Source organism: Nuphar pumila, chromosome 15 (genome assembly GCF_984573655.1).
Source record: "Nuphar pumila chromosome 15, dmNupPumi1.hap1.1, whole genome shotgun sequence".
In the NCBI taxonomy this organism is placed as follows: domain Eukaryota; kingdom Viridiplantae; phylum Streptophyta; class Magnoliopsida; order Nymphaeales; family Nymphaeaceae; genus Nuphar; species Nuphar pumila.
Genome location: NC_143263.1, coordinates 15,336,768 through 15,575,860, shown reverse-complemented (window position 1 = coordinate 15,575,860; position 239,093 = coordinate 15,336,768). Strand labels below are relative to the sequence as shown.

The 239,093-nt window shown below is 37.3% G+C and overlaps 5 protein-coding genes across 8 annotated transcripts; 1 reads left to right on the top strand and 4 right to left on the bottom strand.

The window, feature by feature from the left end:
- Positions 1-27,425: 27,425 nt before the first annotated feature.
- Positions 27,426-32,090, bottom strand: LOC149814612 (importin subunit beta-1-like). Its single transcript, XM_089989674.1, has 3 exons — positions 31,950-32,090; positions 28,431-30,860; positions 27,426-28,326 (listed from the first exon to the last, which is right to left on the bottom strand). The coding sequence occupies exons 2-3, from the start codon at positions 30,845-30,847 to the stop codon at positions 28,128-28,130; spliced, it is 2,616 nt and encodes an 871-aa protein (XP_089845800.1). The 5' UTR covers positions 30,848-30,860; positions 31,950-32,090; the 3' UTR covers positions 27,426-28,127.
- A 27,243-nt stretch (positions 32,091-59,333) lies between these two features.
- On the bottom strand, positions 59,334-67,489 carry LOC149814611 (protein KINESIN LIGHT CHAIN-RELATED 1-like). Of its 3 annotated transcripts, XR_016427869.1 has the most exons (3): positions 65,838-67,481; positions 65,575-65,693; positions 59,334-59,749 (listed from the first exon to the last, which is right to left on the bottom strand). XR_016427869.1 is itself a non-coding variant. In XM_089988694.1 (2 exons), the coding sequence occupies exons 1-2, from the start codon at positions 67,451-67,453 to the stop codon at positions 59,515-59,517; spliced, it is 1,851 nt and encodes a 616-aa protein (XP_089844820.1). In that variant the 5' UTR covers positions 67,454-67,489; the 3' UTR covers positions 59,334-59,514. The 3 variants fall into 3 exon arrangements, 2 of the variants coding, with proteins under 2 accessions (XP_089844820.1, XP_089844821.1); XM_089988694.1 differs by lacking the exon at positions 65,575-65,693 and having other exon boundaries at positions 65,838-67,489; XM_089988695.1 differs by lacking the exon at positions 65,575-65,693 and having other exon boundaries at positions 65,822-67,481.
- A 7,233-nt stretch (positions 67,490-74,722) lies between these two features.
- Positions 74,723-166,230, bottom strand: LOC149814610 (Tetratricopeptide repeat (TPR)-like superfamily protein). 2 transcript variants are annotated; one of them, XM_089988545.1, is made up of 10 exons: positions 166,016-166,230; positions 165,840-165,911; positions 165,643-165,755; positions 162,208-162,481; positions 140,491-140,641; positions 137,759-137,981; positions 113,372-113,463; positions 113,103-113,238; positions 75,445-75,776; positions 74,723-75,326 (listed from the first exon to the last, which is right to left on the bottom strand). In XM_089988545.1, the coding sequence occupies exons 1-10, from the start codon at positions 166,073-166,075 to the stop codon at positions 75,076-75,078; spliced, it is 1,704 nt and encodes a 567-aa protein (XP_089844671.1). In that variant the 5' UTR covers positions 166,076-166,230; the 3' UTR covers positions 74,723-75,075. The 2 variants fall into 2 exon arrangements, with proteins under 2 accessions (XP_089844671.1, XP_089844672.1); XM_089988546.1 differs by lacking the exons at positions 74,723-75,326; positions 75,445-75,776 and adding an exon at positions 79,241-79,383.
- A 21,631-nt stretch (positions 166,231-187,861) lies between these two features.
- Positions 187,862-190,404, top strand: LOC149814609 (bidirectional sugar transporter SWEET4-like). Its single transcript, XM_089990402.1, has 5 exons — positions 187,862-187,904; positions 188,307-188,343; positions 188,449-188,827; positions 189,217-189,336; positions 190,207-190,404. The coding sequence occupies exons 1-5, from the start codon at positions 187,862-187,864 to the stop codon at positions 190,402-190,404; spliced, it is 777 nt and encodes a 258-aa protein (XP_089846528.1).
- A 21,805-nt stretch (positions 190,405-212,209) lies between these two features.
- On the bottom strand, positions 212,210-213,251 carry LOC149814608 (homeobox-leucine zipper protein ATHB-40-like). Its single transcript, XM_089988544.1, has one exon. It carries the CDS (start codon positions 213,076-213,078, stop codon positions 212,488-212,490), a length of 591 nt encoding a protein of 196 aa, XP_089844670.1. The 5' UTR covers positions 213,079-213,251; the 3' UTR covers positions 212,210-212,487.
- Between the last annotated feature and the right edge of the window lie 25,842 nt (positions 213,252-239,093).

Below are 239,093 nucleotides of genomic sequence, written 5' to 3'. Positions count from 1 at the left end.
ATTCGATCCATTTGTAAATCGGATTCATTGTCTTTTTTTTTTCTTTGCATAAACTATTAAAAGGTAAAAATTGCAAACCTATGAAGTCTGCATAAACTGCTCAAATACGTGATTTACTTCACGAATAAAATTTATGAAATTTGCATAAAAATGTGTGAACTTTCTTTTAAACTCAAACCTTTACATAAAAAATGTAAGCACTTGCATAAAAAATAACAAACTTTCTTTTAAACTTGAACCTCGAAACTTTGCAAATACTTGAGTTACTTTGCATAAAAAATTTACTAAATTCGCATAAACAATCTGCGAACTTTTATTTAAAATTGAATCGATAAACTGCGCAAATACCTGAGTTACTTCGAATAAAAAATGTAACATCACATAAAAAATTTGTGAAATATCTTTCAAACTCGAACCTCCAAACTGTGCAAATACTTAAGTTACTTCGTATAAAAAATTCAAAAATGCGGATAAAAAAACTGCAAAATTTCTTTTAAAATCGAACCTAAAGCTTTTTTTAAAATTTATTTCAGGGAAGATGGAGGTGAAAATTTTATCCTAGAATGTTTCGTTCAAGTATGCTTCGGTTCGAGTTTAAAATAAATTTCACAGATTTTTTATGTAAATTTAGCAATTTTTTATGCGAAGTAACGCAAGTATTTACGATGTTTTGAGGTTTGAGTTTAAAGGAAAGTTCACTTGCACATATTTTATGTGACGTTGTTACATGCGAGGTAACTCGAGTATTTGCGAAGTTTGTCAGTTTGAGTTAAAAAAAATCATAAATTTTTTATGCGATGTTATTATATTTTTTATGCGAGACAACTCAATTATTTGCGATGTTCTCGGTTAGAGTTAAAAAAAAATTATAAATTTTTTATGCGATGTTATTATATTTTTATGTGAGGTAACTCAAGTATTTATAATGTTTGTTGGTTCGAGTTAAAAAAAAATCATAGATTTTTAATGTGATGTTATTACATTTTTTTATGCGAGGTAACTTAAGTATTTGCGATGTTTGTCGGTTCGAGTTAAAAAAAATAAAAATTTTTTTATACGAATTTACAAAATTTTTATTCCAAGTAACTCAAGTATTTGTGATGTTTGTCGGTTTCAATTTAAAAGAAAGTTTGCGCTCTCTTATTTTATGCAAATTTGGTAAATTTTTAATGCATGATAATTCAGGTATTTGTGAGGTTGGAGTTTTCAGTGAAGACGGAGGAAATTCGCATATGAAGGAAATTAATACCAAAAAAATGATAGGAGAGAAGGCTAAAAAATCATTAAAATATCAGTATTTATGATTTTGGACAACAGATGAATTTTGACAATTTTGAAGGCATTTTAAGAAACATATTATTTTTGTCATACGTACCAGGAAGACATCATCACATAATAAGCAATTGAGCAACAATGATTGAATTCTTTTTTATGGGAGTGACTCTTACAGAGAGAGAGAGAGAGAGAGAGAGAGAGAGAGAGAGAGCTGGCTTCTTGAACTTAAAGCCCCGACCCTCTAGACAGCAAAAATCAGCGAGAGAAACAAAGCAAGTGACATCAGGTGGATCCTTGCAATGAGTCAACCACATTGAAATCGTACGATCCAACACTTTTTTTAGAAGGAAATAAGTGGTCTAGATTCATATGTTATGGGCGTCACCCCCTTGAGCAAGCCTAAGCATGGTGACTCCACGAAGGCAAGCGGTAAGCCCATGAAGTTTTATGCTGTCGGGGTACAACGGCCGTAAGCACGGCCAGGTCCATGATCCTGTAAGCAGTATCTCCGTGTAAATATAAAATAAAACGTACAAGATCATGTGAAAATCGGGATTAATCAGCCCCAAAACAGGTCAAAACTCAATGAAAAGAATCTTGGGTAAATCGCATTTAACCGAGTAAATTGTGAATTATAGCCAAATCACCAACTTAAATTTTAATAATCATAAAAAGCTAATGCCCACAAACAAAGGGCTCTCTTCATTTGTCAGGGCAATTCGTGAACGTCACCAAGTTGACAGCAAATCAAAGCGTAATCCATAGTTGACGACAAGTAGGAGACCTGAGATTTTTAAGCCAATGAGTAAAGTGAATGTGGCAGTTTTTTAGATTATCTAAAATGAAAATCATAAAAATATAAAAACAAATAAGACAAAAAAAAAATTTAAATAAATTCTAACCGCCTAAGCTTTAAATAGTTCTCACGTATATATAGATAGATACCCTCTTTAGGAGACTAGAATATGTTGAACTAGGTATTTTCAACATTTTTTTTTTTCGTGAATCCAACCGACAAGATCTGTTTGATAGTATATCAACTTTCGGATTGTGTATTTTCAACAAAAAATACAATTTTTGGATGCTCGAATATTTACGATAAATTTGAATCATGAGTTTTTAAACTTGAAAAGATTTTGCTTGTGCATCTTAATTAATCGGCCGATTCAAGAGCCGGTCTCCATAAAACGGAGCATGTAGATCACATTCATTTCATACAGAGGTTTAAAAATAAATTAAAAACCACGAAAACCTCTTCCCATACTTCGTTTAACATATTTACAATAAACACATTCTAGACTTCTCTCTTCAGTCTATGAAGGGCGAAAGAGCGCTCTCTTTCAAGGGTGGTTACTTTTAGGCAAACCTTCTGGCTGTCTTTGCTACGAGAGACCTGTAAATTTTTAATTATGAGGTTATGTAGAATTTTGAAATAATATTGTTATTATTTAAATCATGAGATTTAGTTAAATGAAGAATTCGAGGAATTTAAAATTGAGAATTCGAATCCCCTGCAATTAGGTTGGTGTTTGGGTCGAAGATCGGATATGAACCTTGGGAAGGTCTGGGATCTAGTATCGATAGTAATTGAATCCAGTACCTGGATCTGAGGAGGATCTGAAATCCAACTAAAAAACTAGATATGGACCGATCCAAATTCTAATGGAAAGGATCAAATTTGGATCTTTATCTATAAAAGATGAAGATTCAAAATCCTGAGAATAATAAGAATATATATATATAGGATAGAATCACAATTTCTTAAAATTCTAGATTAGAACAATCACTCACCTAATTAGGGGTGGCAATCGTGTCGGGTTGGCGGGTCAGCATACCTCAACCCGAACCCGACCCGTTTATTAAACGGGGCGGCTGTGGCAAACACGAACCCGAACCGTTTCATAAACGGGTAACCCAACACGACCCGCCAACCCATTTAATAAATGGGTTGGGTCGGGTAAACGGGTTCTCAGGTTCGCGGGTTGACGGGTCGGGTTGGCGGGTTGGCAGGTCAGCGGGTTGGCAGACAGGTTGGCAGGTTGTCGGGTTGACCCACCCGCCTAACCCGTTTATTAAACGGGTCAGCCGGGTTGGCGGGTTGGCATACCCCCAACCTGAACCCGACCCGTTTAATAAACGGGTTACGCAGGTCGACCCGTTTATTAAACGGGTTGGCTTAAGCCCAACCTGAACCCGTCTAAGAGGCGGGTTGGCGGGTCGTGTCAGGTTTTGCCACCCCTACACCTAATCCATTTCCCCAAAACAAGAAGGGAATGAAGTGTGATAATTGAAGCAAGTGTGGGACTCACTTGCCTTCAAAGAGAGGGTCGACCTCTTCTCTCTCTCTATCTATATTTCAATAAAGAAAGAAAGATAATGATAAAACTTATCCACCATAAAATAAGAAAAGTTAGAAAAAAAAATGGAAGATGGGAAAGAAAGAGACTTACCTTGTACTGTGAGTGAGAGACCGGAAGGAAAAGAGGGTGGCACCCCTCCCTCCTTCCAAATCTCTCTCTCTCTCTCTCTCTCTCTCTGTCTCTCTCTCTCTCCTACATTAGACAAACTGAGAGGAAGGACTCCATTGTTAGAGCTCGGTAGGTTGTTCGAATTTGTGCAAGTGACTAGAACCAAATTCATTTTATTTTTGTACGCCAAGGTAGGAACTAATTATAATTGTGCGTGACTATCGGGCCAGCATGTGAGACCATGCTGGATTGCACTCCGAAATGTTGTAGATCATCTTTTTGAGGTGGAATCAACAACGTATTAAGGGCACTCTAATCCCGTATGGGATTCAACTATTCAGAAGATATAGATGTTGAGATGAACCTTATTAGAATACATGCTCGACATATAAGGGTTGTTTAGTTTCTAATCATCATTTCAAAAAAAAAAAAGAGAGAACATTTATTTATGCATTAACATGTGTTTAATCCATGAGCATTTTTTTTGGATAAAATATCATTGATTTACATGTGTACATCTTTAGGTGCATGTTATTAGTAATGCATCGTGGAAAGCACTTTATTGTGTATACACACTGCACAAATTTGCATTTTTATGATTGATTTCAAAATAATATATATATATATATATATATATATATATATATATATATATATATATATATAGAGAGAGAGAGAGAGAGAGAGAGAGAGAGAGATTTATTATGGGGTGTAACTGGAAACAGACAGGGTCAGTTCGACCCCAGCCCACGTTTCTTGGTACCTCTTTACCGTGGGACAGATTGGACCAGCATGGCTGATCTGGCCGGGTCTGAGTCGGCCTAATCCGATCTGACCCGACCTGATCAAGCCTGACCCGTGCAACTTAGCGTGGCTCGGTGTGAACTGAGTGATGTGGGTCAACTGACCTGGACCCAGTGTAGGTGCAACAGACTGGGAACTGCTGAGTTCCCATCCTGCTGACCACGTACTACTGTGGTTGATAGCCACTGCACAGCAGGGTGTTTCATGTCCTATTGGGTACAATGTCGTGACTTGGTGTTGTTGTCGCAGACACAGCCACAAGATTGTTAGAGTTCTACCTAACCTATCAAAAAATATATTTTTTTTGTATTGCAGACAACTGTGTCTGCTGATTGCAGCCGACTACTGTGACCTTGGCAGCCTGGGAGGCCGACCGGGTTTGCAGACACTAGCTGGCTGCCAATAGGTGTGCAGTATGGCGCTGCTGCCTTGATGAGCACAACAACATCTGACTGTTGCGCTGAGTAGTGGCAGCAGTTGTTGCACATGCAAATGTGCAGCAAGCTGGGTCTACCAACCCCAGCTCCCTTGACGGTCTCGGGTGACCAGTAGGGTGCACCACCCTGCTGGTGCACAATGACATGAACTGCAACAACTGGGTTGCAGTCGTGCCCTGGAAAAAAAAATTACAATAAGGATGGTACAATATATATATATATATATATATATATATATATATATATATAAAGCAGTGATTGTTTATAAGTTGTATATGCATGCCTATTATTCGGATACGCATAAAATTCGATTATACATATAACTTGAATTTTTATTCTTGGCCATAATACAAAGAAAAATGGAAAACATATAGTTTTGACCATCATTTCATGTGAAATAATGTATGCCAGTGTATTTTTGCAAAGTTGGTTTAATTACTATTTTATGCTCAAATGAATAATTTATTTTCTTGAAAGGCTTTTGCGAAACACGTATTATGAGAATGGTGATGTTTAATCCATGTGCAAATGTTTCACAAATTGATTGGCATGATCAGTTCTTGCTCGAAGACCTATTCTATTGAATGTATAGATGATGCACTGCAATGAATGGTTGCAGGATCATGATAAGGCTTAAGAATGAGCTTGAGGTTCTGTAGAACCTTCATGGTGCCACACGAGTACCTGAGACATTTTATGTGTGTAACATGCAAACTTTGTATTATTGATTTGTGATATTTTGAGCACACCTGTGCGATTGCCTTCAAATTGGGCATGTGGTCGATATTGACCCTAGGGGTACCATGGGTACATTCAGGACATAAAATCTGAGAAGTTGCATGTATACAACATAAAATAGTACTGTCTGGCCGATTTAAATGTACTAGGGCATTGTTTTTCAACACTCGCTGGTTTGAATGCACCATGAGCCTACTGGATGGGTGTCGTTAACATACCAAATAAAAAACTGGTTGTTCGACTATCTCTTTCGAGTAGTCAACTCTATTGCCTTACAGGCATTTTCTATATACCTCAGTATGATACTTGGGTTCTCAAAACCTTATGTTGCTCAGTAGAGGTAGGTGAAGTGGTTCTAAATTAATCAAATTAATAAGATTTGGACACCCATCCAGTGTCGGGCTACCTTGGAGAGGGTAGATGGTACAAACCTTATAGATTGTGGTTGTTGAAACATACAACATTCTTTATCATGGTATAAGCGGCAATAACTCGACGGACCTCCGCCCCCAAGAGTTAGGAGATTTGGACTACCAAAATTAAATCCTAGGCGGGTAGGTCCTAAAACTTCTGCAGAAATTGAATGCATCTTGTTATCTCAGCCTTTAGGGGTTATCTCTTGGTCATTATACCGCCCCTTTTGGAATCTAATCCAGATAGTCAACAGGGGTATTAAACCACTTAAAGAATAATAGGCCCCAGTTGATCTCATCTATATCAATGTATTTAAACTGTGCGAACTCACATGGGGGCTAATCAAGTAAAATAAAATCATTATTGCATAGTTTTACATTCTACTTATGACATTGCTTGCATGAATGAAATGCTTGATGCTATGCTTGTGTTAAATACTCTTTTTCTAAACTTCACTGTGTCTTTGGTTTGTATAAACTCCATTATGTTCTTATAATCTGACACTTTACTTATGTGTCTTGACAAGAGATTTTCTACTGGGGCTTGTGGAACTTGACTCCCAAATAATTACTATTTTTTAGGTCATGAAGAATGATTGGGAGTTGTTGTGAGGTGCTAGGACCAAAGTCATGGTCTTCATCTCTTCTTTATCGATTTGGGATTCATCCTTATTTGATTTGATGTTTCTTATCACATTTTGAAACTCTTTGATATATTAGTTATTAAAACTCGATGGAATGGTTTTATTTTTAGTAACTTGGTCCAAGATGCATTGATCTATAATTCAATAAGATTTCCCAACTGCAATCAATTGTTCCGACCGTGTATTTAAAAAAAAATCTAAAAAATTGGATTAAATTTTTGGGCGTTACAACTTTGGTATCAGAGCACAAGTTCGAGAAGATGGAACTCATGACCTGTTCAAGCAACTCAACAATATTGTGTAAGTAGAAACTATGTTTAGTTTAAAATTTTACTTTATTAAAATCTTGCTTGTGATTGATAGATGGTAAAGGAAACCTAGATGGATGTGTTGCTTAAGACTTTGTAGGATCTCGTAAAGGCAGTACAACAATAGACCACTGCCATTCAGGACCTACAACTGATGGTATGAGGAAGTGTCAACCCCAGAGTGGTGGCTGAGTCAAGTACTCAACCAGGGCTCAGTTGTTGGTGGTGTCATCACTACCAAAAGGGCAGATCTACCCCATAACAGGAAGGGTTGTATCTATTATGGTTAGACGGACCACACCATTCGGGATTGCCAAATGAGGAAGGTTGTGGATAGAAAGTGTATTGCGGTGGCACCTCTTGTCAATGATGGCTCAAATGACTCGGTGGGACCTTTTTTGTCTGATATAGTGGCAAAGGAGGTAGAAGAACATCTACCAAAGCAAAGGCATACGAGTAACACGAGGAAATACCTTAGAACATACTTGTGATGCCCGTGAAGAACAATGATTCTTTTTCTTTTATCAGTAGTTGAAATGAGTCAAGAATGAACTCCTGATGAATAAATTCTTCTATGATAGTCTTTTTGCAAGGACAAATTTAATTTAATATTGTACCATCTTCATAAATAAAAATATTTATTTAAAACCCTGATCAATAGTTGGGGAATGATTAACACTCATTACAAAAGCTAATTAATATGGCAGATGAGCCACCGTGCAAATGCCAATGGGAACGCAAATGCGAACATGAACGAGAATGCCAGCAATACCAATGAGTGGCAAAAACAGAGAGACTTCAGCATAAAGGCTCTCAATAACTTGGCACAAACATTGAACACACGTATACAACATTAGCCCAAAAAAGAAACACCAGTACAGGCAAACCCACATAATGGTCAGGTGACTTATGAGAAGTTCCTGAAATTGGATCCGCCTACATACTCAAGAAAAGTTGAACTTGAGATGGCCGAGAGTTGGCTCGAAGTGATCAAGTGAGCCTTTTGTATTCTACCAGTGTCAGATGAGTCTGCTAACTTCAGCCTATTGCTGTGACTTTGGCAGTCTGGTGCTACTATTTATAGCAGACTGGCTAGATTTACAGACACTAGGCCACTGCCAATAGATGTGTAGTATGGTGTTGTTACCTTTATGAGCATATCAACATCTGACTGTTGTGCTGAGCAATGGCAGCAGTTGTTGCACGTGCCGATGTGCAGCAAGCTAGGTCTGCCGACCCTATCTCTCTTGACAATCTCAGGTGACCAGCAGGGTGCGCCACCCTACTGGTGCACCATGACATGAACTGCAGCAACTGGGTTGCAGCCATGCCCTGAAAAAAAGAACAATACAAAAGGTACTATATATATGTGTTGAATGACTAGATAACTCACAACATATATATATATATATATATATATATATATGTGTGTGTGTGTGTGTGTGTGTGTGTGTGTGTGTGTGTGTGTGATTCAACCACTACAAATGGCAAGTTCCAAAATGAAAAAAAAACTCTATATATAAGCAGTGATTGTTTATAAGTTGTATATGCATGCCTATTGTTCGTATATGCATAAGATTCAATTATACATATAACTTGAATGTTTATTCTTGGCCATAATACAAAGTAAAATGGGAAACAAATAGTTTTGACCGTCATTGCATGCTAAATAATATATGCAGGTGTATTTTCACAAAGTTGGTTCAATTATTGTTCTATGCTCAAATGAAGGATTTATTTCTTTGAAAGGTTATTGCGAAACACATATTATGAGAATGGTGATGTTTAATCTGTCTGCAAATATTTCACAAATTGATTGGCATGACCAGGCCTTGCTCACAAACCCTATTCTATTAAATGTATAGATGATGCACTATAATGAATGGTTGCAGGATCATGCTAAGGCTCAAGAATGAGCTTAAGGTTCCGTAGAACCTTCATGGTGCCACACGAGCACTTGAGACATTTTATATGTGTAATATAGGAACTATGTATTATTGATTTGTGATGTTTTAAGCACACTTGTGTGATTGCCTTCAAACTGGGCTTGAGGTCGATATTGATCTGTGGGATACCATGGGTACCCAAGACATAAAATGTGATAAGTTGCATATACACAATATAAAATAGTAATGTCTAACTGGTTTAAATGTAGGGGGCATTGTTTTTTGACACTTGTTGGTTTAAATGCACCATGAGCCTACTGGATGGATGTCGTTAACATACCAAACAAAAATCTGGTTGTCTGACTATTTCTTTCGAGTAGTCAACTCTATTGCCTTACAGGCATATTTTCTGTGTACCCCAGTGTGATACTTGGGTTCTCAAAATCTTGGGTTGCTCAATAGAGTTAGGTGAACTGGTTCTGAATTAATCGAATTAATAAGATTTGGATACTCATCTAGTATCGGGCTACCTTGTAGATGGTAGATGATACCAAATTTGTAGGTTGTAGTTGTTGAAACATACAATACTTTTTATCATGCAACGAGCGACAATAGCTCAACGATCTTCTGCCCACAAGAGATAGGGTATCTGTAATACCAAAATTAAATCCTAGGCAATAGGTCTTAAAACTTCTATAGAAGTCGAATGCATCCTGGTATCTCGGCGTTTAGGGGTTATCTCTCGGTCATTATACCACCCCTTTTAGATCTTGATCTAGATAGTCAACTGGAGTATTAAACTACTCAAAGAATAATAGACCCCCAATTGATCTCGTCTGTATCGACGTATTTGAAATGCACGTAACCGCATGAGGCTAATCAAGTGAAACAAAATCATTATTGCATAGTTTCACATTTTGCTTATGACATTGTTTGCATGAATGAAATGCCTACTATTATGCGTGTGTTAAATACTTTTCTTTTGAACTTTAAAGTAATTCTAATTTGTATAAACTCCATCATGTTCTTTATGTATGGGCACTTTACTTATGTGTCTTGGAAAGAGATTTTCTAGTGGGACTTGTGGAATTTGACCCCTCAAATAATTACTAATTTTCATGTCAAGAAGAATAATTGGGAGTTGTTGCGAGCTGATAAGACCAGAGTCATGGTGTTCACCTCTTTCTTCTCGATTTGGGATCCATCTTTATTTGATTTGATGTTTCTTATCATATTTTTAAACTTTTTGATGTAATAGTCATTAAAACTTAGCTGGAATGGTTTTATTTTTAGTAACTTTCAAGATGCACCGGTCTTATCTATAATTTCTCAAGATTTTTCAACTGCAATCAATTGTTTCCATTGTTTATTTTAAAAAAAAATCCTAAAATTTTTTGTTAAATTTTGGGGCATTACATATGCACCTATACCCCCTTTATCACTGAGCAATTATTTAGGGGCCATAGTTGGTGATCCAAACTATTTTCCAATCGACGATAAAGCCTATCCCCCACTATCTCACTGGCCGACCTTGACCCTTGTTATTTTGTTTTGAGGTCATATCTAGTATTCAGAGCTTATCTTGATTTGTTAGCACTCGGCCCGCACTTAAACAGTGTTTTATCCTAGATGTCTGGTCAAATGCTGCACCTCAATGCATTTCATGGAGAACCCGTTAACAATTATTTTTTCGCAAGAGCTCCACTCATCTAGTAGGTTTGATTTGAAAATGGCATCAAGTTAATGGGACATAGCAACGTCAAAGATTGGTGCACTCCTCCCAAGTTAATAATTAGTTTTTTTTTTAAATAATTCATCTCTTTAAAGTTAAACTGCATTCAACTAATCGAGGTACAATACTGGCTACCCTCAAGTGTACCATACCCTCTAATAGAAATAGTCTATTTCTTTGTATTTTCTTGAATTTTTTGTGAATCAAGCTCTATAGACATGATATATATGGTTTGTTTAATCAAAAACATGTACTACATCGTCCAATCACGTTATATAAGTAGATTTGTTAAGGGCGTCAAATTTCATTGGTCCACAATGAATCAAAAATTTGAGTGATAGAATCATGTTTATACATCAAAACCACTTGATCCAAAGTGTATTTTGTAGTAAATTTACTATGTTGAATGCATCTGTTGGGTCAAATTGATCAAATAAATTAAGCCCACATCTATGAGTTATAGCTAGAGGGTACCGTACTTTAGAGTGTAACCAATATTTTCTATCCATCCACCTCCTCCATATGGCGCAGCAAATGGTTGCCTTTCTCCCCTTTCACCAGCCAAAGAATACAATATCTTTTTTTTTTCTTGTTTACTCTTGACATGAACTTTGATTTTAACATTTTTTATTCTGGAAAGCAACAAAGTTTTTTTTTTTTGTTTCTTCCCTGTAAAATATCCATATTTTGTCCTATTTGTTCTTCAATCTCATCGAACCTGTGCAAAGAAAGCGACTGTAAGCCCAACAAAACCATCTTAGACTGTTGAACTCAATGGAGAGAAAGGGTACATCTGTAATATGACATTCTATTTAAATAACCATTTTCCAAAGTAGGCATTGAGGTATAGGAATGTAAACAGATCAGATCTGAAACAGCTAAATACATGAAGAGTTGAATCCTGATCGGATCCAGAACAGCCAAAAACTGCAAAACCTTCATCCTGGATCTGACTCATAACATTCTACTATGAGTGTCGATGGGCCGGAGTTTCACCAGACACCGGTGGGTTTGGATCTGGATCCAACTCCAAGGTGATAGTACTAGATCCAGACCCAAATCCAACCTGACCTACTAGAAAAAAAAATCATATCAAAGTCCTATAAAAATTACATAGACCAGAACTTACCCATGCCTGGTAAAATAATATTTGTAATGTATTTTACATTAAAAAATTACAGATCTTAATCGCAACTGAAATCCAACCCAGATCTAGTACAAAATTTCACAAACCATAGGCAGCTCCGTAACTGACCTGAATTATCAATTCAACTTCGTGCACCAAATAAATTCAATGTAATATATATATGGCTTTAGTGATGAAAATTATTTACAACCATATATAAAAAGAAAAGCTTTACATATAACACGTTGATATGCATATAACACATTCACTTCTTGTGAACCTCATGTCATAACCTCAGCCTGTGTAACTAAGAGGTCATCATTTCTGAAAATTAACCCCATCTTCACCCCAGGGTTCAACCCTAAGTCCCTGCACATTATACAATCAAGTTGTGGATCTATGTTTCCATGTAACTACTTTAACAAAGTCTTGTGTAATATATATATATATATATATATATATATATATATATATATATATATATATATATATATAGAGAGAGAGAGAGAGAGAGAGAGAGAGAGAGAGAGAAGAACATTTATCATTCAACATTACCAAAATACATCCAACCGAATATTGGATGAGAGAGGAACATAAGAGAGAGAGAGAGAGAGAGCCGAAAGAGGATCAACATTATCACACATGAAGATCAACAAAATGTTGAACCCAACAAAATAGAAAACAAAACTAAAATATAGAAAAACAAAAGCAAAAGAAAAAGAAACTACTGCCAGCTAGCAACAAACAACAAAGCCAAGCTCAACCAGGATCCTCTGGAAAAGAAGGAACCACCGATGAGTGAACGTTGTTCAGACGGAAGGAGAGGTCTCTAAGATGCATACGTAGAATCGCGTATACATCAACCAAGATTTTATGGACAAGATTGTTAAGGATGACCGAAATTTGATGGAAAGTAGCATCATTGCGTGCCATCCAAACAAACCACCAAGTAGTAAGCAACCATGTCTTCCAAATCAGTCTCCACCGCTTGCAACGTCTAATTTCAATAGGGCCTAGGAGCAGATCAAGCGCAAAAGACTCCTCTTTAACAATTACGTTCGGAGATCTCCACGTGCTATTAAATAGGGCCACGAAGATTGGGCAGGACCAGAATAAATGAAAAGTAGTTTCTTCAGCAGCTTGACACAGCACACACCAACTTGGGAACTGAAAGCCCAACTTCTTTAAATAACTGTGAGTCTGAACCCTATCATGCAAAATTAACCAAGCCAAGACCTGAGATCTTGGGGTAGGGCCCTTACCCCATAACGCACACTCAGGGAACCAATCTGCCCCTGGGGCGAGCAACGATCTATACACTTTATGGGTGTGGAACGCACCATTTGGTGCAATAGCCCAATGCAACCACTGATCATAATTACTTGTATCCCCAATTTGATCTCTGAAGGACGATAAGGCTCTCAGCCACATGCTTCGCAAGTGCGAGATCGCCAGCCCCCGGGTTCCATGACGAGAGTTAGATAAATCAGGAGCACCATATTTAGCATGAAGCAAACGAGCACAAGGAGAACCTGGTTGATGGGCCATCCAACATTGCTTGGCCACAAGAGCAATACTCCTCTGTCTTGGAGCAAAAACACCTAAGCCAGCCATACGCTTAGGTAACACCAACGTTCGCCAACCAACCAAATGGCGCTTACTCTTAAGCTGACACCTAGACCAAAGAAAATCCGTCATTAAACGACAAACCTGCTTCTCCATGCCCACCGGCATCACGAACATTGACATGAAGAATTCAGGGATAGAAGAAAGAACATGTCTGATTAAAGTCAGACGGCCAGCAATGGAGAGATAAGACGCCTGCCACGAAAAAAACTTGTTTTTCACTTTTTGAATAGTTGGAGCCCAAGCAGCGGAAGATAGGCGCTTCACTTGTAACGGCAGGCCCAAATACGTCATCGGCAACTCAGAGATTGCACAATTGAAAATTCGTTGACCCGCTGCAAGCATAGGATACTGAACATTGAACATAGTAATAGAGCATTTGCTATCATTTAGGGAAAGCCCAGAAAGAGAAAGAAAAAACTGGAGAATAAGCTTGAATCTAAGCATTTGTTGCACGTTTGCTCGCCCAAAAATAATCATATCATCAGCATAAATAAGAATATGGTCTAAAAAATCTGGAAGATCTAGAGGATCTATCAGGCGCTTCTCCGCAGCACGCTTGAGCAACACCACGAGACCCTCAGCAATGACATTGAACAACAAAGGCGATAGAGGGCATCCTTGCCTTAGTCCACGCCCCAATTTGATCTGACCACCTCTAGTGCCGTTAATCTTAATCATGGCCTGAGCATTAGAGACCAATTCCCTCACCCACCCAGAAAAACGACGACCAATGCCAAAATTGGATAACATTTGAAATAAGAAGGGCCAATGCACAGAATCAAAGGCTTTATGAAAATCTAATTTAAGAGAAAAATAGGCCTGACCACTAAGATGTAAGGAGTGAATGACTTCAGAGGCCAAGATGAATGAATGTTGAATCCTCTTATTGTGGATAAAGGCAAACTGAGAGTTAGAAAAAATTTGGTGAGCCACGACCTTCAGCCTATTAGCTAATACCTTGGCAATCATCCGATAAAGGGCACTCATAACAGAAATCGGATGAAACCTAGAGATATCAGTAGCAGCATCATCTTTCGGAATTAAAGAAATAATTGCCAAGTGGGTTTGAATAGGCAATCTGGAGTTGCGATAGAACTCATCAAACATGTTAATAACATCAGGCTTCACACAAGGCCAAAAAATTCTGAAGAAATCCACATGAAACCCATCATAACCTGGAGCTTTCCACCCTGACAAACCTTTGATTGCCCTAAAAATCTCATCTTCAGAGAACTTCATTTGCATAATTCTAGCTTGATCTTGCCGAATCAAACCAACAGAAACAGGACCAATGACACCATTCGCAGTAAGAGAGAGAGAGTAATGCGCTGGTTCTGCCCACTTTCTCGTTCTGCCCCATTCTGCCACTTCAAAATCATAGTTTTTTGGTATTTTTTCTCACATCTAGCAACATAGGTGTGATCTATAGGTTTTGTTTAGTGAGAAGAGGCTTTTGGATCACCGACATCTAACCTGTATACATGTTTTTTGGTGATCCAAAATCAATGGCTATGAAGGCATCAATTTTTTTAACTCATAAAAATACATTTTTCCATTGAAAAAACAAGATTCAAGAGTCGATTCTCACTAAATCAAATATGCTAAGCACAACTAGCGGTTCAGATCTATCATAAAACACTTCAAACTATTGGGCCTAACGAGAAAAGTGCGCCTAATATGTTCAGTTCTTTTATATATATATATATACATACACGAAAACCTATATCTTAAACTCAGTACGGTTACACACAGTGCATCCAAAAAAAATGAATTTTGGACCTTTAGTGTTTGTTCTTGACCGCTGCTAAATCCCAGTTTTCTGCCCAGGGCTTTAGTAGCGGTCAAGACCACCATTAAAAGTCAAAAAAAGCAAAAAAATTGTACCACTGATCATCCGCCTGATCAGCGGCAATCAAGTGTCCGAAAATGTTAGAACACTTTACCCATTTAAAGATATGGGTTACTCTCTCTCTCTCTCTCTCTCTCTCTCTCTCTCTCTCTCTCTATATATATATATATATATATATATATATATATATATATGTGTGTGTGTGTGTGTGTGTGTGTGTGTGTGTGTGTGTGTGTGTGTTTATATCTTGTAATAGATAATGACCTTTAGAGGTATTTTGGTAATTGGGTACTTGTAATAGGATCTGCCCATTGGGGTCTTTAGTTAGGATGGTTAAGGGTTTTTTAGTCCTTGACATTTTAGCCATTGAGAGTTTCCCAACTGCTAGAATGAGACTCCTCTCTCCCTTGTTCACATATATGGAACTTCTTGTCCCTTGTAACCAATGCATTTTTGTGTGCATTTGTTTTTTAATAAATTTATTATTTTTTTAAGAATTGAATGTTCTCTCTATTTGGCCCTTAGTGGTTCTTGTGTTTGAACCCATTGTGGGTTGTATTTTGCCTCTTGTGTGAGGTGTGTTAGAGCTCTTTTATTTCATTAGGTGGTATCAAAGCTTTAGAATATTGGTTCTTGTGGATGAGTCACTTGTATGAACATGAGTTTGTGGATAGTGTGATTGTGGGATCATAGTATTCAAAAGAGCTTTGTTTCTTTTATATCTCTCTCTCCCACTCGCTTTCTTCTTGAAATCACTATGGAAGAAGAACGGGAGACCATCAACACCATTTCTGTGAGACTCAATGATACTATGTGATGAATCATGAAGCATCAAATTTGAAGCAAAAGTCTATAGGGTTTGGTGGATGGCACCAAGAAGGAGTCCAAACCTGTGCTCATCAAGAACGACAACAAAAAAAAGTAGCACTACAAGAAGATGACATGACCAAAGTCATCCATTATGAAATGACATAGAAGGAATGAAAGATGGATCACTCCAAGATTATAGCGTGACTCGTTAATAGTGTGGACATCAAGAAGTGTGCTAGGTTAGCAAAATTTGATTATGCTTGAAAATATCTCCAAGATATATACTCTTTAAAGGATATTTGTTTATATATGTAACCTCCTAAACCAAGATCCATGACCTAAGGAAACATGAGCATACGAGAATACTATAATGTTCTATCTCTCCTTTGGGATAAATTAGTTCTTCTTGAGCCCAAATGGTATTGTCATATGAACATTAAGCTCTGTGAAAAATAAGTCAGAATAGAACAATTTTACCAATTTGTAAATGACCTTACACCCAAATTTGAGGGCACTAAGTTTGCTCTTCTTCATAAAGGAGGTGTCCCTTCTCTAATTGAAACTCTGGAAAAATTAACTATAGGAGAAAATAGACTACAAAAACCTACATCCTCAAGATGAAGACTTCATTCTTGCTATGTTTAGTCCCAAAAATTATACACGGACCTACAAGTTTCCCCATTTTGAAAGAAGTTTCAATGATTATAAACAAAAAAAAATTAGAATATATGTCACTTTTATAATGAACTGGGTCATATCAATCCGTTTGCCTAAAGAAGAGAAAAGAAGATAAAGAGAAGAAAAAAAATAGTTTTTGTGGGACCATCATTTGAGAAAAGTGGTGGAAATGAAAGCTTCAAAAGTGTTGGATCTATGTCATATGTTCAACTAATGGAGGCACTTCAATCACTACTCAAGAATCAAACTTTTTCTCCTTCCGGTGTAATTGTATCTACATGTGTAGATCCTAGTAAGACTTGGTGGATTCTTGATTTTGGTGCATCTTTCTATATAACTCTTAATGAGTTTATATTATATGAGAGTCATATTAACGTCAATGATTTTTATGTTTCAACCATTGATGGGACTTTTTTAAAAATTAAAAGTTTTAGAACCTTAAGAGATTTTCCTAAAAATATTCAAAACTTTTACGTGTCAAACATTAGAGTAGTATCAAAATTAAATTTGAATCTCCTATTCATTTCTCAAATAGTCAACCATGGATATAAGATCTTTTTTTCATCTAGTGGTTGCTTGGTGCAAGATCTTCAGTCTGAGAGGCTAATTGTGAGAGGCCATAGAAGTGGGGATCTCTACTTCATGAACAATCTAAAATTATCAAATCAAGTTTTTTGTAATTTTATTGAAAAGAAACATAAAAAAATAGCATTGGAGATTAGGACATCAAAGTATATCAAAATTGAATTTGTTTTCATTCTTTAAAAATTATAATGAAAAGGATTTGGTTTGTAAAGATTGCATTCTTAAAAAAATAAAATCCTTACCTTTTGAATCTAGACATTATGTTTATAAAGAGCCATTTGAGTTAATACATTCAGATGTGTGGACCAATACCTGAAGGAGGAGTATCATATCATGTTATATTTGTGGATAATTATAATAGACATACATGGATATACTTTCTTAAACTCGAATCTTAAGGGTTTAATTGTTTTCAAAAATTTCACAACTATGTTAAAACCTAATTTAAAGCACTACAAGAAAACATGCCATTGTCGACGATATTTATCATTGGCAATATATGATTTATGGTAGCCAATAACACAAAGGATGATAAATATCATCACCCATGTCGTTGGCTTTTTACGATCGTTTATATTACCATTTTCGATGATATTTATATATTATCATGTATCTAAAAACAAATTCAATGATATGGTATAGTCGGTATAAAACGGTGGACTCTATAATGTTGTCGGTAATAGTAATTAAAGGCGGCGATATTTATTGTCAACTATATTAATTAAAATTGATGATAAATATTGTCATCTATATATTAAAAGTTGATGATAATTATCGTCGTATATATCGAAATGTCATATATATTCAAATAACCGACAATAAATATCATTGGTTATATTAAGAAAATCATCGATAAATATAGTCGCTATTAATTTTGATATAGCCAACGATAAATATTATCAACAAAAGTCTCTTTTTTTAAGTTATATTTTTATTGGTGCAGTTTTTGCATGGAATCATGTGAATTTGCATAGAACTTTCACAAAGTATAATGAAAATTCGCTCAATTAGAAGGAAAATTGCATGAAATCATGAGAATTTGCATAGAACCTCTGTATAGTTTGAGGGAAATTCGCTCAATTAGAAAAAAAATTGCATAAAGCTTTCATATTGAAGGAAAATTGCATGGAGTCGTGCGAATTTGCATAAAACTTTTGCATAGTTTGACGGAAATTCGCTTAATGAGAAGGAAATGTGCTGAAATCATGTGAATTTTCATAAAAAATTTATATAGTTATTTGAAAATTTGCATAGAATCGTGCAAATTTTCTGTTCTTATAGAAACTTTATTACAAAACAGAGCAGTTCAATTATTACAAAAAAATGTAACACTTCAAACTTTGCTATTACAGAACACTTTAAACTTCACTTCAAATTTAATATTTTCCTATTATTATAGAAATTGCCCTTTAATTCAAATAACCAGGTATATACAATTGAAAACAGTCCATAACAACAATAATTACAACAATTTAAATAATACGCAATAAGAAGTTCCATCAATAATCAATAAAATGTAAGAATGTGCACTATATCCTCATACACAAACATCTTATGTTTGTTCAACAAAACATTTTATTTTTGCTCAACCTAAATAGTATAAACAAAAAATAAACTTCAATTGTTAGAAACCCCAAATCATCAATCAAACACTAAAATACATCATGAACCTTTTTTCATTCACTTTCTTTTCATTGAAGAAAAAACAAGGACAAAGCAAATGCATCAAAATCTAGGAAGAGGATCGCCATGCATGTGTCCACATTTGCATAAAAAAATTTGAACATAAGGATCTCAATGCAATGTTGCAGGTTGTCTTCATTTTTTATGGTATAATAATGTGTATTAAAATCCATGTTTCATTGTTCAATCTACAAAGATTTGGAGTAGTGATGACCTCAAAAGATCCAATGAAAATAGAATAATGAAATAAAAATGTAGATATCATGTATTCCTTGGCCACAATGAGGACGAAAAATCTAAAAAAGAGAAAATAAAAAAATAGAACCACGAGAAATCGCATGAGGAGTTGATGGATTTCTTGAACTCCGAGTTGTGGATGTAGTGATTGCTGGTGGAGAAGAGGTCCTCTAGAGCAACAGAGTGCTTGGGATGAGAGAGAGATCAGTGGTGGCCGAAGAGAGGACGTTAGCGCCAGTGACAGTGTTGGACAGAGGGAGCTCAGAAGAGAGAGGGCAAAGAGAAGAGTGATGTCAAGTTTTTGGGAGGGAACAAAAATAAAAAGGGAGGGAGGCCTCCCGCATGCAAAAATCTAAATTTTTAACATCAACAATGATATTTATCATCGGGAGTGATAATAATTATCATCCATTTTAGATTTATATTAACGACGATAATTATCATTGGTTTTAGATTTATAATTATCGTGCATTTTCATAGGTTTTTTTATTTTTTTCTAAAATTTTACCATACGGATGCAATTTAGATGCATAGTTTTATAGAAAAAGACTCTTGGATCATCTGATTACAATGTATAAGAAAGATCTTTTAAGGCTTGAAAATCCATGGCTTAGATTTTTGTAAATATACAAGCATAAAAATCACATTTCTTGATCCGATTATGGTGATCAAATAGTTTATTCCAAGCAAGTGGACCACGCTGAATGCATTTACACGGTTAACTTTGCAAAAAAAACCTATGAAAATCTTGGTTCATACCAGTTTACATATTTTGTTTGTTTACATATTTCAGTTTCCCTTGATCCAGGGTAACTAAAATATGTAAATTGGTATGCACCAAGATTCTATAGGCTTTTTTTTTATTTTTTTCTAAAATTTCACCATACAGATGCAATCTAGATGCATGGTTTTATAGAAACAGACTCTTGGATCATCCGATTATGATGTATAAGAAGGATCTTTTAAGACTTGAGAATCAATGGCTCTGATTTTTTACAAATATGTAAGCATAAATAATCACAATTTTTATCTGATTACAATGATTCAATAGTCGATTCCAAGCAAGTGGACCACGTTGAATGCATTTGCAGGGTTAGATTTGAAAAAAAACTACGAAAATCTCAGTTCATACAAGTTTACATATTTTATTAGTTTAAATATTTTAGTTTTCCTTGATCCAGACTATTATAAATAATCAGTTTATTAACAATGAATGTTTATAAAAATCGCTAAATATCACATGAGTTGATGAAAAATTCATTTTCTTCGTGAGAATTCTGTTATAGTGTGCACAATTCCTTATATCATGCACAATTCTTAAAACATTTTCTGCGAATTTCGTCAAGATTTTTGCATGTTGACTTATAGCAATGTGCAATTCTATTTTAATATATATAAGTGTACTGTGCAATTCCTCACATAAGAGATTTTTGCATGGATTATCGTGATTTTTGTACTATATGTGCGAAAATCATTAAGGAGTTTTGCAAGGATTATTGAGAGTTTCACATCGAATATCATGCAAAATTAGTGATTTTTGCAAAAACATTGTGTGCATTTCATTTTTAGTAATATTTGCCATACAATATAATCATTTTTCGTTTAAAATCACTCTTAGTTACTCATTGAAATAAATTATCCTGATTATTTATAACCTATTGGCGATGATAATTATCGTCATCAATATGTTGATTATTTTTAATCGACTATGTTAGTTTAAAACCGATGATAAATATAGTCGGCTAAATTATTTTAAGCTTATCGTCGATAGAAGGAATATAGCCTTATCATTGGCTATATCTATTTTTTTATTTTGAAACTAACATAGCTAACAATTAATTATCATCGGTATAAGCAATATAGCCAATGATTTTTATTGTCGGCTATATCCAAATTTTGTTTTTTTTTAACTAACATAACCGAGGATAAAAATTATCAACAATTTTTCTTATACCGATGATAATTATCATTGGCTATGTTAGTTTCAAAATAAAAAAAGGGATATAACCGATGATAAAAATCATCGGCTATGTTTCTTATAGCGACGATAATTTATCATTGGCTATGTTAGTTTCAAAATAAAAAAAATGGTCATAGCCGATGATAAAAATCGTCGACTATATTACTAATACCGATGATCAAGTATCGTCGGCTATGTTAGTTTAAAATCGATGATAATTATCGTCATCTTATAATTGGCGATGATTAATTATCATCATAATTATAAAAGATTTTAGTGATAATTAATTATCATCGTGATTTCAAAATCGATGATAATATCATCGGCAATATCTCTTTCTGACCATCTTTCGCGTCTTTCTATTCATATTACCAAAGACATACGAGCGATGATAAAATATCATCAGTAATATATGTTTTCATAACGACATTATATGTTGTCAGGATTAAATTAGTAGTGACGATGATAATTTATCGTCGCTATATTTTTGGTCGGCAATGATATCTTTTCTTGTAGTGAAGCAAACATTAATATTTTTAGATCTGATTCCAAAGGAGGATTTTTGTCAAATATTTTCAAAAACTATTTTGATCATCATGGGATTATACATCAAATGTCATGTCCCAACACTCTACAACAAAATGATTTAGTCCAAACAAAATATATACATATTATTGAAACTATTAGGACTTTACTACTTTCAAAAAATGTTTATAAATTTTTTTGGGCAGAAGTCACTCTACTCTTATAGCAGTTTATTTGATTAGTAGAATACATTTAACTATTCTTGAAAACAATAAAAAATTTGCTTAAGACTCTTGAATTTTTTTTTGTAAATGTTTTGTTCTTACCAACAAAAATTCTAAACATTTTGCAAAAGCAATTTCTTATGCATTTTTGGTATTTGCTGAAAATAAAAAAGGATATAGATAATATAATATTGAAAATGATAAACTTTATGTTTCAATAAATGTTACTTTTCTTGAAAAAGAAACTAGATTTGATAAGGTTGAGTCTAAGAAAGATTATGAGTACTCTTTTCTTTTTTATTTAGTTAATAAACATGAGGTTGATATGCATGAGAATGATGATGTTAATATTCAAAATGTGCATGAGTGATAATGATGACACTCATGATGCAAATGAAATTAACAATGATGTTCATGATAATATAGTTGAACCTCACAATGAAATACAAGTCTATACTCATCATACCAATGATCACCTTCCATGTGATTTAAAAAAAAAAATCTCAAAATCAAGACATAGATCAATCTAGTGTTAGAAGATTTATTAGAATATCCAAAGCACATAGTAGATTCATTTTCTATGAATCCTTTGAACCTAAGTATAGAACATGTCTTATGGTCATTCACTCATATGTAGAACCATCTTCTTACAATGAGACTAAAAATCACCAAGAATGGATTGAAACTATAAACAATGAATTAGAAGCCATAGAAAAAGCAAAAACTTGAAAAATCCAATCATTGCCTATAGGAAACAAAATCATAAGGTATAGATAAGTTTATAAAATTAAGATTAAAACTAATAGAACATTATAAAGATACAAAGCTATGTTAGTGGCTCAATGTTATAATCAAGAATATGAAATAGATTATGAGGAAACATTTGTCTCATTAACTAGAATGATTACTATTAGAACACTCATTGTTATAGCATCTATTAAAAAATTACCTATTTATCAAATGGATGTAAAAAATATTTTTCTCAATGATAATCTTAATGATGAAGTTTATATGAAACCTCCCACGAGGTTAGGATTGGCACATGAAAAGGTTATTCGCTTGCACAATGCCTTGTATAATATGAAGCAAGCTCCTAATGTTTGGTATGATAGTTTCAATAGTATGATGGTTCAACTTAGTTTTAAGTCATGTTATACTAACACTGCGTTGTTTGTTAATTCTTCTGATGCAAGTATAATAATTTTACTTTTCTATGTGAATGACATGATTATCACAAAAGGTGATAAATAGAAACTTACTCATATCAAGGATGTCTTTAAGGTCAACTTTGATTTGATAGATCTTGGTTTTTTCATTACTTTCTCGGTATTGTAGTAGCATATTCACCTTGTTATTATTTTTTATCATAAACTAAATACGCAATTGAGAAAATAGAATGATCGAGTTACTGATGAAAAGCGAGTTGATACTCTAGATGTCATCAATGCAAAGATGGAGACAGATGATGGATAACCTATTAAGGATCCAAATTCATACAGACAAATGATTGAAGCTCTAACTTATCTTTTATTACTCGACCTGACATTGTGCATTTCAGCATTCTTCCCCTACAGTATATATGAGTGTTGTAATGAGTATTGTTAAATATTAGAAATACTATTATTCATGATTTATTTTTGTCATCTTCTTTTTCATTAAAAGTAGTTGCATATTCAGACTAGAGAGGAAATATGAATGTTTGATGCTCAACCATAGGTTTTGGTATCTTTGTAGATAACTCCTTAATATCATGAAAGTACATGAAACAATAAAATGTGTCCCTATCCTCTACAAAAACAGAGTAGCGGGTTTCAACAACTACTACTTCTGAACTGGTGTGGGTGAGTAAGTTACTAGAAGACTTGAGAGTTCACATAGCAGAATCCTTAAGATTATGTTGTGATAACAAAATCGCAATCTACATCACAGACAATCATAAGCTCCATGAGATAACCAAATACATATAAATGAATTGCAACTATGTTAGAGAAGAGTTCTTTAAGAAGACTATTATATTGTCATGTGTATCATCTGGGTATCAGTTGACAAACTTCTTCACCAAAGCGCTTTCATGTTCGATATTTTACTTCCTTCTTGGCAAACTCTCGGTTGTGGCACCATGAGTTTAAGGGTATGTATATATATATATATATATATATATATATATATATATATATATATATATATATGTGTGTGTGTGTGTGTGTGTGTGTGTGTGTGTGTGTGAGAGAGAGAGAGAGAGAGAGAGAGAGAACTGAACATATTAGGCCCCATTTCTTGTTCTGCCCCATAGGTTTTAAGTGTTCTATGATAGATCTGAACTGCTAGATGTGTTGAGCATGCTTAATTTAGTGGGAATCAACACTTGGATTATGTTTTTTCAATGAAAAACATATTTTTATTAGCTGAGAAAAATTGATACATTCATCACAATTGATTTTGGATCACTGAAAAACCTATATACAGGTCAGATTACGATGATCCAAAAGTTGATTTCCACTAAACAAAACCTATAGATTACATATATGGTGCCAGACGTGAGAAAAACTACTTAAAACTATGATTTTTTGAAGGGGCCTAATGATCTTTAACCATTTTTTAAATTAGAAAATGACCATACTATATCAATATGTTGACGCATTTCTTTAAAAACCCTACAATTTTTTATATTCTCTTCATGTCCAAAATTGTAAATATCTGAATTAAAAAAAACTTTTTACCCTTCACACTTGCAAACTTTCTCTTATATATTCAAACTTTCTCTCAAATAGGTGACTGCTTTTTGCAGAACAGTCTCTTTTCTTATATCTGTATCTCTCTAATCAGACGTCAAAATTTGAGGAAGTCCACATAAAATATATGCAAACTTAAAAAAGTTCACATAAAATATGTGTGAACTCTCTCAAGTCTACATAAAATATATGCAGGCTTGAGGAAGCCCATATATATTTTATGCAAACTTAACGAAGTTTGCATAAAATATGTGTGAACTTCCTCAAGTCTGCATAAAATATATGCAAACTTGAGGAAGTTCGAATAAAAATATTTGTGAACTTAAAGAAGATTGCATAAAATACATGCAGACTTCTTCAAGTCTGCATAAAATATATGCAGATTTAAGGAAGTTTGCATAAAAATATATGTGGACTTGAGGAAGTTCGCATAAAATATATGCAGACTACGAAGTCTGCACATATTTTATGGAAACTTTTTCAAGTTTTAGGCATCGCTCCATCATTTTTTAACAAATTAAGTATCGTTGAAAAGATATTTTTGTCTAGTTTCTTTATTTTTTCTGTATTTTTTTTGGAATCCTTTATTTTTTAGGTCGAAACATCCTTCAAAACTATCCATATTCCAATATGTAGAGCATGTTTCTATTTCAGTTTTGAAACTCAGAAATGCGAACTCTAGAGGGGTTTTCGGTTCTGAATCAAACATGAAAGTTATAGGGTTGTATCTAAGCTTTCCAACGACTATAAAAACATAATTTTTTGTTGTCAGGTTTGAGATATATATATATATATAAGAACTAATTGTTGTGCAAAAAAACAGTTACATATTTGAGAGAAAGTTCGCGTATAAACGAGGAAGTCTGCATGTGAGAAGAGTAAAAAGGTATTTTTAAATCCAGATATTTGTGATTTTGAACTTGAGAAAAATATTGAAAATTATAGAGTTTTTAAGAAAAACACATCAAATTAGCCGTTCACTAAGAACATTTTCCGTTTTAAAATCTTTTGTTGATATAAAGGACTGGAGTGGTTCATCGTCACGGTGAAATGACCTTCTAAGTCCAGATCATGCATGTAATTTATTATCTTCAATCTCACATTTGTTTCTAATTTTAATGACATGACCTCTTTATTCTAAGCCGTTAAAGAGAGGACCTCTCTTAACCGGTTCAAATATTTTCATAGTTAAAAGATTAAACTTTCAGTATTAACTTATATTTGTTGATATAAGTCATGGCTAACTGAACGTTGGGAATAGGCTGGCCAACTTGTAGCATAACTGAAACTACTTTGTGACTATTAAAAGAGAGAGAGGAGTGTGGTTTGTGATCTCTTTCCTTAAATATCATGGCTTGAGAGAGAGAGAGGGAGGGAGAGAGAAAGAGAAACCTTTTGGGTTTTTAAGAAATTGCAAATTTACTGAAAGATATATGATACACAAATGCCCAAATAATTTTAAAATGACATTCTTAAGACACATGATAACAATGTCAATTAAAAGAAGTTAAAAAGAGTCCAATTTTTGGCACTTGATGCCCTTGCTTCTGCTTTATAATATTTAGGAAAATCCAGAGCCTACCGGATCTGGTACAGGTCGAGACCAGTCATATCCAACCCGATGAAACCCCATACACCACTTGGTTTTAGAAAGAGTGAAATGAGCGTCTCACCATCAGCCACAACTTACAAAATCTCGTTCTCGAGACGATCTCAGCAGGGAAAATCTCACCATAAAATTTGGTTTTTCTCTAGAAAATCTGAGAAAACATCAATATATACACAAAAAATGAAAGATATAATTATGATATAATATAAAGATATCAAAAATTGCAAAATCATTTTTAACACATTGATATCACGTTAAAAACACAATAATTAACGTGATACTCATTGCTATGCTCATAACCGGATTAAAATCTAAGTCTACCGAGAGCCAATTTTTGGGATTGATACTTCTTGTCATGGATCGTAGACTCATATTTGGTTCACACAACTTGTTAGGACATGTACCCTGTAACCCAACATCCTCTCGGCTAAAACAATTTGTTTGATCATGTTGGAGTTCTCTGGTGCAATTTTGAGAAGCCAGGATCAGGTGCCATCACATGGCACACTTTGAGTGTACCTTTGCACCTGGCTGCCCTCCATATGCCTTTGGGCCCCACGACTGACAGACTGTCAGCCAAAGATGGAGGGCAGCCAGGTGCAGAGGCACACCCAAAGTGTGCCATGTGATGGCACCTGATCCTGGCTCAATTTTGAGGCCCATACACAATTCAGTCACCCCCATCAGAGCATCCCCTAAAAAAAGAAGAGGAAAATAAGAAAGAAAAAGGAAAGGAAAAGGAAAATCATACGAAAGAGTAAACACTTCTACCTGCTCAAAGGTTCTCATTTCTCTATTTACTATCCTAAAAAAAAAGGTTCTCAATTTAGGTAACAGACATTTGATAGAATTGAAGAGTTACAGATACACATCTCAGAATTGGCGCCCAGTTTCCTTCCTTTCAATAGCACGAGGGAGTTCAAGAAAACAAAATAAAAAGAAAAAAAGATGGAAATAAAGAAAGTAAACAAAGACAGAACTAAGCAGCAAACTAACAACAATGCACCACACACACACACCAAAAACCTGAACAAGGATCAATAATTAGTGCCTGAAGAGAGCCAAAACATGGATTTATGTAAAAAGACAATGATAAATATGCATCTGGAAACTGGTTCCAGAGAGTCGTGTACAAGAGTATGACTTGAAAGAACAGAATAGTATGCATGCAATTACATGACTGACATCGATGGACTACAAGAAATAATGCAAGTGATACTGTTACAAAACTTTAGAGACATGCAGGAGCCATGGTAAAAGAAGGATTCCCATTTACCCAACTGATGACCAGCTGCACCTGAATCGCCCCTCCTTATCACATCAAGGAGCACTGTCCCGAGGTATTCCAAGAGTTGGAGAGTATGTCTGATGCCGAAGCGACTCGGTATTCCACAGGATGGCTGGACATGAAAAAAGAAGCCACATCTGTGTTCATTGTTTAAGTAAAGAGAAACCAACCTCTGTCACTTCCCAGAAGACCAGTCTACCAGCCTTTCACCCATTCTACAAGCTCATGTTGAAATGACCAAATTAGTAGTGGCAGGTTATTCAATGATAACCCGATTCACTGCAACCAAAACCGGACTCCAACTTTTGCCTGCAACTCCCAAACTCTGATGATGCTGACATAGAAGCCCTTCACTAAGGACCTCTGACACTGCTGCCAACCTTGATGAGAGCAAGGCAACCGACACATGCATGCATGAAATCCCCCAACCGCACACAACACAAACAAATGCATGGACTTGTTAGCATTACAAGCATAGCGATCACCATCAACCCGAAACAACCCGGCTCACAGTCATATGCACCCACTCAGCAGTCTCTTTGATCAATTGATCATCTGATGATAAGCATTCATCTACAAAATCCTTGCAAAACAATGACTGACGGAGCAAAGGAGCAGCATTTGCACTCAATGTGTCTGCCAAGTCGCCCAGAACACCAACTGCAGCCTTTGTCACCACATCATCCCTGTAAGACAAAGTGTAACAAATTACACGATGCATTTAACAATTTGTTCACTTGTATAAAAAAAAGATGGAAAACAACCATTGGAAAACTCGAACAACACTCACATGTCTTTTCCCTGATATATGTTATCCAAAAATTGAAGGATGTGAGGTGCATAGGAAATCAGCAGCTGGGTTTTCGGAGAGTTCTTGAAACCTTGAAATATCCCCGAATATGCTTCCAAGATCCCATTCCTTAATTGATTGTTGTACTCAATTGTTTCATCATCAGCACTTGCAGGTCGGAGTGACAGCTCTGCTGCACCCTGGAGCATGGGCATTGCATACACCAAATACTTGTCAAAATTTTCACCTATGGCCAATGCTATATCACCAAAACATGAGAAGATTGGAGGCTTCACAGAACGATGTAGCTGATTGCTTGACAAGTCCTTTAGAAGCTGAGTCATGATTCCATCACAATAAGGGAACACCTTCTCATCCAAAGCCCTACATATGTCACCAACCACACCAACCGTAACAGCGCACACTTGATATTCTTCGAAATTCTGAAGGCCCGTTTCCAGATATGGATAGAACTCTGGCATATACTTGTTAAAGTCAGCTCCTGTTGCGTACGCCAGGGCACCAATAGCAAGCATCGCCTCCTCATGAACTGTTGCATTTCTACATGCAAACACTCTGAGGAAAAGAGCCATCATCTGATCTGCATACTGCAACAGACCATACTTTGTAGATTCCGAAGCAATCAGCTTCTGGATGATCACCTGTAAGCACCCACAAAGAAGACCCTGCAATTCATTCTGTTTCTCTCTCTCCTCAGATGACAGTTTTTGCATCTCAAGGGTCTGTTGGAGTTCCATCAAGAAGACGGGAATAAGTTGAATGGAAATAGGAGCAGTCACCTCTGTTGAACACCTGACAATTTCATTTAGTGTTTCATAAGCGGATGTGCGTAACCGAGACTCTCCTGCATCTTCTCTGTGAGCAGTACTAAGAAGAGCCTCGACAATGTTTTGAAAGAAAGGTGTCAACAGAGAAGAGGCATCCATGTCTTCATAACCTTGGGCAAGAAAATAAAGGGCACCACATACTTTTTCAGCAACATTAGGGACATCTTTCATACCCTCGATCAGAACTGAGAGGATGTGAGGGAAGTTGGATTGTGTAATCACTGGGGCCTCCATGGTCGGGCCATGAAGGAATTCAAAGATTCTTCCCAGGGTCCAGGCAGTGGTGTCTTTCACGTGATTATTCTCATCCTTCATAGCATGAAGCATGAATTCAAGGGCAAGGTTGACAACAGGAGTGAGTTTGTCTGGAGATGGACCCTCCAGAATAGAGCCAAATGCATACGTGGCTGCTTCCCTTCGCCTCCATTCTGGTTTTGAGATGTTCTCTTCAACAAAAGGCATCACAAATGAGACAACGTCATCTCCAACTGTCCGTGCGACCAAGCCCAAGCATGTCCCCCCAGCCATTGAGAGATTCCAAGCCCCTTCATCCTGATCTTGGTCTTCTTCCTGCTTCAATAGTGTCTGCAACAACATAGGAACCAGGGCAGGAAGTGCCTGCTTAATAAAATAAAAGCAAGGAATATCAGATTCTCCACTAAATTCACCACCATATTCGTCCAATACATCAATCTCCTCATCACATATAGAACTCCAAAATTCAATCGCTTGAAGAGCTACAGGCTCTTCATCTTCCTTCACAGCTTTTGCAGTGATATTGAACACATCTTGTATGTAGGGTGCAAGCTTATTGTAATAGATGGAAGAGATGGAAACTAGACATTCAAATGCAGCCAGGCGAATCTTCACTTCTGGAGACAAAGTTGCCTCACAGACAACCCTCATAATGTAGTCCCTTTCCATATCATTCTCAAAATTCGTTCTGGCAAAGCTCAAAGCATTATAAAGGGCACGAGTGGCAGCAAGCCTGATCTCATTAGCCTCGGTAGAGTTCATGCCCTGAACAACAGCTGTAAGAATAGAATTCACTTCATCTTGCACAAGTATCTCAGGGGAAACTTCTTCACACAAGTACCCAAGGGTCTCCAAGGTGGCTTGTTTGACATGAATAAGCACCTGATCCGGTAGGCCTGAAATGTTCGAAGTAAGTGTCCTGACAAGCTCATGCCACTGGTTGTTCCTCAATTCGATGCCTGCAACCTTGGCAATGACCTGTGAGGCAGTAGATCGGGCATCAAACGCAGATGAACCAAGGGTCCTTAACAAGCAATCCTTGATTTGGGCCTTCACTGATGCATCCAGAGACAACCATCTTTGAACCAACTCAGTTTTCCGGTGCAGTTCTTTGGCATCTAACGAGTTCTTCAGAATTAAACCAGCAAGCTTACGGCTATCCACGGGCTTCTCATCATTGGATAATTCCCCAGATAGAGACAACAAAAAATCAGGAAAGTTCTGATCTTGAAATTGCTTGAGACTTTCCTCAGCATGTCTGCGCACATTACCATCCACAGACTGGGCGTTCAAAAGGACCTGAGTCACTTCCATTGCGGCTGTTTATCTGCAGGGAACACTTACACCACTCAAAACACGTATGCTGAAAGGAAAAACAAACGCGAAGGAATGACATAAATCTTGATTAAAGCAAAGAATATAGATACTCATCCGGGGCCACTAATTATACCCTTCTTGCTGAACTCAACAGTTACAGCAGGAATCATAGACACTAACAGGAAAAGCATAAATTAGAAAACAAGTCATTTGGCAACAAATAAATAAAAACAGGGATCTGCAACTAGCTGCAAAAAAGTCTAGAAAACGTGCATTTGATTTAGGATTTGGCACACAACAAATCAGCAATTAAGCGCTGGATTTAAAAGCACCCATGAAAGTCTATCAATCACCGGAACTCTTTTTTCCACAAAAAATAAAAATAAATCAAATGCATGCATACAATAAAACAGAAAAGAACACAGACAACACTCAATAGAAGAACATCGATGGAGAAGATCAGCGACAAAATACACATGATCGCAATAAGCAGCTAACTTTAAACCTCCAAAGGACAATTAGGTAACAAAAGCAGCAGATAAACCCCCAGATATCAACAATTAAACAAAAAAAATGCACCAGAAGAAACCCTATCAATAGCAGTGATCACAATCCACGTCCAACCCTCGTCAAAATCCCAATTCGCAATCGCTAAATTAAGGGAACGAAACCCAAACCCCGGCCCTCAATCCAACCAGAACCCCGCAAACCGAATAATCCGATACGCCTTCGGCCGATCTATCTGAATCTATCCATCAACGACGACGATGAACCGAAAAGAGAGCACACAAAACCCCCCGCCACGCCAGTTATCACCAAACCCTAGATCCAAAATCCTCGCTTAGTACTCATAGGAACCCTAATCCTCCAAACATTTCCCCTAAATCTCCGCTGCAAACCAATACCCAACCAAAAAAAAAAAAACAAGCCTCAATCACAAAATTATGTTACTTCCCCCCAGGAAACCTTACTTTTACAGAAGTACATGCAATCCACAATAGATCAAACTCTAACAAAGAAAATATTAAAAAAAAACTTTTTCTCGGCCGACAGACATCGGAAATAGAGACACACAGAAAGAGGCGTCAGATTCAGGCACCTCCGAACTGATCTCCCCGGCGGCCGACGGGAGATCCGGCGAGCCGAGACACAAGAGAATCCTGATCTGAGAAGGGAGAGGAAGGAGAAGAAGCGCCTGCAAAATGGAGGAGGAGAAGAGGGCGAGAGATAGGAAGAAGACGGTAGTTACAAAGCTGGATTATTTCTATAATTTTTATTTTTCTGTTTTATACATTATTATTATTATTATTATTATTTGATCATCATGCTAATATAACTAGCAACTACCGCGTTGGTAAAAGTGAAAAGAGAGCCCTTTCACTGAAGCCACTCTCAGACTCGGCATGATTAGAAGCTGTGTCACAAAGACACGTGGACACGTGATGTAGATTCGACTTTGAACATTTTTTTGGAAAATAAGAGACGAGGACACTTTTTTAATTAATAAAAAACTAATTTTTAATATTTTTAATATTAAAAAACTATTTTTTATTGAAATGAAATTAAAAATCATTAAAAATATTAAAATAATTATAAATATTCACCATAAGTGTCAATGTTAGTATCCGTGTCACCAAGTGTGTCTCTGTGACAGATTAGAAGCCACACACCGATATTTTCAAAATATCGCAATTTTATGGTGATATTTAAAAACAGCATCATATAAAAAAATTTGATATCTAAAAAGGAAACTTATTTGCTACAGTAAATTGTAAATATTTGTTTTTTTTTTCTCACATCTAACACTATTTAGTGAAAACTGGCTTTTAGATCACTGGAATCTGATCTGTATAAAAGTTTTTTTTTGACCATGCTAAAATCAACTATTATAAAAATAATAATTTTTTCTAACTCATAAAAAAAATTTTTCTTTGAAAAACATAATAAAAAAGTCAATTCCTACTAAATCATGCTGCTGAACGCATTTATGAGGTTAGATTGTGTAAAAACAACTCGCATCATGAGATTCCTACTCGATTGTAGGTAAATATAAATCCATTTAAAAATGACTATAACTTGTTAAAATATCTTTTTTATACAATGTTAACTGATAAAAGCATTATTTTCAGTGCTTTTGAACTATATTATGCATTTGTTATTCTATACAAAACAATATCATTTAGAATATAATTCTAGATATTAAGATAATTTTTTTCTCAGAATTTTTTTTGGATAAGACTTATAATGGAGTCAAACAACGTGAGGGTCGCCTTTGGAGGAGGTAGAAGGAGAAAGGGATTCAATCATCCCCAAAATCGCCCCTATTGTTATGCTTAGGGATGTAAATGGGTTGGAATCAGTTCGGATCTAGGCATTGCTGAATCGATTATACAATAATAGGATCCAAGGTTCAGAGCAAACTGAGATCAGTTAAGATTGAATCCAGATCTGACTAGCTTAAAATCCAACATTTACATGTATTTGAATTCATATTTTAGTAGTATTGGGAACAAAAGTGGATACCTATTCCAAATCAAATTATTAATCAGATCCGACTTTGGCAACTAAATCCGATTAAATAGATTTGGATTCGGTCAGATATCGAACCTGAATTCCAACCACTTACATCTATCCCTTAGGATCTCATTGTTGCAATTTGTTTTCATCAAATCTGACCCTGCAGATAGATCCAACACAATTGATTTGATAAAAGTTGACCCTTTGATAGTAAATGATAGATAATAATTAAATCCAATATCTTATGGTAATATATATGGTAATATATATATATATATATATATATATATATATATATATATATATATATATATATAGAGTAATGCATTCCTTGGGCCCCTTTTTTCGTTAGGTCTCGTTAGGATCTTTTAAAAATCATAGTTTTAAGTATTTTTTTGCACATCTAACACCGTAGATGTGATCCATAGGTTTTGTTCAGTGGAAACCGGCTTTTGGATCGCCATAATTTGACATGTATACTGGTTTTTTAGTGATCCAAAATCAATGGCTACGAAGGTATCAGATTTTTTTTGGCTCGTAAAAACATGTATTTTTATAAAAAAAACATGTTCCAAGAGTTGATTTTCACTAAATTGATCATGCTAAACACATCTAACACTTGAGATCTATCATAAAATCTTAAAACCTATATGGTAGAATGGGGCAGTACCAGAAATGGGGCCTAATATGTTCAACTCTCTCTCTCTCTCTCTCTCTCTCTCTCTCTCTCTCTCTCTCTCTCTATATATATATATATATATATATATATATATATATATATATATATAAAAGAAAGGGAGACCGTTCAACTAAAAGAAGCTCCAAAATCTACAACCTAACATCAGATGGATCCTCTTCTCTCATGCTTAAGCATCTCATCTATTGAACCTCATATATTTGTTCTTTATTATTTATTTAATAAGAAATATAAAGGGGGACGATTCAACTAAAGGAAGGTCCAAAATCTATGACCCAGCAACAGATGGATCGTCTTCTCCAATGCTTAAGTATCTCATCTATTGAACCTCATACACTACAAGAAAAACTCTAATTAGCAACGAAAATTTTTGACAAAAATTTTCTGGCGCAAATTTGTGACGAATTAGCTAAAGAAAACTATATGTCGCTAACATTCGAATTATTTACGGAATTAGAGACGAAAAAAATTCATCGGTAATCCATCCTGAATTAGCAATAGATTCACAACGGAACAATTTTGTCTCAAACTCCGTCGCAACATCGCGATGGCTCAACAACAAATTTTTTTTTTTCGCTACTCCATCACACATTTGTGATGGCGTTTGCGACAGAACATTACCGTTGCTAATCTGTTGCTAAATTTCTCATAAATCCCTAATGCGAACCCCTTTTCCCTTTCTGTTTCATCAGTCACCTGCCCGCTACCCGTCGGCATCCTGTCGCCCGCCTGCTCGTCCACCGTCTGTCGACCTCCCATCGCCCGCCCGTCGTTCGATGACCTCCCGTCGCCCGCCCGCCGCCCATCGACCTCCTCTCTCTTTCCCCTCCCGTTCTCTCTCTTGTTGCTCCCCTTCTGTGTTTTTCGGCAAGCCCCTTCCAGGTACACCTTCCATCTCCTGGGTCTTCTTCCTCCCTAAGACTGGCAGACTCCCCAATGACCCCCCTTTCGCCGTGTTCGGCAGCCCCTTCATCCCCTTCCTTTTTCTTTTTCAGCAGACCCTGTCACCCGTGTTCCTCTTATAGAGGGTTGGCAAGGGCAAGACCCTGTCGTCGACTGGCTCGAGCGGGCAGACAGGGGCCATGCCTCTGCCACCCCCTCTCTTTCCAGTAGGCGGCAAGGCTGCCGCCTGCGTTGCCTCTTCTGTTAGGTAGAGGGATCCCAGGGGAGCGTCTGCTCGTGCCTCGGTCGGTAGGGTGGCTGGGGCCCCTGCCTGCCTCTTGTTTAGGCAAGTTGGAAGGGGTTGAGCCCCTGCCACCGCCCTTTTTCTCGGTAGGTTGGCACTGGTCGAGCCCTGTGGCTGTCTCCCTCTCTTTTTTCTCTTTTGGTGGGCAGGGGTCGAGCCCTGACACCTCCTTGGGTTTTTCTGGTGAGTCGGCAGGACGCAGCCAAGCAATATCGCCTCCCAATTTGCCTGGGTAGATCGGTAGGGGTCAAGTTCTGCCAACTTTGATCGTTTTTTTTTTTTTTGGCAGGTTGGCCGGGGTAAGGCCCTTGCCGCCTGTAGTTTTGGGGCTCATTTTCGACCAGAGGTGTCACCCTCATTGTCATCAGGTAATAAACTCCATTTTAACATAGTGTCGCTTGCAGATTTCTGCATGAATCACGTTTGTACCCCACCACCCGTGGTAAGTAAGTGATAAAAGCAATGCAAATCGGGTAAATACCTGTGGTGAGTAAGTGATGCATGTGCATCAGAGGTTATTTAATTTCTTGGATGCAACACTTTTCTGTTCACACACTCACTTAGTTGTGGATATCTAGGACTGCTTTGATGGAGTTTGGAGATCATGCTGAGCATGATTTTAATGTATAAAAATAGAAGTGTTTTATTTTTAGAGTTTGAATTTCATGTTAGTCATGGTAGTAGTTAGTGAGATATTGGAGTGTGTTTGTTGCAGATACATGTTTGACATTGTTTTGATATGAATAATTTGAATGTATTGCAATGTTTGATGTGATTGTATTCATACTTGCATGAAGTTACTTTCAATTTGATTATAACTTTTATATGAAATTGTATCATGAAAACATGCTTCAAATGAATGTATTGTGTTATGAATGAGTTTGCATATGAAAATAAATGATAAGTTATCAATGCTTTAAACATGCTTCAAATGAATGATTTTGCACATAAAAATATTAAGTTATCAATGCATGCATCATAGTTCTTTTGATTGTATGACATTATATATATATATATATATGTGTGTGTGTGTGTATGTGTGTGTGATATATATTAAATCATTACATCTACCACGAATGCATGATAAATTTGATATTTTCTTCATCATAACATTCTGATGATTCTCTTTTAACTGGTTAGGATAATATTCGTAACATCATACGACAAAATGACTGCAAACTGTGAATGGATGTATCGTTGGATAGTTGACAATGAGGTATCGCTTGAATATATGGATGGTTTTGGCAGTTTTATTAAATTTGCAACGACAAGTGTCAGTATAATGGATCCCACAGGTCGGATTAGGTGTCTCTGTAAGATTTGTAAGAACAATCGATTTGTAGAACCTTATGACGTTAGACATCACCTATATAGGAAGGGTTTTGTGAGTGATTATCAGAATTGGATGTTTCATGGTGAAGAATTTAGAAATAATTTTGATGCATGGGTGGATGTGGTGCACGATAATCCATATATGGATTTGATATTTGATGTCGCAGGACTAGAATTGGGTTCTTCTATGGGTTATAGTGATGTAACAACTAGGGTAGAAGAAGAAGCATCAAACAATGCAGCTAGTAGATTTTATGATTTACTTAGAGATGCTGATGAGCTACTTTGGAATGGTTGGGAGAGTCACACTATCTTGTCTGCAGTTCTTCAACTACTGAATTTGAAGTCTGGGTTTAATTTGAGTCAATCATGTTTTAACCATTTGTGCTCTATTGTGAAGAGTATGTTGCCCAAAGATGAGAAATTGCTACAATATTTCTATCGTGCGAAGGTTATGGTCAACGCTCTAGGTATGTGGGTATCAAAAGATAGATGCTTATCCAAATCATTACATGTTGTATTTCAAAGATTAGGAAAATAGCAGATTATGCCCATCATGTGGGCATCCTCGGTTCAAGCCAAAGACAAGAGACAATGGTAACACGAGGTCAAAAGAAGTGTCATACAAGTCACTCTGCTACTTTCCTCTCACATTTAGATTGCAACGATTGTATATGTCTTTGAGGACAGCTAAACACATGAGATGACATGCAAATAAAGTTTGACATGCCGCGCATGGTATGCATGTCATATCTCCATTGGTCGATGGAACATTCATACAGGAATGTGATCCAAATGATATACCAAGTGGATGAGCGGCCAATGAAGAAAAAGATGAAGAAGCGGAGGAGGAGGAAGAAGAGGAATATGAAAGTCAAACAAGTGATGAAAAAGAATTCTCGAGCTAGTGAAATAAATCTTATAATACATATCTCTATTTGATGTGAATGATTTGAATGTATTGCAATGACTTGAATGTATTGTAATGTTTGAATGTATTGCATGAAGTTATTTTCGATTTGATTTGAACATCGTATGTTTTAATGTATTGCAATAATTGATGTGAATGATTTAAATTATTTGAATGTATTGAAATGTATTGCAATGGTTTGAATGATTTGAAGGTAGTGCAATGTTTGAATATATTGCATGACATTTTTTAATCTTTGATTATGTATCTTCAATACGTATATAGTTATGATTTGAATGTATTGTAACGTGTTTGAATGATTTGAATGTATTGCAATATTTGATGTGAATGATTTAAATTATTTGAATGTATTGAAATGTATTGCAATGGTTTGAATGATTTGAAGGTTGCACAGGTGGGCGGGGCATGAATTTCAAAACCGCTCAACGAAGGTTGCACAAAACCGAGGGAAGATGCCCGATGCCCAATCTACACACAGGTGAATCTAGGACTTTTGGGAGCCACCTGAAAAAAATGGTAACTCATCAATATATATATATATATATATATATATATATATATATATATATATATATATATATATATATTGTCAATTTTATAAGTATTATTGCATACCTGTTAAATAATTTTGTTATCATTTAACTTCGCAGAAAGCATAAAAATGAGGCATTGTGTCATACAAGAATGTGTTTGTTGAAACACATAAACGTAAGACTACAGGAGAGTTCGTATCAAAGAAGGCGAGAACGACAACGGTATATATTTATTGTATTAATAAACATTATAATATACAAGCTATCATAAATATTATAATTATTAATTATTAATTCATACTGTAATCATTACTTTGTAGGAGTCATATGAGCAACAGACGGTAGAGTGATATGAAGATGACTCCACTCAGCATCCACCTTTTGATCCTGCAGCATGGATGACTGCAACAGGTGAACCCAAAAAGGGTCGTGTGTTCAGGTTTGGGAGTAATATGAACACCTCACCAGTCGTTGCCTCCTTTAGTCACGACTCACAGAGTTCTCCCGCCAGCATCAACTCCAAGCATCTGATTGACCCGCCTAATTCTTGGGATGGTGTCCACCAGCTTGTTAAAGACATAATGCGTGACTATTTACATAAAGCAATTTTCGACATTGTTCGTAATGAGTTGCGCAACTTTTTTCAGGATAGGGAAACTTCGTTTGCATGTGCCTCTCTGGTATGAAAGTTTCATGTGATTTGTTTCATGTCGTTAGATTTCAAGCTAGTATATGCAGGATTAGAACACATATTTGCATGATTGAATCATTATAAAAAATTTATGTTAGACTTAGAACACATCTGAATTCTGTTAATATCCATCACTTTATTGCTAGCTAGATAATGCATAATTCACTCATTTTACTTTGATTGCCTTAACTTAGGTGCATTGCATATAATTTATTTCATTATATTTTGTTTATCACTTCTAACCTTTCTTTTCTCTTATAAAATGCTAGAGATAATCAGCATAGAGGAGCTGGAGGGGCAGATCGAGACAATGAAGAAGATGACTCACAAAATCTTGACGATGATTAGATTCATGTGTTGAATTTGTTGTACCTTTTTGTTGTTTCAAAAGAAAATCTTTATAAATGTTCACTTGCAAATAATTAGAACTTGGCGAGGACTATAGTGGATCGATAAATTATTTTAGTTGCTTTTTATATGTATTTTTTATGTGTACTTTATTTTTTATACACAGGAAATCTAAATTGTACATGAAATATAAATTGTATCACGAGAATTTTTTCTCAATATTTATGTTTTAAACAAATTTTTTAATTTTTTTTTATTGTTTGCGTTGGATTAGGGAAGGATATTATCCGTTGCTATTTACTATCGATGTCCAATTTAGCGATGGATTAGGGACGAATATTAATCTGTTGCAAAAGTGAATCGGCCAATGTTTTTGCGACGGATTTTAATTCGTCGCCAAACCAAATCTTTGCATATTAACGACGGCCTTGCGACGAATCATCGCATTCGCTAATTAATCGTAAATTAGTGATGGAACTTGCGACAAATGGTTTTCGTCGCTAATTAATGACTAAAATTTTGCGATGGAAGTTATCTGCGGCTAAGTCGATGTTAATCCATCGCTAAACTGTTTAGCGATGGATTAGCAACGGATTGAGGTCGTCGCTGATCCACAGATTTCTTGTAGTGATATATTTGTTCTTTATCATTTATTTATTAAGAAATACACTTTACATGAAGACTTTATGACATATAGGCATGTTTTTCAAAACGTGAAAAATGGTTGGTTCTCAATGCATTTAAAACTTACTATACAAAGTATTGTGGGTCATTGATTGTTAGCGCTTTCAAAATAGTGTTTAAATGTCAAAATTTTATAATCCAAAACATGTCATTCACTAAATTAAGGATAAAAATCTAATAAGCCTTATCAACGAAAAACTTGATAGATAATGAAAGAACACCATCCATTATCATTAGTTATAGATTTTGGACTTTCCTTTGATTGGATGGTTTCCTTTCCTTATGTGTGTGTGGTAATACTGGATTCATTAAAAACGTTGAATAACGAACTCTTCACATGTAAAACATGCAATAGGATTGAAATTTGTTATGAATTTGAACGAGATCCAAACTAAAATACCAATCTGATATGAATACTAAACTGGCAAATCCAAGTCCGTGTAAAGATGGCAGTATAACAATTCAAAGCCGAAAAATACACATCAGATTTGGGTCAGACATCCAATTATATCCAATCTGTTTGCAACCTATCTAATGGTCTATGTACGTAGCGAATCAGAAACGTGGAAAAAGCATTTGAGCATAGAAAATTATATGACCCTTTCTTGAAGGAGAGCTACATTATATTTCATATTGAAAAACTAAAAGAAAAAAATAAAGAAAATAAAAAAAAAGAGTTGGATTGCGTGATTTATTAGAGGCGGGTGATCCAAGGAAGGCTGATTGTAGATATCCACACAGTCTACTATATCTCCATCTTTACCCTATTGATGAGCTCGACGTTGTTGGTATCGGTATAAGCCCTTTATCGTGTGGCCAACGATTCAGGTGAATTGGCCCGATACCGATACTCAAGTGAATCGTTTTGAATCTGCCAAAAAATAATTAAAAATACTACATGTCAATCAGAACATGACATGTGTTAAAGCCATTAAAATAATATTGAAATAATAATTTTGAGTGTTTTTTATATTTATTAAAATTAGCCAATTCAAGAGAGAAGCGCATTTATTTTCTGCCACGTCGATACTAACAACATTGAACCCAAAAAATAAATTTAAAAGGGTAAATTATAAAATTTACTGAAAATGAATATATTGTACAACTAATTTGATGCATTTTCTTAAAAACCTTATAATTTTCAATATTCTTTCCATATCCAAAATAGAAAAATAACCAGCTTTGAAATGTCTTTTTTTACCCTTCGCATGTGTGAAACTCACAAAGTTCTCACAAAATATCATTTTGTTCGTCGGGTGCCGCAAACTCTCACTTAAAATGAGGTTTACACATTTTTTTATTCTGATTTTCTCAAATTTGCATAAAATATATGCAAACTTGTGGAAGTATGCATAAAATATATAAGGACTTGATGAAGATCATATATATTTTATGTGGACTTGAAGAAATCCACCTATATTTTATGCGGACTTGAAGAAGTATGCTTATATTTTGTGTAGACTTCCTTATCTTCTCCTACATTCGTTGTTTGTATGTTTAGGAGAGATAATTTATCTTTTAGATGATATTTCTTTCCAACTGTTCCTTAGATTAAAGTGACATTCGTCGCAGTAAAAAGCTAATGTTTTGATTTGTCTTTTTTTCTGTTTTTTTAAATTTTTTGTGCAGGTGGCCAGAAAATAATATAGAATTGACGAAAAATGTGCAATCCTAGATGGTGTAGAGCATCTTTCTATTCTAGTTTTGAAACTCATAAACAAGAACCCTAGAGGGTTTTCGGTTCTGACTCAAAATATGAAAGTTATAAGCTTGTGTCTCAAATTTTCAACTATTATAAAAATATAAGTTTTTGACATTTGATCAGAGAGATACAAATATTCTTACAAATTGTTCTGCAAAAAATAACCATATATTTGGAAGAAAGTTCACATATATAGAAAAAAGTTCACATATGTGTGAAGGTAAAAAAGGTCTTTTTAAATCCAAATATTTATGATTTTGGACATGCAAAGAATATAGTAAATTGTAGGGTTTTGAAAAAAATATGCCAAATTACTTGTACAGCACGATCATTTTTTGTAAAATTTATGTGCAAAGTATATAATGGTTCAGATTCATTATACAGCCTTTTTCTCAAGGATAACGTGGAGAAACCACCATTATGGTTTGGATGTCTTTACCAGTAGGGATGAAAATGGGCAGGACCTATGATGGAGGTTTTGTAATTTTTAGTTGTTCTATATCCGAATCTGCATGTATTTAGTTGCTATGGATCTAAATTGTTTGCATCCCTACTTAAGGGGCTGAGAGGCTCCACGGTGACTGGCTTTGTTTTGGTGTCCATGGTGTAAAACCGCTCCTATCCACTAGGGATAGTTTTGCATTAGCTTCAAACCTTGAGGCAAGGGATAGACTCCTTGAGTATCCAATTAATATGACATCTTTCAACTTGAACACCTTAAGCTGACCCACCTAGACAGGATGCTATATGCACATTATACAATCTCCTATATTGGGAAATGGAAACCTAGAGAATACTAAACCTACTAACTTGCTATTGGATTTTCATGAATTTTAAGTATTTTTTTAAATTTTGATGGTACAGATAAGATTTATATGCTTGTTTTTATAGGAATCACTTCTTGAAACATTTGATTTTGATGCATGGATAAGTTTTATAAGATTTCAAAAATCAATAGCCTACGATTTTCATAAATTTTCGATGCTCCAAATATCATTTTTTCGTTCAAAATGCATGATCCAAGTATCGATTTCTAGTAAATCAATCGTCTGAACACATATATAGGATCAGAATTAAAAAAAAAAAACACTGAAAATCCTCTATCATGTTTTCATTTCCCCTCCTATATAATTAAATATAAGCACATTTAGCTGCTTGGATCTAGGACCTTGTCAGACACGAGTTCAGGCCAGTCAAATATCCAACCAAACACAGTGTCAACGCCCAGCCCAAATGTGTACGTAGGGCTGGAAAAAATCTTTACTCGACCCATGACTGATGGGTCAGGTAAACCTAGTTTGACTGGAGGAAGGAACAGCCAGTCTGATATGATTGTAATAGACTCATGGGTCAGTTATGTCAGGTTTAAAACTTAGACCCAGTTAAAAATTGGGTCTGCTCTTAGGTATAAAACTTTTTGCCCGTGAGCATGTTGGTACCTGACCCATTACTATGCCCTACCCCATTGGTCATTTAATACAAAACAAATCCAACTGAATCAGAACACAATTTGTACTTGAATCTGATTGTAAGATATGTACTTGAACCAATTCATTCCCCAACAGATAAAAATTAATGGAGCAATGTCCAAACCCATTTAAAACCCTGCATATGTATATGCATATTCTTAATTTTATGTTTTTTTTCAGATACTTGAGGAAAAACACCTCGCTCACAGTGCAAAATCAGTGTAAAATGTAAATACTCTAGGTTTCGTTTTGCCTACCAAAAAGTAGGCTCAGCTTTGACCTTGCGGCAAGGAATGATATGTACTCCTGGGTTTTGAACTCATGATGTCCCTTCAACTTGGTGTCATGCACGAGTCACCCCTACCAATTACCAAATGAGCAGGGGTGTACCGTTTTAGGCTGTAGTGTTCCCAATATATTTAATTTCTTTTTTATAGGCAAGCTGGGGTCAGCCAGATCCCTACCAGTTATACAACTATATCATTGGGTTTTGAACTTGCTACGTCCCAACATAAGGTGACGTGCACCCGCTGCTCCTACCAGACAAGGGGAGCCCTCGTTGGTTAGTCAAGCTCAACTTTTCTTAACCTAGTTTGACCTACCTTGTTTGCACTTGGAATCATTTATGGACCTGATAGCCCAAACTGTTATGGATCCAACTAAAGTTTCATCAAAGTCGAACCCATTTTGACTCGTTGAAAGATTGACCAAATACCGTCAGTATCCAAACTTTTTAAACTTAACCAAAATCTAGAACCGGTGAAAATCCAATGGTGGACCTATTAAAAAGCTACGAGATTTTTTATAAAATATCTACATTTTCATTTATATGTGATTATTATGACATGCTTTATAGATACTAGGATGCTAAATAAAATACAAGAAGATTAAAGCATGCAAGCTTGTTAATAAGGCATGATTTATTTTTTCATCTATTTAATGTGATGCCTCTAAAAGTAGTAAAATAATATGACTGGATCCAATATCCAATGGGTTAGCCTGGTCTGAAGTAAAAGCCAAGTTTTGACCCGAGTCGGCTCAAAACCTGGTTGGATCTGTTGAGGGTTCATACGAACTCTATTGATTTCAATTTGACCTTTTAGTCACTACGGTGCTAGCCTTAACACGACATTCACCTCGGATTAGGGATGTCAATGGGTTGGATGTTATCTGACATCGTATCTGAATCCAGCTCTAGTCGGATTTGGTAAAGAGAACCAAATCCAATTAATAATTGGGTTCGGATTTGGCATAGAATTTATAGTCAAACCCGATGGGTATCCAAATCTGTTTACACACAAGTAATTGGATTCATTATTGTCCTTTCTACATCAAAATCCGACTCTGACTCCAAATCCAATTAGCTAATATCTGATTAGTTGGGTTTAGTAAAGGCTATATCCAACCCGAATCCAAAACCATATCCATCCCTACCTTGAATGGATCACGTGATACACCAAATCACTCCTCTTGGTATTCTGGCATTACCACCGTCTTTTCGTTCCGTGCAAACAAGTGGGGCCCATACTGACGGCCCCCACAAGACATCTTACATAGTGACTGCGCTGGCAGTCATTCTCTGGGATGGACGGTGATGATGCAAAAACACCAAAGATCGGTGATCGACATACCACCTGATATGCTTTTGGTACGATCCGAGCGGGTGGCACACACAAAATATGAGCACATGCAAGGGATAAGGTGTTCAGCCCTGATCACTGAATCTGTTCTCCATACAAGGCCGATGTGCTAGAGAACAGTTACGGTCATATTGCATATGACCTTATATTTGATCACCACCCTGCATCTCACTTGATGGCGGTTCTCAAGTGAGATGTGCGGTGGGGATTGAATGTAACCAACAATCAGTTGTATACAATATGACCACAAACAAAGTTAAGGGGGGCGTTTGATACGCTGGACAAACGCGGCCCGGCTATTCAGATCACTCGCCTCAGCGCCACACTGAAAATGTGGCCCACAGGATGCGCTTTGTAACGTGGCGTGTGTTTTTTGCCCACGCATATCAAACGCTGGACAAAGCCTACCTACCCACGTGGGTTTTGTCCAGCGCATCAAACATAATCCAAGGGAAGAAAATTTGGAAGCCATATATCAGTAATATGGACAGACACAACCTGAATGGTGTTCACGGGAGGTACTCGGGGGTATGTTTCTGCTTCAAAATGATCACTTGCTTCAAACGAGAGCTCCAAAAGAAGAACAAATTAACACACACAGTGATGAAACCTCGATCGGGATCCTGAATCTGGTTTAGGGTGTGAGCATTGAAGGTGGGGCATGTACATCAGAAAGAGGAATCAAACCCTCATCTGTGTCACTATATGTTTTTTTTCAAAGGCAAGCTGGGGCTTAAGCACCCCTACCATTGAGTTTTGAACCTGCAATGCCCCAACACAAGGTGACGTGCACTAGCTGTTCCTACCAGACAAGCTGAGCCCCCGTTGGTCACCACCACATGCTTTTTCATTGAGTTATTCCAGTTCTCTTCTTCATGGTGGTCATTCCCTCATCCCTTCCTCAGAGAACTCTTAATATTTTTATTCTCATTATTGATAGAATATGATGCAAAAGGGGGTTACGTGAATGGGTAACCATAAGTCATGGGTTAGTGGGTATGCGTTAGAGACGTTTTAGAATCCACGATTGTGTTGTGGTTCTTAAACTTAAGGAGTAAGTTATGTAATTTATAAGTTATAAATGGGTCATGAGTAGTGGCTATTAATGAGGAAGTGATAGTTATAGGTTTACCTTTTTAGCTATAAATAGAGGTCTTAGAGGTTGTACGAGAGGTGTAATCTCTCACCTTTTGTTTTTACTTTGTGTTAAAGATTTTCAATATTTTACTCCATTGTTAAGTTAATATTTTATAGTGTTGCTGCATATATCTTTACTTTATTCCAACAAGTTTGGTATCAGAGCCCCAGGTTCGATTAAGCTGGGTGTGTTTGAGCATTGCGAAGATAATTGCCGAAGCTGGATCTTCAAGTTGGTTGGTAATTACGTGGTGTAATTCACGATGTCTAACGGTACAAATCTGAACTCTATAAATCTCTCACATGCCTTGGTACCTATTTTTAATGGAGAAAATTATGAATTTTGGAGTATTAAGATGAAGACGTTTTTCATTTCTCAAGATCTTTGGGATCTAGTTGAAAATAGTTTTGTAGAGACACAAAGCTCAAAAGCAACAGAAAAGGCAGCAAGTGAAGTAAAGGAGTTGCGTAAGAGAGATGCCAAGGCTCTTCTCGTTTTGCAGCAAGCCGTGACTGAAAGTATTTTTCCTCGAATTGCGGCAGCCACCAAGTCGAATGAAGCATGGACTATTTTGAAGGAAGCCTATCATGGAGATAGTAAGGTAACTATTGTAAAACTCCAAACACTTCGTAGAGATTTTGAGACCCTACTAATGAAAGAAAATGAGCCTGTGCAAGATTTCTTTTCTAGAATGTCTACTACTGTAAATCAAATGAGAACATTCGGAGAAATAATTGATGATAAAAAGGTAGTAGAAAAAATCCTACGAAGCATGCCACCAAAGTTTGATCATGTCGTCACAGCTATAGAGGAATCTAAGGACATGAATAATTATTCGATTAACGAATTAATGGGTTCTCTTTTGGCACATGAGGCTAGATTGAACAGGTCAACCGAAAAAAGCATTGAACATGCATTTCAGGCCAAGGTAGAAATTTCCAACAAGCAAACAAGTGGCGAAGGTACCTTAGAGAATAAATATCCAGGAAGAGGAAGAGGTAGAGGAGGATATCGTGTCTGTGGTCGTGGTCGTGGAAGATTTGAAATGGGTCGGCACAATGGAAGCAATCAAAGGCCAAATTATAAAGACAAACAATGTCATTATTGCAAGAAGTATGGACACGTGGAAGCAAGGTGTTGGGAGAAATCAAAAAGCAAGTTAATGTTGCTGAAGAACAAGAACAAGGTAATATTTTCCTTGCACAATTTGAAACCAAGGTTAATAATATGTGGTTTCTAGATAGTGGGTGTAGTAACCACATGACAGGTGAAAAAAGACTTTTTCACAATATTGATGAGTCCATGAGAATGAATGTTCATCTTGGAAACAACAAAGAGGTACAAAGTGAAGGCAAGGAAACTATTGAAGTTGATGTTAAATCAGGTAATAAAAGAATGATTCATGATGTTTATTATATACCTGGTTTATCATACAATTTATTGAGTGTTGGACAATTAATTGAGAATGGGTATGCACTTAACTTTTATGATGGAATATGTGAAATTAGAAAAAGGAGAATGGACACTGAACCTCTTATAAGAGTCAAGATGGCACCTAATAGAATGTTCCCTCTTGAATTTACACACGTGAATGATGTTGCCTTAATTGGTAAAGAGGATGAGTCATCACATCTTTGGCATTTACGATATGGCCATTTACATTATAATGGGCTAAAAATACTAAGAACCAAAAACATGGTTTTGGGATTGCCTAGTATAACGTGTAATGATGGAATTTGTGAAGGGTGCATATATGGGAAGCAACATCGTTTATCATTTCCCATCGGAAAGGCGTGGAGAGCTAGAAAGCCTCTTGCGTTAGTTCATGCAGATCTTTGTGGTCTCATGAATACTCCATCCTTAAATAATAGTAGATATTTTTTATTGCTTACTGATGACTTTACTCGCATGAGTTGGGTGTTTTTTCTCTCTCAAAAATCAGAAGCATTTAAAAAATTTCAAGAGTTCAAGGCTTTTGCAGAAAAGGATAGTGAGCATGTCATAAAGTGTCTATGCACAGATAGAGGGGGAGAATTTTTGTCTAATGATTTTGAAGAGTTTTGCAAAAGGAATGGAATTCGCAGGCAGTTAACAGTAAGAAAAACACCAGAACAAAACAGTGTAGTTGAGCGAAAAAACCGTACAGTTGTAGAAATGGCAAGGAGCATGTTGACTGAAAAACAACTCCCGAATGAATTTTGGGCTGAAGTCGTGAACACAACAGTATACTTACTCAATATATCTCCAACAAAAGTTATGCATAACATGACTCCATATGAGGCGTGGTGGCAGCGGAAGCCAAATGTAAGTAATTTAAGAATTTTTGGTTGTGTTGCTTATTCCTTGATCGATTATAGTGATCGTAGCAAGATGGATAAGAAAAGTGAAAAATGCATTTTTGTTGGTTATAGTGACACAAAAAAGGGGTATCAATTATATAATCCAACATCTAAGAGTTTAATCATTCGTCGTGATGTTATTTTTGATGAATTAAGCTCTTGGACTTGGAATCAAGATGCAGATAAGTCAAAAATGAAGGTCATTCCCCTTGCATCTGATAAGACATTGGAAGCTTCAACAAGTATGTCTCAAAACAATGGCGATAATGAGGACATAGACTCACCACCTAAAAAGGTAAGATCCATAAAAGAGATTTATGAATCGTGTACTTTTGCCTTGTTGGTTGAAGAACCTATGTGCTACGAGGATGCTAGTGAGAAACAAGAATGGGTAAAATCCATGGAAGAAGAAATGGTAGCCATTCAGAAAAATGATACCTGGGAACTTGTAGATTTACCCACAGGTCAAAATGCTATTGGTGTGAAATGGGTTTACAAGGTTAAATATAATGCAGATAGGAGCGTGCAAAAATATAAAGCAAGGTTAGTCGTTAAGGGGTATGCTCAAGAATTTGGAGTAGATTTTTCAGAAACTTTTTCTCCTGTTGCACGTTTTGAAACTGTTAGAATTATTTTGGCATTAGCAGCTCATATGAAATGGTCAGTTTTTCAATTTGATGTAAAATCAGCATTTTTGAACGGGTTCTTGGAAGAAGAGGTATATGTTTGCCAGCCTCAAGGATTTATTGTAAAGAGAAGGAAGAGAAGGTGTACAGGTTAAAAAAGGCGCTTTATGGCCTTAAACAGGCACCACGAGCCTGGTATGGGAGATTGGACTCATATCTAATGCAAAGAGGATTTCACAGAAGTGAGAGTGAGCACACTTTATATGTAAAAGGATCAGGTACTGACTTTCTTATTGTCTGCGTTTATGTAGATGACATAATTTATACAGGCTCGTCAAGTACACTTTTTGAAGAATTTAAAGAGGACATGATGCATGAATTTGAAATGTCAGATTTAGGGTTGTTACACTATTTTCTTGGACTTCAAGTTCAACAAAGTGTTGATGGTATTTTTATTTCTCAAGAAAAATATGCTTTAGACTTACTTGAGAAGTTTAACATGGTGTCATGCAAGCCGTGTTCCACTCCCATGAATACTAATGAGAAATTATCAGTACATGATGGTACTGTGAAGGCTGATGAACGGTTGTATAGAAGTTTGGTTGGAAGGCTAATGTATCTTACACAGACTCGTCCAGATATCGTATTTCCTGTTGGCCTAATTTCAAGGTTTATGCAGTGTCCAATGATACATCAACTTGGAGCAGCAAAACGGATCCTTCGTTATATTCGAGCTACCACTAATTATGGGATTTGGTACAAATCAAATCCTGAGTTTAAATTAACTGGCTTTACTGACAGTAATTGGGCTGGTTTTGTAGATGACAGGAAAAGCACAAGTGGATTCATCTTTAATCTTGGATCAGGAGTCGTGTCATGGATGTCAAAGAAGCAAGCAACAGTGGCACTTTCATCTTCAGAAGCAGAGTATGTTGCTGCAAATGCAACTGTATGTCAAGCTATTTGGATAAGAAGAATTTTGGCGGACTTGCATCAAGAACAAGCGAATGCAACGGAACTCTATTGTGACAATCAAGCAACCATTGCCATGACAAAGAATCCTGTGTTCCATGGACGAACCAAGCATATTGAGTTACGTCATCATTTTATCAGACAAGCTGTTGCAGATGGAGCTGTAACAATGAAATATTGCTCTACAAATGACCAAATTGCAGATGGATTTACAAAAGCACTTAGCTATTCAAAGTTTGTGAAATTCAGATCCACTTTAGGTGTATCGAGTTTTGCATCAAGAGGGAGTGATAGAATATGATGCAAAAGGGGGTTACGTGAATGGGTAACCATAAGTCATGGGTTAGTGGGTATGCGTTAGAGACGTTTTAGAATCCACGATTGTGTTGTGGTTCTTAAACTTAAGGAGTAAGTTATGTAATTTATAAGTTATAAATGGGTCATGAGTAGTGGCTATTAATGAGGAAGTGACAGTTATAGGTTTACCTTTTTAGCTATAAATAGAGGTCTTAGAGGTTGTACGAGAGGTGTAATCTCTCACCTTTTGTTTTTACTTTGTGTTAAAGATTTTCAATATTTCACTCCATTGTTAAGTTAATATTTTATAGTGTTGCTGCATATATCTTTACTTTATTCCAACAATTATCTCTTTCTTACTGATAATGCATGGGATTCACCACTCTTTTATAGAGAAACATGCCCTCACTCTCCGATAACCACTCTCCACACCAAAGATCCACTATTTTTGTGGTCATTGGATTCTTTTGTGAGACTCAATGGCCATACTCTGGATCCAAGACAAAGCACCAGCCTTGCAAGCCAACCTGCTCTTGGATCCCTTGAATCTGTGCAGAGAGCTACCTAGTTATACCTCTGAAGGAATCACCAAAGAAGGAAGACAGGAGAAGGAAGAGATTAGCTAAGGAGACAAATCGTTTCAAACCTGAGAGAGAGAGAGAGAGAGAGAGACCAGTAATGGATACTTTTCTTACATGAAGAGGTGCATGGCCTGGCATGCTGTTTATAATGCACAGTGAGAGCACATCTAAAAGGAAAGTGAGGGTGCGCATAAGATGCAGTCGGGCGTATATAAAGGAAGAGTAGATTGTTACGATGTTTTCCCTTGACTTATATGAAAATGATGTCTTTTGCAAAGCTTGCTTGTTTCTCTAGAACCAAGGCCAAGCAATGCTAAGTCAGAGGTGTTGAAGAGGACTTGACACAGCTAGTCTAGCTAAATCTCAAGCCACCCATTTACTGAAACAGAGTCTGAAGGGGCTCATCCTGAAGTAAGGCTGGTCGTCCATGAACCTCCAATTGGCTATTGAGAATGGAGACATCTCGTCTTAGAGCTGTCAACGAGTCGAGTACTTGACCCATCAGAGTGCACTTCATCAACCTGGACAAATAACAAGTTGTCGTATTCCGGTTCGTTTTTTGTGTTTTGCCGGGTCAAGAAAATGAAATACCAAACCTGGACCTATTACTTTTACTATATATATATATATATATATATATATATATATATATATATATATATATATATATATATATATATATATATATATATATATATATATATATACTCACATCAGTAGCATATCTGGCAAAGACCATGATCAAAACCCAGTCCACATATTACTCGGGTTGGGTTTAGGTCAACCCAAATAATATTTGGGTCAACATTTTTTATGACTATACCCAAAAATTTGGGTTTGGGTCGGATCGGCCTAATTAAGATCCCTAGGTTAATAAGATCATGTCTTGATAGGTTATAAGCAAGTCTGATATCTTGAATTTGATTTCAGCTCTCACCCAAATGATGAGCAAACAATGTCTATGTTGCATATATTATTAGAGCAATCTCCAAGAAACAGTCTAAGGGGGTGTTTTAACGTAAATACTGAAAGCAATATAATATTTGGCTCAAATTTTTCAAAAGTTTCAAAAGCAATATAGGGTATTAAACTTTCAAAAGTTTTGACTCCTTAAACATTCAACTTGGTTTTTTTTTTCTTCTTAAATTCTGAAAGCAATATAATATTTGGATCTAAGGTCCTACCGTATTACTGTCTTCTTCAATGTGTGTTCAATAACTCTTTTACCCGTGAATGCAGTGTAAGCATTGGTTTCGATAATAATGATATCTCCCAACATACCCAAACTGGCTGTCACTCCACACCAATTGTAGGGGATGTATGGATTGATACATAAAATAGCTCACCTCCAGGCAGTTAAAAACCCTCAGCCACCCATCAAGGAACCTGATGCTTTAGCCTTGCAACAAGAGACGAGCATCATAAACTCTCAACATCGTCTAACTTAATTAAGAGAGATAGAGGAAAGAAAGATTATCGCACCAGACTTAACGTGGTTCGATTCCAATAATAATCTAAGTCCACGAATGTAGGGAGACCTCACACACTCATCACTTGGTTTCCCCCTTCTCCATTCAACTTATTTAAATATTATTTACAGCATAGATGGCAATCCTATCATTTGCCTTATCAACAGATTTACAAGAATCACGTATTTTGGTTTCCTTAATTTTGAGGTCATCTCGATCCTTGATGTGGGCAATAGAGCTTTGTGCTCATCTTTATCCTTGAAACTGACATGATCCTTGAGCTTATCCAGATCCTCAATATGCCCTCTCAAACTTCAGGATCGGTTATGAAGCTTGAACTTGTCGCGAAGAAGAATAAACCATGATGTCCCAACAACTTTAGTCATAATTTCTGTTATTTGATCCTAAGTGTTGATATGGAGAACTTGAAGTAAGCTCTTGTAGACACACGAACGAAATGAAAATCAATCTTTATGTGCTTACTCCAATTGTGAACGATGGGATTTACAAACATATATGTTGCTTCGATGTTATCATACCATAAAGAGTCTATGCCCACAAATGTAGAGAGACCTTACACACTCACTCAATTTACAAGAATCATGTATTTAATTGGTTTCCTTGATTTTGAGGTCATCTTGATCCAGACGATAGCTTTGTGCTTATCTTTATCCTTGAAACTCATGAGGTGATCCTTGAGCTGATCCGGATCCTCAATATGTCCCCTCAAGCTTAAGGATTGGTTTCTAAGCTTGAGCTTGTTGCGAAGAAGAATAAATCTTGATGTCCCAACAGCTTTAGACTTTAGTCATAATGTTTGTTATCTGATCCAGACGATAGCTTTGTGCTTACTTCGGTTGTGAACGATGGAATTTGCATACAAATATGTCGATCCGATGTTATCACACCGTAAGACTGGTGGTTTAAGAAACTGAATTCCAAGTTCAAATAACAAATTTTAAAGCCACGTAGTTTTGGTAGTAGCATTTGCAAGGGCTCAATATCCGGCCTCAGTGTTGGATCTGGATACAATGTGTTTCTTGCGAGCACTCCAAGAAACCAAATTCGATCCAATGAACACTGTAAAACCTCATGTGGATTTTTTATCATCCACACAGCCTTCCCAGACAGAGTTCAAATAGGTGGAGATACGAAGGTCCTTAGATCTGGATATATGAAGTCCTAGATCCAAACTACCTTTGAGGTAGTGTAGGATTCACTTAACGGCGTCCCGGCGACTAATGGTCGGGCAGTTCATGAATTGACAAACTTTGTTGATGGAGAAAGCCAGTTTTGGCCTAGTAAGAGTGGCATATTGCAGAGAGCCCACAATCTATCTATATTTAGTTGGATCTGGTAGAGGATCACCATCCAAAACAAATAACCTAGTTGACGTTGAGATAGGGGAAGGAACTAGTTTGGCCCCATCCATGTCTGACTTCTCTAGGAGATCTACAATATATTTCCTTTGACTTAAGATAATAATCCTTATTGGTGTGTAGATGACCTCTATTCCAAGAAAAAAAATGGAGAGGTCCAAGATCCTTGAGAGCAAATTCTTTGCCCATGATTGTGATTAGATTTGTAACATGAGAGGAAGAGCTACCTTAGATTTGTAACATGAGAGGAAGAGCTACCTTAAATAATGATGTCCTCTATATATATCAAAATATAAGTTAACAGGGAACCATTTTTTTGGATGAATAATGATGGGTCGGTACGAGACCTAGAAAATCCAAGATGCTCCAAAAATGCATTTAACTGATGAAACCAGACCCGAGGAGCCTATTTTAACCCATATAATGCTTTCTGAAGGCAACACACGTGATGTGGATATTGGTTGGTAACAAACCCTTAGGGTTGGTTCATGTATACTTCTTCATTGAGATATTCATGGGCCATCCCAAGGTGATGGAAATTGAGGGGACATATCTGATGGTCGGTATGGTTGAAAGTTTTGAAATAATATATCCCCTCCCGAGTAAAGCCCTTGGCTACCAGACGAGCTTTATAATGTTCAATGTCCCCATTAGCCCTACGCTTAATTTTAAAAATCCATTTACACCCGATAATATTGTGGTTGAGAGGAGGAGGCACAAGTTCCCAAGTTTGATTGTGAAGAAGCCGAGCAGGTTGTATGTTACCCCCTGAACACGGGGCCGCGTGTTCAGGGGTCCGAATGAGTGCCACGTGGCACTCATTCGGCTGGTTGTGTACAGAGGAAGGAATATTGCAAAACCCAAGATCTTCCTCCGTACATAACCAGCCGAATGAGTGCCACATGGCACTCATTGCCACATGGCACTCATTCGGATGAGTGCCACATGGCACTCATTCGGACCCCTGAACACGCGGCCCCGTGTTCCAGGGGGAACATACACCACCCTCTCGTGAAGAAGGGCATGAAATTCATCCTACATGGCTTGACACCATCTCAGATCAAGGTTGGCCTAACAATAGGTGGAAGGTTCACGATCTTGAGAGACTTAAGCAAGTAAGGCCATGGGAATAGGATATCGAGGGGCAAGGAATAGGGGAGGTTTGAGAGATCCAGTCTAAGATCTAGTAACCTTGTGGTGTGTATGGGTCAGTTACTGGGGGATACTGGATCGAACAGATGGCATTGAGGGGGGTGGATTAATAACCACTATTGTTTGATCCGGAGGACTAGGAGGAGGACCTAGGTTAACGGGTTCCAGCAGATGTGGCCGATGGGGATTGAATTGGATTTCAGAGATTTGGGTTTTGGAAAACATGAGAAAGTATATTAACGGGAATAGGAATACCATCAGAGGGATTGTTGGTAATTGAATTGGATTTGGGTTCAAGGTATGAGAACTGATTCTCATCAAAGACAATATATCAAGATATAATAAAATTTTCATTGTCAAGAAGAAAACATATATACCCTTTGTGATTAGGACTATAACCTAAGAACACACACTTTGTGCTCCAAAAATCCATTTTGTGGTTGTTGAAGGGGTGAATGCAAGGATAGCATGCACAACCAAAAACTCACAAAAATTTATCATCAGGAACCCTTTGAAAAAAAAAATTGGGACATTGATTTTTAGTAACAGGTGACGACATCCAATTTATAAGATATGTGGCAGTGAAGAAGGAATGATCCCAAAATTTTTGTGGGACACCTAAATAATAAAAGCAAGTCTGGTTTCTACTACATGCCAGTGCTTGCATTCTGCTATCACATTTTGCTTATGGGTTGCCTGATACCTTGATCTTATAGCAATTTTGAAATATTTTTATACTCTCCTCCCCAATCACTTTGGAGAGTTGATTTTTCTGTCAAAAAGGTTTTCAACATATTTCTTAAATATTTGAAACACTTGAATCACATCAAATTTATTTGGAATGACGTAAAGCCAAGTAAACTGAGAGTAAGCATCTATAAAATGAACATAATAACGATGTCCTCGAAAGGACACAACTGGGGCTCGTCCCCACATATCTGAAAATATCAAATCCAACGGTCCTGCCACATTTAGATTAGCATTATCAAAAGGTAAATTGTAGCTTTTACCTTTCTGACATGTCACACACACCATAGAGTTCAATTTATTTTGATAAAATAGAAGACCAAACTGATTTAACACATTATTCAAAATACGATAAGAAGGATCTGGTACAAACCTCCTTTACTTTGACCATGAAGAAGTTGAGCACCTGTCTTGCTATCCTTCACAAAGCACTTGTTAGGATAAAACTCAAATAAAATATTGTTGTCTTGAGTGAACTTATTTACAGATAATAAGTTTTGAGTGATTTTTTGGAACATGTAAAATATTTTTCATGGAAAACTTAGAACCAGATGAATAAAAATAAGAAAGAGCCTGTGTGGCTGATTTCAAACTTGTCTCATTGCCGACTTTGAGATCATTGCCTCCTTGATAATCGTTGTGTAGGGATAGATTGTTCAAGTTTGCAGTAATATGATATGTGGCGCTCGAATCAGAGTATCATGTGTTATCTCCATAGCTAACTAGTGTTGGGGCAACAAGGTATGCTTATGGATTATTCTTCTTTTGGAATTTGAAGGACCTGCATTGCAGTGCTCCATGACCAAACTTCCCACATGCTTGACATACCAAGTTATTTTGGTTTTGAAAATCAGAATTTTGAGGTTGCCTTCCTTGATTGGACCAACCACCACGTCCATCATTTTTCCCCATATTCTTATAATATTTTTTGTTTCTATTTTGACCTGATTGATTTTGATTTTGGTAACCTCTTCCTCAGTTGGATTGCTTATTCAAAAAAATTGCAAAATGGACTTATAGATTCACTAGGATCAACAACATTAACTTGATCCTCATAAGTAATAACCCATACAATACGTTTAGAGAGAACTCCTCTTTACTAATGACAATAGATGACTTCAAAACCCCATATTCAGAATTTGGAAGACCAGTAAGATTGTATGAGATTAAATCTTCTGCCACTAGTTTGGAAGTAAGGGCAATGTGATGAGCAATAACCTTTACCTTATAAAAATATGATGAAATTGAATGTGATCTTTTGGACAGATTCTGCAGTTGGCCACGAAGTTGGATGATTCGGGCCATAGATCTAGCCACATAACTAGTCTTAAGTGCATTCCAGACCTCAAAGGACTTTGACAGCCCAACGACTTGGCTATGAACTATGTCCATGAGGGACGATAAGATCCAACTCAGGAAGAGTTGGTCTTGCTTTTGTCATTGAATATAAGAATAATTCATGGTAGGAGAGGATTGTCCATGTTGAGAAATGAACTTATCTGGATATGGAGAGGATCCATCGAGTAGTTCAAAGTTCTTCAATAGTGGGATGAATTGTGACTCCCAGAGTAAGAAGTTGTCATAGGACAGCTTGACATTCAGGAACAATTGAAGGTTGTTCGGAACGGTTAACATGTTGGAGAAGGGTGATGCAACCATAGTACCAATGCCTCCATCTGAGGCACCACTGTTGTTGGTTCTGCTAGTGTTGGACGAGGTCTCCATGGTCACAAGTTGGTTGTGCTCTGATACTAAATTAAGGTAACAATGAAGGAAACTACACACACAGGAGAGAGGGGATAGAAAGATTATCGCACCCGACTTAGCGTGGTTCAATTCCAATAAGAATAAACATCTACGAATGTAGGGAGATCTCCCACACTCACTTGGTTTCTCCCTTCTCCATTCAACTTATTTAAATATTATTTACAATAAACATAAGGATACAGCATAGATGGCAATCTTATAATTTGCCTTATCTACAGATTTACAAGAATCATGTATTTTGGTTTCCTTGATTGTGAGGTAATCTCAATCCTTGATCTGAAAGATAGCTTTGTGCTCATCTTTATCCTTGAAACTGACGTGATCTTGAGTTTATCCTATTAACAAACTTGAATACCAAACTACCTAGCCAGGTGTATAGAGCCCTTGTGGGGGGGCGTAGCTAAGGGGGGGGGCAGGACTGGGCTGTAGCCCAGTCCTGCCTCCCCAAACAGTTAATTTTTTTTTTTTTAAAAGCCCAGTCCTAGCCCTGCCCTGATTCCATATGAAATAGATTTTTATCCATTTTTTAGCCCAGCCCTGACTGCAGCAAATAGTTTGATTTGTCCATATGAAATAGATTTTTATTAATAATTGTAGCCATTTTTATTTTATCTCAATTTTTTTTTCGGGGGCGCTGCCCCCGAACCCCCGACTATCACACAAATAAAAATTTTTTTGCTACACCCCTGTTTGCCCCCCCCTCACATGAATCCTAGCTACGCCCCTGCTTGTGGGCTTATAACTTATTGGTATTGATAGCTTTTTAGAGTGGCAGTCTATCAATAAACTAACTTATTGATAGTTAATCAATTATAAGATCTTATTCATCAAGCAATATGAATGCTGCCGTAGCGATGGGTTTTCAATATAGTTTCATCAAGCTGTCTCGAGTTACTGAAAACGGCAACAAGATATAGACCTTTCATGAAGTGGAGCTGCAATGTACAAGCCTAGCATGCACCGCAGTTCAGGCACCAAAATGTTTTGCTAACAAAGAAAAAAGAAAGTAGAAGAGGGCATTTTGTTTTTTATGTACTAGGATAGAAAGTACCATATCACAATATCACATGTTTTTGGAGAGAATACCTTATCACTAGGGGTGGCAATTTCTGACACGACCCGCCAACCCGCCTCTTAGGCGGGTTCGGGTTGGGCTTAAGCCAACCCGTTTAATAAACGGGTCGACCCGTGTAACCCGTTTATTAAACAGGTCGGGTTCGGGTTGGGGGTATGCCAACCCGGCTGACCCGTTTAATAAACGGGTTAGACAGGTGGGTCAACCCGCCAACCCGACCCGTCAACCCGACCTGCCAACCTGATCCGTCAACCCGACCCGCCAACCTGCCAACCCGATCTGTCAACCCGCGAACCTGAAAACCCGTTTACCCAACCCAACCCATTTATTAAATGGGTTGGCGGGTCGTGTCGGGTTACCCGTTTATTAAACGGGTCGGGTTCGTGTTTGCCACAGCTGACCCGTTTAATAAACGGGTCGGGTTCGGGTTGAGGTATGCTGACACGCCAACCCGACCCAATTGCCACCCCTACTTATCACCAATAACTACTTCATTGCTGCCTATCGGAAAAAAATAACTTCATTGCTATATAACGAAAAGTGTGAGAGATGAATAATTATATGTTGATATAAAAAGGTCCTACAGATTGTTGGGGTACAAAGATACCATACTAATCTAGTTTAACTAGCAATGCCCTATAACTTCGAGAAATTTTAGCAGCAGTGGTTCTATGCGAGGTGTCATGAGAATAAACATAATAAGGGCGCCTCAAAACGACAAGGGATCACATAAATCTTGATTAACAAACTAGAACTTTTTGACAGCAAAGATTTAAGATCACACGACGAACTGAAAGATACGAGCAAAATAGAAAAATGTAAAAGGAGACGAGATGATCCCTTGTTTTCAAACTTCATCAATAACTATCCCAGAAAACATTAGTCCAACTTACATAACGAATTTTCCAAGCTTCTTTGAAACAACATGATTATGAACCATTGTGCACTGCTTACATGCGAGGAGTCATGGGAATAAAGATATTAATGCATCTTTAATAAATAAACTATTCAACAGAAAAAAAATCATGGAAGATATAGCATAAAGTACACCATTCTATCAGCAAAGCAACATCAATAAGCTGATCTCAAAAATCACTAGCCAATTCACATGCCACAACTTCCAATTTTGCTTCCCAAGGACATCATTATGAACCATTTACATCATCCGCAAAATGTTGCGAAATAAGAAAAATGTAAGCAAAAGAACACAGTTTTATTGACAAAAAAACTTTTGACAGTAGAAATAAACTCAAAGATCACACAATAAATCAAGAGATACAAGAGGAATAAATTGGTAAACAGATACAAGAAACTCATGAAAAGTAAATCAAACTGAATTTCCTGTTCAACCTTTACATGTTTTATGTTACACAAACACCTACACTGCAGACTTCAACTTCTAAAGCCAAAGCTTGACCATCTCCTGGTTCCTTCTTTCTTCGGCCTGTGTGATTTAGAATCAATGAGATTCTCGAGGGATTTTGCCTTTCTATTCCTGGTCCTTCCTGCTTCTTTCAATAGCTCAGATAATCTTCTCTTCTCATCATCAACATCAGGGTTAGCAGTACCCAATTTCTCTTCCCTCACCCCAAGAACAAACTCTAGAATCTCAATAGCATCTTCAACCCTGACAGAATACAAAAAATTAGCAAAATTTTCATTATTAATCCTAAGTTTTGCAACCATTAACAGAAAATGCTTGAGTTCATCCTTTGATTTTTTTATTTTACTTCTCATCAATGCTTTAAATGACACAAATTATACAAGCAAAGAAAAAGTAAAAAGAATCAATACAAGAGTCAGAGAAGTGCATTGCATCCAGTTTCATTGCCCAACACATAAATGGAGTAACTACCGTCTGCTAGAATGTATATGCACCTGATAACCTCCTAATTCACGAGCCAAATCTAATTGCAACTTTCAATGCTACCCATACCAGAAGAAAGAACTTCTGCACACTGATTTACGAGTATACATATCACTTGACGAAAATGATACTATCCACATATATATCCAACAAACTATCTATAACTAATGCACAATGACCAACCAATGTCATCCCAGGAAATTCCCCACATTTTGCAAAGGTCTAGATCCCCACAAAGAATGCCTTGGCCGCTATGGTTCTCACTTCTGTATAACTCCCATTAACCAGTCACTTTGGTGATCTGTGGTAAAAGTATCTAAGAAACAGGCAGTTTTCGATGCAAAACCCTGTTAACAATAACATGCTTTTGCAAAAGGTCTAGATCCCCACAAAGAATGACTTGGCCACTATGGTTCTCACTTCTGTATAGCTCCCACGAACCAGCCACTTTGGTGATCTGTGGTAAAAGTCAGTATCTAAGAAATATGCAGCTTTCGATGCAAAACCCTGTTAACTATAAGATATGCTTTAGCAATTATATATAAAACAGGCTTCATTAGTGCCATCTCCAACACCACAGATGAGGGAGTGTCCGTCCTAGTTCTTGAACAAACAGGCAGCTACTACTTTTTTATATCTTTCAGGATCACAAATTTTAATACTCCCCCCCATGCTAAATACTTGAAGGCATTTTGATAGGGGCCAACGAGAAGCATAAGAATTTTGAAGAATAATAAATCAAAAGTATTCTGTGTGCAGCATGTTTTCCTTTAAAGTTTCAGTGGAATGATCAAGCTCATCAAATTCTTCTGTGTGCAGCATGTTTTCCTTTGAAGTTTCAGTGGAATGATCAAGCTCACCAAATTCTTCTCAATTATAACTGTGGTGCTTCATAACAGTAGGCATTACCAAGAGGCAATTTGTAAAATCTAAATAGAGCTCTAAACATTCAAGAAAGCTTTCCTATGAATCAGGAAGGTACTTTTTTCCAATAAAAAATAGATGCAGAATGATTTTAACCAATTTCCTTCAGGCTAACTGATTTAAGTGCCACTGGTATTCTAGGAAATGTTCAGCCCAAAAAAATATTTATATGGTATGCAAAAGTCAAATCACCAATGTTAGTATCAGCATCATTAGCGTATACTTTTTTTTCGAAGAATAACTAGGGAGACTCTTGGAAATTTTGAACACGGAAAAAATAAAGATAAGAAGAATTTATTTATATTATTTATTCAATAATGTGAGAATCCAAGAAAGCATATCAAGCTATTCAAAAAAAGAAAAAGGAATTTACTCATGTTTGAATAAAAAGAAAAAAGAATTATGATATCCTCATGCCAATGATAGAGTACCTTAATATTATTTAGGAAGAACTGACAATATTCTTGCATTTTTCCATAATATAAGAGGTATTTAGAACTAGGATGCAATGAAAAATCAGTCTCAAGACTAGGCTGAATGCCTACAAAAATTCGCACCCCCATCATGAAACAAAACATGGAAAATATTGATAAGAAAATCAATAACAATGAGGCACTATACAAAAGTAGAAGCTGTTCTATAAAAAAACTCAATTTAAATTTTTTTCATCACACTCAAAATCTTCAAGTATAAATAATTGTGGCCAATACAAATAGAAGAAATCAACTGCTGACAGATTCAGTAGACGATGACCTGACCCAGGTGGGAAACCTCAGTACTACAAACATGATGCGGACCGACAAAGCATCCAAAAGGAGGCAATAAGAAGGTTTTGACTGAAACTAGCCCTGGATTGCAACTTGGGGTTAAATGGTGTTAAGGATAGACGTGAAGGGTATACCAGTCCTAATAGGAATAGGACTCTAGGTGGCGTCCTGCAGCAGAGGGTATTTTAGTCATAATGCAGAACCAGTTTTAGTGAAACACAAACTCTGTATATTAATCATATTGTAACTCAAAGTTTGTATGCATCTCTTCTATAAATAGATACATAGGGACGTCCTCTAGTGTATCAAAAACAGAGGAACATTCCATTGAGCTCTCTCTCTCTCTCTCTCTCTCTCTCTCTCTCTCTCTCTCTCTCTCTCTCTCCTTCCCTTCATCTACACGCTGAGCCTATGCCAAATCAGACAGATAGCACCTCCAAGACCTTCATCCGGAAGTCATGGGAGTCATTGAATACTAAAACTATGCTCCATCAATTGCTATACTCACAGAGTTCCTAAGAAAAACTAAGCAAATTTTTGCTTGATCTTGGTTTAAAAGAGGAAAGAGTATCATACACTTCTAGTTTAAGATAGTTGTTTACTTGCTTTTCAGTTAATGACATGAAGTCGCTAGCAATACAGCATATTACCAGTGTGCTATGAAGTGTAAATCCTCAATAACAACCTACAGCACAGAATATAATGAAGAAGAACAATAGAAAAAGAAGGAAATACTTTGCAGCCATAACCCCAATTCACAATGATGATGGGGCAACACCTCCTCTTTAACATATAAATAAATATAAACATAAACATAAACATATACATATACACATACATGAAAAAGTTTACGTGTGTTCTTAACAACATTGAAAATTTAGGTGTGTTTTTTAAAATTTCCCTTTTTGACTGCTTCTTCGGGGTTTCAAATTTCTGCCAAAATATAAATTTCTGATACATAGGCATGTGTCTAGATCACCAGCTCAATCTGCATCATGATCCAGAGATGTGGAACGAAGAGAAGGATATAGGTGGTAGGAGGAAATTAAAGAAAAAGTTTGTAAGAGAGGGGGTGATAAGGGAGGGGGAGGGGGAATGAAATTCACTTTTTAATAAAAACCTAGGGCATAAAATCGCTCTCTCTTTCTGTCGGTGGCAGATTCTAAAAAGAAGAGGAGGAGGATCCGGTATGGTACTCTCTCTCTCTCTCTCTCTCTCTCTCTCTCTCTCTCTCTCTCTCTCTCTCTCTCTCTCTCTTCTTCTTCCTTCTCCTCCTCCTCCTCTTTCGTCCTCTTCTTTCTTCTTCTCCTACTCTTCCTCTTTTTCTTTCATCTTCTTCTTCATTCTCCACCTGTTTCTTTTTTTTCTTCTTCCTTCTCCTTTTTGTTTTTCTTCTTCTTCTTCTTCTTCCTCCTCCTCCTTTTTCTTCTTCCTCCCTGCCTTTCATCGAGGTCAAAAAAAAAAAATTGGTTGGGTCGCGGTTGGACCCAACACGATCCAGACCACCATGTACCCATGCTGTGTCTGGTACAAGTACCCGTGTCGGGCTGTGTCGACACGGGTACGACTGTCTGGTTTTCGTGTCTATGTGACATAACCTTTAACTAAAAGGATAGAAATGGCATTGACATGAATCCTTATTAGAGGGACTTGCCTAGTCAATGACTAAGCTTGAAGTTTTTCTTATTTTCCATTAAGAAAAAGTAGTGAAGAGGGAAAGGATTCTCTCTCTCTCTCTCTCTCTCTCTCTCTCTCTCTCTCTCTCTCTCTCTCTCTCTCTCTCTCTCTCTCTCTCTCTCTCTCTCTCTCTTTGTCCCCCTTCTTTACCTTTCTTTTTTAGCATTTTTTTTATTTTTATCATTTAGCATTTATATATTTTAGTTTTTGTAAAAAAAATGGATCTCTAGTCAATGTTAGCAATTTCCCAGGACTTTTGACCACTAAAGTCACTTTTCATTCTCAACCTCCACTAGTATTTCACCAACATCACTATAGACTCGCACATACAAACCTTTTTCTTTCTACACCAATTATCGAAATATAAAAAACTTGTAAAATTATTTTTTACATCATCATTATTAAAGTTATTGCCTAGTTGCCTACTCTAGAAAGGTCAGGATGAGCTATGCCATGTATTATTATTTCAATTACCCTAGCTTAGTGGAGGTTAGGTACCAGGCTCTTGCGCATTTGAGCCAAAAGAACACCTAGATCTAAATCATAACCAGCACAGTACTTAATATTTCAGTAACATTGATAATTCTGTGCCCTATTGGGTTGAAGCATAATAGGAACAATTTTCCATGTTATTCTATATAGACACAGATTGGTGTATACATGAATGAATGAACTGGAATGGCTTTATGTGCATATTTGTATGTATTCATGATCATGCACCATTTGTACACACTGGCATAACATGTAGCCCATTACTCGTTGTATTATCATGGAAATCATAGAGCAATTGAAACCATAGTAATTATAATGATGATATACGTTTCACACTAGTTCTAGGCTACAAGTACCAGGCATCACTCAGGCTAGGTGTAGGCAAGGCCAAGCAAGGTTTTAACTCACTTTTTAGTTAATTTAAATTGATGTCTCCTAGAGCTTTTCTCCCCACCACTATTGATTGCTCAATTACATTATAATCAAGATTCAACATTCAGCAAGTACCATGTCTGAAGCACATGCGAGGGAAAGATCATTTATAAAAAATGTGGAATACATTGTTTTAGAGAGAGAGAGAGAGATTCTGCCCTTGAAGGAAAATAAAAGAACGATGGTTGGGAGATGTCATACTAGTGTTCATGAGGAGATAAACAGGAGCAGTGACCCCCTTTATGCTATAAAATCTAAACGGAACCCAATTAGACTGTCTAGAACTTATTAGGCTAAAAAAATGTCAGAAGCATTTGACTAGTTCATTTTAATCCTTTTGCAAAAGGCTGTTATAAAAGAATATGAGATTTCTAAAATTCTTAAATCCTTTAAGATGAAACAAATGTTGCAGTACTACAGAAAATTTTTGCTATTAATGTAGATGCGAACACAGACAGACACACAAGCACACGTACGCACAGAGAGAGAGAGAGAGGTCACATTTTTCTGCAAGTGAATGAACTTAGTCAAAGAAGGAAACACATGAAGTGAAGAAAAGAATATTAGCTCTGTTAAATAGAGGGAAAAAAAATGAAGGAACCACTTTCTTGCAACTCATGTGATCCAAAATCAAGTGATTCCATTTCATGTGATTCAAAATTACATGATTCCAAATCACACAGAGGGCAATGTGATTTATAATCACATGAGAAGTGGGTAAAATGGCCCCAAATCTGATTTCAAATCTCACAACCCCATTTTCTAACATTTGCTTGCACGTGAGAAACAAGGCGAACTAAAATAGTTCTCCCACCATTGTGAGAGAACGATTATCATTTGGGGCCAAGCATACATGTTTAAAGAGGAATTCCCAACCCAAAATTTGTGTTTATTTACTTGACCTATTGCATTTCACTCACTTTTTTCCATTTTTTCGTACATTTTGATGCTCGTCATAAAACATGAAAAACAAAAACAGTAGCACAGTTTCGTTAGAAAACACTCATGAACACAAAACATTGACACAAGTATCTACTTTAATCAAGCTTCAAGCAGATAACGGCTACAGGCTGTTAAAAAATCTTGACATAAAAATTCTTAAGCATTTTTTAACTAAATTACACATACCATAAAGTAGAAGTTTTTAGCGTTATGCAAAAGCAGCAAAACCCTCATGACACTTAAATTCTCTAAGGAGAATGATTTGGGACAACAAACTGATTGAGTATCTATTCTGGAGGAGGGATTTTGCCCTTCTCTTGTTTTTGTGAAAAAGAGAATCCACAATCTCACCTAACGGGTGGTTTTTATGGATTCATCATTTTGCGAACGACTGAAGCCCGTAACTCACCCCAACGAGTCACAAGTCTCCACAAAGTTCTCCACCAAACAGATTCCTAGGTAACAGTGAACTGGCATTACAGTATAAACCAAGAAAAAGTAAGCACACGCACTCAGATGATGATCAACAATGAATAATGATTCAGAAGAGCAGAAGATGATGGTACTAATTGAACACAAATAACAGGAGAGAAAATACCGTAAGCCGCTCCTACCTTCCAATTGCATCGTAAGCGGCAGCAAGATTACTACACACCCGGAGCGTGTCAGGATGAGCAGGCCCGCATTCCTTCTCCAGGATGGCCTTAGCCTCTTCGAACAGCTTCACCGCCTCCTCGATTGCAAACAACTGAATGCACACCAGCCCCATCTGGTTCAGAACCATCCCGAACAACAAAGACCTCTGCTCGCCCCCACCTTCCCTCAGCTTCTCCACCGCCCCCTTGAAACACTCATAGGCCTCCTCGAACCTCCCAAGGATGTAATTCATCACTCCCATCTGAGCTTCCAACCCCGCAACCGTGCTCCGTTGTCCTGGTCCTCCATCGAGCAGCTTCGCCGCCTTCTGCAACACCTTCAACGCTTCTCCATGCTCGTTCATGGCCTCGTAAACGGCCGAGACCTCGGCAAGGCCGCTCGCGAGCTCCTCGCAGTCCTCGAACTGCACCTGCTTCGACATGTAGATCCTCAGAGCGCTCTCGCAGTAAGATTTCGACTCCCTGAGCTTGCCCGTCCGGTGGTAGAGGTGGGCGAGGCGGACGTATACGGCCGCCACCTCCGGATGGTTGTCCCCCACTGTCGACTTGAAGACCGTGAGCGCCTTCTGGTATGCGAACACCGCCTCGTCGTAGCGGCCGAGCGAGAAGTAGGTGTCTCCGATGGATCGGTCGATGGCCGCGATGTCTCCCTCGTGGCCTCCCTCCGAAGAGAACGCCATGCCGGCGAGCACTAGATTCTCGAGCGCGGACTCGTAGTCGCCGCGAGCGTCGCAGATCAGGGCCATCAGGCGGCGATCGGCCGCCTCCTCCAGCGACCCGGCGTCCCGCTCGCGGTGGACGGAGAGCGCCTGCCGGCAGAGCTCGTCGGCCTCCGGGAACCTCATCGCCTGAACGTACGCCTCGGAGATGTACCGGCAGGTCTCCGCGACTCTAGGATCGGTCTCGCCGAGGGCTTGCTTCTGGATGCGGAGAGCGCGATCGTAAGAATAGAGCGAGCGATCGGTCCGGCCGAGCATCGCCAGGGTGTCTCCGAGCTGCATATAACCGGAGAAGGCGGCGAGGGCGTGGTCGGAGCCGAGGTTGGGCGCTGGGATCTGGATCGAGCGCTCGAGGCCGGAGACGGCATCGTCGAAGCGGCCGAGGGCGGAGTTGATGGCGGCAGCGACGTGCAGGCACATGACGAGGTCGAGGTTGGGGATCAGGGAGCCGGAGGACGTGACCTCGAAGGATCTGGCGGCCCTGAGGACGTATTCGAGCGCCTTCAGGGGGTTTTCGGCGGCGAGGTCGCGGGCGAGCTTGAGGAGGAAGGGTCCCAGATCGGGATTGTCGAGGGCTGCGTCGACCATGGCGGAACTCGGCTCATGCGAAGGAGAGGACTTCCGGCGGTCGGAGTCATTGGGGGACGACTTCTTTCCGGGGGTGGCTGGCGAGTGGGAATGGAACTTCCTGGGGACGGGAGATCTCTTGGGAGTTGAGGGCCTCACCTGCTGCTGCTTCTCCTCCTCCTTTCCACCTCCTCCGTCCGCCTCCCTATGTTCGTGATCGCCGTCACCGTGCGCCAGTGGTGGTGGCGCTGCTGCCGGTGGGTCTTCCGGGAGGACGATGCCCGGCATTGTTCTTTAGACGCTCCTTTCTCGCAGTTTGAGTGCGGGAGGAGGAGAAGGTTTGGTCAATTATGGGGAGTGTTAACGGACAGGTGGTCGGATTCTCCCAGCCTGGACTGACTTGTCCGGTGGGAACAAACACTCTTAATTTTAAGGACACGTTTTCATTCTGAGTCCCAGTCTTTACCTAATATATACCAAAAGGGAACCCAATGTTTTGAAACACCATTTCCAAACCTACCTTAGATTGCCTTTGTTTCACTGGTCATAAGTTTGATAACCTAGGCCGGATCAGGTGCCATCACGTTGCACCCTTTCAGTGTGCTGCTGCCTCCTCCTTAATTGGTCTAGAAATCCTTGATCTCGAGTGAGTGATTGGGAGAACTCATGCTATGTCACAATGACACGCTATTTTGAAGGTGTGTCACATGTGACACAAGCCGGGCATGATACGACATGTTGACACAACTATGGCATTTATGAACATTGATTTAATATTTTTAAATGTATTATTTTAATGATATTTCAGTAAAACTATATTTTATATATTAAAACATCAAACAAATGGTTTTTTTTATTAATTAAAATATTCAAAAAAATGGTGGTGTTGTATCTTATTTAAAAAAAAAAATCCAACGTGTGTGTCAAATTCGAGTCACGTATCCGGTTGTACCAGTATCTTTGTGACATAGATCTGACGTCCTTGATTTGTGTTCTCGGCTTTGTGGAAGGGTAGGATTTGGTGCAAGACTCATGCCAAATTTGAGCTCGAGCTTACTGCTTAGTGTATTCAAACGCCTCCCCAAAGCATCAAACCAAAGCCTCAGTTGGAGTAACTAAGTTAATCATTATTGTCTGCTCTTATTGTGCAATAATATAGGCAAAAATATGCCTTTTCAAGCAAAAGATTAAAAATAATATTTTATGCGTATATTAACCCTCCCTTCAACTTGCAAGCTCTATAGACTATTTGCCAATTTGAGAAAAAAAAAATGAGTTAGATTTAGGTCAAGAGGCACCTCTGACTAAGGCGGTGCATTGGATGCCGTTCATCCATATGAGGAACAGCAACCCAAACACCATGGTTAGATAGTTTACCTCTCAGATGGGTCCCACAAAAATTTTAAGCCATTCATCTTATAGATGAACAACATCTAATGCATAAAAAATAAACGGTTGCACAACAAGAAAAAATGATAGTGTTTGGGTTTGCCAAAATGCATCCAAAGGCTCAATTCATACGGTGTCATTAACACTCAAGATTTTTTTTCCTATATTAAATGAACAAAGATGCATTTTATGTTCATGCAAAATTTTAATTTATTTGTATTTAGATTTCGAATAATTTTAATAATAGATTTTGGATATGCTAATAATGGATTTAAACCTTAGTGTTTGGATCCAATGAGGGTCTAAATAAATTTATGGATTTGGACTCTTAATTTAGGAGTTTGAATTGAATTTAATTGGATCCAATCCAATTAGATTAGACCCTAGGTGAGACACCCTTTAGGTGGGCCCCAATTAGACCCATTTGCCTATATGGCAATACAATTAAATTATTTAAATAGAAGTTTATGAGGGTGAGATATCCCTACCTCTGACTTGAAAATTTTAATTAAGAAAAATTTATGAAGAAACCTAAAGCAAGATGGACTCTCATTCTCTATCAGCACAATTTGGAAGTGAGGGAGAGACCTCTCCTAATTGTAATAAGAGGAGGAGAGGGCCTATAAATAATTTAATTGTATTTCTTGAATTTAATTGTTGTAGTGATTCTGTTGAATGCCTGATAATATATATTGTTATTATTAATACTTGCTTATATATGCTTAGTATTATATATGCATGCAATGTTAATGTGTGTCCTACGAGACTCAGTTGAAGTCTGGTACCCTACTTTTATAAATGTATAGATGTTAAATGAATGAGCTGGTGAGCGATTGTATGGTACTGAGAGAATGCTATGCAAACCATTTATTTTATTTAGATCTGATTCATATTTACAATGATTCACTGTTTATTTCTTTAAACATTTGAAATAAAATATTGAATTATGAAATGAATGAATTAGTTTATTTTATGAGTTGCTAAAGTTGTTTTAATACCTGCAACTCGTTCAAAATATTTAACTATTTTCAAAATAATATTTTTGCTATGAATTCTAAATTATATGTGATTTTAAAATAAAGGTTTTTATCAATTAGATGTCTTTTCTCGAATTTGAATCTAGAAAGCTATTAAACGTTAGTGTTTGAGCAAGCTTAATCTTTAAAGCTTAATTCGATTAAAGCAATACCATAGATGAGACTTCCTATTTAATTGAATTGAAAAAAAAACTTATTTTTTGGTTAAAATTTTGAAATGTTAAGTGTCTCAATATAAATGTGGCGTTGATATGTGTTTTCAAAAGATACAAGACTCTTTAAAATATGAAACAAAACATTAGACTCGAATTGAAATATTCTATAGTTAAATTTAACATGATATTTTGTTGATTGTAGAATTTTTTTTTCTTTCAAAGTTTTAAGAAAGAGAGAGAGGTCCTAAATATATGTGAATATAAAGGCATCTGTGATGGACGGCAAGGATAAATCTGTCAGTCTCACTTTAATCAACCGCTTTGACATGCTAAGCTGTAAACTGCCGTACCCAGATGAGTTGCCCATCAAATTTTGTTTTCATTTAATATAACATTTACAGAGAGAATAAGCGCACATGCTCTGTGCTGTTCCATGGCACATGCCTCTCAATCATATGATATCATTTTGCAAACCCTCACGAAATACAAAATTGCAAACTTATCGACACGCTTAACACCTTTATGCTTTGCCTTATCATTCGGGAAGCCCATGCGACTCTGTCACTGGCAATCTGTCAGAAGTTGAAGTTGCCCTTCCCTTCTTTTTAGGTAAGTTAATGAATCGGATTTTATCTCATATCTTATGGATTTCGATTCCCTTTAGCTGTATTTTGTAAGTCAAAGCTATATCTAATTATAATCGGATGAGGATATGGTTTTGATGTTTTTTTCTATCAAATTGGACGGACATCTGAATCTGTTTCAACAACAACAACTACTACACCTTCATCCCAAAACAATTGGGGTCGGCGAAACCAAAAAAGAAAATCATTTTGGGTCTTTCACATGAATCTTTCTCCTCCAATCATTTCTAACCAATGCCATGTCCTCGGTGAGGTTCAAAGCATTCATATTCTTTCCTATCACCTCCATCCATGTCTTCCTAGGCCTACCCCTGACCTCTTTTAACTAATATATTTTCCCATTTCTTCATCCTTCTAACTGGAGCATCATTAGGCATTCGCCGAATATGTCCAAACCACCGTAAACGATTCTCTCTCGTCTTATTTTCAATGGGCGCAACGTCTACCTTCTTACGTATCTCCTTGTTCTGAATCTTAACTTTTATTGTATTTCCACACATCCATCTCAACATACGCATCTCAGCATATAAAAAAAAGTGGATCTTGTATGCCATTTTCTTCATTCAAATCCATGTCCGAATTGCCCAAAGGGGTTTGGTGCAGCGGAAGGATCTGATTAGTTGAATATGTTATCCTATACATCTGATCCAAATCCAAACTGTTTTAAAAATCTTTAACTTGTGTTGGTGGATATCTTAGGCTCAGGCTCTGCCCTAAAAGCCCCCTACTTTGCCTCATGGTGAAGTAATAAAAAGAAAAAGGTCTTGATGAGTCCACCACCAAAAGACAAAACAGGGTGTTCCAAAGCCATGTTTTGGCAAAATCTTGACATTAAAAAATAAATTTAAAATTTAAAAACAGAAATTTTATATGTAAATATAAAAAAAATATTTAAAAATAAAAACCACAGTTTTTTTTCATGATAAATAGCCATTAGAATGTAAATATCATGTTTAAATAGAGATATTTATGTTTTGACAAAAAAAAATCATGATATTTTGAATATATTGCAAGAAATTACAGTTTAAAACGTTCTAATAATTTCTCGCGATATTTTTGCGAGATTTTTTTTCGTAAATCTCACGATATTTGTAAGTATTCCAACACACAAGCCATTATAAAGCCCACCAGTCCCCACAACCCGGTTAAGTATCCATCTCTCTCTCTCTTTTGAAGCTTGGAATGCTTCTCTCCATTTGATAATTAAACCTTTCCATTGGAATTTTTATATTGGATTGCATGCTTTTATACGCAGACTGTTTAAAAGGCCCCAATGTTCCTTTCTTAGCCAGACCCAAGAACCAAGAACCAAATCTCTAGGACCGAATCAGCAGTCTCACATTGAACACAGGCTTTTCACAAGTGTAAATAGTTGAGATCATCTTTTCCATAGTACTGAATCAAAGAGTCCTTACTTTTTTTGAGAGCGCATCGGGTCTGCCTTGGCTGCCGTTCATCGTATTGATGAACGGCAGCCAGAACACCATTCTGTTTCTGTTTGTTTCAGCCTTTGATTTTTTTGGCATTGTAGATGCGTTCATTTAAAACATGAATGGCTCTCAAAAAAACTTGTGAGACCCATCCAAGAAAAAAGGTATCCTTCTTTAGTGTTTGGCTGTTGTTTAATCACATGGATGAACGGCAGACAGGACAGATCTGACAGTTTACCGCCGGAGATACATCTGAACAGCTTGACTGTTTTGGCTGCTGTTTCATCACATGGATGAACGGCATCCAACAACTATGACAGTTGTCAATGATGTTGGCAGAAAGGCCACTCTTGTGAGAAGATCCAATACTTGAATTGGAGTACTTAGCAAAGTACTGGAGCCCAATAACAGAATGTCAGTGTCCTGGGGCTGGGGTCCACGGTCAACCAAGACTATGGATAGCCAGCTGGAGACCCCCTTGGGTCCCATGTGACATAGATTATCACTGTCCTATAGATCCAATGGGTCGTGTAATTTGCTAAGTACTCAGTCCAAGTACTGGATCAGGACGTCCTTCACACCCATTCAAAATAAATCACACAAGGAACTTGACTGTAGTGCCCCAAATTGCACAATAAAAATAACGGTTGATTGCTAAAGTTGGTCATTGGTTTTCTTATTTCATAAAATGATCGTTACGACACAAATGACACATTTCTCAAAATGCTTTACAATTTTCTCTATTTTCCCCTTGTTCAAAATCATAAATATTAAATTTTAAAAAAGCCTTTTTACCCTGTAAATATGCAAAGTTTTTAAATATATGCAAAATTTCTCTCAAATATGTGACTATTTTCTGTAGAACAGTCTCTGTTTTCTGGAAAGCTGAGACACAAGCTTGTAACTTTTTTGTTTTGAGTAAGCAATGAAACCCCCTCTAGGGTTCCCGTTTTTAAATTTCAAAACCGAAATAGAAACATACTCTACAAACTAGAATAGACGCGATTGCGCCTTTTTTGTCTGTTCTATGGTATTTTTTAGCCACCTGCATAGAAAATCAAGAAAAATAAAAAAAATAAAAGAGACAGATCGAGATGTTAGCTTTCCAATGCCACTAAGATCACCTTGATCTGACGAAAGGTTGAGGAGAACTATTTTTTGAAAAATAGATTGTGGTTTTAGGAATATCACAAAACAAACATAAAAGGTGCGACCACGCCTCTTCATCTCTGGTTTTATGAATACTATCAGGCTGTATCTTAGCACCCGTTCATCATTTTTCAGCAAATTAGGTGTCATTGAAAATGTATTTCTCTCTAATTTCTTTTTTTTTTTTTTCTGAAATCCTTCATTTTATAAGTCAAAATGTTCTCTGAAGATAGATTGTTCGATTATTTCAGTATGCAAAGTATGTTTTTATTCTAATTTTGAAACTCAGAAATAGAAACCCTAAAAGGGTTTTCGATTTTGACTGAAAACATGAGAGTTATAGTTATGTGTCTCATCTTTCCAACAACTATAAAAACACAAGTTTTTGACGTCGGATAAAAGAGATACAAATCTAAGAAGAAAGACTGTTTTGCAAAAAATGATCACATATTTGAGAGAAAGTTTGCATGTGGAAAGTGTAAAAAGGTCTTTTTAGATCTAGATATTTGCGATTTGAATATGGAAAGAATATCGAAAATTGTAGGGCATTTCAAAAATATGTCAAATTAGTCGTATAGTACAATCATTTTCCATTTTTATTTAGGATGACAAGGAATCCTCACTGAAAACCGGGTCACTTAATGAGCTTGCTCCCATGCAAAGACAGACCAACATTGGAGGTGTTCTAAATACATCGCCAAAAAAGGACGATGTTTTGGTCACTATTTTAGACATCCAAAATATCATAATACTCCAAAAAAGATCACAATGTTATCTCTTACACAAAATATATCAGCTATTTAACAGAATAAAAAGGGTGCTTTTTATATTTATATTTTTATATTTGATTTCTACTTGCAAATATATTTTCTATTTTTTTAGTTTCTTTATGTTTGTCTGTAATTTGCTAATAAAAACGTGAGAAAAATGAAAAGAAATCACCTTTTTAAACTTTTGTCACTATAAGGGTTAGCAGTCTCCAAAGAAACATGCACAACCTTCAATGACTCAACAATCTGAGAATTAATTGTCACGATTCTCATGGTTAGAGGAAACTTTGTTAAGCAAAAAAATTTCAAGCAATTTGAGCCAAGTCTACAGCATGTGGGTCTCGCTTTCCTCTGACCTTTCATGGAGCTGATTCGTGTCATACCAGCCCAAAATCGTTTGGCAACGAGTTGATTAAGCTTATTTTTTAATATTTTAAAAGGGTTTAAAATAAATTTTAATAATCCATTGACACGTTCATTTGCCGGTTAAAAATTGGCCAATTCAGCTCGATTGGGTTCAGAGTCTGAATCATTTTGAAAATATAGATTCAAGTCCGATACCAATTTTGACAACATTACTTTCAACCTTATTTATCTTTACAGTCACGTACATGAAAGATAAAACGTGTAATTTACACCAATCGTATACCTGCTCTTACAACATTGAACTTTTTAGATAGCTAAGAAATAATTGCTGTTTTTTATCCACTAGAAGTACAATGAGTTGACCCCATGGTTTTTTGGCCCCAATCTGTCGGCGTAAAACCCGAGGTCCCCCTTGCCCAATAGGGAGTACACCCAGCTTAGGCTTCGTGGCGAGGAATGTGCAGTGCTGATTTCAAACTGATTGTGTCCTTTCAACTTGAAGTTGCAAGTCACACCTCAGCCAGATGAGCTAAGCCCTCATGGGCTACAGGCTACAGCATTAATAAGATTACAGACGATGAAAGAGTTGGAGGCATATGCAGATAACTGTGAAGTAATTGACTGATGAAAGCACAACTTTCCAGCTTTTCCTTCAGATACATTGCTCAAAATTTCATTCCTCAAAATTTCACTAGTTGCTGGCATTTCTACAAAAACTATATTACAATTGTCTTTTACAGCAGCATTTTCCTTGTTGACAATACCCAAGCACTAACATGTATCTGGTTTATCCTCCACAAGATCAGTATTATTCTGAGTCATGACTCTGGAGCAGTATATGTCTATGGATGCGGAAAACGAGGTCAAATCCATGCAGAATTGACAGTAAAATTGTCCATTTCTTTCCAAGTATCTGTAGGCTGCTTGATCTAAACTGGCCGCGGAATTTGCAATGTTTTCACAGTGTGATTCAAGTTGGAACAGTCAAGTCCTTGTACTTGCGTCTCAATTTCATCAGTCTTTGCTGAAGAGGCAACGTTTCATCTCTTTTTCCTACTTTTCTAAGGTAGAAAATAAGCTTATTTAGTGTATTAATCACCTCTCTACTCTCATAGCCGAATTTCTTCTCTTGAATATCTAACACTCTCCACAACAAGGGAACCACCTCATCATCTTTGCCTAATCTACTCTGAACACTCACCAAACAATCAAGTGCCTCCCCTGAAGAAACAAGCAAACAGAAAATGAGAACATTTCCCTGTATCCTTATAACGCACTGATTGAGATGCAATGGCATACAAAACAGGGACAAAATAGAGAAAATAAAGAGAAGAATTACCAACTAAAGGGGATTGCTGTCCATATGCATCCTCACGAATACGCAATGCCCGCAAAACAAGAGCCTCTGCTTCCTCATTTTTGTGCAAGTGATACAGTGCAACAGAGAGATCCAACATGGGAACAGCGATGGATGGATGGTCCGCACCTACAGCATCCAGCAAAATCTGGATGCTTCTTCTGAGTAATCTCTCGGCCTCCACAAAGTTCTTTGAACGTGAATAAGAGGCGGCAAGGTTCAGAAGGTGAGTTGCTGAATCGGGATGGCCATGGCCCTTAATCCTCTCTGTTGTTAGCAAGCATTCTTCCAAAACAGCTCGACCCTCTTGTTCACTAAGCAAAATAAAATGAGAACATTAATGGAATATGGTTTTATACATGCAAACACTAGATGTGTGTAAGCTCTTAAAACCTTGTATATGTATATGTATATAAATATACATGTATATATTATACAAGGATGTCTCTACCATACAATACAGTACAATAAGTATTCTACTATGGAAAATAATGATACAATACACCTTGTATCATACGATACGGTACGATACAGGGTTGTATCGTACGATACACCTTCGGCGCACTTTAAAAAGGGCTGAATCATAATTTTTCTTTTTGAGGTTTTAAAAACCTCTTGAGGGCCGACTTCCTCATTTGTGTAGAGGCTATTAGAGGAGCATTCACGCACCTTAAGAGTCGTGAGTGCGATTTGAGGCCGATGTGTGCACAAGGGAGAGGGCTTCTACAGTTTGCTCTAGTAAGAGTGTATTTTCACCATTTTTTCACTCAATAAAGTGGGTTAAGGTAAAAAATCTTCGTTCTTTATTTCACTTGTGTATGATTGAAGTTGAAAGAGGATAAGCTCCTTTGTTTTTTGATGTTTTTAGAAGATATTACTTTACTTTAGTTTTTTTACCCCTAATCTCATTTTTTGTCCTTAGAACTCAAAATTTGTCCTTAAGTGTGTTATTGAGCATTGTTTTACATCTTTACAGTGATTAGATTTAGTAATCCGCACTAATAAGAGGTCAATGGAGGGTGGAGATCTTGGAAGATGCCTCTCAAACGATCTTTCATTGAAATATTATACACCAATTGACTTAGATATGTGTTTGAAAGAATTAGTGAAGTGTAACTTTTGTGGTTTTGTAATGCATGGAGGATTGTATAGATAGATTTAAATGTCATGTTGTTGGGCATATCAACTTCACCGTGAAATTATGTACATATTGCATTACTACTGATATTCATGTTGAGCTTCTTACTAGTCTTATAGAAGATAAAAAAAAGGCACGAGTACGTGCAACATTTGCCGAAGAGAAATTGCCAGTGGTGGTCCCTGATTCAAAAGATGAAGACCCATTATCATCTCAAGCCATTGAACGATGCAATAAACAAAGAAAATCATTGAGATGAAGTTTGATATTGAAGATGTGTAAAACCAAGGATTTAAAAAAAAATGTTTTTGGGTCGGACCCGAACCGGGTAAAGCCCCCCCCCCCCCCCCCCCAATCTCTATTTAAGAGAGGGTGCGGGTTAGGGTTCTCAGACAAAAAACCCTAACCCTCCGCCGCAGCCGCTTACCCCTTTGCCCCCTGCCGATCCTCCCGTCTGACCGTCGTCACCCCCGCTCTGGGGGCTTCACTGGCACCCTCCGTTCCCGACCTCGTTAGCCACCTCTTCCTCTTCTCCCTCGCTCATTCCTGAAAGAAAGAATAACCCACAATAAAAGTATTTCTCAACAAATACTCATAAGGAGATTACAAGGACTGAAAGGCTCCTCAAAGAGGGCTTAAACACAAAACCACACAAAATACCCAAAAAAGGGTATACATGAAAAAAAGGAGAGAAAAAACTTCATTAAAGTGGGAGAAATCCCAACTAAAAGAATAATTACAAAGGGGAATAGGACCCCATATTTATAGAGGAAATAGAGAAGCCTTTAAGGGAGTCATTGGGCTCCCAACGACTCTATTTAGAGTTGTTGGGAGTCCAACGACTCTCTTGATGAGTGCTTTTTGACTATAGTCAAAAAGCACCTTTTTGACTAGTCAAAAAAGGTAGAGGCTATGGTTGTCCAAAAATGAAATCTAACCTAATTTCTAGTTAAGTTCTAACTAAGGCTAACTAAAAACTAACTAAGAAAAGAAAAAATACGTGCCTATGAGATTACATATATGAGATTACATATTTTAACACCCCCCCTCAAACTTACGGCTGGATAACCGAAAGTTTGTCTAAGAGAAAGTGAAATCTAAGAGCAGCGAGAGGTTTGGTGAAGAAATTTGCCAACTGATATTCTGATGAGACATAAGGAAGATTGATGGTGCCACGCAAAAATTTCTCTCGTACGTAGTGACAATCCATCTCTATATGCTTGGTGCGTTCGTAGAATGTCCGATTACTGGCAATATAGATAGAGATCTTGTTGTTACAACACAAATTTGATGCTCCTGGACTTTCGACTCCCATGTCGGAGAGTAGACGTTGAAGCTAGACTACTTCCATAGTGGTTGTAGTCATTGCCCTGTATTCAACCTCTGTTAATGAGAGAGAGACTTTTTGTTGCTTCTTGCATCGCCATGACACCAAAGATTCTCCCAAGAAGACACAAAAACCAGTAGTTGAGTGGCGGTCATTTGGATCACCACCCCAATCTGCATCAGTATAAGCAAAAAGTTCTAGGTTAGAGAAAGCAAACAAAAATAGACCTCGAGAAATAGAGTTTTTAATATATATAATAATATGTAAAACTGCTCCCATATGAACAGAAGTTGGGGCACGCTGAAATTGACTAGTTGTATGGACAGCATGGGCAATGTCAGGTCTTGTAATGAAAAGATACGATAGTACCCCGACGAGTTGTCTATAAGGAGTTGGATTCTCAAGTGGCTCTCTATCATCAATCTTCATTTTGACATTTACAACTTTGAGAGTGTCAACGTGTCTTTCATCTGAAATGCCTGACCTGGCAACAATATCCAAGGCAAACTTAGATTGAGTTAGCAAATATCCTCTAGATGAGTATGCAATTTCTATACCAAGAAAGTATTTCAAATAACCCAAATCACTCATTTCAAAATGTGTTTTGAGAAACTTTTTAATATTGTAAACTCCCTGTTTATCACTTCCGATGATGATCATGTCGTCAACATAGAGAAGTATAATAATGCCTGCATTAGAATTCTTAACAAACAAAGCTGTGTCAGCAAGACAAGATTTAAAACCAAAATCAATCATGACCTTACTAACTTATCATACCAAGCTTTCGGAGCTTGTTTGAGACCATACAAAGCCTTATTCAAGCGAAGAGTTTTCCCTTTAGGGACACTAATTCCTGGTGGGGGATCCATGTACACTTCTTCAGCTAAATTTTTATTCAGAAATGCATTTTGGATGCAAGAGCTATTAAGATTCTAAGAGTGGTCATTCTAGCTACTGGGGCAAAGGTTTCTTCATAATCTATTTCATATTCTTGGGAATAGCCTTTGACAACCAACCGAGCCTTGAACCTCTCAAGAGTGCCATCACTCTTAGTTTTAACCTTGTACACCCAACGACAGCCAATAGGTTTTTTGTTGGGTGAAATATCTTGAATGGTTCAAGTGTTTGCTTTTTCTAAGGCTTCTAATTCAACTTTCATAGCTTTGACCCATTCATGTAACGCCCCAAAATTTAACCCAAATTTTTAGGGATTTTTTTTTTTCAAGCGGAAACAACTAATAATTCTCGGGTTAAGCATTTCAGAACGATACAGGAAGGTAAAAGCAAACCACACCATTATTTTCACTTCAATAATAATAAAATCCAACATCAGAGTTTTCACATTTAGTCTCAAAACAAAAATCTCAATCTGAAAGTAAGCAGAACCGCCAGGGAACAAATGGATCAAGTCTCGGTCAGCGCCTCATCCCGCATCGCTCATAGAACTACTCTTCTCCTGAAATTAATAGAAATTATAGGAATTAGACTACCACGTCTAAGTAGGAAAACTGTAATTATTCTTGCAAGTAGATCATGTGTCAGGTGTGTGATGTGGGTGTCGTATTTAAATTTCAGTCTAAACATAAACACCTAAGGAATTCGAAGCAACAGCAATAACAGACATATGTCTAAATAGAAAGGTAGATTATGTAACAGTTATACTTAAGCACAAAGAAACATTTTATGCGACTACAACAATTAAGCAGGTAAGGTATTAAGCAATTAAAGCAGAACTTACACTACATGAATAACATCAATATAACATCCTTAATATGAATTCAATTAACTAATATATGCACAGTTTAGGATGTTGTTTTATCATAAGCACCGAATATACAGCATGATGAAAAAGTAAACAGTTGTCTCTTTAATGACTCCAACACAGTGATACCTAACTGTTCTAATTAATGTTTATCTTTTCTTATCCCGCGGGTACACACGGGCCAAGGCAACCATCACAGAAGAGAATGTCCGGGGGTATATTATTCAGGGTTGTATTATTTACCCGAACATTCTAACTGTGACTGAAATCCCAAGGGAGCGGCCAGTGACCGAGAGAAACTCCCAAAGGCCAAAACCAAAACAGGATGCATCCCTAACTTCTGCAGAAGAATATATAACTACCACCTAGGACACATTTGGTAGTCCGGGTCCCCCGACTCTGAGGACTGGGACCAACGAGTCGCTTTACGCTCGAAATAAAACACGTCCCCAGAGTTTTGTACCACCTACCCTCTCCAAGGTAAGCCTGAAACTGAGTGGGTTACTCTTTTTATTTAAATTTATTTTCCGAAGTACAGGGCATTTCCCCAACTTCCTTCTACTACCACGGCAGTAGAATTCCCATCCTTAGTTTATTTACCCGGGTATAAAACCATCACCATCCTTTGTTATATTTATTGCATAACCCACCCAAAGTGCTCTGGTGCCTCTAAACCAGTCAAGCACGGATGTTAAAATTTATGTGGTTGTTAACCCTTTTTAACTTGAGTACCAAGGTAAAGCCTTCAAGTATCCGGCTTGGTGATTCACATGCCAGCCTTAAACCATAACAACCACACATAAATGAAAATTTATTCTTATTTATCAATCACTAACATGGTTTTCTTAAACTAAAAGAGTGGTTACAGCTCTCTTTGACTGGAATCGTCATTAACTTAGCTCGGCCCTTTATAAGGATCAATGGTGATAAAATTTACTAAAATGATAATTGGCACATTCACAAACCCACTATTGATAGTTCCTTAATAGGAACGTGAGATTTCTATGCATACCATTTACAACATGTCAAAGGGGAAATAGGCATCTCCTAAAGATCTCGAACTAATTACAATTGTCGAAACTAACATATGCAGTGTCTACAGCCAATATACCAAAACAAATCCTTTTGATGTGCATCACAATACATGCCGAAAATAATAGAGCATGTAACTTATTCTACCTATTTCAGTTATACAACACAGGAATTCAAAAATAAAAATCCAATATGAATCACTCAGCCATTCTACTATATCCCACAGATTAACTAAGTGAAGTACAGTACGGTGTGTTACACAGAAAATAAAGGAAAGAACCAAAAATTCATTTAGCCGCATGAACTAAACACCCCTATTTTTTCAGTTCAGCCCTCATACCGCATATACATCCAACAATGGTTTCAGCCATTCTACTGCATTTTACCGGATTATTAAGTATTAAACAACATGTTGTATTATGCAGAACCAACAAAAACAAAAGAACAACTACTGGACATATACAAGACTCAAACATGGGCAGCACCTGGCTTTATCGTAAGTAATTCAAACTAAAAACACAGGCTTTAAACATGCATTTACATTGATTAATCATATGAAAACAAATGTCCAGACCCTTATGGTATTCAAGCATGGTCATACGTGTACAGACTGTGTGCCAGTCTACCCGAATGCATCATTTCTGTTACCGAAATTTTTCCAGAACATAGTAAAAACCTAAAACTTCCTACCTATTAATCCAGTTACACATAACCAAAAGAACTTGTAACAATTTAATAGAATACAAATGAACATTCAAATTTATCATACTAAGGGCGTGGCTAACCTCTTTATGTATATTTTCTTTTGTGAGAAAAACAAAACTTAATTTCTCTTACCCAACTACAGACTGAATCATACTAGGGGAATAATTTACAACTTTTCCCTATTATAACCCATTCTGCCCCATTTCGACAGGTTACACATATTCAGACCATAATTTAGTTCAAAGAATAATCATGTAACAAGGATTTCCAGAATTTTTTTTTCTTTTTACTTTTCAGCATAATCGAAATTACATCATACAAAAAAAAAACTATTTGCATAACACTGAATACAGGTTTCATAACAATGTAAAGATCTGAGAAGATAAACCCCAGATTCCCAGTTTAGATTTGGGCTTTTATTTATTTATTTATTTATATATTTTTTTTTTCAACAATCGAGCTCTCCCAATTTAGTTGATTTGGGGTTAATCGGACCACCCTTCATACTTGACCCCAAACTCCCAAGAAACAATCAGGGAGATCTACTCACGGACATTGCGTTTGTAGAAATCCCCAATTGTCCCCACGCCACTCGTGATTTGGGGACGTTCTTTTCCCCACTCACTCACACCCCGAGCACGCGAGCTACCTACACAGAAAAAAAACAGTAACCTACCATTATCCGGTGAGGTTGTTGCGGCATCCACGAGAGGGTCGGTCGGCCTGGACAGCACCACCACCGGCGAGGTCGGCTCTTCACTGCGAGGCCTCGAGTTGCAGCCCGAGATCGGAGGGTGATTCGAGGTTTAGAGAGGTAGAAGAGAGTGAGGGAGAGAATGGGACAGCGAGAGAGAGAAGGAAGGGTTCGAGGTCCTCCCTTTGTAGGTGGATGCCCCCCCCCCCCCGAAAAGGAAGGGAAGCATAGCCTCCCGGCGGTTGCGGCTTCCCCCTTCCCCATTTTCAAAAATGTTAGGGTTCAAAAGAACCCTAACCTGCGGCTTATCGGGGAAGAGGGTTTCCTCCCTCTTCCTTTTTTTTTTATCGGGCGGTCCTCTTATCGGGCACCCCCCCCCCCTTTTGTATTTTTTTTTTTTCATCTTTAGAGTGTGTGGGCCGGGTCCGAGTCCGACCCACGACCCGCACTCGGGGTCCAACCACATGTTGGATCCGGGTCTTATTTAAAGAAAAATATGGGTTCATAATTGGATTCGAAACCCCTCCTATATATTTATTTTATTTATTTTCGTATTTACATATTTTAATATTTAAATAGGTTTATCTCGTATAATATGGGTTCTGGATCTTAAACTTGGATCTGTGCCCAGATTCGCCCATTTTATGCCTAAAATACTAAAACTTTAAATGTAAACATTGCGGTTATTACAATTCAGGTTGATCTTTAGTTATAGTATAACTAGAAGGTTCTTTATAAGAGTGAATTAAGGTAATAAAGGCTTGATATTTTGGTGAAAAGACTCGTATGACAAACTTTTTAGGGATTTTCGAGATCCTAGTGGATTTTCTAGTAGAAGACACAGGTTCTTGTTCCTTTGTGTATTTTTCAAGGGCACACGGTCTTTCTAAGTTTCCTCGTCTAGAGTATTGAATGCAGTCCTGATTGCTATTAACTGGTTCTGAAATGGTCATATCAATTTGATCATCCTGATCAACTTCTCCTTTATTATCCCTTAGAACTAGGTCTAATAAGAAGGAATACTCATCTATTTCGATAGAGTTTTTGCTTTCAAAAAAACTTTCATTTTCTAAAAAGGATACATTTCTTTAAACGTATAATTTGTTGGTTTTAGGATCAAAACATCTATAACCTTTTTGATGACTTGCATATCCTAAAAAGGCACAGGAAATAGCACGTGGAGAGAATTTATCATTATTATCTATAAATACAAAGTATTTGCACCCAAATACCCTTAATCTAGAATAATCTGGAGTTTGTTTATAAAGCTTTTCAGTGGGAGAAATATTGTTTATCGAGGATGAGGGCATTCTATTAATAAGATATACAACAGTTAAAATAGCTTCGGCCCAAAAAACTTTGGGAACTTGATGTGTAATGAGTAATGTTCTTGTTGTTTCTACAATGTGCATGTGTTTTCTTTTAGCTAACCCATTCTGTTAAGGAATATAGGGGCAAGATTTTTTTATATGAAATCCCATATGAATTCAAATTGTTGAGAATAGGTGGTTCTTTGTTTAAGTTATTTTATATTAAAGGTTTTCTGAAATTTTGTCCTCATAAGGACTTAGATGTAATTTCTCTTTTTGCCTCTCTCTATTTAATATAGAGAGAAGCCCTAAGTAATTGTGGTTTTACGAGTTCTATTCTCACAGCCGTCTCTCTCTCTCTCTCTCTCTCTCTCTCTCTCTCTCTCTCTCTCTCTCTCTCTCTCTCTCTCTCTCTCTCTCTCTCTCTCTCTCTCTCTCTTCCTCTCTCTCTCTCTCTCTATCTAGGGTTCGGGACAGCTCTTCTCTTCTTGAACATGGTATCAGAGCTGGCGATCTCAGGAGCGTGATCAATCTGATCTCAGGAGCGTGATCTACACCCAACATCAAGTACTCGAACCAGGTGTGGATTAAATTTTTTTTGAGATCTGATGACAGATCTGGCCTAGATCTGTTATCAGACCTAAAGAGCATCGTGGGAGTGAGCCCTCAGGTCTGGCATTCGTAAATTTTTTTTCTCTTGGGTTTTCACATGCCGTGACTTCTGGGTGTGGCAGCTGATAACAGATCCTATCTTCGTATGGCTATGTCTGCTGCCATGATGTGTTTATTGTGTCCCTATCGTGATTTTTTTTTGTCCTTTGAAGAAAGGAACTTCCTGTTTGTGGTTGTCGTGATTTACAGCATCTGTCAATATGATTTCAGCAACTGCTGTCGTGATTTCAGCATCTGCCGTGATTCTTCATGCTGTCGTTTTTATTTTGTTGTCGTGATTGCAACTGTTGTCGTGACTTCAGCATCAAACCCACATCTGTCGTGATTCTTCATGATGTAGTTATTTTTTTTATGTTGTCGTGATTAGTTTCAGCATCTGAAGCTCTGTAGTGGAAACAGCACGCTTGTTTTTCTCTGTTGTGTTGAAAATCATCATGTTTATGTGAAAGTTTTTTTCTCTGAGGGAGTCTATGTTGAGTATAGGTGCTGGTCGTTAGTTCTGGCTGATGCGTGATTGTTATGTACGTGGGCTGCTGTTCAAGATTCATGTGTATGGGCTGCTGTCCACTACTGTCGTGGAAATTGCAGGCTTGATTCCTGCGGTGCTGGGGAAAATTCTCCTTTTTTGGCCTGTTGTTCCTTACTGACGTGGTTTCGTTCTGTGAACAACTGCTAGGTTGCTTGAAATCTGTCCAGATTTTTATCTCTGCTGGAACAGAAATATTTTGTTAGTATGGCTGAAACTTCAAAATGTGATTCCAAATTGGAACATATTAGAGAATATAAAGCATTTGCCAACCCCTTCTCGTATGGCTCTTCCGTAAGGTTGAATGAAACCAACTATGCCAGGTGGTCCAAAACTTTTATGATGTCGGTATCTGGACATCGTCGAAAACATATTTTGTTGGAAGGCGAACCCACTGAGAAATTGGGAAAATATGTTACTTGGGATGAAGATAATGACATAGTTATGTCATGGATCATGAATAGTGTCGAACCCCATATTGCAGATGGATTGATCTACTATAATACAGCCAAACTGATGTGGGACAATTTTCGTGATACATACTCACAAGAAACGAATGTGAGTCGTATCCTGCAAGTCGAACAGGAAATATATAATTTGCAATAGGGAGATCAGACCTTGGCCCAATACTATGCCTCTGTCAAAGCTGTGTTTGAAAGACTTAATGCTCACAGGCCCCTGTGTTGCTCGAAGCAAAAGGATCATCAAGAACAAACCATGGTTGCTCGTTTTCTTACAGGTCTTTCTTCAAATTTTTCTGTTGCAAAAGTTTAAATGTTGACTGGATCAGATGTTCCCACTCTTGCTGATGCTTACAATCGTCTGAGTAGACTTGCGATCTCTCTGCCACAATCTCAGCCTGTGACTCAGTCATCTGCTCTTGTTGTCCCATCTAGTTATGGGCGTGAAAATATTCAGAATATCAGAGGACGAGGACGTGGACGTGGTATGGGAGGCAAAGGAAAGCTTCAATGTACATTCTGTGGAAAATCTGGACATTTAGAAGATCGTTGCTGGGATAAGCATGGTCGGCCAACCTCTACTTCATCAAAGTCATATATTCCTAAAGCAAATGTTACTACTATCGAGGCAACAAATGTACAAGAGAATATCACTGCAAATGAAAGCAGTATCACCCTTAGTCGTGCGGAATATGATGAATTGATCGTTCTTCGACCTTTGAGTTTCACCCCTCCTGTAGCTGGTGTTGCCTATTCAACCGGAAATCATCTTCATCCGACCGATAGTAAGTGGGTTATTGACTCTGGTGCATCCAGACATTTGTGTGGAAATTCACGTGTTTTTTCAGATCTAAAGGATATTAAGGCTCAGCTTGGAGTCTCCTTAGCCGATGGGAGCTCCTCCCCGGTTGTTGGTCAGGGAAATATTTCTATATCCTCCTCATTACAGTTGAAAAATGCTCTTCATGCTCCAAACTTTCCTCAAAGTTTACTTTCTGTTAGTTGCCTTATAAAAGAACAAAATTGTAGAGTAATATTTGATCCAATGGGTTGTCATTTTCAGGATTTGCTGACAGGGAAGAAGATTGGTGGAGGCTATGAAGAAAATGGAATTTACTACCTACATCATCCAATGGGTTCTGTTCATGCTGCAGTGGAACATTCATTCAGTCTTGTTCAGTGGCATCGTCGTCTTGGTCATCCTTCATTGTCAAAGCTTCGGTCGGTATTTCCTCAGATTCCTTCCACCACATCATTTCAGTGTGAAGCATGTCAGTTGGGCAAGCATCATCGAAGTTCGTTCCCTTCGAGTCAGAGTCAGTCTAGTAATAAAGTTTTTGAACTTCTTCATGCAGATGTATGGGGTCCTAGTAAGATTCCTACTAGGACTCAGTGTCGTTATTATCTTGTTATTGTTGATTATTTCTCTAAGTTTTCATGGGTATTTTTAATAAAAGAACGATCTGAAGTTCCAAGTATTATCAAATCCCCAATTCTTGAAATAAAAACTCAGTTTGAATCTATTGTCAAGATTGTTCGCACTGATAATGCTCTCGAGTTTAAATCAAAAGGTCTGTTACAATTTTACCAAGACCATGGCATCCAACCCCAAACTTCCTGTGCCTATTCATCTCAACAAAATGGGGTGGCTGAGCGAAAACATCGGCACCTCCTTGATGTTGCCAGGACCATTATGATTCAATCCAATGTTCCTGCATTATACTGGGGTGATGTGATTACCACTGCTTGCTATCTGATCAACCGCATGCCTTCGTCTTCTGTGGGTGATCAAATTCCATTACATATCCTAAAACCTAATGCCCCACTTTTTTTTTCACACCAAAAATATTTGGATGTGTTTGTTTTGTACACAAACTTGGCCCTGACCGTGACAAATTAGCCGCTCAAGCTACAAAATGCATATTTATCGGTTATCCAAAAAATCAAAAGGGCTATCGATGTTATGATCCTATCTCTCGCCGAGAGTATGTCAGTGCGGATGTATCTTTCCTGGAATCCTCTCCATATTACTCTAGTTCTGGTTCTCTGCTGCAGGTTGATCCAGCTGAGTCTTTTCCATTACCTATACCTCCTTTTCCTTTGGAATCTGTGCCTACATTACCGAACCAAACTTCATCCTCTTCCAGATTTAATAATCCTCCATTGGTATATGTGCATAAAGCTCCACTTCCGCAAGAGCCTTCATCTTCTTATTCTTCTCCTGAGGTAAGTTCTACTGACAATAGTGATCTTCAGGATGATAATAACAGGCCTATTGCTCTACGAAAGGGGACAAGACAATGTACCTTATATCCCATATCTCATTTTGTCTCCCATGCCAGAATTGGACATCAGATGAAGTCTTTTATTTCAGCCTTGTCTGCTGAAACTATTCCTCTGAACTATCAACAAGCAGCACTTGATAATCGCTGGAAGCTGGCTATGCAAGAAGAAATGACAGCTTTAATATCTCAGCATACCTGGGATCTAGTTGATTCCCCAGCAGATGCTGACATTGTTGGATGTAAATGGGTATATACAATAAAGTACAAATCTGATGGTTCTATTGAAAGATACAAGGCCAGATTAGTCGCGAAAGGGTATACTCAGACATATGGAATTGACTTCTTTGAAACTTTTTCTCCTGTTGCACGGATGGGTACCATCCGTCTTGTTCTCTCAGTAGTTGTTCAACATGGTTGGAGCTTATGCCAATTAGATGTGAAAAATGCATTTCTCTATGGGGATCTATCTGAGACCGTTTACATGCAACAACCTCCAGGCTTCGAGGTTGAGGGGGAGTGTCAGAAGGTGTGTAGATTGAGAAAGGCGATTTATGGCTTGAAACAAAGTCCTCGTGCATGGTTTCAAAAGTTGTTTGAAGTAATGTCAAGCTTTGGCTTTAATAGATCAGCAACAGATCATACACTTTTTATAAAGAAAACTAGCTCTGGCATAGTTGTTATGGTGGTATATGTGGATGACATCATTCTTACAAGAGATGATGTGAAAGCTATTGAAGCCACAAAGGCTCATCTTCAAAAACACTTTGTTACAAAAGATCTTGGTTCACTCAGGTATTTTTTGGGTATAGAAGTTGCTAGGAGCCGTGAAGGGATGCTTTTGTCTCAACGGAAGTATGTTCTTGACTTATTAAAGGAAACGGGCATGTTGGGAGCTAAACCAGCAAATATTCCCATGGACCATAAAGTTCAGTTGTTTGAAGAAGGGTCAAAACCTGTTGATAGCAAAAGCTATCGCGCCCTAGTAGGAAAGTTATTATATGTAACTGTGACCAGGCCGGATATTGCTTTAGCAGTAAGCAAAGTTAGCCAGTTTATGGACAAACCAACTGAGGTACACTGGAATGCAGCCATAATGATTCTCAGATATCTAAAATCATCCCCTAGAAAAGGGTTATTATTCAGGAAAGGTGGAACTCTGGAGATAGTAGCCTATTCTGATGCTGACTATGCTGGATCTGTAGTAGATAGAAAATCTACCACAGGATTCTGTGTGTTTTTGGGAGACAACTTGATTTCATGGAGAAGTAAGAAACAAAATGTGGTTTCCAGGTCGAGTGCAGAATCAAAATATTGGGCTATGGCCCAAACAGCTGCTGAATTGATGTGGGTTTGCACTGTTCTTCATGACCTCCAGGTGAAGGTTCCCTCTCCAATGACCATGATGTGCGATAACAAAGCGGCAACATATATAGCAAACAATTATGTCTTTCATGAGAGAACAAAGCACATTGAGGTTGATTGCCACTATATAAGAGATATGATTCAAGCTGGTCATATCACTACCAAATACCTTAAGTCGGAAGACCAAGTTGCAGATATGTTTACAAAGCCTCTTGCAAGGCCAAATTTTTCAAAGTGTTGTGACAAGCTGAGCATGATTGATATCTATGCTCCAGCTTGAGGGGGAGTGTTGAGAATAGGTGGTTCTTTGTTTAAGTTATTTTATATTAAAGGTTTTCTGAAATTTTGTCCTCATAAGGACTTGGATGTAATTTCTCTTTTTGCCTCTCTCTATTTAATATAGAGAGAAGCCCTAAGTAATTGTGGTTTTACGAGTTCTAATCTCACAGCCGTCTCTCTCTCCCTCTCTCTCTCTCTCTCTCTTCCTCTCTCTCTCTACCTAAAGTTCGGGACTGCTCTTCTCTTCTTGAACACAAATATTCTTTAAATTCTTTTGATAAGAATTCTCTCCCTGAATCAGTGTGAAATATTGAAATATCATTCTTAAATTGATTTTTGACCATATTATGAAATATTTGAAAAAACGAAAACACTTCGGACTTATGTTTAAGAAAATAAATCCAAGTATGTCGTGTAAAGTCATCTACAAAGATCACATAATACAGAAAACCACATTTTAATATAACTGGTGCAGGACCACAAACATCAGAATGTATCAACTCAAGTGGTCGTGTAGAAACAAAGGTTCTTTCCTGAAAAAGTAGTCTTTTTATTTTTCCAAGAATAAATTTTTCATATGTAAAAATTTTAAAATTACAAATTTTTTCCATGTTTGGAAAAAACTAAAACTTGGACATACAAGGATGACCAAACCTTTGGTGCAAAAGATCCTAAGCCTAATTTTTGAATATTGCAGCATAGTGTATTCTTGGGTATTTCCAAAAAAATCATATAGTACAAGCCTCCTTCTCTATGGCCTTCCCCAATCAGCTTTCCTGACTGGTGATCCTGTACTCGACAATCACGAGAAGAGAAGAAAACATTACACCCATGGTCAGTTAATTGAGAAACAGATAAAAGATTTAAATTAAGCTTAGGAATATATTTATTTTTTGGAACACAAAAACCTTTTAAGTTTTGAGAAATATTTTCAAAATTCCTCATTCCTTTGATCTCAAGAGACGTTCCATCCGCAGTAAAAACACTTGATCCACTTGAGTTATAACATTGTTATAGTAATTTTATGTTTGGTGTCATATGAAAGGAAGCACCCGAGTCAAGAAGCCAGAGAGATTTACTGGGATCGGAAACGCCGACGGAAGAAACAGCGGCTCCGGCAGAAGAAGAAACTCCTTTGAGAAGTGGTTGCAGTGCCTCCACCAATTGAGTTAGAGACATGTTTCCAATAGATGTCTCACTTGATTCCTTTGAAGATTCGACTAAAGCTACATTCTTTTCATAAGGCCTTTTTAGCTTTGGACAATAAGTCTTGACATGTCCCGGTTCACGACAATAATAACAAATGACTTTTCTTTTTTCAAAGTCGCTTCCTTGTCTTTCATCATTTGTCCTCCCAACATGTGGAGGTATGTATGAGCGAATATGATTTCTTGGTCTAGATACGGCTAAAACTGTATTGTCATCACTTTTGGAGACTCTTTTCTTGAGTCTATTCTCTTCCATACTTAGTTCTTCAATTGTGTCTTCAATGGAGGGAACTTTTCCCCGATGTAGAAGAGCGGATTTGGTTGATTCAAATTCTGATCTCAACCCATTAATAAATTGAAATAAATGCTCCACATTTACTTGATTTTGGCAAAGCTCAATGTCTTGTGGACAATGCCACTTTGGTTCAAGGAGAGTTAATTCTTCCCATAGCTCGGACAAGCTATTGTAGTATTCTCTAATACTTTTATCCCCTTGAACCATATTGCGGACCTTTTCTTGAAGATTACATATGTAGGCAATATCTTTAAGAGAGTACATTCTCTTGAGATAATCCCACGCATCATTGACGTGTTCAAATTTTGCAAGACTTGAACACTTCTTTATACCAACACTAGATATAAGCCAAGACATGATTTTGGCGTAGCCCATTCTCCATTCTTTCCACTTTTTCTCATATGTGGAGATGGCTTTGGCTTTTTCTACCTCCGAAAGAGGTATTTCTCTTCCTCCTTTGGTGAGAATTAATTTAGATTCCTCATTGGTTCCATCCACTAATCCCCATAGACCTTTTCCCCAAATAAGGTGCTCCATGATAGAAGCCCATGTTACATAATTTGAATCATTGAGTTTTATGGGTTTAATGATGACATTATCATTGTCATCTATTTTACAAACTTGAGAAGGAAAAAATAAATGAGTAAAAGAGGAGAATACTCTACCACAAAGAGCAAGAATAAGTAGCCCTCCAAGCTTTCAAGGTTACACACGACCACTCCTTCAAAGAGGCTTCACTCTCTTGAAGAAAACTTGAATGGCATGTTTCCCAATGCATGAAAAGAATTTGTATCGATTGCTTAAACCTCGCTTTGATACCATGAAAGAAAGAATAACCCACAATAAAAGTATTTCTCAACAAATGATCACTAGGAGATTACAATGACCGAAAGGCTCCTCAAAGAGGGCTCAAACACAAAACCACACAAAATACCCAAAAAAGGGTATACAGGAAAAAAAGGGGAATAGGACCCCATATTTATAGAGGAAGTAGAGAAGCCTTTAAGGGAGTCATTGGGCTCCCAACGACTCTATTTAGAGTGGTTGGGAGTCCAACGACTCTCTTGATGAGTGCTTTTTGACTATAGTCAAAAAGCACCTTTTTGACTAGTCAAAAAAGGTAGAGGCTATGGATGTCCAAAAATGAAATCTAACCTAATTTCTAGTTAAGTTCTAACTAAGGCTAACTAAAAACTAACTAAGAAAAGAAAAAGTACATGCCTATGAGATTACATATGAGATTACATATTTTAACAATTCCCCCTCTGTCGCCCATTTCCCTCGGGTGAGCCCTCTCTCCCACTCGTTGTATTCCGGCCACCCAACGCCGGCGACCCCCACTCTGCGTCCGGCCCTCTCAGGTGATCTCTTCCCCCCTCTCCGTTGTCTTCTTCTTCTTTCACCCTTTGTGCACAATAGGTGGGAGAGTGCCTCTGCCCTCCCCCTCTCTCTCTCTCTCTTGCTGGGTCAGCATGGAGGGGGGGTGTGTTAAAATGTACCTCATATATATATATATATATATATATATATATATATATATATATATATATATATATTACAGCAATACCCGATAGGGGTATTTTTGTAATTTTACATAGTTGTTTTAGAAAACAACTATTTTGTTTAAATGTAAATTTCTTTATTTATTTTTTTGTTTTTATTTTTGTATTTTTTAGAACCAAAGAGGGGCTCCAACCATAGAGTTGTTGGAGCCCCCAACAGTCACAAATGTGACTGTTGGGGGCTCCCAACGACTCCATGGGAGCCCCCTTTTGGCTCTTCTTTTGAGGCCCTTTGGCGCTCCTTTTTCCTCCTCTCCCTCTTGTATAAATAGGGGTGAACCCCTTGTGTATTTTTATTCTTGAGAGCTTTCTCTCTTCTCAATAAGAGGCTTTTTATATTGTTGCCTTCTTAAAGGCTTGTGCTTGTATTGTCCCTTTGTGGACTTGTGATATTGTCTCTTTTATTCATTGTTGTAAGTGCTCGTGTGCACTTTTTATATTTCCGCAATATCTCATTACATGGTATCAGAGCCACTCGATTCTTGAAGGAAAGGTGTGGTTCGTGTATCTCATATTTAGTGGATATCTTCTCACTTCTTGGCAACATCATGGAGGCAAAGATTGACCTATCTTTCAAGCTCAATGGAAAGAATTATATGATGTGGGCATCGGCAATGGAAAATAATCTCAAAGAAAAGAAGCTTTGGGGTTTTGTCATGGGTACCGTTCCGGAACCTAAGCTTATGCTCACAAAGGACGAAGAAGGTCAAGAAAAGGCTCTTAAAGGAGATGCTCGCCTCAAGGCCATTGAAAATCATCAAAAAGAAGTGGAAGATTGGGAAAGCAATCACGCAAAAATCCTTGCGTGGTTTATGAACAATGTGGAGCTTAAGGTATGTGCTAATATAGCTAAATTTCGTAGAGCCAATGAGGCTCGGTCCTTTATGAAGGGTATGTATACCCAAAAGGATTTTGCGAGAGCATACTTCTTGCAAGAAAAGATTAGAACCACCAAGCAAGGTGATTCTAGCATTCAAGACTATTATAGTGCCCTAAACCCACTATGGGATGAATTGGCTCTTTTGGAGCCAAAATGGGTTTCTATGGAAGATATTGATTTAAGGCAAAAACAAATGGAACAAGAGCGATTGTTTCAATTCCTTTTTGGGCTACGTCCCGAATTTGAGCAAGTGAGATCCTCACTTCTCCATAGATCTATTTTTCCTCCTATTGAGGATGCTATTGCCGAAATCACTCAAGAGGAGACAAGGCTTGGCATGAGTAAGCATATTGATGAAGTCCTTGCCGTTTCAAAACCGGGTAACAATGTTAGAACCTATAAACCTCCTCATTTTGGGAAACAAGGAAACTACAATGGAGGAAGAAAAATGATTGTTTGTCATTATTGCAATGAGCCGGGTCACATTAAACCCGCTTGTCCAAAGCTTATTGGAACCTTCAAGCCTAAGGTGGCCTCTCTTGAAGAAACCACCACCAAAGAATATGAAGGCAAGAACAATGACATCAAAGAAACTCTTGGACAAATATCTATGGCTCTCCAACAAATACTAAAAGTTTCTTCCTCCACATCGGGTGCGGCTATTGCCTCGACATCATCACCCGGCACGTATTCTTGGATCCTTGACTCCGAAGCTTCTTTTCATATGACCCCTCATGAAAATGAACTTATTGATGTTTGCACCAATTCAAAGGACTCTTGTGTCTCTACGGCCGATGGAACATTTTTAAAAATTTCAAGTATTGGCTCTTTTAAAGATTCTCAAAATTTTTGTGTTCCAAAAGTAAGAGTTGTTCCCAAACTAAATTTAAACCTATTTTCGGTTTCCCAAATTGCCGACCATGGATGTAAAATATCTTTCTCATCTAATGGTTGCTTTGTGCAGGATCTCCGGTCCGGGAAGCGGATTGGGCAAGGCCATAGAAAAGAAGACCTCTATTATATGGACCATCTTGATCTCCCTACAAATTATTTTTGTTCTTATGTCCAAGAAAAAAACATGGAAACTTGGAATAAAAGACTTGGTCATCCAAGTTATTCCAAAATGTATCTCTTTCCTTTTGGAAACAAATTTTGTAAGGAAAAAGAAATTAATTGCAAAGATTGCATTTTTTGAAAAATGAAGTCTATTCCATTTCCAACTAGAACTTTTCTTTCATCAAGACCTTTTGAATTGGTGCATTCGGATGTTTGGGGGGCCTTCTCCGGTTATGTCTAAAGGGAGCTATTCATATTATGTTACGTTTATTGATGACTTTACTCGGTAGGTTTGGATTTATTTTCTTAGTCATAAATCGAAAGTATTTACTTTCTTTAAATATTTTCATAAAAAGGTTCAAAATCAATTTCAAAATAACATATCTATTTTAAGATCTGATTCCGGTGGTGAATACTTATCTCACGAATTCCAAAACTATTTAACCCAAAATGGCATTTGCCATCAAAAGTCATGTCCTAGGACTCCCCAACAAAATGGCCTAGCGGAAAGGAAACATAGGCACATTATAGAAACCGCTAGAACATTACTTGTTTCTAAGAATATTCCAAAGAAGTTTTGGGCCGAAGCCGTTCTAACATCAACCTATCTAATCAATAGAATGCCCTCTTCTAAGTTAAAAAATGCTTCTCCCTATGAAAAACTCTTTAAATTTTCACCCGATTTCAATCGTCTTCGTATTTTTTGTTGCAAATGTTTTGTCCTATTACATAAAAGAGATAAGTTATCTCCTAAAGCAATTGAATGTGTTTTTCTAGGATATGGTGAAAATCAAAAAGGGTATAGATGTTATGATTTTAAGAATGATAAACTATATATTTCAAAAGATTAACATTTCTAGAAGAAGAGAACGGTTTTGATAAAATAGAAGAAACAAATGAAATTGATTATATATTCTTACATGATCTTATTGATGACATACAAGAAGATCTTCTTGAAAACATAGACGACACACGTGAGGTATCCCATCTTGACATAACACCCTCAAATGATAGTGATTCAAATATAAATGTTCATGATAGTGATACCAATATAAATGTTTACTCAAGAAGAAATCAAGAAAAACCTATTAGTGCCCTCGAAAAATACTCTCAAATTTCTGAATCCACTGAGGAACCACAAGTTAGGCATTCTTCTAGAATATCAATACCCCCAAATAGGTTTGTATCCTATGATTCATTAACTCCCAACTATCGGGCATGTCTAATAACCCTACATTCTTATTTTGAACCGGCCCACTATAATCAAGCTAAATCTATACCTCATTGGGTTGAAGCAATGAAAGTTGAACTAAATGCTTTAAAAAAGGCCAATACTTGGGAAATAGTTAATCTACCCTCACACAAAAAACCTATTGGTTGTCGATGGGTCTTCAAAGTTAAAACTAAAAGCGATGGCTCTTTAGAACGATATAAAGCTAGATTAGTTGCTAAGGGATACTCCCAAGAATATGGCATTGATTACGAAGAAACATTCGCTCCCGTAGCTCGAATGACTAGTGTCAGGACCTTAATAGCTGTCGCATCAACCAAAAAATGGCTTATTTATCAACTTGACGTCAAAAATGCCTTTTTAAATGGAAGTTTAAGTGAAGAAGTTTATATGGATCCGCCACCCGGAATAAATATTAAGCAAGGTCAAACACTTCGGCTTTTGAAGGCCTTGTATGGTCTTAAACAAGCCCCTAAGGCTTGGTATGATCGTTTCAGTGATATCATGATAAAGTTAGAATTTCACTCTTGTTATACTGACATTGCTCTTTTTGTTAAACATGCAGGTTCTAGTATCGTAATTTTGTTGCTTTATGTTGATGATATGATTATCACTGGGAATGATCAAAGTAGTATTATCAATGTTAAAAGATAATTTTGATGTCTGATTTAGGTTTTCTTAGATATTTTCTTGGAATTGAAGTTGCATATTCTTCTCGAGGATATATTTTGTCACAGATGAAGCTTGTTGCAGATATCTATTCTAAGTCTGGGATTTCTGATGACAAGAAAGTAGAGACTCCCGAGGTTATTAATGCCAAATTACGGTTGGAGGATGGGGTTCTTCTGGAAGATCCCACGCCTTACAGACAACTCATTGGGTCTCTTACCTATTTAACCATCACCAGACCAGATATCTCCCATGCGGTTCACTCTGTTAGCCAATTTCAGCATGCTCCTACCACTGTGCATATGAGTGTTGTTCTCTGAATCATCCGCTACATTCGGAATACCATCAATAAAGGGCTTTTTTTATCCTCCTCTTCTTCCTTAAATCTTCTTACTTATACGAATGCCGATTGGGGAGGTAATCCCAATGATCGAGTCTCAACTACTGGTTTTTGTGTCTTTTTAGGGGATTCTTTGATTGCCTGGCGATGCAAGAAGCAGCAGAAAGTTTCACTATCATCCACTGAAGCTGAGTATCGGGCTATGGCAACCACGACAATGGAACTTGTATGGCTTCGCAGTCTGCTTAAAGACATGGGGGTTGATATTACCGAAGCCTCAAAATTATGTTGCGACAACAAGAGTGTCATCTACATTGCGAGCAATCATACCTTCCATGAGCGTACAAAGCATATCGAAATGGACTGTCACTATGTTCGTGACGAATTCTTACGAGGAACTATTGCTCTACCATATGTCACTTCAGAATATCAGTTGGCGGACTTCTTCACTAAAGCTCTTCCGGCTCCCAGCTTCATGTTTCTTCTTGGCAAACTTTCCGTCTTTTCCCCGTAAAGTTTGAGGGGGGGTGTTAAAATGTACCTCATATATATATTACATCAATACCCTATAGGGGTATTTTTGTAATTTTACATAGTTGTTTTAGAAAACAACTATTTTGTTTAAATGTAAATTTCTTTATTTATTTTTTTGTTTTTATTTTTGTATTTTTTAGAACCAAAGAGGGGCTCCAACCATAGAGTCGTTGGGGGCTCCCAATGACTCCATGGGAGCCCCCCTTTTGGCTCTTCTTTTGAGGCCCTTTGGCCCTCCTTTTTCCTCCTCTCCCTCTTGTATAAATAGGGGTGAACCCCTTGTGTATTTTTATTCTTGAGAGCTTTCTCTATTCTCAATAAGAGGCTTTTTATATTGTTGCCTTCTTAAAGGCTTGTGCTTGTATTGTCCCTTTGTGGACTTGTGATGTTGTCTCTTTTATTCATTGTTGTAAGTGCTCGTATGCACTCTTTATATTTCCGCAATATCTCATTACAGGGGGGGGCTGAGCCCCCTCCTTGTTTCCTTTGTGTGCGGGGGAGGGGCTGAGCCCCCTCCTTGCTCGCTCTGTATGCAGGGGAGGGGCCTAGCCCCTCCTGTGAAAGTATCTTCAACAAGATACTATAAGCAAGACCCAATATTCTTGATGAAGGACAAGTGCACACATGCACAATAAGAACACTTGTGCACAAAGGCACAAATCAATCAATCTCACAAAAGCACTAAAAGAAAGAATATAATCTTTATTGAACACTTGGGCTTTGACCCAAACCCATAGAAAAAATACAAGGGAAGGACCCCCATTTATATAGAGGTGGAGACCTTAGAGGGGCTCCACTTTTAGTCGTTGGAGGGGCCCAACGACTAGATGTTGCCCCCCCCCCCAAGGTACATGATAACCTAGATAAAAACAAAAGAATAGAAAGAAAAAAATAAAAGTAACAAAATAAATAAAAAAAAATTACATATCCAAAAATGAATATGCGCAAAAAGACTAAACTACCCCTTCAACTATTGCGAGAAATAAATCTATATATTATGTATATATACGTAGGTAGATATATGCACATATATATGAAATATATATGTGCATGTATCTTCATATATATATAATTATATAGAATTGGTATTACAATTTAACACCCCCCCCCTCAAACTTAGGGCAAGATGACCGAAAGCTTGTCAAGAAGGAAGTTGAACCGCAAAGAACACACTGCTTTAGTGAAGAAATCGGCCAACTGATATTCTAAAGTTACATATGAAAAATCTATGACTCCTTTCAAATTGGCTTCAAGAACATAGTGACAGTCCATCTCAATGTGTTTAGTCCGCATATGAAACGTATGATTTTGGGCAATATAGATTACACTCTTGTTATCACAGCATAGCTTGGTGGGCCCTTCTACATTAATCCTCATGTCTTCTAATAGCTGATGAATGCATACAATCTCCATGGTAGTAGTTGTCATGGCTCGATATTCAGCTTCAGTTGAGGAAAAAGACACTTTTTGCTGCTTCTTACATCTGCACGAAATTAACGAGTCTCCTAAAAACACACAAAAACCAATAGTTGAGTGACGATTATTTGGGTCACCTCCCCAATCAGAGTCAGTATAAGCAATTAATTTTAATTCAGAAGAAGAAAATAAGAATACTCCCTTATTTAGTGCACCCTTTATGTATCTTATGATTCGCAGGATGGCACTCATGTGAACCGATGTTGGTGCATGTTGAAACTGACTTGCAATGTGAACTGCATGAGAGATATTTGGTCTAGTAATACTCAGATACATCAATGGTCCCACAAGCTGCCTATAGGGAGTGGGATCCAAAAGAGGGATGCCATCATCAATATTCATTTTGGCTCCTACTATAGTAGGAGTTTCACAAACCTTATCATCCGTAATACCTGACCTATCAATAATCTCATAGGCAAGCTTAGTTTGAGATAAAAAATACCCTTTATGAGAGTATGCTACTTCAATACCCAAAAAATAAGTTAGAAATCCCAAATCAGACATCTCGAATCTATCTTTTAAGATTGATTTTATGTTTTTAACTCCTTTAGTGTCACTTCCAGCTATTAGCATATCATCCACATACAAAAGCAGAATAATTATCCCTGCATTAGTTTTTCTAACAAACAGAGCAGTGTCAGTAAAACAGGATGAGAAACCATTTTCTAACATTACAGAATTAAATCTATCATACCAAGCCTTGGGGGCTTGTTTTAAACTATACAGTGATTTTCGAAGACGAAGCACTTTTCCTTTGGGAGTCTCCATTTTAGGCGAGGCATCCATATATACTTCTTCATTCAGATTACCATTTAAAAATGCGTTTTTGACATCCATTTGATAGATGTTCCATTTGTTAATTGAGGCAACAGTGATAAGGCATCTGACAGTGACCATTCGGGTCACAGGAGCAAATGTTTCTTCATAGTCAATCCTGTATTCTTGACTATATCCCTTCGCAATTAGTCAAGCTTTGTATCTCTCAAGATAAAAAGAAAAGAATAAAAAAGAAAAAAATAAAAGCAAAAAATAAAAAAAAAATATAATATATCCAAAAATGAATATGCACAAAAAGACTAAACTACCCCTCTGACTATTACGAGAAATAAATATATTATATATATACGTAGGTAGATATATGCACATATATATGAAATATATATGTGCATGTATCTTCCTATATCTATATAAAATATATATACAATTACATGGAATTGGTATTACAATTTAACACCTCCCTATACCTTCTAGTTGCAGGGGAGGGGTCGAGCCCCCTCCCTGCTTCGGGTCGAGCCCCCTCCCTGCTTCCTTTGTACGCAGAGGAGGGGTCGGGCCCCTCCTTGTGTTCTCTGCTTGCTGGGGAGGGGCCAAGCCCCTCTATGCCTTCCTGGCAGGTAGGGGCGAAGCCCCCCTCTGTCTCCCTCTTAGCTATTGTCAAGTAGGGGCTTCGCCCCTGCCTCTTTGCTCTTTCGGCAGGCAAGGGCGAAACCCCTGCCTCCCTTGTTACCTTCGTCAGGCAGGGGGGCTTAGCCCCTGCCTCCTTGTCCTCTTTTTCTGGCAGGGATTTTTGCCCCTACCTCCTGCTTTTCGGCAGGCAGGGGCTTCGCCCATGCCTCCCTCCATTTTGTTAGGCAAAAGCAGGCCCTTGCCCGCTTTGATTTTCGGTAGGCAGGGGTGAGGCCTCTGCTGCCTTTGGATTTCCAGCAAGGGACGGAGGCTTCGCCCCCTGCCCCTCTTCGTTCCCCCTTCCGGCAGTGGCCTATCCCTTGCCATTCCCCTTCTTGCTTTGTCCTTTTATTTTTAACATAGTAACATGATCGTACCTTCACAGATAGCACAACAGAGCATGCTCGCACCTCGTGGCCCGAGCCTGTTCTCACTTACGCTCGCAAGCATACGCAGAACCGCAACCCCCAAAGTAGGGAAAAGTTATGCAAAGGACAATGGACGAATTTAAATTAAGCAATTAAAACCTAAAATGAGAAAAGAAAGGACTAAGGACAATATATATGTATACGTATATCTATATACGTACGCCTTTAACTCAAGGACGCGGTTTCGTGATCCTTGTCCTTTTTATTTTTTTGTCTTTATTGCTTTTTGTTGTCACCGCGCTTTAAGTGACCAGGCTTTTACTTTTTAATTTATTTTCTGCCTTTACTTTGTCGATGCGCTTTATTTGCACAGGCTCTTCTTCCGTATTTATATTCCTATTTTTACTTGTATTCATTTGCTTATGTTACTGCCTTACTGCTTTATTTTGCTATCGCTCTTCGCGCACAGATTTTGCTTACGCATCTGTTTAGCCGAGGTACGGTTTTGTACCTCGTGTACTGCCTCACGCATTTACTTGCTTGTGTATTTATTTGGTCGAGGTACAGTTTTGTACCTCATGCACTACTTTCGAGGTTTTGTGCTCAATGCGCAGTTCTTCACTTTGGGGATCGATTGCAACACTACTGGTATCGCAAGGCATGAGCGTCATGTTGATGCTACGTTCTCTTTGGATGAAAGATTCGTAGAGGTCTTGTATCCTGAAATGTGGTTCTGGTAGTTAAAAGTCAGGATCTTGCTGCATCACTTCTTTTGCGAGTTATTGTCATTGGGTTTCTTTTGGAGAAATCCATACCCCTCTCATCGTGGTTGTACTTTTAAACAGGTACGTTGCGTACTGCGATGAGTAGGATGAGAGGTCTATGATTACCTCGAACGTGCAATGGCACGTGATTGAAATCCCATAATGGTGATGTTTTCATCCTCACAAGTTGACCCATCTCATCGTGGTTGTATTTTTAGATAGGTACGGTATGTTTATACTATGATGAGTAGGATGAGAGGTCTGTGGTAACCTCGAAAGGTGCAATGACACTTGTTGAAATCACATAATGATAATGTTCGCCTTCACAGGCAAGATGATCAAGTGGGTTGAAAGACTAGAGCATATAAAATAGGTCTTCAGTTAAATAACACTTGACGCACCCATTCGACCCGTTGTATTCATTAAGAGAGAGGATGGATTGGTACAAAACTCTGATGGATAGGTTGTTAACAACCACCCCTCGAGCAAATGACTCGGTGTCCCTAGTCATCGAAGTTAGGGAACGGGACTACCAAAAATTATCCTAGGTGGTAGATCCCATAGACTTCTGCAGAAGTAAGATGCATCCGTTGTGAACGAGTGACCTTTGAGGAATTCTCTCAGTCCTTAGGAGCGGACTCAGCTAGCTAACCGGGGTATCGAAAATACATGGCATAATAAACCCCCAGATTAGTCTCAATTGTTTGTACGTGTCGTTCCTTGTGCATACCCGCAAGGCCAACTAATATCGAAACAATAAATATCCTGTTCACAACACTTGTTGGCTCGAGTCTCTCATGACTAATGTAACTGCCTAGAACTCGTAATCTACGAACTGTTTATAACTAGGACTAACGTAACTACTTGTCTTATAAGCTGCTTATATCTTGTGATTAAATGAACCGCCTGTGGTGTAATTGCTTATAGCTTATGGTTTAAGAACTGTTACACCCTGTGATTAATAGAATTGCTTGTTTGTATCTTATGATTAATGTATCTACTTATCGTGAAACTGTGAATATCTTGTGATGAATGAACACTTACCTTGTTATAGTTAATGGCTCCCTTGATTTCATAATTAATTGCTCACATTGGAAACACTTACGTGGTTTCATACTCAATTGTTCATTTGCATAATCTATTGCTCATGCTAGAGGTAGCTTACTTGTTTGAAGTAAACCATCTAATCATGCTAGTTATAGCGTATTGCTTGTTAAGGTTGCTTATTTCAATTCCATATTGTCTCACTTGTACACCTACCAGTTTTTCGTAAAACTGACCCATTTTATAGGCACAGGTGATAATTGAATTTGTACGGACTGCGATGGTGTGATGAGATCAAGATGAGACTCTTTCCCTAACGTTTCGCTCCTGATGACATTTCGATAAATTTGCATAAAGATTTTCTTGAAAACCTCTTATTTGTACAAGTCTTAAACTATTAAGAATTGTATTTTCATAATCTATTGATTTCTTAAATATATGGAGTTTCAAATCTGTTTGTAAATGAAAGTTTATGCTGTAATGTGCCCAAGGTTCATTGACTTGCTATTTCAAACACCATTTTTCCGCTGAATTACTATTTAAAAACTCTGATAAACGAATGATTATAAAGCTTTCAAACTTTTCGTAAAAAGTTACAAGTCCTGGATTTTGGGGCGTTACAAGATGACTTTTATTATATGTTTATGAACTCTAACTTGTACGTCTTTTCCCTTAGCATGGCATTCTGTAACTGAAAAAAATAACTTTAACTTTTGTAACGAGTTATGAAAACTTTTTGGCTTTTGAATGTATCAGTGTTTTGTCTTAACAGATTGTATTTGTGGTTATTAGATGCGTGACTGCACAACCAAATGTGTGATTGTTTAATGTTTAAGAACATGTCTATGTTTAGTTAATCTTATTACATAAATAAATTGTGTTCTTGTATTATATGATTTCTTTTTGTTTTTTTAGATTTTTAAAGATTTTTTTAGTGAAATTTACGATTTTTTACGATACAATACATGTTACTTTGGGCCAGACCGATACGGGTTATGATATGATACAACCTTGATATTATATATAATTTTTTTTATTGTAATTATTTTTTTTGCTTTTTTATTTGAGTCAACCTAAGTTGACTAGCCATTAGAGCTGGTCTAACAGATAGTTGATCTAGCTGTTAGACTAGGTCGAACAGCTAGTAGGCTCTCTCCTTCCCTCTCATTTTGTGTATATAAAAGGGATCTCCCCCTCATTGTTACATATGCATTTTGCATACTTTTTGTTGATTAATAAAACAAATTTTTTTATATTGTGAGCTCTCTTTGGTGTGTGTCCTTAGTGGACTTTGTGAGTGTGCCCATAGTGGCTTGTTGTGGGTGTTCATTTGGCTTCTTTGGTGGACATTTGTTCTTGTTTGAAGGCTCCACTTTCTTTACATAGCATCAGAGTCATAGTGCTCTTGATTTTTGAAGTAAGCAATCTCATTGTTCGTGTGCTCGTGGATCGCTCCTCAAGTGTTTGTGGTGGGTCAAGTGGGCATGCTCCTTCTCTACATAAACCTCTCTCTCTCTCTCTCTCTTACTTCTCTTTCTCCCTCTCTTTTCTTTATAATCATGGAGGACAAGGAGAGTGTCACCGTTGTGCCCATCAAACTCAATGATACTATGTAATGTGGTCTTTAATAATGAACTGTCACAAGGACTCTTCAACTAGGTGTCGCACCCGATGCGATCAACCTGACCCTGGGTGCAGTCAACGCACCCAGGGTCATTTATGTCCAACTTTTGAACTTATATATATATATATATATATATATATAATTTTTTATATTTTTGCCGCACCCAATTTTTTTGAAAGTGCCGCACCCCCGCACCCGCACCCATGTGACATAGATAATAAAGCACGATATTTGGGGCAAGGGTTTGTGGGGATTAGTAGATGGATCTAATCTGAAACCTAAACCCTTTCTCGCCAAAGTAGAGAACAGGAAGGATGTTGCACTCCAAGAGGATGAGAGACCCAAGGTCACAACCGATTATGAGAAAAAATGAAAAAGAGTGGAGAATGAGACACGCGAAAATAATGTTTTGGCTTATTAATAGCATAAACATTAAGAAGTTTTCTAGCCTATCGAAGTTTGAGCATGTCAATGATGCGTGAGTCTACATAAAAATATGTATTAATTAAAGATATTGCATATGTGTTCAATTTACAAGACAAGATTAGAACCATGACTCAATGAGAGATGAGCATTAGAGAGTACTTTAATGCTTTATTCGAACTTTGGAAAGAATTGACTCTTCTTGAATCAAAGTGGCATTGCCTTTTAGATATTAAGCTCTGACAAAAGCAAATAGATACGAAGCATTTTTACCAATTCATAAATGGGTTGTGACACGAGTTCGAAGCCACTAAGTCGTCTCTTCTTCACAGAGGAAAGATTTCCTCTATTGTTGATACGATTGAGAGCTAAGTATGGAGGAAAATAGGTTGAAGAGACACGCTCAAGAACGATGATGAATCTGTCTTCGCCGTATCTAGGTCGGGAAACTATGCTCACACATACAAACAATCTCATTTTGAGAGACAAGGTAATGAATATGACGAGGAAATTCACTTGTCACTATTGCTATGAACTAGGACACATCAAACCATTGTGTCCTAAGTTGAGAAGGGAAGAAAATAAGGTAGCTTTGGTTCGTCTACCTCAAAAGCCTAAAGACATGAGCAACCCTCAAGACACATCTGTTGGAAATATATCCATATCTCAATTGGTGGAGACGCTTTAACCTCTTCTTAGAAGATCATCTTACTATACCGAAGTTGCGATCTCATCCTACTCTGATCCCGGTAAGTCTCCTTAGCTTCTTGATTCTGGTGCATCATTTCATGTGACTCCCAACCTTGATATTTTGTCTGGTTGTCGTATTAATTCAAGCATGTCTAATGTCTTCATTGTCGATGGTACATCTCTTGAAATCAATGAACAGGAAATTTTGAAAGAAATCATCAAAACTCTAAAAAAAATTCAATTTAAAAAATTAGATATATTTCTAAACTGAATTTAAATCTTTTGTCAGTCTCTCAAATATCGAATCATAAATGTAATGTCTCATTCTCATCAAATGGTTGGGTATAGGATCGCCAGTCAGGGAAGCTGATTGGGGATGGCTATAGAAGAGGCATCTACTACATGGATTTTTTGAAAATGCCCAAGAATACGTTTTGTTCTAATGTTCAAAAATTAGATTTTAATTTATGACACAAAAAATTAGGACATCCATACAAAATTTCATATTTTTCAAATTTGAAAAAAAATTATTAACATTAACAATTTTACTTGTAATGGTTGTATTCTTGGCAAAATAAAAAAACTATCATTCCATGAAAAAACTTGTTTCTCTATTAGACCACTTGAATTAGTTCATTCGGATGTTTGGTGTCCGACATTGATCGTATCAAAAGGTGGATATACATATTATGTGATATTTGTGGATGATTTTTCTAGATATTGTAAAGAAATCAACAACCTTCCACACACCTCAAACAAGAAGCAAATACAAACCCACACAAAGGGGCAAAAGGCACAATAGCCACTTAGGGTTTTAGAGAATCACAACATAAAAAATTAGATCTTTATTGAGCACAAAATGCATCGATTTACAAGGGGTTTAAGCCCCCATATTTATAGGCAAAAGGGGAGTGAGAAGCTCCCCAAAATATGGCTGTTAGAGCTCCCAACGGCTAGAGTTAAGAGGAGAAGATGAAGACATGAGAATAAGGATGAAAGAGAAGGATAGAAAACAGCAATGAAAGAAAAGAACTCTGCAGCAAAAACAGTATGTTGCTCATGACCTTTTTTCTTTCTTTTTTAGGTCATCCTTCTTGCTGTAACCTCTAAGGTAAGACGTGCTAAAGTTGATAAGAAGAGATTGGTAAGATAGGTAAACGAGAGAGAAGGGATAGTAATGCAAAAGGAAACAAAATCCAACTAACAAAGAAAGGAAGTGAACCAAAGAATGGTAACGTGAATAGGTTGAGAGGAAAGACAAAGAAGGAAATAAAAGGGAAATAGGAAGGGAGATAAGGAGTATGTTAAGGCAAGAAAATAAGGAAACAAGGTTGGAGGGAAATAAAACAATGAAAGAAGAAAAAGGCAGAAAAAACACTATAAAAGAAAGGTGCTGAAATGCCGATTTTGACTTTGATTTTTTTTTTTTGAGAAACATCTTTTTTTTTAGGACTGCACCTGATCAACTGTGATCAATGTTGTGAAAAGCATTGAGGTGTAGCGAGGCACTCCACCAAAAACTGAGGAGAGGCGTAAGGCGTAAGCCTCAAAAAAAATTGCAAACTTAAAAAAAAACTATAAAAAATATCTAAAATTATAAAAAAATAAAAAAATGCTTTATTAATGAAGCAACAACCAACAAGAAATAAAGAATCTCAAATAAATACTAAAAAAATATGAGATTAACATGTAAAAGTAACATTAATGCAACAACTTGATCTACGTAAGTATCTAAGAAATAAAATATGAGCATTCATTCAATGAAAAATTAACATTAACAATCATATGCATGTTAGCATTAACAAAATCATGTCATAATTAAAAAATGCATGTTACCATTAACAACCAAATGTTAATATATTTGTCCAAAACTCTTCAAAATGAGAGTGTTAACATTCACAAGTGCAAATGAAAGACCCAAAAAAACATATAAATGCTCGTAGCCCTATGATATGAATTAAGGCCTAGGCTCTTCTTATGTCTCGTTATCATCAATATCTAAGTCTTTAATGTCATCATATAAGGAATCCATATAAATAGGTTCTCTTTCATCCTCATTCTCTGACTCTTCATCATCTGCACTTTCTTTCTCCACATCATCGGTCACTTCTTTTGCTTTTCTTTTTCTTTCAATAAAAAATCATGTATTAAATATTTATTTTATCTAATTAAAAAAATACATTTATATTCATAGCAAGGTAAAAAGAATATAGCTTTACCTGAATCTCTTGGAGACCTGTCTTGCCTAGAACCACTTTGTGAATCATGAGGTGAAGTGACTTTTTCAATAGGCACATGCTCAATGGCATTTATGTCGAAGTTCGGATCCAACCATGAATCCTCCAACCAATTGGGATCACTAGGCAACACTGGATCTTCCTTCACCACAATCCACTCATCGTCTGAGTCTATATGATCTAGACATATAGGGTCTTTGGTAGCCCTCCTCCTCATATTTCTCTCTCCTAATTTCATATTATACATTACAAAAAACTAATGCATTCATCTTCCCTTATTCAAGTCTATTCCTCCATTTTGTATGCACCTAAAATTCCAAATCATTGATAATCAATTATAAAATAATTAAACTTATCCAAATGTATTTCAAAAATAAAATACAAAATCATAAACCAATGAGAATGTACTCTAATTCCTCTCACAGTCTGATGCACTACACGTCAAACTTATAATTCGAATTGCAAAATTCATAAATTCCGGATTTTCGTGCCCAAATAAACTCCACTAATCAACTGTAATCAAATAAAACAATAAAAAATTGATAAAAACATTAAGAATGTCACAATTAACAAAAAAATAATAAAACATAAAGAAAATATTAACAAATAAAAACATAATTGCAAACTTACCAGGACTTTAATTTTCTTGTTGTAACGGTTGTCTCTTTACCAAACAACCCCTTTGCCTTTTTAAATACATTTATTTGTGTTTAATTTTCAACCGAACATTTGCATCAGAAACCAATTTTTCAACACAATCATAAAAGTCAATCATAACTTCTCCATACGAGTTGAAGTTGTCAGCATAATGAAAATGAGAATTTAAATATTAAGCAGCTGCATGCAAAAGCTTATGAAGTTGCAAGTTCAATCGTCTATCAATGATGTCCCAAATAGGTTTATATTTTTTTTCAACATTGTCAAGGTTTGAAGCAATTTTCTCATTTGCTCTATTCATTGTCTCGTACAAAAATCCCATAGCAGGCTAATCTGCATCCACTAATTGCAACACTTTCACGAGAGGCAGTGTAGCTTTAATTGCATATGATATGGTAGCCCAAAACTTATAATCATTAAGAACAATATAAGAAATTTTCTTAGCATCAGATTTCTTATAGTAATTAGATGATCTAAAATTTGAAGACAAGAACATTGACTTCAACTCTTTCTTGTAGCATCCAATACTATGAAGAGTGAGATATGTTATGGCAAAACGAGTGACGGCTGAACATAGAAGTTATTTCTTCTTTGTGAACTTTCTCATCAATTTAATATCCATGCAATGACTATAGATATATCTTATAATTTTTTTTGTTTTTTCCACTCTATCTTTAAAACTTGATATCTTTCAAATATCTTCTAACATCAGATCCAAGCAATACGCCGCACATGGTGTCCAAAAACATGTTTTTTCTGTTATTAACATATTCTCAACTGCCACATAATTTGATGCATTATCTGTAATGAATTGTACCACATTCTTTTCACCAACTTCTTTAACAATTTCTTCAAACAACTTACACAAATTTGTAGCAGTTCTTTCCATGTCGCTGATGTCAACGGACTTCAAAAATATTATCCCAAATGAGTTGTTCACAAGAAAATTAATTTTCTTCCTTTTTCATCAGTCTAACCATCTGCTATAATGTTGCAACCAACTTTTGGCCATTCCTTTTTTAACTCTTCTAAAATTTTATGAGTACAATCTACCACGTCCTTCAAAATCCACATTCTGATCTCATGGTAAAAAAACGGTTTGAACCCTCGCCAATAATTTGCAATAGCTTCTACCATTGAACCAAAATATGGACTGTTACAAAGATTAAATGATAGGGCATTGAAATAAAAAAATCTACCAATGACACGACATATGCTTTTTCTCTCATCCCTTTTGAAAGCAGTGTTTATTGTGATTTGTCGTACTTTTTTTTTTACAAAGAGGTCCATGGGACCACGTGTGCTAGTTTTTGCAACACTACATGATCCACTGGCTTTTTTGTTCACATTATCACCTGTTGATGATCCAAAATAAACACTCCTTCCAATTTCGAACTTGTTTTGTTCCTCCTCTTATTTCTTTTGCTTCTGATCTCTTAGATGATTCTGAAAAAACCTTTTCACATCGGGTGGAACCACTTCTCACAAGCTTACACCATGTTTCGTGCCAGCTAAGTGATGTTTCAGCCTATAGATGCCACCTGTAGTCTCTTTATAACAGTAATTAAAAATTACATATCCTACAAGTTTGGGATCTTTAGTGGAATTTGGAACTTTAGCTCTATGATCTCATCCTACATCTCTTCTCATTGTTCAACTGCAAAAATGCATATAAGAAGATAAATATTAACACAGAAATTTATAAAAACTCAAAGAGTTAAAAAAAATTGAGAGAGGAACAAAGATTTGCATATGGTTTTTATTGATTTAGAGAAGGCATACGATAGAGTACCTAGGGACGTTCTCTGGTGGACAATGATGAAGAAAGGTGTTTCCCTAAAGTACATTAGTATAATAAAAGATATGTATGAAGGAGTAGTAACCAATGTCCGCACTTGTGGAGGGGTGACAACCAATTTTCCGATAACGGTTGGGTTACATCAAGGATCTGCTTTAAGCCCTTTCCTATTTGCGATAGTGATGGATGAGCTTACGAGATCAATTCAAGAAAATGTACCGTGGTGTATGTTGTTTGCTGATGATATTGTTTTGATTGATGAGTCTAGAGATGGGGTTAATGCTAAGTTAGAATTATGGAGACAGACATTGGAAGCTAGAGGTTTTAAGTTGTGTAAGAGTAAGACTGAATATATGGAATGTCGGTTTAGTAAGCAACGAAGTAGTGATGGGAGTGTAGTGAAGCTTGGTGAGCAAGAAATACCAGTGAATGATTATTTCAAATATTTGGGATCCATCATTCAAAAGTATGGAGAAATTGATGGAGATGTAAATCATAGGATAAAGGTTGGGTGGATGATATGGAAAAGTGCAACTGGAGTGTTGTGCGATCGTAGAATGCCATTGCGGTTGAAGGGAAAGTTTTATACGACGACTATTAGACCCGCTTTACTATATGGTACGGAATGTTGGGCTGCCAAGAGACATCATATTCAAAAAATGAGTGTAGCTGAGATGCGGATGCTTAGATGGATGTGTGGTAATACAATAAAAGATAAGATTCAGAACGAGGAGATACGTAAGAAGGTAGGTGTTGCACCCATTGAAAATAAGATGCGAGAGAATCGTTTATGGTGGTTTGGACATATTCGGCGAAGGCCTAATGATGCTCCAGTTAGAAGGTTGGAGAAATGGGAAAATATATTAGTTAAAAGAGGTCGGGGTAGGCCTAGGAAGACTTGGATGGAGATGATAGGAAAGGATATGAATGCTTTGAACCTCACCGAGGACATGGCATTGGATAGAAATGATTGGAGGAAAAGGATTCTTGTGGAAGACCCAAAATGAATTTCTTTTTTGGTTCATATCGCTGACCCCAATTGTTTTGGGATGAAGGCGTAGTAGTTGTTGTTGTTGTTGTTGTTGTTGTTGTTGCTTTATATAATCCAATGCATTCAGATTCATATTTAATAGGAATCAACATATATAACTTGAAAACTAATTAAATAACTTGGAAACTAATTATATAACTTGAAAACAAATTATATAGCCGTGAAAAAAACTGATCATACATATTTTATATACAAGGGCTACATAAATTCTATATGAGCCATCTACATGAACCTATACAAGAATTACCAGAGTTGAACACCAATTATTCAAGATGAGTTTGGCCACAAATTGCTCATGGATTTGTGCCCTTAGCTGTTCAAATGTCTACTATGAATACACCTCATTGTTAACCAAAAAAATGCACCATTAGAGTTTCATTGTCCATGATAAATAATAACTAAACACTTATTTTAAAATAATTTATCATAATAATATTTAAGAGTGAATAGGTCATGTTGGCTACGAGATTCTTACAAAGATGAAGATAACATAGACATGCTGGATAGAACACAGAGAATTTGTGAAACTAGGAAAAGGGACATGCTTGTGTGGTGTTTTGTGCAGAATATATAGAATATATACATGTGGCAATCAAAATTCAATATAGTGAGCTCACAACTTCCACAAACATACATGAATGTTAACAACTTTCACCACAAATTTACGCTCATAAATTCAAATTTGGCATCATAAGCATGGCCGCATGAGCATTGAGTAATTTCATAAAGAAAACATATTAAAAGACATTGTGCATTTTAAGAACAGTTAACAAATGTATCACTGATAGAGTACTTAATGTGTTTTCTTTGTAGAATTACTAAAAAAACCTATGATTGATGACGATTAATGCATCAAATCACAATGTCAAAATTTAAAATCTTGTTGGGGCATATGAATGGTATAAATTCGTGGTGAAAATTTTAGATTTCCATGTATAGCAGTGAATGCTAACAAACATTAAATAATTATACCTTCTTCTTCTTCTTATTATTTCGAAAGGCAAGCTAGGGTTAGGCGGACAGACGAGAGAGGTGGGAGAGACCGAGACAGAGAGACGAGAGGTGTGGAAGAGGTGAGACAAACGAGAGAGACGAGTGAGGTGAAAGAGACGAGAGAGAGCAGATAGACAAGCGAGTGAGAGAGCAGAGAGGTGGGAGAGAGAAGAGAGACAAGCAAGTGAGTGAGAGAGCAGAGAGATGAGCGAGTGAGAAAGAGGGGTCCCGACCCTAATTAGGGTTGGGGGGCCTCTAATATTAACCCTAGCGTGTATGCCTCACCCTGAGGCGCGCCTCATAGCGTATGAGGCGTACGCCTCAGGGTTTTTACGTTTTTTGTCTACGCCTCAAGGCACAAAGGCCCTCGCCTTGAGGTGAGGCATGCTTTTTGCGCCTTAAGGCGCGTTTTTAATAACACTGGTTGTGTTAAAAGAAGATTTACTTTGATCAAATGGAACATGTTGCGAAAGAAAGAAAAAAATAGTTAAACAACAATGACATGTGAATATATAGCCTACTTTATTTTTTCGAAAGTCTTATCTGTATCTAGCTTTTGACAAATAATTAGCAGCGAGGAAAAATAAAGGAAGAAGGAAGAAGGAAAGAGCTTGTTTGGACGATACAAGTTCCCGAATGATCAGTAGTGTTGATCTCACCGGGTCTTATCCTTGCCCTGCTCTGATACCATGACAAAAATGGCTCTCCAAAGTTATACCTAGCTGCCACACAAGTATGAGAGAGAAAAGAGAGGAAAGAGAATGAGGAATATGTGAGAATATGGGTCATGTGTTTTCTGGTCAAGTCCCATCATATATATATATATATATATATATATATATATATATATATATATATATATATATATATATATATATATATATCAACTTTGTACAATAATGCCCTTGCTCACAAGGAAAAAATACTCCACATGGAGTGATTAATACAAAAGACATAAATACCCCTTTTCACGAGTTATACTCTTAACAAATAATACCAAAATAAACATACTAAAGAAAATTTGCACCATAAAGAGAATTTTCGGGTGCTTTAATAAAATTGTTCAGTAGATGCCACCAATGAAGGGCTCTATAACTTGTTCTAAAACAAGCACCATAAAAGACAAACTCGTTAATGTATAAATGAAGCATATTTTGTGTGAGTAGGACCGTCAATCGGTTGGGCTTATGTCAGATACCTGACCAAATCCAAACTTAGATATCCGAGTAGCATTCAGGTTGACACAAATCTGAACCGAGTAAAATATGCAGTTCGGGTTTGAGCTATGATTTTGCCAGATATCCAACACAACCCGGATGATCTGTGTTTTCTTATGTATCTTTATGTGAAAAAACATAATTATTCTAAATACCCTTCAAATTATACGGGTCAGGTTTGGGCTTCCATTTTCTTGACCTAACATAACTCAAATCCAAACCCGAGTGCTTGTTCTTTGGGAGGGTTTCGGTGCACCCTGATGGTTGGATAGCCGACCCGTTGACAGTCCCTTGTGAAAGCATGACAATCTGTCATGCACATGAATATTTGGTAGTATGACAGAACATGCATGCAAGACTGAATTATGCTATTTATTTCATAAAAACAAGAAAAAATGAATCGGTTGGTATATGAACACAAGCAAACAGAGAATAGATACTCCATATTTAAACCATGGGACATAATATCTCCATATGCTGGTCCCCCCAAAGAGAAATAAGGATATGCTAGAACCAATTTTTACCTCCCAGCAACATGAAGCAACTCGGCTAGGTCAACCCTCATCTTCTCTAGTAGACTATCATCCAAGGACAAATATTCAGAGTCCTTTATGATCTGGAGGCCCTTCTTGTACAAATGAATTGCTTCCGTTATATCTCCTAAAAAAAGTGACATTATTTTCACATTACCACAAAAAGACACAAGTAAATGAAGCGAACATTTTAGGCTATAAATGAAAAAGCAATAAACTAATAATATCATCATGAAAAAGAGCTCCTCAAAAAGAAAAACCTTTCCCACACAGTGCATGAGCTAAAGAACACAAAGCCATTCCAACTCTTCCATCGTTCTCTCCATACAATTTTGTATAAATGCTTATTATTCTACAAAAAAGGTTAAATATTAATATCTTTAAAAAAAATAAAAAGGCCAAAACATGAATAAAAATAGACAATAAAGTGGAAAATGAAAAAACTGGTAGTCATCAGAAAAGAGAATAGTCTTCTAAAATTTAAACACTTAACCAAAATATCCTAGTTCTATCTTAATTCAAAATCCAACTTCAGATGAACAATTGTCCAAGTAGTATAAAATACCAGAAAGAAAAATCAGAATGGTTGACAAAATATAGGGCTAACATCATCTCAAGTTCTTCTGGTATAAAACATCATTGTAGAAATTATAGCTCAATTTGGATAATACAACATAACTGTCATTCAAGAGTGAGAGAAACTCCACTGAACAACAATATTACATTAATCACGCTCTTAGTTGCCATTCTAAAAGAGCTTGATATATATATATATATATATATATATATATATATATATATATATATATATATATATATATATATATATATATATATATATATATATATACTATGTCACACGGACTCGGCTCCAAGGTCGATGCACCCGCGTTGACATGCACCGACACGGGTGCGGCTCGGACTCGGTCAACCCGACCGTGGGTGCGGTCAACGCACCCAGGGTCATTTTGGTCCATTTTTTGGAATTTAAAAAAAAATCTGGGCTACAGAATTTTAAAAAAAAAATCTTGGGGGGGGGGGGGGGGGGGGCTGCACAGTGGACTGTGCTGTGCACAGTCATAGACTGTGACTGTGCTGTGTCTTTGCACTTTATGTATATATATATAGCTGAGTCCCCGTGTCCAAAAATTTTAAAATCGCGCCGCACCCGCACCCATGTGACATATATATATATATATGAGAGAGAGAGAGAGTTTCATGTGTTTACTTGACAATTCCTAAAGTTGTAATCTTGAGCAGGTTACATTAAAAAATTATTTGGGTATTTCTAGAAATTTTTTTACCATCTTAGTTCATAAAAGTGAAAAAGGTAAACTGAAAATGACTTAATAGTTAATAAGATCATATACCATGGCTTCCACAATAATGAATATTGTTTTCCTTTGTAACAATTGTTAGAATATGGGTATATGTTCAAATACATATATATATATACATATATATATATACATATATATATAATATGTTTACCTGATAGGGTATTTTGGTCTTTTGACCAATGTAATATGTACATCCCATTAGGGGCTAATCTGTCTTTTATTTTTTCATTTTATATTTTAGTCTTTTGGTATATTGTCAAGGGCTTATTGTCAAGGGCTTTGTTGTCCTTGACAATATAGCTGTTGGGGGCTCCCAACGGTTAGAATTCTAGCCGTTGGGAGCTCCCAACAGCCATATTTGGGAGCTTCTCACTCCCCTTGTTTTTTATAAATATGGGACCTTGGGTCCCTTGTATGTTATGCATTTTGTGTGCATTTTACCATCAATAAAGATTATATTTTTTAGCTCTTGTGTGTTCTTTATCGGCCCATAAGTAGCCCTTGTTCTTGGAACTATTTGTGTATGATTATGCCTCTTGCTTGAGGTGTGTGGAGGCTTCTTGATCTCATTACAACAATAGGATGCCACATGCAGTGGCACATCTCAAAAACTGGAAGACACATTGAATTTGATTTTTCCTTTCTTTGATAGGAGTTTGTATACATAAATTTTTTTCTTGATATTGACACGAAGACACCGCCCTAGGATCAGAGACCTAGCTGCGCTGGCTCTGCATGTCGTACTTACGACCATTGTCCTGGCAGCATAAAACTCTGTGGGCTTACCCCTTGCCCCCAAGGAGTCGCCACACTTCGGCTTGTGCAAGGGGTGACGCCCATGGGATTTGAACTTAAACCGCCTACCTAGCGGCCTAGGCCCCATCCCACTGCGCCAAACCCCTTTGGGGTGTAAATTTATTAATTATTTTTTCAAGTGACTTTTCAGTTAGCTGACTTCTCCAAGAAGTTTTACATCACTTACTAGTTTCAAATCTTTCTCAACAAACTTTGTCGACCACAGCAATTTTCATAAATGATGATATCCTATGCCTTCGGAGGTATGGGTGTTCAAGGAGCAAAATTTTCAAGTTACTGTAATTGTAAAACCCAAAATTTTTCTTTGACAATTGAAATAAATAAATGATGAACTTTATGTGCATCTATGACATGAGTGCAATTTTTTGGTTTTTTTGAAATTCTTGAATTTCTTGATTTTCTTGATTTCGAATTATTATAAAATTAGGTCTCAAGTTATGAAGAACATTGCAAGAATAATTGTAAAATTTAAAATATGTAGACTAAATAAGAAAGTAATATATTTTTAGATTATGGATATTAGATTTGGATCTAAATCCTAGCATTTGAGTCCAATATGGATTTGAAGTAATAAGTTGGATTAGATCTAATTTAAAATGATAATTGGATCCAATACCAATGGATTGGACCCATGAGGTGAGATGCTTTAAACGTCATTATTGTTCCGGCAAAAATTCCGGCCGATCGGTGGCCCACCTATTAAATCGGAGTCAACCTTTATGTTTCTCATTTCGATGGCATCGAAATCGACTATCTATACGCCCAAATTGGTGTTGATTTGAGCATTTTATCATTGACCAAAGTTCATGCCTAATTGTAAGTCGAAAATCAACGTTTTTCAGCATCGACTAAATTTTCTTGTTGATCCGTATGCGTATTGTTAAGATAAGTCGACTACTTTAGAGTTTTATCTATGCTTAAGGTTGTTTTTTATATTTTATAAATAATAAGGGACCTAAATGTAATTTTATTCTTATGGCTAATCTCTACTTAAAGAGGAGATTAGACCTAATTCAATAGTGAGAACGTCTCTTCCTCTCTCTCCCTTTTCTCTCTCCCATCTCTTAGTCTTCTACTATACCAATTTACATGGTATCAGAGCGGACGTCCTTGGGAACGTGACTTCTGGTTCTGCGCCAAAACTTGCGTGAAGGTCATCGGATCGCGTGAAGAAGATCGGGTAAGGTGTGTTTTTTTTTTTTGGTAGTACAGATCTGATAACAGATCTGTAGTCTGACAAAAGTCATGACTCAGATCTATAATCAGAGCTAAAAGTCATGGTGAAGCCATGGGTTTTCGGTCGACCCGATCTGGTGAATATAGGTATGGGTGTTGTGCAGACGTCGTGAAGCGGGCGACTGGCGTTATCTGTGTTTATGTTTTGGTGATGATGGAATGACAACGTGGAACTGCATATTGTATCAGACTATGTTATGGTGTTGTGCAAACGTTGTTATCAAGTTTTTTTTTGTCTAGATCTGATACAGATTTGCAGTGTGGACCTGCATATTGTGGAGTGTCGTATTCGTTTTTCTTTTGATTCATATCTGATACAGATCTGGGTGTCGTGGTGAAGACAAATCACTGTCGTCGATCTGCGTATTGTGGAGCAGATCGCTATTTAGTGAAGAACTCAAATCTGATTTCATAGTGGATTGGAGAGTAGATCTTTTTTCTTTGTAGTCGATCTGACTTTCAAACTGTGACAGTTTTTTTTGTGCTCGTAGACTTCTATTGCAGTAGCAACATTTGTTGTGATTTTTGAGTTATTGTTAATCATTATGGGTGAAGTTCCCAAATCTGATTACAAGAATGAGGCTATTGGGGAATATAAAGTCTTCGTCAATCCTTTCTCATATGGTTCTTCTGTGAAATTGAATAAAACAAACTATGCAAGGTGGTCCAATATGTTTATGATGTCGGTGTCTGAACATCGTAGAAAATATATTTTATTGGAATCTGAGCCAAATGATAAAACAGGAAAATATAATACTTGGGAAGAAGATAATGACATTGTTATGTCATGGATCATTAATAGCATTGAACCTCATATTGCAGATGGCCTAATTTATTATAATACGGCTAAACAGATGTGGGATAATCTTCGAGATACATATTCTCAAGAGACTAATGTGAGTCGTATTCTCCAAGTTGAACAAGAGATATATAATTTACAGCAAGGTGATCAGACCTTGGCCCAATACTATGCCTTTGTTAAGGCTGCCTTTGAAAGACTTAATGCTCACAGACCTTTGTGTTGCTCAAAACAAAAAGATCATCAAGAACAGACTATGGTTGCTCGGTTCCTCACAGGCCTATCGTCAGAGTTCACAGTTGTTAAAGTCCAAATGTTGACCGAGACTGATGTTCCTACTCTTGTTGATGCATACAATCGATTGAGTAGACTTGTCATCTCTCTTCCACAATCTCAACCTGCATCTCAATCATCTGTTTTAGTTGTTCCATCTGGTTATGGACGAGGAAATACTTTGAATGTTAGAGGCAGAGGTCATGGAAGAGGTTTGGCCGGTAGAGGCAAACTTTAATGTACCTATTGCGAAAAACCAAGGCATTTAGAAGCTCGTTGTTGGGATAAACATGGACGGCCTACCTTTCCTCCATTGAAATCAAATGTTCCAAAAGCTAATGTTACAAAACTTGAGGTAGAAAATGAAACCAATTCTCCTAGTGATTTGATCACTCTTAGTCGTGCTGAATATGATGAACTGGTTGCTCATCGTCCTTCAAGTTCCTCTTCTCCTATAGCAGGTGTGGCCTTCTCAACAGGAGACCATCTTTCTCCTCATGATAGTAAGTGGATTATTGACTCTGGTGCATCTAGACATCTATGTGGAAACTCTAAAAAAATTTCAGAGTTAAAGGCTATTACTGCACATCAGAGTGTTTCATTAGCTGATGGGAGTTCCTCCCCTATTATTGGTCAGGGAAATGTTCCTATATCCTCTTCCTTGCAGTTGAACAATGTTATTCATGCTCCTTCATTTTCTCAAAGTTTACTCTCAGTTAGTTGCCTTACAAAAGAACTGAATTGTAGAGTGATATTTGATCTTGTGTGTTGTCATTTTCAGGATTTGCTGACGGGAAAGAAGATTGGTGGAGGTTATGAAGAAAATGGAGTCTACTATCTACATCACCCAATGGAAAATATTTATGATGCAGTCGATTATTCCTCGAGCCCTGTTCAGTGGCATTTGTCATCTCGAACACCCTTCATTGTCGAAGCTTTGTGGTGTCATTCCTCGAATTTCGTCTACTACATCATTCTAGTGTGAAGCATGTCAGTTGGCAAGCATCATAGGAGTTTGTTTCCTTCTAGTCAGAGTCAATCAAGTCAAAAAGTCTTTGAACTTCTTCATGTTGATGTATGGGGTCCTAGTAAGATTCCTACCAGGACCCAATGTCGTTATTATCTTGTTATTGTCGATGATTTTTCTAAGTTGTCTTGGGTGTTCTTAATAAAAAAAAGATTTGAAGTTCCTAACATTCTAAAATCTTTGGTCATTAAAATAAAAACTCAGTTTGAGTCAGTTGTTAAGATTATTCGCACTGATAATGCTCGAGTTTAAAACCACAACACTGTTGCAATTTTATCGGGACCATGGTATTCAACCTCAAACCTCCTGTGCCTATCCTTCTCAACAAAATGGGGTGGTTGAACGAAAACACAGGCATCTCCTTGACGTAGCACGCACCCTTATGATTCAATCCAATGTTCATGCTTCATATTGGGGTGATGCAGCTACCATGGCCTGCTATTTGATCAAACGCATGCCTTTATCATCTGTGGAAGACCAAATTCCTTTACAAATCCTGTATCAAAGTGCACCTCTCTTTCCTCTTTCGCCCAAGGTATTTGGGTGTGTTTGCTTTGTGCACAGACTCGAACCTAACTGTGATGCACAGACTCGAACCTGACTGTGATAAGTTAGCAACTCAAGTCACTAAGTGTATATTTATAGGCTATCCAAAAAAACAAAAGGGGTATCGATGTTATGATCCGATCTCTCCTCAGGAGTATGTCAGTGTGGATGTATCTTTCTTGGAGTCCCTTCCATACTATTCTAGTACTGGTGCTAGGCTGCAAGCTGATCAAGATGACTCTTTTCCACTTTTTGTTCCTCTTCCTTTGGAATCAGTGCCCTCATTACCAAATCCAACTCCACCTACCTCACGGTTTCACAATCCTCCATTGGTGTATGTGCGTAGAGCTCCACCTCCTCCGGTGCCTCCATCTTCTTCTTCTCCTGAGGTAAGTACTCCTGAAAGCAATGGCATTCATGTTGATGATGACAAGCCAATCGCTCTGCGGAAGGGGACACGACAATGTACCTTATACCTTATGTCTAAGTTTGTATCAGATGCCAGACTCGGTAATCAGATGAAAGCATTTATTTCAGCCTTATCTGCTGAAATTATTCCTATGAGTTATCACAAGGCAGTTCTCGATAGCCGATGGAAGCAGGCTATGCAAGATGAAATGGATGTTTTACTGTCTCAACAGACATGGGATCTCGTTGATTTCCCATGGGACGTGGACATTGTTGGATGCAAATGGGTATATACCATTAAGTATAACTCAGATGGTTCAATTGAAAGGTATAAAGCCAGGTTAGTAGCAAAAAGTTATACTCATACATATGGGGTTGATTTCTTTAAGACATTTTCTCCAGTAGCACGAATGGGCACCATTCGTCTTGTTCTTTCTGTAGTTGTTCACCGTCGATGGAGTTTGTGTCAGCTAGATGTGAAAAATGCATTCTTATATGGAGATTTGTCAGAGACAGTCTACATGCAACAACCTCCTGCGTTCGAGGTTGAAAGGGAGTGTTAGAAGGTGTGTAGATTAAGAAAGGCGATATATGGTTTAAAGCAAAGTCCTCGGGCATGGTTTCAAAAGTTGTTTGAGATGATGTCAAAGTTTGGTTTTAATAGATCAGCATCAAATCACACATTATTTATTAAGAAAACTAACTCAGGCATAGTAGTTATGGTAGTATATGTGGATGACATCATCCTTACAGAAGATAACATGAACGATATTGCAGCTACGAAGGCTCATCTTCAAAAACATTTTGTTACAAAAGACCTTGGTTCCCTTAGATACTTTCTGGGCATAGAAGTGGCCAGGGGCAGTGAGGGTGTGGTTTTGTCTCAACGGAAGTATGTTCTTGATTTACTAAAAGAGATAGGAATGTTGGGAGCTAAACCAGCAAATATTCCCATGGATAACAAAGTTCATTTGTTGGATGAGGGGTCAAAACCTGTTGATAGCAAGAGCTATCGCTCATTGGTAGGGAAGTTACTATATGTGACAGTGACTAGACCTGATATTGCTCTTGTTGTAAGCAAGGTTATATTAGAATATGAAATATGGACTGGATACCATTCACGAGTTTTGTTTTGTATTCTAATGTAACATGTGTTACTAATACAGGGCACTTTTGTCCTTGTAAAAAATCATTGTAACCCTATTAAGACTAATGAAGCATTATTGCAGCCATTAAGTTAACAGTGGCCAATTTCGGAAAGCTCTCTCCTTTCCCCTTACTCTTTCTCATACTTTCAGTAGAACACGTCAGTTCATAAGAAAATTTATCATGGTATCAGAGCAGCGGATCTTCTGGGCGTGAAAGGCTTTGCTCAGTCCACGTGAAAATCGACTTCTCCTTGCCGTCAATAAGCAGCGAAACTTCTGGGTGTGACAGGCTTGCTCAGTCGACGTGAAAGTCGACTTCTCCTTGCTATCAACAGGTCTCGTTCTTCTTCCTTCTTTATCCTATTTTCTTTCTGTCGTCATCATCTCTTGTTGCCTTCTACTTATTCTTTTATCTTCGTCTGCTGTGGATTTCTGTCACAGATCTGAAATATTTTCAGATCTGTTGTCTGTTTTTAACAGATCTGAAATAAAATTCAGATCTGTTGTCGCTCCCTTACCTTCAGACATACTCTTATCGCAGATCTGGAAATATTTCAGATTTGCTATGTATTTTCGACAAGTTTGAAATAAAATTCAGATCTGTTGTCGTTAAAATCTGCATCATACTTTAGTCCATATTACATTTCAGCATCCTGTTTCCTTCTTCTACTTCTTTTATTTTCACTTGCTGAACCTCTCTGTCGCAGATCTGAAACACATTCAGATCTGCTGTCGTTTCCCCCTTTTTTGTTGCTTCCTTCCTTTCATGCAAAGGTCGAGTTCTCTTCTAATTTCATAAACCCGAGTCCATGTCTGTGTGAATCTGGTTCCATTCTTTCCTGCGAAAGACCAGATTCACATTACTGTTGATCTGGATTTTGCCTGTCACGCCTACCCTAAAATATTCTTTCGTTTCTGTTTCTCGCCCTAAAATTTCCTTTGTTTCTGAACACCACATTATTGATCTGGTTTCATTCTCTCCTGCGAAAGACCAGATCCATGTTACTGTTGTTGTCCCAACATATTCTGTCACGCCGATCACGCCTGTCCCAACATATTCTGTCAACCGTGTCAGTTTATGATAAAACAGGCCAGCATCAGCCATTAGTATCTTTCGTTTCAATTCCTGTCAACAAATCTACAAATGGATACTTCAGCCAACTCGGGTCTCTCTTCCAGTTTCTTGGGGCAATTAGTTTCAGAAAAGCTAACTACCAACAACTATTTGACTTGGAAAAGGCAGATTGCACCTTTTATTCGGAGTCAAGATCTTTCAAGCCACTTGGAGGTCATGGTTTGAAAGCTTCTCTTAGAAATTCAGAAACATGGTTTCTTTCTTTCCCAACTTGACCATTCTCTATTTATATACAAGAATGGTACCACTATGGTTTTCTTACTCATATGTTGATGATATTGTGATCACTGGTAATACTCCAGACCACATTCAACGAATTAAAGTTTTATTGAGTATGCGGTTCAAAATGAAAGACCTTGGGGAACTGAGATATTTTCTTGGTGTAGAGGTAGACAGACAAGATGAAAAAATGCCATTAACTCAACACAAATACACTCTTGATCTTCTGGCTAAAGCAGAAATGACAGATTGTAAACCTCTACCCACACCCAGTGTTGTCAACCAAAAGCTCAGTATTTGTGATGGTGAGTTATATCCTGATGCAGTCAAGTATCGCAGTTTAGTGGATATGCTACAATACCTTACTTTTACTAGACCAGACATTGTATATTCTGTTAATCAAGTATCTCAGTTCATGCATGAACCAAAGACTGGTCACATGGATGTTATCAAATGCATCCTTCGCTATCTAAAAGGAACGGTGGGTAATGGACTCACATATATTCAATCTTCATGGAAGTCACCAAAACATTACATACTAGCTTATACAGATGCAGACTGGGCAGGGGATCCAGATGAGAGGAGGTCTGTTTTAGGATACTGTGTTTTCATTGGGAGAAATCTTGTCTCATAAAATAGCAGAAAACAGAAGGTTGTGGCAAGATCTAGCACAGAGGCAGAGTATAGATCTATGGCAGCTGCCACAGCAGAAGTGACCTGGATTAGGCATCTACTTACAGAGATGGGAGAGGATATCTCAAATTCGACACTTATGTGTGATAATAGAAGTGCTATACAAATTGCATTCAATCATATTCATCACAGTCAGACTAAGCATATTGAGATTGATCAACATTTCATCAGACAAAAGATAGTAGACAAAGAGATTGAACCAGTTTATGTGCCTTCAGAAGACCAAGTTGCCGATATGTTTACAAAAGGTCTTACAAGTCACCGTTTCTGGTACATCAAGAACAAGTTGCACATGGTTCACTCCCATGCACAACTTGAGGGAGGGTATTAGAATATGGACTGGATATGGATCTGATAAAGGATCTATATCCATTCACGAGTTTTGTTTTGTATTCTAATGTAACATGTGTTACTAATACAGGGCACTTTTGTCCTTGTAAAAAATCATTGTAACCCTATTAAAACTAATGAAGCATTACTGCAGCTATTAAGTTAACAGTGGCTGCCAATTTTTTAAAGCTCTCTCCTTTCCCCTTACTCTTTCTCATACTTTCAGTAGAAGACGTCAGTTCATAAGCAAATTTATCAGGTTAGCCAATTCATGGACAAACTGACTGAGGTACACTGGAATGCTACAATGATGATACTCACGTACTTAAAATCCTCTCCTGGAAAAGGGTTGTTATTCAAGAAAGGAGGCACTCTGGAGGTAGTTGTTGTAACGAACCAAAAATTTTAACCTTAATTATAGTTCAAATATTGAAATTTCGAGACCAATTTTTTCTTGATAAGTATAAGTAAATCAGATCTTATAATGCAAAAACCATTTTTAAAAACGGTTAAGACTTTGGGCGCGGTTACACTAAAGATAACAATCAAATCAAAATATATGGGATATACATATTTCAAACCACGTACAATATAAGACTGAAATATGAAGAGTTTTAATTTCATTTCAAAACAGAGTATGAAAAAATACTTCAGTCTCTACATGATCAAGTACTTATAACGAAAAGATCATGAATACCAAGATCACAAGGTAAGAGTGGACCCTCGAGGATGCAGCTCGACCAGCCCTTCGCTCCAACTACTCATCATACTTTACCTGCATTACCTGTCCCCCATAAAACGGGGTCAGACTCGCTAAAGTCTCGTAAAGCAACTCAAACTCAAACTTAAAGAAAACATATCAAGCATTTAAAGGTAAAGATATATTATTCATCAATCGTCAAGTGATAGACAAAGGAACGTCCTATGAGTCATTCATTTCAAGCATTCGAACATAAAGCATTTCATCATTTAATATTTTATTCAACCTTAACTCACGTAATAAAGCATAATCTATATGCATTCAAGTCATACAAGTCATCGCATAAATATATATATATATATATATATATATATATACACACACATCTAAGACATTCAGATCATTGCATCATTTTCATATGCATTCATAATTCTTATAAATAATAAGTCAAATTACATTTGACCATTCCAACGTGAAATACACGCACATACCTTATAAGTAATTTAGTTAGATATTCATGATACACATTAATCATGATACATAGGTGTGATATATTTACTCTGACAATCATAATGCAATTATTTGCAATGAAACTATATAAGCGTGATGTATCATTCACCTAATAAGTCAAGACTATACATTTGTAGGCGTGATGTGTCATTCACCTATACGCTAACATAAGCGTCACAATCATAACCTCATATCAAGATCTAAAATCAATAAGGATTTGATTATCATATCTGAGTTCTGCTATAATAGAAAAGCTAAATCTATAGATTCATAATTGGCTATCTCAATCAACTCAGAAGATCAACACAATTCATCATAACATTTTATTTATTCATAATAAAGATTTACAAAATCCACGTCGGATCACCTAGTCTGAGAAATGTACAACCTCACAAGGAGTTATCGACCTAGACGGATGGTCTGTCTGGTCATGGACAATGCATTTCCTCACAAGAATATACCGTCTTCGTGGGCTACCCGCTCTTAGACAATGCACTTCCTCAAAGAGACTTACCGCTCTAGCTGGATTACCTGATCTGGTCATGCACACCCTCACAGAGAATCCTTTGGGAACAGTTCCTCAACGGGCACCATATCCAGTGAAAACTATTGTGATGCATGCATCAATATAATTGACCACTCTCATGGTCGATAGCCATCAACACGAGCATAAGCATGTATACAATCAAAGCATCACACCATACATCACTTCATATGGCATTAAAATTATAAAATCACACATTTAACTAATACGGCCTCATGAACCAAAGTTCACTATTGAACTTAAACATTTATCGCATGCATTCATAATTTCATTTCACGTAGCATTTAAATCATATCATACATAAGCATATTATCCTACGCATCATATCATCGCCACAAAGAACATTGCACTCCATAAATTGAACATCGAAGCATGCGTAAACAAAATATGAGTTTTATGCATGCATACGTGAACATGCATATTTCATAATATGAAGCAACTAAACCTCAACATACATAATTCCTACGTAGTTCGAGATTTACACACACGATAAAAGTCATATGCATTTTTCACCACATAAATCGATATATCACCTTAGAGATAATTATGTAAGGGTTGGTCAAAATCTCATTGACCATCCTACCGTACATCATACACATATTTCTCAAGTAAACAAGACATACGAGTTAAAAACAATTTATAACATTCTCATGCTTTCTTCTATACAAGAATAAATGAGTCCATCATATGACAAAACAATATATATAACATTCACAGTATGCATCGAACACGACTTATACATGTTCATAGTAGTTATATGTGCACCATGTATTAAATTCATACAAACACACAAAGCAACATAGTATGCGCAAACCAAAGTATGATGACACACATTGCGTACATATTATACATTCATAAGTGCACAGGCATTCAAACCCACACACAGGTGTACATGCAGCAAACATACTCCATATCCTGCTAACTATAATCATGACAAGCATGATCTCCGAACTACAATCACAAGAGTCCTAGATATCCACAACTAAGTGAAGTGTATAAGCATAACTTGAATTTGCAATTCATTTAGATATTCAGTGCAACATCATGCATACACAATTAGTGCCTAAACACGCTCTCTATAAGTTCAGTTAAGGTATCTTACCTTAATAATGTGAAGAACAATGAATCGAAACTCAAAAGACCGAGGAGTTTCGAAGTCCGCAAAGACCGTTACCCAAGTAATACAACAAACCCTTCGTGTGCGATCGCAAATGCCAAAAACTCAAAAAATGTCAATTATAACAAGATTAGCCAAAAATAGCAAATTACCCTATAAATCATTACCAAGAGCCAAATAATATACAAACACACTCCAATAATTTACAAACTCCATCAAAAATATATTTAAATATAATATATATACATATATAAATAGTGATTTATAGCCCAAATAGTTTTATAAATGCAAATTATACCCTGATTGACTTGAATGAACAAATGAATATGTAATAAATAAATAAATAAAATTCAAAAGCTAGAAACACATTTCTAATTTGAAGATAAAAAAAATGAGTTCTTTATTTATTAATAATCCTTAAAAATTACGGGTTTCACAATTGCTTACTCTGATGCTGATTATGCTGGGTCTGTAGAGGATAGAAAATCTACCACAGGATTCTGTGTATTTGTGGGAGGTAACTTAATCTCCTGGAGAAGCAAGAAGCAAACCGTGGTTGCTAGGTCAAGTGCTGAATCAGAATATAGAGCTATGGCCCAAACACCAGCTGAATTAATGTAGGTTCGAACAGGGCTGATTGATCTTCAAGTGAAGGTTTCATCTCCTATGGTGATGATGTGTGATAACAAGGCAGCCACATATATAGCCAATAATCCGGTATTTCATGAGAGGATAAAACATATTGAAGTTGATTGTCACTACATATGAGATATGGTTCAAGTTGGACATATCTCTACCAAGCATGTAATCTCTGAGGATCAAGTTGCAGATATTTTTACAAAGCCTCTTGCCAGGCCCAGTTTCTCAAAATTGCGGCAAGCTGAGCATGATTGATATCCATGCTCCAGCTTGAGGGGGAGTGTTAAGATAAGTCGACTAGTTTAGAGTTTTATCTATGCTTAAGGTTGTTTTTTATATTTTATAAATAATAAGGGACCTAAATGTAATTTTATTCTTTTGGCTAATCTCTACTTAAACAGGAGATTAGACCTAATTCAATAGTGAGAACGTCTCTTCCTCTCTCTCCCTTTTCTCTCTCTCATCTCTTAGTCTTCTATTGTACCAATTTACACATACGATTAAATCTAAAACCACCATGACAATCTACGTTTCAAAGACTATTGAATCGACTATTTAAACGTCAAATTTTGTTGAGCCTTGGGGTCTATAAGCCTCCCGAAAGGTTACCATGTCACGGGAGCCCAAGCGAGGGTAAGAAGTCCCTACCTTTCTTCTTAATTTCGAAATTTAATAAGTTAGAACCCATAATTTATTTTCTTATAAAAGAGATTAATATATATTAACCTCGTATATCAGAGATGAGACTCTTGCTTAAGCCCATCTATAAATAGATGGTCTTCATGAGGAGGATTAACAAAGTTAGCTCTCTCTTCCTCTCCTATTGTCATTAGAATTCTCTAATCTCTCTCTACCATCTTCCTCTTCTCTTATTCACGCCTAGGAGATCTAGAGTGTGGCTTGAGCAGCCATTAAACCTGCATATTTCATCAAGGTGGTGGTGGTGGTGAGACTATCGGATCACCCGATTTCCTTTTGGTTTAGCGATCTATCGATTCTTTAAGGTAAGATTTATGTAGTATATGCTTTGTACATACACCAAGCATGCATATGTATATAATATATTATCCCAGATGTGAGAATCAGACCTTTATTGATTTTAGAACTTGATATGAGGTTATGATTGGGACACTTATTTTAGCGTATAGGTGAATGACACATCATGCCTACAAATCACTAGGTTGACTTATTAGGTAAATGACATATCACACCTACATAGTTTCATTGCAAATGATTGCATTATGATTGTCTAATTTGAATATATCATACCTACATATCATGATTGATATGTATCATGAATATCTAAATGATTTACTTAAGAAGTACGTAAGTATGTTTCACGCTGGAGTGGTCAAATATGATTTGATCTATTGTTTATAAGAATTATAAATGCTTATAAGAATTATGAATGCATATGAAAATGATGCAATGTAATGTCGCGTATTTTGGTACTTGGTCATTTTATAATTTTGTCAAAAAATTGGCCAAGTTTGAGAGGAAAATCGTTTAAGGCTCGATTTTGAGACTGATGTCTTTGAGTCTTGGTTTGACCCAGGTCTCATCGACAAGGTCGAGGCGAGCCAATCGAAGCGTGAGAAAGAGTTTTATTTTCGACCTTTAAATTCAAGCGAAATTCGGGTTATTTTTGGGCAAAAATCGAAATTTGATATTCGTGTAATATGTCGTTGGATGTGTCTCAAAATTCTGAGTGCACCGATATTTTACTTTCCTGAATTCAAGTTCTGGTTGTCCTGAAAATCACATTTTTTCTTAAAATTGAACAGTTTGTCGAATTGGATTCAAAGCCGAATCGGATTGGATTCAATGCATATGATCCAAATTATTATGGATTTGGATCTTATTTAAGACCTACTTTAATCTGTATTTAATCCATATCTTGATCCATTTTCATTTTGGGCATGGGTTTGGATTTCTGAATCCGGATCCAAATCCAAGCCCCATGTTTTTTCAGCTTTAAATTGAATATAAAGCTTTAATTTGGGGTTTAATAAGGTTAGGGAACCTTCTGAGTTAATTTGGCTATTTTTAAAAGTTTTTAGATAATTTTAATTAATTAATAATTAATTAATTAATTAATTAATATTAATTCTGAATAGTTATTTTTTGGGCTGAGTGGGACTCTTTAAAGGAGTCCTTGTTCTTACTTAAGAAAGAGAGTTTTAGAAGAATTGGAGGTTTTAAAAAGAAAAGTCAACTTTAAGGAGTTTTAAAAAAATATACATTTTGGAAACAAGGTAGGGAAAGAGTCCCTTTTTGGGAACTCTCTTTGAGAAGGCTGGAGAAGGGGGGGACGTCACCCCCTCTCCCACTCATTATATATAAAAAAAAAGAAACAAAGAAAGAAGGAAAAAGAGAAAGAAAGAGGGAAAAAGAGAGAGGGAGAAAGAAAGAGAAACGAAAGGAAAGGAAAGGAGGAAGAAGGCTCTTCTTCTCCAGCCATCAACCTCTTTCCACCATCGGTTTCTTTGTTTTTCTCGTTTCTTCCGATCCACGCAAGGTACGGGGCTCCTCTTTTGATCCTAAGTGAGAAATCGAATGCCGGTTGGATTCGATGCAATATTTTGGTTGGAAAATCTATGAGAAAAACATGTAGGTGCATGCTTTCCTTTGAACCCATGGAGGATAATCCACGGATCGTCCTCCATGGCTGAAATTTTTTTGTATTTTACCCCTTTTCATGAAGTAAAAAATCTGCCCATGTATAACAGAATTTTTATTCATGAAAGGAGCGGCCCTATGAGGGGCCCCTATGCTAAATATTGATTTCCAATGGTGGATTTGGATGTGGGCTGCATATATGCATACATATAGGCATGGGAATAGTGTTATATGCGTATATTTTTTTTTAGAAACGTGTATGCAATGGCATGTTTATTGAAAACATTGAAATCTACGTGCCTTCTTGAATAGGTAATCATGAGTAGGCGTTAGCATGTACATGGTTTTATTTGTTTGTAACCTAATGTAAATGAGATTCCAGCTTAAACATGCAGATGCGGGTCATTGATTTGTAAACACAGACACTCACGAATCTGATAACATTTTAAAAGAATGTTTCTCATTCATATACATATGCATTGTTTTAAAGAAAAGGAAATCGGGTTACTAGTGGACCTCCTTGTCCCTTTTGGTTAGACCTCACGGTCTGGCCGGACAGGCCAGCCAGGTCTGGTCAGACCTGGTAAGTATTGGCAAACCAACCAGGCTCGACTGGACTGCGTCCAGCTAGCCTGACAGGGTCTGCCAAGTAGCAGGGCTCAGCCGAGTGGCTCGGCTGAGCTGACTCAAGTCAAGAGGAGGGGATGGGTTCTTATTTCAAAAAGAAAAATTGTAAAAAGAAAATTTTTGTTATGTTGGTGGGTTATCCAGCCCTGACAGCACACACACAGGCCCGGGCTGGGCCTGTGCAGGAGCTGTCAGGCCCAGCCGATGGGTTCGGCTGGGCTGGCTCGGCTAACCCAGGCTGGCAGGGACTGGCCGGACCCAGTCCAGCCCTTGGGCCGAACTGGGTTAGGCCTGGCAGCCCATTGCCAAGCCCGGCCAGGGTCTGTCCAGACCAGACCCAACCGATCCTGGTCGGCTGGGCCTGTTTGGAACCCCAGCCGACTGGGTCGGCTGGGTTCAAATTTCTTTAGAAAAAAAAAACAATACATATATATATGACAAAAGTTTTATATAGGTATGCGTATATATAAATTTAGTTTTCCAGATGTGTGTAGTGAAATTGATTTGGGCTGGTACACATTTGCGTACAATTAGTTGTGCACACACATGAATAACAAATGGTGTACGTATAAGGCAGGTTGGGTTATGCTTCAACAAAGATATATTGCATAGATGCCTCATGTGCAGGTGTCTATTTGAATTAATTTGAGGACACATGTATGCAGCTGCATGGGTGTTAACATGCATTGACATTAATATGTACATAAGGAAAATATGCAATGGATATGATTATGTGTGATGAATAGAAGTATGAAATTGTTTTGAATGTATGCATCAAATGAAAGCATGCAATGAATATAAAGTTGTAAATTAATGCTCATGCATATTATCGTTTTAAGCACATCTTTAAATGGCATCTATGAATGTGCATTAAGAAGCATTTAGAAGTAATGGATTATGGTATAATTCTTGCATATGGTGCATCGATGATTTAAGTGAATCATCGCAGGTCTGGAGAGCCTCGAGCACTGGGTGCTCCTTCTTTACTTACTTTTAAATGCATCGTAAAAATCATATTTATTTTTATTGCATTTACATTGTTCTATGCTTTTCCGCGGGTGGTGGTCCGTGATGGCCCTTGCAGGAGTAGATGCGAGCTTTTGCCTTTGCTTTTGCATGTTGAATTGCAAAACTTAATAATTGGTTTTTAATAAAAATATAATAAATAAGAACAGTGTAATATACGTTCTGAGATCTCCCATCGAAAGAATGGGCATCTTAGAGATTCGGTTTTGGAAGACCACGAGGATACAAAAACTTTATGTGCTTTATTTATTACCTTTGAACCTGATATTGAGGTTCTTTCTCCTAACCACGGTTTTAGGGAGAGTCTGACACTTAACCTAGGGGTGGTGTGTTAGACACATCTATTGTTTTGGTATACCAAGAAAGTGACACTATTGGATGTGGAGGTCCTTAGTGTCCCGACATTAGATGTGGAGGTCTAATGTTCTGAAGGTAATTCGATCGAGGGCTAAGTTTGGAACCCAATAATAAAATACAACTTGTGTGCTAAGCTACCTTGGAAACCCTACTTGACCTCGGAAAATTGTACTCGTTTGGTGTATCCGCATGCAACGGTAACTAAAAAGAGGAACTTAAATTGTGTGTATTTAATAAGAACATGCATACAAAGGAAAACTATAATGAAAGATAATAATTTACTCATGCATTTCACTGAAGTCATGCATATTCCTGCTATGCACTAGAACATGCATGTTTACTTGTTCCCTTAATCGTTACATGTTGGTGGATGCATGTTATTTCATTCTTAATGCATGTTAAATGTCCTGATTACTTAAATTGTGATCCCTGTTATTTATTAATATTTTCTCATGCTTAGTAGTTGTTCCTTACTGCATGAATGCTTAAATTGAATTATGTAAATGTTATAATTGTATTCCTCTAAATTATTGCATGAAAACTTATTTGTATTCTTTAGAGAGATTCGTACGCAGAATTTCTCGAATTTCTCGAATTTCTGACACCCTTATTTTTGTGGTTTTCGCAGCCGTAGGGGATCAGTGAAGCGACTAGCTTCTGGTAAAGCTACGAGTGTCACACTTTTGCTTAGACAGTTCACAGAGGGACAGCGTGGCTCAATTTTTTCTTATTTACTTTTATGTCATTTAAATAACTTTGATATGTCTCTTGCAACTATTGTTAAACACTCTTTCTTTCATAAATAAATAAAATAATGAGTTGTTATAGTTTGGGATGATAAATGTAAGATCTCTTATGGTGTGTTTGGTTATCTAATTGGGAGTTGAACTGTAAAGGCCCCGGGTCTCTGAGAATATTTTCGCAACTGATTAAAAAAATAAATTCTCATCTTTTAAGGGGTATGACTTGGGGTCGTTACATGCAATGACCTGAATGTCTTAGATGCATATATATTTATGTGATGACTTGTATGTCTTGAATGCATATTGATTATACTTTATGATGTAAGTTAAGGTTGAACTTGAAATATATTGTTGTTATGCATGCTTGAAATGAGATATTGTAGTTGTGAATATCCTAGAAATATGAATTTTTAAACTTTACTTAGCCGAACGGAAGCATAGGCATATTATTGAAACAACTAGAACCTTGCTCATTTCGCAAAACATTCCAAAGAAACTATGGGCTGAAGCCACCCTGACCTCGGTACATCTTATAAACAGACTTCCATCGAAGAATTTAAGTAAAATTTCTCCTTTTGAAAAGTTGTATGAAAAAGAACCTGATTACAGCAGGTTAAGGGTGTTTGGATGCAAGTGCTTTGTCCTTACAGATAAAAATGATAAGCTTTCCCCAAAGGCCATTCCATGTGCCTTTCTTGGTTATTCCAAAACCCATAAGGGTTTTCGATGTTATGACATTAAAAATGACAAACTTTATGTTTCCAGAAATGTGAGTTTTTTGGAAAATCTTAGTGGTTTTGAAAGTCCAGAATTACATAATGAGAATGTTGATTATTCTTTTTTGTTTGAACTATTAGCCAAAGATGATGATTCTAGTGATGATGAGTCAAATCAGAATGACTCAAGTGATATTGATATTAAGGAAATCATTTCTCCACTTTACTCCTCTCACTTATCTATTGATGAAGGGCCATCTAGAGATCTCATCACCTATACTCAGAGAGATAGGAGCACTTTTAGAAGTGCTCTTGAAAGATATGATGATAGTCAGACTATTCCTCAAGGTGAGGAAAATCTTCGTAGAACCAAAAGACACAGAAAAGCTCCCTCTAGGTTCATATCATATGATTCTTTTTCACTTACATATAGAGCATGTCTTAGTGTCATTCACTCCTACGTAGAACCTAGAAACTTTGCGGAAGCTAGTAAAAGTCCTGAATGGATAGTTGTGATGAAAAGTGAACTCGGAGCTCTGGAAAAAGCTAAGACATGGGAATTTCAAGTTCTTCCTAAGGGTAAGAAAACAATAGGGTCAAGAGTATAGGATTGACTAAGAAGAAACTTTTGCTCTTGTGGCCCGAATGGTCATTGTTCGATGTCTCATCATTGTTGCATCAATTAACAATTGGAACATCTATCAAATGGATGTTAAGAATGCATTCCTGAATGGTGATTTGAATGAGGAAGTTTATATGGATGCTCCACCTGGAATGGAGACTCCCAAAGGAAAAATGCTTCGTCTTAGGAAAGCGCTCTATGACCTAAAGCAAGCCCCTAAGGCTTGGTATGATAGGTTTAACTCAGTAATGTTGGAAAATGGTTTTTCTTCTTGTTTTACTGAAACTGCTTTGTTTGTTAGAAAATCTAATGCAGAGATTGTGATTTTGCTATTGTATGTGGATGATATGCTCATCACCAGAAGTGATTCTAATGGGGTTAAGAGTATAAAATCAATTTTAAAAGATAAATTTGAAATGTCTGACTTGGGTTTTCTAACTTATTTTTTGGGAATTGAAGTAGCATATTCTCATAGAGGGTATTTCTTATCTCAAACTAAGCTTGCTTCTGAGATCATTGACAGGTCAGGTATTACAAATGAAAAGGTTTGTGAAACTCCTGTCATAGTGGGAACTAAAATGAAGATTGATGATGGTGTTCCTCTTTTGGATCCTACTCCCTACAGACAGCTTGTATGATCATTGATATATCTGAGTATTACCAGACCAGATATCTCTCATGCAGTGCATACTGCAAGTCAGTTTCAGCATGCACCAACATCCGTCCATATGAGTGTTATCTTACGAGTCGTAAGATACATTAAGGGTACTCTAACCAAGGGAGTTTTTCTATCATCTTCGTCTGATTTAAAGTTAATTGTTTATACTGACTCTGATTGGGGAGGTGACCCAAATAAATGTCACTCAACCACTGGTTTTTGTGTGTTCTTAGGAGATTCACTAATTCCACGGAGATGCAAAAAGTAGCAAAAAGTGTCTCTATCATCAACTGAAACCGAATATCGTGCCATGGCAACTACAACCATGGAAATTGTATGGATTCATCAGTTGTTGGAAGATATGGGGATCATAATCGAAGGACCTACCAAGCTATGCTATGACAACAAAAGTGCAATTTATATTGCTAAGAATCACACTTTTCATGAGCGGACCAAACACATAGAGAAGGATTGTCACTATGTTCGTGAGGCGTACCTCAAAGGAGTCATTGACCTTCCATATGTCACGTCAGAATATCAGTTGGCGGATTTCTTCACCAAAGCTTTGTGTGCTCCGCGCTTCAACTTCCTTCTTAGCAAACTCTCGGTCATACTGCCCTAAGTTTGAGGGGGGGTGTTAAATTATGTAATCTAATCATGCAATGTAATATATATATTTTATATATATAAGGTAATACATATACATATATTAATATATATGTATATATATCTACTTATTATATATATAAAATATATATTTCTAACTGTTTAGTCGTAGGGGTAGTTTAGTCTTTTTACAACATATTTTTTTAGAATATGTTTTTGTAATTTCCTTTTATTCTTTTCCTTTTTTATTTTTATTGCTTTTTGTAAAAGGAGGAAAGCACCTTGGAGGGGCCCACCATCTAGTCGTTGGGCCCCTTGTGACCGTTGGAAGGGGCTCCAACGGCTAGAGCTGGAGCCTCTCCAAGGACTCCACCTCCTCTATTTAAAGGGGCTCTCCCCTTGTGTATTCTTTAAGCTTTTGGGATTATAGCCCAAGCTCCTATTCAATCTTATGACTCTTGGGTATGCTTTTGCGCATTTGTGAGTTTGTGTTGTGCTTTTTGTGCACAAATGTTTCAAACTTTCAAGTGTTCTTGTTGTGCGTATGTGTACGCATTTGTTTCCAAGAATATTGTAGTATTGCTATTAGTATCTTGTTGAAGATACTTTTACACCTACAAGACCCTCTTTGTGCAAAGGGTCCTGTACAAGAATAAATGTTGGTTAGAAAATGACACAGGACTTGGTCTGATCAACAAGCTATGACACTAAAGGCACGTTTGCAATGCCATGTGATTCTTGGTTTTCTCAACTTCCTGTGATTGCAAATCATAATCACCAAACTTTCTCAAGTTTAGTGAAACATTAGAAAGTGCAAGTTATGATTGTGATTCTCACATGAGAATGATTCTCTGTTGAATCCTGTGAAAGTTGGTCACAATACTGACCTTGTCATCAACAATCACAGCTTTTGATGCTCAGCTGTTATTGCTCATCCCACGTCACCAAAGCAAAACGTGCCCTAAGATAAGATTGTATTTAAACTGGAACAAGAAAAGTATTAGGTAAAACTAATGTACCAAACAACCTATTGACTTGTGCATCTCCAAAGTCATGATGGGCTGTGCCTTGCCATATATGTATTGACATTTCCTAAGCCTGAGAAGGGGTAAAATTAATGAATTTCAATGCATCACAGATTACATGGTTGGCTACACTTAAATTGATAATCCACCCAACATCCATTACGCCATGGAGATTAAGTCCAAACAAGAGGCTAGAGCTGCATGAGTTGAAGGTGAGGAGAGAATCTACAGAGAATGTAGCTGCATTTCATTGTTGACTTAATGCAATGGTAGATATAACTTCAGACTTCTGCCAGCATGTATCGTAGGTGTGATTCCTCACACCAATATATGCTACAAGGATTTCTAGAGATATCGATAGTTGGCAATAGCAAGAAAACTCGACAAGCGCCAAAACTACCACATCTCAAAATTGATTCTTCCTCTTGGCTTATTTGAAGGGAAATGCCCTCCACATCCTTCATCATGTGGATTGCTAGAATTGCTAATCATCACTTCATGATTGTTTTGGAATTGTGTCTCTTAGAGTTAGCAGAAACAAATAATCAATCATGTTAAAGATCAAGAACAATAACTCCTTCAACATGGGTTGAAAATGCAATTGGTAACCATGACACCATAAACCTTATACTCAGGTGAGTGTTTGAAGGACCTTTGCTTGTTCTGATATTGATCCTAGTCATCACAAGCTGATTGGTTATGGGTTTCCTTTTATTCAAATGTTCAATTACATTAGATGGGCTACTTTTGATATTAGCAAACTCATCATCAATTTGAAAGATTTGTGAAGTGGATATTTGCACAAACCATTCATGAAGAGGCTCTCATAGACCACGAGAAATGGAAATATCAGGAACCTGAATCAAGACCTCAAAAAAATGAGTTGAAGTGACATACACAATAGCAGTTGATTAATTTTTACACAACCCAAGTATGCCAGGCTTGCTTCAGTCAACTACTTGACTCTCATCTCATCAGTTCCAAGAAACTCAAGTAGCACAAGAAACAGAGCCATCAAATAAAAGGAGAAAATGTTTTCTTCCACATTAGAAAATTGGTAGAAATAAGTTTTTTGCTATTTCAGTAACCAACTGAGGATGGAACAATGATGATACAGTAGCCATTGAAGGACAAGACAAGAAGTGGGTTAAAAGAAAAGAGTTAGTAAAACGAGGAACAGTTGAAGGCAAGTATACTTATTAAATAGCAGCCAATTTCTTACCGCTTTTTCTATTTTTTTGGGCTTCCAAAGGAAGAAAATACAAATGTGAGTATTCAAACTTGAACAAAGGGAAGTGGAATAATTCTATCTCTAACTGGTATATAGACGCGTGCACACACACACACACACACACATTAGAGATAAAAATAATGAACCAACCTGATGTTCAGATCCAATCAGACACAATATATAAGAATTCAAATATGAGTAAGGAAGTAGAGTTAAACAGAGAATAATGAGATTGAATGATAATAGGTTGGAATGGGAATAGAAAGAAATCCCAGAGAATAACAGGAAAGAATAAAGAGAAATTGACTAGACAAGAAGTTACAAGTAGATAATTGGCTGTAATGAAACAGAGTATGGGATCGAAGAAAAGAAGAGGAATACATGAAACCCGAATAAGAATTACCTGAAAAGGAATAAAGAGGACTGAGAGTGGGTTTGATGGTACTTTAAGGTTCATCCTGCTCTAATACCATGTCAGAGTTAACCAGCAAAAAATCTTAAAATAGATTTAATGAATGCAGAAGAAAAGAAAAGGTAGAAAGCGATAAGGGCAAAGAATATAGAAACTCAGCTTGCATTGAAAGAGGGGTTCCAACCTGTTTTCCTTTCAGGATGTTCTCTATCTTGTATACTAAAGATCAATAAAATCTCATAAGATACAATGTTTATCCTTTCACATTTACACTTCACAATATGTGCATGTACATGTAAATGATGTCCGGATATAGACATAAAAATTTCAAAAACTGTCACTAATAAAATTGCAAGGCTGCAACCATATCACTGTCTCCCACATAAAAGAACAAACTTGAGTAAAAAGCTCATGTATTTGCCATTTCGACAACAACAGGATGCAAGTCCTAGGTCACAAAGCCAATTATTTGCAAGACAAAAACAAACAAAAAACATAAAGAGTATTATGTGAGGTGTCACTGACCTGTTAAAACAGTGGTTTGCTTCTTCCATCTTTCCTTCATTGATGAAAAGATTGCCAAGACTACACAAAGGGATCACAAGATCTTCACTATTGACACCTCCATTTTTTTCATATAAGCCAATAACTTGATGATAGGTTTCCACTGCTATTTTAGCTCTTCCAGTAGAAACAAAGACTTTTGCCATTCCCAAAAGTGGTGTGACAAGAAATAAACTATGCTTCCCTATAAAATAGGATTAGCTGAAATTAACCAAAAGTATGATTATAAGATAATAGAGAGTACAAAACAAGCTTCAGTCACGTGTGTATGTGTTCTTACGCAGGTTCTACTAAAAGTTATTAGCTTTAGTGGACATTAACAAGTTCACCAATTTTCGCCAATTTTTTTGCCATTGACAAGTCTTGAAGTTCTAGGGTGGCTCTTTCACTTCTTTACAACATTGTATCCACCAACAGCATTTAGCAAGTTTTAAGAGAATGCTCAGCAATCCTAAGAGAAACTAAATGTCTTAAACTTTTTAAATTAGTTACCCATGATCATAACAAGTAATGCATGGAACCCTTGTGATATTTCAAAATTTGTTAAAAGTAAGGTTACAAATGATTAATAAAGGTTATGGATGTCGACAACCCCACATACATCCTCCCCACCTCCGCACACACACAAAATCTCTCTCTCTCTCTCTCTCTCTCTCTCTCTCTCTCTCTCTCTCTCTCTCTCTCTCTCTCTCTCTCTCTCTCTCTCTCTCTCTCTCTCTCTCTCTCTCTCTATATATATATATATATATATATATATATATATAACCCGTATCATCGAACACATAAGTTGTCCGACATAATCGGAAGCTTTTGTGCCGCTGATCGCGTGTGCGATCAGTGGCACAAATTTTTTGTTGCACTAAAAAACATTTTTAGCGGCAGTCTTGACCGCCACTAAAGACCTGGGAGGAAAAAAAAAGTCTTTAGTGGTGGTCAAGAAACGCTGCTAAAAACCTTTTGTTAAACACATGGCGCACAGCCACATGTCCGAGCATCGATCAAAGCCAAAGGCGTTCGACGATACTGTGTTTCGTGTGTGTGTGTGTGTGTGTGTGTATATATATATACACGAGCTATGGGTGTGTGCGGAAAAGAAAAAGAGATACAAGGTTCCATGTTCAGGTACACGTCATACTTCTTCACCAGCATAAGCTATACACTGACCATAGAGACCAGATCCCTAGTAGTATGACATCTGGATCCACTGGACGTCATGCTAAAGCATCAAGTAGGATGGTGTAGAAAATTTTCCATCAGTTGGTACATACCTGATGATTCCCTAACACTAGTGTTGCTATTTCTAGCATTACGACTAGCTTATTATGGGCCTTGACGACCAGGAAGATTTTTCTTTCACATAAAGAAAACAATGAATAGGAATATCATTCCAAATCGAGGATTTTGGGATATATATATATATATATAGAGAGAGAGAGAGAGAGCAGAACAAATCAAATCTTGAATCAATCCATTTTTCTGGTACCCAGCCTGATCATAATATCATAATTGATAGATAAAAGATAGGACGTAGATAAAGAAATTGGACTGAATAGACCAATCCTTTTATATTCTCTAATAAGATTCAATAGGTATGGTATGGATGGTAGAATCCAACTTTTTCATGAATGTCTAATCAAGTAATTTACATTTGCATTTGTTGCTCGGATTGTACTACAGAATTCTCCTTCTCCCTCCCTCTATCCATACATCCCATATATATGTATGTATATATATATATGGGTTTATCTAACAATAAACTAGCTGTATTTAACATTAGATGCATTAAAATTATTAAAGTGGCCAAAATGCCCTAAAAAATAATGGCATTTTTAAAATACATTACCATTTTTTGTGATAAAAAAGCTAACTTTGACTTTTCAAATTCAAATTTGTAATGTACACTTTTTACTTTTTAAAAAAGGTGTTCGACTTTTTATTTTCCTCCAAATCTAAAATAGTCATGATGCCCAAAAAAAAACCATGATTTTTCAAAAATGTCATTACTTTTAAGGGTATTTTGGTTATTTTAATAACTTGAATGTAGCTAATGTTAAATACAACTGGATTAATGTTAGATAAATACTATCGATCTAGGATAAAATTTTCATGTGATTCAGTAAATGGAATATACATTCCATCGCTGCTAGATCAATCTGTTTGACCTGCATCAGTACAGTTCTGTATTGAGCCAATAATGGGATTCTCAACCAAGAAAAAAAAAAGAGTTATACTATCTCACACTCATCTAAACTGGTTGGAGCTCACAGAACCAAGCTTAAACAACTATTTTGAGCTCAATCTTGGTCAAGCTCAGCAATATATCTGACAAGCTAAGATTGAGAAAAGTGACCCTTTGATCAGCTTGGCTAGTTCTTTTAAGAAAGTTCATTCAGCAGCTTGTCATTAACCTAGAATCCAAGAGCTGTTACAAACTGATAACAGATGTTTTAAACTGTTCCAGCTATTGGTGTTGGTAAATTGTTCAAACATTTACTTTGCATGAGATAACAAACAAAAGTGGTCTAACACAAGTAATACGGAGATTTTAAAAAAATGTAAATATAAGTATATGCACAATTACTTTTCAGTAAATTTTATGAACTTAAACTTGGCTACTTGTATCATCATCTGTAAGGCAAATAGCAAACAACATGAGAAGCCAGTATAAAGGATAAACTAGCATAGTTACATACCAAAAACACACTCTTCAATTTCCAGAGCTCTTTGGTAGAGTGGTAATGCCTCCTCAGGCATACCCAAATTTGCATACATTCCACCCATGTGTATCAGTATTGAATCCAAAAGCTGTTTGTCATTCCCAATTGTATCCAATATTTCACGTAACTGCAATTTTACAAGGTAGAACAATCAGAATATAATCTTAGGCTGCATATGGTGATGAAATTTGGGCCTCAAATTAATGAAATTGGGACACTAATAAGTATAAATACCAAAATTGACAATGGTTCATTCTTCCCCCATCTCCTGCTATAGCATGTAAAGTTTAATCAATCACAAGATTATCAGTAAACTGATTTGCGATGGAATTGGATTCTTGATAAAGTCATAGTATGGAAAGGACTGTAAGGGCAATGAGAAGGGAAAAAGGTCAATCTGAAATAGATTTTTCTCAATGGAACTGTTTATGACCATATAAACATCTATACTCTAAAAATGAATGGCTTTTCCTGTTTAAACTTTAAACATTGCAAAGCTTCACAATCCAAAGAGAATTTTACCATGAACAACATTATTATATATACAATCCAAAAGATAAAATCAAAATATTCTGACATATCTTGGAAAATGAGAAATGACATAAAAAAGAATGAAAGAGAAAAGACATTAGTAGTGGTGCTTGCACTGGATGTGCATATATTTCTCATATATACTGAACAACATTCCCTTGATTCTTGAGCTAACTTGCTCACATTGACAACTGAATGGCAGTGATTATGGTGATCAAATTATTGTACAGTGTAAATTCTGGCAATATTAACAAGTGGAAGAAGTGTAATATGTTGCTAGATGCATGGACATGTTGCAATTTTGTTTAAAACCAAGGATGGACCCCATAAATCAGGGTGTAGGATTTCAAAAGATTTATAACTTCTTGAAGGACTGCTAAGAAAGGAGGCATGATGGTGCTTAGTCTTCTAACAAACACCACACTTTAATGCAAACTCAAATTTCACTTTGATCATACTAGGTAAAAGCTCTGAAGCTTTGGCAATAGTAAGAGTGCCTTGATCTATTCTGCTACAACTGAGCATCTTCCAGAATTGAGGCTAAAATTGACACCCCCATGGATGACATGGTTTGAGGTTCATGAAGAATGAATAGACCCTTACTACCATGACCAAAGGTCTTCCCAGTCTTCGGTCCCTGAAAAATACAATGATTAGGATAAAAATTTATGGAGACTTAAGTGAAAGCAAGTTGACAGAGAAACTAGGAACACAGAAAACAAAGAACAGAGTAAACCAAAGAGTTCTAAGATTTCTTTTTTCCAGCATAGGATTGGTCGACCCATTAGCAAGCTTAATTGGGTTATTAGCAAAAATTGAGACATAAATAGAATCTCGCTTTTCTGCCATATGTTCTAGACAATGATTTGATGTCCTAAGAAATAAGTGTCAAGAGACATGATTAACTTGAGGGGTGTGAAACGAGTGGGATGGGGTAGCCAATGATGTTGTGAGCACCAATCTTTCTCTTGTTTGATCTCCAACACCTTTAATCTTCTTCTTCAAACTGGTTAAGGTCTTAAGTTCACTCTCTACACTCTTCTCTTGAGGGCTCTAAGTACAGGATGAATGGAAAGTCATGTTCTTTTGAAAGGTGGACTTTCAAATAAAGTTCTAACCCTGCTCATTCGTAAGCTTAGTCTTACCACAATCAGAGTTTCAATCTATCATTTTCATCTCCAACCATGGAACCTTGACTTCTTTCAAAGAAAGAGGCTCCCCCTCGACCTCGACCTCTCTCAAATGCTACCATTCTAGTCACCCATATCGGCCATATTTTGAAAATATTGCAAGAAATTTCTATATTTTAAGGTAGTCAATAATATCAAGAAAATCATGCGATATTTTCAAAATATCGCTAAATTGAAAATATTACTATGATATCGCAATATTATGATGATAATTTTGAAAATTTTAAAAAATTTAATTTTATATATTTTAAGTTCAGTTTTTTTTTGTATTTTAAAAACTTTAAAAGCTTGTTTGTTTATATTTTTGAAATAAAAATAATAGAAAACCTATTATTTTTTACTATTATTTATATTTTTTCAATTTTTTAAGCTTCTGAGATTTCCCACCTTTTAGACATATCTCCAAGAAAAACCCTTGCTGAGAAATTACCTTGAAGGATAAAGGTGACTAAGGTTACCATACATTAGGTCTACCTGAAAGGGGGGATCACTCTAGATTTGTTTCATTTCTTTTCTCCAATATCCTTCTATCTTCTTCTGATAGAAGGTGCATACGTGGTACCAAAAGAGGGTAATCCACTCCCACAAAAATGTTGGTCATGATAGTGTTATACCTTGGCACAGCTCTTCAAAATAGATCAAACACTTTTTTTTCAGTTTCCTTATTTTCCTCCTTAGCACATGCCAAGCAATCTATTTGGGTAAAATAATATAATTTATCTCATAAACCTCTTAACTCAACATAGTATTCATTTATAGATCTATTCCCTGGACAACGTATTCAAATTTTGTCTGGTATCACACTCCTTGACAATATTTTTCTTATTGGAATATGCACAATGCTTGTCACACTTTTTTGGTCATTTGAAGGTAAGTATATATTCTTGAGATATTCAGGAGCACAGATTAAAGTAACCACAAGGTTGTTAAATAATGTATTATAAGGCTAGCTATTTTCTTAGTTTTTCTTTTAGTATTATTTGTATAGGTATTTTTCCTTTTTTTATTCTTACTTTTTAGGCTGTATTTGACTAGTCAATGTTTGGCTAAAGTCAAATACATAGAGTCATTGGGCTACGAACAGCTCTATTTAGAGCCGTTGGGAGCCCAACGACTCTCTCCTTATTGCCCTCTATTGTATATAAATATGGGGCATTGCCCCCTCTAAAATGTGTAGTTTTTGTGTGGTTTATAATCAATAATATTTATTTATTTTTTCCTGCTGTTGAATACCCTTTTTTGGGTATTTGTGTATGAACCTTTCTTGGTTCTTGTGAGTGTCCATTTTCGATACTTTGGTTGGAGCTCTTTGAAGTATTCGTTGGTGGTGATCTAGGAGCTCATCTTCTTACATGGTATCGAAGCTTGGTGATCAAGTTAAGTTTTGTTTTTGGTACATCGGGAAACGTGTCATTCAAAATTTGAAAAAGAGGTGAAGCTCTTTTGCAATTCCTATTCAAGTGTGTGTGAGATCGCGATCGTGTAAAAGATTAGAGAAGTGTTTGTACCTTTTATCGGTGGTGGAGTACTCGTTATCTTCACTTTATTCTCTTTTCTTCTTCTTCTCCACTCTTCTTATTTTCTTTTTTCCTTCTCAAACCTTGTAAAATAAATGACAATGATATTGTCACCATTAAACCCATTAAGCTCAATGATTCCAACTATGTAATATGGGCTTCAATTATGAAGCACCTTATATGGGGAAAGGGATTGTGGGGATTAGTGGATAGGACCGATCCAGAACCCAAACTAATCCTTACAAAGGTAGAAGGTGAGAAAGAGATACCTCTTACGAAGGTTGAGAAAAATAAGGCCATCACCACTAACAAAAAAAAGTGAAAGGAATGGAGAATAGGACATGACAAGATCACGTCTTGGTTCATTAGTAATGTGGATATCAAAAAGTGTTCAAGTCTCGCGAAATTTGAACATGCAAACAATGCACGAGACTATCTTAAGAGAATGTACTCTCTTAAAGATATTGCACATGTGTGCAATTTACAAGATAAAGTATGAAATATGGTTCAAGGGGACAAGAGCATTAGAGAATAGTATAATAGTTTGTCCGAATTATGGAAAGAGTTGGCTCTTGAACCAAAATGGCATTGTCCGAAAGACATAGAACTTCGTCAAAATCAAATAAATACGGAGCATTTTTTTTCAATTTATTAATGGATTGAGATTAGAGTTTGAATCAACCAAATTTGTTCTCCTTTATCGAGGGAAAGTACCTTCAATAAAAGACACGATAGAAGATTTAAGCATGGAAGAAAATAGGTTTAAAAGAGAATCTCCAAGTGTGATGATGACTTGGTCCTAGCCGCATCTAGACCGAAAAACTATGTTCGTACCTACAAACCTCCACACTATGGGAGGATAAATGATGAAAAACAAGGAAATGAGTTTGAAAAAAAGAAAGTCATTTGTTATTATTGTCGTGAACAAGGACATGTGAAAACATATTGTCCGAAATTAAAGAAGCCCTATGAGAAAAAGGTTGCCTCTGCCAGATCTCCACAAGAATCAAGTGAATCATCCATTGGAAGCATGTCCTTAACTCAATTAGTGGAGGCACTTCAACCTCTACTCAAAGGTGCAGCTTCATCCACGGAGTTGCCGCCTCTTCTTTCGGCATCTTCGATTTCGGTAAAACTCTTTGGCTTCTTGACTCAGGTGGCTCTTTTCAACACCAAATATTGATATGTTATCTAAATATCATAACTCAAGTGGGTCAAATGTTTTTACGGCTGATGAAACATCTCTTGAGATAAAAGGAATAGAAAGTTTTGAAAATATTTTTCAAAACTTAAAAAGATTTTGTATTCCACAAATTAGATATATTTTTAAACTTAACTTAAATCTTTTATCTGTTTCTCAATTATTTGACCATGGATGTAATGTTTCTTTTTCCTCTCATAGTTGTCGAATACAGGATCGTCAGTCAAGAAAGCTGATTGGGGAAGGTCATAGAGAAGGAGGCTTATACTACATGAATTTTTTGGAAATACCGAAGAATACATTGTGTTGTAATGTTCAGAAAGTGGATTTGGATCTATGGTATAAGAGACTTGGCCATCCTAGTGTATCCAAGATCTAATTTTTTCCAAAGATGAAAATTTTTGTAATTTTGAAAACTTTACATGCGAAAATTGTATTCTTGGTAAAATGAAGAGATTACCTTTTCAAGAAAAAACCTTTGTTTCTTTTCGACCACTTGAGTTAATACATTCAGATGTGTGAGGACCCGCACATGTTATATCAAAAGGTGGCTTTATGTATTATTAATTTTTGTGGACGGTTTTACAAGAATACTTAGATCTATTTTCTTAAACATAAATCTGAAATTTTCTCACTTTCAAATATTTTATAATATAATAAAAAATTAATTTAATAATGAGATTTCTATCTTTCGCATTGATTCACGAGAAGAGTTTTTGTCAAAAGAATTTAAAGATTATCTAAATTTATACGATATCACACATCAAAGATCATGTCCCTATACCCCTCAGCAAAATGGTTTAATTGAAAGAAAACATAGGCATATTATAGAGACAATAAGAACTCTACTTATTACAATTCAAGTACCTAAAGTTTTTTGGGCTGAAGTCACTCTAACTGCAATTTATCTTATTAACAGAATGTCATCCTCTTCTTTGAAAAATATATCTCCTATTGAAAAACCTTTCAAACAAATTCCAGATTATTTTAGGTTAAGGGTTTTTGGATGCAAGTGTTTTGTTTTGTTTTTTTTGACAAAAATGACAAACTCTCTCCTCGTGCTATTTCTTATGTTTTTCCAGGATACACAAATTATCAAAAAGGCTACAGATGTTTTTATTTTAAAACTAAAAAGTTATGTGTCAAGAAATGTATCTGTTTTGGAAAAGAAAAGTTTTGAACTCTAAGGAAATAAATGAGTATTATTTTTTATTGGATTTAGTTACAAAGGTTGATGAGTGATACTGATGAAAGCCAAGAAGATAAAAATGACATAAATACAGAGTCATTTCGTAATAATCAAGATTGTATTTAATACTCTAGGCGGGGTAATTAAGAACAACCATGTGCTCTCAAAAAATATACTAGCAATGAAGAACAGGAAGAAATACAAACAAGAAAGTCATCTATAGTGTCAAAAGTTCCTAGAAAATGTGTCCTATGAGTCTTTTTCACCTAAATATCAAGCCTACATCGCATTAATACATTTATACATAGAACCTTCAAACTATGTTGCAGCAAAGGAACATTTTGAATGGGTAGAAGCAATGACAACGAAATTAAATACCTTAGAAAAGGCGAATACCTGGATTATTCAAGATATTTCACCAGGCAAAAAGCCTATAAGTTGTTGATGGGTGTATAAAGTTAAAACCAAGAGTGACGGAACTCTTAAAATGTATAAGGCCAAATTAGTTGCCAAGGGTTATTACCAAGAGTATAGAATAGACTATGAAGAGACCTTTGTTCTAGTTGCTAGAATGACCACAGTTAGGACCTTAGTGGCTTTTGCCTCTGTAAAGAAATGGCCTATATATCAAATGGATATCAAAAATGTGTTTCTTAATGGAAGCTTAGCTAAAGAAGTGTATATGAAACCACCACCTGACATTAATATTCCTAAAAGAAAGACTTTTCGTTTAAATAAGGCTTTGTATGGCCTTAAACAAGCCTCCAAAGCTTGGTATGACAAATTTAGTCAAGTTATGCTCGATTTTTGTTTTCAATCTTGTCTTACTAATACAACTTTGTTTATTAAGATTTCTAATGCAGGTATTATTATCCTTCTCCTCTAAGTAGACGACATGATCATCACTGGAAGTGATAAACAGGGAGTTGAAAATATTAAAAGATTTCTCAAAATACACTTTGAAATGAGTGATTTCAGTTTTTTTTTTAAAATTGTTGGTATAAAAGTTACTTATTCTTCTAGAGGCTACTTGCTAACTTAGTCTAAGTTTGCTCTAGATATTGTTGATAGGTCTGGTATCTTCGATGAGAAAAAGGTCGACACTCCCGAAGTTATAAATGTCAAAATGAAGATTGATGATAGAGAACCACCTGAAAATCCAACACCTTACAGACAACTTGTCAGGACACTGTCGTATCTCTCCATTACAAGACCTAACATTGCACATGTCATTCACACAGCAAGCCTATTTCAACGTGCTCCTACCACTTCATATGGGAGTCATTTTACGTATTATTAGATATATTAAAACTTCTATTTTTCGATGACTTTTTTGTCTGCTTCTTTCTCCTTAGATTCAATTGCTTATACTGATGCAGATTGAGGAGGAGATCCAAATAACTGACACTCAACTACTAGTTTCTGTGTATTTTTAGGTAAATCATTAACTTCTTGGAGGTACAAAAAGCAACAGAAAGTCTCTATCTCGTCAACTGAAGCAGAATACAGAGTCATGGCAACAACCACTATGAAAGTAGTTTGGCTAAAGAGGTTGCTGCATGACATGGGTGTTCAGAGTACATGGGCATCACAACTATGCTGCGACAACAAAAGTTCTATTTACATTTTCAACAACCGGACATTCCACGAACGAACCAAGCATATTGAGATGGATTGTCACTATGTGCGAGAAAAATTTTTATACGGCATTATTGATCTTCCCTATGTTTCTTTAGAATATCAATTGGCAGATTTCTTTACCAAACCTCTCGCAACTCCTAGATTTCACTTTCTTTTAGACAAACTTTCGGTTATCCAACCGTAAGTTTGAGGGGGAGTGTTAAATAATGTATTATAAGGCTAGCTATTTTCTTAGTTTTTCTTTTAGTATTATTTGTATAGGTATTTTTTTTTTATTCTTACTTTTTAGGACTTTTTTTAGGTTGTATTTGACTAATCAATGTTTGACTAAAGTCAAATACATAGAGTCGTTGGGAGTCCAATGGCTCTCTCCTTCTTGCCCTCTATTGTATATAAATATGGGGCATTGCCCCCTCTAAAATGTGTAGTTTTTGTGTGGTTGATAATCAATAATATTTATTTATTTTTTCCTGCTGTTGAATACCCTTTTTTGGGTATTTGTGTATGAACCTTTCTTGGTTCTTGTGAGTGTCCATTTTCGATACTTTGGTTGGAGCTCTTTGAAGTATTCGTTGGTGGTGATCTAGGAGCTCATCTTCTTACAAAGGTAACCAATGCATTCACTTTCCTCCAATTTGTATATCCTCATTCTTTTTTTTTAATCTAACTTCTTTTCTTCAATGTGATATATTCCCATTTGCCTATACAAGAATGGTCAACTCAATGGAGTGAGCCCAGTCTAGACCATTCTTCCCATAAAACTTCACATTAGTATTATGAAAACATTAAGTATTACCAGAGCTTGAAGTATTCACTAAAGAACAACTTTCTTTTCATTCACTTACATTAGTCCTTTTGCTAGCATCACCCATCAAATGGAATAGAAAGCCTTCCTTTCACCCTAGATATTGTGTATTACACTCAAGGGGTCTGTCTCTCATACCTCCTAATCAACAATTATCCCTCCTTTAAATAACACCATAAAAACTCAATCTGTTGTCAGCCCTAGACTTCACAAATCTCATCTTTCCCACTTCTCTTTGAAAGTTACACTCCTGTTTGGGTTTAATGCATGCAAAATTGCAACCCAAACTTCTTCCGCTCTTGAGATTCTCTTCAAAGAGTCATATAACCTTCAACACCTCAGAAATTCCAAGTCAAGCCTTGCGACAGAAAATGTAATATACTTATTTAAATCACTTGTAAAAGTCGAACCATTGTTATAATTATCCAAGAATTATAGGGGACAGGTATTCTAAGTTTTCGGTAAAAGTCAAACTTGAGTCCCCTAGGAAAGTCGAACCATGGTTATAATTATCCAAGAATTATAGGGGACAGGTATTCTAAGTTGCTGGTAAAAGTCAAACTTGAGTCCCTTAGGAAAGTCAAACCATGGTCATAATTTTCTAAAAATTATGGAAAATAGATATTCAAGGTCTTTTGTAAAAATCAAACTTAGGTCACCTATGAAAGTCAATCACAAGGTTATAGTTGTCTAGGTATTTTAGGAACATGATATAAAGAAAAAATAACAAAGGGCCACAATGGATATGGATTTGGATATCATTTTGGGTATGGGTATGGGTATGGGTATGGGTATGGATTTGGGAGTTTCATTTTGGATTTGGATAGGGCCCAGCCCAAATACTCCAACCCGCCACATGGCAACGTAATGGAAAGACACCCCGAGTAGCTGAGACCTCAAACCATTTGGTGTCAATACAAGGATGAAAACAAATGAGAAGTGGACACCTCAAGTAGTTGAGTGTCCACGAACATGATTACACCAATTACCAAGAGGACATGTGGCAGATTAGGTGTCAACACCCTAGTGGGGCTAGAAAACTATAAATAGGGGGGATGGAGAGTCCCTTCCCCATCATTTGCAGTATAGAGACAAGGATGAGAGACCTAGAGGTCGTTCCCTAGAGAGAGAGAGAGAGAGGAATCTAATTCAAGGTAAGTAATTAGTTATAGTTTTATTAATTAGGCTTTCTTAAATCAGTGTTATATCTAATTAATTATTGTTTTAATAGTTAGAGGTTAGGAATTTTGTTAATTTAGATATGCAAATATGTAGTTATGCCTTTCCATACAATTAAGCATGTTATATATAGTTAATTATTTTTCTTGAATTAGTTTTGAAAATAAGTTATAGTTGGATAATTAGGATTTAATTGGTCATCAATTATGTTCTTGTAAGTAACTAGTCATAGTTTCATGTTTAAAATAGATTTTTCTAAAATAAGTTTCATAATGGTTATAATTGCAATTAAGCCTGTGATATGTAAATTTCCTTCTAGATAGCTGATTTTAGCCAAAGCTTTTGAATTTAGATTATGTATGCTTTGCATGCTTTAAAAGCTAGTGTTTTCTTAAGTAGTTGGTTAGAAACTAATCAGATAAGACCAGTAATTGATTTTTAGTTTATATATCCTTTTTAAATTACTGATTTTTATAAACCACGAAGTTTTACTGTTATTAGATGCAGATTAGCAACTACTTCCAAGATACACTAGTTTTCTAATTTTGAAAAGTCATCAAGTTTTTCTAAATTGTTTTATAAGTAATTAACTACAACCCTTATGGATTTGATTATCCTTTTAATTGCATGAAAATGTCTTGGTTGGTTTAATATTTCCCTTTTTGAGCCTATTTGAAAGTGTTATTCATAAAATCAGAATCAACATTGAAAACCAAATGAAAGTTCTATTTCAAATGATATGAAAGTCTTTGGTTCAAAAAGATTATTCTCTATTGAATTGAAATATTTGTGTTTTAAAATGTTTGTTCACATAAGTCTAAGTAGACCACCAACCGGATGGTATATCGACCCCCAACAACTTTATCAGGGTTTACGGGCTCCTTTGTAAAAGGGTAATCGATTATCGGCCCATTTGGCATGTCATTAGGATTTATCGGCCTAGTTGTCTTAGTCCTGGGAAATCAAGTAGCCCCTTGGCATAGCCAATGAGAACAGTGGAGTACCCCATCAGTGAGTGGCTCATTAGAGTTTCTAAAAGGGATATGGGATCTTTATCTCAATTGGATATACAATGAATGGTGGAGCCCGCCACTGCTAGTGTTATCGACCCAATTTGAAGTATAGAGGGATTTTATCAACCCAAATAAAATTGGGACTTATCGACCCTTCAGATCTTCAGTGGGGGCGTGAATCAGACCTAAAAGAAATTGTTTTCTAAAAAGCTTATTGAAATAAGTGTGTAATTGTACTTCATTTGAAAAGCAAGTTTTGTCAAACGGTACAATGATTTACAACTGTCTTAAGATCTATTTTATTGTTTTTATGTGTAATGCCTTTTTGAAAAGCAAGTCTCATGAATTTGCAAAAGTGATTTAAGATCTATTACGTGTCTTTTTGAAAATATATTTTCAACTGTCTCTTATAAAAAACCTTAAAAACCTAATTATTGATGTTATATATATATATATATATGTGTGTGTGTGTGTGTGTGTGTGTGTGTGTTTATTTATAATGATGTAATAAGTAAAAAACCATTAGGGGTATTTTGGTTATTTCAATCTTTGTAATAAGTTGTGTCCATTAGGGGCACATTAGTACTTTTACTTTATTTTGTTTTTTTTGTCCTTTTCTGTTTTTATAGGGACTATTTGGTCAAATACCAAATAGAGTTGTTGGGTTCTTTTTGGACTAATCAACATAGAGTTGACTAGTCAATAGAGCTCTTGGAACAGTCCAACAACTCTATTTGAGACTACCGCTTGTGTATAAATACGGGTAAACCCCCTTCTTCTTCTCCAATGCTCTTTTAAAGTATTCTAACTCATTTTATGAGTATATTATGAATAAAATGTTATTTATTTTTAATCTTGTTTTTTGTGCTTTAATGCATGGTATTACTTTTAGTGGTTGTTTGCATTGCCTATGTTGGTACCTTGTATTGTCTCCGGGTGGACCTGTACATGTGCACTTTATGTTTATGTTATTGTAAGCCCCTTGAGGATCTTGTTTTGTTTTTCTGCATATTTCATTACAATTGAAATTGTAATTAGTTGCTTACTTAGCATTATAACTCATTAGTAAATTATTATTGTTTTCAGAGTGACAATTTTGATAGAGGTAGGAAAGATTTTGAAGGACGCTCAAAGGATACTATGACAAGGATATCAACCACGGAGCCAAGCGTCTTAATCTACAGTTGAGTCATTAACATGTTAGTTTTATGTAATGAAAGATCTTGTAATTGTCTCAGGCTAACTCATAGGGATTCGGCCAACCGGGTGCCGCACCCGCATCAATGAGACAAGGGTGCGGCACCCGATGTGGTCAACCGGACCCTGGGTGCGGTCAACGCATCCAGGGTCATTTGTGTCCAATTTTTGGACCAAAAAAAAATTGTCCGATGAAAAGGGCTGAGGGGAGGAGGATGTGTGTGTTTATAGTTTGTTTTCAAGGTCTATTATTTTTCACCGTCCGTTAGGACGGGCAGTTTAAGTAACGAAGGCAATAGGGATGGAGTGTGGTGCATCCACTGCCATCAAACAACTATTTAATAGCTCAATTTTTGTCTCTTTTTCTTATTTTAAGGAATTTGGTTCACAGTACCGGTTACAACTCCACCCGCAAGATAAAAACCAGCAAAACAAGAAACAACGACGAAGATTATCATTTACCTGGTGACGATCGTCGGCGGCACGTTGTAGTTCGTTGAGCAGGTAGTGTCAATGCTTGCGCTTCCGACTCCTCGAACCCCCAAGAATCGCCTCTCTTCGTTACCCCAGATGCGATGGGGCAAGCACAGCACGCTGAACGAGAAACCCTAAAACAGGATCGACGAAGAAGGCGTTGGAATCCTGTGGAGATAAAGACGACGATCTCTTCCTCCACTGCCGACTCTCTCTCTCTCTCTCTCTCTCTCTCTCTCTCTCTCTCTCTCTCTCTCTCTCTCTCTCTCTCTACAAAGCCAGGAATTCAGCGGGAAATTCCCTTTTATAGGGCCGAGTTCGGGTTGGAACTATAAGGGTCCGTGGGCCTGAGCAAAACAAGGTTTCAACTACGGATGCAAACGGATCGAACACGGGTCATGGTTGGCCTGAGTCCGATTAAGTTTTTCAAAAAACAAGCATGAATTAGAGTTCGGGTCTGAGCTTACTCCGACTTAGAGAGCTAATCCATGCCCAAATTTTAAATGTTGATACTGGTTCCGGTAAAAAAGTTTGGTAACATGAGTTTTACATTAAACAATACAAATGGATCATATTAGATCCATATCCGAACACATATCTGCTTAGAATCACCTATCTGAATCCAAAAAAAAAGTTTGATCATACAAGTCTAAATCCAATCTTAATAAACATTTAGATCTTGCTTTATAATCCAGATCGGGGAGCCCGATATGGGAGGGGAGAAGGAATTTAATGAGGGTTTCATTAATATCACCTACTCTCACAAGTGTTTGCAAACCCTGTTATGGGAGATCAGAATGGTGTTGAGAGTGAAAAAGGGGGTGGAGATGGCCATTTTCAGCTATATTATCACAAAGATGTATTTAACAACTCCAACTTCATTTTTCATTTTCCCCTCTCATCTCATCTCCAACACGGCTCCCAAACAGAGATGTATCAGATGCACGTTGAAGGTTTAACCAAGTCCAATCCATATGAGACCTTCAGTACTTAGCTGTCGTCGCCACTTGCTCACTAAATAGTCCTATCTTTTTTTTTGTGATAGGCAAAATAGTCCCTATCATTTATGGGAAAGAGAATGAAACAAACGCACTCTAGATATGTTATTCAAGCGATCGCTGCTGACTCGCTGAATATAGGGATGCAATTTCTACATTACTAACTCAATATTTGCAACAGCACATTTACACGGTTATCTGGTCTCTTTTATAGGAAAGGGCATGAAACATATAGCAAAGCAGGGCATGAAACATATGGCCGCTTATACATGAATGATATTAAGATATTGGTGTTGAGGTTGCCAACTTCATCCCCACCATTGCTCCCAAATAACCAAGTTTTGTGGAAACCGTAGTGCACTTCTCCAAACAGCGGGGAAATCGCAATGAGCCTCACATTCAAGGCTCTCTAATGGAATCTTTATTTAACAGGACATAAGATCTCTTTAACAACCATGCATATCACTTAATACTGACCATCTTAATAAGATCCATTACTTCATTGTCATATACATTGTAGGATATACTTTTGGTACGTAATTTAGTTCTTTTCTGCTTTACTTATTTGATTGATATTCAGGTTAATTTAATTGTGGTGTTGGTTTTTATGATGTAGAATAGAATTGTAGATTGTTAATTTGATTTATTGCATGCATGATGAATGATATTATGACAATGTTAACTTTTAAAACTTCAAAATTATATATATAATATATATATATATATATATAATTTTTTACATTTTTGCCCTGCCGCACCCAAGGTTTTTTAAAGTGCCGCATTCCCGCACCCGCACCCGCAGCCATGTGACATAGGTCTCAGGACTTTGTTTTGGCTTGTATTAGAGTTTGTAATGAAAGTTCGAGTTAATAGATGGAGTTGTACCAATATTTTGTAAATGTTTGTTTTTTTTCAAAGCTTTGTTGGGTTTATTTAAAACCTAATGACAGGAATGAACAACTCGATAGTCACACCTTGAGATCGACCATAGGGGTGTGACAGAAAATATATTGAAAAATCATCTCACCATACGTTTCATAGGTCAAAATGTTTGTAGAATCACCCTCTAACAATAGCAATAAAACACAAATGTAACTAAGCTCACTTATGCTTAGTCGTTTGACCCAAGTATGAGGTTAGCAAGCGGCAACCTAGGCTTCTAGATCTTTCTCCGCTCCCAGAGCCAGAATGTTGCTCTGATGGCATCTTGGTCTGTTAAGGACTACATTTTTATTGGGACATGATTAAGGACGTCACTTGCATCTGGATCCACTCAGATCCAGTGTGGTTGGGACCTGATCTATTTGCTGTTATGATTATCACGTGTGATGCTGTATTTTATTATTATGTTTTGTATTCTGTTATTACCCCTCTGTTATGTAGGCTTTGTATTTCACATGGGGTTAATGTTGTAATTTATTGTTATTGATTGATATATAATAGCAAGTATACCACACGTTCCCACGTTGGGAAACATGATTCTGTGAACCTGCCTATTCCTCTATTCTCCTCTTTTCTCCTTTGCAGAAACTCTGAAAACCCAGCAAGATACCAAAGTCTATTAATTTGGGTCGTTTTGGTGCAGGAAATGGGTATAGAAAAGGAGAGGAAGAAATAAGGAAGAACGAGAGTCAGATGAGAGAGATTGGGGCATGATCCAAAAGTAATATATTACATAAGGTAATAATTTTGTCAACAAAATTGGCCCCGATAGATACAGTAAATAACAGAAATGAGCAAAAGAGCTGTTCCCAACATGTCAGCTGAGACAGTCGTGTATTTGTTTGGATGATACCCCTTCTTCCAGGCATTATTTTAAAAGGTTTGGACTAGTTGGACATCCACTTCTGACCTGGGTGCTCAAGGGTTCTTCTCTTTGCAGTATAGGCACACAAGTTGGGGAGGTAGGACAATAATTGGACAGTGTGGCGACTAAACGAGCTTCCAATTTTAGAGGTCGTTCATGTGATGATATGAAGGTGTAAGTCAGCATAATGACCAAGAAAGGACTTATGGTAGAGACGGACCAATATTATTGGAACTCAATCTATAAAAGATTGTCTTTTCTGTAACTTCTGCATAGGGTAAGCTCGCTTGTGTATGTTCAGGGACATCCTGTCACTTGCTCTATATTACTTTTATATTCCTTCTATGTTCAGGAAAAAAAATTTCTAGAGTTGAACTAATAAAGAACAATGATGCTAGGATGCAGTATCACATTGATGTGGACCCAATTGTTGAAGATCCAGATCCGAATCCCATGCTCCAAATACTTGAGCTTGTGGGGCTCACCCATGGGGTGCCACCTCCTAATGATGGCATCGGAGACCAAGTGGGGTCCACCCATGGGATGCCCCTGAAAGAATCTGAATAGGGCTTCAAGATAGTACGCCTTCAAGCTTTGGAGAATAGCCTTCAATCTGAAAATACAAAATAAAGAGAAGAGAGGAGAGGGGGAGAAGAGGAGGATGCCAAATGGAAAGTAGGGCACGTTAAAAGTATCGTGACCCTCTCTTAATAAGATATATATAGGATCTAACACTACTGAACAAAATACATGAAAAATATACAGGATTACAAGTATGCCACCGCCCAAGCATGGGGAAAGCATACGCTCGGATATGGATCCAATATCGGATCCATATCCGATACAAATACAATTCTAACATCCCCCCTCAAGTTGTGCATGAGTTTTCATCATGCCCAACTTGTTCTTCAAATGCCAAAACTGTGATCCAGTGAGTCCTTTGGTGAAAAGATCAGCAACTTGTTCAGAAGTATGTATATATGCAGGGGAGATTTCCTCATCTTCTATTTTCTGACGAATGAAATGTTGATCAATCTCAATGTGCTTGGTACGACTGTGAAGTATGGGATTGAATGAAATTTTAATGGCACTTTGATTGTCAACCAGCATGGAAGATTGAGCAATAGGAAGAGATAATTCCCCAAGGAGGTGACGAAGCCAAGTAGCATCGGCAGTGCCAGCAGCCATGGCCCTATATTCAGCTTCTGTGCTGGATTTTGCAATGGCGCGTTGTCTGCGACTACTCCAACAGACAAGATTAGAATTGAGAAAGACACAATAGCCAGAAACAGATCGGCGTTCATCAAGATCGCTTCCCCAATCAGCATCAGTGTAAGTAGAGATAATATGACCATCCACAGTAGGAGACATGCGTTTATAAGTAAGTCCATCGCCAATAGTCCCCTTGAGATAACGTAAGATACGCTTGACAGCTTCCATATGAGTGTCTGTGGGAGCATGCATAAACTCGGAAACTTGATTGACAGCATATACAATGTCGGGCCGAGTGAATGTCAAATATTGAAGTTTCCCAACAATACTGCGGTAAAGGGTTGGAACAGGATATGCAGGACTGCCATCTGAAACGTTCAACTTTGCATGCAAAACGCTGGGCGTGTTAATGGGCTTACAATAGGAAGTATTTCCCGTGAGAACAATGTCATCCACATATATCAATAACCAAGTAGTGATCCCTCCTTTGTGATAGATAAAAAGAGAATGATCAAGAGCACTCTTCTGAAAACCAGCTTCTTGAATGTGAAGGGAGAACCTTTCAAACCATGAACGAGAAGCCTGTTTTAACCCATATAATGACTTGTGCAACTTGCATACCCATAGATTAGAATCATTAGTAGCATATCCTGGTGGCTGTTCCATGTAGACGTCCTCTTTGAGGAAACCATGAAGAAAAGCATTTTTGACATCAAGTTGATGTAATGACCATCCAAAAGTAACAGCAAGAGAGAGAATAACTCGAATGGTACTCATCTTAACAACAAGGCTGAAAGTCTCATCATAATCTTCCCCATGTTGTTGAGTGAAACCTCTAGCCACAAGACGAGCTTTATACCTATCAATACTGCCATCTGGTTTATATTTGATTTTATAAACCCATTTAGACCCAACAACATTCTTATCCCTTGGCCGTGGAACGACTTCCCATGTTTGACATTCATTCAAGGCTTCCATTTCTTCATTCATGGCTTCAATCCAACGGGAATTTTGAGAGGCCTGAGAATAACACTTTGGTTCAGTCTGTTTATGCAAACTGGTCATAAAAAGCTGAAAATCCAAAGTGAAAGTGTTATAGCTTATCCATCTATCCACGGGATGTCTCGCTCGAGTGGACCTTCGTGGATGAGAAGGAACAATGACAGAATCAGTAGTAGAGGCAGGAGTGCGACGAGAATAAACCAAGCCAGAAAATCTGTCTAAAGGAGGATCAGCCATCTGAGTATCAGACATGCCTGCTTCAATGTGAGTACTATCCATCTGGGCATCAGACATTTCTGCTTCAATGTGAGTACTGTCAGAAGGGGCTGGAAAAGTGGTCGGTTGAATCCCATCGCCTAAGATATTAGCACATAACCATGGATCATATAGTCTGGACGCTGAATCATGAATAGCCTTGGAAGAAGTGTGAAACTGCAATCTGAGTTCATCAAAAACAACATGTCTTGAAATATGTATACGGCCTGTTAGGGGATTATAGCACCTATAGCCTCGATAATGGTCTGCATAGCCCACAAACTGACACATTATAGCCCGAGCCTGAAGTTTGTTCCGGGGGCTGGAATCAACATGAACATAGCAAATGCATCCAAAAACCCGAAGCTCATCATACTTAGGATGCTCATGATTCAAAAGAAAGAAAGGAGATTTCCCTGCGAGAAGAGCTAAAGGCAATCGATTTATAACATAAACGGCCGTGTGAAATGCCTCAGTCCATAGAGTCATAGAGAGATCAGTGTCATGGAGCATGCTTAAGGCAGTCTCTTCAATGTGTCGGTGCTTGCGTTCTGCAATGCCATTTTGCTGTGGTGTGTGTGGACAAGATATCTGTCTAGTGATGCCATGATTTAGCAAGTATTCAGTAAATTCAGATGATAAATATTCACCACCACCATCATATTGAAAATGCACTATGTTGGATGAAAATTTATTTTGGATGAGGGCATGAAATTGGCTAAACAAACGGAACACTTCAGATTTGTGTTTTATGAAGTGTATCCATGTATAGCGAGAAAAAGAATCAACAAAAATGACATAGTATCTACTGCCGGAAGGAGATGAGACAGGAGCTGGTCCCCAAACATCAGAGTAAATCGTTTCAAACAATTTAGAAGCTCTTTTATTGATGGAATTAAAAGGAAGGGCATGACTCTTACAAAGTTGACAGCTTGAGCACATGCCTGACTCACTAACAGGTCTCAGACTGGATTTGTGCAACAATCCATTATTAACAAGGCTAGAAATAAAAGAATGACTACAATGGCCTAATCGATTATGCCAAATGGACGGCATATCAATTTGAGTCAAATTGACTTCATTCGGACTGATAGAAAAAGAAACAGATGAACTGGACTTGGACACTGGAGGAGCTTCTTTGAGGACGTACATGTTGCCTTCACGAATTCCTTCAGCGAATATCGTCTTGGTGAGAGGATCCTTGACAAAAACAGAGGAAGGAGTGAATTCAACTGATGTGGAAGAGTCATCAATGAGTTTAGATACTGAAATAATGTTTTTCTTGACATTAGGGACGACTAAAACATTGTGTAAAGGAAGAGAAGTATGCGGCAAAGAAACATATGCATTACCAATGTGAGTAATTTTGTGGTGAGTGCCATTACCTGTAACTACAGAACCTTTTGCTAAATATGGAGATGCACTAGAGAGTTTACCTGCATCATCAGTCACATGGGCGGCAGCACCAGAATCCACATACCAGACACCATCATCATTTTGCTTGAGATTCAGATTAGAAATAGCTGTCATTAAGAGTTGTTGTGCATCGGGCGTGAATGAGGAGGAAGACGCTCTAGAAATGATAGAGGAGGTTGGCCTGTGATCACGTCGACCTCCCTTAGCTTTGTTCTGAGGATTGTGCCAACATTCAGATTTAACATGTCCTCTCTTGTTGCAATAGAAACATGTAGGGATACGCTTTGGCATGTTAACAAGAGTGCTGCCCTGAGGAGTAGGAAGAATACCCTTTCCTTGTCCGGATGTATGAGCCCAAGTATGTGCACGCTGTCCTGACACACCATGTGTAGAAGTAACTAAAATACTGGGCGAAGTAGAAATGGAAGCATCATGCCTGTGAACTCTACTAGCCTCATGCTGGATCAATTTTGCCTTTAAGTCTTCAAAAGAGGGTAAGACAGGGAGAACCTCCAGAGCAGTGCAAAATATATCAAACTCTGACCCTAGACCACTAAGAGCCTGCTGAACTTTATCCTTGTCTGAAATAGGATGGCCAATAACAGCAAGTTGATCGCTTACATTTTTAATCTCATAGAGATACTCAAGTACAGATCTGGAGCCTCTATTTATGCTTTGAAATTGACGCTTCAATTGAAGATATCTAGCTTCTGAAACTTGAGAGTATGTATTTGCAAGCGTATTCCATAGTTGAAAAGCTGAGATATCATCATCTATACCTGCAAGCACTTCTTCAGAGAGGGTAGAAGTAATATAAGCAACTAAAGCCTGATCATGTGCCATCCATACGGCATATGCTGGATTAGGGATATTATCTGTAGCAGTCACCGAACTAGTAGCATCCTTTGTTTCACCCAAAATCAATTCAGGCGGGGCTGGAGTAGAGCCATCAATATGACCATATAGACAATGGCTCTTAATGAAAGGGACTATCTGACGTTTCCACGTCAAATAGTCGGAATGGGTTAACTTTTGGGAGATGAGTTGGGAGAGAAAACTCGAAGAGAGGGTGGACATGATTATGCTGATATAATATTTGCGTTTCCAAAGGTACTCGGCTGAAGGATCAGGCACTCGGCTGAAGAATCAGGCACTCGGCTGAAGGATGAGGATCAGGCACTCGGCTGAAGAATGAAGATCAAACTCAGCAGATCGTGGCCTGGTTGACAGGCGTGATGAAGAAGGCAGACGTAACTCAGCAGTTCGTCGATCGTGGCTGGAGAAGACTCGCTCGTGGCTGGAGAAACAGGCGTCGATCGTGGGTTGCTCTGATACCATGAAAGAATCTGAATAGGGCTTCAAGATAGTACGCCTTCAAGCTTTGGAGAATAGCCTTCAATCTGAAAATACAAAATAAAGAGAAGAGAGGAGAGGGGGAGAAGAGGAGGATGCCAAATGGAAAGTAGGGCACGTTAAAAGTATCGTGACCCTCTCTTAATAAGATATATATAGGATCTAACACTACTGAACAAAATACATGAAAAATATACAGGATTACAAGTATGCCACCGCCCAAGCATGGGGAAAGCATACGCTCGGATATGGATCCAATATCGGATCCATATCCGATACAAATACAATTCTAACAGCCCCCTCCTAATTTTGGAGCTCAAGGCCTAGTGGGACCCACCCCTTGGGCGCCCCTCCTATTTCTGGAGAGCAAGGTAGGGCGTGTAGAGGGCCTTAAGTGCGTCTCTAAAGAAGGCAAGTGGAAGTCCAAGGAGTGGACTATTTCTGGAGAAGAAGACCTTATTTTTGGGTGGTCCAAGTTGGGCTTAACTAAAAATAGCTCAAGGCTCTCAAGGCTTTATCTAGATTTAGGCTTTACTGTTAAATCCCATTTTATAACTTGTGAAAGCTTTATGAGCCCCTCTTTGGCCTATATATAGGCCCTTGTTTTAGCTTGTTGAATCATAAAATGAAAATTTGGCATTTGAATCTCTCTCTCTCTCTCTCTCTCTCTCTCTCTCTCTCTCTCTCTCTCTCTCTCTCTCTCTCATTTTGGTGTGTTGGTCCCTTGTCGATCCATCTCACCAAGTGGACCAAGGCTGCTGCTAAGACACACCTCAATTTCACGTGGTCGATCCAAAGTCATTGGCGGCCTCGACCTTCCAAAGTCAAGCCGTGAAGCCCCTGACCTTCCCCAGTTGAACCGACCGCTGTAGCTGACCCTAACCAAGTCAGACTCAGCCCAATAAGCCGACCAAGCCCTTCCCTTGACCCAAAACCTAAGCTAGAGCTTACCAAACTCAATTCAATCCAAACCAAAATTCTGACGAACCCTAAATTTTGTCAGACTTATAAAAATTTGCCCAGCCCAAATCGTAAGGTATCTGAGTCTGAAATTTGGACCCAGTACACTTTAGGGTGTCTAGTTTCAACCCTCCAAATTTCATGATTTATAGAACTCTCTATACGGAGAACTCTATTTTTCAATTCAGGTCTGTCAGTCCCAAAACCCAGTCTGCCCTAATAGAAACTCTAAAAACCTGCCACTTGTCCAAGTCAGTTCTCCCTGGATATTAGTTCTCTGTCCTTCATTTTTTGTCAGAAGCTAGTATTAGGTTTCTAGATCAATCCCTCCAATTTGGGGATTTTTTTGTGGTACCAATTTGAAGTTCTGATTTTTCTACTGAACTCTGTCAGAAAACCAAACCCTACCTACCTGAGTTTGATTTTTTACCTAACTCTTCTCCTAACCGAAGCCTACCTAGCCCAAAAATCCTAACCCTAGTCCTAGCCACGCATCACACACTAACCTAGTTTATTGTGCATGACCAATGATAATTCCCTTTAACAGGAAATAACTCATAAGAATATCCAGTCTATTTTATCTCAGTAGATTTTCAAATATGATATAGTGTGTACTGCTAAAAAGGTCACATGCACCTCATATTTTAAGCAGCTGACCTGGTACACATGATTAAGGCGAGAAGCAATCAACAATGTAATGAACAAATACTAGCTAGAGTACATGAATCAGAAAAAGGGTAATGAATAAGACACCTGCTCTAGTATACATTTTGAAGTATTGAAGTGCCCAACACCCATGTACGCCAATGCTATGACATCAAGAACAGCTGCTTGTTCAATACCTCGAACCCCCAAATCCATCTCTTCTTTTACTCTTTCATAGTTTGCCTCAAGCAATTTTATTGCCACATCTTCATTGCCCAACTCAAACTGGGTCTTGACTTTAACGAAGAATTCATCCAACTGACTCTCAAAATCATGAATGTCATCTGTGGGACTATGTGCATTTTCCAGAAGTGCCTTACACCTGTTAACAGTAAAAAAAACAAAGGTAACCAGGATATAAGTCATCGATAATTAATCCTGTTATTCTAACAGCTCCTATCTACGTGCTGGGCCAGTGCCAAAGTGGTGTGTAGGCACTCAAGCAATTGCCTAGGAATGCTTTTAGCAACATGGCAGATAGTATGAATTGAAAGAAATCATAATATTCTGCCAAATTAGAGAACTCGTTTTGAAATATTTCTATGCACAAGGGAATAAACTGAACCAAAGATGAATATACATTCAATCATTTAATCCAGCAAAATGGAAATATAATTTTCTTAACATTCATTTGGTTAATCCATGATGTTCTCCAGACATTAAAATAAGCAAACAAAGACATGTTTTAGATAGATTCTACGAATGAAGAAAAAGCAACTGAAAATTGTGAGAAGAAAGATGCACTGAATAGAAACAAAAACTAAGACATTTCTTACCATTAGCAACATAGGAGTGTTAGTTTTCTGGGACATGGATAAACATAACAAACACACATAATACGCATAATAGATAAGATCATAAGAGCCTAATTTTGGGCAGGACAACAACTCCGTTCTTCAAAGTATAATGACCGAGCACAAAGAAACAGTAGATACAATTGTAATAGAAAATTGTATAACAACAGGATATTTAATTGGCTGTTCATTACAAGTATCTTTAAATAGTTAGGAATTTGTTAGCCCTAAGATTTGCATCAAATGGCATGTACTTAGAGTGGTCTTTCAAGTAGTTTGACTGCAAAAATCAGGCTTCCAGATCATATGTATATCATTCACCTTGTGTTTTAGCACAGGATCATTATATCGGAGTGAATTAGTGTCAATTATTGCACATATTATACAGCCCACATATGAAAGCATTCATGTCATTATCATCAACAATAGTAAATCAAGATATCTGCTAGAAGATGCAAACAGCTCACCCCTTGAATATTCTAACTTTTCCTCCTCCATGTCTTTAATCCATCCCAACCTCTCTCCACAGAATTCATGGGTTAAACAAACATCTTCAATCATGCAACAGAAGATTCTATGTCTAAAACAGCAACAGCAAGAGGAGCTGCTGCAACAGAAGCAACAACCACAACGGAAACAGCAATAAAATGCCAATAGCAATGATGCAGTTTTGCCATAAAATCAACTTCACATAAGCTTCCATTCGCAAGCCTCACAACAATCCAAGCATTTCTGTATCTCCTTCTGATGGTTTTGCCAATGACTATAACAGTGCCTTTAGTTGCAAATGTTTTCTCCGCAAATCCACATACAGTTCATCGTTTCAACTCAGAAAAGAACTCGTACCATTGCCAAACAACAAGTCTAGTTTGAGGGAAAAGCATTATTTTGGTTCAACAAAGTGCATGACCAGTTGACCACTTAAATACTCAGTAGATGGGGACAGAAGGTGCTCAGGCTTTTGCCAAATACCGGTAATAGAGATTAGATCTTTGAAAGTACTCATACACACTTCTATCATTTTCTTTCAGCCTATAGAAGCATGAAGCTTCGTCATGCAAAAATGTACCATTAAAACAATTTATCGCCAGAGTTTCGAATTGCTTCTTTTGGCTAAGAGATAATGATGCAGGAGCGGAGCAATGTACAAACCGGGTCTAAAGGATACATCTGGATCCAGTTCTTAGTTTAGGTTTTTATTTGACTTTTAATTTTTATTTGGATCTTTTTTAATGTAGTGGATCCATCTCGGGTCGAATTTAGAATTAGGGTTTTTTGTTATTCCCTATAAATGCTTGTTATACAGACTTCGGTAGCAGACTTGATGTGATTCTTCAGAAAACCTTTCTCTTTCTCTTTTCCCTATTTCATGCTACATTTTTTCTATTGTTATTTTGTCAATACAAACACCTTACTAAATCCACCAAGTCCAATCCCAACTGTAAATTTTAATCTCCAATTCCAAACTCAAACTTTAGATCCTATCCATTCCCACCTACGTGGTTTAGACCATACCAAAAACAACATTCCTATAAACCCATCTAACCAAACTATAGACCCATATGTGGAACCCATTTGAAACTTATTCTAATTTCAAAAGAAACCATAGGATCCACAGTCCTTTCATTTCGATCTTTTGCATATCAGATCCCATCGTTGTCAAAAAAACCTGACCTACCCACATCGAATCTCTATGTGCAAAAAGGGACATCAATTGTCAAGAGAAACTGGAAGAAACGAAAACGGCACCTGACTCGAGGGTGAGTCTTCTCCAACCCGGGGATAATGATGCAAGAGCGGAGCTACCTGCAATCCGGGTCTAAAGGATCCATCTGAATCCAATTCTTAGTTTAGGTTTTTATTTGAGTTTTAATTTTTATTTGGATCTTTTCTAATGTAATGGATCCATCTCAAATCCAATTTAGAATTAGGGGTTTTTGTTATTCCCTGTAAATGCTTGTTATAGGTAGGGATGACAGTGGACCGGGGGAAAGCGGGGCCCCGCCTCACCCCGTTTGGACTGGGGATGAAGGGTATGAAACGGGGATGGAGGCGGGGATGAAGGTTAAAATCCATCCCCGTTCCGGGATGGAGGTACCCTTTTCCCCGCCCCGTCCCGTCCCCGCCACGATCCCCGCCCTGCCCCGTCCCTGCCACTTTTCCCTGCCCCGCCCCGCCTCATCCCCGTTTGAACCGGGGATGGAGGACATGAAACGGGGATGAAGGCGGGGGTGGAGGTTAAAATCCATCGCCGCCAGGGATGGAGGTTCTAATCTTGAGGCGGGGCGGGGGTGGAGACCTTATCCCCCGCCCCGCCCCGCCCCACTGTCATCCCTAGTTATAGGGACTGTGGTAGCAGACTTGATGTAATTCTTCAGAAAACCTTTCTCTTTCTATTTTCCCTATTTCATGTTACCCTTTTGCTATTGTTATTTTTCTTCAATTAATTGAATTTCCTGTTTCATAGAGTAATTGTAGTATAGTTTTGCGAATCCGGTGACGAAAATTTGCATTAGATACCCACTAAGTTGAATGCTACAGAATTCACAAAGCGAACGAACTAAATACAAGGAAGACAAAAGAACTAGTTAAAAATCATCGCGAAGAAAGCCGAGGGGAAACAACAACTGAATGATCCTTTCTGCATCATTGAAATGGGAAAAGAAATAGCGAGCGAGGTAATGAATACCAATTTCCTCCTGCTGCAGATTGTTTGGGAGCTACTTTCGACACGGGAGGCATGCGATGATTGGTCAGAACTCCCCTGAACGAACCAACTACCATCTTCCTTCTCACTTCATCCTGAATTTATGGAAACACCAATGCGGAAAAAACGGAAAGGGAACTTGGAAAAGAAAAAATGGGGATCTCTGAGCGCATGGGTACCTTAGCAGAGACACGAGGAGCAGAGAAAGCGAAGTTCCTACACCCACCACCAACACGTATTCTAGCGGAGACCTTGTGAAGAGAAGAAAACGAAAGATTGGAGAAGAATGGTGTGTGACGAAATGCTAAATGGAAATCGAAGAGATTATAACGAAAGAAGATGAGAAAGGACTCACGGGAAAGGTCGGCGAAGGGCGGAAGACGCTGGTGAGGGAAGAGGAGGCAGCCATTGCCATTACATTTCCTTCTTCTTCTTCTTCTCTTCTAAATTATCAGCGGATACCATCTTCGACGACTCTACTTTCGTCGCTCCGATAAGATAGTGGAAGAGGGAAAAACCAGGCGGGCTTCCACCTGACAGAGAGAGAGCGCAACGCTACAACGTTGGCCTAGAGGGGAGGATAGCGGCAAAGGTTAAAAAAATGGCAGTCAGTTTTTCTCAAGAAATTACGAAAAAAAATTTTAATTCACTCGTTTTTATTGGAAAGATGTCGGTAGGTTTATAAATTACGGTGTTTATAGAAGATGATTTGAGATTAAAAATGTATTAAAAAAGTTCATTTTTTGTGGATTAAAAACATAAATAATAATATAAAATTGTAATTTTTCATTTAAACAAAATACCGTGATTTTTTTCCAAAACTTAAAGCAGCGGGCAGAATAACACGATAGCTACGCAATATTTTCCAAAGGTGAGAAGATATTTGCCACTATTGATGGGGTACGAGGGAGGCAGACCCAACATTTTTAATAAATACTTAAAACTATTTAACGAGGCTTAGCTTCATGTTTCACTGACAAGAACTTAGTTTTGCCTACGAGAGTTTTTTATACGAGTTCTGAAAAAAAAAGTTTTTCCCTTTTTGTGTAGCATAAGAAAAATAAAGTGGGAAAATATGAAAAAATGAGAAAGAAGAGAAAGAGGGTGGTGGTGACGGTGGTAGGTGGTGGTCGTGAGATGGGTGATGGGAGTGTAAAAATAAATTTTCTCTTGGTAGGAAACATTCCCCCATTACCCCCCATGGAGGAATGCTTCCTATCAAAAAGTGTTTTTTTTAGAAAAACTTTCTCAAGGAAAAAGTCTTTTTTGTTTGGAAGGGTCAAAAAATCTATATGGATTTTTCATTTTGCATCACTTTTCCTACATCTTTTTCTCTTTCAAACGTGCCCATAGTTTAGCAACAAGTGCACCTTCCAACGTTTTTTAAGCCCAAATTAACTCATTTTTAATCAGCCTATTTAAAAATGAGTTTTTAAAAAAAATCAAAAAACAGAAAATCAAAATTGATTAAAGCTAAGGCCCCATTTGAATCCTACTATAAGAAACTAGGTTTTGTATCTGTTTGGGGTGACACAAAGTCTAGTTTATGAAAAAATTATGAAACCCGGTTTTTTCACTGGATTTGCCACAAGATATGTGGCACGCATATTATCACACCACAAAATAAGAGATTTTTCTTGAAGAATCCCCAATGCTTTGAGTAAAGCTTTCAACCACATCAATTTTGACTTTGCTCTTACAAGCGCCTTGTATTCTACCTAAATCTATGATCTGGCAACTGTGTGTTGCTTGTTTGAGCCCTGTGAAATAATATTTGTACCCACCTGTTGGTATATTTTCAATCATAAAACACCCCACCCAATCAGCATCAAAGTACCATGCAAGTAACTTCATTTTTATTTTCCTAATAAATAGAGATGAGTCAGCTTTGGACTCAACAAATCTAATTTCAATTAAATAAGATTCGAGCCTTTCGAACCAAACTCTTGGAGTTTGTTTTAGACCATTAAAAGTTTGATCCAATTTACACACATGATGTGAAAATTGTTTATCTTCAAAATCAAGGGGGTTGTATTATGAAAAAAAATCTTTTCAAAACCCATGCAAGAATGCATTATTCACATCTAATTGATGTATTTTTCTTATTACTACTGACTGTTATGAAAAGCACTATATAGATGGTGGTAGGCTTAACTGCCGGAATAAACATCTCAAAGTAGAACACCTTCTTATTGACTATATCCCTTTGTAACAAGTCTCACTTTATAGCAAGCTATAGAACAACCAGCATTTCTCTTAATACGGTAAATATACTTTTACTCAACCAAACTTTGAGACTCATTCAGAGAAACTAAGGTCCAAGTTTGGTTTTTAAACAGGGCCTTCATCTTTTCTTTCATGGATTGAACTCACTTTGTCTCTTATTGGGCTTGGTAAAAGTTATTGGTTTCCTCGTCGTAGCAAAGCTCACTAAGTAGACATTCAGGTATAGGATACTTAACGACTATGTAGGACTTAGGTTTTCAGGCACCATATCGTGATCTAGTGATCATAGGATGTTGTGAGGATAGGTCAACAACTAAGTTGATATGATCATGTGAATGAACAAGTTCAGTAGACCTAATTTCATGATTATTTGGCAACGTTTCTTGAATGGGACTAGGCACATCATTATCTTCTTCATTGATCACTGGTCCATTGGTGGTCTGAACTTCTTCACTATGATCGACTTAAGAACTCGGTTCAGCATGAATAATAGGTACAGTTTCAGGACTAGGCATGGACAAGGAGACGGTTGAAGTGGTGTTCAATAATGGTTTTGGACGTTGATTACCGCCCGGTAAGATACGTCTTCAAAAGTCACTGGTTCTTTGGATCTAGCATATATAAACTTGCTTTAATTGAACAAAACATGTCTTGAAATGAACACTTTTTGAGAAACGGTTTCATTACACAAGAACCCTTTATGTGATGATCCATATCTAATAAAAATGCAAGGCTTAGAGTTAGGGTCCACCAGACAACAAACACATCCAAAATTTTCAAAATAATCATAACTTGGTTTTCTTTTAAGCAACTCAAATGGAGATTTATTTTTCAAATTTTAACTCGACACCCGATTGATAATATGCACTGCTGTTTTAAAAGCATTTGCTCAAAATCTCATCTTCATGGAAGCATACTTAGTCTATAATCAACCATATGACAATATTTTTTTTCAACTACATAGTTTTTTGGTGGTGTATATGGACAAGACAATTGATCATGCAAATATTTTTACATTGTATTCATATTATTTTATGCATGATTCATAGAAAAATTGCATTGAAAAACTCGTTTTTATCGTTAGTTTTGAGAAACCGCATTGAAATTGAAGTTATCATAAAATTATTAATTTCAAAGCTTGCCATGTATTTTTCAATGTTTTATTTAATTTAAGAGTTTTTAATTTGTAGTTTAATTAGATTAGGAGAGTAGTTACTAATTTTAATTAGTTTGCAGAAAACCTCTTTTGAAAAACACGTTTTTGAGGAAGACCTGTTTTAGAATTTTTTAAAATATTTTGGACTTTCATAGAAAATATGTTTTTAACCTAATATTTTTATACATAGAATTTTTTCAACCATGGAGGTTGTTTTTCCAGCCCTGTGGCCTGCACACCTCTTTCTCCCCTCTCTGCCTCCCTTTCTTCCTTTCTTATCCTTTTTCGATACCTCTTTTTTCTTGCTTCTTATGCTTTTCAATCTTTCTTCTAAACTCGGTCGTCATCGGTTCCTCGCATCCCCTTTGTCAGAGAAAGAGCGGAGTTTGTTTGATTGCAGTGGGAAAGGCCATCTTCTTCTTCTCAACCCATCCGTCAGAATCAGATCATACGGTTTGCTTCTTCTTCCCCGTTTCACCGTAATTTTAGTTTTTGCATCTCATGAATCATGTCATTGCATCATTTGCATATTTAGTTTAGATTAGTTTTGGAATTAGCATTTAAAAAAGAAAAAAATATATATCTTGCTTAATCTAGTTTAGCCATTTTCTTGATTTGTGCATAGAATAACACTAATTTAGGCAAATCGGTAGTTTTAACATAGTGCCTTCGTATCTTTTCTTGATTTTCAATTAGTTTTAGGTTAGATCTAGGGTAGAGTTAATTTGCATCACATTTTGAATATTCACCATTTCATAGATTACTTAAATGGAATTTTTCTTTTCTATCTCATTTAGCTTCTTGCATAGTTTTTCTGATTTTTTTTTTGACATCAAGTCGATCTGAATTTTGGTGTTTACATTCAATTCTGAGTTAGTTATTTACTGATTCAATATCTGATACTAAGCTTTCATTAGAATATTAGATTAGTTTTTCTTTAGTTAGTCAATTCACTTACTAGATTAGGAAAATCGGTAACATAAAGAGTGGTGTTTCTTTTTATTATGTTAGTTAGTCGGTTCAGCCAAACAACGTAGTTTCTTGATTTTTGTCATCTCTCCTTAGTTAAACAATATTTTGGTATTTTTTTTTAGCTGGTAACTTATTGCTTAGATTAAAATTAGAATAATTGTGGTAACTGAATGGTGCATCACTTCAAATAATAGGTTTTCTTTAATGCGTATAGCTTAGGTTAACGTCTTGGTTATAGGTTAAATTTAGATTTTCAGATGTGATAGTTTTGTTATTATTCATGTTAAGATTCTTTAGTTTTTACTTTAATCATATTTTTAGAGTTAAGTTTTTGGTTGAATGGTAATACCTGAACCGTGTGGTCTTCTTTTGTGCATTTTTAGATTAAGTAGAGTAGGTTAAGAATTATATTATTTCATAGTTTGGCAGTTAGCTTAATCTTGAATGTCGTACAGCTTGTTCCATTATGTGTCATTTGGCTGTTAGTTAGTTTTTCTTCTTGCATTTAGTTTAATAACTAGTCTTAATTGATTTTGGTTAGTCAATTAGCATTGTTTGTTAGTTAATTTTCTTGCTTTAGTTCTTGTTAATTTTTATTAACTTGTTGATGCTAGATTAATTAATTAGTTAGGCAGTCATATTCAGCTGATTGCTTTCTTGATCTTTAGGTTTAATTAGTTTCTTGATTTCTTGAATTAGTTAATCATTAGTTTGTTACAGTTTACTTCTTGATAGTTAGTTAGTATGTTTTGCTATTTTGTCATTTAGTGTTTAGTTTATTACAAGTTAGTTCATAGTTAGTTACATGTTATTAGTTATTTCATGTTAGTTTAATTCATATTTTTGTGATTTTTAGCTGAAACTAACATTAAATTTCTGTGAGTTTTTTGTGTTTTGTTCTATGTTTCGTTTTGTGATTCTTGCAGGAAAGCGTTTAGACGTGCGGTGAGCTCTCAAATCTACCCCTGAAGAGCCCTCTGAGGTCCCTAAAAGGTCCCCTCAAAAGGTCATTCAGGCCCTCAAAAGGACCACAAAGTGACGTGCAAATAAGAAAAGCAAAAGCTCAAAGGAGGAACTAAAGACTCGAAGCACTAAAGACTTTTCTCTTCTTTTTAGATTGGGTTTTATTTTATTTCATTAATTGGGTTTGTAATAAGGCCACTATTATTTTATTTATTTCAGTCCTCCGCAGATGGTCGCACTCTCTTAGTTATTTATTCAATTAATTCTTTTTATTTATGCCAATAAAGAATAGTTAAATGTTTGCTTGAATATAAAGTATTTTCCCGTTAACTGAAACCACCACTCGTGCGAGCTGGTTTTTATATATTTTGGTGTCTGGCTTTCACACTTGTTTTTATTGAAAATATTGTTTTAAAAATCTATTTCATAAAATTTGCACCAATAACCACCTCTTAATCTCATTTTTGTTAAGAAAATTTATAAAATTGCTAATAACAAACTGTCCACCAGCATCACTATGAAAAAATTTTATTTGATGTTCAAGTTGCTTTTCGACAATGGATTTAAAAATTTTAGAACATTTTTGTGCATCATATTTTCTAACCAATGGGAACAACCAATAAAATCATGAGTAGTTGTAACGCCCCAAAATTTAATCCAAATTTACAAGGAATATTATTTTTTAAAATAAAGAGCAAAAATAATCAATTGTAGTTGTAAAAATCTTGGGAAACTATAGGTAAGCGCATCTTGAATCAAATTACTAAAATAAAACCATTCCATCAAGTTTTCAACAATTATTACATTAAACATTTCTAAATTTAATAAGAAAATTAAATTAAATAAAAGTGGATTCTAGATCGACAAGGAAGAGGTGAACACCACGACTCCAGTCCTAGCATATCGCAATAACTTTGAATCATTCTTTCTGACTAGTAAAATGGTAATATCGTAGGTCAAAATCTACAAGCCTTAGTAGAAAATCTCTTTTCAAGGCACATAAGTAAAGTGTCAGTACATAAGAGTGTGATGGAGTTTAAACAAACCAGTAATACATTAGATTTCAAACGAACAACATTTAACACAGGCATAACAACAATCATTTTCATTCATGTAAATATTGTCATATGTAGAAAGTAAAATGGTGTAGTAATAGTCATGTTTCACTTGATTAACCATTTGCAGGTACACACCGTTTGAATATGTCAATACAGATGAGATCCACTGGGAGTCTATGATTCTTTGAGTGGTTTAATACCTCAGTTGACTATCTGAATCACACTCTAAAAGGGGCGGTATAATGACCGAGAGATAACCCCTAAAGGTCGAGATAACATGATGCATCCGACTTTTGTATAAGTTTTAAGACATACCCGCCTAGGATTTAATTTTGGTAGTCCGGGTCCCCTAACTTTGTGAGCGAAGAACCATCGAGTCATTGTTGCTAGTAGCATGATAAAGAACATTGTATGTTTTAACAATAATAGCAGATAAAGTTTGTATCATCTACCCTTTCCAAGGTAGCCCGACACTGGATGAGTATCCAAAACTTTTTAATTTGATTTATTTAAACTCATTGTACCTGCCTCTATTGGGAAACTCAAGGTTTTGAGATCCCAAGTACCACACTAGGGTGTGCAGAACACATGTTTGGAAGGCGATAGAGTAGACTATCCCAAAAGAGTTAGTCAGGTAACCAAAAATTTTATTTAGTATGTTAACAACACCCATCCAGTAAGCTCGTGGTGCATTCAAACCAATGTGTGTCAGATACAAGCCTTAGTACATTAAAACAGGCCATGCATTATTATTTTATGTTGTGTAGATGCAACTAATATGATTTTATGTCTTGGTTGTACCCATGGTACCCCACAGATCAGTGTTGACCGCCAGCCTAGTTTGGGTCCAACCACACAAGTGCACTCAAAGTCGCGATTGTTATAAGGATTGCATTACACACATAAAAGGTCATAAATGCTTGTGTGGTAGTGTGATGGTTCTTGTGAAACCTCAAGCTTATTTTTGAACCTTAAACAATTTTTGAAACATTCGCAAATGAATTAAACATCACATTTCTTATAATATATGTTCTGAAAAACCCTTCAAGGACCTAACAGCCATACAACTGTGTCTGCGAAGGCAACACAAAGCCACGACTGGGGTCATTGTAACCCCAGCCGACCCTGCTTAGCAAGGCACGAGATGCCCTGTTACGCACAGTGGCAGTATATCACTAGCAGCCTATGGCAGCAGGCTGGGGCCTAATAGACGCCAGTTTGCTGCACCTTGGTGATGACAACAACAGCGATATCAGCAGGGTGCATCATCCTCTATCGTGCACGTTGTGCCAGGTCTAGGGCTAGTTGACCTGTGTCACTCAGTTCACACTGAGCCACGGCGGGTCAAGTTGGATCAGGCCATGTCAGACCAACCAAGATGGTCGGGTCTAACTAAGTGTGTGTGTGTGTGTGTGTGTGTGCACATCAAAAATATGTGAACAATAAAATTTTGTATGCACTTCTTCAATTTCTAAGAGGATAAGAATGCATCTATTTTTTTGACATGATGCTTAGAAACAAGAAAATTGAAACCTTACGAGCAGAATGTACGTGCTCTACTTCCCAACACATATATTTTTAATATTTGAATACCCTACAAGTGTCGTAGGATTAGAGTGTACTTAATACATTGTTGATTCCACTATGAAAGGAGGATCGACAACCATATCAAAGTGTGGTCCAGCATGGTCCTACATGCTGGCCCGATACACGCGTACAGTTGACAAGAGTTCCTACCTTGGTGTACGAAAAGCAAGTGAATCCGGTTCTAGTCGTGTAATCAAATCCGAACACACCCACCGAGGTCTAATAATGAAGTTCTTCTTCTGAGTTGGTCGGCATAGGGAAGAGATGAATAGAGGACGAGAGAGAGAGTTCCAAAACCGTTGGATAGGGAGGGTTTGAGAGAAGAGAGGGAGTTATAGAAAGAGAGAGAGGAAATGGGAGGGAGGGGCATCACCCTCTTTCCTTTATGGTCTCCTACTCACACAAGGCAAGCCTTTTTTTATTTCTTTCCTATCCTTTTTTTCACTTATTTTATGGTATATATATTTTATCATTATCTTTCTTTATTTTTTTAAATCTTAATATAGATAGAGAGAGAGAAAAAAAGGTTGATCATCTCTTTGAAGGCAAGTGGGTCCCAAGGGAGGGCGACCCACACTTGCTTTAATTACCACACTTCATTCTCTTTTTTGTCATACTTGGGAATACATTAGGTAAGTGTTTTATCCTAATCTAGGTTTTTTAGGAAATTTATGATTCTACCATATATATATATATATATATATATATATATATATATATATATATATATATATATATATTGAAGATTTAATTTATTTAACAAAGCCGGTGTGTCCCACAAGGGAGGCGAGTCACCCAACCCCTCCATGTTCTATATACATGTATATATATATTATTTATTCGTATTTTTCTTAGGATTTGAAATCCTCATCCTTCCTATTTGGATCAGGATTCAAATTTGATCTATTCGATTAGATTTGAGACCACTCCATATCCAGTCTTAGGTTGAATTTTGGATTCTCCTGAAATTCAAACCCATGTACTAGATTCAATTACTATCAGTACAAGATCCCGAACATACCCAAGATCCAGATTCAATCTTCGATCTACGCACCCTTTTAAACACGGGGTTCGAATATCAAGTTTTAAATTCCTTGAACCCTTAACCTCACTTGATCCAATGATTTAATTATAATAACGATATTCCAAAATTCTACATAACTTTATAATTAAAATTTTTAAAAATTCCAAAAAGAAGATAGTATCTATATCCCTCTCTTGACAAACATGGGGCTGGTTCCTATAAACCTGCATGGATTAATTCTTATGGTTTGGATACAACAAACCCAGCTATATCAAAAGGTAACTTATGCATTTTTTCCACCAAACAACTAGAATAGACTATAAAATCGTGACTATCGTCAATAAACAGTCTTATTTCTTGCTAAAAAATTAAGAGCCTTGAGTAATATCCAAGCCGGTCTCAGTTAAAACGAAACCTTTCTTTATTCCCATATTTGTTGTCAGTCCTTAATATTTATTCTTTTGATCTGTCGACCATAGTCAAAGACCTCCTCTACTTGACTCTCTTAGAAGAATTTTCCATGTCTGCAAGTCATTCACAACAAAACCATTAGCAAAGAACTCAAATTTGCACTTATTATCATTGGGTGAGCTTTGCAACAAATAGGAGATTCTTTCTTAATTTTTGAATGTGCAAGACATTCTTAACAAAAATTCATTGTTGCTTGAGCTAAGAAATATGTTACTTGATTTAGTAACTTTCATATTTGCACCACTGTCAATGGTTACGCAGTCTTTGCCAACATATCCTTGTTGGCGTATCCTTCAAAATTAAAACCGGAATGCTAATTACATACTGGTAGATGCCAAGGTCGGTGCAATGAGCAGGTGCTCGGCGTTCTACTTAGCCTATCGACGCCCACGATGAGCCTAAGCCTTCAAGTCGATGGTGTGCAGGACCCTGAATCCAAATGAGAATTACGAGGACACAGGCTATAGTCTTTCGCTCCTCTCATCATGCAGCCAAGCTAGCCCCATATTTATTGTGTGTGTGTGTGTGTGTGGGGGGGGGGGGGTACAGAATGTGAACCCCTTCACATTCTCGTAACCTCTACCCTACTAAATCCCACTAATTGCCCACTAACAGCACACTAACCTCTCATTAGTGTCAAAAAGGACAAGAAACAAAAGACCTATGAAATTATTTCCATGTCCCCTACCTTTTTGAGAAACGAAAGCAGCAGATGTGGATTCTAATCGTTGAAGTTGTTTGGGGCACAACAATTCTGTTTTTTTCTCTTGATTAATCAACACGTCATAAATCTCAGAGAAAACCAGGAACTTCTTGAGAGTTGGGATAACATTAATGAAACTCTCAGAGTCTATTCCTGAGATAAATCTCAAAGAAAACCAAAAGTATCGCCAACTACAAAATATAAATCTCAGAGAAAACCAGTACAATTCCAGAAATATTTCTCAAGTAAGAAGGATAAACTTCTATACACGGGCATCATGACAAGGAAAGGAGGTGAGCTTTCTATTATCAATACTTCTGATTTTCCTTCTAGATATATCTTCTGTGAAGGATCCAAAAGCTAAGCTGGACTTTATTCTTGATCTTGGACTTGGATCTTGAACTATGCGGGACTTTGGATCACCGGTCTCAATAAAAACTATTGGGTTGGGTGCCATCCCTGTTAAAGGGCAACAACTTATGTAAGGCCATGTGACCACAAGGTGACTGTTGAGGGGTCATTCCAACCGTCACAACGTTCAAATTCAAGAGATGTATCTCTTGAGGGGATGAAGGGATTTCTCTGAGGGGTGTGGCCCAAAATTAGAACTCCTCACAACTATAAATGCAGTGAAAAGGGCATGATGAATATACAAGAAATCATATAAAAAATTCACAGAAAGAAACAGTTGCAGTTACTAAAAGCATTCAACAATGTGAAAGGGTTGAGAGTGTGGACTCCCTGGTGATTTCGAGCATAACAACGATATCTTCACCTGCTGCAATTCTGCATTCCAGCATATAGGTCCCAACATTGGTATTCAAGTAGGTTCGATAGATCCCTGATGGTGCCAGAATCAGTCTATGCATGCGGACGTGTTGACACAGAAATCAAACACCGATGACGGCAGTGACTCATCGTCAGAAAAATATGCATAAAGAAAAAAATCAAAATAAGAGGTCAGTTTTTATTTTTATGATTTAGAAAAATCGACAAACCTAGCGTTCTCGATTTGCGTAAAATAAAATATAAGAAAACAAGAAGATGGTTTGGCCCTCTTCAATTTTTTATTTTTTTCGAAAAGAGAGAAGGAAAACCACCACCGGTGGTGATCAGACACCGGCGGTAGCCTGGTCGTACTAACCCTCTCTTTCTATGCACCAGACCATCCAATTTTTTATGGTCGCAGTGCCGAAAAGGAAAAAAAAAGCTGCCCCCTCACTAGAGAGCGCCTGCAGCGACAGAGGGCAGGGACTGAAAATAAAATAAAAATTTGTGAGAGAAAGAGGGTTTGACTCCCTTTTTCCTCTCTTCCGTTTTTGAGGGGTTCAAACCGAAAGGAAAATGCCTAAAGGGGCGTCGGTTGAACCCATTAAAAAAAATAATCATAAAAATGAAAACAAAGGCTTAAAACCGCTCACCTTTTTCTGATCGGAGGTTGCATTTATTGAATGTGTTGTCGGGTCATCGTTGACAGGAGGTGCCACCGGACCGGCCGTCTGCAGTGACAGACAGAGTCCGAATTTTTTCCAGCCCTCAAAAACCCCTCACTGACGAAGGCGTCGTGCGGAGACCACCGGTCAACTCGACTTGGTGAGGTGTGTCGCCGCTGGATTCACGCCTGACCAACCACCGATCGACCCGCCTCGGGTGCGATGTGTTGTCGCCTGACCGACACTGATTTTTTTTACTATAGCGACAGACAGACAAACAAAAAAAAAAGGAAGAAAGAAGAAGGGGAAAGGGTTTTGCTTACCTCGGCGTCGCCAAGCCGGAGGAGGTCGCTGGAAAACCAGCGCCGCTCTGATGGGGAGCAGCAGGCTCCCCTCTTTTCTCATAACAAAAGAAAAAAAAAATGAAAAGGAGCCCTAATCGGGTTCCTCTTCATTTTAACGTATAAATCCTATAAAAAGAAAAGAAAAATTCATTTTAAACCTAAAATTTCCTAAAATTAAAAAAAAAGGTTTTTTTCTTGAAAAATAGAAAACAATATCCAACTTTTTTGAAATTACAGAAAAGTGGTTCCTTTCTTTTCTATTAAACTCAGAAATTTTTATAATTATGGAAAGGCACTAATCTTTTCTGAAATTACAGGAAAAAGGTTGTATCTTTTTATTTAACACAAAAAATTTCTTTTTGAGATTTCTGTTTTTATTTTTGCTTAAAAAGGCTTCTGCCTTTCTGAAAATTGCAGAAAAGAGGTTTAGCTTTTCTGATAAACTCAGAAAGTTGTAGAAACAGGTTTCTGTGATTTTTTTTACACAAAATCTCTTATTTTACATTCTAAAATTGCAGAAAAGTGGTTCTAATTTTTTGAAAACCACCTGCTACTTATTCTTGTCAAATAGTGCTTAAATTTAACATTTTTTGTGAATTTCTTGCTTACTTAAAGACCATATTGCATGCTAAACTAGTTTAGAAGGATCAAAACTGGTTATATTTACAAATATTAGTTGGAATAATCTTTATTAATTCTAATATTTGTTTATAATTAGGAATATGGCAAACTGAATAGTCATGACTGAGTTCTCCAAAATCAAAAAACTCAATAGGATAAATTTTAGAATATGGAGAAGGAAGATGAAATATCAATTAACACATGACAAGACTTTATATGTATTGAACAATGCAAAATCTTTACTAACTGATAAATCGAGTAAAGAAGAGAAGAAAGCTCATAATAAGTTTATCGAAGATGATCAACTTGCTCAAGCAACTCTTTTAATATTTATGCAAGATGACCACATCCGAGTGTTTGAAGATTTTGACACTACAAAGAAAATGATGGAAGAAGTAAGAAAGAAATATGATATGACTTCAGAAACCCACATTCAACTTCTTCTGGAGCAATACAACTCTTACAGGATAAAAGAGTGAGACAACATGGTCGATCATGTGAATCGAATGCTAGTAATGGTTAAGGACTTAGCCATAACAGGAAATGATATTCCTTAGCGCATGCAAATCTCCACTATATTAAACAGCCTTCCTTCAATGTGAAAAATGGTGTCGATTGGCATGAGGTTAAACAAAAAAAGTCTTACTCTAACTGAGCTCCCTCTATAATTATCTCTTGATCAAGAACACATGTCAAAAGATAAGAAGGGAGAAGTTATGAACACTCAAGAATCCATCCCGACAACCTCTCACAAGATCAAACCTAAAAGCACGTTCTTCAAGAAATTTAAGAAGAATAAATTCAATAAGAAACGTCCAACACAGACCAAAAACTCCAAGACTGCAACTAGAGGAGCATGTTTCTCTTGTAAAAAAATTGGGCACTTCAAGAATAATTGCCCAGATAGAACCAAGAAAGAGAATTCAGGAAAGCAAGTAAATGGAGAACGAGAATTAGTATGCATTGTGTCTGAATCATTGATAGAAGATAGTGATCTCCCAGGGTGGTGGATTGATTCAGAGGCGACGCGACATGTATCTAAAACAAATGAATGACTTGTAAAGATGAAGGAATTTAAGCCTAGAAATCATAAGGTGTATATGGAAATAACATATATAGTGATGTGGTCAAGATAGGGACCTACAAGCTTCAGGTAGAAGGAATTGGTCTCCTACTAACAAATGTACTTTGTGTACCTTCTATGAAAATGAATCTTTTAGCAGTGAAAGATTTTGCTAAAAAGAGCTTTGAAATATGCTTTCGGGGTGACAAGGTGACGATTGAAAAAGATAAAAAAGTGAAGTTTAGGGATCTCTATGATGTTGATCATGGTCTCTTTTGTCTTAATGTAACTCCTTCTATAAAAAAATATAATGAATATTTCTAGTTATATTGATTGTGCATTTAATGTCGATGCATATTTATGGCATTTAAGGTTAGGGCATGTAAATATCAATAAAATGAAAAGAATAATTTGCATGAAATTATTACCTTCTCTTAAAAATATAGAGTTTGAAAAATGTGAACCATGCATATCAGGTAAAATGACTAGAAAACCTTATCCTAAGGGAGGTAGGTCATGTGACTTACTAGTTTTGGTACACAGATATTTGTGGGTCATTAACAGTAAAAACACATGAAAGAAAATCATATTTTATCGCATTTACAGATGACTACTCAAGGTATGACTACATATACCTAATCTCTAAGAAATCTGAAGCTCTAGAAAAGTTTAAGGCATATAAACTTAAAGTTGAAGGATTATTAGGAAGAAAAATCCAAATTATTAGATCTGATAGAAGAGGTGAGTATAAATCTAATGAATTTAAAATCTTCTGCTTTGATAATAATATAACTCCTCATACAATTATGCCTTATACACCATAACAGATCATGGTGTAGCAAAATGAAGGAATAGAACCCTAATGGATATGACAACGTCCATGTTGGCACATGCAAATCTTTCCAAGAAATTCTTTGAAGAAGCAATTTGCACTACCATGTATATCCTAAACAAGGTTCCTTCTAACGTTGTAAAGCTTACAACTCATGAATTATGGACTGGTAGAAAGTTAAACTTGAGTCATTTGCGAAAGTGGGGGTCACCTGCTCATGTGTTGATTCCTAGTCAAATGAGATATAAGTTAGATAACAAAACTATCAAATGCATATTCATAGGGTACCCAAAAGGATCAAAGAGATATCGACTATATAATCTTGAAAAGAGATTTATAAAGAGTAGAGAGGTAGAATTCTTGAAAACTCAAAAAAATAATTTTGATCCAGAAGATAATGGTGTTTTCCTTGATATCATAAACGATCCTAGGGTACAAAGTCAAGAGTTAGAGCATAACAATCCAGTTGTGAAAAATAAGAAAATTTTACAACCAGTAATTGGACAGAAAAGAACAAGAACTCCATCCTATTTGAATAATTATTATACATTCTTGAATAAGGATCTATGTTATTCCATAGATTTGGATGAAACTCTTAACTTGAGTTTTGAAGATGCAGTTGCTTCTAATGAGTTTAAACTATAAAAGAAAGCAATGAAAGATGAATTGGACTCTATAGAAAAGAATGAAGTTTGAGAACTAGCCACTTTACCTAATGGATATAGGACAATAGGTAGTAAGTGGGTTTTCAAGAATAAACTAAACGCAGATGGATCTATTGATAGATTCAAGGTAAGATTAGTAGCAAAAGGCTATTCTTAATGAGAAGGAATTGATTATGAATAAACTTACTCTCGTGTAGGCAAATTTGCATTTATTTGTATCATTTTGACATTAGTAGCTTATTTTAATCTTGACCTATATCAAATGGATATGAAAATGGCTTTCTTAAATGGTGAACTACATGAAATAATTTTCATGCAGCAACTAGAAGGTTTTGAAATTGAAGGTCAAGAGGATAAAGTATACAAGTTAAATAAATACTTGTATGGATTTAAGCAGTCACCAAGACAGTGGTATTTGACTTTTCATAATGCTATAACCAAATTGGGTTATGAGGCAAATAGTTTGAACCACTGTGTATATGCCAAGAATAGTGGGAGTAAGTTTACTATATTATCTCTCTATGTTGATGATATATTAATTATTGATAATGACATAGACATGATAAATATGACTAAATCATGGTTAAGTTCTCGATTTGAATTGAAGGATATGGGTGAAGCTTCATATATCCTTGGAATTAAGATCCAGAGAGATAGAAAATCGAGATTGCTATGTCTAAGTCAAAGAAAATATCTTGACCACATTCTAAAAAAATTTAGAATGAAAAGTACCAAGACAAAGGGTACTCTTGTAGTAAAAGGCCAAAACTTCAGTAAAAATAACTATCCAAAAGATGAACAAGAAAAGTTGAATGTTCTCTACGCTCAGGCAATTGGAAGTCTAATGTATACAATGTTTTGCACTAGAGCTGATTTGAATTTTGCTATAAGTATAGTGAGTAGATATCAAAGTAATCCCATGCTCTCTCACTGAAAATCAGTGAAGAATTTTTTTTTGATATCTAAAGGGGAACTAAGGAACTCAAGTTATGCTATCATTCAGATAGTTTAAAGCTTGTAGGCTACTCAAATGTTGACTTTGCTAGTGATAAAGATAAAGCAAAGTCCACTTCTAGTTATGTGTTTATGTTAGGAGGTGGGCCAATTGCATGGTCATGCAAGAAATAAGGGTGTATGACACAGCATACCTAAGAAGTTGAATATATATTACTTGTAACATGATAATCATATTTGGTGTGTGGATAAATTCTTTCCTAAATGAGTTGAAATTGAACATTTCAAAAGATTTAGTTCAACTTTGTTGTGACAATAAAATTGCTATAAGACTAATACAAACATAAGTTGATATCTCTAAAAGTAAGCATATTGAAGTTAAATATCATTATATTCATAATATGCTTATGAGAAATGAAATAACAGTGGAATATATTCCTTCAAGTGACATGGTAGAAGATCCACTAACCAAGACACTCACTAAGGATGTTTTCACTAGACATATGAGTCAGATAGGACTCAGATACGTCTAAGTAGTGAGTGAGTAAAGATTACTCAGAAAGTATGTATGCAAAGTTTTAGTTGAGAACAAGCATATAAATACAGGGTGAGTAAAGATTACTCAGAAAGTGTGTATGCAATGTTCTAGTTGAGACCAAGCATAAAAACACAGAAAATCCTTTATTACCAAGTAAGAGATGTAAGGCCATGTGGCCATAAGGTGACTATTGTGGGGCCATTCCAATAGTCACAATATTCAAATTCAAGAAATGTGTCTTTTGAAGGGATGAAGGGATTTCTCTTAGGGGTGTGTCCCAAAACTAGAACTCTTCATAACTATAAATGCAGTGAAATGGTTATGCTAAACATGAGCATTTTTTCTCATGCGGACATCGTGCCCATCCAATTTGCATTTTAAAAAGCTCAAAAGTCAACAAAACCAAGTGGCATTCATCCAAAATGCAAACAGACGGCCAAGATGTCTGCATGAGCAAAAACGCTCATGTTCAGAATGACCTGATATGCTTCCTAGTTTTAGGTGTCATCCAAACGGTATCTAAGAAGGTTAAAGGGTTAAAACTTGCTTCACCCCAACATCCAAATGGCCAGCTAAGGTCGTTAGTTTACTCGATAGTTAATAAACAATGTAGGTTGCATATTTTAGTCAAAGGTCAACATGATCAATGGTTCGGTCCAACTGGGTCAATTGGTCAACTTGGTCAAAGCATAGTAAGTTCAATAAAATAGAGTATAGGCGTTGATGTGAATGTGCAAAGTGCAAAAACACCCTTACATCTATGTTCACGTTTATGTATGTATATATTATATTTAAATTGGAACAAGTTTGTGCCCTTAAATGTGAAAATTTTAAATAGGTTCATGGAAGAAGTGCAAAAATTTGACGCACCTGGGGAACAAGAAACATAGTTAAGAACTTCCCTAATGAAGCTTAAAAAAAATAGAACTACTCTAATGGTTTAGATCTTGCTATGCTAGTCATTTTTGTTGGCATAGCCAGGTTGTAGTGCTTGCATGAGTGCGGATCAAGTGATATAAAAGATCACCACCCCAATGGTCCATAGAATGCAGAATGCAGATCTGCATTGTTTCTGCTCTCATGTGGGCCCCATCACCCACATAAACGTGGATATGGTCCAGTTAAAAAAGCAATTGTGGGTGATAATGTTTTATTTAGGGGTGGCAAAATCTGACCCAACCCGCTTCTTAGTTGGGTTAGGGTTTGGTTAAACGGGTTCGTGTCATAAACGGGTTGACCCTTCTAACCCATTTATTAAATGGGTCGGGGTCGTGTTAGGGGTATGCCAACCCGCCAACCCGTTTAATAAACGGGTTAGGTGGGCGGGTCAACCCGTTTACACAAACTCGTCAACCCGCAAGAGAGCAATAGCCAACCCACGTCACCTGAGCGGCAGCCAGAGGTCACCGGCACCGACAGCCAGCCGAAAGGCCACTGACGATGGCAACCGTCCCCCATTAGCATCATGATCGGGGTCAAAGGAAGAAAATGTCGACCAATGCTTGGTGACCCACGTCGTTTACCGGCGACCATCCGACAACCCTGCGATGGTGGCCTCCGAAAGAGGTCCTTGGAGCCTTCCCTCGATGGTAGCCTGATGGTCGGCCATCGTTGAGACCGAAGAGAGAAAAAGCTCCTTTTACGTCTCTAACGACAACAAACTTCGTCGGCACGACGATGAACCCCTGTGAGACATAGGACATCACCAGCGATGTTGTGAGCCTCGACGAGCATCCTATCAGAAAACCCCTTTCCAACAAAAGGGGTTCTATGTCCACAGCTACCAGAAAAAACTCGAAAACCCCTATCGAGGTCGTATAATCAGGTGTCGACCCGACCCTCTTATTAAACAGGTTAACTATGTCGTGTCGGGTTACCCATTTAATAAACGGGTCATGTTCATGTTTGCCACATCTGGCCCGTTTAATAAATGGGTCGTGTTCGGGTTGTGGTATTCTGACCCACCAACCTGTCGACCTGACCCGATTGCCACCCCTAGTTTTATTTGATCTCTTGGAGAAACTGCCTCAGGCGCAGAGACCTAACCACGCTGGCTCAGTCAGACATACTTATAGTCGTTGTCCTGTGACCATAAAACTTTGAGGGCTTACTTCTTGACCCCAAGGAGTCACCAAGTTTCGGCTTAAGCAGGGATGATGCCCATGGGATTTGAACCTAGACTGCCCGTCAAACAGTCTAGTCCCCATCCCACTGCCAAATCCCTTGGGTCTATCTGACCTGCTGTTTACTTGTAAGTCGATACTTCACTAACTGAAATAATTTCTTTTTTTGATTTAGCAAGGATAAACCATGCTCTTGTTGGCTCAGGAGAGGTCGACCCCCACCTCCAAGCAATTAAAAAACCTTGATCCTCCTTAGTCTTTACCTACGAGACATTGTACTCTTGACATCCTTCAACTTGAGCACCCATCTACCCAGGTGTGAGGAATCCTTGTGGACACTGGAACTAACCCAAAGCATTTAAGGTTGAGTAACGGTCTACATTAAGGTCTTTATCTAAGCATAAGTCAAGGGTACCCATAATGCTAGTACTATCGGGGGTACTTAGGATGGCATTAAGTGGGGTAAAAAGTTTTTTTTTTCACATAGGAACAGGAAAACCACCCCCAAACACTCCTTGACCTTAGGGAGCCACCGGCTTCGGCTTACGCAAGGGGAATAACGTCCACAGGAATTGAACCCCAACTGCTCGTCTAGCAGCCAAGGCCTATTCTAACTAGGCTACCCCCTCAGGTCCGGGGTAAAAAGTTACTACAATTGTTTGTATGTACAAACGACTTAGTAACTTTCGTCTTCTTTTTTTCCGAAAGGCAAGATGGGGTTAGGCAGACCCCTAGCAGTTATACATCGATACCATTGAGATTTGAACTTGCAACGTCCAATACAAGGTGACGTGCAATAGCTGCTCCTACCAGACAAGCGAAGCCCCCGTTGGTTCAAATCCCTCTGCCACATGGGGATTTATTTACAACCGTGGTGGTACCCCATGTGGTAATTGGGGTCCTGTGCCAAGCTGAAGGCTCATGTTCGAATCCCTCTGCCACATGGGACTTAAGAGATATCTGGTAGGGGTCTGCCTAACCCCTGCTTGCCTATAAAAAAAACTTTTATTTTATTTATTTATTCCAAGCCACCACATGGATGTTATCTACATGTTTTTACTTTTTAGTGGGGATAAACTTTTAAATCTCCTATATCTGACCTGTGTATAGGTTTTTTCAGCGATACAAAAATCAATAGTTGTAAATGTACCCAATTTTTCTTGACTCAAAGACATATTTTTTCATCGAAAAAATATGATCCAATGGTCATTTCTAACTAAATCAAGCATGATGAACACATCTACAATGTTAGATTGAGTGAAAACAACTTGCTTTGTGAGCTTCTAAGTAAATTGTACCTACAATGGACTGTATTAAATATAGACCCCTTCAAGTGCATTGAAAATTTTTGTGGATCCCATATGGAACACAAACATTCCAGCCATGGCGTTTAGATGCTCCGTCACTGGTAGGCCCTAGCAACCTCTCTCCGTCTCCTACTTGGCTGAACGGCTAATGAATAAAATTAAATACCCTCCTTTTTTTAGAGGAATAAATATCCTCTTAATTATCTGAGTGGAGAATAAAGGTCCATTCGTGGAGGAAACAGCTAGCATTGAACGATAAACTAAGGGTCAGGGCCTTATATTTTTGACATTTGTAACCTAATGGTTGTTTAGATATTATTTATCATATTCCTTATGTGAAAAGTTATTCGTTTTCTGAATTTGTAGCGAGCATTCACTTAAGTATCTAACAAAGCATAACCAATTTTTTTCCTTTCCTTTTAACCACTTGTTATGGTTTGGATTTCCCATTACGGGTTGTGAGGTGCAACCGTGACCCTTATTTGACGTTCGCGATGTAAAACTCATATGTATTACAGTTGTTTTTCAAAGAAGCATCAAATTTAACATCATAATCAATTAAGCAAGGTGGTAGGAAGTAGCCCGGAAGGCTCTAGCTAGGAGTGAGCATGGTTTGTCATCTGACATGGGAGGTCATGAGGGGTGCCCCTTGCTTGAAGGTCGAACCTAGGTGCACTCCTCAGTGGGCAAAGGGAATTTCAAAGGTTTTACCAATCGAAAACCTGTTGATATACCGACAGTAATGGGAGCTTTTCCTTGGCATGACAAAAAAAATGTTGGGGAGTGTGTGTCCCTAAACCTGTTCCACTCGTTCCCTATGTCATCTCCATCTTCATACCCCTCGGGATTTCATTGGTGCAAGTTGTTTTGATCAAATCGGACTCCACATATGTGACCTACATCATTCATTTTAGTGAAGATTGACATTTAAATTGCCAAAATCTGACTTGTATGCTGGATTTTTTGGACATTCAAAAATGAACGGTTGACAAAACACAAAAAATTGTGATTTGAAAAACCTCATTTTTTTCTTTTTTCTTTAAAAAAAATCGATCTCAGGGTCGTTTCTTATTAAATCTACTATGCTGAATTCATCTATGGAGTCAAATTTGATCAAAACAACTTGCACCATATGATTTTAAGAGAGGTATGAAGATGGGGGAATGACACAGGAGATGAGTAGAACCCAACCGATGTTGTCCCCGCAGAGTCAAATTTAGTGAATTTCGAATCGAACTATAAGCTCATAAAAACTCTCTTTTAAAGTTCAAATAGCGCCAAGATAGGGCACTAGTTACTTCCCTGCCTCAAGAAAAGTAATTAAAGCCATGAACCAACACTAAGTTAGCAATTCCCCAAGAATCTCGTGTCATGTTAGTCACTAGTTCTAGGTAACCAACTTACCACCCTAGCATAGATGTTAGAGACATGTGGTTGTCACTTTAATTAAACGCATTAGTAATCCAAGGTGTCAAACCGTCCCTAATAGCCATAACATTTTCTACCACTTTTTAGAACAATTAACATTTGTTCGAAGATTCATCTATTTAATCCATCTTACCATCAAGGGGGCGGTTGTGAGGTTGCTGAGATGAAGGCACCGGATCAAACACGACTGGTGCACGGGTGTGTCCGTAGCTTTCAGAAGTAGGCCTCGTAAGGTAGGGTGCATCCCACCCGGGGTTTTCCTTTCCTCGTCATAGAAACAAAAAACTATTGAAGTCATCTCTCTCTCTCTCTCTCTCTCTTACACATTACAAGCTTTAAGTTGGTCCTTGGAGTAACGGATAAGTGTAGAACAAAGTCTGAGCCTAATTAATCGGTCGTTGGCGAGGGTTTTGATACCCTTGAAACCAGTGCCAAGAAATGTATTCCCCCATTTAATTCAACCCTATCTCGACCTCAATTCTGCTCCACTTTCATTTAAACACACATACATCCTTACACGCACATCAAAGCCAAAAAGCAAAAGGAAACAAGAAAAAGAAAGAAAGAGACAGCCAAAAGCCAACCACATTTTGCCTCTATGGATATATTTCCCCAGCTTTCGACAGTTCCCTCTCCACTATATATACCCCATAAACCACTCACTCTTTCACCACCTCAACCGATAACATTCTCCATCCAATTCAAGCTACTTCTTTCTTAGAAAACATCCACCATGGTGTCCGCTGACACTGCTCGCACGATTGTTGGCATCATAGGTGAGTGTTCACTCACACACTCTTCTCTTTTTTCTTTTCGATGACGGGGCTCAACAGTTTCTTTGTTTGGACACCCTACTACCATAATGTAAAACTCCATGAGTACTTCACCTTGCTGCCCTCCGGGGATGGTTTGCCATTTGGTGTCCGCCTTGTAGTAAGGGATGAGCACCCAGAGTATCGAACTCTTGATGTCCTTTAACTTGAATGCCTTAAGTCGACCCGCCTAGTTAGATATCCCGAGTCATTGTAGGCAATGATCCACAAACATTTGATCTCAAATTCATTACCATGGACCATTTGGATTTTATGGTTCCCGGTCCTGTGTGAGCTCCTCAATGGCATCATACATTTCTTTCTTTTATCAATTTTATTGGACTTATGTTTTTCCATTTTGTGCAGGAAATGTTATATCATTTGCGTTATTCTTCTCACCAATGTTAGTTTTCCCCTCTTTTTTCCCCTTTATGTGTGCTCAAAATAGCATTTTTCTAAGTAATTAATAACAGGATCGAGTTTGTTTTTTTTGGTTAAAATATAATAGGCCAACCTTTATAAAGATATGCAAGAAGGGTGCAGTGGAGCAGTTCTCTCCCATGCCATATTTGGCAACTCTACTCAACTGCATGCTTTGGATAGTCTATGGCCTCCCCATGGTTCACCCACACAGCCTTCTCGTCATCACCATAAATGGCTCAGGCTTATTGATTGAGCTCATCTACGTGCTGCTCTTCCTTATATACTCGGACAAGAAGCAAAGGACCAAGATCACCATGTACTTGGTGCTAGAGTTCGCGTTTGTGGGGGCGGTCTCTCTCGTTGTGCTCATGCTGGCTCACACCTACGACAAACGCTCACTGATCGTTGGTAGCCTCTGCATTTTCTTTGGCTCAATGATGTATGCAGCTCCCCTGTCAGTCATGGTAAGAGAGAGAGAGAGAGAGAGAGAGAGAGAGAGAGAGAGAGAGAGAGAGAGAGAGAGAGAGCATGTTTTTTTTTTATGATGATGAAGAAAACCCTCATCGAGAACCAGGTCACTTGATGAGCCCGCCTCCCTGCGAGGTAAAAATCCGGGTTGAGGACATGACCACCAGCCTTACGTGCCCCAACCACGATAAAGCAACAGCTGCCCCCATGCACCATCGGGATTTGATCCTGAGCTTTTAGCTTGTCACAGAACCCGGCTGACCACTTGGGTAACCACCGCGGCGATAGGACATGCTTATTCATTATGTTAATAAGCAAACATGCATAAGGTCATGGCTTGTTATCAAATATCAGTTGGTTGATCATGAGATTGTGGTGTCCACAGAAAATGGTGATCCGTACCAAAAGTGTGGAGTACATGCCCTTCTTCCTCTCGCTTGCTTCGTTCGCCAACGGGATATGCTGGACTGCATATGCACTTATCCGCTTCGACCTCTTTATCACCGTACGTAAAGATTAATATATACATTACACATGCAGTATGCACATTCACGTTTGTTTTGGTCACAGCTTTGATCCCTCAGACTGTGATTGTTGGTTACAAGTTCAACTTTCACAGTTTAAAAGTCTCAACTTTCATGGTTGAGATATTAGAACAAAACTTTCATAGTTGAGATTTCAGAATGGCAGGCCACGTATTCTCACGTTTGTGTGTAGCATGTGATTCTTTTCTCATTGTGATCAAGAATCACACATAGCTGAGAAAGTTCAAGAATCACAGGGAAAAGCTAACGTTAAACATTTATATGCACGACCTCCACATAAAGTATATACACGTGCACTGCTAGGGCAAAGACACCAGGGCAGAACAGGTCATATTGAATTCCAACCGCACATCTCACTTGATCTAGATGTGCGTGAGTCCCACTCTCACAGTTCCCAAGTGATCAGTTGTGCGGCAGGGATTCATTATGATCTGATCTGCACATAAACTGCGGATATAAGCTGATTAGGTGATCGGCCCTAATACTTTACAAAGCACTCGGGCAACACAAAACACATGAAATCGTTAATGCCTGCGGCGATTTTCTGTGAAAAACACAAACGCAGAAAATTGCCACACGTGCAATGATTTTCTGTGCTTTGTGTGGCCGGAGCTAGTGCTTTGTAAAGTAGTCGGGCCGAATCACTAGATCTGCTCTGCACAGAACATGTATCCTTTTGTATGCATGCAGCTGCAAACATAAAATGATATTTGCATTTTCATGTATATCTCATATTATGACCATGCATGACATACTACTTCACATGTATATCTTTTGAACAATTTTAATCAAGTTGTGCATTGATAAAATGTTTTGCTTGTCGACTGCAGATTCCAAATGGGATAGGCACCGCATTGGGGCTGCTGCAGCTGGTCCTGTATGCGACGTTTTACAAGTCCACCAAGAGGATTTTGGAGGAGAGGAAGCTCAAGGGATCAGAGGTGTATTTGGCACAGGTGGTAGTTGCTGGGGAGGGTAAGAAACCACAGAACGGGCATGCATATGATGGAAATGGAGATGTGAAATAAAAATGGAAGGTACACGAATCGGTGCAACTAAAATCATGTTGCACTTGTATCAGTGAAGGCTTCCTTTCTCTTTTTTTCTGAAAGGAATTTGTCAAAATGTTATTGCTGAAAATAAGGCACCGTATCAGTGAAAGTTTCCTTTATCATAAGCATTTATCGCTCTCTAGTCTAACCTCATCGTTCCCACTACCGTCAGCCCCTTTCATTAATTTGGGCAAGAGATAAGCCGTTGCTCAGCGGAAGCTTGGAGTCTCCCTTTGGGCAAGGGGTGCGTCATGGGTTTACACCATTGGAACAGCAATCGTAAGGCAGACTTAACCAGCACGACCAGGTCTCTGAGGGTGGTTTCTCCATCCTTAATAGAAAATTATTTTTAACCTTCATCATTGGTGACAGCTCTTTCTCTATGTGTGTTGTGTTGTCAGGGATGTCAACAGATCGAATTTGTGTTGGGTCTTGTCCAGGGAAGCACACGAGTCGGGCTTGTATGTACAAGCTCGGCTCACCCAACTAATTGTATGTACAAGCTCGATTCGAGCTCATCCTGAGCCAGCTGGTGCTTCTGCTCAGTTTGCTAAGTCATAGACTGCCAACTATGAAGTCATAGATGGCTAACTATGAACTAAAAATCTAATTCGTGTTTTTCACTGGACTAATCATTTTCAAACAGGCAGGACTATTTTTCAAAGAGATGAACCTGATAAAGGCTAGCTACACTAATCATTTTCAAAGAAATCAAACACTGAACCAAAAAACTTACTTAGATAGACCAAATGACAAATTGTATAATATATATATATATACTTCAATGAGGATGATGAACTAGTATCCTGCACGGGCAGGATACACTGACTCTTAACATTCAGGTTGGTGGAGGGACGGGTAGATGGAAGTGTGGAGAGCACAGATGGGTACGCAGAGTGTCCATGGAAGTGCATCTTTCCCCCAGAAATATTGGCACCCAAAGGAGGTCCTATACGAACGTTCTTGTTAAACGATGCTGTGCAATCCATCATACGCGAATAGATAAAAGGAAAAACAAGCAAAACACATGAGATAACGTGGTTCGGTCATAGAGACCTACATCCACGAGAGAACACCGATCAGTCATACTCCATTACCTCAGGGATGAGTTACAAATAGTGCTAGATCCACAAATCGTGGCAACAAAAAAGGAAAGATTATCATCCAGCACAATACAATCCTTAACAGAAGTAAAGAGCAGATATTTTAGGAAAGAAGAAACCGTCGATGCCCCAACCATCCTTATCGACAACACTCCCCCTCAAGATGAGAGGCGAATATATCATGAGTTCCCAGCTTGTCAAGAACTCTATATAGATTATCTTTGGGCACGGCTTTAGTAAAAATATCTGCAAGTTGATCTGCACTGGCTATAAACGGAGTTGATATTTCTTTGCTTTGCACTTTATCTCTGATAAAGTGACAATCTATTTCTATGTGTTTCGTTCTTTCATGAAACACTGGATTTGCAGCTATATGAATTGCTGCCTGGTTGTCGCAATACATAGGCATCGGAGTTTGAACTTCGAATCCCATCTCTTCAATAAGTGCTTTAGTCCAGGTTAATTCACAGGTTGTGGTAGCCATAGCCCTGTATTCTGCTTCAGCACTAGAACGAGCAACAACCTTCTGTTTTTTACTTTTCCAGGATACCAAATTACCACCTACAAATATGCAAAAACCGGTAGTGGATTTTCTGTCGAGGGCACTGCCAGCCCAATCAGCGTCCGTGTAGCCACAAATATCCGTATTCTCATTTCTCTTGTACCAAATACCACATCCTGGAGATTTCTTTAAGTATCGTAGAATGCGATCAACAGCGTCTTTATGAGATTTCTGAGGGTTGTGCATGAATTTACTAACTTCCCCCACAGCATAAGCAATATCTGGACGAGTAACAGTCAAATAAATAAGTTTTCCCACAAGCTTTTGATACTGCTTAATATCTTGGATTGGTTCTGATTCAGCTTTTTCAAGTTTATGATTCACTTCCATAGGCGTGTCAGCAGGTTTAATGCCCAGCTTTCCGGTTTCTGTCAACAAGTCAATAGTGTACTTCCTTTGAGAGAGATATAATCCCTTTCTTGAATGCCCGATCTCAATTCCGAGGAAATATCTTAATTTTCCCAAATCCATAATATCGAAAACTTTATGTAAGTATTCCTTGATATTATCTATATCACTCATGTTATCACCTGTCACAATTATATCATCCACATACACCAATATAATAGTGCTGTAATTTTCACTTTTCTTGATAAAGAGAGAGTTATCAGAAACGCACCTCTTGAAGCTTTTTTCTTCTAAAGCCTGACTCAACTTGGCGTACCATGCCCGGGTGATTGCTTAAGACCATAGATAGATTTTTTAAGTCTGCAAGCAACACTAGAGTCATTCCAACTGGGATGTCCAGGGGGAACCTTCATGAAGACTTCCTCAGTAAGATCGCCTTGTAAAAAAGCATTTTTAACATCTAATTGGAATATGTTCCAATTTTTATTACATGCAATGGATAATAAAATTCTGAGAGAATTCATTTTTGCTACTGGAGCAAATGTTTCTGTGTAGTCAATTCCTTCAGTTTGAGAAAACCCTCTAGCAACAAGTCTCGCTTTGAACCTTTCTACTGATCCATCACTTTTATACTTGACCTTGTAGACCCATTTACACCCAACAATGTTTTTTCCTTTTGGTGTTGGAACAACCTCCCATGTTCTATTTTTTTTCATGGCCTCAAGTTCTTCCCTCATTGCATCACACCATGGCTTCTGTTTGCAGGCTTCATCATACGAACTTGGTTCATGATGTTCGAAGATTTTAGCAAGATATGCAACATAGTTTTTTGAGATGTTCTCATATTGAATTTGATTTTCAATAGGATAAGTAGTAGCAATATATGTAACAAAATCTTGCAGACGACTGGGCATCCGAGTGATTCTTTCAGATCGACGAGGAACTATTCCTTCCTCATTTTGACTAGGACCAATTCCCTCTTCATTCTGACTAAAGTTATCATTAATTGGTTGAACCGAACTAGTCAAATTTGGCACATTATTATCTAAAGGAACACTATCAAGGGTGATGATGGGCAGAACATGATCATTCTCAGGTCGTTGTTCCCCCTTGCTACCATTTTCCTTATTTTCGAAATATGTTGTGCTTTCATCAAAAGAAACATCCTGTGAAACATAAAATTTATGGTTTTTAGCATCATAGCATCTATATCCTTTTTGAGAATCTGAGTACCCAAGAAACACACATTTGATGGCTCTTTGTTGAAGTTTGCTTCTAAACATAGGATGTTTCCAAACATATGCAATGCAGCCAAAAGTTTTCAAATGAGAAATAGAGTGTTCTCTCTCTTTGAGAACCTCAATGGGAGACTTGAAATCTAACTTTCGGGTAGGAAGACGATTTATAATATAGTTTGCGGTGCTAACTGCATCATTCCAAAAATTTTCAGGAACATTCATTTGAAAGAGCAAAGCCCTAGTGATCTCAAGAAGATGACAATTTTTTCTTTCAGCGACACCGTTCTGTTGAGGTGTTCCGACACAAGAGGCTTCATGTTCCATGCCCCTTTTTATACGAAAATCAACAAACTTATCATTTATATATTCAGTCCCATTATCGGTTCTCAAAGTTTTGATATTGCAATTGTATTGAGTCTGAACCATAGTGTAGAAATCAACAAATGTATCAAACACTTCGTCTTTAGATTTGAGAAAATAAACCCATGTAACTCTGGAAAAATCATCAATGAAAGTCAGGTAATATTTGTAACCCTTATGAGATAGAATGGGGGAAGGTCCCCAAACGTCTGAGTGAACAATATCAAACTTTTGTAATGAAACTCTTTCAGATGAAGGAAAGGGTGGACGAGTCATTTTAGCAAATCGACATGTCTCACATTTATTGCAGTCAAAGTCTAAACTGGGCTTCAATTTTTTGAGCACCTTGCTGGAAGGATGACCTAACCTGATATGCCACATTCTTCCTTCATCATCCGTTTGTGCCATCAACGCTTTATTTTGGTTGTCAAGTATGTAAAGACCGTGAGATTCAGTTCCTCTACCAATCGTCCTCCCTGTCCTCTTGTCCTGAAATAATACCTCAGTAGAAGTGAAAATAAATAACAATTTAAGGATCTGGTAATTTTGCTAACAGACAACAGATTGGATGTTAATGTCGGCATATAAAGCGCATTGTCTTTTTGACCAAAAAAACTAACTTGTCCCTTTCCTTCAACATTCATAAGAGAACCATTTGCAGCAGAAACAGGTTTAGAACTAATATTAGATATGATGTTTTCTAAATAAGAAGTCTGCCCTATCATGTGGTCAGAAGCACCCGAATCGATAATCCAAGCATAATTGTTAGACTGATGCGTGGTAAAGCAAGAACAAGATTCATTAGGTATACCTGAATCTTTTGAAACAATGGCAGCCATATTGTTTTTTGCGAACCCTTGAAGAATCTGGGTGAGTTTTTCAACCGTTAAGATTTCCTCATTTGATTGAGATTGAGCAACATGAGCTTGTTGTTTTCCTTTGAATGCATTTGGCCGTTTATTGAGCTTCCAACACCGGTCTCGAGAATGATTGTCTCTCTTACAAAAAGTGCAAAATAATTTCTTCTCTTTGAATTTTTGTATTTCGGCATCTTGAGAGAATTTTGATGATTGTTCATTCTGTTTGATTATGAGTGCAGCTTTGCTTTCATCGACTTCTTTGTTTTTTGCATTCATAACCCTTCGACGAGACTCCTCACGCATGACAGTGGCACAAGCCACATCGAGGGATGGTAATTCAGAGGACATTAAGATTTGACTTCTAAGTTGTTCATACGCAGATCCCAGCCCAGCAAGCATTTGAAATAGTTTTTCGTGATCTCTCCACTTTTTGAAAGATCCTGCATCAATAATAGGAGGAATATAAGAATCAAATTCGTCCCACATACCTCTCAACCGCCCTAAATATTCGTTGAAGGGCATATCGTCAAGCTTCAAACTATGAATATCTTGAGCTAACTGGTAGCTTTTAGCCAAATTATACTGCTGGTCGTAAAGATCCTTAGTTGCATCCCAAATAGCCTTAGCCGAATCAAGGAACAGAAATCCTTCAGAAATACGTGGCTCCATGGAATTCAGAAGCCATGCCATGACCATATGATCGCTCGACTCCCATTCTTCAAAACTGGAATCGATTTCAGCTGGCTTGGGTTTTTTTCCAGTAACATGTCCCAACTTGGATTTACCGCTGAGAACAAGAGCAGCCGACTTTGCCCATGCTGTGTAGTTGTAACCATTAAGCGGAATAGAAGTGATTTTCAGAGAGGTACTTATCTGCTCTTGACTGACGATGGTAGGAGCATATTCTGTATTCTGGCTATTGTTAGCCATGGGAACAGAGAAGCACTACAGCACTGCTGCCAACGATACAGATAACCCGCAAAACATAGGCCCTATTGCAGAAAAGAGAGGCTGCACAGGAATCAACAACTGAACACCGAACAAAGGGCGACAAACACTTTGATGTGAAGCTGCACAGAGATTAACAGCTGAAGAAAAAACAGAAAACCACCACGCGAGATGCACAGCCAGATGTAGCACACAAAGATGTTGAAGAACCCCACCTTGTGTGGAGAGAACCAACTACACAAACCTAAGCTCTGATACCATGTTAAACGATGATGTGCAATCCATCATACGCGAATAGATAAAAGGAAAAACAAGCAAAACACATGAGATAACGTGGTTCGGTCATAGAGACCTACATCCACGAGAGAACACCGATCAGTCATACTCCATTACCTCAGGGATGAGTTACAAATAGTGCTAGATCCACAAATCGTGGCAACAAAAAAGGAAAGATTATCATCCAGCACAATACAATCCTTAACAGAAGTAAAGAGCAGATATTTTAGGAAAGGAGAAACCATCGATGCCCCAACCATCCTTATCGACAACAGTTCTCAACATGAGTGGGGACAACACCCTCGCGCGAGAACCCGGGAAACACAATGTTTGTGTGACCCAGAAGGGCGCAACTTCTGTTTTGACAATATCAGTTAATGGCATCGCTCGATCCACAGGAGCTCGCTTGACATGGTGGAACCACACGAATGCACGCTACATCCGACGCTGGCTATTCAAACATGAAACTCATGAGGATATCGAGAAGAGGGTTGAGGGCCTACACTGGCACCAAGCGAGGGATGTCAACATGTCCAACTTGCTGCCACTAATGGATTTTTTATCGGGGTTGGACAGGAAAACCTTGGCGGAGGCTTGGTTGCCCATGCTGGTTCGATGACTGCAATCAGGTGGTCTATCAACGCAAGATGTGTGGTCCATCCTTGTGAACATTGGGCTTGATCAGATCACTAGCGACCGCCATGCCCCTTCATCCCCCCTATCCAGCAGCAAATGGATACCCTTCGGTTGATGCAGGTAACCAGCAAACTGTGCCCTGCTTCACAGAGCTGGGGGCAGTGCCGGAGATGTGCTGAGTCCCCGTACGGTGAATCACAATGTGAGCTCTTCTGGTTCACCGTAGCTCAACCCAAGAGCTACTAATATAAATAAGGGAGGGTGGTGTGTTCTCCCCAACACACAAATTCGCGTGTTCCTGTGTGTATGGAGGAATATCTTGAGACCCGTGATAATTCATATGCCAATGTTGCCAACGATGACTTTATAATAAAATAGCATATAAAAAAGGTATATATGTTTTTGACGGAAACATCCGTCGATTAGATAGATATGTGTTGGATGAAAATGTCTTCCCGCTCCCCGTGAATAGATTTGCATGTTTCGCCTTTATTTTTAGCTTGTGTTACAACACATGGTCGCCATCTCGTTCATGCCTGATGAGTTGTGGAGTCTGATTCAATGTTTTTGCCCTTGCAAGAAGGGGGGTTCAAGGGCTCCCCTGGCGGGGGGGGTCGTGGGAGGCAACACCCCCCAAAAGAATTTTTTTTGGGCTTATGTTTGAGACTCGGTTTCTTATGAATTAGACCCAACTTGTTTAGGTTTAGGGTTGTCGCTCTTGCCTTGTATAAATTCTTTTTTTTCTTTCTCTCTTGTAACTATTGAAAAGATCAATAAGATTTCTCTATGAGCGACCATGGTTTTTTTTATTCTCTCTGTTAAAAAAAGTGATTTACAGTAGAAATCAAATCAGAGAGTAGCGATTTATTGTAGAAATCAAATCAGAGATTAATGATTTACAGTAAAAATCAGATATAAGAGTAGTGATTTATAATAAAAATCAGATAAGAGAGTAGCGATTTATAGTAAAAATCAAATCAAAGAGTAGCATTTTACAGTAAAAATTAAATTAGAGAGTAGCGATTTACATTAGAAATCATATCGGAGAGTAAATATTTACAGTAGAAATCACATCAAAGAGTAGCGATTTACAGTAGAAATCAAATCAGAGAATAATGATTTACAGTATAAATCAGATTTTTACTATAAATCGTTATTCTCTGATTTGATTTCTACTGTAAATCGCTAGTCTCTGATCTGATTTCTACTATAAATCGCTACTCTCCGATCTGATTTCTACTGTAAATCGCTACTCTTTGATATGATTTCTACTATAAATCACTACTCTCTTATCTCATTTCTACTGTAAATCGCTACTTTCTAATTTAACTTCTACTGTAAATCGTTACTCTCTTATCTTATTTTTACTGTAAATCGCTACTCTCTAATTTGATTTCTACTATAAATCGCTACTCTTTTATCTGCTTTTTACTGTAAATCGCTACCCTTTTATGTGATTTCTATTATAAATCGCTACTCTCTTATCTGATTTCTACTATAAAACGTTACTCTCCTATTTGATTTTTATTCTAAATCGCTACTCTCTGATTTAATTTTTACTTTAAATTTCTACTCTCTTATCTTATTTCTACTGTAAATCGCTACCCTCTAATTTGATTTATACTGTAAATCGTTACTCTTTTATTTGATTTCTATTATAAATCGTTACTCTACTTAGTTTGATGTTGTCATCATTATCTCTACTGTAAATCGCTATTCTTTGTCTACTTAGTTTGATATTTGCACCCTCGTATCAAGATGAACAATAGACAATATACTGATTTTTCTGGTAGTTCAACTATTTCTCACTAACAGACGATTACAAAGGGTGATCCAGCGATAATAGATGACGACGACGACAAAAAGAGATCTGGCAACAACAAACAACGACAAAGGGTGCTTCGACGACAGCAGACGACAACAAAGAGTGCCCCGGCGACAACAGACGACGACAAAGGGTGTGTTGTCAATCGAAGCTCCGGTTACAACAGATGGTGCATGTGGTCCAGAACATTTAGGGCTTTCTATTGTGAGGAGCTCCTTTTAAAGCTGAGGAGTTTATCCTTTGGGCGAAAATGATGATGATTTTAACCCTTTTTGAAGAAAGGACATTTTTGTCCTTTACTCAAAACATCATTTTATATCGCTAATGGCGGGAAAGGGTACTTAAGTCTTTACAAGTGCAACAGACTCTGTTGCTAAGTGATGCTGACACACACAGGAAAATAAGCCCCACGTGCTTCCATAAGTAGCGCTCATTCAGACCTGGGAACACGCACCTGCGTGTTCCGGGGGAGAACATACAACCTGCTTTGTATAAATAAGGTTGAAAAGATTACCCATTATAGAAATTACAATCTCAACACAGTGAGAATATGGGTGAGTGAAACCCAAAATAGAAAAGCCTTAAAAGATTTCAACACAAGAGTAAAAAATTGATAAAATCATTATTAGAGAGCTTTTAAACACTCAAGAGCTTTGAATCTTGATCTTTTTTTAGGATGTGCTTGATTTCTTATTCTTCTACAGTGGTCCTCTATCTTGTTTTTTATACTTGGAAAGATTTAGAACCCTTGGGAAAGTGATGGGTAAACATCCAACGTCTTTATGATCGTTAGAATCCAATTGTTGACTACAAGAGTCAACTGTGAACACACAGGGGTCGACTCTGTAACCAAGAGAGTCGACACTTCTTCTTCATATTCAAACGCTGTTAATTATAATAAATCAAAGGAGTCAACTCTTCTTAGAAGGAGTCAATTATTTTTATCTCAAGAGTCGACACTTGATTCTGAAGGTCAACTCATAGTTGCTAAGCCACTGTTTATGCATTCGGTTACCTGAGAATCGACTAGTGATATCAATAATTAAATTAATGCTATACTAAGTGTTTAAACTCTCTTTTAATTCGTTCTCTCATGACTAGTTGAAGTTGTCACATGAGCAATGTTATGTCGTGGTATGTCTTGGCATTCTTTAGACTCTCCTTGACCTTGATGAATATGAACACCAATAGAACTAAAACCACAAGAAGAGCTCAAAATATGATTGATCAAGGGAACACTTCTCGACTCTTTAATATATATTTTTTTATTTTGTAAGCTACCTTGTGACTTCAATATTTGTTATTGGAGTATTTGTTCCCCCATATAAAAACTTTGACTCATCAAAATGCACATGAGGTGATATGTAAACCCTATCTATGACAAGATTTAAGCAATGGTATCCTTTATAATTTGAATAGTAACCAACAAATACGCATTTCCTTGATTTAGGCAACATTTTAGTAGAATTATAAGAAACCAGGTAAGGATATCATGTACAACCAAGTACCTTTAAATGATCATAGGAACATAGATTTTCAAGCAATAGCTCATGTGGTGTCTTGTATTTGAGATTTAGACTAAGAATCATATTACTTAGGTACACTGCAATCCTAAATACATCAACTCAAAATGAACTCTCATAAATGCAAAGGTTAACATACTCAAGCCAGTACATATCTTTGTTTTCGCTCAACTATTGTTACGACCCGGTTTTCAGGAGACACAATCTTATGCCTATAAGAGGTGATTTCAGCTTGTGTGTGGGGTCCATTATGTTGATGTGGAAGCTTATGTGACTGAATATAGTGTGAAAAGTCAATGGACACATGTTTATACCAAAAGGAAGGGGATTCTGACACATATCTATGTCATGACCAAGAAGAGCCACTCGACGTGACCCACATAGAGGGCATCTAATTGAAGGAACTACGTAGAACATCTCCCCTTTCTCTAGATGTTTCTCAAGTTAATTTGGTAGAATCTAATTAGGTTTTATTTTTTAATTAATTAGAAATTTTATTTAGAGAATGAGTCATGACAGCGGTAAGACTCTAGAATCCTCTCTCTAGTCTAGTTCTTGTGTCACAATATGATTCTTTGGTAGTATAGATTAGTTTAATTTTGGTGTTGCACCAGGCCCACATGTTATATATAGAGGTTTGAAAAACTCTCTTTTATGAATTGAATAAGATTAAATTGATTTCCTAAACCTTCCTCTCTCTCCCTAGACATCCCTCTCTTTAGACGTTTCTATTTCTCTTTCCTTCTCTCTCCTCCCTCAATTTTCTCTCTCTTCTCTCTATAATTCACGTGAAGTCAGACCACCCTAGGTTGGTCATTCATCTACTCTAAGAACCCAAGCCTTTTTTGTACATGTATCTTCATGTTGAGTGATCCCTACCTTAGAAATTGATGTACGAGCCTTGTCAAACATAGTTATGTTGATCAACCTTCCTTATGAATGTGTCTCAGGTATTTATATCACTTCTTGGACCTCTATCATACCTTAGGATTAGTCTCTAACCTTCTCTAAAGCAGCCTAAACCGTTTACACCAAGACCACATTGGTAGAACAATGCACTCCCATTTGATGGGTTGTTTCACCTTCACTAACCTTTTGCACCTTACCTGACCCTATATAAATGTGTATAGCCCTTCTAGACCTTTCTAGAATTATCATCTAACCCCTAAAACTGATATCTATCTTAGTTAAGACACTGCCTATGTTTGGAACCCAAAACACCAAGATAAACATAGTATCCGCTAATAGACCGACAGGGCATCCATCCTAGTCAACATTTGAAAACCCATAAATAACAATAGGGTTGTAGGCAAGGACCTGAATTCCAAAATCAATAGTCCCTTTCACATATTTTAAAATATGCTTGACCATCCGAAAATGATAGTTGGTTGGGTCATGCATATACTGACAAACATAATTAACGTTAAAGGATAAATCAGGTCATGTGACTGTGAGGTACTGGAGACCTCCAACCAGTCTTTGGTAATATCGAATATGAGCAAACGGTTGGTCATTTATGAGTGGTGTCAGTCGTGTTACCATGGGGGTAGAGATAGGTTTGCAGTCCTTCATATGTGCTTTCTCTAGAATCTCATGCACACAATGACCTTGATCTAGGAATAGACCATCATCAAATGGTGTGACCTGGATTCCCAAAAAATGATGTTCGCCTAGGTTCTTCATGGCAAATTCAGTGCTTAGCTTATGCATAACATGAAATAAAAATTGAGAGTCTCTCCCAGTGATGATAATATCATCAACATGAAGGAGAAATATGAATCTTCTGTTGTTTTGCCAGACGAATAAAGAGAAGTCAACAACACTATAGTGGAAACACAAGGCAAGCAAGAAATTGATGAACCAATCAAGCCAAGTTCGAGAAGACTGACGGAGCCCATAAAGAGCCCTTTTAAGTTTAAAGACATGGTTTGACTTATTCAGATCTTGAAAGCTTAGTGGTTGGTTTTCAAAAATTGGTTACTCAAAAAACCCATGTAAAAAGGCATTTCTATATCAAGTTGACTAATTGACCATCCAAAGGCTAAGTCATTAGATAATACACTTTGTATGGTGGTCAATTTGATAACTAGGAAAAAAGTTTTTATAAAATCTACCCCGGGAAGTTGAGTAAACCCTTTAGCAACAAGTCTTGCATTAATACGTTCTAAAGTACCATTGGACTTCAGTTTGATTTTGAAGACCTATTTACAACCAACCATATTCATTTCAGGGTGTTGGGGGACAAGTTGCCATGTATGAGTTTGGGTCAGAGCATTCATTTATTCTTTCATAGCTTGGGTCCACCCGAGATGATCTAAGACTGATTTCACACTTTTAGGCTCGAGAGGAACAACACTTTCAACCAAAAAATATATGGGATTAGCATTAACTATCCCATGCTTACCACGTGTCATCATGTCATGGCTATTGATGGTGTGAAGGGTGTTACTCTTAACCGAACCTGAGGGTGTTTCATATGTGGTTTCCATATTGGGTGATATAGGTTGATCTGTAGTAGAACCTGAAGCCTTAATTGTAGAAGACTCTACAGGTTGAATCGTATCAATATGATTGTTGAAATTTCATTGGTCAATTTCAAGAGTATCCTTAGAATGACATTTCTTTGTTTTACTATCATCTAGAATCCACTAAAAAGAACTGGTGAGTACATGAGATCGATTATCACAACTATTTTGGAAAGGAAAGCATGTCTTATAAAAAATGGCGTGTCTACTAATATAAACCCAGTCAATTTCAACATGCAAACAACAATATCCTTTGTAATTATCACTATATCCCAAAAAAACACATGCCAAATATCTAAGAAAATTTTTGTTTTTAGCATAATCTCTTAGTTGAAGAAAGCACCTTACATAAAAAATACGAAGATAATCATACTTTAGTTATTTGAAGAAAAGCTTCTCAAACAGTGATGTCATACCCAAAACAGAGGTGAGTAGGCGGTTAAGCAACCAAACAACAGTGAGAAAAGCTTCCACCCAATACCTCTTTGGTAAGTTCGCATGAAAAATCATGGGAAGGACAAGTCCAATAATACTACAATGTTTCCTTTAAGCTCATATATTTTGTTCACGTGTATGAGGACATGAGATACTAAGATGAATCTCATGTTCCTTCAAGTATCCATCAAATTCATTGCTCATAAATTTACCACCATTGTGAGATTGGAATATTTGTATATTTCTTTGAAATATGTTCATAATCATCTTTGGAATGTTTTAAAGTTTTATTTTAATAAAAATATATTTTAATATTACAACATCAACGAAATAGTTTTTTATTAATTAAAATTTTAAAAATTGTATTCTCTTTTCCTATTTTCCAAAAAAAAAAAGAACTTGTGAAACTAACATGTGTCATGTATCCTCAAATCCGCATGTCTTTGTGACACGGGTCAGTGGGTAGCGGTGTCAATAGGCCAGGTTTGGTTCGGACTCAGGTGGAACAAAACCCATATTTCATTTGAGATGTTGGTACCTGGTTTGAACCCGGGTCCAATCACACCCATCTCAAGAAAAACCATACCTGGATCCTATAAGACTATATGAACCAGACGTAGACCATACTTAATAAAACAATACATTTTTTATCTTTTTTACATTGAATTTTTTTGGATCTTAATCGAAGCTCGGGCTGAGACAGTGTCTGGTATGAAATTTTATAAACCATACCTAGCTCCATATATTAATCAGACCCTTTTGTTTTGACCCGAATTTTAATCGGACCTCCTTGTTTATCACCAAACCCTAACCCTATAGGATTTGGTACATGTCTGGTATAAGTCAAACTGACCCATTGACACACCACACCTATCAGTGGGTCACTACCAAGATGCTAAAAGTCCTCATCTTTTCCAAATACAACATCACCATGTATGGTCAGTTGACCAAGAGTACTTGGCAATAAATTAAGCATTATGTAGGTTGTCGCTATTCTCTCCATTGAAGGGGAACCCACCAGGCTTGCACCATGCATGATAAAATAAGAAAATTAGAAGAAGAAGAGAGGAGACACGGGAGTTAACGTGGTTCAGCTTTAAGCCTACATCCATGGGAGAGAAGGTACAAAGTCATATTATTTCAGTGATATATTGTCGCGAGTTACAAGACATGCATATACGAGAAGCCAATATGATAGCAGCATTATCTTTGGTGAGGATGATGTTGTGTGATATCTGGGAACGATTATACAGGGTAAAATAGCATGATCGTTATCAGAGGTATGTGAAGTAACCGACTGATAAGGATAAGTGCGGTAAAAAAAATGTTGAGATGTAATTAGCAACAAATGTGGAACCGAATAGGTGGGAGAGACCTTATCGGGTCCTAGAAGGATCACGATGTAATCGTATGACCTAATCACATCATGATCTTGTAATCCTTTTTAACACTCACCTTAAAGTCAAGACTCGATGTTGATCAGTCCCAACTTGACTCCAATGTCTTGAAGTTTGTCACTGCTGACAACTTTAGTGAGGATATTGACCAACCGGACCGTGCTCTAGACATGCGTGGTGGATATGATCCTCGCTAGAATCTTCACTCTCACAAAGTGCCAGTCAACTTCAATGCGTTTTGTTCGCTCATGAAAAACTGGATTTGCCCCGATGTGGATGGCCGCTTGATTGTCGCACCTTAGTTTCATAGGCTCGATATTGGAAAAACCCAAATCGCTTAGGAGAGCTTTGATCCGAATAAGTTTGCAAGATGTAGAGGCCATTACTCGGTACTCAGCTTCTGCGCTAGATCTAGCTACAACATGTTGTTTTTTGTTTCTCCATGTAACCAAATTTTCTCCCATGAACATGTAGTAGCCTGATGTGGATCTTATGTTGTTTGGATCTCTTGCCCAGTCAACATCTGAGTATCCTGTAACTTTTGTATGACCATGTCTGTGAATGAGGATTCTTCTGCCTGGAGACAACTTCATGTATCTCAGGATCCTATAAGCGATGGCCAGGTGAGGAACCCTTGGGTCATGCATAAATTGGCTGATGAAATTAACCACATATGTGATGTTGGGTCTTGTGACGGTGAGGTAGATTAGGCATCTCGCGAGTCTTTGGAAGTTGTTGATGTCACGTACAGGTTCTCCCTCATCTTTACTGACCTTGTGGTTCTGGTCAATAGGCGTGTTGATGGGTTTGGCTCCAAGTATGTCGGCTTCCTTGAGTAGGTCTATGGTGTATTTTCTTTGACACAAGAATATTCTTTTAGCTGAATGCGTGACTTCTATGCCTTGGAAGTAGCAGAGCTTTCCAAGGTCTTTGATTTTAAACTTTTGATGGAGATGGTTTTTTACTAAAGTAATTAACCTGGGATCATCCCCTATTATGATGATATTGTCTACGTAGATAGGGATGATGATTGTGCCTACAATGCTCCTTTTGCTTAACATGGAGTACTAAGATGGGCTTCTTTGAAAACCAAACTGTGTGAGGGCATCACTGAGTTTGGTGAACCACGCTCAAGACGATTGCTTGAGGCCTTACAAGGCTTTCTTTAATCAGTAGGCGAGATTTTTGTGTACCCTGGTGGTAGCTCTACATATACTTCCTCTTGAAGTTCTTCATGTAGGAAAGCATTCTAGACATCAAGATGATATAGGGGTCATCTTTGATTTGCGGCGACAGACAAGGGGATCCTGATGGAATTCTTTTTGGCTACTAGAGCGAAAGTCTCATGGTAGTCGGTCCCTTTCACCTGGGTGCACCCTTTTGCGACTAGTCTCACCTTATACTGCTCAATGGTTCAATCACTGCAATATTTGATCTTGTATGTCCATTGGCAACCCACCATTCTCTTGCCTGGGGGAAGGAGGATGACTTTCCATTTTCCATTATTTTTTAGAGTTGCAAGTTCTTCATCCATGGTTGCTCTCCACACTTCTTAGCATTAGCTTCTCTGAAGGTTGATACATGGCTCCATATTGGAGTATACATTGCATAGGTATGACAGATATGTGTTAGAAAACCCATCAAAGGATATGTGCCTCTTAATAGGATGATTGGTAGATTGGAAGCGAGGTAGGTGTAGAAGTCTCTCAATCTACTGGGGCATCTGGTAGCTCTATCGGATTTTCATGGTATGACAGCGTGCTCGATGGGGCTCTCGGCAGGCATATGTACACCCAAACTTATGGGGGCCTTGGTGTTGGGATGCTCAGACAACTTATTGTCAGTGATCCTAGTGAGGGATACATCTCTAACATCTATGACGGGTAGGACCGAGACAGTATCCTGCAGTATGCACTCCCCCTGAAAATCATGGTAAAAAAAAGGATGAGTCCTTATCTTGATAGTAGGGCTCTTCCTTAAAGAATTTGACATCCCGAGAGAAGAAGAGTTTCTTGTTCATGGTATCGTAGCATTTGTATCCCTTCTTTACGGAGAAATACCTCAGGAATATGCATATAGTTGCCCTTCTTTCAAATTTATCTCTATGCCTCACTTGTAAGTGAACGAAGCACTTACACCCAAACACTCGTAGATGTGACAAGAATAGACTTTTTTCCTTAATCATCTCCAAGGGGGTCATGTAATTAATGGTTTGGCTTGGTAGACGGTTTGACACATAGCAGGCAGTGGATATACATCTGCCTAGAAGCACTTGGGGACGTTCATATGAAACATGAAGGCCCTGGCTATGTTCAAGAGAGTTTTATTTTTATGCTTGACAACACTGTTTTGTTGGGGTGTGCTGATGCAACTGGTTCGGTGGGTAATGCCACGACTGGTAAGATGTTCAGCAAACTTAGTGTTGACGTAGTTTATCCCATTGTCTGAACGAAAGATTTTGATCCTAGCATTGAACTGGGTTTTGATCATGTTCTCGAATTCCCTATAAGTATCAATGACTTTGTCCTTGTGTTTGAGCAAATATACCAATGTTTCATGTGAGCTATCATTAGTAAAAGTTATAAAGTATCTAAAACCATAATATGATTCAATAAGGGCCAGCCCCCATACATCAGAGTGAATACGTGTAAAATTCTCATCGCTTTTTGTTTTTAACAAAGAAAAAGCGACTCTGGTTTGTTTAGAATATTGACATGCATCGCACAATATTTGAGATAATGGGATGTAAGGGAATATCCTTTTTAAAACTTGGTGAGAGGGGTGTCTGAGTCTGGAGTGCCACTTTATGTCCGTGTCAATTGTCTTGCTAGCAACGTGGGCCTAGCTTTCCCCTTGAAGAAGATAGAGTCCATTCACCTTGTGTCATCTACCAATCACATTCCTCGTGTTTAAATCTTGAAAAACCACATGCTTAGAGAAAAAATTTGCAACACAGTCATGATTTTTTGTAATCTTGCTAACAGACATGAGGCAAGAAGGAAAAGAGGGAATGTATAGGGTTTCTGAGGGGGCCTGATCCATTGAGGAGAGAGACATCACCAATGTTCTTGATGGAGATCTGATTTTCATTAGCAATGCTAACGGTGACTTTGTTGGCTGATCAGAGGTTTGTCAACAGATCGACCTCCTGTCATGTGGTTGGTAGCGTCGGTGTCAATGACCCACCTAGAATTGATAAGTTCAGAACTAAGAACGGACATGTTACCTGTAGCTTTTTTTTATTGACCTTCGGATATTGCCGCTAGGTTGGATTTGTTGATTTGTTGTAGAAGTTGTGCGAGATCATTCATGGTGGTTCCTGCTTTTGACCCCTTGTTATTGGTCTGCGACTTTTGTTGCTCAGGGCGCCCATAAAGGTCTCAACAAATTTTTTTTAGGTGCCCGAGTTTCTTGCAGTGACTACAGCGAGGCCTCACTTGGCTCCGTGCGTGTTTGTTCCCCGCATGCTCGGGAGGAGGTCTGGTCGAGCTCTCCTTAGAACTGCTTGAGAAGGCAGCTTTCTCATGTGTTTCGATGTGGGGTTTGGATTCAGATCTCATAACTTTCTAGCGTGTCTCTTCACGCTAGATAATGGAACAAACTTCATTAAAGCGAGGCAATTTCCTGGACATGAGGATTTGACTGCTTAAGTTGTCGTAATCTTGTTTGAGGCCGACAAGGGCCTTGAACACCTTGTCCTCCTCGACACGCCTCTTGATGATGTCTATATCATTAGTGATTGGACGATATAGATTCATTTTGTCCCACATGGCACGCAGGGAGCTAAGGTATGAATGGAACGGCTTATCACCTTTGGTAAGGTGAGCGATATCTTGCTAGAGTTGGTAAAGTCTAGCGAGGTTGATCTGTTTACCGTAAATATCTCTCAGAGAGTCCCATAGGTCTTTAGCAGTGTCGAGAAATAGGAAACCCTTGACTATATTAGGGTTCATGGAGTTCAACAACTAGGACATGACAAGGTGGTTTCCCGACTCCCACTCATCGTAGGCCGGGTCCTCAGGTTTCGGAGGGACAATCTTATCATTGACGAACCTCAGTTTGGACTTCCTGCTGAGGAAGAGTGTAGTCGCCTTCGACCATGTCAGGTAGTTGGATCCGTTTAATAGCACGGTGGTGATCTTTAGCGTTGGGTTTTGCTTTTGCACAACCATCTTTGACGCGATGTGTGCAGGAGAACTTAACTCGTTCTCTCCTTCTACCATCAACAAGGTTAGAGATGCATGCTGTGATGGTTACGGGTTCGTTTGAACCTGCTCTGATACCATGATAAAATAAGAAAAATAGAAGAAGAGAGGAGACACGGGAGTTAACGTGGTTCGGCTTTAAGCCTACATCCAAGGGAGAGAAGGTGCAGAGTCATATTATTTCAGTGATACATTGTGGCCGGATGAGTATATATGAGAGGCCAAGACGATAGCAGCATTATCCTTGGTGAGGATGATGCTGTCAGGGAACGGCTGTACAGGGTAAAACAGCATGATCGTTATCAGTGGCACGTGAAGTAAACGACTGCTAAGGATAAGTGCGGTGAAAAAACGCTGAGATGTAATCGTATGACCTTATCGGGTTCTGGAAAAGACCTTATCGGGTCCTGGAAGGATCACGATGTGATCGTATGACCTGATCACATCGTGATCGTGTAATCCTTTTCAACAAGTCACGAACCTACCAGGGCTTGAAGCGGAAGAATACAAAGGTGGGACCCATGGTGATGCCAACCATGTGATCACAGCTGCACGGCATGGGACAAGCAGCATCCTCTATGTTTTGGATCAGTCCAGGACGCCCACCTCATCTCTTGATGGAAATTACCCCAAGAGAGGTCCATTTTTCTTTGTTTGTTTACAAGGGCATGTTCCCCAACCCAACCCACAAGGATTCTCTACACTTGGCTAGGTGTTTAGCGACTTTATTACCGAGTGTGCGTCCCTTGTCTCAAGGTCGATGCCATTGAAAACTATATATCCCTCGGTGGCCTGTTGGAGTACTTATCGAATTTTATACTACGGACACCATGATCAACATGGCACCTCTCGGCTCGTAATGGGAAGTCTGTTATGATAACGTTGGTTTCTCTCCGTATTGAAAAAAATGACATTGTTCCCTACAAAGAAAACCATGTTGGAAACATTTTCCATCCACTGGAAAAGGTGGAAGGGTAAACTCCAACTGAAGTTTTGTCTCTCCAACTATGAGTGCATTAATTGTTTTTGGAATGATTCGTACTTCTAGTCCAATATTTAGACAATCAAAAGCTCCGGTTATCACCAGGAGATATGACAAATTAACTGTACTTGGGTTAAATCATATGGAAAAAGACGCTCATATGAGAGCTCTCAATTATTGTTTCAAATGTATGGCAACTCATATCTTGGCAGATTCGTTTTCTGTCTTTTTAGTTAATTAAAATTCCATGTCCTTTTCTTTTTTTGTCGGTGTATGATTTAACTTCTTCAAAAAAAAAAATGAAATGATACTGAAGAGAAACAGACTAACCACAAATGATACGCAATCAACTCAAGTCAGGAACTTGCTTCCCTGCAGAACTCTTTTTTCAAATGCTTTATCTTGTTTACATTTTTTTTTTCCTTTATTGCACCACACACAAGATTTGAGACTTTTGGCTATATATTGTTCTTAGCCTACCATACCTATGGTCGCCATCCCAATGGCATAAAACTCCATCGACAAACACCCACTCGACTGCCTAGAAGCCACCTATTGTTTATAGTTAAGTTCATCAAGATTGAAACCACACACACACACACACAAAGAGAGAGAGAGAGAGAGAAAGAGGATTTCAACATAGCCACACCACATAAAGGGTCAACAGAGTTGAACCCAAAGAAAACAAAAGCAGAAAAACAAAAACAAACAGAAACAGGCAGGAGCCAAACAAACGAAAAAAATCGGCTCACGCAGGAGCCGCAAAACCAATAAAATTCGGAGGAAGCGGAGCGACAACAAGAAGAAACGTTAGATTGAGAAGATGAATACGCAGAATCGCGTAAACTTTCACTATGGTTTTTTGAGCAAGATGATTAATGTCGGTCGAAGATTCCCGAAAAAGGGCATCGTTGCGCACCATCCAAACGAACCACGAAGTGGTAAACAACCACGACCTCCAGATTAACCGCCACCACTTGCTGCACCAAAGGTAGATCAGACCCAAGATGGGGTCTAGCGCAAAGGACTATTGCATAACCAGAACCTTCGGGTGCCTCCAAGTCCTACGAAAGATCTCCACAAAGGTAGGGTAAGACCAGAAGAGGTGGAACGTTGATTCTTCAGCAGCATGACAAAGCACACATCAACTCGGAAGTTTGAAGCCCCACCTCTTTAAGGTAGAGTGAGTTTGGACCTTATCGTGCAAGATTAACCAAGCCAGGACCCGAGAACGGGGTGAAGGGCCCTTCGCCTAGAGTGCAGATTCGGGCAACCAAGCCGCCTCTGGGGAAGCAACGATCTATAGACTTTGTTGGTCAGGAACTTCCTGGTAGGAGCAATAGTCCAATGCACCCAGTTACCAATATCGGCGAAATCATCAAAATTGTCGTTGAAGAAAGCTAAAGTCGACAACCATGACTTACACATATGGAAAAATGCTCCACGCCACAAGCATAGAAAAACTAGAAGGAGAGAAGGAGGCCCATACTTAGAGAGAAGAAAAGTAACGCAAGGATTATCTGGTTGATGAGCAAGTCAGCATTGCTTAGAAACCAGAGCAATACTTCTGAGTCTGGGAGCAAGAACACCTAAACCGGTCATAGAACGTGGCAAGACCACTGAACGTCAGCCAACCAAGTGATGCTTACCCTTGAGATGACACCCAGACCAAAGGAAGCCTGCCAGCAGACGCGTCAGCTGCTTCTCCACACCCAGAGGCATCAGAAACATAAACATGAAGAATTTCGGGATGGTCGAGAGAACGTGCTTCAGTAAAGTTAGGTGGCCAACATACGAGAGATAAGAAGCTTGCCATGAGAGTAATTTATGCTTAACTTTAAAAAGCGTCAAAGCCTAAGCCACAGAGGAAAGGCGCTTAACTTGTAGCGGCAAACCCAAGTACAACATAGGCAGCTCAGATATAACACAATTAAAATTCTCCATCCCAACAGCTAACATAGAGGGTTGAACGTGGAGCATAGAAAGAGAACACTTTTTCTCATTGAGAGAAAGGCCGGAAAGAGAGAAAAAAAAGTGAAGAATGAGCTTGAACTTAAGCATTTGTTGAACACTAGTGTGACCGAAAATGATGATATCATCAGCATAAATAAGTGCATGAGCATGAAAGTCTTGGACCGATAATTGGGATCAATGAAATTGTAGGCAGTGACCCGCTTAAACAGCACAACAAGACCCTTGGTGATCGCATTGAACAATAAAGGCGAAAGAGAGCAACCTTGATGCAGACCCCGCTCCAGCTTGAACCGTTCCCCGAAAATGCCATTGATATTTAGCATAGCCTGGGCATTCGAGACTAGTTTCCTAACCCAACTAGAGAAACGACAACCAAACCCGAAATTCGATAACATTAGAAATAAGAAGAGTCATTGAACATAATCAAAGGCCTTATGAAAATCTAATTTAAGAACGAAAAAGGCTGACCGCAAAGATGCAAAGAGCATCGTGTTTATCCTGACCGCAAAGAACGAGAGAGAGAGAGAGAGAGAGAGAGAGAGAGAGAGAGAGAGAGAGAGAGAGAGAGAGAGAGAGGTTCTCACTGGAGAAAAGTAGAAGCTCCGTGTACAATCTCTTCATTTCATTTACAACCCAGATTTGTCTTGCCATTCTCTGTGTTTATCCTCTAGACTCCACCTAGTGAACAAGACTAATAGCAGAACACCGAAGAAAAAGCAATAAAAAAGAAAAAAACATACTGTTTAGGTAACATGATATTACTGGAGCGTCATGCTTTTCTTTCTCTTTACACGTAGCAAGACATACATCTCCATTTCACACAAAATGCACCAATGGGAGAATTGTCGTAACCAAGAACGTTTTAGAAGAGATCATAGAACTGAAATTTCCCTTGGTGATGGCCCTCAAAACCAACCAAACAGGCATACAAGTCCTCCATTATAACCCCACCGTTGTCCATCTTCAATCCACCACCACTGCCTGCTTCTCCTTCCTCCTCTTTTCCACCGCTCTCTTCACTATTCTTTCCCTCAAGGGATATACATTCATCACCCGAGCTTCCGATCTCGATTCCGCAGTACTTCTTGAGCAACTCCCTCTCGTACTGAAGCTCGCCGCTGAGTCTGGCAACCTCCTTCTCCAACCTCCGCTTCTCGGAGACTACGGACTCCATCTGAAGCTTCAGCGCGTTGTAGTCGAGCTCGAGCCTTTGCGTCTTCCACCTCGCCCGCTTGTTCTGATACCATATTGCGACCTGCCTGGGGTGCAAGCCCAGATCGTAGGCGAGCTGAACCTTCCTCTGTGGCTCCAGCTTCTTCTCCAAGCTGAAACTCATCTCCAAGAACTTAACTTGCTCTTCACTGAGCCTCTTCTTGTAAGACCGTGGTGGTTTTTCTTTCGCGAAACATCTCAGTAAGGAGTCCCCACGAGGCTTCTGATGATAGGCATCCATGAGAGAGAGAGAGAGTGAGAGAGTGTTTGATTTAGGTGTGGGTTGAGGAAAGAATGAAGGAAGGGGATAAAGGAAGAGAAGGGGGAGGGCTAGAGATGACGTTCATGCGCGTCCGATTCGCGTGAGGGTTGGACCTGCAAGTTTTACTTAGTAGTACTGCGTGGTGGTGGATAGCACATCAGGTCATTTTGGATATGATCATTCCGCTGTATTTGATGGAGATGCGTGCGGTGAGAATTGAACTTAACTAATATCAATTATATACAATATGACTTAATATGTTATCATGGTGGTGGGGGAGTAGGGATGGGGATGGGGTATGACAGGTTACGTGCATCTGGTAGAAAAGGGTGGAGTGGTGGGTCTATGCTACACTGTTGTTACGTCTGATTGACAAGCCATGTCGTTTGGAGGGGGAACCATGTCCACCTCCTCTCGATGAGCCCACTTGTTCCGGTGGCTCCATGCTCCTTTCTCTCGCGCTTACGTGATGTGTTTTTAGACTTTTCTCTTTATGGAATCAAAGGCTCGGATTAAGTCCCAAGCTTGAAGATTGGCTGTCAGATTTTGACGCTTGAAGGACAAGTTGAAGGGTCGTTTGCTTTTGGAATATACCATTCTTTACATACATCAACCCTTAACCCCTCGAGAGAGGATAAGTGCAATGTAATTGCACACTTTTAGTGTACTGATGCATCTTTGAGGTACGGCTTGTCAGCCGTGAGTACCCAACAGCAGGTGATGAGTGATCAAGTGCAATAGCACACTTAAAGTGTGCAATCACATTGCACCTAATCTCACAATTCCCACCGCCCCCTCAAAAGGCAAAGCAGGTTATATGTCCCCCCCCCCCCCCCGAACAGGGCAGTTAGCTATATCTCATGTTCGGGGGTTCCAAAGAGCACCATGTATGTAAGCATGTGCGTCTCGTATCCCCATGTTTGTCAGCATTAATTAGCGTTGGAGTTTGATGCGATTGTAAAGACTTAAGTACCCTCTCCTTCATTGGTGCCAAAAAAAATAACGATTCTTGAAAAGGAGTGGTTGTAAAGACTTAAGTGCCCCAAAGATGATTATTTAAGACTCAGTCTCTGCACTGCAGGATTATCCGAGAAAGAAATCTCCCCTAGAGGAGGCCATGAACATCAACCCTCTCACTCTCTCTCTCCCTTCTATTTCTGCTTCTATGCACATCCAACAGAAGATCTTACATTGCTCCATCAAGCACTGGCTGACCTGCACATTGACTATTGTGAAGCCTAATTCAGAGTTTTTACCCATACAGGAGGAGGGTTTGGGGGCTCATCCCATCGTGGGTAGCATCATTCAACTAAATGAGTTGTAGATCCTGATTCAGAGTTTTTACCCTTACAGGAGAGGGGTCTGGGGGCTCCTCCCAACGTGGGTAGCATCATTCAACTTGAAGAGTTGTGGAGTCTGATTCAAAGTTTTTACCCTTATAGAAAAGGGGGGTCTGAGGGCTCCTCCCAACGTGGGTAGCATTATTCCACTTGAAGAGTTGTGGAGTCTGATTCAGAGTTTTTACCCTTACAGAAGGGGGGTCTGAGGGCTCCTCCCAGCGTGTGTAGCATCATTCAACTTGATGAGTTGTGGAGTCTGATTCAGAGTTTTTACCCTTATAGGAGGAGGGATTGGGGGCTCCTCCCAACGTAGATAGCATCGTTCAACTTGATTCGTTGTGGAGTCTGATTCACAGTTTTTGCCCTTACAAGAGAAGAGTTTGGGGGCTCCTCCCAGCGTGGGTAGCATCGTTCAACTTGATTCGTTGTGGAGCCAGATTTAGAGTTTTTGCCCTTACAGAAGGGGGCTCCGGGGGCTGCCCCCCGGCACGGGTCCTGGGTGTCGTGGTCAAAAAATGCACAGGGTATCGTGGTGAGAAAGACATATGTTTGTTCCAAGCAAGGTTGGAAGAAATCAATGGAAAATCCAACAGAGAGCATCCCAGAATCAAGATGTGGATGTCAAGCGAGAATGATGTTGTGCAACTCAAATAACACAAAATAATAAGGGTATGGTTTTTAGTTAAAATGGAGAATGAAATGGCAATAGAAATTGCTTAAAATTTACAGAAATAAACTAGACTCAATAACAAAGACACCATTTTTTAAGGATTTGGAATATGACTTCCGGTTAAAGAGATATGACCCTGACAAGTTGGTTCTAATTCGGGTAGCGATTTACAGTGATTTGCTTACTGAATAACACTATAAATCGCAAATCGCTATAGTGAGATTCAAAAACACTATAAATCGCTATAGCGATTTGCGGAAGACACTACAAATCGCTATAGTGAGATTCAAAAACACTATAAATCACTATAGCGATTTGCGGAAGACACTACAAATCGCTATAGTGAGATCCAAAAACACTATAAATCGCTATAGCGATTTGCGGAAGACACTACAAATCGCTGTTGAAAAGCCGGATAACACTATAAATCGTTGTGGGGCTCGTTGGAGAACCGAAAATACTACAAATTGTTGTAGGAAAGCCCGATAACACTACAAATCGCTGTTGGAAGACCCCAAAAAATTTGGTCTGGAGGGCGCTGCCCCCCGAGCCCCCCGTCAGGGGGATCCGGAGCGGGGTGGGAGCCTCCCGGACCCCCTTTCTGTAAGGGCAAAAACTCTAAATCAGGCTCCACAACGAATCAAGTTGAACGATGCTACCCACGCTGGGAGGAGCCCCCAAACCCTTCTTCTGTAAGGGCAAAAACTCTGAATCAGACTCCACAACTCTTCAAGTTGAACGATGCTACAGTCAGTGTGCAGGTCAGTCGGTGTTTGATGGAACAATGTAGGATCGTTTGTTGGATGTGCACAGAAGTAGAGAGAGAAGGGAAAGAGAGTGAGAGGGTTGATGTTCATGGCCTTCTCCAGGGAGAACTCTTTGCCTCCCTTGATTTCTTCTCTAGAGAGAGAGAGAGAGAGAATTTTACAGTGTTTTATGGAGAAAGAAGAAAATGAAGAGTCAACGTCATCCTCGACTTTCTGGATGGAGGACATGTTTGTCTTTTTTTTTGAACGGAGAAAGAAGAAGAAGACTTTGAAGAGTCAACATCATCCTCGACTTTCTGGATGGAGGACATGTTTGTCCTTTTTTTGAACGGAGAAAGAAGAAGAAGACTTTGAAGAGTCAACATCATCCTCGACTTTCTGGATGGAGGACATGTTTGTCCTTTTTTTGAACTGTTTGTTTTTTCTTTTTTGAATGAAGAGCATTTTTGTTATTTTTTCAAACCATCACTTTATGAGAAGAATAGCAAGAAAAGGTACTTAAGTCTTTGCAACAACACCAGAGTCCGATGCAAAGTTATGTCAACATACACGGGAATACGAGTCCCATGTGCTTGTTTACGTGGTGCTCATTCAAAGCCCCGAACACAGACGTGGGATTCAGTGAATCATCCGGGGGGAACATACGGGGATTGGGTGTAATCAAATTGCAGAAAACAATGTGCCACCCTGCCTTGCCCTTCAACACGTGTACCATACGAGCTATAGGCCCAACCAATTTTAACCCTTCATGTTGTGTTTTGTGGGACCCATCAACACTTATTTTGCAGTTAGGTTAGGTGTCACATTTGCTCCAGCTGCTCCTTTCCTTCAAGAATATAGGAACACTCTTTCATCCCAAGTTAATAACCCCTTTCTTCATTGTGTGATTAACTGTGAACGCATAGAAGATAAAGTTGAGAGATCATTGGATGTTGGTCAGTCTATTTACCACATGTTTTTTTTTAACGAAAAAAAATGTCCATGTATTCATAGATAGGAAAAATTACAGCATGAGCCAAGTGACGAGATGTCACTCTGTAGGATTCTACAGGACCGGAGGTCCAATTGAAAAAATTTCATTAAAATCTGGCCACTTGAATGTACACCTAGTTAGCATTTCTCAGTGGGCAGCCTTGGCAATGATGGTGTGATGATGATGTCCTTCAGCGTGCACTCTAAGATTTCTCTGTAACCATAAGAGGTGTCTTAAAACGAGAACAAAACAACTCCAAGCTAAGGTGATCTTTTTTTACTGACATTTGAGATGCTAAGCAATTAATACATCTCTTAAGTTTCTGGGTACGTTCCATTGAGGGACAGCAACTTGTTAAACGAGCATAAAGCATTCTTTCTTAATCGAACATTCCCAAAAAAAGATGAATGGATGGCTCCTCATCACAACGGCATAATGAGCACATGCTTGGTATATATGTAGAATCCCCACTTTTTAAGAACATGATCCGTCCAGAGCTTGTTCCGTAGAATCAACCATGCATTAATGGATCCCCGAAATGGAAATGAGGCATCTCATATATGTAGTCGGTAGGCAACCATTGCACGAATGGAATACCAAGCATCTGATAGAATTACTGATGCTGAAAACGCCATTAGGAGAGTGCTTCCAACAAAGCATGTCATTTGCATCATTTGGTCTTAAAGAGGACAGTTCATTCATAAGGCGCATCCACTAATCGAAAATCAGAGGTGATGGGTTACCTCTTAGTCACCCACATTGTTGGTTTCAAACGACATTAAACATTGCCTTCTTAATTTCTTCTTTCTGTTAGAAAAAGTTTTAAAATATAGTATATTTGTAAAGTTTTGGTGATTTATTGTTTTCCACCAAAAGTGCTTTAAAAATGTTTAGTCACATATTTAAGAGAGAAATTTTTCTGGCGGTTTAAATAGTACTTTGGTCAATGTTGCTGCACTTTGCGCAGGAATAAATGTGCCATTCGTTCACAGGCACGCGCGTGTGTGTGCACAAGGGCACGTGAGGTGCAATGTAGCATTTTGTTGGCACACTTTGCACGCTCACAGCAGAGTGAGGCACATATGAGCTACTGAGGTCCGCTTTGACCGCAAACTATTTTTTACTTTCTATTTTTTTGAAATACTTAAAAATGCATTTATATAGTGTTTATGAGGCATTGTGACTGTTAGACGGTTTTTGAGGTCCTTGATCATTAGTCAAAAGTGGGTGACCATTTAGAGTCATTTTTGTCTAATTTTCAAAATATTAGATTTATGACCTTTAATCTCATTCATCACAAACATTTTGGCCTTCCTAAAGTCTATACATTTCTTTATTTTTTCGTCTTTTGTATCATCATAATTTCTGATTCTCAAGCTTTCTCTTTCTATTCTTTTGCTTTTCATTTGGCTTGCCAAGTTCAAGTGTGAGAGAGGTCACCTGATCTTGCGAAGCAATGACTCTCTTGAGATTCAAGCCTAGTTATCTTTGAAACTTAGTCGTAACAAACTCTTTTCGTATTTTTGAAATTCTCGAAGTGGGGTGATTGAAGTTATAAAGATAGCGATCTTAAGAACTTGCCTCTAGGCTTGGGATCTCATTTTTTCTAAATCCTGATTTTGGTCACCGATTGTTCCAACACTTTCCCCTAGCCATCTAGTAGATTGCTGGGTAAATGTCCTTCAAACAACCATCAACTCACCAATCATCCTTCCAAAACTAGGTACTAGACCCATTTTCTACTGACACATATAGCATCTATAAAGTCGGAAAGCAAACGCACCCAACCCTTCCAGATTGTGGATCCTCCAACCCACTTGGGACCCCCTTGATGACATTCCTATGGCCAACCGTGCAAGTCATATTTTTAATGATGACCAGCACCCATGGTTTGTCAATGTTTAGGTTCATCCATTACCATTTGATAAGCAATGATTTGTTTCATCTCTCAACTTTGGGAATCCCCAATCCCCCCTCCTCCTTGCAATGTTTGATGATCTCTTAAGAGAAACCAACTGCACTTTTTTCTTTTGTACTTTGCCGGACCAAATGAAATTTTTGAATGATCTATTTAACAGCTTCTTTGTTCTTTGTGGGACTTGAAATATTTGAAGTGTAGTAGGTAGGTATTGAGAGCTTGTTTAATTGGTGTTACCATACCCACAATTGCAAGATTAAACCCTGCCCAAGAGTTGATCTTTGATGACACTATCTTTAACACTCTTCCAAAAACGGTCTCGTTATCCCTTGGTGTAGGGGAAGCCCAAAATATTTGAGTAGGAGGCTTCCAATTTGACAACCAAAGACGATAGTTGCAAAGAATGCAATTTGGACCTCACCAATTAACGGGACATAGCTGGTTTTGTGCCCATTAATGGACAAACTGGATAGTTCAGAGAACATGCGTAGCAATATCCATAAGTTTGCGATGTTTGCCTCACCTGCACAACCAAAAATGAGAATGACGCCGGTCTGAAAATTTTGGTAGTTCTGGCAAATCCACATCAATGAACAAAAAATCTGTAATGGCCGATTCAGTCGTGCAGGTGAGGGCCTCCTTAATAATGATAAAGAATAAGCATGACAAGGGATCACCTTTCCGTAATCCCCTAGATAAGTTAAAGAATGTACATTGCATGCATCTCAAATTTCTCGCAAGTCATCTTTGCATGCATCTCAAATATCTCGAAATACCTCAATGTAAAACCATCAACCCCCGGAGCCTTTCCCAAAGGCATCGACCAAACCGCTTTTTGTGACTAATTCATGATCTACCACATGTTGGGTTGTGAATTTTTTATTCTCTTCCTTATCCGAAGGGACCTCTCATCTTACTGCTGTGGTTGGCCTGATCATCTGAATGACAAAGAGCTTAGCTACCCATCTGGCCCATCGTTTTGGGAGGAAGAGACAAAGTCAAAGAGACTTGTCTGTACCATGGGCGGTGACTAGGCCACCCCCTTCCCCACGTACCAAACTCTGTGAAGGTGTCAAACCAGTTGTCTCATGGCAGATGCTGGCATCAAATGTTGGTCACTCTATGCTTGCACGCACTGATAACTTGCACAAGATGCCAACTGACATTCACAAAAAAGACAAACAGATGGCATAATGAAAAGGACGCAACTGCAATATAAAATGGCTAATGTGATTATTTGAGAGTATATATATTGAGATTCTCAGTGCATCAAATCTTAGGAGAGCAGCTCAGGTCATATTTGTATATATACCGATTCCCAAGGCATGAGCAGATCAGGTCGTATTTGAATATAACCTTTGAACTGTTTATATTCAATTTCCACCACATATCTCACTCGGGAACTGTGAGGTTGGGCTCCCTTCACATCTTTATCAAGTGAGATGATCGTGGGGATTGAACGTAATCGAAGATACGGGTACGTACAGCATGACCTGATACTGCTCTCTTTATTGCACCCAACCTATCAATGAACATAAACTAAAGGCCACCAATCCTGATATAAGCTAGAAATCATAAATTTGGAAACATTGTAGGCATCCTAAGCTTGCTCTTATATTAAAGCTCTCAAGTTGATGGTGTTTGAATTATTTATAAAGCTAGCTGCAAACTGACAATGGATCAAGGAAAGTCATAGAAATGACCAGCAAAAATAAGCTTCGGTCTCCTACATGAAGTTCAATATAGCAGTCTCTCTCTCTCTCTCTCTCTCTCTCTCTCTGTTGCACGTACACGATTGGATCAAGTAATGTTCCATCGACATAAAATTGACACCTGTTCTGGGTTGTGGGACCTACTATCTACTTTGGGGGCCAAAAATACACGTATCACGTCTCAATGCCTAAGCTGACTTGAACTTTCGAGGAGTCGAGAGGCTTATACATGCTGGCAATGAAGTTTTATATTGCTGGCTAAAGATCCACTCCCTCAATTTTTCTACGCTTGATTGATGAATTCTACCCACCTGAAGAACCCACACATTGAGATTGATTGCTAGTTTCTTGATAGCGACCCACCAACCGACTACATGATTAGCCCATCTTTTGAGATAACAGATGAGGTGATATGCCAAATCACCAATCCTTCGTGATTTTGCATCATCACCGTCCACTTCGTTCATCCCCAATGTCCATTGTGAACATAGGCTAGCATGATGTACCATGCATCCACACTGGCTACCGTCGATCGCATGAATGGTTGGTGACGATAACGGAACATTGAAGATTTCGTGATTTGGCATATCACTAGATTAAATTTCATCATTTGAGTGGTCATTCCTGCTGTGGTTGTCTTGAATTTTGGACTCGCTCTAATCGATAACCCAATTCAAAAATAATTTGGTGACTGCACAATAAAAATTTTCAATGGGGGTTTGTAGTGGTATCTGAGCGATTGGGCCATTGTTGTGACTTAGTTCTATAAACCTAGGATTTTATGTCAATATTACATTTTTATTTACGATTTTATCCTAAGGTTACTACAAGAAGTCTAAACTTTACTAACGCTAGATTAGCACCAAAAAAAGTATGCCTAGCATCAGTAAAGATCTTTACGACTGCTAGTGTAACACTGGCAGTTTTGCCAATAAAAGTGGTGCTGGCAATGCATTTATTGGCACTAACGCATAATGCCATAAAAGGCATTTTTACCAAATTCCTTTTCAAAGCTAAAATAGCACAAAAATGCCTTTTCTGGTGCTATTTGCTATTTTAGCTTCAGTGATAGTTTTTTCACAGATTTAATTTCTTTTATATAACTTGCTTATGCATTCATTAAAAAATGAAACTACTCATGTATTCATTAAAAAATAAATACTCTCATACATTCATTCATTCAAAAATAAATATGATATATACATTCATTTTTTGCATTCATTCATTTAAAAATGAATTAGTTTATACATTCATTCATTTCATGCATTTGAAATGAACTTGTCATTCATGCATTCAATTAAAAAGAATCAGTTCATGCAGTCATTCATGCATCATTCATTTAAAAATTAACCAGTTCATATCATTCATTTCATTCATTCAAAATGAATATGCTCATTCATGCATTCATTCATTTAAAAATGAACCAATTCATATATTCATTTATTTAATTCATTCAAATTGAACCTGCTCATTTATTTCATTTATTCTAAAATGAACATATGCATACATACATTCATTTCTTGCATTCAATACGAACCAGCCTATTAATTCATAATAAACCAACTCTTATAATCATTCATTCATGCACTTATTTATTTAAAAATAAAATAATACATACATTCATTGATTTTATTCATCTAAAATGACCTATTCATTGATTTCATTCATTTGAAATAAATATGTTCATTTATTTCATTCACTATAAAATAAACCTACTCATACATACATACATTCATTTTTTGCATTCACTATGAACCAACTCTTACAATTATTCATTCATTCATCACCAAATTAATGTGCTTATACATACATACATTAAAAAATAAACCTACTTATACATTTATTCATTTAACTTGAAGTATTCATACATTCATTCATGCTCTCATTCATTTCATTCATTATAAATCATATTTTTTATTCATTTTATTCATTCAATAATGAACCTCTATAACTTCAACTTCTATAACTTCGACATTCATATTTAAAATCATGCATGAAACAAAATATTTAAAGCATACATATACACACAACTATATATATTTCTTCCTTCAACACCCCATAATTCTAACATTCACATTTAAAGCCTTGCAAGAAATACCACATTTAAAATATATATACACACACAATTATATATGTATTTCTTTTTTCAACCTTCTATAACTCCAATATTTACATATATACATATATAGATCCATCGTGTACATATTCAGCCCGCTATAAAAACATTCATGCATAAAAAGGGTATAATAGGAAAGTTTAGGTATATATATTCAAACCAATAGAGAAAAATTCATGCATATAAACAATGTCGGATAATAAAAAAAAAACAAGTTTATGAATTATATGGAGGGGAGATAGTCTTAAATATGGAGGTGCACCATGCTTTTCTATGAGGCCTACGAATAAACATAGATGAAAGAATTTTACGCACATACATACATATATATAACCAACTTAAATTTTTTAATTATATCAACTTACTTAAGAAGCTTGTAAGGAACTTGATTGAGTGTTGGATATCATTCTCAATAATAGTTCCTCCAACCATGTGATCTCATATTTCAAACTCTTGAGTTGCTCTTACATTATATCTATCTTCTCATGATGTACACTATTTAGATGGAAGTGTTTTGCTCAACTTGGACCTGCACAAAATACTTTCTTGTTGGATACCCTATGCCAAACATTCATATACATCAATATTTGCCCGATTTCAAAACCCCAGATAAGACAACCCCTCATCATGGGTCATTCATAGATATATCTGATATTCAAGACAACTAAACTTGCTTGTCTTCGATCTTTATATGCAAAGCAGTGTATTAATTTAATAAGAATTACATATTTTGTTTTCATATACAATTCTTCTATGAATAATAATAAATCATAATCAAGCAAATAAGCCTTATTATGGCTTTATTTGTTTCTGCACTGACAACCACAAGTTTTCCGTTAGTATAAGTCATGCAAAACATCTTTCCTTGAAAAAGCCTTTCCCCATCATCAGTAACCTACAAATAAATGAAATATGATTAAAAAGTGTAAAGTCATATACATGAATGACAACCATGCAAAATATGATATGTACATTCTCTTCTCGATATAGAGTGAAATTCTTTATGCCGGTAGTGTACAAAAATTTTTGTTAGGTGCAACTATTGGTATTTTTTATACTTAGCTCCTACAAGAACATTAAGTGAGATATATATACACTATTACAATCATATATAATGTGTGATGCTAAAAAAAAAAACTTTATTTTTGAAATACTATTTTAAAAGTTCTTTTTTTGAAAGCAAATACAGTAGAAGACACTTCCTTTAAAACCCTTTTTCAAAAAATAGGTTCCAAACTAGGACCTCAATTATTTAAATACTTTGCACATCTTTGCAAAATCAAAATTTTTTTTTACGTACCATTCTGGCATCCGGTCAATATCCAAAACATTTTAAATCTCATACACAAGTTTTGTCATAAAAATACCTTTCATTCATTTTACAGTGTATGAGTTTATAAAAACACATATGTACAAGACAAAGTACAAAACCCCAAACCAACTCTCAGAAGTTGTCTCAAGTCCATTGTCTCAAAAACCATTGAATCCTTCGTGTTGTACCATTTGCTCACCTACAACACCTAAAAATATCAAAGTCAAGTAGTAATTGACTACAACATGTCTCAGTATGATCAAACACACAACACGAATCACAATACTAGCATCTATGGTTAGACAACACACCAAGGTTAAAACTCGTATCCTAACATAGGAAGAATCAACCCTGCACTCTCAGGAGTTGACCTTTAGGTCTAAAATGCAAACTAAAACATAGATGTGTCAACCCTTCCAACACAAGGGTTGATGCAGAGGCTACACAACACATACTGGGAGTAGATTCTCACTCACTGGTGTCGACCCAGATCCAACAATCTCAAACTCAAAGGATAAACTCAAGGATAGTCTCAACATAGACTTCCAAACTCAAGTCATATACATGCGAGTATGAATCATCTCAATCCAAAGGAAGAAGAACCAACAAAGTCTCACTTATATCTCATGATGCAATCCAATCTCCATAAGCTCACAACTATAGCATAACATACATTCATGCATCATATCCTTGTGTTTAAGGCATCCTGAGTTAATGTTTCATATATTATACCATCATGATACAAATATCTTTGCCAAGACACAACTATCATCATGAAAAATGGCATACATCCAACATAACAGTGTACCCTCTAAGTACTGGCACCCAATGCCAAAGCTCATAGTACCCCTTTGGTATAAGCTAGAAGAACAAAATGTCTAATATCCACTTACACTCAAGTATAGACAATAAACACCACAAAGTATTATCCAGATACTTAGGTCGATGACAAGATGTGGCACATACAACAACAATCAACACAAAGGCCAACTCCAGATACCCGCTCTGCTCAGTACCACTCATCAACATCCAACACAGATCATATACATATGGGTCAACACCCAACAACACAAGCCCATGCTCATCAATACCAATAATCCCTTATGCATCATATATATACAGTGCTTTCTTGCATAAACTGAGTTCCTCTTATTCCTACACATCTCAAATCAGTTTCACTTAGCTCAAAAACCACATATCTCAACAAGGATTGATCCCATTATCCATCTACACGTTATTTCAAATTTAGTTTTGTTGGATCTCTAGCTCAACAACCCATATCTAAACCAAAATTACCATAGAAATTCACACAAGCTACTCAGAAGTCAACCCTCTCCCTATAGAGTCAACTCTCTTTCTGCAGGAGTCGACCTTGGCCAAATAAGTGTCAATTCACTGAATGTAGGAGTCAACCCACACTCAGCAGGAGTCGACTCAAGCACTACAAGGGTTGACCCACCACATATAGGGTTTGACACTCCATAATGGGAGTTGACCTGCATCCTACTGGGGTCGACCCTGGCAACCGCAATGGTAAACTCTGCCTATGTAGGGGTCGACTCTTGAATCTCAGGGGTCAACCCTTATGGCCAACTAGAACAACAGGGTGTTGACTTATGAGTAGATAGCAAAAGTTGACCCTTGACAATCCCACATTTGGTTTTATGATTAAAAAACCAAACATTCATAGGATTTTTTGCCACCATTGCGAGCGAAAACAACACCTCAATTCTGACATACATGCTTATCTTATATGCAACCCTATATGTATTGCCAAGCTTGCAATACAATCTTAAAAATATGTGCTCACATAGGCATCATAGTTACGGATTTCTATATTTACAATATGAAACTCAAACACCATTTCTCATGCATACTCAAATTACGTAATGTCATACTTGCACTATGAACATAAACTCAAACATTAATCATGCTATTATTCAACCATGTCTCATGCATTCATATCTATGTATTGCTACATCATCAATATGTTAACTGAATTGAAAGAACATAAACACATCCATAGCAACACACCACATCACATTCATCTTAATGTACTCGTGCATCTTAACACGAACGGGGTCCCTTCATGTATCATTGAATCATACTATTGCATCATGGCACTAAAACCAAGAATTGTGTGCTCCACGACACAAGTCTATCCATTAGGCCAAGCACAATGCAACACTATAACTATAATCTACTAAAATCTCAGGCAAAACAACTAAAATCTCAAGTATGGCATCTCTAAGAGTCAACTCGGTCATTACAGGAGTCGACCCTCACACTAAACAATTAACTCCTTCTCAACTGTTGTCGACCCTCAGCACACAGGAGTCAACCCCTGACCTAAAAGTGTCAACCCTCAACCAAAACACCTATTTTGAAGGTGAAACCTATGCATACAACCTCCAACACCAACAAGGTAGGGTCCCACAGACCATACCACATTAATATTGGGTTGGATCCCTTAGATTCCAAGCTCAACAACATTAACCCACACTCATAACTCTAAAAGAAGCTCATTCACAAGCACTAGAGTCGATTCAAACTACTCAACATTTGACTCAAGCACTACAAGGGTTGACCCTCATTCAGCAGGAGTCGACTCTCCACTGAAGGGGTCAACTCTTGTAAACACATGAGTCAACCCACCCACTACAGAGATCGACTTTTGCAAACACATGAATCGGCTCTTCCCTGCAAGGGTGGACTCTACCTGTGCAAGAGTCAACTCCTAAATTCCAAGGGTCAACTCAAAATATTTTTTTTGGTAAATTTTACATATATCCCAATGCCAAAAATGTGTATGGTATTTCTGCAAAATATTGGGCATGTCCCTTGCCCAAAAAGCCATTATCTATCTTAAAAATGATGACTATGTTTCCAAATCTCAAACCAATCTGATCCAAACCCAAATTTGACCATTTTACAATTTGATTTCAATGATGAACTCTTATCCGTTATTATTTAATGATGATCCCAATGCAAAGGCTTATAATATAATTAAATAATTACATTAGTAAAGGGTCCGAAAATCTGAGGCATTACATAATGAATGCATACAATATTAATATATAATGAAAAATGCAAACCTTTGATTGACGATAATCAAAATGATGTATTAAATATTCTCACTGATGGCCAGAGATGTAAGGTAGACGTGCAGTGAGGTACTCCTCAAGAGTACTATGTTGCTTGTAGATTATCCTAAGCTTGAACCTAAAGTTTTTTCAAGCTCCAGCATATCCCTTCAACACCCATCATTTATTCATCCCTAAAATTTCATATATCTATTGATGAAAGAGTAAGCGGTAAATATGAAATATACTACAATATAAATATATAGATATATATCAAAATTGAAGCCCAAGCATCCTTCTTGTAAGCATTTGGTAATGCACGTCAAGTAAAAAATTATAAAGGTGTCTCGCAAGGATCTCATGTGACGATTTCTATGAACCTACTAAAGGATTATGTCTCTTGCCCTATGGGTTGTCCATAATGATTAATGACAACATTATGCTTTTGTCCAGAGCGAAGGGTTATCCATACTGATTAATGACAACATTATGCTTTTGTCCAGAGCGAAGGGTTATCCATATTGATTAATGACAACATTATGCTTTTGTCCAAAGCGATAATTAATGAAAAAATTATACTTCTAGCTACTTCATTAAAAAGACATGCATTGATAATTTGCTAGTTATCATAAACAACATTGCATTGTCAATATGACATAGCAAATACCTACTGACTCAACAGGTTTTGGGATTCTTACATCAATGCTTTGGTGATACTAGTTTTGGATTTTGCTTATTTTAAAATTTTAATAATAAGTTAAAATTTAAATAATATATAAGAAAAAAACAGATTTGGCATGCATTCGCCAAATAAATGACACATTTAAGAATTAAAATGCAAAACCCTAAAATCTAAATCATATATAATTAAAAAAATAAGTTTTAGTATGTATTCACTCAATCAATAACAAAATTAGGAATTAAAATGCAAAACCTCTAAAATCTAAATCATATATAAGAAAAAAATCACAGATTTAGCATGCATTTACAAAATAAATTATATAATTAAAAATTAAAATGCAAAACCCTTAAAATCTAAATCATATAAAAAAGCTATTAATTTAGCATGCATTAACTGAATAAATTACATAATTAAGAATTAAAATAAAAAATCCAAAAAATCTAAATCATATATAAGAAAAAAATCATTGATTTAGTATGCATTCACTAAATAGATTACAAAATTAGAAATTAAAATATAAAACCCCTAAAATCTTAATCATATATGAGAAAAAAACTAAATTTAGCATGCATTCACTCAATAAATAACAAAATTAAGAATTAAAATGAAAAACTTTTAAAATTTAAATCATATATGAGAAAAATCAGATTTAGCATGCATTCACTCAATAAATAATAAAATGAGAAATTAAAATACAAAACCACTAAAATCTAAATTATATATAAGAAAAAAATAAAGATTTAGCATGCATTCAATGAATAAATTGCATAATTAAGAATTAAAATACAAACCCCCTAAAATCTAAATCATATATAAGAAAAAAAATCATTGATTTAGCATGTATTTACTGAATAAATCATATAATTAAGAACTAAAATACAAAACCCTTAAACTCTAAATCATATATAAGAAAAAACCCATAAATTTAGCATACATTCTCTTAATAAATTACACAATTAAAAATTAAAATAAAAAGCCATAAACTATAAATCATATATAAGAAAAAAATTAGATTTAGCATACATTCACTTAATAAATAACAAAATTAAGAATTAAAATGCAAAACTTTTAAAATCTAAATCATATATAAGAAAAAAACACAGATTTAGCATGCATTCACTTGATAATTTACATAATTAAGAATTAAAATACAAAAATATTAAAATCTAAATCATATATGAGAAAAAATTAGATTTAATATTTATTCACTTAATTAATAATAAAATTAAGAATTAAAATATAAAACTCCTAAAATCTATATAATAAATAAGAAAAAAAAAATTTAGCATGCATTCACTAAATAAATCACAAAATTAGCAATTTAAGTTCAAAACCTATTGAATCTAAATCATACATGAGTAAAAAAAATGGATTTAGAATGCATTAACAAAATATATCACAAAATTAGCAATTAAAATATAAACTTGCAATGAAATAGAATAATAAATCTTTTTATGAAGCAAAAAAATAATTTTGGATGAATCATACAAGGGCATGTTGAGTCTCATGGTTTAAGACCATGATGATTCACTTATAGGAAAAACTCTTCAAGTTAAAATATGTCAAGACTACCTTTTGTTTTGTCTTTGCTCATCATCTCAACCTTTGGCCGGTCTTGTGGAATTATTCATCTTGTGCTCTAGTATCTTTTACTCCTAAGTCTTGTTTTCAACATTCTTGAAAGGACTAAGTTGGTCATCTCATTCTACAAAGCAAAACCTACTCATTTAGACCTTATAATAGGGCATTTTTTTATGAAGAAAAATATATAAAAAAGGACATTAAGAAAGAAAAAAGAGAGGCAGTATTGAAAAAAAACAAGAAAGGCTAAAAATTCCAATGCTTCTTCTGCAATCGAACATCTCAAGAAAGTGATGCTCAAGATTCATTTTTCACTTACTTTTTTTGAATCACATTTAAGAATGATGTGTCCAACCTTCATTGGTACTCCTTTTTGAGCCTCATGATACCTAAAGTTGAAAAAAAAAAAAATAAAGTCATTATCATTTCATACGTAATGCACTTTGTTTCACAAAGTTTAATAACTCGTGTTCTATTTGTTTTCTTCAAAGTCTTTGAAAAATGATTGGCAGCTTGGAAACATTCAATATGGATTAGTTTAATACAAGCCTTAAAGTATGAAGATTAAAGTGCATGAGATTAAAAAGTCTTCGGCTTTTATGCACATTAAAATCTCATTTTAAGGCCTAAGTGGCTACGGAGTCTTGCTTATTTGGATGTTTCTAAAGTCTCAATATTTGTGAGATTAGATTGACATCTTTTGAAGCATGAGTTTATCCATGTGCTTCTACAATTAATTTTTTCAAAATTTAAATATCAAACAAAAGATTTATTCTAGTGAATAAGAGCTAACTTGTTTCAGATTGGTGGTCCGCTTTAGAAGACGTCTCCGGTTGGGCTGGTTCCACCATATCCCAGGTATTTAGGACCTTTAGGGGTCACATCTCATATTGGTGCCGTAAGCATAAGCTTTATAAATTCATGTTTGTTGACGGTTGGGAGGAGGAATTGGCTTCTCTTTCTAAGCACCAACTTTAGACCAATGCAACAATCGATAATATGGATATGATCATGAAAATAAAGGAAGTAGAGAACATGATTAAAGCGTGGAGAATAAGTGAGGAACTCAAGTGGAGACAAAGAAGTAGCATCAATTGGCTTGGCTAAGGAGATCAAAAGTCATGCTTCTTCCATCAGGTTGTTTCAGGAAATCAAGATTGATGGTTGCTCTTTTGTAGAGGACGATATCCAACAAAATATCATGACATACTTTCAACAGTGGTTTAGCCCTATTGATAGGGTTAGAGGGCTTGCTCCACCAATCTCTCTTCTCAAAACTCTTTCAATTGGAGAAATATTCTCTGCAAAAGGCTTTTCTCACTCTCTGAAAGCAGTATGGGACTTATCCCATTTGAAATCCCCAAGGATCATCAACGACTTTCCCATCGATTTTTTCAAACACTTTTGGGACTGTACACATCGAGCCCTGATACTTCTATTTCGTGAGTTTTTTATTGAATGGTCAGCTGCTCAAATAATTCAACAAAACTCTACTTATCCTCATTCCAAAAAACAATGGAGCCCTGCACATTATATGTCTTCTCACCTCCATCTACAAAATTGTGGCCAAGACTTTGGCTACTCGACTGAATGACGTGATCTATAAGGTGGTTCGCGACACTAAAAAAGCAGCCTTCGCCAGGGATGCCCTCTTTTCCTAATATTTTTTTATATTGATCTCGAAGGATTGTTTTCTCTTTTCCAGAGGGTGGTGGATAGGGATGACAGTGGACTTGGGGAAAATGGGGCCCCGCCCCCACCTTGCCCTGTTTGGACCCAACATGGAGGACATGAAACTGGGATGGAGGTTAAAATCAAAACTCATGGGGAGATAGAGGCGGGGATGGACTTACGCTTTCTCCCGCCCCGCCCCATCCTCGATCCCCGTTAGTAAAATGCTAAAATACTCTTTAGGGATGGCAGTGGATCGGGGAAAAATGAGACCTCGCCCCGTTTGGACGGAGGATGGAGGACATGAAACAGAGATAGAGGCGGGGGATGGAGGTTAAAATAAAAAGATGGAGCACAAAATGTTTGAGATGGGGCCAGGGTGAAAACCTTGTCCCCCACCCCGGTTCACTGTCATCCCTAGTGGTGTACTCAAACTTCATTCGCCCCATCTCCTTCCATGACCATAATTTTTGTGAAGCCTCCACTCAACAACTCATTAGAGTAGACTTCGTTCTCAAAACCTTCGCCCTTCTGTTTAGACTTTACATGAATGAGTCCAAATGCTCGATCTTTACTTTTAATTTCGATCAGTTCACATATGCTATTGCTACCTTCATCTTCAGCAGGCCTAAGGGGTCCCTACCCACGTCCTACCTAGGGCTGTCTCTCAGCAATATCAGGATCAAGTCACACTCTTGAAAGTCGGCCTTTAGCTGAGTGTCTTCTAAGGATGACAGTGGACCGGGAGGAAACGGGTCTCCACCCCGCCTCATCCCATTTTAACCGTGGATGGAGAACATGAAACGGGGATGGAGGTTAAAATCAAAACCCGTGCGGGGATGAAGGCGAGGATGGACTTACACTTTCCCCCGCCCCGCCAAAGTGTAAGTCCAGTCTCCGTCCCCAACTTGCTCTGCCCCGCCCCATCCCCAATCTTTCTTTGGGGATGGCAATGGACCGAGGAGAAACGAGATGACGCCCCGCTTTGCTTGGTTTGGACCAAGGATGGAGGACATGAAACAGGGATAGAGGCAGGAATGGCTGTTAAAATCAAAACCCGTCCGAGGATGAAGGCGGCGATGGAGGGCAGGATTTTGAAAGGGGTCCCCTGCCCCGATCCACTGCCATCCCTACTGTCTACAAAGCTTCAACCATGGCATGTGCGATACTTAACCTTGGTCAGTTCCATTATGAAGATAAAGTATAATTCTCTCTTTTATCCCATCCTATTTTATGTCGGTCTTTGTCATCCTGAATAAAGTGGAGCACCAAATTTCAAAAAATAATCAGATGGTTCCTCTCGAATTGTTTCCATTTGAACCCTAATCATTCAAAAAATAATCACGATCGATGGCAAAGAGTCATCATGGGTGTCTTACATTAAGAAGAAATATAACCTGTTAGGGCCGTTCCATGATTGCTCGGTCCATCACGCTCGTGCTTCCAGGTCTGTCGTATGGGGTGGTTGGATTACGGTCTAGCCCATCTTTGTTGAGTGATGCTAACAACCTTGACATACTCTATCGGAGTTGAACTAATGACCAAGTCTTTTAGGTCGCCTCATGTTTCTACTCCTTGACCCTGCCCGGGCTTGCCATTTTCCCGGACGACTACATATGGGGTTCAAGTCCTTCGTTTAGGTCCCAGGCTTTCCTATGGATCTTATCTCACGATAAGGTCCAAACACAGTCCAACCGGAATAGATGGGGGTATTTCTATAGCGTGTATCTTATGCTTCTCATGAGGAAAACTCTTCCCACAGTTCTGGGATTTCTCTTTCATCCAACAGATTTTCAAGTATTCCTGGTCATTGCCAGATTTACACATCAGGGCAGAATCCTAGTTTCATGATCTAATTCTTCACACCGGGTCCTTCTTCTGTGTCAGCCGTTGGAGATTTGTATGGCGATGCTGATCATTTTTTTCTTGGTGGAGGATTTGGAAAGAGCATAACCTGATAACATTCATGGAAACTAGAAACAGAACAAGCACTCTCTTATCTCACATTTTATCATTTGTCTACTATATGGTGAGTAGGAAATGGAGTTTTCTAAATTGCCAATTGTCACAGCTTATTTTTCTAGATAATGTATTTCCTAGTTTATTTCTCTTTAGGTTGATCTCTCGATGACCTGAATTGTATCGAGTTTTTATCAAGGCAATACTTTTATTACGAAAAATTATCTTATTGTACACCAAATTTGACATGTTTTCCTAAAATGACCCATAAATTCTAAAACCTGACCGATGTCCAATTTTTCAGGTTCTTGACTTTTTTATGATCTTTTTACCCTTTTCATGTGTGAAACTCATGAATTTTGCATCCCAAATATGCAAATTTTTTTATAAATATGTATAACAACCTCTGTTCTCATATCTATATCTTATTCATTTGATATCAAAAAAGCACATTAATCGTTGGAAAGCTTAGACACAGATTTCAGACTTTCCTGTTATCAGTCAAAACCTAAAACACCTCTAAGATTCTTGTTTATGAGATCCAAAAGTGAAATAAAAAACTGGTTTGCAGACTGATACAGTCCAACAATATGTACTCTAGAAAGCTTTTCTCCCCAACCGTTCATCATATTGATATGACCATAGTGGCATTGAAATGTTAACATCTTAATATTTCTCTGTTCTTTTTTCTATTTTACCAGCTTAACGACAAAGGTGGCCAGAAAACAACAAAGAATCACAGAGATAGGCGCAACTGCAATTGTATATCTCCTATTTTAGGAACATTCTCATGATTGCGCTGGCTCATTGTTTTCAGTAGAAAAATATCATTGGAAATAAATTTTTGTTTAGAACCTCTATTCTTTTTTGTGTTTTTTGGATTTTTCATTTTTTGTGTCAAAAATTAGTGGCAAGATAAAGTGACACCGATGAAGTGTTGCATGATGTGTGTTTTACCAAAAAAAATGCTTGGGGAGGAAGAGGTTTGGGGATCACTAGTTGGGGACTCCAAGAATATAATGACCCCAATATCTTCGTAAAAAGTAATTTTTTTTAAACAATTGTGAATACCAAACCCAAGAATTCGAGGTCTCATAGATTTAATAATAACTACCCAACCAAAAGAGACAGTGCATTGAATCAATCAAAGAAACAATCAATTTTATTAACCAATATAATGAATGTCATAAAAATAAATAGTTTGTAACACAGAGCCACTCTATCAAAAACATCAAAACATTTCACGAAAACTCGCAGGCTCCATGTAACAAGTCACCATATCATTAAGCTCCCAGTCATAAAAAATAGTTTAAAATACAGGGTAAGAACCATAGTTTTTTGTACGAATTCCTCTAAAAATCTAAAGAGAAAAGAAAGATCATAAACCAAATTTATGCATAAATTCAGAGGAATATAGCAACAATTTTATAATAAATTTATCATTCAAGCATTTAAAATAAGTAATATACAATAACAAATTTCATATAAGACATAATAAGTATGAATGCATGAACTAATACAGAACATTAAAAATTCATGATTCAATGCACATACATGAATAACATATTAAGTTATTATAGAGTTTCTTTTGTATGCATGTCCATATTAAATATACACAATTTTAGTTTTCACTTTTCATTAAATTTATATATACTCAAAACGGGCACAATAATTCTCAAGGTCCAAGTTAGGTTCACAGTTGTACCTTAATACATAATTTATAATTTATTATTCGGTTTCACATTTGTTCTTTGACCGATATCAGGAATCAACAATAAACATTCAAACATTAGAAATCAACATCTAAGGTCAGGATATCAAGGAAATTAACATCAGCTAACGCCACTTTCTTTGTATACCAATAATAATAATTGTGTCAATAATAGCACCGCATGCAAAGTGGTTGAAATCTTCCTAAAATCGTGGCCGAAAGGTGAGCCACCACATCGGGTTTAGGGACACAATGACAATGAGTTTTAGTATCATCACGGTTTCTTCAAAACCGCTATCTAAGATTTTCACACTACTAGGATGAATTAATTACATTGTTTGGTCTCTTTTATCTTTTTAAACAATTTCAAGTTCTTAACACAAGAACCATTTTGCAAATCAACATGCAAAACCCAACTCAGGTCCTTGTCCATCACATTTTAACAGTACAATTAATTTTGAAAAGTCAATAATTTCATAAACAAATTTTGCAATGCATAAATAAAATCAACAATAAGCTTACACGGTCCGCAGTGGTTCACATCCCGCCACCAATACATTTCAACAGTGATTTATGCATCTTTGAAAAAAATTCTTTGAATATGCAACCATTCATTATTACATAGCAAATCAATAATGTACATTTAAACACACAAATGAATACACATGAAACTAAATGTATACACATGCCGATCGATGCTCGCAAAACACATTAACATGATCAATTCTATGCATAAACATCCAAACATTCATGTGACTATATTTATGCCAACATCCAATAAATTTCTTATTTATGTGTATGATATGCATAATTACAACGTGACATTCGAATGCATAAACATGCATAACCGATCAAACATGTAATCAAATATATAAGCCTCCAGCCAAAATGAGTGTGAACCTGAACACAACAATTATGTTTAGATTCACATACTTACAAACTTAGTTGTTCCTATCAGATTCACATACTATATATATAGGCATGAGCAAAACAAATTTGAATCATATAACACCATTAGAACATGCTGATAATGATGGGTTATATGCATATATAATCCATCAAGTCTGATTAGCTTGCAAAATAAAAATAATTAGGCAGTTCTGATCAGATTTGCTCATGTACTAAAACACCGCAAGTTTGATCATATTTGCACCCTTGCAATGCAGTGCAAGTCTCATAAGATTTGCACCCATGCAATGCAATGTAAGTTTGATAAGATTTGCACCCAAATCGAGCCAACAAGTTTGATCAGTCTTGCACACATGCAATACATTGCGACTCTGATCAGATTTGCACCAAATCCGGGCCAGCAAGTCTGATCAGATTTGCACCAATGCAAAGCACTGCAAGTCTGATCAGATTTGCACCCAAACTGGGCCAATAAGTCTGATAAGTCTTTCACACATGAAATGCACTGCAAGTATAATCATATTTTTACCCAATTCAGACTAGCAAGTCTGATCAAATTTGTGCCCAATCTAGGCCAGCAAGTCTGGTCAGATTTACACCCAATTTGGGTCAACAAATCTGATCAAATTTGCACCCATGTGGATCTTGAGAGATCTGGTCCAAATCTGTCGACACAAACAGTCGACAGACCTATCCAGATTTGTCAACACATGCTGCTAACATATTTTACCAGATCTATCCACGTACGCAGCTCGATATGCACAAGGCTGCCAACATAACTAAATACATTATTTTTTTCCATAAATGAATCTTAAAAAGAAAAAGAAACTCATCACGCATGAGTTATATGCACGTAATTAGGTATATGATCAAAATGGTCAACCAAGGCTTAATATATATATATATATATATATATATATATATATATATAGAGAGAGAGAGAGAGAGATAACAACATGAATGGCCAACCGAAAAGGAAAATCAGTCGGCATGCATATTTAACTAAATGAACATAAAAAAATCAACGGCCTAAAGTTTCATGCATGTATTAAGTACATTGATAAAACGAACTGACTTTATGTCATAAACATATAGTGGATGCATAAATCGCGAGCATGGTAATATACATATACAAAAATAAATAAAATTGATGGGTATGAATATATATTCACACATATATTTCCAGACACGTGAATTAGGGAAATCAACATATATATTAAAAATGGTGCGAATACATTAATCTACTAAAATCGATAATACATATATCTAAATATATGTTGTTTTACAACCAAATTTCGCTTTTTCCTCAAACACATACATGAATCAAGTTTTTACCAATTCCTTATAAAAACTTAAAGAGAAATATGTACCATAGTTGGAACCGAAAAATAGACCAAAAAATCGTCGGATATAGGGTGGAAAGGACGAATTGATTTCTCCTTTCTCTTCTTCTTTATCTCTTTCCCTCTCTCCTCTTTTTTTCTCTATTTCTTTCTTTTCTCTTTTTCATTCTCTCTCTCTATAGAAATCGAGATTTAGAGAGAGAGACGAGTTAGACCCCTTATAATTTTTTTATCTATAAAGGGTTCTTCTAAAGGGTGACACCCCCACTAGAGATCTCTATCATATAGGAGATAGAGTTCTACCAAATGTAGAACTCCTTTTTTTTTTAGGTTTATTTAGATTATGATGCCCCTTTTAGAAGATCTATCTAGGTAGAGTTCTAGTCTATGTAGAACTCTACCTTGTCCAATAAATAAAATTTTAAAATATAATTAATTAATATTTTTATTAATTATTAATAAATAAGTTTAAAATATTTCAGAGGGTGTCGACCCTCTTTGAAAGTCCTCTCATAGTAGAATTCTTACTCAAATTATCCTTTAAATTAGTTACATTTGGATTTTATATATGAATCTGGATCCAAGATCCAAATCCATATGGATCCCAAGCTAGACCAAATCCTAGTTAATATGGGTCCTGAACTAGGTCCAAATCCGTGTCAACACATATCAAACGGATCGGATCGAATCCGATCCAAACCATAACATGGTAAAAATAGAGGTGGGTCATTTTTGAAAAATACGATTTTTTAGCCAACCACAACTCAATTTCAAAAAAACAAAATACCAGTGTTCTCAAAATTATGAGACACATCTAACATTATACTTACCTTGTTTTTGCCTCTGAATTTCACTCAAATTTAACCTAAATTTCTCTTAATTTTTACTCGAATTTAAAGGTTTAAAACAAAAAGTTTTATAAATATTAATCATCTCAACTAGGTCTTGTCAGTGGGCCTCGGCCCACGCCCAGACCCAGCTAATGTCACCTATATTTGATGATATTTTCCATGATATTTATCTCATTCAGTAATGTACTTTGCCAAAATTTCATAATTTTCGAAATTGAAAACCATAAAAAAATACATGAAATTACAAATAAACCCTAGATTATGCAAAAATAGCCTTGGGTTGCATAGAAAAGGTTTTCATAAACAAAACATTGCTTTTAGTGTCACAATTTTTATACTATAGTACCACAATTTTTGCAAGTAGTGTCACGATTTTCAAGCATTTCTCAATCAACAACGTGAAACTCTTGACAAAATTCGTAACTAATATCACAGTTTTCTTACAATAATACCATGATTTTTGCATCTGAAATGAAATCTTGCATCTACTCATGCGAAACTTCATGAATTTTGCAAACCTTTCAAGAATTTTGCAAACTTTTTAGGAATTTTATAACCAACAATGCGAAACTCTTGGCAAACTTTGCAAGTAATATCATAAATTTTGTACTATATTACCATTTTTTTTGTATCTGAACAGAAATTTTGCATCACCACCTGCAAAACTTTGTGAACTGCGCAAAGCTTTCAAGAATTTTGCAATCTTTTCAAGAATTTCATAACAAACAATACGAAACTCTTGAGAAAATTCACAAGTAGTGTTGAGTTTTTGTACTATGCATGCAAAATTCTTTTTTTAGATACGAAAATCGTGGTGCGGTAGTACAAAAATTGTGACACTACATTAAAAATTTATGGTACTGCAATATGAAAATTATGATACTAAATGTGCCATTTTGTTTCTTAGAACTTTTTCTATGCAACCTAAGGCTGTTTTCGCACAACATAGGATTTCTTGTGGTCTCCAAACCTCTTTCTTCCTTGGTAAAATTTTTAGTGGAACACACATTGGTGGTACTTCATCCTGCTATAGTTTTTTCACTCAAAAAATGAATAAATTTGGAAGAAACACACAAAAGAACAAAGATTTTAGATGAAAATATCTTTCTAATGATATTTTTTTCACTAGAAAATGATGAACAAGTGCTGAGATACAATCCCGATAACATTCCTAAAACAAGATATAAACAAGAACAATTGTACATATCTCAATGATTCTGTGCTATTTTTCGGCCACATGAATTGGGAATCCAGGAAAACAGAAAAACAAACATAGGAAGATCAAGCTGTTAACTTTTGAACCTGATCAAGATCACGTTGATCTGATGAACGATTGGGGTAAACACTTTCTGGAACACAAACAGTTCAGTTATAATAATATGCAAAATAATTTTTT

Bases quoted from the DNA above. Each gene is read 5' to 3' on its own strand.
- LOC149814612 (XM_089989674.1), bottom strand. From the start codon at position 30,847: ATGGAAGTGACTCAGGTCCTTTTGAACGCCCAGTCTGTGGATGGTAAT. The intron at 28,327-28,430 runs GTGAGTGTTGTT...TTTGTCTTACAG, and splicing joins ATATATCAGGGAAAAGACAT to GGATGATGTGGTGACAAAGG.
- LOC149814611 (XM_089988694.1), bottom strand. From the start codon at position 67,453: ATGCCGGGCATCGTCCTCCCGGAAGACCCACCGGCAGCAGCGCCACCA. The intron at 59,750-65,837 runs GTAGGAGCGGCT...GTATTCTGTCAG, and splicing joins GCTTACGATGCAATTGGAAG to GGTTGAAGATGCTATTGAGA.
- LOC149814610 (XM_089988545.1), bottom strand. From the start codon at position 166,075: ATGGCAATGGCTGCCTCCTCTTCCCTCACCAGCGTCTTCCGCCCTTCG. The intron at 140,642-162,207 runs GTGTCTTATTCA...GTAAAATTGCAG, and splicing joins CAAAATGTATACTAGAGCAG to TTACGTGAAATATTGGATAC. The intron at 113,239-113,371 runs GTTTTTCTTTTT...CACTTTTTTTAG, and splicing joins TCATGCACTGTGTGGGAAAG to GAGATATAACGGAAGCAATT.
- LOC149814609 (XM_089990402.1), top strand. From the start codon at position 187,862: ATGGTGTCCGCTGACACTGCTCGCACGATTGTTGGCATCATAG. The intron at 187,905-188,306 runs GTGAGTGTTCAC...CATTTTGTGCAG, and splicing joins CACGATTGTTGGCATCATAG to GAAATGTTATATCATTTGCG. The intron at 188,344-188,448 runs GTTAGTTTTCCC...AAAATATAATAG, and splicing joins GCGTTATTCTTCTCACCAAT to GCCAACCTTTATAAAGATAT.
- LOC149814608 (XM_089988544.1), bottom strand. From the start codon at position 213,078: ATGGATGCCTATCATCAGAAGCCTCGTGGGGACTCCTTACTGAGATGT.